Below are 244,831 nucleotides of genomic sequence, written 5' to 3'. Positions count from 1 at the left end.
TTATACAGTTTGTTGCTTTTACTCAGAGAGCGTAAATGAAGTGTTTGTTAGGAAAATTAAACTGCTAATAACAATGCAAATTTATTAAACAGATGTTACATGAATCAATAATCGGAATACTTCCGTGACGTATCTTTTTTTAATATATCTATGACTAACCGATTGGGTTTTTTGGACATTAAAATATTTAATTAGTTATTCATGGTATTAATTGACTATAAACGTCATATTTAAATGAAATATTTTTATATTCGATTTTTTTATACATATATTATTTACTTTTTCTTCTGAGGAGTTGTATTGAGATTAAATTTAGATAAAATTATTATTTTTTTTATTTTAGTACCTTTTAAGAATACCAAATGTGTAATAATATAATAGTTATATTAGTCTGACATTTAGAACTTTGAGGATGTTTCGAAAAAAGAACTGCTCAGTCTAAACGTATTGTATTTTCTACTCTGAAGTATTTTAATACTATACATACTCGTACTATAGTCCGCGTAAAACTGCTAGTCCGCTCTGAATATAGAAATGAATCGCGTTGCCATAGCAAATTGTATGACTACACCTGCTCGCAACAACTTCAGAGCGGTTTAGTAGTTTGGCACGGACTGTACCAATAACTACAATAAAATTTAATACTCGAGAAAAAATTTAAAAATTATATCAATGTCACAATAGACAGAAAATTATCATTTTGAATTATAAAAATGGTTTGTTACAATTTAAAATGATAATTTTTTGTGTATGCATTTACTGATTACACATGTCGCATATTGCTTTGATGATTAACTTCACGGTGCATGTGCATGACATTTTATTTTAAAACAACATTTCTATTTATTCAGATTTCTGCCTTTTTTTATTATATTTTTTAATGAAGTGACGATTATTGAATATTATATATTTTTTGGCAGGCGATATTAAGTATTTTAAATTTGGAGTAACTAAAGTACTTAGGTATACTTTTTATTTTCCTATGTAATTTAGTATCCTAGGTTGGTCCATTGTGTTTATGAAAGCAAAACAAGTATAGATTTTATGAAATTAATAAAGGGTTTTTCAGTTGGTAAAATTTGGGCGTTAAATTATTTTATTTGGTTTAAGATGTATAAGAAATTTGACTACTTGAACGCGCTCATATATATACTCATCAGATATATTCTCTTAAGTATATATCTGATGTTTTATTTTTATTTAAAACAAACTTTGGGACAAAAGACCAACACAGGTAAAATTTTGTGGACTATGACACACATTTATATGTTTTTTCTATTTCATATCTCAAGTTAGACCCTATTAAAACAGTGCAATTTCTTACATATTAGTGTTTTAGTTGTTTAATATAATTTACTTACATGTTAATCATGTCCAAAAATATTATTAAGTATTAATTATAGTTAAGCGATTAGTTGCATATTATAAAAAGTAGATTCCATTGAAGTTTTTTGGCTTTAATATTAAGATCTCTTGATTTTTTCTACGTCTCCGGTCTGTAAACGTAACGTAAATATATTTTAAAAAATATATTAAAATTTAATTATAAAATGCAATAAATACTGAATTTAAGAGATTTAACGACGATTCTTCCGGCAATAGTCATTCATACAAGTCTTTCCAATAACTGAGTGATATTTTCAAATTTTTACATTACAGTAGCTTTTTTAAAATTTACCTTAAGTGTTAGGCAATAAGTTTACCATTTCCAACGAACAATTTCTGATACACTTTACCGCTAATTATTATTGTATAAGTATTATAATCTGTTTATTCGTATATCTACTCGTAAACTATTCTTAAGGCTTGGTTAATATTTGTATTCGATTTATTATTAAGTGTCCCATATAGGCCCATTTGTAGGGCTTGGCCAGTTGGTATCACTGCTAGCTCGATTATTGATCTGTTTTGTGGGTTTGTTCTGTTAAAAACTGCATTATGTACTTTAAGAATTCATTTCATTTTAGAAACTCACCAGGACTTCCATTGAATAATAAATAGCAATCATGGTATATCATGGTATGCTTAATGATTCCAATCTCTTGATGTATTGTTTTCACATCAGACGTGACTATTCATTACTATATTTCTTATATTAGTTTGGAATTCTAATTGTAAGCATACTAGAGTCGATATGCACATGAGGCAGATAAATAATTTTAAAGTGAAAAATAATCCAAATTTATAATTGAAACTCAGTGTGAAATTTTTGGTTGACTTATGGAAAATGTTTATTTTGTACGCTGATTGGCTCTAGATACGGTCAGTTTTTAAGTATAAACACGTATAATGAAAAAAAAACTAATACGTGTGGCACTCGGAGACTGCCGCGGTAAAGCTATTGCATAGCATTTTTTATCAACTTATGCAATTACAATTATATATTTATTTTATTTATGCAGTATTCAAAAGTCATTAACCCGTCAACTGGCGTGTGCGCCCCGGGACGCACTAATCGCTACTAAAAAGTATCACCGCTGTGCCGGTCGGAGTGGGGGGTGTTAGGTTTTTTCGTTACGGAATTTCTGGATTCGGTCTCTACACTCAAGGCCCGCGATAGAAGCTATGCAATAGCTTAAAAATTCATTATTTGTGTGCTTAAAACTTAATTATCCAATGTTCAACTTCTACCAATGGGCCCTACATTTATGTTCGTGTTGACGGTAGTTGTAAGCTAAGACACTATTTTATACTCTGTAGTCTTTTAGTACATAGATGGCGCCATAAGTACGTACTTCCACAAATAAATCAAAACATTCAATCCAACAGTCACCTCCATTAGCCATTTTTATTTAAGGATCTAATAAAAATATATTTATTTTTGGCCAAAAATTTGTATATTTATGTACTGTAGTATCTTGCTTAAAGCTTAGAATAAAAATTAGCGAATTTGGCAGTTTTTTTTAAATTAAATATTTATACTTTATTTTTTTTCCTCGTCTATTAATTTGATTTACAAGTGACCGTAATATAGTCAAGATTTAAGATAACTTCAGTGGTTGACGATTGCGAATATTTTGTACAGACTTTATGAACAATATTTTATGAATTTGATTACCAAAAATTGTACGCAACTGATATATTTGAAATTATTTTGACAGTTTTATGCAATAATACCAAAGTAAAATTAATAAGATGAACATAGCATAAAAATAGAATAAATAGCACGGAGTCTTCCATTGGTAATGTAATCTTTGTGATTTATACGCATGTATAGTCCGCGTAAAACTGCTAGTCCGCTCTGAATATAGAAATGAATCGCGTCGCCATAGAAAATTGTATGACTACACCTGCTCGCAACAACTTCAGAGCAGACTAGCAGTATGGCGCGGACTATACGATAAAAATAGTGTCTCGCTGTACAACCATATTGAGTTACCTAAGTTTAAATGGTTTTGACTGATATTATCCAGTAGTGTGTTAGGTATTTCAAGTTATTGCTTGTAAGTGTGATCAATTATTGTATTTGTTACGGTTAAAACGCGTACAAACGATACGGTATCGCATCTTGGAGCTTTGCAACGTCGTGTACGAGTAAGGTCACGATATCGCGTCGTGGCAGATAACGATTACGATATTATAAAAATCAGTATGTGGTGGTAAAATTGGTGGTGCAAACTAGCATTTTTTTACAAAGTATAATTCAACGTTCATGAAAGTATAAAGTCCATCCTTTTTATCATCATGGACCAATTTTTCACAGAATTTTACGACGTGATTTAGTACGATGTACGTCGTAGGATTCCACGATACGACATCGCAAAGTTACACGACGTTACAACGTGCCACAATGAGACACGTATCGTGTGTGTGTTTTAGCCTTTACGTCAGTATGTTTCTCAGTAGCGTAATCTATAACTATATTTAATACAATTTGAACGTAACAACATTATATTGTAATTTTACCAAAAATTTCTTCAGCTATTTTTATAATGTATGATTATCTCAAAATGTAGCAAAATATCGTTTATTTATTTCGTCATTTACATTATTATGAAAAATGTCGCTCTGCTAGAAGATTCTGCTGGAAATTGGTAGGATTTTGAAATCTTTGTTTGTCAGTGAATATATCAGAAAAAAAACCTTTAAAAATTAAATTATATGGAATATAATAGAGCACGAACGTTAAATAAATATTTTTATATGATGATGTAGTGTTTTATTTAATGGCTTCGTCCATTTTTTATGTCCGTTATTATGTTTTAATGAATATTACAACGATAATAGTTATAAAAATGTTTGATGTATTCACTGATGATTTGTAGATGTGTTATTGGTCGCCAAATGAATTGTTCAGTACAAAGTTAGCGGATAGGAGAGCGTTGCTAATAGTGGTGTGTAACCATTTCTAATTGTACGCAAATGAGCGAAATAAATATTTAGATGAAATTATTTTGTTTTGTTTTATTTGGATGCCATTTTATTCTTGCAATATTTTGTTGCTACCTACAATTTACTCGTGTGTTTTAAAACATTATTTTGGAAGTATTAGAAGAATCAGTTTCAATTTTATGTAATTAATTCAATTACTGTTTAGATATATTTTTGGTCTCATTGTGGACAACGGGTGTCTTCTCGCGGGTGGCCTGGAGCGGCGCTTGTGTACACAAGAGTTAGATAGAAAAAAAGATACTAAATTTCAATTTCTTACACGTATACAGAGATACTGAATACGAGTAGATATAAGAGTTAAATTACACTCCCTGCAAAAAGCAGTGACATGGCTTTACTGAAATTTCTAAAAAGATTTGAAAAAAAACCGTCGCATTCAATAGGTAAGGCATATTTTTTTTTATAAAGATTTTCTCATTTAAACATTATCAACCTGGTGACCTACAGCTATAATATCACAACATGTTTGGATGTGCAAGAGTTCGTATAACAACATGTAATTTGTCCACGTATTACATGTGACATGTTACGTGTAGCAGGTTTATTTGCCATGTCCCTGTAGTCTCGGGAATAGAATAGGGCTACGGTATCCCCTGCCTGTCGTAAGAGGCGACTAAAAGGGGGCTTCCGGGGTTGCGGTTGCTCGAACCGTCCAGCAAGCAACCCCGGGAAGGACGACGGTATGTGTGGTGACGACGGTATGACGACCGTCGTAAACACCAGATGGTGTGGGAGGAGCCAAAAGTGCTCCCCCAGGGTAGAGCCCGATCGGGGCATTGCGCTTGGAGGACTCCGGTTGTGTTCCCTCGGAGATCCCGGAGTTCTCCAACAAGCGTTGAGGACGACCACCGGGGGGTTTTAGTGCGGTAAAAATCCCACATAACCCGGCGTCGCTCCCACGTCGTCGGGTACCTTTTGAAGGATTCCCCCTCGTAAACAAAAAAAAAAGGCTTATTTGCCAGTTGACTCGGTTTACAGACCGTGTGACCTTAAAATATTTTGCTGTTTATTATGGCATATAATTTGAGTCTTGGTATAATAAAGCTTGATACGAAATGTTTTTTAAAACTTTAATTATTATTAATATAGTTTGTTTTTCAATAGTTAAAAAATCTTAGCTTGTAATTTCTATGATTAAAACAACTTTCTATTTTTCCACTTTAGCTGATTTTATTACTTTTTACAGAAAAAAACTATTTTTATTATATTTTATTTATTTTGTTATTATTTATATACCTATTGTAAAATGTAACAATTATTACAACGAATTCGAGTGACTGTACCTGAAACTATTGTTATCTACAACACGATAACCGAAAATTAAGCAATTTGCCCCAATATAATCTGCCTCGTCAATTCTAAAATAATGTACCTACTTACTACAAAACAATAAGATATTAATTGCAACTTACCGAATTGCGAAAGAAAAGGTTAGATCGATTTGCTGGTACACTTTACATTGAAATTAGTCCAGTTTGTGGTATCTATCCAATGACCCTTTACGCCATTTACTGATACTGTAACGCCTTTCTAAGTTACCCAATGCTGGTCGATTCATAGGCATTGTTTTACTGTTATCACAGTGTGGATTAATTGCAGTAGGTATCCAGTAGGTAAATACTTATATATGTTGCAAACCAGAGTATTCAGTACCTACCTTTCAAAAGAACTTTGCCAGCTAGGTGATCTTATTCTTCGCTCAAACTTCAAAGCATGTATGCCTGCAAACAAAATAGGTACCTACCTATAGAGAAAACTAATTGCGTGATTAAACATAGGTATATGAAACGCCATCTTGTGTCCTCATGAGTAGCAAGGCGCCTATGACCGATCTCAGGTAAGACTCTTATTTTATCTAAGTTTGATGACCTGCATGTTTGTATGCTTAACTATTATAAAAATACAATGAAACTTATTACTTACCTTTGATTAACCTCTACAGCGAAATTAAATGCTATTGCAACTATTTAAGCCCTTTTTAACAACCCTATTTAAGATAAGACTACTAACTATTGCTATGATATTAAACGACTTGCGAATAATGCGTCTTTAGCAAACTTGCTTTTCAACATTGATCGCAGATTCCTTTGATTTATTGTGATCACTATTTTTGTATTTGCTTCCATTTCTGTGAATGCGTAACGAACATAGTTGCAATCTTTGATGAAAACCAAGTATAGCTCGCAATAGGGTTGTCATTGTCAACTACAATTATTTGTTACTTTACTTTTTCATGGTACCTATTGAATTCAAGCATCATGATTTTTTGTATCTAAGCATGATTTTCTAAGTAATTAAGAAGGCACTATTGAATTCACTGTTACGGTTTGTATTAAATCCCATGAAACTACCAAACCGATAAACCAGAGTTATCAATTTTGTATTTATAGTTACTTGGAAATCACTCGGGTGAGTGAGAAATCTGCACCTGGCCGTCATTGCATCATCACTTATACCGGACAGCCCTACGCGACGCACCTGCGACGCTGATGCAATTAATTACAATTGCACTTACATGCATGTCGATATTGACTTTGTTGACTTAATCGCTTTTTGCCTTTGTATGTAACTGGGGCCGTTACATACGATTGCCACTTTACGTCTATGTTAAGTATTAAATTAACAAACATCTTTTTAATCACTCGTAATGCTCCGTGGCATGTCTGCCATCATTATATTTCAATTGGCTTAATTATCTCTCATTAACTTGAGAGAACCGCCGTTAAGTAACTTGACAACTATTGTTGCGACACAGTCGTAATATTAATATAGGTGGACTACTTGATAAGTCAATAATAAAAACTAGCAGATTCTGAACTGAGAAGGGTCAACCATACATAAGTATAATCATTCTACGAATATTCCGCATCAAATAGCAGAATTGCATTATTAGCTCAACTAGTCCATCTCTGTTGCCATGCTAGAATGCCGTGTGGTAATAGCGCCTTTCTTCTTCCCTCTTTCTTTATTGTAGCTTAAGTGCACTAAGAAATAAGTTGGGAGTAGGTACCTACATACTTACGAAACCATTAAATTGCACTATACCTAATATTTTATTATTATTTATAACCTCTTTACAATCCATAAATAAACTTCTTTCGTTGATTCTTGTAGCACAAAAAATAATAAAATTGACAGTTAAAGAAATTTTTGTTGAAAGCAAAATAATTGAGAAAAAGTGAAATAGTTAAGTTAACAAATAGCGAACATATTCATCGAAATGGCGGAAACTCTGGCAATGGATTCTGATCCTGAAATCATGAATAGGTTCTTGCAGAAACTGGGAGTTCCGGATAAGTGGCGTATGGTTGACGTTTTGAGTTTGGAAGACGATGCGTTGGACCTGGTCCCTCAGCCGGTTTTAGCACTCATTCTCCTTTTTCCTCTTTCGGAAACCTACGAACAATATAGGCATGAGCAAGAAAACGAGATTCTTACCAAAGGCCAGAGTGCTCCTGAAGATGTGTTTCACTTGAGACAAGTTCTTAGCAATGTTTGCGGTACCATAGCTCTGGTACACAGTGTTGCCAACAATACACATCATATTGACTTAAATGACGGTCTCCTGAAGAACTACTTGAACGATGCTACTGGTCTCGACGCTGCCGCCAAAGGAGCCTTGCTCGAGAATTCAACTGCAATCTTTGAAGCTTACAGGGAACTTATACAGACTACTGGAAATGTCGACAGCGATGAACCGATCAGCAACCACTTTGTGACCCTCATTCATAAGGACGGAAATCTGTTTGAACTCGACGGACGTAAGTCGATCCCCATCAACCACGGACCAACAACCCAGGATGACTTTCTAAGAGATGCTGCGAAGGTGTGTCGTGATTTTATGCAACGAGAACCTGAAAATATTGGATTCAACGTTATTGCACTTGTGTCCACTGATTAAATACTTATAATAATTACCTATATTATTACCTGGTCGATTAATTTAAACGCATAATAAAGTCATTTGTGTTGCAATTAAATTTGTATTTATACTTATTTATATTACTGTAACTATTAAATTTCTGCAATTAAACTATAAATAGAATTTGTTATTAATGTTGTTAAATGACCAAAGCCAAATAAGATGTGGCAAAAAGCTTGAGAAGCGTCATGTAATGAAATAATCATGTGAGTGACGTGATAAGGTTTCGTAGCAGCGTCACGCGATCCTTTAATACGGCGGAAACAAGAACTGTGCTCATTATTGCGACCTTTGCAGTACAGTCGTTAATGCAGCAAACGTGCAATGGAGCTGGAACGTTGATTTAAGCCCTAAATTCATAATTAATCTCGTCACATTCAACAAATCGCCTCTCGTCGCCCGGCCGATGCATCCACGTCTCAATTAAGAAATCTGCGCACACTCGAAACACGACTCCCGCATTCCTCCTTAAAATTCTCTATCTTCGGAAACTAATTAAAAATTCGCCTCGCCTCCGTGGCCCGGTGTTCAATCGGGACGATATAACTTCATTTAAAAACGAGCAATCTTGTCCGAGATAAGGGCTGGCGAGAAAACAACGAAGAGCGGAGCTCGCCACACGCGGCAGCGACGCGGCCTCACAAAAAGACGAAACAAACAAACAACCTCAAAGTTTTAAATGGAACGCGAGAGAATTCACCGCGTTAACTATGTCGATACTGGGAAGGACGCGACATCGGTAAGTCACGTCACCAAATAAATGACGCCAGCCCTGAAATAAATATATAAATATTGTATTTGTGTAAATAAAGAAAATAATGCGGCGGGGACCCGAAATGCTTTAAATATTCAAATGAAGCGAGCCGAGGTGAAATACGAAGGTGCGCTCGCTCGAGTTGAGCCCAATTAAATCGATGCCACTGAGGTAGAAATTAAAAACAAAAGGAGGATGACGGGGGTCCAGCGCATTTTTCTCATGAGTATTATTAGCGCGATGTCAACCCACAAAAAATGGACTTAGAGGCTTGTCGTGCCCGTGATCATTATCGATAACATCCCCCGTTTTGTATTGTTTTGATAAGTGTGATGCTGTTGAGGTTGGACGTTTTGTTGACATTTTACACTCGCCGTACACAGATGATCGATACGGGGTTAAACGAGGGAATTCCTTTGGAGCTATCTCGAGGTATCGAACGTTTCAAAAGTTCAATCGTGGAGCGTTAATATTAATTGTAGATGAGAATGGAGTGTCAATCAAGCAGTGGTCGTATGTAAGAAAACCTCAAACAGCATTGGACGCGGTCATTACTCACGCGGAGCCTGGTGAGAACAGATTTAATATTTGCCTATAAATCAATTACGAACGTGTGGCCAGTTCACTTAGCGCTCTATTATTGTACCTTTCTTTAGCGAAGTGATAAATGACTTTTGAGCACCTACTTCAGTTCTTAGGCGTTTAGTTTAAGGACCTTTAGATACTTTTATTTCTCTATACAACTTTTGTAGGTATCTATATACATTTTATCAACTACCGGTGTCCAATGGAAAAAATGTTATAGGTACCTATTAAATTTTATCTATTAGGTATATGGTTATGGACATGTAAGCTTTAATAGTCTAGTTAGACTAACTTGTAACCGATTCCACATAGAATAGGAGTTATAACTGAAGCCGATCACAAATGCATTATTTGCTACTCCTAAGGACTCAGTACCCTTACCATGAGTTTTTACGTTTCGACAAATATGACTGTTTTGGTATTTGTTTACGTATTAGCCCATACTCTTTCCAAGTTCTGACACAATCCGCAAGGGGCGCTGATTGGGACAGATACGCTCTACCAATATGAGGAGTTGCTTAGGTGCATGTAGCAGGCAGTGTAATTGTGGCGGTTAACAGACATAGGACTGCAATTCTAATTGGGATCGGTTGTAGATGTTAACGGCCTTTATTACAACTTTTATTTATTCTTCAAACATCTTAAAACATATCATAAAAGTACAAAGACAAAAATTGAATTAAGTACCCATTCTCTGCTAGTTAACCTTAAGGCAAAAAGAAAAGGAAATTTATACTAGATACTATATTAATAAAATAATTGAGATTTAGGCAATATTAATATTTTTATTTACTAATTTATTAGAATGTTAAATAGGTAGATAAACCTACAACTTAACTGTTAACACATCGTCTTCACCATAGCTACTTTAGAAATGTGAAAGTCCTACACCAACAACAAACTTTCTATCTCATACCTACTTAATTATAGAGAGAATGATTTGCAAATGTATTTTTATGGAACCCCATAGGGCTCTATGTTAAGCACTACCTATTACGTTGGAGTTCATTAACGCCCGCCGACCTCCGCTCAGCAGTTCGATTTATTCAAACAAAATGCATTTATTTTAAACAATGAGGATCTAAGTGCTTATTGGAAGATTTACTACTCGACAACACTACTTACCATGAACTTTATTAGCATTCGCTTTACATTACTGATTCTGTATCACAATGTGAAGAGTAACTGTTGAGTAAAGCAGCAATGGCTGTTGTTTTACGAATGTTAAGAGAAACTTCCGGTTGGAATGAATTGTCTAAGTGATGGGCCGATGTAAGGTTCCCGGCGGGGGATCCATACGGGCCTACCGACGCTCATCACTATTCAATAAGTTCCATTTATTGAAATTACATAATTGTGTGTGAATAATGACGATTGTGATGAATCTTCTTGGGCGATGCGAGCGACTTAAACCCGATTAACTTTTGACCGCAGTACGATATTAATAAGGCATTCAGCGGTGCTCCAACAGTTAATGACATGGAAATAGTCTTGCCGTGGAGCGTATACCATGATTTATGTCATGTGCACTAAATGGCTTATTATGTTCCGATAATATTTAGGCTTTGTTGATTATTTAAATATGCTTTGTATTGATGTGTGGCAGTGTTCATTGTAGGTCAAGTAGAGTGTCCCGGGTTCGATCCTCAATGAAAGAAACTTAACCATATTTATTTCATTATATTGGTTATTGAAGTTTTAGATAATAATGACGACCCTTTTATGGTTCTACTTGATTTTTTCATAGTCAAAACATATTCTTAAGGATTGAACATTTTAGAGTAGGTAACTATAGAGTTTTTAAGCCTAAACTGGCACACAGAATTAACTCATATTTATACACACGTTTTTTAATCAACAATTAATGATACACATCTTATTAAATCAAAATACTCGTACATCAACTTAATATTTCACAAAAAGTCAACACCTCCAAACGGCCAATTGGACAGTCAACAAGGAAAATACGTCCGTATTGTCCAATTACTCGCGAATTTATCATTCGGATTGCGAATGGCGGCGATAAGTCCACTGGAAGGAAGGGAACAAAGCTATAATTTCGTCACATGATATACTGCAGGCGTGCGACATTGCAAAAACAGTCAGAGTTACGTTGATGTACATTACTGTGCTCATGAATAAAACATGACGCTGGTTTTCGTTGCCGACTGTACCAGTAAGGTTGGATATGCACTGCGTGTTTCGAAAGCCTACAAAAAAGAGCAAACGTCTTAATAGTGACTTAAGTTCTATCTGGTTTCGGTCCCACCTATGTTGGCAACATATGTACGAGTACCTATTACTAAAGTGAAAACTAAGTTCTTGTTCTTTTAACCGAAAACACAGGGGCTACCCCTTTTATATTAAATCAGTGTGATAGAGTCGCCGCAGACTAATCATATAGACAAGAATCAAATATAGCATCAGTAGAGTTTCCGCGAAAAACAATGAAAGATTACCGCAGTTACCGGAAGGTTTATCGTAGTTCGCCGTAGTCGCACTTGGATTCTTATTTATAATTGTTATAGGCGAATAAGTACTATACATTTTTAGATTTAACCGGAACGGTTTAATATAGGTACTGCTAATATTTTACAAAATGCTTCTGCATAGATATAAGTCCATAGATAGAGGCACTGTCCTGGTAACTGAGCCTTGTACGTTTGGTGTCAATTTTTGAATTAATTGTTTGGAAAAACACACTCCTTAATTTTTTTCAAAACGCTCCGAATAAATAAGTAAACTTTAAATAATAATAAACCATGTACGGGGATATAGAGTAGACCGGTAAATTAAATATATTTCAAAACAAAGGTAAGGTACACTGTGCTTAGTGGGCAGGCGTCTTAACTTAGAAAGTGGGATGATGTACAAACAAACAGTGCGTCCGTCCGCCGTTTACGACTTCCGAGAAGTGGTAACGATGGGATCTACTGTATACGGTAAAATTCCACTATGTTACAGAGTTATATACGGCCGCTTCCCCTTGAAGCCTTAACCCGTATGCCGTGATGTTTTTTGGTACTACGACCCTAAGTTAGGTTTTAGGGGTTAAAATTAAACGTAAATGTTGTATTTCTTGTTTATGTCCTAATCCTTAGTTTAAGGTGTACAAAAATAAATAAATAATTAAATGATTTACAAAGTTTGGTAATGTTAAATGTGGGCGGAAGATGTAAGGGCAACAGCTAATTGTACATTTTTAAGATTGAAGAAGGAAACGAGCTTGCACTGCACCTGGCGGTAAAGGGAGCCGCTCATGGACATCAGAATCTGTAACTAATTCCATATTAGACAGATTCTATCTGAAGACTATACGTTGTGTGGGGTCTAAAGATTGCTTGATGTATAAATCAGCGGGCATCCACACCTTTCCATCGAAGCGCCAGAACTGCTTCACGCTAGAAATAAATATAGCCATGGAACCATACTTTCCAGAAGCTGTGTATTAAGACTCAGGCTCAGCACTCCCAGCAGTGGTTGTAGCCGTAGTGTTGCCAATCTGTCTATAGGTATTATCCATCCGGCGAAATCCCGTTTAAATCTAATCTATTTATTATTTTCTAACATTTATTAGTAAATAATCAGATAGATAAACATAGAAGCAAAAAGTTAGAACACCGCTTTTTATGTCTTGGCATCGTTAAAGCATAAGCTTTTAAATGGTAGTTATTTTGAAAACACGGACAGACACTTTAATTTTATTTATTTGTATAAATTAACCGCATGCGACCAATCGTGAGGTGACTTCAGAATTATGTCAAATTCTTGACTAGGTCGTGAAACGTGATACGCTCGTTTTTATTAGTTTTGTCGGAGCTTTTATGACCTGCGTGATGTGGTCACCGGGGGTAGATGGTTCCGGGTTCAATCTCGGACATTTAAATGTTGAATGTAGGTAAATTTCTGTTCTCGGATGTATGTTTGGATGCTGTCTTTTTTTCTCTGGCAGAAAAGCTGACTTTGCAAGAAGTTTTAATGTTATAATATTCTTACACTAATTGTAGAAAATATTTTGCCAATTACAATCTTAAAACGCTACCTTTTTAGGATTGTGTTTCTTTCTAAGTGTACAATCTTACAAATATCTAAGAACTAAATTATCTGCAATTAAAATGAATAGATGTTAAAGGCTTACAAATAAGTGCCTAAGTACGAAATTAATATTTCTGGAATTATTTAAATTCCATATTATAAATTGATATACTTTTCGAGATTAGCCATACAAAACAACTAATTTTATGTGACGGAAGTACTAAACGGGCTTGCAGTATATCTGATATTAAATTGTAACTCCTTTCCTTTGCTTAAATGATGATGTACATATAAATTTTTATATCTCTTTAGTAATCAATAGAAAATTATTTTTGTTTAAGTTTTGCTTTAACATTGACCATAACATTAACATATGTTAAATACCATGTTTATTTTCTATTTTAGTACCCGCTATAAAAATTGTATGAACATAGTTAAGTGTACTGATTATGAGTGGTACTAAACAGATTAGCATTTAGCAATCAACGAATATAGACACTGAAGGGTTATAAGGCCGCCCGCAGAGCGCTAACTCCCTTAAGATACAAGCGGTTTACACACTGAGCGATTTTAATCTACATTAACTATAAAAATATGTTTTCTATACTCATATCCTCACAGTAAGAATCTACATTGTGGCCATATTTCCGAAAATATTGAAATGAAATCCATCGAGAAGTTATGCCGGTCGGCGAACTCGTAACTCTTTTTTCTCGCCAGGTTTCTTTCCGTAACTTAGGGAAGTCTGAGACATACATACTCCAAGTCCAGCTCGGAGATGCATCGAGACCACTAACGAGCCACCGAAATATAGGCAGCGATTCATATGGGCGGATGACATTGTACGAGTAACTTCCGTTACTTGTGAGGCTAGGTGAGAACAACTTTAGATCGGGACTTGTGGAAGATTGGTGAGGAGACTTACATCCAGCCGTAGATATTAACGGACTGAAGAAGAAGAAGATTCAAATCTACTGTACTTAATAAAGTCTATTAGAAACTATATCAGGCAGTCGGTTCATAAATATGAATTAATTATCGTATACGTAAAGGTTAAGTTTTATTTAATTGGTATTGATGCCATACAATATTAATCATATTGTTATTTGTATGGAGTTTAAGTCGCATTGAGAAAATTCGTTATATTTATAACGCATAAGACCACGATGCCCTATACGGCTCGTTTTATCAAATTATACTTTTATCCATTTCATAATTATAACAAAATGAACAAGTCACCAAAATACTCTTCATTTTGTATTAGTCATTCTACATACCATAAAAACGATATATCAATAGAAACAATCGTTTCAAAACCATGTCGACAGCCCTTACAATAATTACAGTACTAAACAAACGTATTCTTGAAGGAACACACAGTTTTACGGCTGAGGCATTAAGCTCGCAGTACTCGTAAACTCAGCACTTGATTGATAAGTCGTCAGTTACGCCGGTGCGACGCTCGCGTTATACTGCTACTGAACGGTCTTAAAATCGCAGCTTTTTGGCGTTTACTGCACACCTCATGAAGAAGGCCACTTAAACTCCGCAATATCACTAACTTCCCCGTCTTATGCCCGGACGAGCGTCTAAACCAGTCGCGTAATGTCCCTTGAATGTATGTACATTATGATCCGGTGAACGCCGCGCACATTTTTCTTCACCACAAATGATATGTGCAAAGTTGTACTAAATTACTGTTAACAGGTTTTATTGGCGACAGATGCTCGCGAATTATAGTCATAAACCCACTTGTTTGTTTTTCATGTAAAAAGTAATAGGCTCTATTTATTACCGCTCATTATTATAATGACAATCATTAAAACGTACTCAAAGTGAAATGGACGACTAGCTCGAACGGAAGCCGTTTGGATATCAATACAAAACGAATACAAAGAGATCTGATCTCAAAAGATTTACAAATACATACAATTTAGAACGTGACATTAGTTTATGTAAAAATCCAATTGATAAAGCACCTGACAAGCTCGGACTTACCGGTCTCCGTACATAAATAAGAGTCGTATGACATCTAGTTTCTATTATAGCGGCTATGAAATTCGGATGGTAACAGTATCGGTCGAGATTCTACGAATCTCTGCCTATGTGTAACTGTCCGGTTAATTATTAAAGTGGTGGTGGTGGGGAGTGGGTAGATTAATGAGTGGCTACCGCGGGCTTATCGCAGCATCTGGCCCCATGACTGATCATCTGTCGTGCGCCTGCGCTTGCGCCGCAGTGACGGACGTGCGGCGAAAGTATCGATGTATCGATATTCGATCGTGTTTTATTTCGCCAGAAGTAAGGATCGCCTGTCAGCGCTTGTCGTTTCGCTACATGTCATAAGCAGACACTTGCCTCAGTTTTGCGGGACGTATCTCTGCAATAAATATTCACTTAAGTTTGAAATGGTCCATACAAGATAATAAACGTGAAATGTCGTGAAGGATATTCATATTAATTATGTAACTTTAACTATTTTAATACGATGTACTTTGCATAATGTTGTTAACTGCGTCAATGTTATTAAATATTGTTTTTTACTTTTATGTACCTAGATGACATTACGCGCTGTTTTAATTAATAATCAAACAATTTTAATATTTTTTGATTACAAAGGGATGTCCTTTGTAATAAGTTATAGGTACACATCTCGAGATTAAGAGTTCTATACACATACCTATAGAGAAAAACAAGCTATCTTGCTTGCTTGCTTGCTTCATTATAGCTAATACATTTATCATAGTACATCTACTAAATCATTTATCCACAAATAAAGCATTGTACATTTTAATTAAACAAATAAAACCACAAACATCGACAAGTATATTTCCCACACTGTCAGCCCTACCCGTCGTGATATGACAGTGGCATTGCTTCTCAGAAGTCATACTCATCGAATACCTTACGAGCAGTGTTCCAGCCGAGGTTTTTTCTCCTCCATAGTTTTATTGGGTGCATTGAAATATTTTTGTTTAGATTAAACGACGTTTAGCCAGTAGATCGGTACATTAGGATTAATGTCGGACATCAGTTATACGTTTGTCTCTTTACATTGTTAGATAGTGATGAACTGTCATGGTTGAATGTCACAGAGTACGTAGACGAAGGCAGTGTCGTGGGTTAAGTAGTGGGAATCGTAATTGGATGTGAAAGATTTCTGATTATTTCTTTACATATGTTTTTAATATATTTTTCATACATTTCTTAGGTATAGGTAATGATCTTATTTAATGATAGATGAAAAGCATTACTTATTGAACAAACCTAGTAGCTATGTACCTACTGTGCAAATATTATTCTTATTTTGTATAAAAAAAAAACAAAATTACATTTCATAGCCAGTTTAATATTGCAAGAAAATTGAACTTGCTGAGAACAATTTCGCGTATAACTTTGCTTTGAACAATTTGTCTGCTATATTGTGAAATTATTGCGTGATGCATATGATTTATTTATGGTTAGTTTAATCCTTATCATTAATTATATTTATATAGGCTTATTAAATGTAAATGGTAAATAATATGCCGTTCTAATTAAATAAATAAATAAATAAATATTTTTAAATAGGCTTGAACTGATTCTTTATTCTCCTGTTTAAAGAAGCGTGTGGTAAGATAAGTATACTACAGACATTCATAAGCCCTTATATCGTCATCGCTTAAGACATCCTTCCTAGAAAGGATGTAGTTAACGCACTTGGAAGTGCGTGTTGGTATTTGCAGAGACCTCGTAGAAGACGTAGACTTAGGAGATTCCTTAGTCAGCTCCTATGACATCCACGAGAAGTAAGGGAGGGTTTTCTTTATGGGAGGGTTTTTATTAGGTTAGGCTATATCTATATTCAGTACTGTTTTTCATTAGATAGGACGCACATTCAAACTTTCTTGTTCTTTATAACACTAATATATCATCAGCTCTTATATCGTCATCGCTTAAGACGTCTTTCCTAGAAAGGACGTAATTAACAGACTTGGATGTGCGTGTTGGTATCTGCAGTAGATTTTGCAGGAGACGTAGCCGTAGAAGTTGGAGTCGGCTCCCATTACACACATGAGAAGTGGGCATGCTGCTATTGTATGTCAACATAGTATGGCAATTTAGTTAAATTAGTCCCTACTAGTAGTGCTCTCTAGTAGTGCTTTTGATTAGGTATTATGTATTTCCAAACTTTCTTATTTTTATAACATTAGTATACCCAATTGCCTTCCATTGAAAAAAGACACAATATATTTTGTTTCTCAGTCGATATGTGCGACACGGACCAAAAAATAGTAAGACTACGCCTCATTGGACCATTACATTAAACGCATATTGCACTTATGTAAGAGTAAATGTCGTAAACATTGCGAATTTGAATTAGGTAGGTAAGCATAATATGAATATCTTATCTAAGTGTTATTATCAGACTAATTGTGTTTGGACAAATTGTGCGATTTAGAACATTCTTAAACCAAATGATAGATATTGTAAGTTGTAAGTAGCGAAAAGTACCTATGAACTCAAGTGATGTATTTATTTAGGTACATAATACAAAAAACACTTGGGGTATTTATAATTCAGGACCTCCTTTGGACACAGTCCCACAGGCCGAGTCTGTTATTTTTTTCTCAGCCTAGCAAAGCACGCATGGTTCTACAGTCCCCGGTAGCAAGTAATCCATATATCAACTCGCGATACGCATCAATCGATCCCGTGGAATCCCGAAACGGATAGCTGCATTCCGATAATGTTCCGTAATGAGTGGTGTGATGGACGACTACAGTGGCCAACCTTTTGTTTTATTTATAAGACTATTTGATGGTGTTTTTGAAGGTTGAACTTATAGTTGATTGACTCTACGAGACCACTGCCGTTAACATTTCTTTATAACAGTTAAATCTGCTGGGTTCTGGTTTTAAGTGTTAGGCACATTACCACAAGATTGGAGGTGGTAGAACCCTTTGTGGTTCGTGTCTGGCGGGACCACTGCTTCACCTGTTTCTACCTAATAACAGCAATGTTTAGCGCTGCTGTGTTCTGGTTTGAAGAATTTGGTGAGGGAGACATATTTTTTCAATGCTTACAGCTTAGTCCTCAGAGGTAGTGGCGCATCTGCAGCCGACCATAGGTAGAAATCTAATCTATCTGGGGTTGATTACTGATGTCAATGGGTGGCAGTAGCCACTTACCATATGGTCTGTTACTATTATATTATAAAAAAGCTACAAGCTACTGGGGGCTCAAGTAAGCAAGGCGTTGCATCTTAGTCCTCAGGATTTATTGTATTTGTATTTGAAGGAATAGTTTGTAAATCACAGATACACCAGGAGCTTCAACTTAATTCTAAAAGCTATAAAATATATGAACAACAACTTCAAGTAGGACTTTTCAACATTATCATTGCCTTTTCTTTTAATAGAAGAAAAAAATAACAAAAAATACAACCGACTTCTATATCACTACAAAATAAAAAAAATAAATGACAAATATTTAAAATTAATGTACAGACATTTTTTATTTATTTCTATAGATGATTGTTTGTTGTTTGGAACAATACATTTTTTGTTAGTCTACAATAGCAGCAGCAAATGGGTGTACGTCTATCTGATCTTAAGTGGGCACTGGTTAGACAATGGAAGCTTTGCCTCTTGGTCATGTGTCAACTTCATATTAATCGTTGATATGTATTTATTATAAAACCTTTAAATACTGATGCATAGGCCTTCTAAGGGAACTGGAGTATAACAAAGGTGGTAGAACTCTCTCTGGCGGCACCACCGCCACACCTATTTCTGCCTATTAACAGCAGTGTTTAGCGCTGTTGTGTTCTGGTTTGAAGAGTGTGGTAAGGTAGACATATTTTTTAAAGAGATTCCAACTTAGTTCTCAGGGGTAGCGGCGCATCTGTGTTAGATTAACGTGAAGTTATTATTATTTTGCTTTTTGTGGTTTGACAGACGGCACCACCACAATGCTTATAATTTTTTTGTCACGCTATATCTGCTATATAGCTTACACTATATATAGCTGTTGATATATTTAACTAAACATATATCTATCTTAAATATACTTGTACTGGCGCTGTGTTCTGGTTGGAAGTTGTGTCAAGCCAGACCGAATGCCAACGTTGCATGATTGACTCCAGGTACTTGGAATTGAATCAACATTAAGTTTAACTACAAAAAACGACAGCAAAAGAAAGAGTGACAGCATGAAAACTATCAGAGGAATCACATTCCCATCTTGACACGTACGTGGTCATTACATCCGTGTAGCCATTAGAACTCAATTAAATTATTATTTGACACTATATAATAATCACGGATGAATAAAACATGAATTACCTATTAAAAATGCGAAATAGTGGCCGAAAATATGTACTCAAGGTTATTAAAAACGCTGTAAAAATATTAACGAAAAACATATCTTTCAAAATAGATTTAAATCTTACTCTCAATGCACGATAATTCAATGGTATTTTGTGTGTATATGTGTGTCATTTCCACTATATTATACTAAATTTCTTTTTATTAAAATAAACAGTTCATTGTCCTTATCCTTAGCAGTGTGTTATATGACGTCACAAATCACCAATCTCCACCCAAAACAAAACGAACGCGCAAAGATGACACCTGTACCATGCCTCAGTGGCACCCAGTAGTCCAATATACATAATTACAATTGTTCATTTAAATACAAAGGCTAATTTAATAAGTGACCCGACTCCCAAATGTCAAATGTTCAAATAAAAAACGACGAGAAATATAAAGAAGGATGGCGCTCTGCTCGCCGTAGAACGCCCAGGCTGGTGTCATGGGAAATGGGACTTTTTATACAAGGGATGTCGGAAGTGATTAATAATATCGATATATCTATGTATCGATATAAATTAGAATATCCATATCGGTGTCAATATATCGAGGAAAAAATATCGATAGGTATATTTATAATACATAAAATTTTCAAAATATTTGGCGGTTTTAACATAATTCAATAATATCAATAGGTTTTTTATACAATATATGCATTATTTAAATTTACAAAGTATTCCTTTTTAATAGGCCAAATTACAAAATTTAGAAAATATCGCACAGCAGTATTTATTGCTGCAACAAAAAAAAAATTTTTTTACAATTTCCGATATTGGATATTTTGTATCGATATATCGGATCAAAAGTCGACCAAAAAAATCGATATATCGATATTTTTTCAACATTCCTATTTATACTTCAAATAAATTGGGAGTCATTTTTTAAGAGCGACTCTTTTTTTGTTGTTTGGGTATTGAGCAGTGGTACAATGGGAGGACAAGAACGGCTGTTAGGTAACATTTTTAACATCATTATAAGTGAAATGCCATGAGTGATGGTGGCCGACCCAGCTCGTAACGGCACGCTCACCGATTCTTAGAACTCTTTACGTAGGTGGCTCCAACTATACCTTTAATAACGTGATATTAATAATTGTCTCAGAGATACGACATACATACGGTATGCTTCCATTTTTGGTGACGTCGCATATAAAACGATTAAATACAACAGTAAACAACAATTAATACTACAAAGATGTAATCTATATTGCAATATGTTCTTTAGAAAGTGGCAGATATTAATCCTTATTTTAAACAGTTAAAAGAAAGCTGTCGTAATGGACGATCATTGTTAACCTAGGTCCATTTATTTTATCTGCTTCATAAACAACAGCGCATTAAAATGTCACTAACCAATTAAAAATGGATTATGATTCTTATTTCGTAAAAGTAAATTATTGTAAAAAGTACAGTGATCCTAAGAATTGAAACGAAAAAAGTTATCGAGGTTTCAATTTAGGGTACATCCGCCGTAAAGTTTTTTAGGGTTCCGTACCTACCCAAAGGGTAGAAACGGAACCCTATTACTAAGTACCCGCTGTCTATCGGTCCCTCTGTCACAGGGCCTTACCTCGTGAACCGTAATAAACAGTCATTAACGTTTTTACAGAGTATGCATAACGGTGGCCGAAATAACAATAAATCAAATATAATAAAAAAAATGTAAATAAATGGGGACCATACAAGAAACTGCTATTTTTCGGCTTTTTTTAACCATAATAGGTAGACACTTCTTTTCACATTGTATTTACTTCTTTTACCGATATAACAACTAGTAAAAATAAAAAATAAATGAAAATTGTTTGTACGGAACGGCATGCGAGTTCGACTCACACTTAACCGATTATTTTACCAAATCTTTTTCCAGTAAATAGTTTATCAATCCTTCGGGACAAGGCGTCCAGTAGCGTCGACGGGAACCCCGCTGCCTCTTCTCACCCATAAAACTACCATTTCATTTATCAATTAACATTAGGAGAATCAAAGCAACGCTACATTTTTTATTATAAATGATTGTCTATTCAACAATATAAATCGTAGCAAAAAAAACTTTCAATGTAGCTCTATTATATAAATATATAATGTTACAAAAACATATCTAAATATACATAAATAAGTAAAAAGAATTTAGTACCATTTTCTTTTGTATTTGTGAAGCTATTTTAATTTCCTTTTTTTTGTATCTGTTGACGAGCTTCGGTTATAATTTATACGAGTATTTCGAAAATCCGTGATTTTGTTCGTATCTATTTTAACCACCTGATGAACGAGTTTATAATAAATCCATTTATTTAAATATCTGTTTAAATGGAAACCTAAATATATTTTAATCGTCTGATAATAATTATGTAAATGAAACAGAAATTTCTCCCGCTCTATCCATATCTCACCCAAACATCCGATGCATGTAACGTATTTTCTTGGACATCCCCGAACTAGTCAAACAGATCAGGAAGATACGATGGCTGCGAGCTATAAAAACATCTACCTACCATTTTTAAGCATCGACAGATATATCAGAGACATTTGAATATATCGATAAGAGATGATAAAGTAATGGCCGCGATAGGAAACATTGCTACCGAATCTGATACGCGCCGGTAGCTCACATTCGGTACTCAGCATATTAAATTCCATTCTAATAACCGCCCGGTTGACATTTGAGGAATGTCCCGTGTCAAAACTTTTTTCTCTTTATTAATATGCCCATTAAAAACGTATGGTACCCATCGTGTTTCTGATTCTATTATATTCGCGTAGCGATATCTTGCCATTGTCTCGTTCTGACTTATAAATTCGAATAAAGAACATGACTCGTTACTTTATGATATAGATACTTAAGTTACACAGTTTTAAGGATGGTAGAATTATTTGTGATTCGATCTTGGTACCGCCGTAACCACCTATTTCTGTCGAATAAGAACAGCGCTAAGCGGGCGCGAAGGAGATGGTAATGGAGACAGGCGTTTTAACTTAGTTATTAGTGGTAGCTACACATCTGAGGCTGACCTCAGGTAGGGATCTAAACTTATTTAGGGTTTATTACAGATACCAATGGGCAGTAGCCATTTACCATCAGGTGGCCTGGAGCATCCAGTTTGCCACTTCAATATTGTAAAATATAAAAAAAGAACGCAGTCAATGTGATTAGATTAAAAATAACACAAAAAATTATAAGTAAAAAAGATAATTTAATTTCAATTAAAACTCATCAGGAGTTGATTAAAACAATAAAGTTAAAATTCTGAGAAGCAACACTTGCGAGTGTTAAGTAAATCGAAAGTTAAAAGCTAACAACCGCCAATCGTTAATTGCGTTAAAGTTAATGAGGATGAGCATGTCGGCGCTAATTTTATGTAACAGTGAACGTGTTACGAGGGTCGCGAGCCTAATCTAAAAGCCGTCAATACCGTTATCTAAAATGACGTCGGTAAACCAAGTATACGACCCATAAATGAGTCCACCGCTGAAGCCCTAATCGCCGTACAGATATTGAGAGGAAGAAACCGCCAATTTTTATAACGTTCAACATAAAATACCACAATAAAACTTAATGGTACGCCCTGCAAGTTTATGCTAATCGCCGATAAAAATATAATAAAACAGCGACCTTGTTGGAATCCTGTCATTCCGTTACAATGAATTCCGCTCTGCCTATTGCTTGTGTGGAAACAATGATATTTAAATATATAATGCCGTATATAAATCGCATAAACACTCTACTTATTTATTAAATAGAAAGAGCAAAGCAGAATGCAATCCACCTGGTAAGTGTCGAGTGCCATCTATACAACTACAATTAAGATTAATGACCTCAACCGGGTTGTTACTTGAGGATTAACTTAGAAAGTCTCCGGTAAGTAGGTACCTATATCCTCGAATTAGTAGCTATATGTCCCATACCACCCTTCAGCCCATAATAAAGCGCTTAACAGTGCTGTTATTATGCAGAAATAGGTGTAATGGTGGTGCCTCCGAAATCACAAAGGATTCTATCAGCAAACAAACAAAATATGTGATAGAAAAATAAGGTTTGAATGTATTTATGCTATTTTTTTTTATTTTTAGTCTCTCCACATCAATTATTCGTAGGTAATCTATAGAAAAATATATTGAGATATTATTCACCTTTTATTAAACCGGATTGACCACCTAGATATTATGCTAAATAATCTTTGCATAGACAAAATTTTTTGGTTAATAGTTAAGATTTTGAAACGTTTGATGTTTTAAAAGTTGTTGCTGTTATTTTACGCTAAATTAATTTCAAAATTGTCGAGTCAACCGTGGCCGAAACTGGCAGTTCCATAGCCCGTTTTATGACAATAGTATACGCTGCTATTTTTGCTTTACAGAGTGTGATAAGACAGACTCACAAAAGGAGCTCCGACTTGACCACAAAGGTGAGGAACTCATCTGGGGCTAGCCTTAAGAATTTAATCATAATTAGAGTTGGTTACAGATGCCCATTGTCCATGGACGCCTGTGACTTACCGTCAAGTGAATTGCATGCTAAATAGTATCATTTCGAACAAGGAAAACTTCTAGAAAATCTCAATTGTGATATTGTACTATGTCAAGTCAAATTAGGTACTTTTACAACAATGATTTTAACAAGAAAAAGTCAGCTAAACTGAGTATCTATGTAATAAACGCATTTCACTACTACGGTAGTGTAGTTAAAATCTTTACAATTACCGTTATACTAGATAGCTGTCAGGATTTTATCCTAAGTATAAAAAAGTATCTTTAGCTAAATAACGTTACTTGGTAAACAAAGGATACAAAGAAATTAAAATCAGTATGAAGAAATCTACAAAGTCGCATTTTGTAAACGTTTTTAGTACACGTTTGTAGGACTTGCCTAATTGTAAACTAGAATGTGCTCGTACATAGTGTTTTTTGTTTTTGTCATCGTATACCGGTTCCCCGTGGACACTAAGGCTAATCACGAACACAGGTAGCGTATCGCTACATCTCGCGACGCACAATCCATTCCGGTTATTAATGAACACGAACCATTTTCGAAAATCGCCGCCGCTCGGACATCCATTGACAGCTGTTTATTTATCAACGTCTACTTGACCGGGAGCCGAGGCGAGACGACCCATCATGCGCAAATATTCGGATTTAGATTAGAAAGTGCACGCTTTCACAACGCTCCAACCAACATCCAGCATTCCACCCCATTGTACGGCGTTCGCAGAAAGAAATCAAACACACCCGCTCCCATTTACCGTATCGGTCACATAAAGTTTTTGTCGCAAATTTAATCAGTTTAACAAAAAATTGCGTCGGCAACTGAAAGAATCCGCGTTTTATTTATGGATGCATTATGATAATTGTCGTCTAAAAACCAACCTTAGCCGGAAAAACTATCCGGGCGTAGCGAGGGCCCGCTCCGCGGCAGTATTACGATTAATTGATGCTAATTAATAAATTAATTAACCATGTTAATACGACGCTTCAACGACTCCGGTTTTTCTCCCGCCACGGTCGTATTTGTCTGAACTACATTTTTAACCACAGCATTCTCCTTTTTGCGGCGCGCGCGCAGAATGGTACGCCCGGCCGCGCCGTTTGTTCATATTTTGTAATTAATTTATTAAAAATATTATGTATATCAATATGACCCGATGGAACTCCTAATTGGGATTGCTCGTGACGTCCATTCATGCTTTATTTAATTATGGATTACATTGTAATTTATGTCATACTCATTTGCCATATGATTTATTAATGTAAAGCGTTTCATGTGATGTTTTGCAATGCGTCCGAGCCTCGTTGTTAGGATACATGAATGAGCATTAATGTTTTTCATTTCCAAATCACGATATGTCTTTGAATTATTTATTAATCACAAAAACTTGGAAATTTCATTCGCTGTACCTCTTGATAATTATGTCAATAATAAGTAAGTGGGTTTGGTCTCACGATTTTAAGGACGCATTCAAACAAATCAAATATGTTTTAATTGCTGTAAGAAATGAGAGGTTTTGTTAGTTAACTGAAAAATTTAAAGGCCGGAATTCATTGCAATTAACGCAAGATTTTGTCATATTTACGAATTATTTTTTGTCTGGGAGTTTGTTCTTATTTATAAAAGTAACAAAGTAGTATTTTAGTCACCTAGTTAAAGGTGGTAGAACCCTTTGTGGTTCGACTCCGGCAACACCACCGCCACACCTATTTTCGCCTATTAACAGCAGTGTTAGACGCTGCTGTGTTCCGTTTTGAAGGGTGTGGTAAGGGAGACAGACTTTTCCGAGGCGTTCCAGCTTAGTCCTCAGGCGTAGCGGCGCATCTGTGGGCGACCTCAGGTAGGAATATCTAATCCTATTTGGGGTTGATGACAGATTTCCATGGGCGGCAGTAACCACTTACCATCAGGTGGACTGCATGCTCGTCTGCTACTCCTATATTATAAAAAAAAAAAAATTGCCACTTATTTAGATCAGGCAGATATTTTTATTAAAATTGAATCCAGATGTGTCGCTTCTCCTAAGTATAGAATAGTATATGTGAATGGAGGAATTTTATAAAAGAGATCTTTAAAATGTTTAAACTAAAGGATTTCTAGAGTGAAGCAGTTCTTCTTTTTCGATGAAAGGGCGTGGATGCCGACTTACATATGAGGAGACTATGCACTTTAGTCATCGGAACACCTTATGCATCTATGATCGGTTTCTGACTGGACCCCTTTTCTATATGATTTGATTACAGGTTTCCATGACGGCAGTGACCACTTTTCATTTGCTTACTATCTTTTAGGTAAATAAAAGGCTATAAAATTCTCTATCCCATGGAAATATTGCTAAACTCATTTATATTTCAACATTTACGAGTTTGATCTGATGAACGGCTGATGACAACAGCAAAAATACCTTAACCGAAGAAGATCCTATACGTTTAGGTTTGTTGAATTCATCTCTAAAAAAATTGCTTTTAATGCACGAGTAAATAAGCAGGTTTTTAATTTTTTTCATATTACTATCTCTTTTAGTATATCTTTCGGATGAATCTTTGCAGTCTTAACCATCTGTTTATTATGTACTTACATTATTTAAAAACAGGAATTTCACGTTATGATTTACAACATACCTACCTACATTATTTCGAGCTTAATTTTCCAACCTACGTTATCTTTAACTGCCTCCTTGTAATGTTTGAAGCACGTGCCATACCGACACGTAGTCTGCATCTAGATTCGAATGAATGGGCACAATTCTCGAAACTAAGTGTATTTTTTGAGAAAAACCCCTACGGCCGCCGTACGTGCTCGTGTACTCGAGTCGGCGAAACTTCAATAGCACTTTCGGCAAATAAGTATAACGTCCCTTTGTTTGGCGTAGGTTTGTAAGATATTATTATGTAAGGAAGAAAGGATGATGTCATAACTTCTCTAATATTATATTTCTTTTCTGTTGGCGACTCGTGTTGCGAAGCGGTCACCATATCGGCCTGACGCAGAGGTTTCCTGGTTCGAGTGACAGACAGATATCTGGGAATTTGGATTTCTGTACATGACACCTACGATTTAGGAAATCAGTATAGGGCTATTCGAGTAGAAAGTGTCTTATCGCATTTAAGTAGGAAATGAATGTGCTGTTCACCTAATGCTAATCTATAATAAGTAACTATCAACTAACCTTCTATAACTAACCTTCATCATCATCATCATCAACAACCCATTACAGTCCCATTGCTGGGCACGGGTCTCCTCTCATAATGAGAAGGATTATGCCATAGTCGACCGCGCTGGCCAAGTGCGTATTGTTAGACTTCACATACCTTTGAGATTTATTATTATTTTTATAAATCCCTCAGGTATGCAGGTTTCCTCACGATATTTTCCTTCACCGTTCAGCAAGTGATAATTAATTTCTAATACGCACATAACTTTGAAAAATCAGACGTCCGTGCATGGGATTTGAACCTCGGACCCCTCAATCGGGGAGGCGAGTTTCTTAACCACTAGGCTGTCACTGCTACTAGGCTATCACTACTAACTAACCTTAGATAGTTTTCAAGTCATACTTGAGGTCGGCCAAAGGCATGTTGCTGTGTATACTAAGTCTTTTTATAAAGTATCTTCCTTGTTAAGAACATTATAAGTACCTAAATAGTCTAAATTGTATGTGTTTCACAAATACACAAAATAAAACAACTGACTAAACACTTTTGTGTAAACATTGATCTTACAAAAATATATCCATACGACGCCTCCATCAGATATGGACCTCTACGAATTATTATTTCCGCTATTACCTCGCAATATAACACCTGTCTATATTTACGGCTGATAGGAGCTATTAAAATGTATGGAAAACGGATTTTCATTGAATAATTCTGAGCTTGAATTATACGCACTATTGGATAATTAATTTAATATTGGATTTTGGAAAGAAAAGCATCCCTATACATATGTAGGTACATATATTATAATATGTAAGAAAAAGAAACCGAAGCCTTTAGATATTTTATAAGGTTCTTTATTACTAAGATTTTGAATTTACCTACATAATGTAAATTTGTAACAATATGTAAGTTATTTATTTCACAATTTAATACACAATAAGTAACGCTCGGCATCAAGGACTCAACCAGACTAATACAAAAGCGCGGGCGGCGGCGCGCGAACGGCTGTTGCATCGGCCGTTGGGATGCGCGCGCAGGTCGGCTAGGCGGCAACATCGCACGAGACCTTGAGGCACAACCTTGAATGCCCAACGGCTTATTATGGGCTGCCTACATCCTCCCCCTTTTGATCCAACCAAGTGTCCTCACGGTGGATCAAGTTAAAGTTTCCGAGGCCTACCTCTGTTACGTTTGGGAACGACAGGTGACGGAACCTGAGGACCTTCTGTTCCCTCTCGTGAATGATAAAATCTCAAGTCTGAGATATGATACTTCCCAACGACTTCTTCAGGTTTATCGGGAAAGGATAATAAATAGGTCGTAGGACTAACCTTCTTAGAAACAATATAGGGGCCATCCCGTTTAGGTACAAATTTGGAACTAACCCCTTTTGAAGAACTACTAAGGATGTGCGTCTTCATCAAGACCAGATCACCGACTTCAAGTTCAGCTGTTTTGCGAGATTTGTCCTTCTCAGCCTTACGAAGATCTTGCTGTCGCTCAATACATTCCTTACTAGAACTGAGAGTATCGACGAGCTTCAGCAGATAAGGTGTGATCTGTGGCACATAATTTTCAGCCTCTATGACAGCACGAAGATCGCTCTGTACTGCTAGTGGCGAACGAAGTTCACGGGCGAATGTTAGATACGCGGGAGTCTGCTGCGTAGCCTTTGTCAGAGACGTGTTAAAAGCAAAACGAATGAACGATAGTGCTTCAGGCCACTGATGGTGATGACCTTCTACCATGATTGCCAATTGCACCTTTAGATCGCGATTCTTTCGCTCGACGGGATTCGCCTCTGGATGGTACAGCGGAACCAAATTTTGCTTTACTCCCAGTATGAACATAGCCTTTTGCATGACGTCAGCAATAAACTGCACGCCATTATCGGAGACCATACGTCTTGGAACACCAAAACGAAGAAACACTTCCTCGATGAGCACCTTAGCGCAAGCCTCTGCTGTAGCATCGACGAGGGCAAACAGTTCGATCCATTTACTAGCAGTGTCTTCTACAATTAACACCCATCTCTCACCATTACGGCCTTTGGGTAGTGGACCGAACAAATCTACAGCGACGACTTCGAAGCGCTGTGCTGGAACAGGCGTCTGTAATAACCCTGCAGGTTTCTCGTTGGATGGCTTATAACGTTGACACTCAAGACAGGTTTTAATATAATCAGCCACATAACGGCGCATTCCAGGGAAGTAGAACCGTTGAGATATCCGATGAAGAGTCCGCTCTAACCCTCCGTGACCAGCTGTAGTTGCGTCGTGGCATTCCGCCATCACCTGTTTTCTTCTACTTTCAGGCACCACGAGCTGCGGTTCTTCGGTCTCAACTTCGGTATAACGGTATAGTACCCCCTGACACGTATGATAACCTCTACTCGCCCATCTATTAATTTCTAACTCATCCTTCCCTTCCAGGCCATGAATGATCTTGGATACTTCAGGGTCCGCCAGCTGATCCTCACGTAGAGACGTAGCTGCCCAATGTGGTGCTTCGACTACTACGGTACATACACCGCAAGTATCGCGAGTCTCCTCTTCACACGTAGGACGACTGAGCGAATCAGCCACCACATTAGCTTTTCCAGGAGTATAATCCACCTGTAGATCAAATGCCTGTAGTTTCATAGCCCATCGCACGAGCCTTCCGGCGGGCGATTTTAAGGTAAGTAGCCATTTCAGGGGCTGGTGATCACTAGCAACATGCACAGGATGCCCGTCGATATAACCACGAAACTTTTCGACGGCCCACACGACTGCAAGCGCCTCGCGCTCAGTGGTGGAATAGTTCCGCTCAGCTGCCGTTAATAGTCGACTGGCGTATGCGATTGGCTGTTCGTTGCGCGGTGAGTCCCCTTGCATTAGAACAGCTCCTAATGCGTAGTTACTTGCATCAGTTCTGAGAATAAATGGTTTACCATAATCAGGTTGAATAAGAATTGGGGCCGAGGTAAGTACCCTTTTTAACTCGTTGAAAGCATTAATTTGAGCTTCTCCCCACAGCCAAGACTGATCTTTCCGCGTAAGCATAGTCAAGGGCTGGGCAACTTGAGAGAAGTTAGGCACGAACTTGCGAAACCATGAGCAAGTTTGCAAAAATGACTTAAGATGTTTTAGCGTGGTCGGCTCTTTCATATTAACAATAGCGTCAATCTTGTCCGGGTCCGGTGCTACTCCTTTCGGGGTAATGACATGACCTAAGTATTTCACGCTCTCTCTTGCAAAGACGCATTTAGTACGATTAGCGCGGAGGGTGAAGACGCGAAGTCTGTCGAAGACCGCGCGCAGATCCTTTAGATGTTGCGCGAAGGTCTCTGAAATTATTATTAAATCGTCTATGTAACCCAAAACTGTGACATCCCGAAGAGAAGATCCCGAACGAAACCGATCGATGAGACGCTGAAAGGTGGCTGGCGCGTTACACAGACCGAATGGCATGCGCTTAAATCTGTGAACTCCGAAAGGTGAGACGAACGCAGTTTTGTCTCTATCCTCAGCTCTAACAGACACCTGCCAATATCCGGCTTGAAGGTCAATGGTGCTCATAAAACAGCTCTTGCCTGTATACTGCAACAAGTCATCAATGACGGGCAGTGGATATGAGTCCGCCTTCGTAACCGCGTTTAATTTACGATAATCCACGCAAAACCGGAATGTGCCATCCTTCTTTGGCACTAAAAGAGCTGGTGCGGCCCATGGAGACTCGCACTCTTCAATGATGTCCTCACGCAGCATTTTATTCAATTCCATCTCCATGATGCTCTTCTTAGCAGGCGTGAGGCGGTATGGCGGCATCGCAATGGGTGGGGCGTCACCAGTGTCAATACGGTGTTCCGCGAACGGCGTAGGCGCTCCCCCTGGTCTGAAGATGTCTTCATACTCATTGAGAATCGAAGCGAGCTCTTCCTTCTCAGTAGGTGACAGCATCGAACCTTCGTCTGAACGTAAGATGTCAGTTGCAGCACATCCTAAAAAGTTCCGAGAGGTCTCACTCTTTAACGGGTGAATGACCTGAGGTCGATCAGTTGTGTACCATAAATCTTTCGAAAAATCGGTAATTAAACGAGCTTTCCTAATAAAATCTATACCTAGTAATGTTTCATTACCGGTAGAGTCCGGTAGAATGACGAATGTAAGGGGTACAAACGTACCTTTAAGTTTAACTTGAACATCCACAAGTTGGACCTCAAGATCCCGTACGAGGCCGTCGGCGAGCTTAATGGACATGAAACTTGAACGCATCGGACACTTTAATTTATACAAAAGATCGCGTAAAGTTGAGCCCGCAACACTTTGCTTAGCTGCCGTATCTAACAAACCCGTACCATGATACCCGAATATCTCGATTTCGAGTATCGGTCGACCTTTAAAACGAGAAACGAAAGGTAACGCAATCGGGGCGCTTTCCTGCGGCATCGATTCACCCACATTGTCACATGGTAATAACTTACGATTATTACAATTTCTCGACTTTACATTATTTTGTAAACTATTTGTAAAACGTACATTTTTATTTTTACGATAAATATTTTTTGCATTTTTACAATTATTTCCCATTAAATTACAATTATTTCTCAATGAATTATAATTATTTCCAAATGAATTACAATTATTATTCTCCGAACGTGTAGTCACATTGTAAGAACAAAATGAGTGCTTACCTGCACAGTTCTTGCAGTTAGCGCGTGTGATGCCATTGGCACCACAACCATAACAATATATAGATTTTACCTTATCGACCTTTTTCTCTAACATTAATAACTTATTACACGAGTCTTTAAGATGTCCACGTGACTTACAATATACGCAAAATAGTTTCTTTTCATTTATCACTTTTTGACACGATACGTTGTCACTATCACACGTATTAGAAGACGCTCGATGTAACGACGACGACGGAACGGTATTACGATACGACGTAGAAGACGCGGAACGGTGCAGCGGCGGCCTTGTAGCCACGCCGGTGCCACAGGAACCCGATGTTTGCGTCGGCGGCGTCGGCGGCTCGATGTTCTCCGACGACACGCGAGTCTCAAGCGTTGCGCGCGAAAGCGGCGCAGCGGACCCGTGTTGCGGACGCGCTGACGTGCTAGACCCCTTCATGTTGGACGTCGAGCATTCCAGTCGCGATTCCTCTATACTTCGCGACTTCTCGATGAGTATCTCCACTGAAGTAAACGAATCTCTCGGTAACCGTTTACGAATCCGTTTATTTAATAAACCGTATATAATGTCGAGCTTCGCCTCTTCGGGCAACACATAAGATAACTTCGTAATGAGTGCTCGTAATCTTAAGATAAAAACGTCTGCGGGCTCTTCGTTTTGTTCCACGGCGAAAATTTCCCGGAATAACTTGTATGCAGGGCGGGGCGTACCATACATGGAACGAAGACGCTTCATAGCTTCGGGCCACGAGGACACTTCTGTCCGGACCCCTCTCCACCAAACAGCAGCGTCGCCCTGAAGTAACATTGGGAGCCCCCGGAGTGCATGCTCATCAGACACCATGGCACATTCTTTATAGATTTCGACGGAGTCTATAAAAGCTTCCACTATCTCTGGGTCCTGACCTTGCCCATCAAAACGTGCACTACACTTGGACATATTGCCCATTGTCGATTGTGTTGGTGACGGTGCGTGTGCGGGTTGCGACGACACGCCTCCCAGGTGCGATGTCAAAAGGGACTCGATCAGCTGCCGGTTCGAGTCTGCTTGCGACTTCGCAAACGCGGCAAGAAACGATGATAACTGTTCCCCGGACATTTGCACTGGCGATTGTCTCGTAACTTCTTCTTCCGAACTACTAGCACCACTCGTATTTAAGTTCGTAGTCGTACCGGTACGTAATTTACGCGGCATATCGGCGGAACCGGCGTACTATCGTTTGATACGATGAAAGTACCGCAGTTAACACCTTTTTCACATAAATGCGACGCACACCCGATACTAAGACGCGAACTGATACTTATTAATAATAATAACCCGAAAACTCGTAATTTATTTATGAGTCGGGCCCATAGTTGGTGCGCCACTGTAACAATATGTAAGTTATTTATTTCACAATTTAATACACAATACCTAACGCTCGGTGTCAAGGACTCAACCAGACTAATACAAAAGCGCGGGCGGCGGCGCGCGAACGGCTGTTGCATCGGCCGTTGGGATGCGCGCGCAGGTCGGCTAGGCGGCAACATCGCACGAGACCTTGAGGCACAACCTTGAATGCCCAACGGCTTATTATGGGCTGCCTACAAATTGTATTAACTGTAAAAAACATTATTTTATAAAATTTAAATATTAAATATAGGTAGTGTTCTTTTAATGGTAAGTGGATATTATCGCTCTTAGACACTTAATGTCATATTATACTGCAAAATAAACTTTTATGAACACATTTAAGATCAGCAATAGATGTATTCCTACCTCTGAAAAAAAAACAGTGAAGACAAAAAAAGCGCTTAAAGCTACACAAGACCAAGATAGGCTCTACAATTTGCAACCTTTATGATGATAAATATAATTAAATAGCATTAGGCTTAGAACGGCTGATCCAGTTCCAGATTTAACCACTTAATACATCGGGTCCAATCCTTAAAAATAGCTTGACCTTTTCTCGAAATCCTTGAAAAATCCGTAAGCGAAGGGCCGGCTGGCCAATTTAACAGACTTATTGTCTCCATGCAGCCATAACCAGACGATGCTGGACGCAAAAGGAGAAGCGCGGAGTCCCCGTCTCATACAAAACAATGGTATTAATCAACGATGATAAATGCCGTTTTCGAGCACGTTTTTTAACAATACTGCTGTATTGTTTTGGCGGGAGCTTACCGTTGGATACGGAGATAAGTCGCCGCTGAGAGTGGCTTAGCTGACAAATTGGAATAAAAGGAATATTTATCGTGTTGCTCTCGTGAAACCGAGGATTGCGGATCCGACGTATTGTTAACATTCTCACATATTCCCGACGGATTACGATGGAATGCAAGTCTAACCTTACGTTTCTTATAAAAGTCGAATATACAGACAGTTATAATACTAATTACAATCTTGAGCTCGATGCTAGATTTTTATTCTTTTTATATAGCAACACAACGTTTGCCGGGTCACCTACTAATATATAAAATAATTGACTTTAGATTATTATAATAGTCGACTTTTAGAAGGTAATTAACGTCTAAGTTATTTCTTCACCACATCCTTCAAATCAGAACACAGCACTTAATAATTCTCTTACAAGGTAGATATACCTAGGCATAGTTGTAGTGTTGCTTCAGTTAAACCACGAATGGCTCTACGGTCTTTGAAACATCCAGCTCCTCTGAATGAGGTAGAAGCCCTTGTGATTCGGCTCAGAAGGTACTAAGGCCATATTCAATTTCCGCCTAATAACATTGATATTTATACAAGGCGTTACAACTTGTTCCGACCTCAGGTAGTAATATCTAATCCTACCTGGGGTTGATTACAGATGTACATGGGCGGCAGTAGCTACTTACCATCAGGTGGACTGCGACTCGTCTGCTACTCTTATATTATAAAAAAGGTAACTTCGTACTTTTGGCTACCTGTACCTATAGTATAAAAATCGAATAATCCTGTTTATAGGTACTACTTTCCGCAATTATCAACCAAGAATGATGATTAAAGCTCCTTCTATTTTACATACAGCAGTGATAGCTCATTATCATCAACCCATTACTGCCCCACTGCTGGGCACGGGTTTCCTTTCAGAATGAGAAGGATTAGGCCATAGTCCACCGCGCTGGCCAAGTAAGTATTGGTAGACTTCACATTTGAGATTTTTTTTTAATCTCTCAGGTTCTCAGGTCTCAGGTTTCCTCACGATGTTTTCCTTCACCGTTTAGCAAGTGATAATTAATTTCTAATACGCACATAACTTTGAAAAATCAGAGGTGAGCCTGGGATTTGAACCTCGGACCCCTCGATCGAGAGGCCGAGTTTCTTAACCATTAAGCTATCACTGCTTTGTGATAGCTCATACCCGTGTGAAATAGTGTGACCATTTCAATCATTTTATCTATCAATAAAATACTGTACCACAGAAACGATCATTAAAATGTTCCCAAGAAATGTCGCTTGGCTATCGATCGCCGTTGACAGGAAAATCGGTCATGTACCGAACAATACTTTGGCATAGATGAAAATCTTATTTATATTTTCGGTATAGATCGATAATAACTGACTTGATTATATTGATGGAAAGCTTACAGCTATCTAGTGGGTATACTTTTGTCAGTATTATCGTAAACTGTATCTACAATTAACTGTATAAGTTTTACGAGATAGGTATGTCATCATCATCACTTCAGTCTTTATCGTTCCACTGCTGGGCAGTGGGTTCCCTTAGGGTGTGCCACAATACTCGGTCCTCCGCTGCTCTCATCCTGCCGCTACTACCAGCCTTCTTAAGGTCGTCAGTCCAGGTACATAGAATAGTAGAAGATATTCATTTATTAGCAAATTTTAAAGTCATTTGGGATAACAAAATTCAAATACAATGAATATAATACAATATACCGTAATTCAGTATACCGTAGATTAATTATATTTTTCTTTACATACAGCATTTTATAAACTTTTAGTAAACTAATATTAAATTGGGAATCAAAGAAAATTCAAGGCTTATCTAAAACAAATGTGTTCAAGTAACTTTAACTCCTACAAACAGTCAGGTGAAAATCTAGCTTGGATAAATGGAATAATAACCATAAGAGTTGAAAACCTTTTAATATTACAGAAGAAACTCAAATTTATTTATATACCATAGATATACATATAAATAAATTTGAATTTCTCTAAAACCTCATAGCAATAAAGTCGCTGATATTCTGCCAATACGAGGCAGATCCGCGCATTGTTTTAATGTAAACATGAAGCATTGTCATTGCTGCGTTGTCATAAATCATTGTAGCTCTATCCGTCGTCCCGTTCGCAATACTGGTCTCCTGCTGTTTTACCGCACAAATTTACGATCGCCTCCGAACATTTCCGAGATGCGGATCGGATCCTCGCGTTATTTCAACAAAATATCGTGATTTATACAAAACGGGGCAGACGGACGCCCGTACATTCGCAACGCTAATATATTTACGAATAGCGCAATAAATAAATTATGAAATAGAAGCCAACATGCGCCGAACAGTAGGTATCAGTATCACTGACATTGTGGTTTGAAATCAATAATGCACAGTGGTTGAAGTAAGGAATAGGGTATGTTTAAAATAATTGAATGGTACATATCTATTGATAAATTACTGCAATTCTAATCAGAGGTACAGCGATGGCACAGTACATTTATGTACATTATGAGTGTCCTTTAAATAATAAGTACCTTACATTTTTGTAATAAAGTTCGAACTATTTATGTCAGTATAAAATTAAGTAACGATGTATAAAATACTTGTTTACACTTTATTTTTTTAATAGATCAGATAAGCGTATTGATGCACATTTTATTTGTATTAACTGTAAATTAATATAATTGAACCTGAGTCTCTACTGATAAATTACTGCAATTCTAATCAACAACGATGGCACAGTACATTTATGTACATTATGATTGTCCTTTAAATAATAAGTACCTTACATTTTCTTAATAAAATCCAACTATTTATGTCAGTATATATTTCTGTCCGTATAAAATTAAGAACCGATGTATAAAATACTTATTTACACTTTAATAGACCAGATAAGCGTATTGATGTACATTTTATTTGTATTTACTGCAAATTATTTTAAAACGTAACGTAAAAAGCCAGTCATATTAAGCAAGTCATAAACATTTCAATTTGATCCCACGTCGTAAGTTAAATAATCAATTTGAAAACACTTTCTTTAGTCATTATTTCAATGAGCAACAATAATAATATAATCGTCGTATATGGAATTGTCATTGATTTCATAACTATAATGTTTGTCCGTGACGAAGCAAATGAACCGAATAATTATAGGCTATTAATTTGCGCAAGACGTTCAAAGAAGGCTGTAGCAAAAACCAGTGTAGTCGGTTCCTTCCACAGTTTTGAGAACCCAGCTATTATCGCTAGAGATGGGAAAGTGATTAGTGAAATGCATCGAATGATTCGGTTCGTTTGACCGTATGAATTGCTAACACGTATTCTTGTCCAATTTAGGCAGTTAACTTCTTAGCCATTTCCAGAAAGTGATTTGTAGTTTTTATCGTGGAATTAAAGTAGTAAAGGAGCGTAAAATCCACTTAATGATACTACCACTGCCGCCTATAGACTTTTGTAATACAAATAGTAAAAGTTTACTGATGTGACTTGACTGTACCTCAGCAGTGCTTAGCATTGTTGCTATAAGAAATATACGTGGCAATAATGCCGTAACAAAACTTCAAAGCCTTTTACCACCTTTAAACCAAGTATCTAATTGTTTTTTTGTTTAATTATAATTAGTGAAAACGCAAGTCAGCTTAATAATTATAAGATTGCAGACTTTGAACAGCTGCATTTGACACGCAACATTAAAATTTTAAGTGTTCTAAATAAGTAACATTTTCATTTTAAATATCATGAACTGTTAAGGTACTCTTACATTAAATGCAATTATGCATAAACTTACTTTTTTGTAGCATAATTAGAGAGAAAATTGCATATCATTTATATATAAATAATTAAACTTACGAAATTCATAAATTTTGCATATTAAGTACCTATTTATCTTAGATTACTTAGGCAATTGTATTGCTTAACAATATTTTAAATCATTTTCCTGTAATAACGTATTTTATTCGTATATTTACGTCACATTTCTCCCATTGTCCCATCTCTAGCAAACGGTTTTCAGTTATGAACGAGCAGTTACCCAGAGAATACCAATAAGCTATTACGAGATCTTTCACGTCCTTCTCAACTTTGTTTTGTTTACATAAATAACAGTTTACATCGACATAATTTTGGGTAAAAAGTAGAACATAAAACATGTGGTTGCATAAATCAATTCCTCTCAAAACTGGCACTAGCGGTGTGCGGGTTCTCTGATAAGATTCTTGGGATCTGCAAAAACAATTATGTCGGACCAAAGTCTTGTATGTTTTATTCGTTTTGGCTCTAGACATGTTGGTAGCATTATGCGTGCCGATAAATATTTATGCAATTTATTCATATTTGTGTCGTTTTGCGGCTCTTTGGGGTGGGTCAGCAGCGGCGGGAATCTCGGTTCAGTAAGCGAGGACGGATTAAAATTATACGCGTAATTTAAAATATATATTGTAGGTAGATTTGAATAAAATTTGTTAGATAAATAAGTAATTAGATAGGTCAGTTATCTTGTTAAAAATAATTTGTTAAGTTAAATTAAGTTGTTATTCAAATTAATTGTAGTTTGTTGAACATTTGGAAATATTGTCTACGTTCGATAAAAAGAAGTACTTATAGACAGCTCCTTAATTATTATGTAAATATTATTCATATTATATAAATTTAATTTTTGTGAAATAATAACGAATGTGACATGGCTGAGATCAATTATTTAAAATATCACGATGTAAAACAAAACTGCACTTCAAAGTCATAATAAGTTAACCAAACCCATTGTAAATTAATGCAACAACACAAAACGTTCCGAATCGAATTTATAGTTAAGTATACCCACACTACCGATATGAAATTCTGGCAGGATCGAATATCAGGGGAGAAAAAACAGACGGCTAATACAATAGGAGGTTCGGTATCAGAGTGCTGAGAATCGTTGTCAAATCTGCTATCTTCGCTGCGTAGCATCAATGCATCAGTGTTGCAATAAATACGTCGCGGTGACAGGCAAAAAGGCGGGAATGTCGCGCAGCGCGCCCGGCGGTCTCCGCCGCGCTACGCCCGCGCGCTTTTTGGCAAACGCATTTTCATAACGATATTTTGACTCGGATTTATTAACGGCCATACTTTTTGTGACGATTAGGCGAAACAATACTGGTTAGATGACAGCGGTGGTCTGTTAAATTGATTTGAATTTAGAACTGTTTTTTGTGGTTTCGACACGAATTCTTTGAGTGCTTGGTAAATGTATATAAAACATTAAGATACCTAATGTATGTGTATTTTAATGATGGTTATAAATTTGTATTTTAAAAAATATTTTATTATTCGACAATTAAAATAGGTAGATATACTTCATTTGAGTTAAAAATTCAATAATTCTATTTTTAACAAAAATTTTTTAGTATATTAATTAGTCTAGTAGTGTCAATTAATCTAGAAAATATGAGCTAATTTATAGTTTACCTCTTAAATTCTTTCAATTTATGTATTATGTATATTAATGTTTAAGTAAACGTGGTTGGTTCAGTAAATTTCAGTGATCTAACTATAATTTTTGATCGTCATTGTAAGATTTTAATAGTATCAGATGTTTATTAGATGAACATTGTAGTACCTACGCCTACACTGTATTAACATAGTATTGTATCCGAGCTTTTTTTATGTAGGCATAAATTTGTTACAGTAATTATTACTTATCTACGTATTTATTTTTATTAAATTATAATCGATACAAAATCATTATGCTAAAATACTGAACGCCACAGATTTTCTCTACATTTCAACTTTTTTATAAACTTACCATCAGGAGCACAAAAATGTAATATTAGGTAGCTACTATAGGTTTAGTTTAAATTTTTAAACTATTTTAAATGTAAAAGTTAATTTCATAAAACAAGATAAACGTTTTGTTAAAGTATTTATTAAATGTCCAATTTCTATATGGACTTGCATGTTTTAATGACACATTGGTACGAGTTAATGGACAATTGATTACATTAACAATGGTATTATTTAATTAGCCATATCAAGGAACTATACATAATCATAAGGAATAAAATTACAATGAAAATTCAAGCATCTTTATTAGAGACGGGCATTCCCTGTGGGTCGAGCGCCCGATTTATATCTACTACTACAAACTAATGAAACACATAGCCGCAATTATTGTCACACATGTCACGAAACGTGTCGATGCTGTCCGTGTTGATTTTTAAATAAAAACTTGAAACTCACGATATCGTATGGACCTGGATTGCATGTGACGAATTCGTCGCCACCGGTGTCGGATCTCACAACGCATAAAAAGCCCTTAATGACATACCGCTGAAATAAACAGGCCTTATTTATTTTCTTGTCGTGCCCTTTGTGACAGATTTTGACAGCGTGTGTTCAGAACGTACATCACGGTTTTTCGCGAGTTTAATCCAACGTAATGAATCGTACAGGAATCCCACGGCGCGGACATGACTAAACTATCCGAGAATTTATTTCGCGGGCGCACGGAATAAATCGATTGAGGCGTGGAAAAAGACGCCGAATGAGCGGAATAGCAATGACGTTTTTTAAAGAGTATGAAAAAAGCGTAAACGCATCGATACATGCGCATGCACATGCGCTTCTTATTGGTTCTAGGATGCCATCACGAGCGCCGGTCGGCATCGGGCGCGGTGGGATTTTTCAAAGGCATAGTTGGCGCGGGTGCGCATGTCGGCGGTGAAGACTTTATCCTTCGAGGGCATGTCTTTGGTGTGCTCGCCGCGATCTAGATCGGGCGGCGCCGGCGACTCGGCGGCGATGCTATCGTTAAGCGTTGTCCGCGCGACAATTGCTAACAACGGCGCCGGACAACACCGCGAATTATTCAAAGAGCGAACCTTCCAAGCTCTGCGACCTGCGCTCCGCAATCCGTCACATTCCGATCCACAACTTATGACCATTCGCACATTACAAAGTGGACGCCGCTTTATTCGATTCGCGTTTATTGTACTTAACTTGATAAAGTGAAATTCATTTGTACAATGATGGTGAGGGCTTATAAATGTCGATATACTATAATTTATCGATAATCATCATCGATTACAATGACGATTATGAAAACATTGTTCGATTTGTCATTAACCCATTATCATTCTAGGTTTAGGTAGAGACAATGAGAAGTTACAATTCTAAATTCGTGGTCTAAATCCACTGTCCCACTTCTGGGTACGGCTTTCCTCTAAGAATGAGAGGGGCTGTAGGCCATAGTCCACCACGCTCGCCAAATACGGATTTCACACGCCCTTGAGTACTTTTTTAATACCTCTTAGACATAAATATTTCCTATCGATGCTTTTGATTCACCGTATATGTAAGTGATATATTTTTTTTAATATGCAAATAAATATCAGAGGCACATGTCTGTGGCTCGAACCTCGGACCCTCCGATTGACAGGCCGAGTTCCAAGCACTACAGCTTCCACAAAAATCCACCGGCCACAAAATTGCATTTTGATCTATTGACCTCTACCGTACTTTCCGTCATCGTAGATGTCAGAGCTGCTAGATAAGGCCCAGCTCACGCACGCATCTAGCCAGCTAGATGTGACGTGACGAGATGTCCCGTTTCCGGGAAGGCGAGAGGGACGCGTCACGTGCGCGCGCATCAGATAGTGCGGGAATGTTGCGCGTTCAAGCCCTCGGCACGCAAACGAGCGCACGTAAGGCGCACACGGGAAAATTCTGCAAGTTACAGATTTTGCGCTTTGCATCGAAATGCAATTATATTTTTGGTTTCTGTTTTCTTTTTTAATGTTTCGTTGAACGGTTTGAACGTAAATGGAAGTGCAACGGAAGGACTGGTAATCCTTAATCGATTTTATGTTAAAAAATTATAACGTTTACTAACTATTTACTAAATTAATGTCTTATTGCTGGGTTTCAGCTTACAATAACGTGTTAATACAATTTTCTATATATTAATGCTTAATGAATACCAGAAAATGTTCAACTCCAAAAGGATTGAATAGCAACGACGAAAAATAAATTTTGAACTCAGTTTCTCATTTTTTACCACACTCAAACAAACAATAAGATAAACAAACTGGCAAAAAGACCTTTGCATGCATCAAAAAATATGTTCCACTATGCTTTAAATTAAAAAGTTATTAAAAAGAACGTTCCATTCAACCTAAACTCCGAGTAAAACCAACTTAAAAGACAAGACACATTCCAATACTTTTTAAATTAAAAAAAAACAGACATCCGCGCTCTCCAAATTATAGTGTTTAAAGTTTAATATAACGCTAAAAAAATATACGTAAAAGTTATAAAATCGACGGACTGTAATATACGTAGGTGCCTCCTGGCGACCATTACTTAGGTCCAAGCTTGTTATTAAATTCGGCCTTATTTATTTATTTATGAGCTTGTATTTTGTAATATAGAGAAAGAACTTCTTTTGCAAACTAAAGTATTCAATAGGCCGATTGGTGGCAGCTTCATGGCGGATTGTAGTTTTTTACGCACGGCCATTTTATATTTAGTTTATTTGGTTAGTAGTTTTCAAAATACATAAATTATTGCATTTATTCAGATGGCGAATGAAGAATAAGGGATGAAAATTATTTAAAAACGGACGCTTTCTACACACACACAGCTTCACACTAGAGCAATTTCTGTATCGAGGGTGCCATGGACACATATAGATGAATACACAAACACCTAAATCCAGAAAAGAAATCTAAATGCATTATTTAGATATCAGGCCGGGAATTAAACTTAGAATTCTTTACATAACGGGCATATATAGTCATCGCTGTGTACGTCGGTCATCATAATACCTAATATATTACATGTAGATGCATATTATTATATTTTATTCTACTTTTAGCATAGCAAATGTAGATTGTGAGAAAGACCTTCTCATGTTCCTTAAATTCAAGCCATTTACACGACTCTATACTTAAGTGATTATTATTACTCTGTTGCCCATACTAATCCTCGTAACAAAACAAAATAACTCCAATACCGTCAGTTATAGACAAGGAATAGCTACTTACATTTCCTAATTCGAAAGTTTATAAGTACAAAGACAGCATATTTGTTACGAAACTACAAAGGTATGTAGGTATAGTAAGAACAATAGACTACTTAATTAACGCGAACTCATTGATGCCACGATATCGAAGCGAAACTGTTAATTTATGCTAATTGTGGTGCGAAACGTCAATGCACGCACGCACAATATCGCAAACATATTGCAGTTGCATGGTTACGAGGGTACTATAAAAATACTATTGCTTTAAAAATATGCGTGACAGTTTCATATCAAAACGTCACCTAGATGAAGTTAATGGGGGCTAAATGCAATTAGTGCATTACTAGATATAAGAATGAATTTGAAATGACAAAATGAATTGGGACATTGTGACTGGTAATTTACTGGTCATTTTACATCTTATGTGTATGTTGAATTTGGTTTAATAAGCATAAATAGTTTTGTATAAAAACAATATTGGAGCAGCGTGCTGAAGTACGTATATTCCTGGATTTCTTTACTTCTAATTTTATTAATTTAAGTTAAAAATAATAATTAATTTAAATAAAAAAGGATTGTTTATGTGTTTTATTTTAAGCAGTGATAGCCTAGTGGTTAAGAATCGCGGCCTCTCGAACGAGGAGTCCGAGGTTCATATCTCAGGCACGCACCTCTGATTTTCAAATGTATGTGCGTACTAGAAATTAATTATTACTTGCGTAAACGGTGAAGGAAAACATCGTAAGGAAACCTGCATACTTGAGAGATCTATAAAAAAGAAAAATACTCAAAGGTATATGAAGTCTACCAATACGCACTTGGCCAGCGCGGTGGACTATGGCCTAATGCTTCTCATTCTGAGAGGAGACCCGTGACCCAGTAGTGGGACTGTAATGGGTTGATGATGATGATGTGTTTTATCAAAGATGTAATGCTTAATTTACCATGAAATCATAAATTAAAAGTTAGAAATATTTACTAACATTTTAAAGATTCACATTCTACGTGTAAACATTTGCACAATGCATCTTGTCATCATACGAGTATATCAAGATTAAAATACAAACATCCCAAAAGAACCAAATAAACCCATACATCACGAAGTGTCGATCATGACGCCTAGGCGTGAACATCGATTCGATGTTCGAAAAAATCGATGTTTCGTTCAAACTTAATTACAGATGCGGTCACATAAAATATCGATTTGGGAGGATATTCAAATGAAAGGTACAGGTGCCGAGACACGCCCAGGCCGCGGGCCTCCACACTTGCAACGCTCAATACTACACCATTAATTTATCGACAATATTTTATTGCTCGAGCATCGTTTGGGTTAACGACCGACGCTATAGAAATGAGAGATCTGTGGTGGTAATAGCAACTCTGCTAAATTCTATTTCTGTAACGGTCTATCTGAAAATACGAGAGTTAACTGTACTCGTAATACTGCATTTGATTGATGTTGATGTTCCACTGTAAGTTTTGTGAAAACAGTTATATGAAACCTTAGTAAGAAGTATTTTTTTATCACTTTAAAATATGGAAATAAATGCAGTTTGTTATTTTGAAATAAGAGGAGAAGAATTTTTGTGACTCATATCAAATACGTCTTTTTATAATGTTTTTTGTTGACTGCCGAAATCACTACATACGCTGCCTATCCAGCTATTTTCACAAAATAAAAACCTATAAGTTTAGTCATTAGCAAGTTACAAATCAAAAGGCGCTTAACTGATCTAAATGTAGCAAAATTTGGGTCGAAGTTATAAAACTGTGCGAAACTCGGCTTAATCCAATAATTAAACGGCAACGTCGTCGGGATGGCAAAAGTTTCTCACAAATTGTAACTATATGCGACGAGGCGAGCTAAGTTAGTGTTCGCTATCTCTCAGATTTATCTCTTAAAACCTACTCGGCTTTCTCGGATCGTTTGCAAGCAACATTAGCTCGAGTTGAGCAGATGCATCGTGCACGAAGCGAGTTTCCCAATAATTTCATACCCAACGAGCTCCGATCGAGGAGTTGGTATCTCGGGATCCATCTCTCGCCCTCGGCCACGCGTCTCGCTATGTACGGCCCTTATTAAATGCAAAATATTGCATCTTTACATAACCGAGATCTCGTTAACATTGCATTACCAATATTTTATAAAGGCTCTCCGTATCTTGGTCTGTGATTTGTCCGGTGAAAGGTTTTGCTTTGCGGAATTGCTATCTAAACGGCTAAGTTTGATTTTTGGAAATATATTTCTTCCGAATTGGCAGCGCTATAGCTGTATACATATATTCTCTTTACATTGTTTTTAACTAATTTACTCTTTTTGTCGCACCTGAGAACATACCTGCTGACTCGTTATTAAACTAATCCATCATTTTTTTCTTAAATAACCTCCTCCAGGCATTCTTAAGTAAAGGCAAAAACATAACCAGCCCAAAAAATAAGTTTACATAATTTGCACTTAGGAAAAAATATTATTTCAAAATCATACATTTGCAATGTCTCTCATGGATATTAATTAAGTAAAAAGTTACGAGTGAAACAAAGAAAGAAAATACATTTACTAAATTTTAATATATTAATTGGAGTTAAATATATTGCTTAAATATATAAAAATAGTTTCAGAATCACGGGCGAGATCAGCCCCGCCCAGGGATTGCAGGGCGGTACAACTTTGTTGCTCATGTGCTGTTTGAAACCTTATACCTTGAAGAGGTGTAAATTTGAGAAATATAATTGAAAATTCATTTTGTTTTGCATTATCCAATTAATTTGCTGAGTTATTAAATTTATTTTGTCATGTATTTGTGGGAAAATGTATGTGTATGACGAGTCTATTACGTTTTAAAAGGATATATTGCCCTATGAAGGGAATAGTAGAATAACTTTGCAATTCGAAAGAAGCCGGACTATGTACCTATGTAGTATGTTCTAATTTAATGAGTGGTTAGTATATTTCAATAATCGTTACCATTTATTCTTTAAATATGGCAACGCATCTTAGATTCATTTTTAAGACTGGATTATGGGTAGTAGTGACTGTGGCTATTGAATATTAAATTAATTTACTTCGTGTACTAAAAAAACTGAATATCTGATCCTTGGTAGTTTTTTTCAGATGTTACATATTTTCATAGGTATTAAAAACTTATTAAAAGTAAACTTAACATGAAATTAAATAATATCAACTTAATGTTTTAAGTAGAGTCACTGTTCACGCAGTAGCTGAGCTGTTACAATCTTTATTTTATGCACGCCTCATACTTGTCATTTGTATATGAATACACAATTTAACACGCAAACTCCAAAACCAAATACCGTTTATGATCGTATCAATATGCAACTGTTGGGAAAAATTAAATCTTTTATTCATAGGTTTAAGAACGGTGATGCCTAAAATATTATAGTCAGTAGCCACAAAAAGTGTATTTAAATTCATTTGATCTTATTATACTTATTATTTTATACTTATTTCTCTTATTATACTTATTCACTAAAATTACCGATTTGTCAATTTCTGAACAAAAAAGGTTGACTACCACTGCTCTACGCTTAGTGACAGACGCTTACAATAAATATGACGTTTTATTAGCATTTGAGCTAAAATGTTATAAACAAGCGGCGTAAATTAAAGCCTGTGACTCCGCAATGGTTCATAACCGCATTTAGGACTCCATTCCGGAGTTACCGAGAATCTGTTGAAGCTACATCTGTCACAATTATTAAAACACACCTGCACAATCCCGCATTTACATAAAACGAAATCGCCCGTGGACGATACGCCACGGAATTCTGAACATCCATAAACGTATAGAATACCGTGGGCCATACTTAAAAACAAAATTAAAGGGGATAGCCATACGATAATATGAATTAAAAATAATAAAACAAAAAAATAGGAGTCACGGATCGCCTCGAGAGAGTTTTTTTGAGTTTTTTCGAACGAAGCCTGCGAACACACTGCGGCGTATCTCCTGACAATATCTTTGACGAGTTTTTTATGCGGCATTATTTTTAAATGAACAGATTATAAATGGTCGTTTGGCGATTTAACGCCCAATCTAATTAGGCAAATGATATGTGTTTTTGGGCTAAGCCTGCTTTTGGTTTGCTATTTATTGATTGATTTCTAATCGAATAGCTTCCCGCTGGGTTTAATAGATTATTATGGATCTTCTCACCTTTGTCCTTATTACCTGTATAATTAATGTTTATTCTGATTTGGGATGTAGTGGCACCATATTTTAAGATTATTAATTTGTATGTGAAATTAAGGTACTACTGTTTAGTATATACTATTAAATTATTGAAAAGTTATCTACGTTGAACACGAAGAAGGACAAATTATGCAATTATGTACCTACATTATGTTTTATGATCAACAGAACGAATCATTGTTCCCCTAAAAATCAAACCTGAGACCTTTGCCGCAACGACATCGCCTACATCGGTTTATTGCTAACGAATAAGCAAAAAGTATTTTATTTCAGTAAAATGTATTAGCGTTTTTTATCTATCAATCCAATCTGGTAGATTTTTATCTAAACTAACGTGATTTGAAACATTTTGATTAGTGTGAATGTTGATAAACGACGCTTTTTACTTATTCAGGTATGGTGCGATCAAAATATTTGTTCAATTACTGTAAAGTTGGGGCTTCACTTGTCATAACGAATAGGTGTAGCAATACCATATATTCCCTAAATATTTAGCATAATGTTAGTGTCTATTCACTAGCGATATGCGAGATATCTAAGATATGTTTATGAAATTCATCAATAGGATTACTTTATTTTTTAATGTGTTTAGCAATAGTGGAAATACGCTCAAGTAAGCTATACTTTTTATGAAGGGACGTGAGATATGGATTGGATTTATGCATGCAAGCTAAGGAACGGTGACCAGTGACTTGTCACGGACAGTTATAGATATGCAGCTTAGGGCATGCAGCGCATCTTCGCACATCTCTTAAGAAAAAGCACCCTTAAATAGTGTCCACCTCATGGGTAAGCTTTGTTTATGTACAAAGAAAGTTCAATAAATACGAATATCTTTATATGGATCTATGTTAGTAGATATCTTTAGCAAGCCAAGTGAAGCCCGATCATAACGGTCATGTCAGTGTGGGAAAGGATGGAATCGGAATGGATGGCATTTACAAATATGAGTGCTGTATTTTCCACAACTTGATTATTATTTACAAAAACTGTACAATTTTAAATAAGAGCTTGTCTCTCATTCCTAACGAGATAACGATAACGTACGTGTTACCTCAAATAAATCAGGGCTTGAAGTAGAACACAAGTGTTGCTAATATTTAAGACTGAGAGAAAATGCTTAAAAAAATATCTGTTATTCAAAGCAGCTAGGAATTGGTAGAGATAGAAATAGAAAACAGGGACATCCTTTTCAGGAGAACGTCAGAGCTCTACCAAAATTAGTCAGATTGTGCAGAGGAGCATGCAGTTCACCTGATGCTAAGTAGCTACTGCCACTAATAGATATCTGTAAGCAACCCCAGATAGGATTAGATTTTCCTACATGAACGCGCCGCTACCTCTGAGACTAAGCTAGAATTCCTCGGAAAAGTATGTCTCTCTTACCACACTATTCAAACGAGAACACACTGCTAACAGGCAGAAATAGGTGTGGCGGCAGTGCCGCCGGAGTCGACCCACAAAGGGTTCTACCACCTTCAAGGACTATTCTAAAACTATGTTGGTATATTTAATACCTACACTATACGAATCCAAACAGAAACTTTTAACACTGCTGTTAACTTTTAACAGCAACTTTTAACACTGCTATTAAAAGTTGCTGTGTTCTGCCATAACAGAAATAAGTGTGCAACACTAACATTTTAGGTATATCCGAAGTTTGGGATTAATAGAATCTATTTTTTTAACCATAAATGAAAATATTCAGCCGTTTTTATAACACTGTTTTCCTTTAAAACTACAAGTGATAAAAAAGTTAAATTAACTAAGGGAGTTAAGTTTCTCAATGTTGCTATGAAACTGTCTGATTTTGATTTCTCTTAGCAATAAAGATGTTTAGACTTTTATCGATATTGGTTACAAACAGCCAACAAGCATTGCAATTATAATCTAGATTTCCTATAGTTGGTAAAGCTTATTTAATTATGCTTAAAACTAGTTCATAGTCAATGTTGAAAAGATCTTATGAATAGATCAGTGGTTAAACGGCAGGTGGCTGTTGAGATTGTTCCTGTTAGACTGACAGACTGACGCCTGTCAGCAGGAAATATATAGTGGACACTAATAGAAGATTGTTGCGAAAGTCAGCATTACTTGATAATTGACATGGAATTATCTCTGAGAAATTCATATACGTTTATGACAATTGTTTATGAAATAATCAAATCTCATACAATTTTGATTTAGAAATAAAATATGAACTTTTCAACATTACATTTTTCTTACTTATATAGAATTAGCATTCAAAGCATATAGTGTAAGTACCTGATGGTAACCGGCCACTACTACCCAAAAATACTGATATTATAGATAAACATATTAAACCTAGAAAATATTGGAGTTCTAAGTGAGATCGGCCGTAAATTCGTAGCTACCTCTGAAAACTTATTAGAAATATCCTGTGTTAAATTTTTTTTTTTAACACGCTTTTATTAGCTTCAGACGTATGTATGTTGGTATGTTAGTATGTTAGTATGTAACGGAATCTTTCAACATGATTTTAACCCCCTTCAAAACGTCGGATTAACCCGAAATTTGGCATACTTATTAAGGACCGATGACAATTCAATATTTTAAACATTAATAGTTTTGTACCATTGTCCTTATCAACATCCTCTGGATTAACGATTTTCGAGGCGAGATTTTTCAAACACCTTCAGCAAAGTTCATCGCAACTTTAGATTGCAAATAATAATTATTGCTATTTAGTTTCAATAGGCGTAACTTTTATATCGTGATTTTTAGTTTAGAAAATAATAATGTTATTTCCCTATAACTCAAATGTTCTGAAACATATCTATAATGCCCTTTTGTAGAATGATTTTTAGGATTCCGTACTCAAAGGTTAAAACGAAACCCTCTGCGGTCTATTCGTCTGTCGTTGGGCTTTATCTCTTAAATCGTAATAGATAGACACTTGATTTTTTTACAAACGATGAATAATGGTGGTCGCTATAACGAGAAATACTAAAAATTAATAAATAATTATAGTTCAAAAAACTAAAAAACACGCTTTTATGATAAAATGAACTAAAAAGTAGAAAATAATTTTCAATCTAAGAATCAATTAAGGAACAGTAAATAGTATAATTGTGGAAAAAGTGTGGGGTGCTCCATTTATCAGGTTCGAAAAGCACCCCACACTTTTTCCACAATTATACTATTTACTGTTCCTTAATTGATTCTTAGATTGAAAATTATTTTCTACTTTTTAGTTCATTTTATCATAAAAGCGTGTTTTTTAGTTTTTTGAACTATAATTTTATATTTATACCTAACGATAAGGCAGACGGGCTACCTGGTGAAAAGCAGTCAGGGTCGCCTATGGATATTTGCAATACCAGAGGAGTCGCCAATGCATCGCCGGCTTTGGAGGAGAACTCTTCTTGCACTCCTCTTGAAGAGCCCCATGTCATAGCGCTCAGGGGATACCTCAGGGAATGTCTCTCTTATTAATCATTTATGTTCTGTAACACAGACAGGAACTACACTGCTACCGCAGCTGACAAATACCATCGACTCCTGCAATCTTTATTTTCATGCAGTCCTTACGTAAAGTGGACTCTATAGTTCTTAGATATTAGTCCACATTGTTGCCACGAATTCTTCAATAGGCCGCCAACTTACTGGCCTTCTCGAGAATGTGGCATTTTATCGTAGACTTGACTGAGGATATTGACGACTGCTGTAGATAAATAATTATATATTACTTTTAATACTTTTTGTTTTAGTACTGTAATTTTAATACCAATTACTCTCCTGTATATCGGTGTTGCAGACGAGCATGCAGTCCACCTGATGGTAAGTGGCTACTGCCGCCCAGGGACATCTGATAATGTAAGAACCCCAGATAGGACAAGGTATTCCTACCGGAGGTCGGCCACAGATGCGGCGCTACCCCTGAGTACTAAGCAGAAATGCGTTAGAAAAGTATGTCTCCCTTAACACACCCTTCACACCAGACCACTGTTATAACATGCTGTTATGAGGTAGAAATAGATGTGGCGGTGGTGCCATCAGAGCCAAACCACAAAGGGATCTACCACCTTCAATTGACTGTTTACCACTGACTATTTCAATACTGTACTTTCTATTGTAATTACTGTTCTATTGTACGTACCAGTACCTTTAACAACCGTACGACACCTATAGACAGGGTGGTCCTATTCCAGGCAACACCATGTTACATAGACATTAGTAATCAATTTCAAGGAGAATTCTTATTCAAAGCAACACACTAACGCTTTGCTGTTGGCAGTGGGATTAATAGGTGGTACCGTATTATAATGTATACGCAATATGCGTGTTGTTCGTGTACATTTACATTTATTAATAGTAAGTATAGGTATAGTTATATGTTGAATATAATGTGACTTCATTGCCAATGTTAATTTGTTAGGTGATATCGTTTTATATATACAGTTGGAGTGGATATCTGTGACACTGCAGCTTGGACATCTGTGATTGACTTTAAATAGAACTGTAAGAAGTTTTACAAAAGATAACGCAAAAATACTGGATGTACCCATGTGGGAAAATCTAATGTTTTGTTGATGTACGAACTTGATATTGGAGAGCTGCTAAGCAGTGGTATGGGATGGTCAAATACTATTCTAAACCTACAGAACGAACATTAATTTAATTTATATACAAAAAAACATACTGTTTTATTACACATTATAATTCATATTGTTAATTACATTTTTTCATTTTTTTAAGGCGCGTTTGACATCACTGTATGCTTCAGTTGGCGGATAGATGAATTTTAAATGCAGAGATATATTGCCTTTTAGAATTACCTAATTTTTAATCACTAAGGTAGCAAACGAGCCTGCAATCCATCTGATGGTAAGTGCTCAGTGCCGACTATGGACATTTGTGGTGTGGAGTTACCACAAGGAACGGTTTTTACACGAAGACAATCTGTCCTGAGAAGTTACATAGTTTTTTCATATTTAACTTAGTCTGGCAGCACTTACAACAACTTCTTAACATTGCAAATGGATTTGGCGGTGCAACTTTCCCTGGCGAATACGGACTCAACCTTTAGAATTCAGCTATTTATTAATTCGAATCAGCGGACAACATCCATCGTAATTTGGGAACAGAAAACAGAATATCTAGTTTCATTAGTTTCCTATTAAATAGTAGGTGGTCATCATAAAATCTTTATATAACAGGTGGCTTGTTAAGCAAGATTCATTTCTAGATACTTATCGCTATATAAATTAGAGTTCGTTATATGCAAACGGTCGTGAACTATCGTGTGAGATCTTTATTGTTTTATGGCGCTCTAAACGAATCATAGAAATTCATTTGTGTGGTTAAATAGGTACCTATAAATCAGTGCGCATATATTTTACTAGCTGACCCGGCAAACTTTGTACCCCCTCAAAATCTATTTATCAAATATATTGCATATAAAATATAGCCTATGTTACTCGTGGATAATGTAGCTTTCGAATGGTGAAAGAATTTTTAAAATCGGTCCAGTAGTTTTTGAGCCTATTCATTACAATCAAACAAACAGAGTTTTCCTATATAATATTAGTATAGATAATGATAGTATTTTAAGTAATAGGTGTAAGAACTACCTAAAGATGGGTGTAGGGTTCAAATCCCAGGCGTATATTTGAGATTATTTATCAACTTCTCGAAAAAAATGAATATGAAATATACACATTTAAAAAAGAAATAAATAACCACTTAATATTAGTTAACAACAGCCAAGAAAACATCGTAAGATTTTCGAAAGTTCTTCAAAAAGTTCTATTTAGGATGGATAGGTCAGGTACAAAACCGGGCTAGCAGGGCATAAAAAAAAATTTAAGCTTCAATCACTTCCTGAAAAGATGCTCTTACCCGGCAGTTAGATTGATAAAATACAAGCTACGTGAAAACTTATCTTCTACTTTTGAATCATTGGTTTTATATCACAATCAGAGAACCGACAGTCAGAAGAACGTCAGATCACGTCAGAAGAATTGTACCTAAATGCAACATATTTTAAGAATATTTCGTGTAATTTATTTCTTTCTTGTATTTCTTTCTTTGTTTATGGAAAAAGCCAGTAAAGGCGCAGAGTACTTTAATTCTACGATTTTTTACAACTCGACTCTTCTCTCGCGTTTTACCTCAAAATACACATAGAAAGAACTCTTCATAGTTAACTAATGCCAATACTATTTCTGTTTTACAATACTCCTGAGCTTTGTTTTTAAAAGTATGATGGAATGGAAATACTTGCATGAGGAAATCTAAACTTTTAAGAGTAGCATCCAGGTGTCAGAGTTTCTTCTGTTTGAGGTTGACTGGAGGCTTTCAGTGGCAGTAATCACCATATTCTAGTGGACTGAATATTCGTTACTTAAACCACATAAAAATATATACAATTACTTACATATACGTCCTAATATAGCAACCTAATATACTATATGTCCTAATATACTACCCAGCAATGTCAAAGCTACTGCAATTTTGGAAGTAAGTAGGGGGTACCTTCTTACTTCCAAAATTGCAGTAGGTTTGGTAACTAGGTATAGTAAGTAGGTATATATAAAATTACCTGCAGGTAGGTACTACTAAACTTAAGGTGGTATAAATTTATATGGATACAAAATATCAAGCTAAACATTTCGAATTAATTAATTCCCAGGCCTTACAAAATATTGTTAGTTTAACTCTACATATTCTGTATGTAGAGTATGTGCACAAGAAACCATGTTCTTATTAGATTTTAGAAAATGTCGTACGAACTATTCCTACTTACTAATTCACAATTTTACCATAACTAACTGCAAATTTTAAAGATCTTAAAGATCTACATTAGACACCACATATGACAAACAATACGAAACAGTCCAGTCTTTGAGACTGTTGACAGGAAATAATTGAATGTAATGTCATTGGCAGTAAGTGTTTAGATAAAGCAAATCATTGACCAGTGACCGGGCGTGTGGCAGGATGAATACCGATGAATACTCATGGATTCCGCTGAATACCTGTTAACGTGGGAATGTCAAGTAGTTAAAGTGCAGATCGTTTTAACTATTTATCAGAGTTACTAAGAATCGGAGGTCTTCTAGTAGTTTCTTTTAGTTTAACTTTGGAAAATAGGTATTGATGAGGGCCTACGCGAATGTAGCTACTTAGGTAGGTATGTACCTAAGATAATTAAGATAAATAAAATTTTAAGGTACTTATTAAATAATGTTATGTTAAGGATTAGGTATCCATGTTGCAAATATATTCAAAAAATCTTTTTAAGTTGTTATTAGCGAGAGATTCAAAGATGATTGAGTCAGGATTGGCGAACGAAATTAGGAACTATAAGTAGGTTCAATTAAAAGTAGCCTGTCATAAATAACTATAATTATGTATTTTTACAATTCAATTTAATATTTTAAAAGTAAATTATCATACTTTCGTGTTTTGATTTGACAAACCGTTGTTTTAAGATTAACATAAACAACAAGTCATGCAAGTCATTGCGGTGCGTAAGTTGCAATAAAAATTCATTAAAATTTCAATATCACCCCGAGTCGCAGCATCCGAGCCCGATAGGGGGCAGCGTCACCGACATCATAATTTAGCCTCGCAAAAACTGGTGTCTTAATAAATAAATCAACAGATTTTTTCACCGTCCATAACTTAAGTCGGGCGGGAAATCGGATGGAAGTCGAAGGCGAAACTTTTAAAAAAGGAAACTGCTCTTGCGACGCCGGGGCGGCCGTGATTGGCCGGCGGGCTGTAGGCGGGAGCCGCCTGCGCCGGATTGGTCCGCGGGGTATAGGCGCGTTCATCTCGACTCAACAAATAGATTTTTTTTAAACAAAGCAATTTTCCTATTCTTCTTGTTGCGGCGACGTTTCTATACGTTTGTTTTTTGCTCAACGTTTTGTATTGTTTATTGTGTACCGCTCGAGTACTCAACAATCCGCTCCCGGTTAATTCACAACGATATTAACGCGACTCCCGCATTGTTCATGCAGATTCGCTAAAAACTAACGATTGTTATGAAAACGTTCGAGCCAGCCGAAGGAAGCCTGGCTTCGTTGTAAAATTATTTTTAATTAGCATTAGATATTCTCGTCGACATGGCTTACAATAGTCATATAATGGTTTGACAATAGGCAATTGAAAAGCTTTTTCAAGATAATTTCTTGAAGATATCGTTAGTGGGTAGATATATAGATGTACTAATTCGCATGCACTTAAGTGCTATGCCACTAAGCGGTTAGGTAACCTGTAATCTGCCTATTTCCTACGTTCATGCTCAAGAATGGAGTAATTCCAGGAGCGATAGACTATGCAGATAACATTTATATTCATACTAACTTGCTGCCCCGAGCTCTCGCAGGGGCTTACGTTACAACTCTAGGATAATAAATGAAAAAGTTTCATAGTTAACTATTGGACCAGAAAAATAACGTACTAAAGATTATTTTTGTGTTTACTCCTATGTGCAGTAGTATAGAGAAAAATGCTATAGTGAAATGAATATTGAGCTGAAACTGTTTTCAAGAAGTACTTAAGACTGTAGTCTTAGAGGAAGTGAGTTAGGTAGGTACCTATAGACTGCCGACAGACGGACAGACAGACCTACCTACTAAGAGTTCATGGCTAAATTAAAATAGTATTTAGCTATGTAAATTTTGTCAAAATTTGTCTTTTACATCCAAAAGTTATCAAAAAGCGCGATTGCAGCCTAACAGGCTAAACCTACACAGAAAGAAATGAGTCTGTGAACCTATCTCTTATCACTTGATACGCATAATAATATGATCGTAATAATGAAGTTAGTTCAGTACCAATTTCTCTTCAATCTTCAAATCTCCTTTTCACTGGTTTCAAAAATTAAACGTAACTGTAGTAATATATATGTACAAAAGTAGGGACCATTAAAGAAACAAAGTAGTTAGGTCTCTATTTAAGTACGTATAATTATAAGACCAACGTTTAGGTATTTAAAATTTAATTATAATCTGATTGAGACTTATTTATACAAAACACCTTGATATTTAAAATCCAATGTCTTAAAGTTAGTGTGTGTTAGTGAGTTAAAAACAATGCTATAAATATTTTAAGAGTAAGCACGGAGGTATACAATTATAAGTAGAGTATTAATTATACCATACATACAGGCACAGGTTTAAAAAATATGCTTTTAATTCACAATTGTCTTATAAAATCAGCGTTTTTGTTTTTTTATTATTTTTTTAATTACCTGTAGTTTTTTTAAACTCGCTGATTAACTACTTGTACATGTTACTTATTTTTGTAATAAAAGTGTTACTGAGCACGTCATTCAGTTTAAGTTAAATGTACCAGTGTACATTTAACTTAAATTGAATTAAATGTAATTGGCTTCTATTTAATTTAAATATAGATCGGAAATCTTTTTAAGTCGTCATAAGCATCTATCAGTAGTATCCCCAAAAAAATGAATCTTGCTACAGGAAAAATACATGAAAATCTAAATTATTTTCTGAATCAAAACACAGCAATGGTACATTGCTGCTATGATATTGAAATAAATTTGGCAAGGATCAAAAGTCGTATTTATTTGCTTTTTATTATATTTCACAGAATACAAACTTATTCTTCAGACATAACGTCCTAGCAAACTTTCTACAACCTTAAAATAAAGCATAATAATTTTCTACAATGAAATTATACAATCACAAAAAATGTAGAGCTAAAAAAGTAGAGAATTGAAACGTGACCACGAATTCAATGCTCTGTAGCTTTACCCTCCTCAAAAGCTCAGTTACCCCCATTTTATGTTTCGACATAAACCTCTTAAAATATTCATTAGGTGAAATGCAAGTCGTGCAGAGCTGTTGAGAATAATAAATATCTAGATTCGTATCATATTTGAATCTGTAGCGCGGACATGCCTAGAATTAGATTAATGACATATATCTAACTGCTAAATACCTAAGTATATATACTTTCGATAGAACAGTAATAGCTTCGTGGTAACTAAATATCATTGCCCCCCCGGATCCATGGTTCGAATCCCCGGCACCCAATTCGATTTTGTATGGTAAAGGAAAACATTGTGAGGAAACCTATATATATTTCCTCACAAACTCCTCCTCATGAACTCTCTGGCATATGCCTGTGAGTTCACCTTAGAGTGTGTTTTCTTGAAAAAGTGTGTGTAATTGTGAGTTCTTGAAAAAGTTCTCTAAGGTGTGCGTGAAGTCTTCTTATTTGCACTTGGCCAGAGCGGTGCTCTATGGCTTAAGCGTGGCCCTACGACACTATGGTCTAACAACTCCTGATAAGATACTCCTGCTCAACTTAAGAAACTCAACCTGTTGATCGAGGGATCCAAGATTCAAATACCAGACACGCACCTCTGAGTTTTCAAAGTTATGTCCGTATTAGAAATTAATTAAAATTTACTTAAACGGCGAAGGAAAATATCGTGAGGAAACCTGCATAAATGAAAAATCTTAAAAAGTTTTCAAAGGTATGTGAAGTTATTCGCATATGGCCAGCGCGGTTCTCATTTTGAGAGGAGATTCGTGCCCAGCAGTGACAGTTGCAGGTTGATGATGATGACGATGATGATACCCAGTAGTGGGACTGTAATGGGTTGAATAAATACCTACGCATATACACGTTGGAACTCAATGCGTACGTTTCCTAATTAGATTAAGATATCGTCAAGGCTTGATTGATTGGTTTATGTGTTATCGATTTTGTTTGGCATTGAGAACAATTATATTATTTGGGACTTAGTTAATGCGTAGGCGTTTTAAAATAATTGGACAAGTTCATTGTGTATCAACGATCTAGATTATCTTCGACATTTTTAATTTACTTATTACTATAACGTAGTTATATTACTTTAATAGATGACTGTATCTGCAGACAACATACCTACATTGTAAACAAATCGGAGTTTTGAAAAATGCATCCATATAGCCATTTTTTCCTAATAACGTTCCAACATTACGTAACAAAATTACCATCGAAATAGTAGCCAAACTACTGTGACTTGTTACGTATGTAAATTTGCGACCAAAAGTTATTGAAACCACGCACAGATTTTGAATAGGACCGTACTAGGATTTTCCGTATTTTGGGTGTCGTGTGCTTTCTACCATTCACGTATGTGATATCTTTTCAAACGGCACTGAGGCATTTTAGATTAAATTTTCTTAAACTAATGTTAAAATGTTTCTCGTTCTTAACGACTTATAAAAAACAACAATTATACAGTAGAGTGTTTCTAATTGAATTGATAGAAGCTTTTAATTTCAACCAATAGATTCGATTCTAATTCGATCATGAGTAACTTACACAATGTAGTCGTTAATCCCTACATTCCAACAGTTTAAAATCGTGAGTCTATGGGCGGCAGTAGCCACTTATCATCAGGTTGACTGCATGCTCGTCTGCTACATATCGTCTGCTACATACGTATATTATATAAAAATAATCTAAAACCAATCGTCCATTGTATCAAATATGAAAAATATGAAACCGTAATAACAACGAACCTATAACAAACGTTCATTTGACAAACCAAGCATTAGTAGGCGCGGGCGCACCCGATAACGCCCGAGCGCGGCCGAGATGTCCCGATTGGGGCCATTTTTTCTCCAAATTGCACCCTTTTAAGTTCGATTAAAAGACGATCATGAGTAACTTACCTAATGTAGTCGTTAAAACCTAAATTCCAACAGTTTCAACATCTTGAGTCCGTGGGCGGCAGAAGCCACTTACCATCACGTGGACTGTATGTTCGTCTGTTACATAACGTCTGCTACATACGTATATTATATAAAAAGAGTATCTAAAACTAATCGTCCATTGTATCAAATATGAAAAATATGAAACCGTAATAACAACGAACCTATAACAAACGTTCATTTGACAAACTAAGCATTAGTAGACGCGGGCGCACCCGATAACGCCCGAGCGCGGCCGAGATGTCCCGATTGGGGCCATTTTTCCGCCAAATTGCGCCATTTTAAGTTCGATTAAAAGACGATCATGAGTAACTTACCTAATGTAGTCGTTAAAACCTAAATTCCAACAGTTTCAACATCTTGAGTCCGTGGGCGGCAGAAGCCACTTACCATCACTTGGACTGTATGTTCGTCTGTTACATAACGTCTGCTACATACGTATATTATATAAAAAGAGTATCTAAAACCAATCGTCCATTGTATCAAATATGAAAAATATGAAACCGTTATAACAACGAACCTATAACAAACGTTCATTTGACAAACCAAGCATTAGTAGGCGCGGGCGCACCCGATAACGCCCGAGCGCGGCCGAGATGTCCCGATTGGGGCCATTTTTCCTCCAAATTGCGCCCTTTGTTATGCAAAGCGCGCTCGCGCCGTGTGCGGTCACAATCGCTCGTTTCCCTACGCCCGTGTGACGGCTATCGCAGCATCTCTCACAATGCCACTGACTGATTAGAATATTTCATCGCAGCGCGCGTCTCTGGTTTTAATTACTATGTGTGGATGATCTTTAACGTAATCTTACACAAATGAGTGATACGGCCGAGGTTATATAACATTTTGAAAGGTGGAAGAGTATGGTTAGACCGGGGGAGTATTTACCACACCCATTTTTAGAGTGAAGCAATTCTTGCGTTTAAGTTGTAATTTTTGGATGCCAGCTGATTTACATATATATGAGGTGACCAACTCACTCCTCAAGCAAATCTGCTCTATGTGTATGTGGATATGGTTATAGATGCCCATGGGCTGCATTACACAATTACCATAAGGTGGAGTTCAAGCTTGTATGCTACTCGAATATTTAAAAAAAAGATGGTTGTCAAGATCAAAAGCTAAATTGAATAACATACAGATCTATTAAGACGTACAAATGGAAATGGTTGAACCAATTTTGAATAAACAATGATGGACATAGTCGTCGTCAATCCATTACTGTCTTACTGCTGGTCACGGACTGGATTTCACATATCCTTGAGATTTTTTTAAAGAAGATCTCGCAGGTCTCACAAGTGAAGATCACACAGTTTTTAAAGTTGTGTGCGTATTATAAGTTAATCATCACTCACCACTTTCATACGTGAAAGTTAAAAAGTTTTCAAATCTATGTGAGGTCTACTAATACGTTTTTGGCCAGCATAGTGGACTATGGCCTAATCCTTCTCACTCTAAGAAGAAACCCGTGCCCAGCGGTGGGTCAATAATGGGTCTACAACTCTACAACCCTTTCTAATTACGGTGACATATTCTGTTAACTTTCTACAACAGATTTAGCATAAGTAACATAGTAAGTAGGTATGTACAATTGTACATGTAATTCTCGTTGATACCATAAATTGCAATTACCTCGCTTCACGTATATTACCATAACGCGAATAATATCATTATCACTTAAACACAAATTTTTCATTCCAAAAGATACATCAACATGAAAGCTCCGATCACTCATTTTACGTGAGTAGGCAGGTAATCTACGAAATGAGAGCTCATTGATTTCCCTGCGCTAATAATTGCGATAGTTCAACAAATACAGCGAATATTTGCCGTCGGAGCACATTTTCATGCGCTTCCAATGTCCCTTTGCGTACATAGTAAGGTCTATGTTTGATTGTCTATAGGGATGGGATATTCGAAACAGCTACGTTACCTATTCGAGCTTGGTTATCGCCCATCGACTCGATGCATCATATTTGTCCAACGTTTCGTCATCAGAACACAGACAGATCGGAATCGCGTCGATAATAAATGGAATGCATTAAGTATCGGTGGCGAACTCACCTGTCTCCTCACTATAATATTATACAACAAAAAGACTAAATTCGAATTAAGTGACGATGCACAATGTTGTATTGAGTGTTTTAGCTGCGATGCCTTTTAGCACTGTTAGGCAGCACGCATATTGTATTGATACAATATTAATTAATTGAAATTCTGTGCGGGTTCTTTCCCAAAAGCTCTTACACTAAAAGTAAAAAATCTGGAAAATTAAATAAGTATGTATAATTTTATATTGTATATTGTGTTCAACCTTTATAATACTTATGTGACAATGCCAGACTTGATTGTATGTCAAAAGATTAATTATTATATTTCAGTTGTCTTATCATGATGACATTAAATTATTACCAGTTTAATTGTGTATCAAAATGCGCGCAACAATTTAATTGTAAATAACGACATAACTTATGGGTACATTTATACTATGTATTTAAATATTCACTACTTTACAAGTTGGTTGCATTTCTAAGACTATAATCCGTAATTAATTTATTTACTATATAGTTGATCATAAACGGCTTAATATGCTGTAGATACAGTTTCAAATAACCTAAATCTTAATTTAGGTAAATTTAATTTTTAACAATCCATGATTTTCTGATACTTTAATCTTAATTCCTTATTCGAATAAATACTTATTTCCGCAATGTTCAATGTTTTCTATAATTACAAAAACTGTCATGGACATTTTAAATTAAGTCTTCTATCAAATTTAAAATTATACTTCTACGCACTATTGTTAGCGCAATCAAATTTAAAATTATATTTAAACGCACTAATTTTAGCATCGAATGTGCGGGAGCCCTAACATTAGCCGGATTTCGCCACAATAATTAGCAGTTTTGTTGACGATCAAATGCAATATTTATGAAGACAAATTACACGTACGTTAGACGGCTTACATTACATTACATGTTTCTAGCTGTTATTTGTAATGTTACACCTTTATTTATGTCTGTTAACAACAAGTGACAGCAGTTTACTTATGAATTCAACAAATTACAACATAAACACGGAAAATACATATGAATAGGAAGTTTTTGTACGAATGCTTGGAATGAGTAACATTTCGTACTTAATGTGTATGCGAAAATACATTAAATATTATGGTAGCCCGATTAAGTCTGTGTTTAATTAATTTTCAAATATTTTCTGTGCCGTACCTGTTTTCAACCTGCCAAATTATATAAGATAAGTAATTGCTCTTACGCAAAATTTTAAAATGGCAATAAGTTTTACCTTGTGAATACAATATAGACTACACTTTGAATTATCATCATCATCATCAACATCATCAGCCCATTAATGTGCCACTGCTGGGCAGGGGTCTCCTCTCAGAATGAGAAGGATTAGGCCATAATCCACCGTGCTGGCCAAGTGCGTATTGATAGACTTCACATACCTCTGAGTTTTTTTTTTATAAATCTCCTAGGTATGCACAGGTTTCCTTACGATGTTTTCCTTCACCGTTTAGGCAAGTGATAATTATTTATAATACGCACATAATTTTTGAAAAATCAGAGGTGCGTGCCTGGGATTTGTATTTGAACCTCGGACCCCTCGATTGAGAGGCCGAGTTTCTTAACCACTAGGCTATCACTGCTCTAACCAAAGGGTAAGTGGTAACTACCATAGGTAGCAGTTACATCAACAATCGAACATCAGCCCCAGATATTACTAGAGTGCTAAATGAGGTCGGCACATGCATTACTGCCCTTGAGGACACAGTTGGATCACCTCTAATAGATGTCTCTCTAGACCAGAACTCTTGACTACTTACCACAATAGTTTTAAATTCGTTCGATCGATTGATCTATTGTTTCAAATTCATTCGAAACTCAAAGAGTTATTCCAGCTTTGAAACTCTATAATCTGTCCAAATTCACTTTTACGTTTACACCAATTATTCAAAAGATAATAATATTAATTTGAAAAACTAATTAAGAGTACGGCAATGATGCAGAACTAAATTTGATTGCAGAAGTTAAAAGTACAACACCACCTTATTGCAACTTTATAACCGTTTCGCTCGATTGAATTACAGAAATGTATATTTAAAGACCTTAGCGTAGAGCCTCTTAGGTTTTTATGTAACAGGAATAGTTGATGGGCCTTTAATAACCTGATATTAAGTGGTCACTATTCACTATTTATTGATTTACTACAAATAGCTTACCTATTTCGACACATTATCGCATTATCTTCCAACTATATAAATAAATAAACTCTTTATGTTTACAAGGCTAGAGTTCTCCGTTTCCTAACTTTTTTGTTTTATATTATAGGAGTAGCAGACGAGCATGTAGTCCACCTGATGGTAAGTGGCTACTGCCGCCAATGGACATCTGTAATAAACCCCAGATAGGATTAGATATTCCTACCTGAGGTCGGCCACAGATGCGCCGCTACCCCTGAGGACTAAGCTAGAACGCCTCGGAAAAGTCTGTCTCCCTTACCACACCCTTCAAAACGGAACACAGCAGCGCCTAACACTGCTGTTATTAGGTAGAAATAGGTGTGGCGGTGGTGCCGCCGGAGTCGAACCACAAAGAGTTCTACCACTATTTCGTACATATCACATCATCGCATTATCTTCTAACTATATACATAAACTCTTTATATTTACAAAGCTGGAGTCCTCTGTTTCCTAACTTTGACAATATAGAGAGAAATAACAAGATAGTAGATCTATTTGTGATTCTTTTCCAGAGGTACCACCGACACCTGTTTCCGCCTAATAATGACAGTGTTAAGCGCTGAATTTTTCGGGCTTGAAGTGTGTGGTAAGACATACTTGCTTAAGGCTTTTCAGGGGTTGATTACAGATGTCCATGGGCGGCAGTAGCCACTTATCATCAATTGACTGCACGATCAATTGCTACTTTGAAATTATAAAAAAATGCAATGGTACCAAAGGTAAGTGATTAATTTATAATTTATTACTGTTTAAAGAAAACATTTCGCCTACCCTACACAGTTAAAAGTATATCAATTATAAGTCTTCGTGACAAAAGCATGGCAACAATTAATTGGATAGAATAGATCGTACGACTTTATTTACTCGTATATTATTGTGAAAAACTTTGTACAATTGACAAATAATGGCGATTACTTCTTTAGGTACCAGCTAAATAAAAACATGTTCGTTTTTAACTCATGTTTTTAACCGACTTCGAAAAAGGAGGAGGTTACTCAATTCGACCGTATATATATATATTTTTTTTTTTTATGTTTGTTCGGCGATTTTTTCGCGATGCCGCGACCGATCGACATGATTCATACACCATTGTATGCGGCTAGTTTCACAGGGGGTCCCATTTCGAGGAAATTTGAAAATTTCCGCCAGTTTTCCCGGAAAATTGGAAAAACCCGATTTCATATAAACTTAAATAAGTCAAGTATTTCTTAATCAATTTCAATTTTATTTTTTTCATATGAAAGGGAGTTTCGTTGCGGTACTTTTCTACCTTAACATTAGTACGCTCTGATGATTAGAATTTAAGTTATGGGGTGGAACTCATCATCACTACCCATGCTTTTTATGACAACTTACCTTCTGCCCACTCAATTCTCATGAAACTTAAAATGAACATTGAGTGTCTAGGTTATCATGATATGATGGAAAATTTGACCTTCAACTCTTCAACCCTGGTAATGCAGAAGTGCCTCCTGCCTCAACCATACAAGTTAGGCATTTGGAACTTATGGATATTTAATAAAGTCGATAAGTTGAGATATATGATGGAAAATTTGACCTTCTACTCTTCAACTCTGATAATGCAGAGGTGCCTCCTGCCTCAACCATACAAGTTAGGCATTTGATGCTTATGAATATTCAATAAGGTTGATAGGTAGAGATATATGATGGAAAATTTGACCTTCTACTCTTCAACTCTGATAATGCAGAAGTGCCTCCTGCCTCAACCATACAACTTAGGCATTTGGAGCTTACGAATATATGATAAGGTCTTTGAGTAGAGACATATGATGGAAGATATGACCTTCAATTCCTCAATCCTGATGATGCAGAGGTGCCTCCCATGTAAAGTATATAGATTAGACATTTGTTGTATTGATGTCCAATCCGTATGAATTCAGACCTTACCTTTATTCATGATCACCTTTATACAATTTTACATAATATTAATACAAACGTTAGCATACCATCACTAAAAAGGGTGAAAAAAAAATATTTTAACAAAAAATAAAACCGACTTCTATGTCACTACAAAGTAAAAAATAATTGAAATAAATGTTGGTTTAGTACATATTTCTGAAGTCGGCGCTCATATTGGACACGCTGTTTACGCCGTTATCAAACGACATATATTGAGCGCCAACTTCAGAAATATGTACTAAACCAACATTTATTTCAATTATTTTTTACTTTGTAGTGACATAGAAGTCGGTTTTATTTTTTGTTAAAATATTTTTTTAATTTATGATTTCCGTTTTACCGAGGAACTAGGTAGGCTCTTTATAAAGTGAGGCTACTAAGTCATTATTTAAGGCAATTGCCAAACTCGGCAACTTGCAATATTTCCAACCATATTATAGCTCTTTATAGAATAATGTGCAATATTTGGAAACAAATATATTGAGGTAGAGCCAATATGGTATGATCGGGGAAGTACCACCTTCTTGTTTTGTTTACGCGGGGGAAACCTTCAAAATGTACCCTACGCCGTGGAGCGACATGTGATTATGTGGGATTCTTACCGCACTTACCCCAGTGTGTCCCGGTGGCCGTAACACCTAACGAGAAGCAGTTCTGCGTTTCGGTGGAATGGTGTGGATACCAGTTAACTTAGAGATGCCTTTCTTAGCTCTCAATAGTGCCAATGCATCTATGACTTCAGGTTGAACTTGTCCTATAGGCATTGGCTACAAATGCCCATGTGCAGCTTTAACCATTTACCGGTGGAATACTCGTTTGCAATTTCAATCTCATATAAAAAGATAGGCAAGATCCTCAGTCATGCAAACAGCTATTTGCAGGATAACGTGCCTATTCCATGGAAACCAATTCTTCCCATCGTCAGATGTTCTTGCAAGGAATTGATCACGTGAGATTAGGCCGTGCACATTGTTTTTTGTTCGCATTTACACGGCTAAAGGCATTCCATGAGCATAAATTTAAATTTGTGCTGTTATCGAAATAGTTGCTTGTGCAGTTTATTTATGAGCGACGAGAAATGTTAACGAATAAATTACGTGCTAGCAACACGGACGGGATAAGTCAACGTGTGTTGCACGCCTTATGCATTCACCTTGCAATGTTGCCTGACATTCACTGATTTATTGATGTACACAGTGTAAAAATGTTTGCTTAAAGTCATCGGGTAGACTTATTTATCGCGACCATTTAAGATTGGATTCCGATCAGACCAATTAAATGTCGCGTTATGATTTATGGGTACTGCTTTGTCGCATTCATATCTGAATGGTATGTTCCGTTGTGTTCATATTAAACTGACTCTCAAGGTAAAAGAACATCTAGGGGATTCTAATATTCAAATCAATATGTAAGTTATGTAGATTGAGTTTGTACGTCCACATTTTTATATTATTAAACATCAAATGGATATAATTCAGTAAGTTACAGTTATTTTATCTAATGAATCTATACTAAACTATTAACTTAAACTGCTTTTGTTTATAATAAGTTATTTGCCTAATATAATAAATGCTGCTAGTCTAATTAAAATCTAACGACATTCGTAACTATAATATTTCCATTTCTTTATTTTCTCGATGACAGTTCTTTGTAGTGCTGTGACCAAATATGCAATGATATCGATCGCATATATTTATTATATGTATTTTGAACATCAAATTTTGATTAAAATAAATAAAGATTATCTGTTATAATAAATATTTCGTTTCATTGTCGAGTCTAACCTAACCTATACCTACTTATTTTCGACAACAACAACTTCGAAAATTTTAAAGAGGTAGGCATTATCAATCACAAATGTATACGTGCAACATCTTGTAATGAAATATAATATTATAAGTATATGTAATATAATATTATAGTTAATAAATTTGTACAAAATTATCCGGCAGTAGTTTAGTTTGTTACATTTTTTAAAAAAAACGTGTTACGTTTATCGTTATCATTATGTGTAGCACATCACTACCTGTCCATGAAGTACAGTATTATCTGTGTGACATTTTAACGTAAACAACACAAAATTACATGGGCGTCGATCTGTCATCGAGAAAATAAAGACATGGAAATAGTATAGTAACGGCAATAGAAATAATTATTCAGTGACAATCAAGTGATAGAAAATCAGCGTCTCAATTGGGAGAGTCCAAGGTCCGAATCCCAGGCACGCTCCTCCTATGTTTCAGAATAATGTGCATATTAAAAAATAATTCAATTATCCACTATTTACCAAGACATTTCCAATTTCACAAATTTCCTTAAAATCGACATACATTACTTACTTCTTTGTGCTTCAGTATATTTTCTCGTAACCAAAATAAAACTTAACATATTCGTAAGTTAAAGAAATTTAACCTAAATTATTAAACCGCAGAAAATAAACACCTTGGTTTCTTATAATTTTCTCAAATAGGTTCTCATATAGATTTATTAAAACTCGCTAACACAGTCACGCGACTTGTGGTCGCAAACAATCAACTTGTCGGCAACCTGGCCACCACTCTGACCATTTGTTTTATAAATACTTTCTTATTTAAGTGATAAAAAATGTAGAACGTTTTGTGGTTCGATTGTGGCATTATGTTGTCGTCAACTCTGTCCTGTCCCACTGCTGGGCACGGGTATTAAACTCAGAGGGGTATTGCTTCGGGATCATGTTGTCGTTAACTCTTTGAAGGTGGTAGAACCCTTTGTGGTTTGACTCCGGCGGCACCACCGTCACCACTATTTCAGCATCATGACAGCAGTGTTAAGCGCTGCTGTGTTCTGGTTTGAAGAATGTGGTAAAGGAGACATACTTTTGCGAGGCGTTCCATCTTAGTCCTCAGGGATAGTGGCGCATCTGTGGCCAACCTGTGGAATATTTAATCCTATCTGGGGTTGATTACAGATGTCCATGGGCGACAGTAGCCACCATAACGCAGACTGCATGATCGTCTATATTATAAAAAAGAAACTGTTATGCCTCTGGGCACGGGTCTTAGGCTGAGAGGGGGTTAGGTCATATTGTACCGCGCTGGCCAAGTGCAGTTAGTGGTAGACTACACACACCATTGTTATATTTTTAAAAACTCTTATGCGTGCGGTTGTAATGTCACCACAGGTGACCGTCGAAAAGTTCTATTATACTCGTTCAATAAAGTAATCAGTTCTCTTCTACAATTTAAACATAGACTTATTCCTCAACAGCTTAGCAAATGGTAAGAAAATACACCCGATAAACTAGGTTCAACTGTTTGGTATTACGTTTTAAATGTAAAGTAATAAACTACCATGTCATTTTGTTAACTCTTTTACTTCACTACAAACTGAAATAAATAAGTCCTTAGTAAATAATAAAATAAATAAAAAATCCAACACAACTTCCCTTATCTTCCTGGAATAAAACCATCATAATATAAACATTGAGCAATGTTTTAATTATTATAAAACTTCTGGTAAAATGGATGTTTTATCGTGTTACCAGCCCTTATTTTATCAATTAGCCTACGAATGACACTATGTGACTATTTATGTACCAATTAAATGATAACATCCTTAAAAGAAAGGGTGACGACACCTGCCTACCTTTGAGTAAGTTAATTAACTATTTGCCATAATTATATGCTGTTCTAATCATCCAAATCTTTATACTATACGCCTTATATTATACAACATACGATTGAGACTTATTTGTCGATATAAATGATATGTTTGCAAAAATTTACATGTTTTTACGCCTTGTGAAAACGAATGCTCATATGTACGTAGTAATAATTTTCATTAGTCCAGATATGATTGCGACATGCGACATGGCACTCGACGATGATTATAAATATTTATTACGATTATAATTAATCATGGAACACAGCTTTATACACATTCAATAGGTACAAGCTTTGCAAACCTTATTGCTATTTCAGTAAGATTTTTAAAAACGCTGTGTTTAAAACGCATTGGTATAAACAATTCAATACATAGTCCAATAAATATTTTGTAAAAAACATAGATTAGTAAAGTTACTTCGCCACCTAGAAATTGAATAAAGCCACAAACGGCTTATTTTAGTAAGTTATTTTTTTGAGTTCTTGACAAATAAAAACATTTTTAAAGAAAATTTACGAATAAATAACTAATACTGCGTAATTTACGTCATAAATAAATAATTATTTCAAATATTTTAAGGATATTTTAGCACGGAGACGTGGCAAACTTTTTTACGCAACTATTTCAATTCTCAAAACTGGGTACATTTTCTTGTTAGGAGTGAGTAATCTTTAAAAATCTATGGTAAAAAATATATAAAGCCGAAAATAGACCTCTTTTTCGAAGTCGGTTAAAAATTAACCTCGGATGGGTTTTAACCGATGGCTTCTCGCCCACGAACGCAGTCACGAAACAAAACGCTGGAACACACAAAGGACTGCCTTTATAATATAGAATTTGATGAATAGTGGCTTTAGTGGCAAATTGGAGCGCAGAACTTACAAGGCTGTCGGGAGACCATGCGATCTGGTCACGCGACCGTCGCCACGCTACCGATAACCTACCTATCTGATTTCTAGCGTATCCCTATTAATAGGACAATCGGTTTAGCTTTGTTTCGTTGGATTTCTATTGTACATTATTGACACTATCGTTGGAGGGATAACTATGTTGGTTTTTATTTAATGAGTGATAGACGTTCAAATTCAATTCGCAATCAAAGGACAACCGGCAGACATTGGCCGTGGTAGACAATATCATAATCTCGTACTATGTCTACAGTAAGGGTATATTTTCATTCCAATACTTTTTTAATTACAATATTTTGGCAGGTGCTGGGTTACGGATCATAATACAAAACACATTGTATAGGAAAATTCAAAATACTTTTTGTTGACGACGACACGTGTCTGACACACCCTGTGTCTGTAGATGTTAATACACACTTAAGCCTTATTGTGGTTATGATTGACTGATGGTGCGACTTTTTACTTAATGTTACCTAAAATATTTGAAAACTATATCTGTTTGTCATAGACAGAGTCTGGGATACGAATCCAGTAAGACGATAAATGATGAATTAATATTGCAATTGTGGTTTTAGGCATAACACTTATAAAAACAAATTACGATGTATGGTTATATTATAAGTGTATGAAGCGTGGTAAAAGTTTGCGTAAGTAATACATGTGTGTGTAAGACAAGTAATAAGTATTCAAGGATATTCTTTATTAAGGACTGTTTCCAAATCATTAATAAAAACATGATATCAACGATCGCCCCTTTCCTTCTCAGCCATTGGCCCACGGGATGCAACACTAGGTTTTTGTGTAAGATGTACAGATATACGACAATTAAGCGATCCGATCGCAAATTCGAAAGAGAAAACGGTCGTTACGCGCAATTTTTGCGGTTATTTGCATTGAAATTGATTTTTTGCGACCCCAGACGTGCAACCCATCCGCTGTGCGTACACGCATGCTCGGAACGCATGTCCAATTAGTAATTAAACATGAAAAGCTGTTAAAATTAATTCGAAATTGTTTTGCATTCCGTTTTTTGGGTTCCGTATTCAAAGGTAAAAACGACCCTATTACTAAATCTGCATATCTGTTTCTCTGGTAGTTATGACAACAAATGCTAAAAATAAAATGGTATCACCAAACTAGACACCGAAAATTTTTCGGCGATTTTCTTTCTATATTGACGCAATAAGTACATTTCCCAATTAATATAATTCGATAACTACTACGATTATAAACTGCAAATCGTAAAAATAAAATAAATAGGTGATACTGAACCCTACATGGGCGTTTCGGCCAACACATGACCGATCATTAAAATTAAGGCAATTCAACGGAAGTAAATAACTGTAATAATACAAAAAATACTTCATCATTATCATTGTCCGATGAAACAATAATTCCATTAAACACAATTAAAACTGTCAAGATAAAACGCCTAGTTAGCAGACCCATCTACGCTATTGTATCGATTGAACCATATTTCAAAGCAACGAGGCAATTAAACAACCAATGAAATTTTATTCAGATTCATCAAACCAATTCGAAATCATAATTGATCTGGCATGTAAAAAATATAGAGGGCTGTTAGGATGGGAATAGGCGCCAAAAATATAAAACTAGAACGATGACTGGCCGAAACACTTGGAGCCAAAAGTCAATTAACGGACGGCCGGCACGTGGAACCGACCCACTGATAAAACAGTATATGCTAACTTAACAGATAATCTTTGGACGGTTGATATCAATTTTGACTAGTTTATCTAGTTGTCAACGCATTACTGTCCCACTTCTGGGCACGGGTATACTCTCAAAATGTGATGAACAAGGCTGGCGAAGTGCGTATTGGTAGACTCCACATATAAGTTTAAGAACTGTTTTAAAGATTTCGCAGGTATGCAGGTCTCCTCACGATATTCACCATTAAAGCAAGTAACTTTGAAAAATGAAAGGTACCTGGGATTCGATTCTTGGACCCCTTGATCAAGAAACCAAGATTCAACCACTAGGCAATCACTGTTTTTGCAATGAATTCAGGATGCAGGAAGGCGAGACAGGAAGGCGTATAATATGAGATCGGTTACAGGTTTCGAATCCTAAAAACTATCTTTGTCACAATGTCTTATGTTAGTATTTTTGCCCTGTTCTTCCTAATACTGGTACAATGAAGCAGATATTAATGTTGCTGTGATGTATTCCCAGATAGTATTAGATATTCCTACCTGAGATCGGCCACAGATGCACCGCTACCCCTGAGGACTAAGCTGGATCGCCTCGGAAACGTCTATCTAACAGCAGCGCCTAACACTGCTGTTATTAGATAGAAATAGGTGTGGCGGTAGTGCCGCCGGAGTCGAACCACAAAGGGTTCTACCAAATACCTTCAAATTTATCTGTACAATATTAGCTGTACTAATACTACAGCTACACTAAGTATATTTTGCTACAAAAAATAAATCAATCACGTAGAAATAATATCGCTAATAGTAAATAAAACTTCCAAAAGTGTATCACAAATCATAATTTGATAATAATACCGATTTAGTTTAACTTAGAAAAATGATAACTATTCCAGTTATTTTTACAAAATTGTTTTATCTTACTCTTGCGTATACTGTGTTTATAGTGGTGCCGCTCGTCGGTTGGTTCGCCGGCCGATATCATTCCGAATTTTTCCAATTCACACATCACACTGCTTTCTCCGCCCTTTGATACCTGAGTGACACTGATAGAGATGATTGTTTGTTTGAATTTCACATTTTTATTCATTTAAAGAAGTATTTGATGTCCGCAATCAATACTTCAAATACCTATTTTTAAAACAACCTATTACTGTCGCATTGCTGGGCACGAGTCTCCTCTCATATCGAGAGGAGCTTAAGCCATAGTCCACCGCAAGCCAAATGAAACGGGAGATTTCACATCCTTGAGAATTTTTAAGAACTTTGGGGCATACATATTATCTCGTGATAATTTATATGCTTTAATAAATATTCAGTAATAATACTGATTTACTTTTATTAGGTACTTATAAACACTTACTACTATGTTATTGAAATATTGAAAAAGTTAAAATATAAACTTGCATTCCATTTTCAAAGGCGTCATTAATAAGGAAACAATAGAACAAGGGAGCAATGGAAAAGGAAGATAAAATATTAATTAATAATAATATAAAGGAGATGTTTCATTTTCGGCCATCTCATGTACACTATATCTAAAAAACACGAATAATTTGTATAATTGAAGAAAAATACACATATATTTTGATAACCTGAAGTATTCTTGTTTAAAAATATTTAAAATAAGCATTCCTCATTGAAATATTAAATATGGCGGAATACTGTCAATGTCAAGTTTTCAAAACTGTCGATGTCGGTCAGGAACCTATGTGTACCCCACACATAGGTTACTATATTCTTTGGATGTCGGTAATTCAGTATTTCGCTGTTTTTGTCGTAAAGTTATTGTTACATTAGTACTTTACAACCTGGCTTTTGTTTTGGGTATCCCGTCATTATTTCTGAATTTAATTACTTATTTATAATAATTATAACAAAACCACCATTTAAATAGTATCTGGTTTTATAGATGTAAGTGACATGTCAAATTAAAAAAGAAGAATTTGTCAATTTGATATGTGTAAAAGTCAAAAGTGGATATATACGTATTATAATAATATAATAGTGGACTCCAATGTAAACGTTGTATAAATATGTACTGATGAGAAGATTCCATTTTAATCCTGAATATGTTTCTGCGCTGTGCTGCTTACGATTTTGGACTGATTCTACCTTACTTGTTTACCCAGCTTATGTTTTATGGACTCTTGTGATTTTCGTGCGATCGCTGTGGATTGTGTTGACAAGGATTCAATATCATCAGGTTAAATATACATCAGTTAGTTGTATTAATCGTGAAATAATCGTTAATAATTTTAAACTAGAGAAGCTAATCTTTTTACATTTTTCTTCTTTTAGATAATTACAATAGCAAGACAAGGACATTCTTGGGATGACAAAATAATCAGTTATTATTGCAACTGTATCGCTGGGCAACGAACCGTACTCGTAGGTAGTTGCGCTCACATTATGACCATTGTTTGATGTTTGGGCTGAGCTCGTCACAGGATATTACAGAACCTGCTACATGATTGGATGAAAATATTGATAAGGGAAGATTTTGAAAATGAATAAATAATGTATCTAAGTGAAGAATAAGTAAAATATTATCAAATGTGTACTTAAAGTTGTTTTATTTACACACTTAAATGTTTTAACTAAAATAAATTGGTATAGAAGTACATATTTTGGTATGTTTGTTTTAAGTCAAGATTTATGAAAGTAAATATAATTAAAGTTTATCAAATATAGGCATTGTTTCTCAATACATACAATACAATATTTATATATCTACGCCCATTCGCGTAAAAAATATATTAAAAAGTATATAATGTATATAGTAAGTTAAAATAGAATGACAGTTGACATTATTACGGTAATTACCGCCATGATGTTTTTCCACTATTGTGTTGCAAGTTTAAGTGTAAATTATTGTTTTTTAACAATTAAACGAACATGATTTAAAGAAAATGAACCCCTACGAATTGTTCTTTACAAGTTTTCTTAGTTTTTAGTATAGTGTACAAAAGGTGGCCGGGAGCCCATACATTTTGAAACATCTCCTTTGAATTTGAATTAAGATAAAATAACCATAATGTGTAACATATTCAGGAAAAACATAATAAATAAGTATATAAGTTTCATTATGACTACATTCCTAAGATTTATTATCAACATCTTATAAAACATTAATGATTTATAAAATACCCACAATAAAACATCAAATGACATTTCAATACATTTTGATTAAATTGTTACTATATAACTCATACCACAATAGTGAAATATCTTTAGACTTACAATATACTGTCCATTTAATAGTTCGAGCTCGGCTCGTGTCAGTTCCGCGTTATTTGTGCAATTCACACGTTCCTCTGATTGCTCGCTGATTTCTGCGGCGATCAACTGACATTTACTGGGCTATATTCACTAACTGGCTTAACCTTCAAGTCAACATTTAGTAAGTTTTCCACGCGTTATTTATATCTAAAGGTTCCTTTTATAAACCTATGTGTAAACCGTAGCCTCGTAGGCGACTAAGACACTATATTGGTACGAATTTATTATAAATCTAACATTTTATTTATTTTTAATTTCTTTATAAATAATCTGCTTAAAGATCTGTCTAATATTTTTTTTACATTATTTTTACATACCAAGTTGCTAAGTGCCATGAGAATAGACACATTTATTACTTCTTTTTTTCATCCCTTCATTTACATACGATACATCTTATATATAAAATTCTCGTTTAACAATGTTAGTTATCGTACTCCTCTGAAACGGCTTTACCGATTTTCACCAAATTTAATATGCATATTCAGTAGGTCTGAGAATCGGCTACTATCTATTTTTCATACGCCTAAGTGATAAGGGTTGTTCACCCTTAACATTTATTTATTTTTATGGCAACACAACGTTTGGCGGGTCAGCTAGTTTCTCATAAATTATTTATTTGCAGTGCACATAATTTTATTTCAATAACTATTATTTAATACTTTTATTTCTTTCTAAACCGCCTTGATAATTCAAATAATAAACTTTAATAATCTAGACAACCTTAATCTAAAACTCGAACGAATACCTAATGGTATGCAATATAATTATATTAAAATCATTAATTGCTTTAATTATAAAATATTGCTTCGGATAAAACTAATCTTTGATCAAACACATAAGCTAGAAAGTGAAAGAATTATTTATTGCTAGCAAAACAGAAATTAAATGAAAGCATATAATTGAATTACACGTAAGTTCATTAGGTCTTTAGTTGGTATTCTGTATTAGTTGCGAAGTTCCCATAAATAATTACGTGCAGAGAAAGGAGGCGGCGGAAGTAGATATGATCGCGGAAGGGTCTACAATGATGTCTTAATTAGTGATTGGTTTATTCATAAAACACAGTCCCGCCGCAAACTGCCGATAGAATGTAATTAAGTGCCAAGGTTAATTATTGCAACTGCATCGGTGCGCCAATGACAGTACGTTGTCTTTTGTTTTTAGTCGCAGTCACCCTTGTTAAAAATAATGTTATACATATGTATCCATATATATACAAATCCATATGGATTTTCTGAAATTTCGTAAGTACTTCACAATATCGCTGACTATATTTTTCAATATATTGCACACGAAGAAAATATATGTCTTAAGTAAATATAGTTAGCTACGGTCAGTTTTGACAATAAAATGTAAGCATATTCTTCAGTCATTTGAAAAAAAAACGACAATAATTTTTTGCTTAAACACGTCTTTTAATCGGAATATGAAGCGGTAAATTTGTCAAAAATAAGTGTCAAGGTAGTGTCGACAAAAATTTAAATCGATTTTATACTTAATCATTTACTGCTTGCTCCCAGATTCAAAAATTTAATGAATGAATGACAGTTCTTTTATAATAGGTTCATACGAGAAAAGGAGCGCATCGTTGAATATGGTTATCAGCGAACAATGAGTTTCTGACTCGCTGGACATCCTCCTGTAATTCGAGTTTTCACACCACTCGAATGCCATATTCGAACGTGAAAATATTCAAATTTTCCGAATGATATTCACGAAATTTTATGAAACTTTGTAAACATTCTCAACTTAACACAATTTATGACTTCTTGATTTACATTCAAAAGATTTCTTAATATACTTATAATAAGCTGTAGTCATCATCTACGTAAAAATAATTGTATACGAAATGATAAATAATCGACTTTACCTAATTTAATTTTATTTATGTTGAAGAAATCTCTACATTGATAATATTAATATGTTAAATATCAACTTGTCCCTGTGTTAAGGCTATTTTTTATTGAGTAAGGATTTTTATGTAATTGGTACATTTTTAATTACTAAAATACATTAAATGTATAATATAAACTAAAAATGGACTTATTTACAAAATATATACAAGAAAATTATAAATAAAATAAGCCATCTAAAATTGCCGTGTGAGGCATGGTTCCCAAAACGCTGGCGGCGTTTCCTTGCTGCACGGCAAGACTTAATCTTTGTGCAAAATAGCCGCCAGCTTTTTGGTCACCGGAAGCAGTGACAAGTTTGGTCGACATATCTGACATGAACTTTTTCATGTCAGATGACCATGGACCCATTGTCTCTAAAGCAAGCGCCGCAAACAAGTAATTGTCTAATAAATTACTATATTTACGACGCTTGAGAGTCTGGGCATGGTCGGCTGCAGCCCCCGCTTTCACTATTTGTAATTGGTAGAAATAGCGCATAGTCGAATATGGTTATCAGCGAACAATGAGTTTCTGACTCGCTGGAAATCCTCCACTATAATTCGTGTTTTCACACCACTCGAATGCCACATTCAAACGTGAAAGTAATAAAAAATTCCGAAAGATATTCACGAAAATGTATGAAACATTCGCAACATAAGCCAATTTATTATTCCTTGATTTACATTTACCTAATTAGAATGTAAAATTTTAATATACTTACTTACAATAAGGTTTGGTATACACCAACGTAAATTTAACTTAAAAAAATATTTGTAGTCGAAATGATAAATAGAGAGTGCATATGTAGACTCTACCTAATTTAATTTTATTTGTGTTAAAGAAAACTATTCATTGATTATATTAATATTTTATTTTTTAAATGAGTGAGTACTTTTATATAGTAAGTGAAAAGGAGCGCATTATTGAATATGGTTATCAGTGAACAACGAGTTTCTGACTCGCTGGACATCCTCCTGTAATTCGAGTTCACACCACTCGAATGCCACATGCAAACGTGAATATATCGAAAAATGCAATTTTATGGAACTTAACGTAACTTCAAAAACGTTCTTATATTAAAACCACATTTGAAATGTTGGAATACTAAGTTAAGCTTTAGTAAATAAAATACGATAATAATACAATTTAATTTCGAGGTTAAATAAACAAAATACATCTATATAAAATTACGAAAATACTCAACCATACTTAATTGCACCTGTACAAAGGGACATTGTTTATTTTGATAATATTACACACAATGAAATATCTACTAATATTACGTATACTAATTGTAATACACAATTTATTCTCTGTTTAAAAAAATGTGTGAAGCCTCTTACATAGTTCGTGAACAATGAGTTTCTGATTCTTTGGATTTCCTCGACTGTAACTGTCTATCAACTGTAACTCGACCTCGACTGTTTTCACACCATTCGAATGCATGCCAAAAAAAACATGTATATACTAAAACTTATCTTGTATGATTTCAAATAACCAAAATCCCATCAAAATTGGATCAGTAGTATTTGAAAAAATCGCGGACATCAAAGCGGTATACACAAACCTCCTTCTTTGAAGTCAGTTAAAAATGAGCGAAGGCTCTTGTACAGTTGGTGAAACGCGCATCGTTGAATATCGTTATCGCGGAACAATGAGTTTCTGACTCGCTGGACATTCTCGACTGTTATTCGAATTTTTCACACCGCTCAAGCGTCGCATTCGGACAAGGAACATACAATTGGCATATTTTTGCCACTATAGGTTGCCACTTCTACAATGCTTTCAATATTTGCTTAATTTTGAGGTTGTTAGAAGCCTCTGTGGTTCGAATCCGGCGGCATCAGCTCCACACGTATTTTTGCCTAATAACAGCAGTGTTAAACGCTACTGTACTTATTCTGATTTGAAGGGTGTGGTAAGGGAGATATATTTATCCGAAGCAGTGGATGTGCCGCCTATCTCTGAGGACTAAGCTGGAGCTTAGTCCTCAGAGATAGGCGGCACATTTGTGGCCGATCTCAGGTAGGAATTTAGTCTTATGTAGGGTTGACTACAGAAGTCGAGCGGTAGTATCCATTTATTATCTATAAAAGTTCTACATTCAATTTAAAATATCAATATCAACTCAATGAATTCCTTACTAATTGCATGCTATGGAATATACATTTTAATTTCAAAATCTAGCCCTACAATCTATTGATACAACTCTACAATTATTAAAAGGACCTCAAACAAAATATCAGTCCGTTCTAACCAACTTTATAATAATACATTTGAAATCGATTGTTGATAAAAAATTTCAAATAAATACGGTGGAAAATATAAAAGCATTGTAGATAATTAATGTACCCTTGAATATTTAATATATGTAGAGTTGTACTGAGTATGAGTTGATTGGGGCCATAAAGGATATAAAGGCATCAATAAGCTATAATTTTAAGCAATTTTATTGAGATAACAAATTCAAAATATATCTATATTTATTTTATAATATAGGAGTAGCAGACGAGCATGTAGTCCACCTGATAGTAAGTAGGCAACCCCAGGTAGGATTAGATGTTCCTACCTGAGGTCGGCCACAGATGCGCCGCTACCCCTGGACTAAACTGGAACGCCTCGGGAAAGTCTGTCTCCCTTACCACACTCTTCAAAACGGAACACAGCAGCGCCTAACACTGCTGTTATTAGGTAGAAATAGGTGTGGCGGTGGTGCCGCCGGAGTCGAACCACAAAGGGTTCTACCACCTTCAAATTAATTAATTTTCACCTCACCTTATTTAATTTTGAGTCACAACATGTTTGTCACAAAAAATAACCACATTTTTTTACAGTCTATTTGTGCCTCATACCTAACAACAGAGTGTATAGTAAAGCAGACATTTCGCGCAAAGCATTTCAAATTATTAAGGAGTATCTACGTAAGTATTTATATCCGACCTTAGATATTCTATTTGAGGATTACAGATGTTCATGAGCGCAGACACAGTTCTTTTATTACCTTAATGACGTAAAAAAGGGTATCTAGTTTTTCTCAAAGCATTTACGATGCACTACAAAATATTTATGACAGAAGTACCTTACGCGAAATATATATTTGCACCCCGCTAGTTCAGAGTGTCATAAATTGGAATATTTTTGCCATAAATTAAGTGTAATAGGATAAAGAATAATTAAATGTAATGCGGCATCTTCAAGCCATGGTTTTTTGATTAGGCTCTCTAATTAACTGATGAGTTGACGAACTAATGAAGCAAAAAGCCTGTATCGTTAACCAAATGTACGTTCAGCCTTAATTATTATAATCCGGCATTTTATGGAGTTATTTATGGCACAAAACACGTCTTTTGTGGTTTAACAAGACAATGAAAAAGCTCTTAACCTTGACATTAACGAAAATAGACAGCCATAAAATTTTTAAACCTATTTACTGTGGATATAACTCCACATACGAGTTTACTGTTAAATAAATTGCGTTTTGCGATTTCAAAGTTTGTTTTAATTTGGCTGAATTACATATATCTATAGAATAGAAATGGGTGTGCATATCAATAATGACAGAATCCATAAAAGCAATTAAAACAATCATTTTTAAATAGTCCTTTAGAGAGAAATTTACTAATTTACCTGCAACTACGAGTATTGTTATCTCCCCTGCTGGACACGGGTCTCTTCACAAAAGTAAGGGATGTCAGAACTATTCTCCGCTACGCCGTTTCAATGCAGATGGTAGAAACCTATACTGGTATCTTACATATTTATGTTTAAAAAAGCCAGCTCAAAAAGTATATCCATAAATATTTTTATGAAACTGTTATATTTTTAGAAGATTTAATGATATTTGCAACATTCTCAAAAATAAACCACCCATCTTAATGGACCGAACAAAGTCAGTATCACAAGCTTGTAACCTAGGTCAGAAAGTACCCTAAAAACGGTGAAAGTTGAAACCTCAATAAATTCACTTTGCCATCGCATAAGTTAGGGGATCATGGATTCAATTGCATATAGCAACACTGCCGATGTTATTTTTTGTAAGCTTATAGGTCAGCAAATTCATGCGCAATTGTTTTAAAATGTTTTATCGATAAGGTCCCGTTTATATCTTTCAACATCGAATACAGACAGGTTGTAGAAAACAAAATCACATTTTTCGCGAATTTTCTTTCGGACTCGGAAGAGACTATATTCAACCAGATTGACCTATGGATTGGTAGAATTTTTCGAGAATTTTCAGGCACGAAAGTTTCACTCACGATGTTTTCCTTTTTACAAGTAGCATGATCCATTCTCATACCTAGTGATACTAAATTTGTAATAAGTACACAGTTTAAAAAATCAGGTGTGATTTGAAACCCATACATCCGTAACCCAGCAAATATTTGAGAAGGTGGTAGAACCCTTTGTGGTTCGACTCCAGTAGCATCACCGCCACACGTATTTCTGCTTCGTAACAGCAGTGTTAAACGTTGCTGTGTTCCGATTTGAAAGGTGTGGTAAGGGAGACCTACTTTTCTGGGGCGTTCCAGCTTAGTCCTCAGGGGTAGCGGCGCATCTGTGGCTGATCTCAGGTAGAAATACCTAATCCTATCTGGGGTTGATTACAGATGTCCATGGGCGGCACTAGCCACTTACTATCAGGTGGACAGCATGCTCGGCTGCTACTCCTATATTATAAAAAATATATATAATATAAGTGAGAGATAGAATTACAAATTTCTAGACTAGCTTTGCCTTGCGTATAAATCGTTTATAAATACCAAAAGTATTTGTAAATACTTGAGGTATCTGTAATGCCTAATTGAAATGCCGAATAGCTGGGCAATGGTGTAGCCAACATAACTCTTCTACCATGGTACAGAACATTTGCATTTTAGAGGTAAAACCGTGTCGTTTCATTGTATTTAGAGCCCTATATTTTTCGCCATCTTGACATTTTGACGGCACACTCTTGGTTATAGCGTCCTACTAACGGCTTGAAGCGAGAAGCGAGGAGAAATAAATGTTCTTTTTTGAGGATTTACTCACTGCTACTGTCTCTCCAATTCCTAACACATTTCTTATTTTATTTATTATTTCTCAGAAAATTAAATTACGTTACAACACTTAATTTACGACCACCTTTACGTAATAATAAGTTAGCATTTCTTAGTAAAGTAATATAGTCGAACCGTGTGGTGAAGCGGGTACAGCAGTCAGTCACGTAAAGGCTATCCTGGTCTAGGCAGACGTTGAATGTCCCTGTAGTTCCGGGAATAGAATATGGCTACGGTATCCCCTGCCTGTCGTAAGAGGCGGCTAAAAGGGGGCTTCCGGGGTTGCGGGCGGCAAGAGTGGGAGCTCGAACCGTCCAGTATGCTACCCCGGGAAGGACAGCGGTATGTGTGGTCGCATACCGTCGTAATCACCAGATGTTGTGGGAGGAACGAACGCACCCCCAGGGCAGAGCCCGATCCGGGCATCGCGTTTGGAGGACTCCGGTTGTGTTCCGTTGGAGATCCCGGAGTTCTCGAACAAGCGCTGAGGACGGCCACCGGGAAGGTTTTAGTGCGGTAAAAATCCCACATAACCCGGCGTCGCTCCAACGTCGTCAGGTATCTTTTGAAGGTTTCCCCCTCGAAAAGAAAAAAAAGACACGTTGAAATGCTATTTTTACATTTCCATATAGGGTAAAGATTTTTGTACACACATGTTGTGTTACGTCACAACAGGAAATGACGTCAGAGTTTAAATGAAAAAGCCTATCTTTTGCAGTTTACGTATGTCTATGAAACAAGTGTCTGGCGGTAGTAGCGGCGTACCCCCGTGGCTACATTGTATTTTAATTAATTGTTATGGCCCAGGTCAAGACGCTGGCCCACAAATGGCCCCATAGCATGGAACCCCAAGAGTTCACTGTCATAAAATACACACACAAATAAAGGCAATTTGACATAAGCAAGGTGTTTGAAATAGGTAGAACAGGTGTGAAATGCTGCCCAGTGACCAATCACCGTTGAGTGAGTGATTTGGATTCATAATCCATTAAAGGGTACCGTAATATGTCATAGTTAATATATAACATTCGAAAGAAATTTAATAATTTGCATACTTTCGTTAGCCACGGCGTGACTTAATCAATGTTGTTAAGTGGAAAACATTTTATTCAAATGCTGCTGCTCTTTCTAATACGTAGCTCCATTTTTTTATTAATATTAAAAGAAGCAATCGAATTATCATTATATCTAATGGTAAGTGGCTACTGCCGTTTATAGATACGTCGATAATCAACTCTAAATAGACTTGAGGTCCTACTCATTCGGACACAAATTCGTTGCTACTCCTAAGGACGGGAATACCACACCCTCCACACAAAATACAGCAGCCCCTAAAAAGACCTAACGTTGTCGTTGTCAACATTAAAACAGGTGGTGGTTGTTTTAAAGTCGAATTGTGTAGAGCTGTTTTACCTTCTCCCCTGAAATAATGTTCTCCACTCTTACAAATCAGTAATATTAATTATTTATAGTAACTACATTTAAATTAATAATAATTCATACAAAGTAACATCCTTAGATGTGTTCTAACATAAAAGCAGCAATAAAAGTTATTTAATAACCGAATCAAGATTACCATATTATTAAATTTAATTTCACTATTTTTTCCGTTTAGTGTCGGGAACACCAAAGCTTATCTGATAACGCTATCATGGAATACAAATTAATTGGTTTCGTACAATTTTCCCAATAGTAAAGTTTGTGTAACCGCCAGCCGTATAATTAGGGCTGACCGGCCGATGGTGATTACTATGCAAATACTTGCTGTAACCCTTCTCCCTTTGTCCCTAGTTTTATGCAGGGTTCGAGTTAAAATATTTACGATCCACTGTATACGTTATGTCTAGAATATTTTGTAATTTATTATAAGGGGTGTAGGCATTTCAGATTCTATTTATCAATTTATTACGTAATAAAAGTTCTCATAATTAAAATTTTGTTATAACCAAGGTATTTACAACTAGACGGCGAAATCTTCATTGTAATATGAATACTTATATTATAATTACATAATTTTGCACGCTTTTATATTTTGCAGGCTGTAAACTGAAGTCAGACTAATTTTAGTAGTTATCGCAGCCTTTAAAAAATTGCGAAATAAATAGAAGTCTGAACTTCCTCTGGAGGTATTCCCGAAGCGCTATGCCATGGGGCTCCTTAATAAAAGTGCAAAAAGAACTCTGCTTTAAAACCGGCGTTACATTGGCGACTCTCTTGGTATTGCAAATCTCCTTAGGCGACAGTGACTACAATTCATCAGGTAGCCACATGTCTCATAAATCATTTAAAAACAGGTTAAGTTGCACACAATCACACAAACGAATAGTCTTTTTCCTTTATAATTAGCTATCTTGCAAATATACTTCTATTTAGATTTGACCGTACATAAATGTATATAACAACATTGGAGTGTCGGCGAAGAGAAAGATTATGCTTATGAACATTACTTGCGATTATGGCCACATTAATAAATGCTGAGTTAGCATGATTGGCCATACAAAAGCACAGAAACATAAGCTCGCTATGGATCCTAAAGGTCGGAATAGTCATATTGTTGCGAAACAAACAAGTCGCCAACATGTCTAATTACTCAATGCGCCAGACACGAACATGCAACTAATATTTCATTGCGACATGTCATTGTAAATGCCATGCAACTACCTCAAGTAATATGATATTACACATTTATGTTCACAATTATATAAATTATGTTTCTTTTTGTTATGTTTTATATTTATAATTCATTTTACAAATTTAACAATTCATAGAAATTACATGAGTACGCTACTGAAAATGGATTTTAATATTGTTTTATCTTTATACAACAAATAAGTCATCAACATGTCTAATTAGTCAATGTGTTGGCTCGAACATCTAACTAATATTTCATAGCGACATACGAGTATAATTACCAATGACATGCTTCTACATGGAAAATGCACGTATGAAAAGAATTTATAACTAATGCTTAATCATTTTTAGGCATAAGTTTTATATCCAATGTTTGTTAAGTTTGTACATACATTACCAACATGTTGCGACTAGTGAAATGAATGAAAAAAAATCTTTATTTAGTATCATATTTGTTTCTATATACAAATGTATGTAAACAACATAAGCTGGCAAGTTTTATAATGTATCCTAAAGGTTGTAATAGCCATATCGTTGCGAAACAAACGAGTCGCCAACATGTCTAATTACTCAATGCGCCAGACACGAACATGTAACTAATATTTCATTGCGACATGTTATTGTAAATGTCATTAAACTTTGCTCGGCTGGGATTTTATACTATTGTAGAAAGATGGAATATATACTATTTTAAAGTTAAAGAACCCTTCGTATTTCGAATGCGTCGGCACTACCGACACATCGTATAACGAAAATGAAATAATAATAATAATTTCAATAATTTTTGAAGGTGGTAGAACGCTTTGTGGTTCGACTCCGGCGGCACCACCGCCACACCTATTTCTGCCTAATAACAGCAGCGTTAGCTGCTGTGTTCCCTTTTGAAGGGTGTTGTAAGGGAGACATACTTTTCCAAGGCGTTCCAGCTTAGTCCTCAGGGGTAACGGCGCATCTGTTACCGATCTCAGGTAGGAATATCTAATCCTCTCTGGGGTTGATTACAGATGTCCATGAGCGGCAGTACCTACTTACCATCAGGTGGAATGCATGCTGGTCTGCTACTCTTATATTATAATATTATAATAAAAATAAAAAAACCTCCTTCGGTCAAATCATGCTAATTCTATTAACTTAATCTATAATTTATAAAATCGAATACATAAAACGAAGTACGTAAACGCAGTAACAGTTGAAGATAAAATGTACCGTCTGTACCGTACAGTGAACCGTGATCCCTGACCCTATCTAGATCCGAACATGTTGATCCGCTTCCGTTATGTCGCTCTATGATGTTTGAGAAACGCCGTCTCTAACCATTATATCTTTTAAAAGTCGCTAAGTAAGTCACTAAATACCGTGATACGTGATAGTGGGTCACGTCGTATGTGGTCATCACATTCTTTCGTACATACATTTAAGTGGAAGTATGTTTAACGTTAATCGTATCTGGGGTTGACTACAGATGTCCGTGGACGGCAGGAATTAACTGCTTGTATGTTTGCTACTTTTGTACTTTAAATAAAATAAAAATAATGTACCTACATACTTGGCCGGGTTTTATAAAGTTTTACGAAACACATTTCAAAAGTCAAAATTACTTTAAAATTGATCTTATAGTTAGATTTTATCCACATTCACCATATTTAAGGCAAATATTATAGACCTATATAAATAGATTCTACATTGATTACCATCAAATTTCCCATGCATCAAAATGTTCAAATTAGACCCATTCCACCTTTTTAAAGTTTTTGTGATAAATACTAGACATCTTATCTGGATACTTTATCAACGGATTATAAAAAAACTTGGTATCATAGACTACATTAGTACTTGCGATGTTCTAGATATATCTTTAATAGACTTACATAGTTATGCTAAGATATCCTTGCACTGCATGACCATGCAAGTTAAGCGCAGGCATGCAAGCTCAGTCACTATGTACAATGCCTAAACTATACTATTAACTGTGGATAAAGCGTAGAAACCTTTCTAATAAGATGCTTAATAGCGCTTCTTTACTGTAGGAAGCTTTAACGATAATCCAGCGTCCAGCAAGCGACCCCGGGAAGGACAGCGGTTTGTGTGGTCGCATATCGCTGTAATCACCAGGGGATGTGAGAGAAGCGTAAATTGCTCCCCCCAGGGCAGAGCCCGATAGAAGGGCATCGCGTTAGGAGGTTTCCGGTTGTGTTCCGTTGGAGATCCCGGAGTTCTCCACCAAACGCTGAGGACGGCCACCGGGGGGGTTTTAATGCGGTAAAAATCCCACATAACCCGGCGTCACTCCCATGGCGTCGGGTACCTTTTGAAGGTTCCCCCAAGTCAACAAAAAAAAAAAGTTATGTGCACAGAAATTAATTAATACGTTAGATACAACGGTGAAGCGGCGTTGTTTAGCTGCAATTCCCAACAAACATTGATTGCAAGTCAGTAGTTATTAAGAGCGAAGTGCCTATATTCTAAGCATGAGTCACAGATGAGTCTCAAATTTGCCTAGGCGGTTTGGAGACGTAAAACGCATCGATCAACGTGAGCTTTAATCAATGAAGTTATGTCGGCCTCTTTGCGGGTTAACTAACCGAAGCAAACCGTCAGGTGTGAATAAAATGGATGCGGTATCTATTTTTATAGAAGCAGCGATAGCTGGTTGAAGCTCGATCTCAATCGAAGGATTCAGTTCGAACTCCAGGCACGCTCTCATTTTTCAAATTTATGCGTATTAGAAACTAATTATCATTGCTTTATCGATGAAGGAAAACATCGCGAGAAAACTTGCACACTAACACTTAACATTTATTATGGGATGACGGTGCTCGGGTGACGGACGTTCGGTGGACAAGCTGCTATAGTAAATGTATGTACGCTACTTCGGCGCCGTCTTAATTATCGGTATCGGCTCGGTGTCGGCGGCTGATGGACAAACAGCGTTATGGGTTGACGGCGATATCTATTTTGGATTAAGTTTAACATGTTTGCCTAGTAACATGATTGCGTCGATCGTAACACGTAAGTGACTAACGAGACCGTTGCGTGTGCGTAGCAAGTTCGCTACGACTGCGCGACGAGATCGCTACGATCACTCAATATTGATTCCCTAGCTTCGTAACGCCATGTCTTAGCAAGATAATATTAATCGACTTCAAAAAAGACAGCAAAAGGTTTCGCCAATAGATTCGTCAATTGTGTTTCGAATTCATCCAAAAGCATTTCTTTATATGAAAACTTTTAAGCTATTGCATAGCTTTTATCGCGGGCTTTGAGCGCGGCGACCGAATCGAGAAATTCCGTAACGAAAATAAGTAACACCTTTCAACAACAACTATCAAGTCTCCAGGCAACCGAGTTGTTGACTGTCAATAGAAAAATATGGATATAATTGAATAAAGTATTATTTTACATTCCTTATTATTTTATTTGATATTGGCGACGAGATGTCGAATGAACTAAAAAACAATAAGGAAATACGAGCCACATTACGTGGGTTAATGAAACGAACCGAAAATTACATTTCGGGAATAGAAAAAATTGACATTGAAGAAATAAATATACGACTGAATTCTTTAAAAGAAAATTTGAACAAATTCTACGCGATTCAAGAAAAAATTGAATGGCTTACAGAAGAAGAAAATTTAGAAGAGGAAATAAAATACAGGTACGAATTTGAAGAAATATATACAAAGCTAAAATTTAAATTTTTGAATGTACAAAAAGAAAATAATCGGCTAATACCTGAATGTTCTTTTATATCAGCAAGAGCGGAAGTTTATTTGATAAACTGTTAACTGTCAAGGCACGCTTGAGACGTACACCTAATACAAAAGAGTTATCACCTTATCAGTTAATGTTCGGCAGAGAGGTAAGAACCTATATGCATGCCTTATTTAAGAAATCCGCCCCACTATCCAGATTACATTACAATGCACCGCCAACGCAGGAGTTCGGACAAGGTGATAAGGTACAAGTCCGCAGTTACACCAACCCAAGAGTTAAATGGGAGTTCGGAGTCGTCATCCGAAGATTAGGTAGACTCCATTATGAAGTCAGAACTGAAAATGACATACTGGTGCGCCGTCACCTTGACCAAATGCTGCCGGCGCCCCTGGTGGTGTAAGTGAAAATAGCGGTGGAGGACTGTTGGATATCAAGTCTCCAGGCAACCGAGTTGTTGACTGTCAATAGAAAAATATGGATATAATTGAATAAAGTATTATTTTACATTCCTTATTATTTTATTTGATAACCTTAATTCGTCAACTTGAACACAGATGGCAGTAATATACATTGTTTTATAATCCGTGCAGAAATCCTAAAATTGCGTGAAGTATATTTTATTTTCCCATTATAAAATTCAAAATTATATTACCATATTATCCAAATAATATGTTTTATCAACATAAGCTATGTTGAATTCTGGATTGATAAAATAACGTAAAAGAGTGTTTGTTATTTTTAAACGTACAATTACAACTGACAGACTTGACAGCACAAAATCAAAACGCCATTATGATTTATGGTACAAATAATTTGTGTACAAAGTGTTTTAAATATGAATAAACAAAGTGCATTTATTAATGAAAAATGCGATGTACCTGTAACATTCGGCCAAATGTCACAGGCACATCGCATTGAACCTATATATTTTGCCGGTTGTTAATACTTTATGTCACTTATTAAATACTTTTCTATTTTATATTTTAGAATGTTCAGTCTTGCTTGGAGTTATGAAATGTCAGCTGATATTTGCAATGTCTTATATAATGGAGATATGATAAAATAGTGGATAAAGATGTATTAATGTAAATGTTGATGATTATGGAAGAATATATTGTATTTCTGGAATTCCGTCTGAGCGTTTTCATAGCATAAAAAATGCTATGCAATAGCTTTACCGTGGCAGTCTCCGAGTGCCACACGTATTTTTTTTTTCAGAATAAATAGTAAGCTAATGTATTTAAATTGCTAAAATAGTTAATCGTAAAAGCTTATAGCTTACACATATACGAGTACACGCTACATATTTTGTCACAGGATCATTCTCTACAAAATCGAGTAAGCACACCAGTCAGCACTGTCCCTTATAATCAGATACAAGTGTCCAAACATTTCTTAGCTCAGTGGCGTGTTCGGCTCGCTACAAGGCTTGTCCCAGGTTTTTTGCTGACTCAGCTCTTTCCAGCGATTGTTCGATCGGCATTGTCATGTCAATGTGCCCCCTCCCCCTCCCACCAGTTAATTACTTTTCATTAGACAATAACCGTGCTATGTTTAGGATGGTGCGTTGTGAAATACGGATGCCTGTTGTGGTATTTATGATACACGTATGTGATTAGTTTATGTCTGTGAGTACAGTATGGTGAGCGGAGCCGTGTCCATTTGAGATTGGTGATGCTGCAATGTAAGATTACGTTTTAGTATTGTGTAGTTTCAATGGCTTGGTACAAAGCTCTAACGTTAGGGTTTTTTTTATAACATAGGAGTAGCAGACGAGCATGCAGTCTACCTACGTAAGTGCCTACTGCCGCCCATGGACGTCTGTAATCAACCCCAGATAGGATTATATATTCCTACCTGAGGTCGACCACAGATGCGCCGTTGCTCCTTAGGACAAAGCTGGAACGCCTCGGAAATGTATATCTCCCTTACCACACCCTTCAAACCGGAACACAGCAGCGCCTAACACTGCTGTTATTAGGTAGAAATAGGTGTGGCGGTGGTGCCGCCGGAGTCAAACCACAAAGGGTTCTACCTTCAAAATTTACCTCCTCCTATATTGGGATTCTCTACCATAGGCAAATATTACGCAACAACCCTTCAACACTAATTCCCAGCTGTCTTTCGCATACTAATTATGATTCGTCAGTACTCGTAACAGCAGAAACCGAATTGTAGATAGTAATCTGGGTGGACACATGCGAGCCATGTGGCGGGGCGGTTGGTATCGCGGGATCTTCACGCCTCGGTTGCTGCTACCCTCACTTACCAGCTCCTAAAGGTGCCAGCCCCCTTGCTCCATTTTACCTTTATTAATTAGTATCTGTAAAGCTTGGTTAAAGCTCAGGTCTGAAACGTTAATTAATAATTTATAGGTTTTCTTCTTTATTGATAAATTAAAATTGAAATGACGTATTTATAATCTGTTGTTCGGTTGCTTTGTATTTATTGCTCTTTATTTGTTATTTCTGAGTTTAGATATTTCAAATGTAGTTACAAAACTTTCTCAACTTTTATATTCTCTTAATATACTATAATAAAAATGGCTACTGCTAATTAAGATATATGTATGCAAAAAATAGATACAAGCCTACAGAATTTACATAGGTAGTCGTAATTTTATAAGTTTTTTACTAATGGATATTAAAATGTATCGATTATAGAACAGCTGTTATCACAACTTCACCTACTAAAACAGTTTAACTCCACAGTAGTTTACGTAAAACAATATTTCATATCTATAGTATAATTAACTGCAAGTATCAAATAACGGAAAGCTCTTAAATATTATTCTAACATTATTAATCATCACTTCACGTAATTAATTACAATCCTTATTTCTATGACTTCTGTATTGTATGATTTATTTTGTGTACAAAAACTTATTAAATAAAAAAAATCATACTCAAATACCACGAAAAGACCTTATTAAATGTTATTACAAAAAACTATTAATATAGAAAAAAAGGTAACACAATAATTAAATGAGTTCCTGGCAAGTTGCCTGATCTAGATTCAATTACGTATTATTCAAAATGTAACACAAGGGTTGATGGCCTGGGCGGTGCGTGATGTAAATAATTTCATCGCCAATTGATCGCTGAAAAGATTAAATCGTACCCGCAAAACGAAGCAGCCGAAGCTGTGGTGACCGGTGATTGCTTACGAAAGTAGACAAACTAAGTATTAAAAGCTAAACGGGCTTCCCCACAGCCTAAGCAGGCCAATTGTGGAGCACAGCGGGCGGTGGTTCTTTCATTATTTTATAATAACTCGATAGGCGAGCCGAAACGCCCGTGTCATGGTGCGGCCAGACCAAATAACCAACTCTTACCAAATTAATTGCCACATTCTGGGCGGTAACGTCAGTCTCCGGCTCTGAGACTCATTGTCGTTTCTGCAATCCGTGCACGATACAATCGGTATCAATTAACCATTATTGTCTAAGTCATTACTCATTACTACTCTCTATGGCGGCTGAAGCGCAGTTTCTTATTTTTCAAAGTTCAAGTGAAATTGTTTATTAATAAAATTGCAGCAAGAAATATACAAGCTTGTGCCTACAAATGGTAATTCTTCACTTCGACTTCACTCACCTATAGACTAACTATGTGTAATCAATCCCAATAAAGATTGAAAGTGGTAGGAACGCATCATGGTTACAAGTCGAACAACAAATCCATTGCTGCGCATGAAAACACAGTCCCAAGTGTCTGCCGTATTTTTCTTACCACACCCTACAACAAAACAACGCCAGAACACACTATTAACACTGGTAAGGAGTAAAGTAAAGCTTAAAAGTGGCAGGAAAACATCATGGTCGCAAGTCGAACAACAAATCCGTTGCTGCACTTGAAAACACACTCCCAAGTGTCTATGGTACTTTCCTTACACACCCTTCAACAGAACGCCAGAACACACTATTTAACACTGCTGTTATAACGCTAAAGGAGTGGCACTACAAACAGTGCAACTTATCTATTGTTCTAAGTTAGCATGTCGAATGCAAAGTGTTTTACTTCCCGATTCACGTTTGCCCATTAGTCTAACTTCGAATTCACCTCAGCCTCCATTATCGTTGAGATATGTAAATTTTTACACCGTCAAGTGTTTCTCAGTTTAACATTTATCTCGTTATTGTGATAATTGGGACAAATTTGATTTGGTAGACAGCTTTAGAGAGGATTTTTATGACTAAATTAAAGTTATATTTTTCTACTAATGCTCGTAATTCATTTAAAGAAGACACAGATAAAATAACTACAAAGTTAATCTAATTAATATATGTCGTTTAGTTTATCTGCCTGACCGGGTATCGAACCCAGGTGTGGTAAGCTATTATGAATATCACAATAACTACACTACCATCATTTTTTTGTTTTGAAGTCTCATGTGTGAAAGCTTCCAATAATTCAATAAAAGTAATTAACAAAAATGAATAGGAAATAATAATCGTGTATTTTCTCGGTTTTCTATTGAAAACAATTATAGTAATATTTTAGTTTATAATTTCTTAAAAAAATTATCTTTCATAGATAATTTTTTAACTTATCCGAAGCGTTCAAAAAGGACGCTTTGAAAGAAAACTAAAAGTAACGTAGATAGCTCCAGCAAGGATGCAATTCATCCAAACGGGCGCCGTATTCTCTCCATAACATCTGTATGGATCGATATAGCACTAGATCCTAAATCGAGATTATGCTAAAGCGGTGTTAGACGTGTCGAACGCACCTATCTTTGAATCGATATAAATCATCTTATTAACTATTGTTTCGGGAGGTGTGGTGTGAACGAGCCGTGATGTTATCGCCTCTGATGTGTTTTAAATTAACATAATAGGTTTTGTGAATGGGTATTGCCTGTTTGTTGTTTTGGACGCCCCACGACTGGTGGGAATCCGAACGTGTTGCGAAAATATTTAATCTTCTAATTCCGAGTCATTGTCAATTTGTTCATTGCTCTCTTCCGTTATCGGGTGATCGATACACGATTATGGTTTTTTGTTGATCCCAATTCGGAACTGGATTGGTTTTATGTATTAAGTAGTGATTCTACAACAATCCGTATTGGAATGTCATGGTGGTACTACTTCAGAGTATGAGATGTGTCCAGCAATGAGCAAAGAGAGTCAAACTAAGTAATTAATCGCATGTTTTCTCAGTTATCATTTGTAAACAATTTAGATTTCTGGGGCAAAATTGTAGTTTTCAAGCATGTAATCCTTCTCTTGATCATTACTACATGACTCGTAGAAATACTACCTACTTGGGCGCACTCAAGTTCAAGTTATGACCGCAGTCAATGAATAATTTCTTAGAGATTCCCTGTTGCCCAATTTATTTTGGAAAAGAGGGATTAATGGTTCTATAATTGAATTTCATGTATTTATAGCCTGCACCTTTGTATAAATGTCCATAATTAAACACCCTATGAAGCGGACAGCAGACGTTTTTTTTAAAAATATCTTGAATATGAAATTACAAGGACTGCATTTTTCGCTACTTAGACTAGATTCATTTCGGGATCGATCGGAAATTTTCTTTTGAGTGTGATTTCCTTTCTGGTCTGGGTGCTTACATCTTACTCCTATTAGTGTCCGAATGAATTAAAAAACCGCTCCATTTTCTTATAGGTACCTATATAGATATCTCTTCCACTTAATTCTTGAGCCGACCGTAATCTTAATCATCCAACACATCCCATAGGCGTCAGTACACAATGCAGCTTGCCAAACATTTTTTTACTCCATTTATAATTGCCTCAATTTAATTTCTGTGTTATTCTCATTACTTTTTTCAAAGCATAGTGACGTTGTTGTTTTGTTTTGGGGACATGGAGTTATTATATCTAGAAGTGATAATTGTTATGAGTTACGTTAGAGTTAAATATGTACGTGATATTTTAATAACATTGTTATTAAGACATATATACTTTATTACTGTATTTGTCCCGTTACTATCTTACTACTGGGCACGGGTCTCCTATCAGAGCGAGAGGGGTTTAAGGGGTTTAAGGGGTTAGTCTACTGCTCTTCCAAGTGCCCACATCCTTCAGAGCATTATTTTAAAAACCTTCAAGTTTTAATTAATTGTTTAAACCAGTGCTAAATAATTTGTAATACGCACATGTGTATAAAATGGGTGGAAATGTATTTCCTGAATTTAATGTATCTTTTTTTAAAACTACTTAGGTACGTATTTTTATCCGATTTGTCAAGCACAATCCATAAAAATAAACAATTCGTTCTTGTGTGTATAAAAAAAAAACTAAAAATAAGTTAGTGTTTTTATTATGTGCAATGGAACTATAATAATTGCGATTTTCTTCTAAAGTATTATATATCGCCATCATAATAAGGCGACTGAGCGTACTTTTCCTCTACAATGTACATTCCAGTACTGTATACTACATCCATGTTTCTACCTTATTAGAACCCTACTTGTAATGTTATGACGGGAAGTGATTTGTCGTAAATATGATTAACTTCGTTTTTTAATATTGACTGAGAATATTAATATTGAGAATATTAATATTGACTGTAGTTACTTTAGCCGCGGTTAAATACATTTTATAACGTATCTAGATGAAGTGTAGGTTAATAATAAAGTTAATAAATCTTCTTAGTTATCTTGGATTTTAATATACTTTACCGTACCTTGTTAAAACAGTGTATAAATAAGCATCTACATAATATACCAGTATAATCTAGACGTACTGCTGTGCGTCCACCAAATTCAGGGAATGCAAGCCATTTTTCTTACACTGATTTACTAAGGTAAGTAAGACACATGACAATGAGCTAGTTAGCTACATAGCATTTATATATCGTCTAAAAGAAGAATTTATGTATCGTCTAAAAACTTGTACTATACACAAACATGACTCAACATATACATTTTTGCATACACAAGTAAGTACGTAAGTATTAGAGATGGTATTTTTTTAATAATCAGTAAGTAAAACGAAGATCAAATGTCAAAAGTCATGTGTGGTTCGAAAATTCCATTTATGTGTGTAAAGTACCTCAGAAGAATTATCTACTAACAGTTATTTTTTGAGAGATTCGACCTACATATTTCAACCTAGTTCACTCAGATTCCAACGTTATAAGTGGATTTGGTCATGGATAGAACTGTCCGTTTTGTAACAACACATACAAATACATTAACAACTTAATAAATATACACAATATGTATTTAGGTAAATGTGTTATACCATTAATGTGCGTATAGATTGAAGGCCCGAGGTGTTAACGTGAGCTACGAGGTATTGATGGTGTATCAGTAAGGCTTTGAGTACGGTATGCAGCTTTAAGCGCTATTCTACGTAAAAAGTTTTAATAAATCTTATATATAAAATTCTCTTGTCACAATGTTACTTACCGTACTCCTCCGTTTCGCTAAAGCCGTTTGGCTTTACCGATTTTCACCAAATTTTACATGCATATTCAGTAGGTCTGAGAATCGGCTACTATCTATTTTTCATACCCCTACGTGATAAGGACTGTTCACGCTTAACATTTTTTTATTTATATGGCAACACAACGTTTGCCCGGTCAGCTAGTATTCTATATATTTGTATTCTATCATATATGTTATTCTGATTCCTTCTTGCTGTAATGAAAATAAAGAAAATTTTAATTGTTATTTGGTCTTAGCAAAAACTTTAACTAAGTTTATATATTTTTTTGTCGTCAATCTATGGTAGTTTTATTCAGTTTTGAAGTTAATAAATTGTAAAGTATCTCCAATTTTTATAAGTTTGCAGGATTGGTGGACGTAAATTAATGATCACTGCCTTCATAAAATTGGTATGAAGTTTGAATGCCTTGCGTAAGTATACACTTACGTCAGTTAGATTGGCTTTAACTTAACTCTTCTATTATACGATAGTAAAAGTATAGTAAAAGTAAGTAATGAGTTAAAACCCAGCATCACAGACTATTGCTTCTAGAAACACAGCAATTCTTCAAACTGCTCTGCAAGTTTCTGAAGCTTCCACTTTGGAATCACGAAGGATTCTTCTTTCTCCTACATTCTACCTTCATAAAGGTAAGTTATTACATTCATCCCGTATAAGGAATAACCCAGCTGATGGTGGATAACACTCTCGTTAGCGCTATCTGAGAGGGGCGTGCGAACGAGCGTGCGAGCTGGTTTGTGACGTCACCGCGCTATTACTCCTTTCATATGCTCAAGCTTACGTGCATTCTTATTAATAATAAAGTTCATAAGAATAATATTAGAATGTTGGTTTTAAGAACTGTTGGATTCTGTACATGAAGAAGACCCGCTGTTAATGTTTTAGGTTATCGTGGAAATGATCGTATTTTTATATTTGGAATGTCAATATTGGCCAAAATAATATATTTTTTTAATAATGCGAATTGAATCACAATTTCTTATCATCTTATATTTCTATTATTTTTCGTCATGTTTCTCGTCAGTCTCATGATACAGTAATAGCAGTTGACAATAATTTCACATACTTTATAGTAAAATACTTTACGTATATTGGCCGACCTAAAGTAATTAATACTCTTATTTAAGGATGTTTTATCCATTAAGGATGGATACATGGACAGCAATGACCATTTATCTAGCATCAAGTACGCAGTATGCTAATTTTATGTGATTAAAATATGTATATAAATGTGTGTAGTACATATAACAAATCCTTGTTTTTGGCGTAAAGTGCTTACTTTCAAATACTCTGCCATACAGAGTGATTAGTTACGGGATTGTTCAATAAATAACATCTCATTATAATGGCAATGAGATCGGACTGTATTTCACGCGCCCTCGGCCGTCCTATACCTTTAGGCCGTGTACACACGCTCTGCAATAGGACCGAATTAATTGTATCACTATTGTTGAATGAATCAGTTTTGTAGGTGACAAAAGTAAAAAATAATGAAGATATACCAAGCATACAATAATACTTAAAGGGTGGTAAGGAAAGATAATTATGCTAGACAGTCCGATTTAGTCCTCAGGAGTAGCAAAGCATCTGTGACCAATCTCAGTTAGGAATGTGATCTTATCTGAGGCTGATTTGCACTTCTCTTGTACTCTGCATAGCAACTAGCAAATAATTTATAAATCTTTATTTTTTATCAACTACTTATTGTAATATATATCCTGATTACTTTAAACAATCCAATGACATAAAATAATATAAATTAAACATTTATGGCTTTTTGTTCTTACTATACAATATGATATCTAAGGTTACATTTTTTCACTTACACGTGCAGATAAAATAATAGTATTTTATCTCGTATTTTTATTTATGCTGAATAAACATAAGTAAATGGACTAATATGAATTTCCAGATAAAATCAGATCATAATCTGATTGATGGTTTCCGTTTGATATACGATAAGATTGGCAATTTGTTTTTTAAATCACTTAAATGGTAAGATAATACTTTCAGTTATGTGCAAATTTTATATTAAAACAATAAATAAATAATTATATTTCACACACACACACACACGGCCCCAAAGTAGGTCCGCTAGTGTCGTCTGCATTTAAAATTTTATTTTACATGTAATATTTGTCAAAATTACCATCAATTGTACAAAATGACTGAAAGGGAACGGAATGAAATACATTGAAACGAAACGGGATTGAGTGGAATGGAACTACATAGCATGGAGCAAAAACGGAAAGGAAAGTAACGGATTGGAATGAACTTTGAATAAGATGGTTTAAGTAAATAAATATGGTGTTCATTAATTCCAAGCTATTTTGTGATCAATTTCAGATTTAAATTCTGATCTATTTGAACACGCCGACCACATTTGCTTTATAACAGCTGGACAATATCCTATTTTCTTACCATAAACAGTCTTGACTCTAGTTTGTACTGGAACAATGTGTACAGGTCATTATTTCGACAGTGGAGTCCGCATCTGCGAGGCGTGGCGGCGCCGCGGGCTGCGCGGCCGACTGTACGATAAATACCGTCCGAGCCTCCGCCGCCGGCCGACTGTACAACTGTTACTTGAACACCAACACTTCAAGACACCGTGCCCACTGAACTAAGGGTCTTTATAGAAATAGCAAAGGCATGAAGTCCACCTGATGGTAAGTTTGCTACGTAGTGACTGATGTCAACCCTGGATACGATGAGAGTCCTATGTGTGGTTGGTCATAGATGCGTTTTTATTGAGGATAAGATTGGAGCCCTAGAAAAATTGGGCATGGATACATAGCTATCCTGAAGACTAAGTTGGAACAACATAGTATAATTGTCTCTCCGTTACCACGCTTCAAAATAGAACACAGCAGTGCATAACACTGTTTTTAAAAGGCAGAAATAAGAGCAGTGATGGTGCCTTTTTGGTAATATGTCTTTGAAACGAGGTACCGAGTTTGATCCTCGGTTACAAATACGTAAATAATAATTATGTTAGCGATATTATAATCAACTACAACAAGGTGGTATAATGTCAAGTGGTTAGAGGGTATGCTAACTAGTAATAAAGTTAGTTTGGATATCCTTTACTAATAATAAGTGTAGTTCACTATAATTACGAATATTCTTGTACCTTAAGTTAGTGAGTTGGTTTTATAGTGTGTATTTATTACGATAGTAATAATATTTATAAAAGTTCTTAGGAACTTTTATAAATATTATTACAAGAAGCATTCGATTCTTTGTTACTTCAATTGTGTCTATTTATTTATTTATTTATTAAAGGTTCACCAACGTAGTATACCTACACTTATATAAATTACATTGCAAAAGTTAGAAAAATAAGTCGTGTACCCACAATTATAGGTGAACACGGCATTTACAGAATAGACGCTCTAGTAGATTTAAATATAATGATAATAAGACTACAATTTACTTTAAATACAAGATAAGAATATATATTACACAATTTTATACAATTAATAAGAACTTAGAAAAATTAAATATATTGAAATTAAAATTAAATCTAAAATTAATACATTGAAATTAAAATAATGTCAGTAGTAAAAAATAGACTATGAATAGATTTTTGTAATACAATAATTTTACTTATAGACTATTGAATTAAAATGTGATAAATTATTTTTGGATTAATTTGTATATAAGATAAAAAAAAAAAAATAAATCTATAAATGTTGAGCCATGGTATTTTATGGTCAAATATGAATTTTCAACTCTTAATTTTTATCTTGATGTAATTTTCGTTATATTAGTTCTAAGCAGATAAGCTAAGTAAAGTACCAACTCTTATAAAGGTGTGTAATTATTTCAAGACATGCAGTATAACTATGTTGCACTAGTACATATCTAGGTAGAGACAAATATACGGGCTCATTAAAAGAACTACATTGTTGTTTACATTACTTTAATTGCAGTAACGACATATTTTATAAATAAACCCGAGCAAATAAATTCTTATAGGAAAGCCATGCCTTCAAAGGCAACGATCGACCTTTGATTGTATGTGGTTACAATGATAAACAATGTATAATATACACGACAACTATTCCCAAACAAATTCTAATAACGACATTGATTTTCGAACAATGGCATCGTTCGAAGACATTCGATGTCAGCAGGTGTGAAAGATAATTTCTCCTCGATAATTTTTGCGATACTTAACATATTAGCTGCATTTTAAATACATTTCTTGCACTGCTACTTATTGAGGTAGAAACAAATTCAAGGAACTATAACTTAAAAGTACTACATTACTTCCCAACTTTAATCGCAATAACGACATATTTTATATATAAAACCAAGTAAATCTTACAACCCATGCCTTGGAGATCCAATGATCTCATAGATATGAGTTTGTCTAGTAACAATGATGAACAATGCATATTATAAACGACAACTATTCCCAAACAAATTCTAATTACGACATTGATTTTCGAACAATGGCATCGTTCGAAGGCATTCGATGTTAGTAGGTGTGAAAGATAATTTCTCCTCGATGTTTCATCCCGCTCCAACGATGGTATCTGCTTTGTAATCCGTTCGTTCTGTAGGTGCGTCTGGTTTAATAAAGAGCGATAATTAAATGTTGTATTTGAGTTGTTTATACGGGACGGGCGGCGAGGTGCTCCGCCCCCGTGCGGCGCCCGTCTTGTTGGTAACGGATTAACGAGATGTATATATGAGAGTTTACTAAGGTACCTACACTTAGTAAAACTGTAGCTGTGATAGCCTAGTGAACTCAGCCTCTAGATTGGGAGGTCCGAGGTTCAAATCCAAGGCACCTCGGATTTTTCGAAAATATGTACGAATTATAAATCAATTATCACTTACTTAAACGATGACGGTGAATATCGTGAAGAAACCTGAATACCTGAGAGATTTTTAAAAAATCGTTTTCAAAGGAATGTGAATACGCAATACGCAATTGGCCAGCACTGTGGACTATGGCCTAATCCTTCTTATTATGAGACAAGATCCGTGCCCAGCAGTGGGACAATAATGGGTTGCCAACGACGTCTTAATTTTCCATGAATACGGTGTAATATCTGTTTCGGTGTATGAAAGTGCGAATTCCAATTGGTAGATAACGGTTTATGAACTGCTTAAGCTAACTGCTTTAAATCGCTAACCTAAATTGCCGAGTTGATGGTACCAAAAATACAGTAGCGAAAGTAACAAATTATTTTAAAGCTTTGATATTACAGTGATACTTGTTGGTGACATAGCCATCCTACCCTTGTGAGGTTACCTACTTATGTCGCTTAAATAATAGCCAACAAGAAAAACGAATGATCAATTTGTATTGCAATTGTGAAAGCTAAAGGTAAATGCAAAGTAAATAAAAAAATAAAATGCAAAGTGAAAAAATCTTAGATTATCTTCGATATTTTGCTAATAAGATCTATACTCTTAAAGCACAAGTATTTGCTATGTTTATATCTATAAATAAATTATAGTTAGTATAACGAACTTTCATAGCGATACCAATAAGATTCCACAAACTATCTTTCCCATATTTATTGCGTCGCCAACCACGCACGAGTTTAAAATCGAAACAAGAATGAGTTTAAGAGGCATTCCTATTCCAAATCTCAAGCATATTGCTAACAAATCACAAGCGAATGGGTCGTTTAGCCGCCATTTGTTGCCCCCGGGGGAGGGGGTGGTAATTGTGTTTACAATACACCCCTTCAGGAGGGGATGCTCGTTTCTCATCCTCAGACATCAGGCCACCGTTTAGCGATCTCACCTTGCCTCTTAAGAAAAGTAAATTTCAGTTTTATGGATACGATACTTAGCTTAATATTCGTGACGTTACTGTAAATCGGCCCAGCGTTTATGGGTGCGTATCAAGACTGTATACACATATGAAATACGTATGACATAACTTTTTAAAGGTGCTAGAATTCTCAGTTGTTCGACGCCGGCGGCACCACCGCCACACCAATTTCTGCCTAATAACAACAGTGTTAAATGCTGCTGTATTATGGTTTAAAATGTGCGGTAAGGGAGACATACTTTTTCGATGCATTCCAGCTTAGTCTTAATGGGTAGGCGCGTACCCTGTGGTCGACGGGTTTGCAGGTAGAATCTGTAAAGCTAGCAACTATCCTTGATTGACCTTAAATTTAACAATAGCTGAGGTTGATTACAGATGTCCATGGGAGGCAGTAGCCACTTACCATCAGATGGACTGCGTACTCATCTGCTACTCTAATATTATAAAAACCTGTGACATTATTGAGATGCTATTGCAACAGACGCGCTTGTCATAGATGTGATATTTGTCCTCTGTTTTTACCTACATTTGTATGTTTCATGTCATTACAGCCAATTGGGATCTAAATAATCGTACATTATATTAAAGTTAAATTTAAGTTTTGGTCAAAGACACTTACTAGCTATATTGGAAGGCCTCGTTTTAGAGTCTCTACCCGAAAACTAATAACTGACTTACAGATACATAACATTTATGTTATAAGATGTGATTTATGATTTCCACAGACGTGGAAATGACGCTTCCCCAACGGAACCATCACAATTCTTCTTTAATTAAATCAAGTGGCTAATTGCTTTTTTACTTTTACTTTTAAATACTAATTTGAATTATTAATTGAGTTAGATGTTACTTACAATTCAAGTGTCTTATTTCTGACTTTAAAAATTTACGTAAGAAGTAATTGCAACTATAAAAGGATTCGAGATCGAGACACATATCAATGAACAGTCATTCCTCTGCAACAAAAACCTAAAATCAAAAACATCAATCAAACGCAATAAGTACCTACTTCCAGTAAGAAAAAAGCCAGACGTTCAAACAAGCGTAGCGTCCCTAACGAGCCCGGCAGCTCCCATGAAAACCCCATAAAAAATAATAAACAATTTACGTTCTCTGACACGCGCGTTCGCGTCATTACACTTTAGTATTAGCCATCAGAGATTTTTACACGAGCGCGCTTTACGGGAAAATCTCCGGGAATCTCTGCTCTCATACGTAGGTATAAGGCAGGTAACACACGAGCGATTTTTAGGCGGCGTTGATGGGATGTGGTCGCAAAGTCGCTGCGAAATCGCTATATTTTGATTGTTAATTTTGGGAAAAACGCAACTAAATAGCAGTGTTCCCTCCGCCGCCAGGTATGATCATTTCTAGTATCATTAATTTGTGCCTGAGAAATATTTAGAGCTTTCAATAGTATTCTTCGTCAAAATCCATTTTTATTATATCCATCTTTACCTACTAACGTCCTTAAAGGACGTTCAAGGTTAAAACGTACTATGTCACGGGGCAGTTGCGGTATCAGTTTATGTAAATTTTCACTTAAACTGTCTAAATGGCAACTTAAAAACAAGAAAGTTGTTTATTGAAATTGTAGGTATATAGGTACTCACCTATTATCATTTTATTTATTTATTAGTTATTACATTATATTATAACATGTAAATGGATTTCCAAAATAAATTGATAAATCTTACATTAAGGCTGCATTTGACGTCACGACTATGACATTGTGACATTGACGCTTAAAAATCGCCTGTGTGATAGCTCCCTAAGCCTACCTTTTTATTTCACAGTTTCTTATCACTCGCATCAGTCTGTAGGGCATTGTGGGTACCGTAATTTGATAGAGTGTTCCTTACGCTTATTATACTAAATTGTTAATTTGAGCTCCATAATCATTATTATTATACTTTCTTCTTAATCAATTTAACGACTTTGACGCCGTTATCCTATTTAACAGATTAATTTAAGAATTATAAATGTAACCATTATGGTCATCTGTTAATTCTTATAAGCTTATGACAGTAGGTATATTGCATAATAATCTCTTGAAAAAGATGATGTTTTGCAAGTAAACATTAAACAGTTTATCGGCAAGACTTCGTTTCAACGCTGGTGGAAGACACATGACAGATATCATATTTTCTAATTGGCAAAAAAAAAGTTACAGATCCTGGAAAAGATTTATATTACTCAAAATCACTTTTTTTTTATTCAGTACAAAATTTATTCAAAAACAATTAATTGTGATTAATTTTGCGCCACCCTCTATTATATTAAAAATCATAATCATAGGATTACAAAGCACCTTCGCACAAACTCACGTAGTAAATTTCAATCGCGGGCCATTCTAAGTACCTAATAAACAACTCTTATATGAAACAAGGGCCGTAGAATTATACATTCATTTGGTATATTATGCAAAAATAAAACTGGCCGCGTCGAAAGCAACAAGTGTATAATTCTTGGAATACCTAACAAATGTTACGTTTTTTCCGTTGTCCGAGCGACATGGCCCAATTAAGGCTGCGACACGACACACATATACAAATATATATACAGTAGGTACGTTTGGAAATCGATGTATAAGTATTGTTATAGCGTCTTTCTTTATAATTTATTCGCTGGGATTTCTTTCATTTCTTGCCACGTTTTTTGTACGATCGGAATCGGAATCGTAAACACCTTGTTCGGTCCCTCGCTTTGTTACGATAAGATACCAATAACCGTTCGTGTGTTAATAATTACAATTAGCGATTTCCGAAACACGTTTTGAAATGCCGTGTCGTTCGGTTGAAATGAAATAAGACTAAAGTAATATGAGAAATTTTATCGGCTTTTACTGATAATGTATACATACATAAACGTCGGTTAGTTATTTTCTTACAAGAACAATATTACATTATAAATATTACCATTATTATACTCTATCTCTCTCATGTAACACAGATATACTATAAAGATTCTAAAAAACTAGCTTTTTATTGCAAACTACTGAAATAAAAATACATCTTGCTTGTTTTCCAATTAGAACACACAAATAAATACCTACAATTTTAATAGTCTCACATTTTTTTGTTAATAATAGAATTTAATATTACATTTATATATATAGGCCATTCTGTCTCCACAGCCATGGTCACTATGTCACCTGGGATTATTCTACCAGACAGTTTGTTAGCCTGGGGGCAAATACCTCATTAAAACCATTACATACCAGAAGCTGGACCGATGCTATAAAGCAAGAAATTTTAAAATCATTGTTTCTCTTATTAGAATACAATTTATTCGCTCATACGGCCGTGTTGCACATTCGTGCGGGCCCCAGCATCTTCTTGGAACCCTTTAATTGCATCCCAGCGCAGATCGAACGTTTAAAATCGATTTTTTATTCCATTTATCCAATGTGAGACCGAGTTTGAAATCGTGTTTTTGTTTTGCGATAGCGAACGCTGTGTTTATGTAAATTTTACACGCATATACTGAAACTTCTCAATTAATTAAGCTACTTACTGACAGCGCTAAGCTCGCCCAAGCTTTAATAGATGTATGTAAATAATGACAACTTTTTCTCGGATAGCGCGCAATAATTAAGACTTTTATGGCAATTTATCGGACATTGTAAATGGTACTTGAATAAACGGCCAAAGATAACTAAAAACCATACAGGACTTTGATATGAGTTGGAGCTCGTTTTGTTAAAAATCTTTGTATGATTCTTCTACATCTGTCTGATATAATGTATGCATCTTCTATATAATGTATGTATAATACATTATACTGTATGTATAATACATTATATATTATACATTGTATATCATTATATATTATAAAGGAGTTGATTTAGAGCCGTGTTTTTTACCCTAAAAGAGATTTCTTAACTTCTTTGTAAGTTGTCAAACTTAAAACAATAATAAGTAATGTTCATTTATTTATTTTTCTAGCTATTTCTGTTAGTTTAGTTAAATACAAGTAAGCATATTTGCAAAACATTAATTACAGATGAAAAATTAATTGATAAAATTTGTCAAATTAATAAATAAATCTTGCCTTAATCATAAAAGGTGAGGCGTGAAAGTATAAATTAAAATATGCGCGTCTATTGGTCGGAAAATAAACCAGTACAAAAAAATAAAAACCATTTCTGGACCTCAAAGTATTCCCCAAACCACTAAAGAGCGCATTACAATAAAGATATTCCGTATATGTTGAGAATAATTTTAATTGGAGATATAAAGAATGGCGGGCATTAGGCCCAGTACAGTATTTCAATGAGCGAAATTGTCGCATTCAGGCCTTGCGTCTTCACACCTCCGAACAAACGACACATTTAAACTAATTATACACTCTATAGCCGAAGCTATAACCATCAAATTCAATTGGAACATATTGGCTTCTGACACGAATTGGAATTCGACCAACTTTTAACTTTTCCATTCAATGTTTTGAGTTGAATTTCGCGGGCTGGAGACTTCGCGGGAAAGTCGCCGTAGAATAGTTCGTAAAGCTATTTAAACTCTATAAGCTGATAATAAGGATTGAATTTGATTCGATAGACACAGTATTAATATATCAGGAGTAGGTTCTGTGCTATTCGTGCGCGTAATGAGGTGATACGACTCAAAATGCGAGCGGATTCAAATATGTAGTTTTTATCTCAAATATCTTCAATCTTAATCTCGTTAGAAGGAGAATGTTTAAAGATCTAACAAGAAGTTCCTGCTTCGGAATTTTGTACCCATTAAATTTGACGATTTCTTATTCTCGGTCCGTCGGTTATTTGAATATGTTTAAGCTTATGGACTTATGGAGTCAATGTTCAGGTCTAGTAAAACGAGTAGTAGCAAAGAATTTTGATTCAAATTTGAGCATTGAAGTGGTGCTACTATAAATCTAAGAGAAAACAAAAACAATGTAGCTTATTGCATCTCTCAGAAAGGTCTCTCTCAGGTCCAGGGGGGCCCTTTGTGGTTCATCTCCGTAGGCATCATACCTATTTCTATGTAATAAAAACATTTTCACGCACTGCTGTGTTCTAGTGTGAAGTTTGTTGTACTGAAGACACACTTATCCGAGGCATTCCAACTTAGTTCTTAGCACAGTAACAGAATCCAAACTCATGCAGGAATCTTATCTTAAGAGGGTTTGCTTATAGATGTCCATGGTTGACAACAGCAACTTACAGTCATTTGGGCTGTTGGCCTGTTTGCTTATGAACATCTAGGACCTTTAAAATATGTATAGATAAAGTCATAGACCAAGCTTGTATGTTGTGTAACGTAGCGGTAAAAAAATCTTGAGCTTTACACTTCACTAACACTATAATTTTAATATCCTTTTAATCCTGTTCGAATTGCCAACGGCACGTCCATTCTACGTCCCTTTTACGTGTGAACAGTCCATAAAGGAGAGTGACAGAGACAGGTGATGGAGCAAGGTGCAAGTAACAAAATCGATCAGGTGTATTTGTTTAAACAAGGTGCTCCGCCGTCTCAAGGACTGTCATAAACTTAATAATCCGTTTCATGTCCCGACGCGCGAAAAATCGTTGTCGTAATTTCACGGCGTTGCGTACAAGTGCGATTTTCAGCCGGAATTTTATAGTAGGCTTTAATTTGTAACAATTTATTAGGTATTTTATAATGTTTTTTGAGAAATTACAAATCGAAATAAATATTGGAACGTCAAGCTATCAGATTTTAACCATAGCAAAACCCATTGTGGCTCTACTCTGGAACTATTAGCCTTACCTATATCTGACTAATGAAAGCAGAATTAAGCTCTAGTGTATTCTAAATTGCAGGGGTTGGGAAAGAAGAGATAGTTTTATACGTGGCGTTCCAACTCAGTCATCAAAGATGGACTGACTAACGTATTAATAACAAACATATTAATAAAAATCTAATCAATCATAACTTAAATGTATCGATTTAAAGACATTCTCACGTTCCCCTACATAATACTGATTTCTAAGAGTACAACAATACAACTAAACTTAATCTTCAAAAAGCACCTGTTAAGTAAATCTTTTTTTATCAGTTATCATAAACCTTGTCGTTCATCATTAACTCTAAGTCAGATGAGATGCCGAGTGAGCATTAAAACGTACAATGCTAATCAAAGTGTAACGTGATATCACGCGGTTGCCTTCATCAGCTCATCTGTCGTGTCGCACGCGTGCCTGCCACCTGATCGACGGGAATTTTACCTAAAAGATTCCTGATTTATAAGCACACATAAATGTGGTAGAACTCTCAGTGGTTGACTCCGGCGGCAATACACCTATTTTTGCCTTATAACAAACGGTGTTGTGTTGTCATTTGAAGAGTATTTTAAGGGAGTCATACTTTTTCGAGGCATTCCAACTTAGACCTCAGGGGTAATGGAAAATCTGTGGTCGACCTTGGGTAGAACTCTAGATTGATTTGGATTAGATGGTACATTTTATCTGGGGTTGATTATAAATGTCCATAGGCGGCAAGCGCACTTATCATCATCATCAGGTGGACTGCATGCTTGTCTGCTACTCTAATATTATAAAAAAAAACATTATATGAGTGAAATAAGTGATTAAATTATTACAACCCCTTATTATCCCACTGGTGGGCATGGGTCTCCTCTCAGAGAGAAGGGCCACAGATTGATAGACTGGAGTGCTACTCCATCGCAGTTTGTGTACATAAGTAATGCTGGACGCGGTCAGGGGTGGATGGATGGATTGTTGACTACCATTAACCAAATATATCCGTGTTTTGCAAATTTCCAGATTTTTTTCTTTGGATGTAAGTTGTTAAACCAAGCGAAATCTGAAGCTTGGATAAATACTGAACTTAATTCTTTCAATAGTGACTTGAGGTTTTGGGCACGTTCCACTTTTCCACCATCAATTTCCATTAAGTAAACACCAGTCCTAAGTTCGCGTTTAACCCACATAAACGATGCATATTTTATTAAAGGTACCAGTTATGCCCGCGACTTCGTCGATGATTAAAGTTTTTTGTTTATAATATAGGGGTAGCAGACGAGCATGCAGTTCACCTGGTAAGTGGCTACTGTCGCCCGTGGACATCTGTAATAAACCCCACATAGGATAAGATATTCCTATCTGAGGCCGGCCACAGATGCGCCGCTACCCCTGAGGACTAAGTTGGATCGCCTCGGAAAAGTATGTCTCCATTACCATACTTTTCAAACCAGAACTCAAACTTAACAAAATAAGTTTGGTGATGCCGCCAGAGTCGAACCATAAAGGGTTCTACCACCTTCAAGATGCTCGACCGACACACAAACCGACCAACATAAATTATTATTATACACACGAATACTTGGCCAACCTTATTGGCCAAACGTTAAATCATTTACAACACCAACAAGACCAACAACCAGCCTTTTACATTACAAACAGTGTGATATTAATGAGTCCCAAGTTGCAGAAATCCTTACATTACCACAACATGTCCCCTGAATGCCTTAAAAAGTATTTAAATATACTTTTGTTTCGTGAGAGTGGGTAAAGCAAGTCAAGAACCTTATAATTAGTAATGACCCGTTCAAAACGCTAAAAGGTGCGTGGCTACACTTCCGTTAGGTAATCGTTTCACTGTCGGCGAAATAATGTAAATTTAATGTGTTATAAATAAATTATGAATCGAATGCTTTATCTGTTTGATTTTTTCATAAAAATACTGATTGGATAAGCTATAGTTAAATGGTCATTAATAGCGAAGAGAAAGAGTAGCTACAAAGCTGACGTGGACGATATTCCAAAGAGAAAAAAACGAAAACTGTCGATTTTAGATACTTATTTTGCTTTTTATAAAACTAAACTATCAAATGAAGGGTTCGACAATCTTGAAAAATACTCAGTCTGTTTTTTGTGGCTTACAAATGGTACTAGATATAGGTACTACCTTACCCTTCTTCAAAGAAAATAAATCTTTTGTCACATATTAAGTAGTCAATATCTCATCTCTGCTAGTACAGCAATAGCCTTAGGTCGGTCGGAAGCAGGCCTTCGCAATCAGGGGCAATAAACGCGTGCCCGTAAACTCGCAGCCTACCCACAGGTGCCCTCCTGCCCTGTGTTTAAGAACCCCTGCCCACGTCATATTATAGGTTGTAAGACGAAAGGTGTAATCCGAGCGCAGAAAGGACTATTGTCTTGTAGGAAAAGAATTTTATTTATTTTAAGTTGCCAATAGACCCATATTAAGGCTCAATTGATTTTATGTAAGCCGCAGCGGTTACTATCTGGCATGCTAACGGTTCCATGCTCGAATCCTTCTCCGGTAAAAAAATTAATTATGTATTTACACTTCTATAGTAGGTGTCGGATTTTGTTTACCTACTCATTATTTTCCATAAACTTGGCAGCCCTAACAAAGGGTTTTAAAAGTTTTTACACAGCTATATTTGCGTAAAACTGCTAGTCCACTCTGAATATAGAAATGAATCGCGCCGTCATAGCAAATTGTATGACTACACCTGCTCGCAACAACTTCAGTAGGACTACCATGAGTTTACAAAAGTATTACTCGCTAGCGACTGCGTAAAATAAATGTATGAAAAATTGTACAGCGCCTCTGGTGGTTACTCGTAGAACTAAAATCCATAGTGACGTAACTCGATACGTAAAAAACCTATCGAAATCAAATCGCTAGCGAATGTCATTATGATCTATTGCCATACAAATTCGGTCCCATGAGTCATTAATTTGACAGACGTTGTCAAGAAATACCGTAACGATAGTAGTTATGTTATTCACTAGCAAAATGACAATAGTTTTCTATTTACCATTTCTATAGTGGCGTTTCTATGCCAACTCATGGTAATGCTACAGAGCGGACTAGCAGTTTGGCGCGGACTATAACTTTTTTATAAAGTAATCGCCAGATAGAATCCATTTTATGTCACAAGGCTGGGAACAGGTTTCTCCATTACTAAAAGCATGGAGCATATTTCACCATGCTGCTCCAATGAGGTCTAAACATTAAACTTTGCTAAAGTAGCTTCAATTAATGTGGTACTATCCAATCACGACTTTTACCATTCATTCAAAATCTGAATAATACATTCAACGACATATCAAACTTTGACAGTAAACGTATTCGAATTACAATAATGGTTTTTTCGACGTTAAAGATGTCTTTAGCTGTCGCTTATTAATTAATATTATTGTCGTGTCGCTTTATCAAAATTCTGTCACTTTTTATCAGGTCACCTGCCTCGGCCCTTCGAGGTCCGTTGTCGGTAATTAGCATACTTTTACTCCAACAAAAAGATTATTTGCCCCAATACTGGCTTAATATTCGATACGTTTGCACCAAATAATAATTACGGCAGTTCGTCTGCTGAATGCATTAAGGGTCGTTTTCTTCGTATATATTATAATATTAATGCGAGGGCGGCAGGTGCGTAACGTTATTATGTTACGGACACCCAATCTCCCAGTTTGTTTATTGTTTAAATATTGTTGTACAAGTAATGTTTTCGGGTATCTGATACGTACTTCGATTTGTCGTAAATTTCGCAGCTACCGCGAGCTTAAGATAATGAGGTTTTCGTGTAAGCTACCAGCATTGCGAATTGCAACACGAACGGATCGGATCATTTCACACCTAATGATTTATTGTTTTGGTTCCAAGGAAATAAACATAAGAACGTACTCGTTCATACAAGGAAATTTAATTTTGATGCTGATTAAGGCATAACTTGGAACTTAAAATCAACTTAGAAATTTTCGATTTTTTTAGACTCGTAATTTACTTTATGAATGTGTGTATATCCTGTGTGTGTGTGTGTGTTTGAATGTATGTTTGCTTGCGTGCGTAAGTGCAGGTAAGACATTTGTGGTAGATATTACAAATATTATTGATATCGTGCAAATAAATAATTGTATGTAATGAGCAAATAATTACTTTTTATCAGAACAAAAACACAAATTTTAAGTACGTTTTACTTTACTTAAAGTATGTATACTTAAAAAAATGTCTTTTTATGTAATAACAGATAAACATTTTAATTAATTCTACTTGCATACCCATATATGCTTTACAAAATATTTACTATTAATCATCTACATCTCATCACCTAAAACGTAAAACAGAATCAAGCCACAATAACGTCGGATTCTTTAAAGCCTTTCGGGATTCGTTCAAATTCCACGTTCCTACTTAATTTGGATGCGGTTTGATCCGTTATCTAGTAGTAGTTCCAAGAACAGAATTCTTTGATTCCAGCAAGTGATGGACGCTTATCGTTTATTACTCTCTTAATGATCGCATCTGCACTAAAAACGAATGGTTTACTGAAATAACTAGAAATAAACTGTAATATTAGCTTTATTGCATAGGTTGTATATATACAATATTATAACGTGGAGCTTATGAAGAAAGGGCAGAAATCAATGCCCAGATATGGGATGTGTTACATACCTTAACGAAGATGAAATATACCTTATTTACTCTAGAATAAACAGTGTTGTATTTATTTTTCTGTACGTTACATGTCCCCTATGAGTCTAAAAAGTTACCTTTGCATAATCTTACATCATCTTACGCTCTAGACGTAATATATAGACAATTCATATATGGACATCATCACCAACCCATTACTGTCCCACTGCTGAGCACGGGTCTCCTCTCGGAATGAGAAGGCTTAGGCCATAGTCCACCGCGCTGGCCAAACAAAGTGAGGAAACCATGCGTATTGGTACATTTCGTATACCTTCGAAACCCTTTTTTATGATTTGTCTGGTATGCAGGTTTCCTCACTTTGTTTTTCTTCATCCTTTTAATACATAACTTTGAAAAATCAGAGGCGCGTGTTTGGGGTTTGAACCTCGGACCTCTCAATCAAGAGGCCGAGTTAATACATACATGGACACATCTGCGCAAATGTTTAAGTCATATATTTAAAACATTGCGGTAAAGTGTAAGTTATACCTAACATACAGCTTGTCCCCAAGAGTACTAGAGACTTGTGTATCCGTGATAGCGACGCAAAGGTTAAACGAGTCGTTTGTTGTAGCGACGAGTATGTAACTCTACAGATTATTTTATACACTCATTTTACAGTCGGAACGTTGTAAGTTACTTGTACATCCATATTTGTGCATTTAAGTAAATGTCAACGTGATCTGATGGTACGTCTTGCGAGGAAAGTTAGGGCGCGATCACACGCATGCACCCGACTAAACGTTTAATATCAAAAATAAAAATGAGGTATGCAGGACACTAGTGCTTAACTTTAAATTGTAAATTTTATTTTACTCTTTTCACCGGTTAAGTGATCACTTTATATACTCTACATTACACATTATCATAACGTTAACTGTGTGTAAGGTGAGTTACAAGGCATTTTTTCTTTCTTAAAAATAAAATAAGTAAACTAGGGTGCCACTGTTTATTTACTTTTACTCCAACAAAAAAGAAGTGTTTATCGTGTTCAATATTGTTTTGTACTACCTATATGTTCCTAGTTATTAAGTTATATTTATTAGGTTAAATTTTATCAATTAGACAGTGTGCGGTGGTAGCATTTTAGTATTAGGGAACATAAAAAAAAGAATCAAGAAAACCAACGACACACCAAGTCAACAAAGTTAAGATGTGATTACATTATTTATGCAACGCCTCGGTATCCGACATGTGCCTAATAAAAGGGCAGTGGGCAACGGCACGGCACAAAATCGGCGAATCTCCACTTAGTTCAATTCACTGGAGCTCTCAAATTGTTTATTTATTGAATATGCGTGGACGTTCTTTCAATATGTTGAGAATATTATTATATAAATAAATTGACATGCCTTTTGATTATATCTTACAAGATCTCCAAACCAAATTACTGTTTAGCTTACTCGTGACTGAATATGTATTAAAAAACATGTCGTTCATTTTAAAAACGTTTGGATAAGTCCAAACGATAATAAGTTATCGTCTCCTATATTAAATACGTAACTATAAAAAACTAAATAAACTTTCCACTGTTACATAGTTAACTGTAAACATTATTTTCTTAAAAAGTTCAAAACTTTCACAAAGAACATTATATTTTCTTACATTATGCATATATAAATACAGAGTTACACATTCTTATTATAATCCGCGTCCGTTATAACAAACTCATCTAAAAATCAAATGCATCGCATCAATTCCCCCACACATTAAACAAGCATTGATCCTGATCCTACAAACATTATTAAATTCGAGCAAGTCAAATGCGTCGTGACATCGCAGCGGGGTCAGCGAGATAAGCGCGGGTAAGTCGCAGATTGATTCCCGGATCAGACGGATAGCCGGATCGCGCGGCGGAGTGTGGACGATTCTTTACTCACGCTCGATGCTTATGACTGGGTGTCCTAAAGGAATTTGGGCGGACACTTATTTGTAGTTTAGTTGTATTACCTCACTCGTCTGTCTTTCCTTTTCTGCAACTGTTTTAGGGATATTTGTATTTTTATACTTTTTTGAAATTTTGTATTAATAATTTTACCAGTAGTATTACGTGGTAACATTAACCTTTTTATGATATCGAGCAAATTCCACCATTCCATTCCACCTGACGGTAATTTGGAGGAGTCCCATGGACATTTGTAATCAGGCTTAAATAAGATACCTGCATAATGTTTGCCAGAGATACGTTGCTACCGACGAGGACTAAGCAAGAACGCCTCGGATAAGTACTCCTAGCATATCTTTCAAAACGGAACTCAACAGCGCTTCAACACTGCTGTTATTGAGCAAAGATAGGTTTTAGGTAAAATCGTAACTTGATATTGTACGTTTAGGTACAATGATAATATTGCGTATCTTAACTAAATAATGTACTTTTTTTTTATAATATAGGAGTAGCAGACGAGCATGCAGTCCACCTGATGGTAAGTGGCTACTGCCGCCTATGGACATCTGTAATCAACGCCAGATAGAATAAGATATTCCTACCTGAGGTCGGCCACAGATGCGCCGCTACCCCTGAGGACTAAGCTGGAACGTCTCGGGAAAGTATGTCTCCCTTACCACTCCCTTCAAAACGGAACACAGCAGCGCCTAACACTGCTGTTATTAGGCAGAAATAGGTGTGGCGGTGGTGCCGCCGGTGTCGAACCACAAGGGGTTCTACCACCTTCTACTACTCAGTACAGTTGGGTAGGTTGGTAGGTACTATGAAGACATCTCGCGTCGTTTTCTTGATGAACGCTCTCGTGCTTTATTGAAGCTTATTTCTACGTTAAGTGTATCAAAAAATGTGCAGATAGTAGAATAGTGTTAATTAAATAATATAAACCTTAATCATACGTCCTCAAATGTACTATCACAAATACCATAAAGTATTTGTATTGCTGCATATCGATTAGACTAATACTTGATCTCCAATTACGAAGTTATGCTAATTATAGTGATAGAACGAAGTCGATTGCAAATAAACCAATATGAAATCTAGTTTTAGACTAAAATTAATATTTTCAATGTAAACGTATAAATTATTTTATCTAAAACTCAACTTTCAATCGAGGGATCACAGGTTCAAATCACTGAAACACATATCTAATTTTTAATTTTCATAGGCCTGTGAAATCTAAAAAATCGCTTTTGGCCAGCGCGGTGGAGGCCTCTCTGACTCTGAGAAGAGATCCGACCCCAGCACTACGTCAATACAGCAGTAATGGTCGACGAAGAAGAATTTCATACACAAATCGTTTACTTACCCATACACCTTACCTTTTTGTAATTTAATCGTATTAAGTATAACTAGTAAGTCCATCAAAACACTAATAAATATCGGTGACTTAAACATCTGCCAAAAGCACACTACTTGTTATACGTATCGCGATATACAACGGGTTATAGTCGTAATTTAGCGAAGTGTGGAGTTCCGTCACATCGGGGGGTACATTCCTGGTTAGGTGTAAGAATATTCGCCAAGGACTTGTAGCCTCGAATATTCCAGCCGCGCAATAAATCGTACGGAGTGATGCCGAGTTTTTGTTGCGACATTTTTTCCCTCCCTAGCAGCGCATATATCACCCCGTATAGTGACTTATGCGGTCTCGGCCCGCTTAAAATAAACCGCACTTTTGCGAAACACCTCCGTTTATCACGTCAGCTTTCCCGCGACTTTGTCTGGCTTTTTGATGTTACGCAAGAGACTTCGGAGCAAGAAGTACCTATATGTACTTCTTGCTCCGAAAAGTATTTATCTACGACTACATTCTCTGTAAAGTGTCTATCTACGATTCGTTTTTTTATAGAATATAAGTGGCAAGCGAGAATGCAGATCACTACTACTGTCGATCATCTGTAATCAACACCAGTTAAGGTTAGAGTACTACCAGAATCGTGTGAGATCAGCTACAGATACATCCCTGTGGACTTAGTTGGAACATCTCAGTAATAACGTCTTCTTTATCACACCTTTCAAGCGGAATCCAGTAACGCTTAACACTGCTGTTAGAAGGAAGAAATAAGTGCCTATAGATTACAATTAGAAAGGGTCCTATCACCTTGAATCTTTTTGGTTAAATTTTACACTTCTGAGATTAACAGAAGACGAACTTACAGTCATATAAAAGATAAAAAACAAGCATATGAATATTAAACTTATTTTAAAATGGGAGACTGACAGATCACTTTTATTTCGATAAATAAGCTGTTCTTATAAGGAGGTAGAAATATACACTTAATTACCCATTTGCCACGACTTTTATAAAATGACACGATTATACCTACCTCATTAGTTAAATCTATAAATGTCAGTTTTTAAACTAAAACATGTCATTTTAGCAACTGCACTAAAACATCGCTTAATCACCTCAAAAGTGCCATTAGGTATTTTTTAATGTAAAGTAACTTGATTTTCCAAAGACGTCAAGTGATTTGCATAGCTAATTAACTTGAAGTGTGAAATGTGCTTAATGATGTCCTAATATGAACGTAACTGGTAGAGCTATATCAAAATAATTACGCGATATTCAAAACTATACTAAATGTACGTAAGTCAGTCAAGTGCTAAAAAATTCAATGCATAATTCAAAAGTTGCCGGAGCAGCCAGCTGTCTAGGAAACGTCGACCACGTGTCCATCAGAGCGAAAAGTAACAACTAGCAAATCTCCGTGGAACTTAAAAAGATCAATCGCAAACATTAATTGTTCGCGACAATGAACCCTTAAAATCCGGGCACAGGGAGACCGCAAATAAACCAACATTAAGTGAGGCCTATCCGAGGCATTTTATAGGTACTTTATCGGATCCTTTCTTCTGAAATGCGATTAAAATTGAATAGCTCCATATGTCGCAGGCAGACCTTGCGTCACAATCACACGGCCGGCTGCATTTTCAATTTGCCGCGAGATAAGCGCGAGTTTTGGACTTTTTCTGCGGAATGGCGGAATTGATCCGGTGACTTATGGCGGACAAGACGCCCGATCGATGGTCAATTGAATCGCCCTCTAATTTAATTCCTTTTTCAAATAGGATAGCTGTAGAGCGGATTGTTCCACGTCACTTGTTTATTTGAAAGGTGGATATCAGACACGACGGCGAATCGTAGGTTAAGCTTTTGTATATATATTGAGAAATATTTTTACGTAGGTACATGTTATACGTTCCTCTATTATGTGTCTACTTTATTTTCATAAACAATGTAGGTCTATCAATGTAGGTAATTATAAAAATGAATTTAATTTAAGGTACAGTAACTTTGTATTTTTGTTGGTGTTGTTAACAGACTGTGTTGCTATTACCACGGCAGCCATTTTTGTATCATAACTACAGTGGATAATACTTCCTTAAAAATCTTCAGATTCAAGAGTATGGTAAGGTAACTTATTTTGATGTAACATTCCCTCTTATTCCTTAGGAATAGGTAGGTATTTGCGATGGACTTTAGATTAGATACCTGTTTCATTGGAAGTTGGATAGGTACTGATATTCAGAGCGACAGGGAAATCTTAACTTATGGAGGACTAATACCTGTTGGCTACTCCTAACAGGCTATAAAACTAATGTATTCCTCTAAAATATTTATCAATCTACGATGTGACGTGTTATAATATTATCATGTAAATAGTCAATGATATTATTATTATATTACTTTCCTTTAGGTTAATGAATGAAAAGGTGTTTAAAACATGTAAGGTAATTTACATAAAATAAATTATAACAAGGCTTTTAAAATGATATTATCAATTGAATGAAACATTGCGTAAGGAATTTCAGAGGGCAATGTTACTTTTGAGATAAGATTTATCTTGTACATTTTTACAAGAATTTCACATTATTACGTTATATATATATATAGGGTCGTTCTTAATTAATTAAAAGCATAAATTAAATATCAATAATTATTGATAATTTATTTATTCGCAATTTTATTTAAAATACACAACTTCACAATGTTTTGTTTTACAAACTAAAAACTTTAGGTACGGGATATCGTAGGAGGCTGTTTTGCGGTGATCACTAATTTACATTTTACCTTCATAGAATTATTCTCTAATGCTTTCATTTACATTTTCTTTTATTATATACACATTTTGGAGTCGCGGGATTAAGTTTATGAGCGTAATCGACAGATTCCAAATAAGCACTTTTCACCTTTACAAAATTTATCTTCAAAATTATCTTTTCTTTCTACATCACTGTCTTCAAGACTACTCTTATAAACCGAATCCTTCATTAATTTATGGCCACACAATATCTTAATTTTACAAAGGTATAGCAATACAAAATATTTATATCATATTATTTCTCATGACAAATCAACATTTTTACATCATCCAGCTTAGTGATCGGAAAATCCAAAAGAAAACTCGTGTGATATCCACGAATCAGTTCTGCACTGTATATTTAAACGGCTTTTATTTACAAATCGCATGATTTATAACTATAATATAAATTACTATTGCATTTCATTCATATAGTCTACACAAATCAAATGTACAAAAAATCTGGAATAACTCTTTGAACACATCACAATTCCTATAGCGAACCGAACTGTCCAAATTAAATATAAAATGAAAAAACAATTTATACAGGAACGGAATATAACTTAATAAGATATTTACACAATTTAATACACAAATCGATGAACGGTACCTACTTACTGTTATATATATAAATCATCTAAGCGGGCATAAACCGACCTTACCTAACATTATAATACTGTACAATTTCGCTAGTTGCTCATGTAAAACACTCTTACTTAATACTTGTAGGAAATCACCGGTCAAAGTCTTTTCGGCGACAACTGGGCAGAGATCTGATGTCCCGTCAGATATGTAGCAAGGTTTGCGTTACAAACATCAATTCTGCTCAACAGTCTTATAAATTAGATGTGTCAGAGTATAACGTGATTAATGCTATGAACTATTCATTAGAACCAGTTTAGTGAAATCACAGTTTTCGTGATGCCCTGCACGAAGGTCGCGGCGTCCGCTGACAAGGACATTGTACGTTGTGTTTTCACCGATATTCAAATGAGGCTCTCGAGTTTGGTTGACTTATCACGTGTACTCGCTCCTCCAGCCAGTCTGTAAAGAAATATTTGGTTAGAAAATACGGTACACAGTTCAAATTTACATAAAGATACAAGTGGAAAGTCTGAATACATGCTAGATTATCCCAATATGATCAAAAGTGTCTTTTTGTTCGTCTATTTCTTGAGCTTTCGTCGGCTAACTTAAGAACCTATTATTTTATAAAATTAAACATATGTGTGGTCATGTTTTAAAGTAAAATAAAGTCCGTATGAATTTAGAAAGGTACTAAGTAAAATATTGAAACTGAGAAAGGTCAAAATTTGAAGTCGGGGTATCGAACGGATCCACAGTCTATTTCATGTTAACTGTCTGAATTCAAGTGGATAAGAGTCTCATCAGAAATCGACCACATATGTATTGCTACTCATACTACGTTCATATACAGGTACACAAACGCATTATTATAAGATACTTGCTATAAAATTTGCTGATTTTGACGACCCGCGTGGCGGAACGGTCACCATACCGGTCTGACGCGCAAGGGATCCCGGGTTCGATCCCCGGCCAGACAGATATGTAAATGATGAATTTAGATTTCTGTTTCTGGGTCTGGGTGTTTGTGTATTTGTCTATGTGTGTGTCCATGGCACCCACGACACTGGGAATCCTAGTGTGGGGCTGTGAGTGTAGAAAGCGAAAGCGTTTATTTGAATTTCAGTCTTTTCGAGTTTTACAAACACGATCAGATAGAAACTGTTGTTTTATAAAAGATCGTGAGTATAATGATGATGTGGTTTCAGCAATCATCAAACAGCTCCACAAAACTTACCATAGAGTTAAGCTGCGCGAGGTGGTGGTGGTGGTAGGGGTTGTGCGAGGTGGGTGGCGGCGCGAAGCCCTGGTGCGGCGCGCCGTACCAGTGCGACATGTGCGCCGCCGCCGGGTGGACCAGACCCACTTGGTGCTGACCTGAGGAAGAACGGTTACTGTTAGCTGATCTTTAAAGTATGAAGCAAGTGTCCATCCATCGGCCTTTTAAGGTCTACAGCTAGACATAGGCCTAGGTGGAGCAAATGTGATGAGTAGGATCGTTAAGGTAGCTATAAAGGCCAGAATAATTTAGGTAACGAGATGGGCACTGATGTTCAAAATATTAGTATTTCCATATGTCAGTTGGAATGCTTTATATACTCGTACATATGTAATTACTTTCGTACCTTGCGGTACACTTTTGCCAAAGACAGTAATACTATGCTGCTAAAAATGGGTATATAAACCAACGATGCACTAGTGACTTATCTGGTTGATGTTATAAATGACCAAGGCGATGCTATTAACTAGTGCATTCTCTTTCTTAAGAAAGTTATCTAATAAGTAAGATTTTTAAATATGCAGTTAACCACAATCTCACATAATGGTAATAAAAACGTGATTTGCGATGGTATGCTTGCCTAGAACAGTTCTAGGCATGGAACAGAAAAAACAAGGTTCTAGGCCACACAAACCCATACTCGAGCAGAGATTTAAAGTTCTTGACGGTAATGAGAAGAAGGGAAGCAAATCTTAATCTAAAGGAACATCTACCAAATATAATTTAGGTATTACTATAAAGTGAACATACCGAAATCCATAGCCGACGGGAAGGCGGATCCCCCGAAGCCCTTAGTGGCGTCTCCGAGGGGCTTGATCATGTCTCCCATGACGCCCCCGAGGGCTAGCGCGCACGCCCCACCCCCCATTCCCATGCCACCCTTCTTCTTCTTACTCTTGCTGCTTAGCTTGCGATTCCGCGTTTGAATACCTTCCTTCTTCATTGTTAAGGGCCGGTTTACCTGTGACAATAGAAATGATGATATAGACATCGCTATAAAATGTATAATAAGGAATTTTCAAGATATCTGTTTAAAGTAGGTACCCGTCAGGCCTATTTCTGTCATGTAGCAGCAGTATTGGTGATGATAATATCTGGTTTAAATGATCATGTCATTTGTGGAAAAGAACGGAGTGCGTTGCCAAATTCCGGTAACACACGCAGAAGTTGAGCTATATCTTACATGAGACGTTAGAACTTATTCGTCCTAAAATCATAAGTCAAAATCATCGATTTTATTCGTATTATTTATCGATATATGGTATGTTGTTCAAAGACAACTAAATACCTATCATATGGATTGTATGCCATTTGGCTACTACCTCATTAAAAATCAAGAGCCTAAAGTCTGTTGCAATATAATATGTGAGTAAAGTCACTAAGCTTATATTAAACCACAGTTCAAAGCTGAAGAATCTCTGTGCCGTCTATTACGATGCACGTCCAAGATGCTATTTTAAGATCTTAGATAAGCGTACGAGAAGATGTCAATTGCTTTAGCTAGAGAATTTTATCATTTGCGCTATAACAAGTGTTATTTCACCTGCTTTATACATCCGCTATAAACGGCCCTAATTGAGTACTGAGGTTAACAATCGTAACACATTGACTCAGCGCGTATTCCGGCTTTATCGTAGGGATGGCGATTTGAGATCGATTAATCGAAGAATCTACTTTGTGTACCAAAGAATAGATCGATTCAGTGAATCGATATTTCATCCTAGAAAATCGAAGACCCATTTTTTCAAAGTTGAATGAATATTGAAAATGTATTATAGACATTTTTTGCTGACGGATGTGTACTTCAGGGAGTGTTTGGTACTGAATTCCTGACGATTTCTTTTCTTTTTTGCTAACTTTGCCCCTGAATAGATCGAAGATCGCATGGAGAATCGAGTCGAAAATCGAGTTCTTTAGAATCGCCATCCCTACTTTACCGCATGACATTCAGCGGTATGAAAAAAACGTTTGAGCTACCAAATTGGAATGCTAACTAAGGTATAAAGGATACCGAGACCATAAACTGGTATCACAATAGTCGTGTGCGAATATTTAGCTGTTTGGTGACTGATGCCGACATGCGTGAAGTGGACACCCGGTGCATCGTAATTAGGATGCACTGCGGTCGCAATTGGTGGGAAACGGACACTTCGATAGATCCTCAAAATGATCTTGCATTCAAAAGAACTTACGGCATTTGTTATGGAGCGTCACTTCCATGATGCATACGGAAAAATGTTACTTAAATAGTCTTTACCTATACCTAGGGAAGTATGTGTTACATTGCGATTTAAAGGGAAAAGTAACTAAATCTTTTGTCAAAGATGTTTGCTCATACTAACATAACTCATAAATTTCATACAAGTTTATAATGCAGTAAATCTAATATATTCAAAGGTTGCATACCTTTCGCTTAGATCAATGGTGTCAATTGAACGCAACATAGCTAATAATATGCAAAACTAATACGATTCCTCGAATTTCATGTTAAAACTAAACGTCGTATACTTATTCAAGTACTTCTACTTCTTCCTTGCAGAACTAGAAGCCACTTTTCACAAGAATCTTCGAAATCCATTTCCGACTATGACAAAGATACTGAACTTCGTGAGGGACCACGAGCTACCAGCTAGCTTTCCAGCTACGAAACTCAGTTGGATCTCTTCAGCTTCCACCACCAGGGCATTTCGGGTGAACTATCTCGGTCACATGCATTTGTTTCCGAGAAGCGTGCGTCACGACGGACGGACGGACGGACAATGAGTTATTCATCGCCTTCCAGGGAACTCGGCGGCATGTGGCTCTAAACGCACGATTTGCGCCCGCGACTGCCCGAGCGCATGACCTGATCTTATTCGCGTAGCTTTTGGTAACGCGCGTTGCATTGATAAAAATCTTACTGTAATGTGCTAGGATTAGCAATGCTAATTCTTTGTTTGATAGCGACCGGTGTACGGATGTGAATGTGTGATGTGCTAGTAGATCTACCTTTGCAATAAAGATAACTTGATAACTTGTGGTAACTATTGACTAAGTGTTACTTACTATTATCGCAGTAAAAGTAAAAATTTAATAGGCTAGTAGTAGGTACGACGTTCTTATGTATGTGAAGCCTACCAATTCGCACTTGGCCTAAGGATTGACTATTTCTTAAAATCTTCCTCATCAGGAGACCCAAGTCCAGACAAAGGCGGTCAAAGGTTAATTTGAATGAAGCTTTAAATTATTGTCATATATTTCTAATTGAAGGGCTCATGGACGGTTTGACTAAGTCTGAATGACGGAATGGCGAACAAACTTCCCTATTCAATACCCCTTAAAGCTGCTTAGGAGTATGCTTCAAACCTTCCCCAATTATGAGGAATGAGCAGTGAGTATAAAAGGTTTACAGTCAATTAATGTAAGTAATATTTTAAAACACTATGTAAATATTTTTCTTAAAATTGTAATGTGCTTTTTATATTTACTTCTAAGTCTGACTAAAAACGTCACTACGTAGTTATATCTACTTAGTATAATTACCAACGTAATTGTAACGTGAATATGTAATATTTTATAGCGGAAGTGGGTTAATTTAAATTAATGACATACCTCGTTGGGTAACATTGTATTATAATCCTTTCTAATTGATACTTTAATTATTACTTAATTAATAAAACTCAAGTAACCTAAGTAGGTAATTACCATGGATTATTGCTTTATGATCGTAGATACATAAATAGATAGACATGTACAATAATGAAAATTGTAAATGTAAAGTATAGTTACATAGTCAAATAGTATGGGGCTATTTAGGAACAGTCCTTTTCTACCTATGAATATGGATGGTGACTATGGTTTTAAATCGAATATTTTACAGAGCTAGAAGATGAAATATTAACATATTATTGAAGTTAGAGTTAGTCAGGGCTATTGCAAGATCGATACTAAAACTATTACAATGGGAGAAAGTATGCTCTACATTTTCTTTAAGCTTAAACCTAACGCTAAGGCAGATGATCTACTTGATGGAAAGTAGTCACCGTCGCCTATGAACATTGGCAACATCAGAAGAATCTCCAATGCGTCCTCCGTTTGAAATATAGCTGTTTTTGAACTTCACGGAATGATTTTCATTTCCCTAAAGACGGAATAAGTATAGATGAGGCCTACTGTTTTGTGTAATAAAAGTATGAAAAAATAAACTGTTTATGCATATTATAAATTCAATAAGGGGAAGTCCCTTATTGAATTTATAATGATAACCATTTTATAGACATCTTATAATGTAATCAATTTGACTTATTATAATTTTATTTCCCAGACTTTTAATGAATTTATCAATTGCCGACATCTATTCGTTACTATGTAAAGAAAAAAATGAAATATTTCAAATTAACTAAAAAGCAAATATTATGAAGGACACCTCGTTATTAAGTAATATTTAACACTCGTATATTTGATGCGTAATCATATCTTTATTTCTCTTATTACGAGTAACTCTGTACATTTGAAGTATACCGCTCTGATTGTAAGATTAATTCGAGCAATTAAAACAACGCGTCGTGCAAAAATGTCAGTCGATGAATAAGGTTAATAAACCCTTAAAATAAGGGACTGGTCAAAACACAGCGAATTTGAAGCGAGCAGCGAATATAGATGTGTTTAATTAGGTGTGTATATGACGTGCTGAAAGATATTTGATAAGTCAAGTTACATTAAAAATGTTACAGGATTTTATTTCTTCTTGCAATCCAAGTAGTGTATTGATCAATGTTTGGTAAAATAGTTCTAATTTTTAAACAAAGTTAACATCTAATATTTTGATGCTTAACTTTTTCTACATAAATATTTGCGTAATATTTATCAACGACGTTATTAAAGTATTACGAAAGTTTATATGTATATATGTTTATATTTATATTTAGTTATATGTTTATATTACGGAAAGGTTAAAAAGATGAGGAAAGAAGCTTAATATGTACAAATACAAAAAGTAAATAATATTTAAAGGTTTTTTGTTAACATTTTGTAATTACTACCATACCTACAAAATTACTGTCAATTTTATTATCGTCTGACATTTTACACTGATCCGTGACAGTTTCAATTACGTGTTTGACATAACCCGGAATTTGGCGCCTATTGCTTTTATCCATGCCTGTAAATTACATAACATGGTCGCAAATCCGCTAGCGTCGAGAACGAAGGCTTCGCAATGACCCAATTCGGATGCACTCAATACGCCGGCATCTGCTAATGCATTTTATATTGGTCCAATTGACCGGCCGACGGCGCGGTATGCACTTCGTGTGGGCGATTCGCGGGAATTACGTACTGCACGCTTAGTACAGGGTTTGTCAACCTTTCCTGTTTGTGACGGTTTTGGGAATTGTAATTGGAATTAATTGTTATTACAATGAAGCGGTAGCGTCTGTGCGAAGGAAAGGTCGCGTTTTGTTTGTTGCGTCATTTCTGTACTGTGCGAAGCTTGGGTGGTCTTGTAGTGAGAAAGTTTTGTCTATGTGATAGTTTCTTTCCTATTGTGTCTATTAAATTACGTGATTTATTTTATTTTCTTTAAACTTGTTAGTTAACAACATGTTTTTTCTGAATGAAATTGGACCAAATTTTGAGTAAACCGGTCCACACCGAAATAAAGCATATCATTTATTTAGCTTAACCATTCGATTCAAAATAATTTTATGAATAGACGCGCATATTTCATTACCATTTATATTTTATATACTAACTTATATAAGCAGGTAAACATTTTGCAAAAACTAACTAAAATTTATATTCGAAGTGCATTCCTGCCTACGTACAAAGAGGTCCGTAGTGCATACCTATCAAGAAAATGTTATTAAAAATTCCACCAGGAAAATGTCCTTAAGTTTGCAATGGTCATCAGCGTACGTAGTTTGCATGCGAAACGTATGGCCTTTTAAGGATTTTAGAGCCATAACTGGCGTATGCGGAAGGTACGTCAATCTGTCCATCTCAAAATGCCTAAGTTCGTACTAAGAGTTATGCGTCTTCATGATGGGAACAATTGTATGTGAAATCTGTTGAACACTTAGAGAGCTAATACACGAGTTCATGTCACCGTTTACCGCCGTCTATCACCAGTGACCGTTGACAATCGTCGCCGATATATATGCTAGGTACTTAGCAACGTAGACTAGATATACATATTCTAAGTTCTCACTCTGAAAAAAATCATGACGAGAACAAAGGTATGCGAAATCTGACGAACATTTAGGGACCTGATACACGAGGGGTTGTTTATGTTGATGGCCGCCACCGCTTATCGCCGTCTATCGTCAGTGATCATCGTCGATAGTTGCTTATATAAAATGCTAGATACTCAGCAACGTAGACTATAGGCCTGAGACCTAAGACTGTGCCCTGTGTGCCCTGAGGAAGCTCCATCTCCACATATTCCATTAGGTTATGGAGATAACATTTTTTTAAGATGTGTGTTATGGAGTTTCTTTCGCCGCTCCTTCTCTATAACGAAACACCTTGTGAAGTGGCAGTAGATATACTGACGTTCAAAAAAGTTCTGTAAAGAATCTATATAGTTAGAATCAAGTCAAAAATTCACTCTTCAAAAAATGCATATTATATAATAATTAACCAACATCACCGAAATTAAGCGTTTTATATTTGACGAGCCAAACGGTAGTGTCTATTAGGCATTTTTTTATAATTATATCTATCGTTGGTAAGCGAAACACTCGAAAAATTATTTATTAGTCAATCAATTATCTTTATCAATTTACAACCACCTCGATTCATACCCACGCATAACGTAATATAATATAAATAGTCGGAATACAACTCTAAGTGTATTCCTAACTATAGTAATAGCAATATGTCGTATGCAGTCGTGGGGTGGGAACTGCGGTAGTAATTAACCTGACATAATGGCCAGTTATTAAGCAATTTCAGGTCGAACATGGCGGACGTCTTAAGCTTATATGAATATATAACACATAGATCAGCTTTAGATGTAGATATAGGTACTACCTTCATTTACGGAGTATTAGAGATAGAAAATTATAATAGGCATTGATATACTCGGTTCTTAACAGTGGTATATCAATGAGTTCCTAATAGGTATATGAATAGGTATAGTTTAGATATGGTACTACAGGAGATAGAACGTAATAACCCATGAACCAATCAAAGTCTAAGTGAAAAATAAATAAGAGTTTTGAACGCAGAAATTGCTAAAACGTGTAAAGAAAGATTATTGGTTCTATTTTGATAAAAAAAAAAACTCAAAAATACAAGACATTCGTTTTGTATAATTAAAAGAAAACAGGCCTCATATGTCTGAAAATTTTGTTTCCCCTAAAATGTCACAAATAGTACGGAACACATAGTACATGGAATAGACATAATAGATAGTACATAATTTTCATTTCATAATTTTGGAACCCATTAGAAAACCCCACTGAATCCTTCAGTGTGTTTATTACACCCGTCCCGGGAAATCCCAGTGTTTCCCACAGGTTATGAGCGTAGCAACCCTTGTTACAAAGAGGAATGTCGCATGCAAAGTGCGTGTATCGTTTACTTCCAGCGGATTCACTGGCACATGGCCGCAATATTTCTACCTGTAATTATGATTGTTTTCCTTCGTATGTGGATTGTGGGTATTAAACTTTCCGCGATAAGCCTTTGCGGCTCTAGTGCTGTACTGCTGAGTAAGTAAAACTATTCTACATACATAAGTAGGCCTACAATTAATTTCATAAGAATTTATCAAAATATGTGGAAACTTATATGACATTTCAAAGATAGACTTTAAAATAACTTTGATTGATATTAAAATATATATATGTACGTAGTCGCTGCCTTATCATCAAAAAAAATTTGCCTACAAGTATTTTGACTTAATATAATATAAAAAGTTATTTGTTGTTTAAGCGACTAACAAGCGGCACATTATAAAAAATTGTTTTGATACAAATATGATTTCGTACTTTTAACTTTAATGGAACTAATTCGACTCATTTCAATAACAAAAGTAAATGTACCTACTTCACAATTTTCTAAGAAACAATTTTCCTAAAACACATTCAACTTACCAGAAATATTTCTGACGCCTGAACATAAAAACAGTAATTCAGCAGCAAAATAGTTACAACAATGGCCACCCAGTCGAATTTACGAAACGAAATATTTGCTTTGAAATTAATTGAAAATAATACCATGAAATCATGCGACGGCTAACGGGATTGCATGGCGTGAGAACCACACATTTGCGAAGTAAGCATATGAAACCATGCACTGAAAATCTTACACCCTTCACTATTTCTTACAGAATATTGTTGGGAAAATTTTCGCTTTACTATTTGATAAATTCCATTTGTTAAGCTGCGATCCATTTTTTATATTTCACTGCTGGTCATAGACTCTTCCTATAACTAGATGATAGAATGAAAGAACTCATAAAAATTTGCCACTGCCGGTCAACCTTGTTGAGTGGGATTTGTAGCACGAGGCGTTCCAACTTAGTCCCCAGGAGTAACAACGCATCTGTAAGCGACCTCTATTAAGTCTCCAACCCTATCTGGGGTTGATTATAGACATGGCGACAGGTGCCACTTACCATCAGTTGGACAACATACTTATATCCTGCTTCTATAATTCCGGTTCAGGCATTTATAGGCATATAGAGGCATAACTTAGCATTATCGTCATTTCAACTTTCAAAACAAACAAATTTCAATTAAAAGTTCCCGCAATGCAATTCGCTTTACATTTTACGGCGAACAATAAAATAAAATTAACTCTCAATAAAACATGCAATAACATTTAAGCATAGACAACTGGTTTTCTATAAACATGACAGTCGAATGGAAATCCGCACTTCATAATTATTTGTAGTGCGTAACTGAGCACCTACTACATTGATGGCATCTAATTAAAATGTTGTGATCTTCGCAAATATTCAATACATTGCTGGGTTTGTTTGTCTTACCTATAAATGTAGGCGTGTCAAGCGTTCTATGTATAACAAATACATGAAGTAGGTAGTTGCGTCGCTATGCGTGCGAATAATTGCGTTACGTTTCTAGATCAGAGAGTGCGCTATCTATGCCCATCTGGCCACAATGCAACGCCATAAAAGCACTCAAATGGGAAAATAACAGGTTCACTACAATGCCATGGAAAATGCACAGGTTGCCTGTAATTTTTCCGGCAGCTAGAAAGCTCCGCAAATGCGTTTACGCAATTACAGCTAAATTGCTAATGTTTTATAATGTTTACGTAGTAGATGTAACAAACAGTTAATATATAATAGAGTTATCTTAAGCTGTATTTACCCAAGATGTAGCCTTAGCTGTAAGCTTAGACGTAATTCTCACACGAGGGGAGTGACTTCATCATGAAGTCCAAATAGATTTCTACGTCTAGAAAAGGTAGAGTATGCAAACTAATCTTCCCTTCTTGCTCTAGCGCCCTGATTATTAATAAAAGGCCTCTATAGCCAACGGCCACAGATATCGAAACACAGAAAAAATATAACACATATTATAAAATCATTTGGTCACATGTGGTGAACTAAGGCCCAACTAGAAAAAACCGAGTAAAGTAAATCATAGATGCGTTACTACTGACGGCATAGTTGTAACGCAAAGAAAATTGTAATGATTACTAAGAAAGTCTTAAGGTATTTATTCAAATGCAAACATGACAAATCCTAACTATTATAAATGCGAAACTGTTTGTTTGTTTTGTTACGCTTTCGCGCCATAACTTTCTGACCGATTGTAACAAAATTTTGTATATAATTTTTCAGGGATCCAGAAATGACATAGGTTAAGATATATCCCGAAAAAAAGTACCTGCTGTTCCCGAGAGATAGATAAAAAACTATTGTCAGAAACATTTGATCGCGAGTGAACCTGCGGGTTAAAGCTTATAATAATTAAGTGAAAGACAAGTATTATTCTAGCTAAACAGACGAAAGCCTGTATGTTACATGCAAAATGTCTCACAAAGTCTAATTTCGCATACCACGACATTTTCTAATCAAATTCTTTCGTGCTGTACAACACAGCTCGTTCGGATAGCTTCGTGAGAAACCCCCATTTATTTAACGTTGAGACCTAGTTTAAATTTCTTCTTTCCACTTAAGGAATGCTACCTATTAAATAACTAACAGGGCCGACGCCTCCAAACGGAAGACCAGATATCGTGACGACAAACTTGGCACAAACTTAATTGTCACAAAACGATGCGAACAAATATAATAAATAAACCTTTAAAATAAACGGTTTGTTTGTTTGGTATATGGATTTCATTTTGAGTTGATTTGTACGTGTACAATGTTTGTTTGAACGTTTTAATATAAAATTCTATAGTGTTCTGAGGTTAGGGACTTTTTGAAGGTATTTCAAAGTAAGGCATTTTAACAATGTTTCTCAGGAAAGTAAAATTATTACACGGGATTTTCTTTCAGTAAACTTCTCAGCAAACGAAGCCGCGGTCATGAGGTAGTAAAAATAAATCGAAGAAGGAGAGAAATGCAGCAAACGGAGCTTAGCTGTAAATCAATCGATAAAGATCTGATAAATTAGACAGGCGAACCAGTGCACGACAAAACTTAAGAATTAGCAACCAATTACCCAGCAAAAAATGTTATACACCCATTATCGGACAAAAACGTACCTACGGTAAATGGCTCTATTGAAACTGATCGTGCTATTATGTGGGATTTTTGTTTTTATAACTAATGCTATAACTGTCATTTGCCTAAATGTTTGCAATACGACGGCAGTTTCACTCTATACATTATTTACCGTTTCTGAAAGACAGCCTCAAATTTGTGCACTGAATTTATTGGCTCATTACCTACTTACCTCATAATTTTATTCAATTAAACTGTTCCTGTAACGTTTATGAAAACATTCTTGTTATCGAATTAACTGGTAATAAATATTGCGTAAGAACAGGGTATTTTAATTTGCAAAGAATATATTATGAGCAAGTACAAGCAAAAGGCACTCTGCCCTTTTAGTGATTATAAGAAAAATAATTTACTATGCGGTAACAAGAAAATAATTATATTTATTCTATCGGCTTTAGCGATGCGGACTTTATGATGCCTTTTAAGTTGTTAAAAAAATCTTTATATTTTTAAAATATTAAGTTATTAAATATATGTAGGTATATTCCTTATAACGGACATAGAAGTTACAACGAAAATCACAATATAAGCGGCGAGTCTTTTGAATGGCCTCTGCCCAGCAATGGACTAGTGTGGGGTAAAAAGAGAAGAAGGTATTAGATATATCTTCACCAATTCATGTAAAAGAAGCGTGGTAGAAAGTGTTCCAGACTTCCCTCAATAATGATGAGAGAGTGACAATCCTATGCTGAAAAGTAATACCTACCTAAAATACATAGGTATATTTAAATACACGATTCATAATATTTAAATCATGTCTTTAAATCAAAAATTATAAAGCTAATATCTGTCCATAAACAGCAGAATTAATTCCTCTTATTACTTCACGACAATGAAACTAGATACCACAAACGATGGCTCCATTGTTTCAAACCACTCTTACGTTATCCTAACACAGTGTGATATATTCTTAGCGCTTTCCGTATTTTGTAAACGACACCAACTTCGCGTGCTCAGTTTTACTTCTTTTTGTATGTGGCGCCAAATCTGTTGCGGACAGATGTTTTAATCGGGTTTTTCATAAAGTAGAAAATGTTGACATTTGTCATTAAATGTGTTGATAAAAAGTACTACAGCCAATCCGATTAACTTATATTTACAACCTGTACGTGTATCTTTGTTGCTCAAAGATTTTCCGTTGAAGTTCAGTTACGTTTAGTTGAGATTTGGGATTATAAGAACCTAAGTTGTATTATTGACGAAGTATTCTAAGAAGATTTATTGATTGTTTTATTTTTATTTAAAATAAAAATTGTGACACGAAATCACTTCGCAAATGTGCCCTCTATAGTGAGTAAATGCATTTGATACTTTTCCAATTTCAAATACAATTTTGAAGTCTAGCTACACTCTATATTACACTGACATATTATTTTCAAACCTCTGTTTACGAACGAAATTGCATTATGCAGTAATAAAGAAAAATACACAAATTTATCATAAATCATAAATTTATCGTAAATCTAAAATCATTTTGCTAAGCCTACTAAATTACATAACATTTTTAAAGTGTCACAAATAAAACATCGGGCGTTTTAAGAAAAACCGGATTCTACGCTTCGCCTACACCACTTACACCTATTTCTGTCTATTATAAGTGACATAAGAAATACTGTTATTAAACCATTTTAGCGTGTGAATTGCGAACACAACACGTTTGTTCATTCACACTTCTCTTATCTCATCGTAATTATCAGTATCGATGAATAGTTAATGGAAACTTGTTTAGTATCTAGGCGTATGTTTATCTAGTGACTCAATATCATATGCTCAGTATTTTTATCTGCGTATCGCATCAGTATGAGAACATATGTATGGGAATTTTGTGTTAAACTGTAATTTCTCATTGAAGCAACCAATATAGCTTATTCATTAGCGTGAATTCAGAGCTTAAATTGCGTAGTTTCGTTTGCGAAAAATTCTTCTGGACAAAATAGAGACAAATTGAATGTTGTAATTATTGTCATATCACCTATTAAACGAAACTTACTTTTGTATATGGAAGTTATTTTGGTTAACTATGTGGATTACAAAAACGTTTGTTCAAAATGACCGAAAAACTACTAAAAGTAACCTCTTTGTAAAGACAGTAAATGAATTATGAAATTATTCATTTAAATCTATTAAAGAAACTGCGACAAAAATAAAAATGTAATAAAGTGTCGGCAATTTTCTTTTTATAATTTTTAGCGAGTGTCGCCTCATTCGAGACGTGTCGACACTCGCAATTAGAGCGCGGCGGTTGGGAGGGGTGTAATGTGGCGTAACAGCCCTGAAGCCGCCACCGCCACCGGCCACACAGATTGCTACTGAGAATCCGGGGTTCGGAGATCCTATAAACCGATTTTATTTATGAAAATACCACCCCGTGCGGTGCTCAAGTTTAGACTTGTGCGACTCTACAAATTTTGCGCAGAGGCCCTAGAGAAACGTAGCTTATGTAATGGCTTAATAACTCCTGTATCACTGTGTGAAAGTCTTATCAAAATTAGTTCAGTAATTTATGATATCAACTATATCGATACACTCTAACTTTCAGACCTACAAAGTATGTAGTAAATGATAAACGAAAAACTGTGTCCAACGCTGGAAATCATGTTCACTAAGATATTTTATGTTACAAGAATACTATTTCTTTCTAATTTAAGACCATACCTATTTAAAAATATCACTATAAAAAATTCCAACCCTTCTTGAACATATTTCTCACTATTTTAGAACAAGCTAAAAAATGCCGTAAAACATTCTAACCCTGTCATTCACTTACTGGATGAATGCAGCGCGGTTTTAGTAATGTCAGTGAATTAGTTCCGCGTTGTTAGTGGGTTGCAATTGAGCGGGCCGGCGCCTGCCGTACGTCTTCAATCCCTTCGTTGAAATTTAAACATATTGTGTTGATGTTCTTAAACGCCAATTTAGAGTTAAAAAAAAATAAGATAAAAAAAATCACAGTCTGCTGAAAGAAATATCTTTAGATGCTTCATCATATGAAACAACGAAACAAATTCCTACCAAAATTATAAATAATTAATCCCGAAAATAATAGGTACATTATAAAGATAATAATCATTAAATCAATCAAATAAAACCAAAAGCATTTTAATAATCCGTTAAAGAAATGTAGGAACGTATTATTTAAGTTCCTTAGTAGATAATAGTATTAAGCTTATATTTATAGCATTGTGAATTTAAATGAGTTCTAATAAATAAATATCAGATTATCGGTTTAAACATTAGAGTCAATCCCTATTCCGCAACTTTAATTTAAAACGTCCGCAATTAAGGATGTGCGAGTTGTCGATGAAACATTGTCTCGAGTCGACTCGACTCGACTGTTTGATGAGCGCGCGTGATTAAAATAAATACTCGGGGCAGTAGTCGACAGCTGCTACTCGGGGGGATAATTGAAAACACGATTTATACACCCGCCAAATTTATCGACAACTCGATTTATAGTGCGAGCTGCCTTACGCACCAGTTATTAGCCCACGCTTAATTTTTTCTCATGAATGTAATTACTATTTAACCCACTTTAGCGTTCGAATATTTCTGATAAGCTGGAAAATGTCTAAGGATTTTTAAGTACCTAAATAGTGTACATAGCATGATGTGTTGTGTTGGAACCACTTCGAAAAGTACATAAATTTACCTTAATTGCTACCTTTAAAGTAGTCTTTAAAGGTACTACTAAGCTTTACATATATCCATCAGACCAAACAGCAGCACAACATTGTTGCTTCAGAAATGTTTGGGAGAATATAACGCGCGAATAGGCAATAATTACTGGTTTTACGTACATAATAAAATTAATAACATTTTAAAGAAATATTTTTTTTTATCAAAAACAATAGTTAACTATAAAATAGCATGTCTCAGAAAAGTGGAAAACAAACTCGGTACCCAATTTCTTCACTTGTAGTCACAATGTTAAACTTATCAAAATGTTAACTAATTTACTTTCAAAAATAGACGTCAGTTACGATTATACCTATTGTAAAACTCTTTCAATCTTAATTAGAAATATTATAATGGTCTGCCCATTACAGAATTAAAAATTGAACAATCACTCAATTATTTATCTTAAATCTGACTTACTTGTTAACCAATGGGAGAGTTGTAACAACGAATGAAGCAAGATAATAACGATGCCTTACATTACACTTATTTATTTAACATGTTAATTATTAATTTATTTATAGACAAGAATGTCAACTTTATCGCCGATTCAAATGTTAAGATGTTCTCACTATTGACAAAGTAATGTTTAATTTGCGGAAATGGGCAATTAATGTGGGACCGGATTTTTATGTTATATTTATAGGTTATTTATCAATTTCAATGTCATGCGAGTCAATAAGTCGAATTCATCTCTTTACTTAAATTTAAACCTAATTTTATTTTTGGGTAGAGAGATATGATGTGTAGGTAAATACATTTTTGTTTCAGATTTCAATACATTAACTTTAACCAATTAACGTTTACTTTGACAAGATTCTTTATAAACTAACTTTGCGCGTTAACATAACCATGTCCAATTACTTATCGATACCTCCATGACACTTAGTAGGTACTAGATAATCAACGTGTGATATTATCAGCGTATAATGAACTTAGAGGGCACTAAAAAGGGAAATATTCAAACATAGTAATGAAGATGGCGTGTGAGTTCCTCATCTCTATGCTCACATCTCAAAAACAATTATGGAAAGCAATAAATTTAAATGTTTCGCGCCTGTGGCATCGAACCCGGTCCAATTAGAATGTGGCCGCGTCCGCAGTAAATCTCGCATGGCTACCATGCTACACTAATTCATACGCCGCTGCCAACGTGCGCCGTAACTGTCGACATCGACACAAACCACAGCCACTCGATTATCGATAACTCCGCGTTGCAACACTACGAACGCGAGCGATATTTTTTTTCTTTATAAACTCCAAATGGCGCGAATAATAGACTTACCAATCAAGTTATTACAATATCAGACCCAGTTTATGACATCTTTGGCTGTGAGGAAACTTATCGTAGATCAAATAATTTAAAAAGAGATCATGTCATTGTTGCAATCTCATACCTACTTCCTGTTTCTTAAGCGTCACGTTTTTTTGTCTAGGATGTCAGAGATATTAACTTTTGTAATAGTACAAGCATGATCACCAGACCACACGCAGTGAAAGACCGTAATTGACCTCACAAATACCCACAGAGTGAAGACCACTGCTCAAGTGCTCATGTACCTATAGTGAGTGACAGCGCCCTCCTAATTACATAACTTAAATTAAAATTGACAAATTAGAAATTCATACATTTTTAACAAACATTATGACAAATATATTTAATCAAATTAAGCTATAAACCCGATAATTAATGTCACGAAGTTACAACTGACAAATTTTATCTTTGTAACGGACAGCTGACGCTAACGCGAGTACCTACAGGTGTTATATACTTTATTTGAAGTAATTCAATTGACATGAATGGTTTCAAAAATGTAAAATAGCTTTTTAAGGTTGTAATTGTTAATATAATTTAATGTAATATAATAATGTATCTCGTCGGCGTTGGTAAACGAAAGCGGTGCGGCGGCGCGTGCGCATCGACCGCACCTGCCACTAAGACCCCAGTAATTATTCTACCACTTATTATACGATTATAAGACTTTTTTGGTGCTTTCAATCAAATTACACCTTGGCCTGACCACTTCGAACAAGTGAGATGTCATAAAAGTTTTTTTTCGTGCCCATTATAACCAACCGTTGGTGGCAACGGTGTAAAACGGAAATTTATCGATTTATTTCGTTGCCACGAAATTTTAAATTGTGCCTTTGTCTCGTGGTTAGTTAATTCAATTTCTATTACTAACGAATATCTGAGTTTACATAATAATTAATGCAAATGCTATGCAAATGGAGGGATTATAATATATGCTCTAGAAATACGGGATACGTAGGAAATTTGTTTCCACTCCACTGATATTGGACTTGTTGTATTTAGAATTTAGAAGTTTTGAAAGGTGTAGAACCAGTAGGTACTACAGGGAGATACCACCGCACACTTATTTCTATCGTGAAGAAGTTCTGTGTCGATGGACTGCTGTGAATGACGCTTGACTTTATATGAGACGACTATTTTAGTCCTCAGAGTCGGCAACATATCTGTGAACGGCTTCAGGTAAAACCTTTCTTACATATAAAATCGGTTACAAATGTCGATAGAGTACAGTGATCACTTATCATAAGATACACGTTTGTTATTCTAATCTATAAAAAAATAGAAAAACTTGTAAAAATATTCTATCGAGCATCAAAAGTAACGATATAATTAGGTACTTTGAGTTTATTTTCAGGTGCGCAGATAAATCTCAGTGCAGCACAGCGGTCCAGTTGCGCATAAAATAGAATGGCGAATTGCGGCGACTTCAGTCTGTCGTCGAGATCACCTAGATGATAACGATACGACTCCATTCTAAATTTGTGCTCATGAAAACGAGCAGTTTTGCAGCCGAGCGCATCGATGGTGTGATAGTGGGGTATAAATAAATAATTAAGGAAGAACTCAGGGGGAAACGGAGGGGGCTTTCGGATAGTTCAAGAGATAGTATCTCCGCAACCGCGCTTTGTGTCAGACGTCAGATGCTTATCTCTAAGATGTTTACAGATGTACCGGAGGGGTAACGGCCAAACCTCTCGTGGACGCAATCGACCGCACCGCACTAATATGGTTGATATACAGCGAGTTAATTATCCGTCTACTGACGTCTTTAATAGAGCCACTTGAAATATTGGTATGCACTCACGAAATAAATAGGTATCTACCACCCGGCTTCGTTTGCTATAGAATTTTTTACGTATGACTGAAACTTTTATTGCTGCCGACGTTACCACGACGTGATAGAAAGATTTTTTCACTTAGATACACAATTTATTTTTAATACAAATATTAGTTAAACTATGAAAACTAACATAACTATAAGACTTGATGAATAAATATAACGTTATCTATAGATACGTACACAGTTAAATGGAATCATTGAATGGAATATTAGAATGTGTAACATCATTCATTAACAATTCATAAACAATTACTGGATTTAATAACAATTTTAGTTAAATAAAAACGGGAAATAATAATCATAGCAGATATTATATTTAGATAATATAATCTGTGCGTATATCTGTTGTACAAAACAATATTGCTTTTAACAGTGGGAGATCAAGTCAGATGGCGCTGATATCGTGGCCGAATGCCAGATATGAGGTGATCTGTGCCTCTGATCTTCGGAACCACGCTTAAATAAATACAAGTTATACGAATTGACTCATATATATCAGGGCTGTTTCGTTAATTTATAATTTTAAATAGGACACATATATATTTTACTTAGAATGAGATTACATATCTTGAGATGATTTTGTTAATTAATTTACACACAAACTCGTAGTAAATCTATAATGCTTAGGTATATAGAAACGATCTATAATTTAATATCATTATATTTAAAAATTAAAAAATGTGTTGGTTCATGACATAGATATAATATGGTAAGATTTTGTTATTGTATATTGACAACGTTTTACTATTATCTATGGCTACATAAACTGCGCGGGAAAAATGCCTGTCATCGGAAACAGAATATACCTATTGAACTTGGGTACTTATTTGCAATTTTTTCAAGGTGGACATTGAAATCGATACTTCAAACAAAATAACCTATTCATACAATAGCCATCGACATTGTACTGTGCAAATCTTTTACCAACCTAAGCACAATAATTGTTTTGTACAAGGACACTCGTTTATCGCGCCAACCATCGCTGACGTGCAGCTGCCATTTTCGTTCCTTTTTTAAAACTCCCCAATGAACGGAACATATTTCCCGCTAATGTTGCCCTACCAATAAATTCAAACATTATTTTTCTTACACGATTCCGATTTCACACTGTAACGGTCAACTTAATTATCTTACATCTTCTATTTTGTAAAACAGTAGACATCTAGATAATCTATCTCTATAATTACCTGTACCGTCGGCTATTTTATTTTTTAATTATACAAAACGTAATAGTTTGTGAATCACACCGTACACTTTCTCAAATTTATTACAAAGACAATAAATCAGCTGAGAATCGCCCACTAAACAGAATGGGAACCTCATGAATAAAAACATGCTATTTAGCGCTACACTCGCCAAGTCTTCAGGTTTACCGAAACGTTTTTAATTCAACGTTTGACGAACAAATTGTTACCCTACGTAAAGGTGGCAAGCATTAAAATCGGTTTGACCTTTATCGGACCTATGACTGTTTGATGTTATGGGGCATTCTACGCAAACGCATTTCCGGCCGAACGCTGCCGGGAAAAAGCCATTTAAAACAAAAAAGAAAAAAATGGTAACGCGCAGCACGCCGCGCTCGGACACTTCCGGTGGGCGCCATTTTTTCTGTATTGCCAACAGATAAAATCTTTCCGGCCTACTGCGCGAACGCCCATTTTTATTTCTTTTTTATTTCAACGATCACGTTTTGGCAGAATTAGACTACTTATTTATATTGACAACGGTTACGTAATCTATTATGTCTGATTGTTTAATATAAGCTTCGTTATTAATATAGACCACATTCAAAATATTATTTGCACAGATAAACAATGTTATTGGCTGTCACTGACTAATAATGCAACCTATAGAATTTACGACGATATTAAACATACATACATTGTAATTTACAAAGCTTTCCGCTTTGAAATAACCCGTTTTAGGTAGCAACTTCGTACCCTTAACTTGAAATTAAACAATACGTCGTATATCGTAATAATTAGCGATGCGGGCAGCGTTTTGCATAGCCACAAAATTCAACGGTCGAACTTATGTTAATGGGATTGCTGTTCGATGTGAATATTCAAATTGATGTCATTATAACATTCGGCCAAACGTACCGGTCGTTTGGCCGCCAGCCAGTTGCATGTAATGTAATGTAATGAGTAACTTGAACGCATTTTTTCTTTTATCTCGTGTCAAAGCTTACTTCGGTATTGTGATAATTATACTAATATAGACTTATAGATGTAGAGGTTTTATTAATAGAAGATTTTGCTAAAAATCTAAATAAATAGTTCCTACTTTGTGACTTAGTATTTTATTATTAGGAAAAGGATTGTAAGACAAATTTCATCACTCATCCCGTGTGTTTATGTAGCGCATACCTACCTACTTATTTAGCTCCCCAGTCTCTTTAAGGGAGCAAAATATACTTTTATCATATTCATTGGTTATATTTATGTTTTTCGTATATACATTTATTCCATGTAACAAAATATAAGATACACTAGCACCAAATGTACCTGCAATAACTAAACCCCTTAATAAAATAACATCATACAAACCCGTATTAAAATCTAACGCAAAAGAAAAACGGGAGAAAAAACAGTGACTGTCAGATTCCCTCGGATGTTGCTGAACAAAACAGCACTCTAGACGAAAGAAAAAAAAATAAAAAAGAAGACTAGGAGAGCGTTCTCAATTCAAAAATTGAATTGATCGCCCCATTGTATTCGAAATGTATCATTTGAGCTGTTATTATGGGCGATCTCTCTAGCTCAATGCAACCCGGTAATCCAATACTTTTGTATGGAAGGCACTTAACGTTACGATCTAGTTACGAAACGTCGGAAGTATCGTTAGAACTTAATTTGTTTAGTGTTTTAGAGCGAGTGTATAAGGCCGCGAATCTATAAGTATATAGAGCGCGTGCAACTTGAAATTGGTAAACGGTATTTTGGTGTACTGTAACTTTTATAAGCTACTCATATTTCCGCTCTATATAAATCGTTGACAGGTATTTAAAATATTTTAATATGTTGTAGCTCTAATCTAAATTATTTATACGTAGTTCAAGGAAAAAGAAAATAAGTAGTGATGATCTCTTAAATAAATTAAGAGGCAATAAAAAAGCAATTGAAAAAATAGTAAACAATCGGCGACCGCAAAAAGTTAATACAAACTGAATCATTGGCAGCTTAAAGGTTGGGCCAAAAAAATTGAATACAAACCACAAAAAGCTAATCGCGTATAACACGGAGGAAGTACCGAATAAACGAGCGTGATAAATTAAATAAACAAATTTATAAAAACTACTCCAACAGACGGCAAGCTTTGAAAGGGTGCGGGTATAGATAGACCGATTTATCGGTACCGGGCCCTGACGATTAGAGAAAATTATGCTTTACATACAAAAAATACGTTATATGAAAATACGATGTCTGTGACAATTCTGAAATCTCAAAAATATTTCACTTAGGTACCTTTTAGGTATCTTTTGTATTTTGATACTGTACCTGCATCTTTTATATTATTTTATCTAATTTATATAATATATACAAATCCTTTATTTATAAGTTATTAAAGTTACCACATTTTAATAACTATATCTATCTTAGTTACTTATTTAAGAATAAAACATATTGTATTACTACTCGTAGTTTCAACCATTTATCAAATGTATGTCACATTCAACTGCCTACGTTAGTCAATGCGGGACCGGTAGTCGGTTTCTATATAAACGTACCCTTAGGCTACCTTATAATATTGCGGTTAGGGCAGGTACAGAACGATGGGAATCGAACCCACGCACCTATGGTAATCCTATTAACGCTCCATTGTTGATGACCAAATAAATAATTTATTTTCGATTGCATTCAATTGATACTACTCGCTCCCAAAGCGACTCTTCATTGTAGAATTGCTCTATCATGGCTGCCATTTTGACAAATTTTAAATATATTTATTCCCCACAAATAGCATCAGATACTAGCAATAAATTAATTTCAGTCACACATTAATATTTATTTTATTGACCGCATTAATGTTACACAATATTTATGATGGCTATCAAGATTTGCAATCACGATTTTGCGGTAAAGCTTTATTCATTTAAATCTATACTAAGTACTAATAGTTAAATGAACAAGGAACAATCTATATTTAGTATTTACCGACAAAAAATAAACATATCAAAATCTAAGACGCAATAAACCCTTTCCCAACAAAATAAACACAAACAATATAAAGTTTAATAACAAAAACCCTAAAGTCCACTTGTAAACTTGAAAAATTTTATAAAAGTCATCATTTATTCTCAAGAAACATTCCCATATCAATCACGTCGACAAAACAAAGTATCCAATAAAATGTTTTTGATAAAAACAATAATACAAAAGCTAAACGCGGACTAAAAGAACAAGATCCTTGTCGGCGCAACAGTATGGTTCGTATGAGGCCAATTTGAGTATTGTCGGTTACAATAGTATAGGGCCTTTGAGAGGCGTGTTTTGAGTAAACACTTCACTGCTTCGAGTTGTGTAGTGCACTTCAAATTGTTTGATACTCGCATTTACCGAATACTTTACGAACTTACGAACACTGTTTTTTTTTTATGAGAACAAAAAATGGCTGTAGATATTTCAGGAAATATAAAACCTAGACATTATGAATACTATTTACCTAATTCATAAAGATAATACCGCGGATCATATAGCTCGTGTAATATCAAATACAAATGTTCTCATTTTTTTTCAAGCCATGAAGTACCCGAAAAGAAACGAAAATAACACAACAATAGTTTGCGTCCATCCAAGCATAAAACTTTAAAAGTCTACTGCTGGATATAGGGTCTCCCATAATCTGTCCCACTCCTACTGTTCCTGAGACGTCTGCACTCTGAACCCAGTAATTTATCGCTGGTCTCTACAGGTCATCAGTCCATTTAATCGGGGTCGTACTTCTTACATAGATTACATAGATAAATTACCCCTATAGAAATCCTACATTTTTAAATCCCTACATTCAGTCTGTAAGCTAGTATAATCTGCGTCAAACTGCTAGTGCGCTCTGAAATTGTTGCCAGCAGGTGTAGTCATACAATTTAACTATGGCGACGTGACTCATTTCTATATTCAAAGCGGACTAGCAGTTCGGCGCGGACTATACAAGTATAACTTAAAGAATTTACCAAGTATCAAGACTTGTTGGTCGCTCGTAGGCGGGTGACGTATCAACGCTCGTGCGCTATTGTGTGGATTGCGTTTTTTGAGCGAAATCGATCGATGTATCCGGACCCTGCCATTGTATGGTATTTATTTACACATTGTTGCGAAAATTCACTTTTAGAGACGGTATTCCTTTTAATAATAGGCAGATTGTGTGCCTTTGAGCTGGGATTTAATGACGAATGCGGTTACAATTGCCGAGATTAGTGAGGGCAAGGTTTAGTATTCGGTTTTAGCAAATTAAATAGGATAACTTGCTCAAAACCACATAAGGTTTGTATTTAAAATTAGGTTCGAAGACTTTACTTATAAAATTTAGTGTTTAATGTTATGACACAATTTTCAATTTTATTGTAATGTCCTTAATATATCTGAAACTACATCAAAAGTAATTTTAAAATGTATGTAACTAAATTGTAGATATTAATTTAGGTATGTGTGTTGAAGATTTAAAATAAGTTCAAGAAAGACGCATTGTTTTCGTTGATACAGTAAATAATTTACAATACCATGAATCATCTATAGGATAGGACGAAACGGTAGCAACATGTATAAATATGTATGAAGAGGCGGATACCGCTTGACAACGCTACTTATTGTGCTCCCGTCATCATGCCGGGTTGTGAAGTAGCACTCCCATTCGTTTCTTTGTCGCTCCTTCCGAATAATTAGACCAAAAAACATTGTCGCTGTACTTTGGGGAAGGCACTTGGTGTACTACAAGCGATAAGCTATAAGCAAGCGATAGCCGTTTACGCCGCGATAGCTGAACACAGAATACTTTTTCATTTTTAATTATGGTACTCGTCAAGATCTTTTTTACTATGAAGCTACCGAATTTTCATACACCTAAATTATTTACAAATGTTATAGTTTACAGATGTCGGTACACTCTATATTTACTGTCCTAAGTAATGCACTGTCCGTTAATTCTAAATGACATGGAATCGCCAGAATAGTCGGAGAAAGAACATTTTCTCGATTTGTCAATCACAAGACTCGTGATAAAAATAGACTAGCATAAACCTTTCTTGTTACGTAATACTAAACTTATTTTCTAGTTCCTTTCGGCGTTGTAGCAAGATTAGCTTATCGCTAATCGCTTAGTCTCTCGCTACAAGACAATTCAGTATACATTTCAGCAAAAAATCTCAAGTGCCTTCACCGAAGGGTCGTTTTGACTGCTAATTTCTATCATTGTAGCCCTGCTTTGATATTTGTTCTTTTGCGAACATATTCGTATCGTTCTCGAGGGTTTTGTTATTCGCTGGGGTTGGGAGAGTCGTGAGAATTATAACTGTGTTTATTAAAGATGTTTTAGTTTAGTAAGTTAATGTTTGAGTGGTTTTAAGTTTTCTTGTGAGAATAACTAAACGTATTATTTGTAATAACCCTGCAGTTTCATAATGGGGTACCGTGTATATTACTTATCACTCTTCGTTAGTAAATAACAAAGGTTTGAACCATAGTTCTGAACAATACTAATACATTATTAATAAAATAATGTAGCTATAAACATTTATTATAGTAAAAAGCCAACGTTATATAAAAAATAACGTATTACAACGTTATAATGTTAATATTATTATAAAATGAGGAAACATTATTTATTTTCTATTTTATCATTAATTATACTATTAAAAGACCAGTTAGCAAAATTGTTTATAATATTTTAGGGAAGATGATTCACTGAACATGAATAAAGGGAGTGAATAATAAAACTTATGACACATTAACTGTCCCTAGGGTGTTCCGTGCTTACAATAAGCTTTGAATAAAGTTCCATCAATAGTCTCTGGAGGATCTTATGGTAAGAGTTAACGGAATGGGCAATGACTAATGTTTAAAGGTTTGAACTCCAGTGAAAATTGGGTTAGGCTTAAGCCACCCGAAATTTAATAGGTGACATTTTTTGGGTGAAAATTATTGGATACTATTGCTTTATGTTTAAAAATCATTTTATAAACGTGTCGTTTCAATTGTGATAGAAATGATACAATTGGTAATATTTGCTACTAGACTAACAAAGTACAAAAGGGTCTTCTACAAAAAGAGCAGAAGAGGACCCGATCTCTAGCCAGAAAGTCTACTGTTTCAGCATATCTTTGAAAATTAATAAAACCTAACAGGTGAGAATAATAATTAAGTAATAAGCTGCAGCATCTACATAAAACTAGATTTTATGTAACTACCTATACAAAATATAAGTAGTTACCTGAAATATAATTTTGAAAATCGAACACCGATTTACCCGATGCGAGAAATCTAAGTGTTTTAATAGAGTATGTAATCGATTTCAGTTTAACTGGTAAACGGTATTAGGTACCACATAGGTACTGAAGTAATAAACTCATGAAGATAGTTCTTTGTAAAGTACATCCAAAATTGCCGGATGTAATCCAGCATAGGAGATACCCCAAAATCGACTATTAAATTTAGTCTATACAGTAAACAACACAAGTACTTACATTATGCAGCTTGTAGTACAATCCGCAGGCGTTGCACACCGGCTCGCCGTTCTGGTTGCGTCTCCAAAGTGTCGTGGTGGTGGTCTTGCAGTTCGCGCACGAGGTGCCCGCGCGCCGAGCAGCGCTCTGTAGCGACTGGAATAAAACGTGATGGTTCTCATTTGGTTTATTCTGGTGGTATCGTTGATAGATGGGTGAAATGGATGTCGGGTTCCGCAATAGTATCAGAATTAAGAGCAATGCGAAATCAGCGACAATGATGCTCTAGTTGCAATAAGCTAAATAAAAAAACAGAATAAAAACGGTAAAAGTAAAAAAAAAAGATTGACAGATCTAATTAAAAAAAGATTATAAATTAAAACCTAAATAATTGGTACCCAAATAAGTTTTACAAAAGCTTATTATTTACTTAATTTACGTACTGACAAATTACATCGAATTATTTTATAATACTTAAATTATTTTATTATACTTAATAGGATGTAAGTAAATGTCATTATCTATAAAGTATCTAACAATAGATACATCAAGTCGCCTATAAACTGTTGCTTAGATAACTGTATTTTTTGACATTTTCTTCGTAAACGACAACCGCCGTCTATTCTCTACTATGCTAGTTACTTCATATATTTTAAAAAGTAATATATTCAGCATACATGAATGTTTATTACTTGGCGGCTACCTTTTATGTGATGACCTTTCGCTACCAGGCAGTCTAATGATCTTAATTAAGTGTTCACTGCAACCCGCCACCAAATTCAAACAAGACTGGATTCCTACTTGAAGTTGATTACAGATGCATTACTAGGGTTGCCAACGGTAATACGATTTGTAGTTTAATTTCACTATTATAATATTTTTTGGTTATTATACTGATCTAATTATGTAGTTGTAAACTGTTGAAGAATGCTACATTGACAGGTTAAAAGAATACCCTTGACCACATGTACAAAAAACGAGCTCTAAATTACAACCACCGCCATTTTGCTTGGGCCAACATAATCCATATATAAATGAGCGAAAATTAATAGTTGTATATTTTATATTCAAACTTCACTTGCTAATAATACGACTATAATATGTACGAGTTTAATTTTTTTAATTTTAAATTTGTCATAAATCAAATACATAACTTACATTTTAATAGATGCTAAATTCATAAAATTAGCAACAACGACTGTGTACCGATTAATTTCGTGTATTAAAAGTCACATAAAACTGTCATAAAAACGTAGCCCATTAAATTTCGGTTCAATAATCAGTAGACTCGCAAAACGAAGCGACAGACAAAAAGCGAACACGAACCTCGGCTCGAAAAGCGGGTAGCTATCGGCCTCTTACGCACCTGCCCATTACTACACGTCAATCAAATAAAAAATATCTACGGCATGCGGTGGCCGCTTTATACAGTCCACAAAAGTGCCTCACTCAATTAAAAATGCATTCGTCCTAACCCGAACAAAACAAAAAGGACGGCGCAATCCCACTCATAATAAATCCATTAATTTGTCATGTCATTTATTGAACAAAAAGTATCGAGGTCGTAAAGTATTACAGGCGAACTATCCGGACTTATTTCTCGGTAACTAGAATCAAATACTACCACAGATTATCGTGACCGCACCGCTGTATTGTCCGATTTAATATTGTAAGTGACTGTGTCGGACTCAGGTGGTACAATCGCGCTCAATATTCACTTCAGTACTTTTTTCAGCTCTCTAACGGCCTAGAATGTAGATACTTGATTTTGATTAAGATTATTGTTGCTTTGACCGTGTAAAATCGCTCCAGAGCCTTAAATACTCTTGGGCTACTTAAACTTCATTAAGCTAGTAATTTCAATTAGATGCGAAATGACTTTGCGGTCTAGGTAGGCTTCAGGTATTGACACAGTTTCAGATTAATTCAATGCGTGCCATTTTTTTCGCAACGCAATTTGCAATCGAATCTATCGAACGTAGTTAGACCACCGCTGGTAGATTAATTGCTTAAAAAACTAATTTGAAACATAATTAGATTATATAAAACCGTACGAAATGGATACCGTTGTAATTACACGACATTATAACGTAAGTCATATTACAACATTCACGAAACCTACAACTCAAAGATAAAGACAAAAAAGGTAAAAAAAAAAACAAATTATCTCTTCCATGTGTACGCGTCAGTACAACTGCATATTGGAATACCTAAATATTAAATGGTTCGCGTCAATATTCGCCGCGTCATGGCAGCTCCTTTGTGCCAGAATAAGATTAGAGCTCGCCATATTAGCCGAGCCAACAACCGACACTTTTTCTTCCCACTGCCATGAGGATGACTCGAGTCGAGTTCCATTTGTGTCACGCTACTAAGGAATTAAAGAACCTTCATCTATACCGATTGCTATACAGATTGCAGCAAGTAATTATAGGAATCTTCCGAATTTAGCTGCTACACCTATTTCGTTCCTTAAAAAAACTAGTGTAGCTTTGCTAGTTTGAGTAAGATGAAACGAAGAAACTCAAGCTCTGTGATTGTCGACATCAAGTAAACACACCTATATCATTTTAGTTATAAGTTTTCATTGCATAAACGTCAAATGGAAAATATGCCCGTTTGTTAGGTGTCAGGTTTATAAAGCTAAGTAAGAAAAAACTGAATACATTGCAAACACATTAGCTCAACCCAAAAATTAACCCCGAATTTTATGACTCAATTACGCGAAACCGATTTTATAATCTGCTGATAAGATTTTCTCATCAAGCTATAACGGGTGGCGCTGCATCACGCTGGTCCCTAGGGAGCCGATATATCGGAGGGTAGACTAAGCCGATTACGAAAGTCAACCGGCCGTGAGGGTGCCTTTATTTTATTTCCATGGAAAAACGGCTGTTTACTCGTAATTTTATGACCGAATTACTTTCGCTCCTCAAACACTGAAATGGCTGGAAAAAGTCGTATATTTTACGAGCGGAATTATACTTTATTTCGCTCATTCGTCATCGAAGCGGTTCGGTGAAAGCTCTTGATTCTGATGGGAAAGTATACTCGGGCGTAAAGAAAGGATAATATAATGAGATTACGGTCATTGACACTACTGAAAGTACATTAATAGCCAGACAATCCATTATACGTAACTCCGTTAAAACTTTTGTTCGTAATTTTGTCTAGTTTACCACTATTGTAAGTCATTTCTAATCTATGAGAAATAACATGAAGAAACAACTTAATAGCTTTGAATTTCTCCTGATCAAAAAGACCATTTACCAATACTCTCTGGTATTACGAGTACATTTCTATTTCTGTTATTTCGATTTGACCCCAAATATATAATAAAGTTATCTAGTTCTCCAAAGAGTTTTATTAATCGTCCAACCCATTTCACTGTCACCGCCACTCTGATCAATATCGGAACGCCAAAAACAACTATCAAACGTAAAACACGCCGACAAAGATGAAAAAAGTGAACGTACAATTGTACAAATGGTAAATCAGTACATATTGTCATGCCGGTACTCTAATTTTCAGTGTAGTGTAAACTCAAAAGAGCTGTGACAACATCAGATGTCTTTTGTACTGTGATTGTGACACGAACAAAGGACCTTTTGTTGTGAATTCGGTCCGAATTTAGCGATTATAATAGGCATAATATTGTCCGTAAAGTGGACATTTTACGTGGGCGCAAGGAATTTAGTCGATAATCGCTGTCTTGTGTAATCTTTGCTTTTTATAAACCCATCCACGGGAGACCCTTTTAAGAAAAAATCTTTAGAAAGTCCTTAGAAAATTGTATCCTTAATTCGGATTTCTTTGTTCCAAATTAAAGGATAAAGTAATATGTTATGAAACAAGTAACAATTTACAACATAATTCGCACACTCTAAACTTTTGGTAAAGAATAAAACAGTAATCCAATCCCGAAAATTATGAGTAAGTGATTAAGCCAATGAAAAGCTCGTTTATTCATAAGCACAAAACACATCAAACGGATTAATCTCGCTTCAGTTCGCTCAAACTTGGTTAATTCAATAAGCCACCCACATTAAAAACATATTTCCATAAAGCCTGCCCCCCAACCTCCTCGCGATCCAATCAGCCTTATCTCCCCGACCCTCCTGCAAACACCTCCTAATCAAATCAAATCACAGCCTCCGTCTTCCCTAATCTATCCACCTATCTACACTCAACATAAAATTATATTACAAAAAGGGATGGTTACCTACAGCCCCTCATATATTTGCAAACACAAGCGAAATTTAACCCATCGGAAGCTCACTATACTACATACCCGTATAACTTCGAGCCGGAAAATACAAACCTATTCCCTCACACAAACAACATCGTGCAGTCGCGTCACACACACATCGCGTATCAGCATATCTACGCCATCTAGATCCCACTATGAGAACCCCCAAGAGGGAGGCAATCCATTTACCGAAGGTGTATGCGCGCTGAAATTTCCCTCTTAGTTGCACTAGCCTAAAGATCACAATCGGGTAGCAAGAGGGCTGTTTTTAAAGGTTTACACGGCCCCTAGCAGTGAAAGCGCGGAATCGATGTAGCCTTTACCCCTCGCCCCGCGCCAGTTTTTCCGGCGTTCCGTCCTTATCTGACCGGGGCGATTAGATAAAGAGAGATAGAGCGTGAAAATAAAGATTTTCATCGTGTTCACTCACACCACGCTAGTTTCAGCCGTACGACAATATAGCGGTCGCGTTGTGTGTAGTATAGACGTGGCGTGTAAGGAGGACTCTTGAAATAAAGCAGGGGTCGACAGAACTTTGACGCGATGTCTCTACAATATAGGCGACTCTGCAAAAGTTGATCAAAGGGAACGTAAAGTATTGAAACGAGAGACTGAAAATATTTTCTAGAAAGTTCTTAACGACGTCAACGGTACCTATCGAGGTTCTTACGTATTTATTATAACTTCGCGTTTATCAGATGGCGCTACGGTGTCGGCCGAGTGGTATTGTCGGTGTGATCGTAAAATAAAGGGGCTCGTAATTTTTAAATTTTCACGCGAAGATGCAACCCCCGAGCCGCCCCCATTGGCCCGAGGACGCCATGTTGGGAAATTCGCTTAACGATTTATTTGAACTCGGATCGTATACTTGAGCGTGGCTTTTTAACTAACGATATCGATTAAATGGTAGAAGGTACTGTGTAAGTGCCGCAAACATATATAAATCGAGTTACCTAAACTTTATCTTATATAACTGTACAAGTAATAGCTAAGTAGTGATTGCTGCTTTATGTCTATAACCATCTTCAAATGAAACAAGAGTCCAATGAGTCCAACAGATAACTATTAATAATTAATTATAATTTCGTTTTAAGCATGGAAAGGATTTAGGTTGTGGTCTATTATAGTTACCACGTAAGAATTTGTAAATTTTACCCACATTTTGCTTTATGAAAGTATTTTGTAATGTCGACTTTCATCGTTAAAGCAACTCATATTATAATTTCTAATGTACATACAACCTCACTCAACCTAATCGCAGCAACACAAAATCCTTTAATTCCTCCAAAACCTCGAATTTCCTTTGTTTTTAATCTCTATGGAACTCGAACCTCGGACATCTATGACATCTAAATTACCACCAGGCTACTACAGATGCACTCACAGTAGACAGTACGTCTAATTCCTAATCGAAAGGCAATTTGACAGGCACGCACGAAGAGCGGTAAGGTTCCGAACAAAGCGTGTCGGTTGCCCAATAGATGGATACGATCGGATTGACACATCAAGCGATTACTATCATACATCGTACACGCCTAGCGATGCTGCCAAATTCTTAACTTAATACAATAAGTAGCTGGTTTTGTTTCCTGTCTGTACGATTTATGCCTGTTATTAATAATCGAGCTATACTATATTTTGTCTACTAAAGTTAGACATTTGAAATTCCTAGAAAGCATTCCTGACCAGAAATTGACAATTTTCGATTTTTGATTGGTGAATAAATGGGTGTGTCTGTCTATCTCAAAACAATTGCATTATTATTAGTATGCATATTGACATTATGTAAAGGCTTCAGGATCCCGTTTTTTTCGGATTGAATTGACACGTCAAGTGATTATAATCGTCACGGCTCGCAATGCCAAATTCTTAACATAACACAATATGTAGGTAGTTTTATTTCCTGTACGATTTATTTTTGGGATTGGCAGTCAGTGTGTATTTTAGAATAACAAATACTTTGTATTTCCCCAAATATCACACACATTACGTTTTCGGAAACCAAAATACAAAACCTATAAATGCATGATAATATACGAAGTATTCCTAAAAATAGACCACATTCAATTTTGATCACAATAATCATTCACTTAGAAACTTGAATCACAATAAATAGAAATAATGTACCTCCATGGGAATGCGCCATAATTAGTTCACTTAGACATTGATAGATGGCGCGACTGAACAATAATGTAAATAAAATCGCTGTAGAGATACGCCGTATGGAATTTCCAAGCATATGAGTAACTCTAATTGTTTTTGCACGGTAATTGATGTTTTCTGAGATAATTGTAACATGAATGCCGTAGACGCTACCCATTTGTTGTTTTTGATAGTTTTGTTGGTATCTACAAGATACTACAAAGCAAAAAGGTTACAAAGGTATTTCTTATTGCTTATGTGCTACCCTGAAAAGTCTTTTAATATTGAGTGAAAGTCCCATCGAAATCGGTTAAGCTAATTTTGTTAAATGTACAAAGAAAAGAAATATGTTTTTCGGTATTGTGACAAAAAATGGCAAAATTTCAAAAATCGCGAACAAAACCTACATTTTATTTGTATAATTATTAGATACTTCATTTCTTGTAGTTATTATTTGGTATAAATACCTATTTAAAGTCATGGACATAGATAAATAACTCAAATACGTTCAACTTGTCAGCACATACCCCGTTGAAAGGCAGAACAATTTTCGAATTAGCAACATTTATAGAGATGTTAAATTATAGTTGGCAACCGCTTCCTGGCGAGCTGTGATGTATGGTCGCCCGCGCGCGCTCCTCGATCGATCTTATGCGCCCGCGCATACATCTAGCCGTCACGCGCAGACTGATATAGGAAAACCATATTATAGACTATTGATATACAAATAAGTGAAGTTTGTGTGTTCTTTAAAGGTTATTAAAAACAGTTTTTTGTGTTATTCGGTCTTGGATAGTCTTGCCGTTTATGGACCTGATGAGTTTGAAATTTTTGCGAAGAGATACGAGGACTTTAAAGGAAATAATATAGCATTTTTACCCTGAGAATGTCAGGTTTCGTCGTCAAGGTTGAACAATAAAACGGGTTCTGTATAAAGTGTCCCACAGATATGTTATTACCCCGTATGATTAAATTGGAACTGTTGTACTATCTGTTATTTACCACATCCTTGAAACAAGAACACAACCTCACTTAACATTACTGTTTAAAAGCAAAAATAGTAAAAAAACACAAAGTTGAATTACGTTTTTCAATACTAATAAACTACCTTGGAATTAGCAAGCACAATTTGGCTATATTTAATAATAATTCCCAATAAATAGCTGCATTTTTGTATCATCGACACAAAACATGTAACAATTTTATTTGCATTTAGTTTAAGCGGAATAACATTGTAATAAACTGTAATAAAACTTTTATTCGCACGCAGGTGATCGTAACCCCTTTTAAACGCAAATCAATAAAAATATAGCGGCGTTGAGATTACAAAGCAAACTTAGAATTATGTTCCGGAGGCGACTAAACGTTGGTAATTCTGCGTCGAATCGCTTCTTATAACGTGTGAATTTGCATTGAATGGCAAAGGACAGTGAGGGCGTTTTCAAATTGGATACAAGGCGAGGCGTACTGTGTTGGTAGTCGGTATAGGAATGCGCGGAACCTTGTTGTCTTTGTGAGGTCTGCAACTGTGTGTTTTTTTAACGAAAATCTGAGGTCTAATTGTTAAGGGTCCTAACTGAATTGAAACATTCGCAACTTTTTTAACTAAATTTTAGTCATTAGATGTTGTCAGCAATGGGACATAAAACGGATTTGTAGCTAAAATTATATTTGTTCACACGTCTTGTAATATTTTAATCTTCAACTATTTATGTGTTTTTTATCTTTGTATCTATTATTTGAACTCTACCGGCTGTTATATCTTTCTTTACCTTTATTTTTATCACCGTTTTCGTATTACTCGCCGTGTTTCTTTTAGATCAATATAAAGTTTATCGTCATCATTATTTCTGAGTTGAAATGTGATCCCTACTAAGTCATTCTCAGAGTACTTTTAAGGAGGTACACTTTCCTCATATGAGATTGGAATGCAAAATCCTGTTGCACGTTGTGTTTACGAGCTATGATCTTTGTACCGTTGAAAGTTCAAGCAGTGTCCTCGTGAAGTTTGTGACACCATTATCAAATATGTCTACAGACGAACAGTGCATGACTCCGCCCTTTTCTTATTTCTAGGCAGAAACTCCAGATATTTCCAGGATAAAATAATTACTTTAATTCAAAAAAAATACTCTTCTTTAGGCACCCTTGCAAGAAATTCCTTCAAAATCAACATGTTCTTTCAATGCTTGTTCTGAAACACCAATTGAACAAAAACAAAAATGCTTTTTTATATTCGTGTCATAGAAGTAAGCCTATAATAAACAGCAAATTTTCAAATAACAAACTGACATTTCGATTGTATTTATTTGTACAGATGGTCGTAAATTATAAGCAAAGTTTTAGCGCATCGCCCGAGACATCCATTTTAGAATATTCATAATATAAACGTGATAGGAATACGGTATTTATAAATACATGTGCATATGACTACTTTATTGTAATATATGTATGTGTAGAGAATCGAGTAGCTGTTGTATGCACGTCTAAATGTGCGTGCTAATCTATTTAGACGATAAACATGACGTCCAATCGATCATTCCACAGGTTTTAAGGTTAAAATAGCGAGAATGAATAGCAAAAGCTTTTTTATACCCAGAACGTGTGGGTAATGATACAATTATATGACAGAGCGATCGTACGAGGCAATTAATCAAATAAAACAGGTGCACAAAAACAGTGCAAGTTGAGTGGAATGAATGCCGCGGGTCCCGAAGGAAAGCTGCGTACGGGGAAGTCGTAAATACGTGCTAGCGAAGCAGCTGCTTCCACACATTTTATATGTCTTTCTAGCCTGCTGATTTCACATTTGTATCGGAATTGCTATTTTATTAAGTACTGAATAGAAAACTACTTGTTGCCTTGTTTTTACCGAATATGCAAACGAGCCATGTGACCGAAATCAATCGACATATTTTTTGCACTCGATAATATCTTTGTCGACGGCTGAAAGTAGTGCGTGCATTGTTGATAAGTGATTACGATAAACCGTTATGACAACTGATTGTAATATATTTGAGCATTTACCGAAACGTTGGAAATATTAACGTTATTAAAATATCTTGAAGAAACCTAGATGTCTGAGAATTCTCCGCATTTTTATCAAAGGTGTCTTTACCAATCCAAATTTGGTCAGCGTGGTATACTGTTTATGGCCTAATGGCCTAGCGAAAAGAAGATACCCAGCTGTGGGACTGTAATGTGGTTGATCTATAATTACAATAATATATTAGTAAGGGAATGACAGAAACAATTCGACGTTGTTGCGCCTAGTGTGTGTAAAAATGGCCCTTCTTCTTAAGCGTTACACTCTTGTCAGAGCGATCGTGGTCATTATTTGGTCTTCGTGGCCGCGTTACCACAATCTTCAAAAGAGAAGTGGGTAAAAAAAACGTATTTCAATCAAGCTACCATATAAAAACTGTTTATTTTTATGACTTTGACAATCATTGCTTCTTTTGCTCGAACGAAGCACATTTGCAAACGCTAACCTAACCCGTGTACATTTGCGCGTTGGCTGGTTAAACGAGGGCCAGAGTGCGAAGACTGCGCCGGGGTCGGGGGGTCACTCCGCACTGTTTAGCACCGCGTCATATTTATAATTACCACGAGCGCACGCGCTAGCCACTCCGACTGCACATGTCGATAAATCAAAATTTTAAATCACCGATGGGCGGACCTGACCGCTCCAGCGCCGAATAAAATGAATCCAAAATAAAAGAACGCAACTCCGTGCGCGCTCTGAGAAAATTTAAAGATATTTCGCTTTACTTTTTTTAATTAATACCTTGTTAAAATTTAATATTGAGGGCGCATGCGTTATTACAATGGGTGTGCGCAAGATTTTTAACTTTTTAACGTATTGAAGCTCCGGACCCTTAATTGGATCATTTTTTTAACGAGAAATGATAAGCCTTGATGAAGGGTGCTAAGAGATTACATGAATCTCTCGCGTAAATTAATTGCGATTATAATACATTACGTATAAGTTATGAGAATGTTTTCTAGGAAAGGGAAGTTATGTATTTTAAAGACTAACTTTTCGCTGGCGGCTTCTATTACATAACTAATATAACTTATAACATTCTTAGTTGTAAAAATATAGACGGTTTTACATTAACAAGAATTCAATAGTAAGATTCCCTGTGTCGTGGGTGCCATGAACACACACACGATTACACAAACACCCAGACCCGGAACAGATGTCAATTCGTTATTCAAATACCTGTCTGGCCGCGGATCGAACTCGGAACTCTTTGCGCGTCATATCGGTATGGTGAGCGCTCCGCCATGCGGGTCATCAATAATTTCTTACTAAAGCTGTAACTAACAATATCTCAGAGGTATGTATGAAAAAATCTATCGACTATTAATAGAAAAATCCCTATGGCATCACTATGACGTATGCCGTGATGATTTCAAAGCACGAGTAGTTCAAACGACATGTAGTCAAGCATAAGGGCCAACGTCACTCAGCCTACTGGGACGGGCTGTCTGTGTCATGTCATCTCATATGCTCGTAGTATCGCAGTTTCCAATGAAACGTATAGGACGGTCACATAAGAAAGTCACATACGTATTTTTATGAATAAATGAATGAAATTAAAAATGTAGTCAAATTTTTCAACTGGTGTTTTGCATTATTTTTATATTACGAGTACCAATCACCACCGATATGACTGACCGGAGTCTTAACTGAGGTGGACCACAGATTCGTTGCAACCCCTGAGGACCAAGTCGACACGCCTGAGATAACTTGCGAGACATAGATACCTTTCTTAGGCGTTCCGACTTAGTCCTTTATAACACGTTTATAGCAGAACATAGCACAGTGCTGTTAATACGCTGAAATATGTATGGCAATGGTGCTTCCGTAATTGAAGATGAAAGGATTAAAAGTTTATTTTTATATTTCATTTGTTGTAATTTTAGGGTTCCGTACTTCATCTCCTAGACCGGCTCTATCTCCTAAACCGTAATAGATTGACACTTGATTTTTTTTACAGAGTAAATATACTGCCAACAATATTTTTCGACGTTTTTCGCTTTATCTATGTAACTGTAATAGCTAGACAGTTCAAGTTTTCACAGTATATTTACTTCAATTACTGCTATAATAACAAATACTAAAAATAAAAAAATAAGAAAATTTTGGTGATACGGAACCCTCCGTGTGCGAGTTCGACTAGCACTTGGCGATTTATTTATACTGCGTGCCTCTCTAAAGGTAATGATTATATTCCGTACCATCAAACGTTTATTCTTTATAACCTCAGATCGCAGGTCAAGTATCTATGAGGGAGGCTGTCGGTCGGTAGCACGCGTGGCTGCCTGACAGCTCTAGCGGACAGACATCATCTTGAAATTTCTTTATGTCTTGATATTGAATGATGGAACTAATGACTTTAATCCATTTCGTGTGGCTTTCGCTTCTGTTTAGCTTTTTGTTTTTTATATGAAACTGGTTTACTAGCTAGGCTTTAAGCTAGATAGACTGATTGATAACTAGAAATAAGTATAACTGAATTTGGAAGTTGAAGATGTTCTTTAAGAAAATATTTTACTTTTTTTCTTATGCAAAATAAATTATTCGATATCTTCAAAATTAATTCAAATGAGACTAACTATAGTAAAATATTTAAATAATAAGCTTTCATTCTCTACACTACAGTTTCAGATAATACAGAACTCTTCATGATGGTCACTAAGCTACTATACCAATTTCTAGTATATCGTGGAAACATTAGCCCTGTTGTCATAGATAAGTAAAGATACTTCGCCGCCTTGAAATTGAATGAACAACAAACGGCTTATTTTAGTAAGTTCTTTTTTTGAATCCTTGACAAATAAAAACATCTTTAGAGAAAATTTACGAATAAATAACTAATTTACGTAATAATTACGTAATTAACGAATAAATAAATAATTATTTCAAACATTTTAGGGACATTTTAGCACGGAGACGTAGCAAACTTTTTTACGCAACTATTTCAATTCTCAAAACTGGGTACATTTTCTTGTTAGGAGCGAGTAATCTTTACTAATCTATGCCTGTTGTATACCCATTAATTTGAATGGTAATAAATAACTAGATATGTGAGACATTTATAATTTCATAAAAGACAATTGTTAAGGATAGTGCCCATGGCTACTTCTACAAAAACAATTTAAACATAAATGAACAAACAACATCATTAATCAGCGATAACATGAACAATTATAAATTTATGACCTTTTATTACCTATCCAAGCCCAGACAAACAACTGTATAATCAATTTACGAGTAAAATTTTTATTAAATTACATTCGCGAAGCCGTAAAACAATGTAAAATTACGAATTTTACGGCCGAGAATTTATTACGCACAAAAGGACACAGTCGTTGATTTGTATCTTTTAATCAAATAGTACAACTAATTCTGTAGCAATGGTATATGTGAATGGATCGTACATCGGCAGCTGCGGCAGTAGGTCGCCTTAGGTGGATGCCATTTCGTTTTATCGCCTACATTGAACGCAAAAGGCATAAATCCATTAAAAATGGTGCACATTAATACCATTTGTATATCACTTTCTATTACCCCTTTCTATAAATTTAAACTCGATACTTTCGGTGTAATATTTCGCAACTTCTTAATGTTTACGCGTTAACAAGATATATGATTATTAGCGTACTTATTTAATTTATTCAATTTAAAATTAATGTTATATGTTAGACCTTAATTACCTTGCTTTAAAATATCGCAAGATTACACCGCTAAGTGGACAATTTAACATCTCTATAGCAACAATTTAACCCCACAAGAACCCAACTTATTTCAATTATATCAAGTATTTTAAATTTGTTTGCAAAAAAGCGTATTGTGGCTACGATTTAGCTTTGGAATTAATTGCTTCTATCCACGAGTCCTAAGTGACCGTGAAATGACATTCAATGTAAAGTCTTATGCAGCTTTTTTTTCAACAAACTTAAGCGTTATCGTACTTTTTGCTCCGAACGACACGTGAATGATTCTAGATTAATGTGAAAATTATTAAAGTTCGTTTAGTCTCGCATTTTTTCTCTCTAATTAAGGATAAAGGATGGAGTGTTAGTCAATTTGCGTTGCCGTTTTTGCGATCGCATGCGTCGTTGCACTTTTAATAAAGTTTTATGTGTGTAATATATTACAATCGTTTAACAGTACCCGCGGCTGTGGTCTATATTTAAAACTAGACGCATTGTTGTATTTTATTGCTGGTATTTCGAAAAATAAATATAAAATAAATAATTCAATAGCAACTTTAAGTAGAGATCGCATTACGTTTATAAATAAAGTTGATGAATAGCAAAAAACTCACAATTGTCGATAAAAGTTACAAAGCGTATAAAGTTGTGTCGCCAGCCTTACTTGCGCAAGAAATGTCTACTTTCGAACTAAGGCAGGGTCCCATTAAACGAACGAACCGCCAATAAGACTACAATGTGAAGCTCTCTGAACAAGGGTGGGCTCACTGTTAACAATACGGATTAATTATCGGCCGAAATCGACGACTCAAATATACCTGTCACCGATGTAGGACGTCGCGATCCAATTTATATGGGCTCCGAACAATGGTAAGAGCGGTATTCACAATGGTAAACGGGTGCAAAATGAGCAAAACTGAAACGGCCGCCGGAGGCCTCTACTGAGATATGAGCTGACTTACTAACTATTGTTTTCAAATAACGCGGTAATAGTACCAATAAAATTATCTAACATCTGGAATGTATGGTGTATATGATATGGTATAGTTGTATCCGGCATTCGTGAGTCGTGAACGTGAATTTTGTACTTACGACTTGGGGACTAAGGAGTTATGTCATTGTAATACTTGAAATTCCAATTTATCACGTAACATGCTAATAGCGATCGTATTTTATCTTAATATTATAATATTTCCCAAGCAATCATGGCAAATCTGATCTAAACATTAGGTGACTTTATGACTTGTTAAATATTTTAAATGTTATCATGTACCGTGTTAGAACAGTGTTTTATTAACTAAAAGTATCATACATTTAGTAAATAAAACACTGTTTTAACATATTTTCTGTTTTAATTAATACCTTTAAATGGTGGGGAAATAATTATTTCTTTTTGTATAAATATCGTCGATAAGACGTATTTTCTTCTGATTTAGGTTAAGAACTTGTATGTGACTCTATTTTTCGGGATGACCAAATTCACAAGCATCAATAGATCAATACATAATCAAATTAAATTAAAAAAATACGCTCCTTAATAAATCGTTTGATTCTAATAAGACCATCATAATGATGGAAAAAAATACTTTTAAAGAAGTTACCTTACTAACACAAAAACTTAAAGTATCTACTAAATAAACTACTGTCCCAAATGTATTTGCTACAAATGCCACATTAAAAATAGATTTACTGATTATAACATTTTAGTGAACATAGTACACAAAGTAGTGCTCTACATTTCGTTCTATCAAGTTATATTGTCGTTATATAGAATTAGCTGTAGGTTTATGTAAAAAGGGCTGAACAGAGGCGCACGCGCGGGCTTGACGCGCGGACCACCGGCCTCGGTGTCAGCCCTGATTCACGGCCGTGGTTATTAGGGCTGCCTCTTAATTAACCTTTTTATTTATAATAGCTTAACGTCTATCCGTCACCTTCACTGAGTAAGACGAGGCACGCTAGTGAAGAATTATTCTCTATGTCCAACTGTGTTCTGTTCTGTTAAATAAAAACACGTTAGACTTAATTTGTTTGGACATGCAATATAATAATGTATTTTATAGTACTTTCCTATACAAGTAAAAACGTTTTTATGACTTAAAGTAATAAATTAGAGAGCACAAAACGATCTTAGCTAAAGCCTTGGATCATGAAAATATTTCTGATGTTTACTGATAATTGTATGTACAGTTAAACATAAACTATTTTAAGAGATGTTCTGCTCTACATTTCGTATTTACTCGGACTTGTGTTCGCCTCGCACAGAGGTCCATAGCAGTGTACCCATCATGAACCAACAAAGCCGATATATCGGCACTTGTTGAGCCAACCCTGTTGCGACAAGCGTAGCATTGTTAGCGGCCTGAGCTCTGAATAAATACATTCATATTGCCACTCTAAATATCGGCAATCGAACGATGCCGACGCAAAAACCGACACGACCAACAAAACTCAGCTCTGATTGTAATTGTAAAGCGAAATGTAAGATATTTCAACGTTTTATTCAAGAATTATAAGTGTTAAACGTAAAAAGCGATCAAAAGTTAAAACGGGTATTTTTAAAGTAATTCGTAATACGCATCTTTGCAAAAGCGGCGAGGTAACTGAATATAATTACCCGTTGGTGTCAAGAGTGGCATTCACACGAGATCTAAATCGTTAACACTAACAACTTATTCCTATCGCACCCCGGGATTTAATCGCGCAAAATCTACCGCATCGCGTCCAACGCATCAGAATGCGCAGAAAACGGAAAAAACATGGCGCTAAACCGCCAAACCGTATGTATTTAAACGCCGAATCCGAGATTCCGCGCCTCAAAAAAGCGGCTAGCGTTCGGTCATTTAAATTTTTCCAAAACGTGAACACAATGGAACAGATTCAGAAACTTAGTGGGTATCTTGTTTTGTTTTTAATTTTTAAATGTAAAAAAGGAATTCGGATCGGCAAGGCCTGTCACATCACTCCCGCGCTGCTAAGTGACGCCGGACGCACGTCACTCCTGTATACCTTTTATTTTCATACGAATCGAACTGACTCGCCCCGTTTTTGTTATCATAGTTGTCCGACTCGCGTATACGATTAATTTTATAACTGTATGAAGAGTCAGGAATAGAACTTGCTTTTTATTATTGTACAAAGAGTTTGTATGTAGATATGTTTTGTTTATCGATTTCAATTTTAAACGATATTGTACATTTTGAAATAGTCAAATATTAAGATTAGTATATTTTTTTATTATTTTAGGTAATAAAAACGGTCTTAAATATGTAGTTTAGTTTTGTTAAAAATAGAAAAAAAGGATTTTTTTACTCTTCCATTGATATTTTTTAACCTTTTCTCATTTTAATAAATGTCATTTTAACTCTTAACGTGTTTGCATCTTAGCATTACGTTGATATAAATATGTTTAACAAAATAAAAAAAGTAACATTACTAATAATTAATTTCTTCAGAGCGACTAATGCTTGCCCTCCATAGCTCTCAATACGTGTAAAGCGCAGGCCTGTATCTACGAGTAGTAGGAAAATTATAATAATTATACTATAGTTACTTTTTGCCTCGGGAACGTATCACGGCGTAGCATAATAAAGGCGAACGCTCACTCCCGCTGTCCGAGGCTGAAGACGCGATTGACGTACGTCCACATGACGCTAAAAGGTCTATTGTATACGAAACGCTCGTTACCCGCCGCCCAACCGGTCTTTAACACGCTCCAACAATGTGATCACTTTATACATATGTAGCTTTTTATCTGCGCACAAAACCTATAACGCACTATCTCTAATAACATCTGCTCTAATGTCAACTTTGCAGTGCGTAGTCACTTTTTAGTCATTAACTTGAAGCACTGCCGTAAATAATTGTTTCAGAAATAAAATTAACTGAAGTTGAAATTTACGGAACCTATTTGTTAAAGTGTTCAATAAATACACCTAAACGTTAATGGTAATTATGTTAATTTAAACATCATTAAACATATCAAGGAATATTGTCGCGGTTGTTATGGCTATCGCATCGCGGTGTGATCTTGCACGGTGGATAATATCGTATTGCGTCAATTACGAGACTGATCTGCCCCGATCGCGCGATACATACAAATGTATTGTATGCAACGACCCTTATATTTGGCGAACAACCAGTTTCACGCATATGAAATCGGCTTTACCGCTTATAAAATTTTTACCACCGACTTATTTTATAGCTAGAAGTGCTTGTTTTATTTAAGTATTATAATTTTATCTTTATACTTGTGTCATGAGGTCGTTAATTTTATGCAGAATTGTAAAAATATATTATTTAAATGTATTTAATTATTTTACATTTGAAGCTACTAACTTATTAAATTTATTTTATCTATATTCAAATTAGACAAATTTTATTAACTCTGGAAGATTTACTATTTTTACAAAAACGAGAACAGTTAAGAATATAGCAAGTATTATATCTATTCCTTTTTTTTAATTCACCCAGGACAATTTTTACTCGCAAAAACATCGTAAAAAATGTATAATTGCTAGGTATTTAAACTTATAAGATTTTATGTCGATGAAACGTTTCATTTACGAGTGTCTGCGTAACCCTTTAGTAAGTAAAGCTTGATTTTATATACATTTACGAGTACTAGCAAGGATACGGAAGTGAGCTATGGTAGTGGGCTAGAGCCTTGTTCGAGGCGCGCGTGGGCCGTAAGTAGCTTGTGTCGCCACCGGGATTTACTTTTCTCGTACCGTTAGGTCATGGATCACTGACATAGCCGACAATACAGATTATAAACAAAAGTTACACAGGTATCTTCCCACACGGATAATAAAATCTCTAGAATTAAACGTGTAATCATCGTATTTTCAAAACTAAGTCCTATTTACTTGCATTTGCATTTTTATAAGAACATAAACAGCGAACATTATATGATAATAAAACAACCATTTCGAACTTGTAGATTTAATGGTAAAAATAATTTAATTCGTAATGTAGGGTAAAGCCACTAATAAACATCATTGCATGCCGCTAGAGGCAACGCGAACTAAACGATCCACGTTTATGACCTGCGGCATACGGCGCCGATATCAAATATTGAAAGGCGAGCTGATTAAATATGCTTATAACACGGTGTTGGCAATGTCGGGAGTCGCATCATTAGTCAGTGAGACACCGCGTTCGAACCCGATAATTTGAGTACTGCGCAACGCGTAGTAAATTGCGGGCTGCCACCTCGCACCGCGTTTTATTTATTTGTATTTATAAAGCATTGGAGTCCTAATTATATTGGCGGTGAGCGCGTACCGTGATTCGTGTAATGCTTTTTGGTAGAACAGTTGGCGCTGACGGCCTAATGACAGCCCGCGCTTCCTGCTATGTTAATTGCCGAGAGGAAGTCAATAGACCCGGGCGCATCGCATTATTTATTAGATCGACTTTTAGTGTTATGGCGCGTCACGTTCGGTAGCGTGGGCACTTACCCGACTGTCAGTCCAACCGAAGCTTAGCCCAGCTTATAACGTAATACAGTAGTTCGCCTGTCTTTGATGTCATTCAAACGATTGCTTAATGCTTTTAATTACTTAAGTTGGGATCGATCACATCGAGGAAAACCAATTGTGTTTAAAAATAGCATACATCCAATGAGATGTCTGATACCGTGAGAGCAAAAATCAAATTCCACTTAAGGTCTCTCACACTTCGTTCGTTATTATTTTCTATCTAACGCACGTATTTATACATCTACTATGATATTTTAAACATTGTGTTTAATGTAATTGTGATAACCGAAAGCGCATAGGACACATGCATTTTATGTTTATGGGGAATTATATTAAACTAGGTTTTGTAGGCTAAAATACCTTAGTGTCTAATATGAAGGAAAGTGAGACTTGCGTCCGTCATTACGTGTTTAGTTCATTTCACATTGGCATATAAAACACAAAGAACATATAAAATTGTCTCCTTTGAAATTATAATTTGTTTTAAAATCTGCACCGTATTTACCTATCCCTTTTACAAACTTATTACGATTTGAAAGTGTCTATTTTACATTTCCCAAGAAAGTATTTTCGCTTAATCTTTCGCAAAAATGTCCTGCTATGAAGCGGGATTGGACAACAAAAAATAAATTACGTGTTGATTGCTCTACATGGAATGGGCTCGCGAATGCCCCGCAATTCCGAGGCGTGCAATTTGAGGCTCTAAATCAAAGAGGAAGTCTTGCCGCTACCGATAAATAACAGCGCTGCGTGCGAAGCGATTAGCGTTACATGAAGATCTTTCATTTTCAACTGCAACACTACTGTTTATTAAGCTATTAAGCAACCGATCATTTCGAGAAACTGTTGTATCGAAGGTTCGAGACAAGGCTGGTTGAGCTTCTATATTTTTTCGATGTTCGCTTAAAGTTGGCGGAGTAAAATTTGTTGTTAACGGTATACGAGTATACGTCTAACATTACTTATATAGGAAAATAGATTTCATTGTTAGCTCTTAAAACCTTTGCTTTTTTAAAGCTTTTGAGACCTTTGATTATTTGTACTTAGTATTATTTTATGTAGCTTTAAATATCAATAGATACCAACACAACAGTTGCATAGTCAATAATGATTCTAGTCAGAGTTAGAAGTACCACATAAATCGATTTAAATAAATGTCTCAGCAAAATTAAACGTTCATTGAAATCGAGGTCAGTTTTCACATGTCAAGAATTGACGTAACGTTATTAAAGGGAAGCGTGTAGCGTTGGAGCATGTTACCGAATGCTATGTGGAGCCTGGGCAATCGATTCTCCGCGCTCGCCGTGAAATCGGCCACCGCTTTCATTCTGAACTCGATTAAACCACTTAAAAGCCCTCTAATAAACCAAGCTACCGACATCACGCCCATTAGATACACTACAACAAATCAATATTTAAACATCGTCCCCAACAAACTGTCCACAATTTTGACAATAAAATAAAACAGAAAAACAGACCCTAACACTCCATCATTCGAATTTATGGCCTCCCACTAGGCTTGTTTCCTCGTTATTAATATCGACATTAATACAATCCCAATATCCTGACCATAAATGTCAGAGCCACTGGCGCCTAGCACAGGTAAAACTATAAAAGTACAAAAACGGTCACTGCCAACAATGCGGTGACGATGAAAAAATTGAAAATTTATAACACCTCCCGCTACCCGGCCACCGGTATAAAAATCCCGAGAATTGTAATTTTTCTTACAAAATTTAGTGATATGTCAAACCTGTTCGACGTGGCAAATAAAAATGTACGAGGCGAGGTAGAAAAAACGAACTAAAGACTTTGGGTTATTGCTAAAACAAGGGAAGGTTACCATATCAATCAAGGCGTTGACAAAAGTGGAATTTTTTCCTCGTGCCCGGGCCGTGGGATGAAAAAAGGGTCGGTGTTTATGGAAATGCAATAAAAGAGACGAGAGCGTTGCGCGGGCGCAGCCTTACCGGAGCTTTACCTACATCACTTTTAATGTGCATTATTTTTATGACAATTTTAATATCACTTACGATCCTGTTTTCTGACTTATACTTCGATGTATTTGTAGTAGGTATAGCGAAAATTGTGTACCTATGTAATATTTTTAACACCCCGTGAATATGTTAAAAATTCATGCTATGAATTAAGAACTTGTGAATTACGAATTAACTTTACGAATTTGTAAATTTTGTTAAAAACCTAATACATATTAAATTCCTCATTACTTAATAAAATTAAACAACTAACATTTTACTTTGAATATAAAATGTATTCCTACAAAACTTTGCCCAGAATCGAACCCCAAGCCACCTGTCCCGAGCCACGAAGCAGGTATCCGAGTGCGAGAATGATAAAAATGTGAGTGCGCACCCCCGCGGCGCGGATAGTCCCGTGTCACTCAGTGCAGGCTGACCACGCTCGGTTATGTCGTGAGAACCGAACAGGTTTGTTTGTTTTGTACTATATATATTGTTACCCTACTTAATTCCTTCGTATTCCTACTGTACCTTCATACGAGTATATGTATTTACTGCGAAGGGTAATGTTTGCCGAGCGTATGTAGGTATGTATTTTGGCATGTCGTACATCTCAAATGGTTTGACGAATTTTAACACATAAGATGTAATTGGATTCGTCTAAATTGTGGGAGAGACATAAGCTTTATTTATTAAGCAGCTGGGTTTTCTTTCTTTTTTATATTAATTCTCACATTTTTTTTTTAAATCTTTACTTAAAAAAAACCTACAGTATTATTTTTGTTATTTCCAAGATTGCTGTTACATAAAACTGTTATTTTATTAAGTTATATTTTCGTACCTAAATAAGCACATGGTCTAAAACAGTTATTTTGATATCACGGACAGACTGATTTTTATTTCTTTATATTATTAGACTATTGGAGGTACTTACATACATTCCATTTTATGTGATTTTTATTTTTGTGTTCATAGTCTTAAGTCGTTATTAAAACAATAGTCAGATAGTGGATACATATCAAATTTAATTCGAAAAGAGCGCTATGATCTTCGTTCACATTAATTTGATTGCCTCATTAGAATTTCATTGTGGTATAGCTTAAGATAGGGGTGACGATTCTTTCCGAAAATGGTCGATTCTTAAATCGATTCGCATCGAAGTGTAATAAATCGATTCACAAAAATATCAAAGCCCAAAGAATCGATTCTCCAAAAATCGATTTTCGATCTTTTCGAGCTAAGAAGGGCGAATATAGCTAGCTAAGTCAACAGAACCAAATAAGCACTGAAAAACGTATCCGTTAGGAAAAATGTCTATAGCACATTCAACCAACTTCAAAAAGAAAAGATTGAATATCGATTTTCTAGGATAAAAGATCGATCCATTACTGGAAATCGATTAATCATAATCGATTTTTTGGCCCGAAATATCGATTCTTTGATTAATCGTTCTCATATCGCCATCCCTAGTTTAAGATTTTATGACTAACGTGTACCAGTAAGTATATCACACTTTGGGAAAACTTTATGGATGTTTTATGAGGATTGTGACCTGCGAAGTGTTTAAAGGTTTCTTCACAAAATTAAATTAGTTAAATCACAATATTTTTTTTACGAAATTCATTCAATGTTTTACGATGTCGTTAAATCGAGTCGTGTTTGTAAAATTATTCGACTTGTCTACCGATCACGTGTGGATCAACCTTACAAATAAATGCAGAATAAAATTAGCGTAATAGTAAAGTGTTTTTTTGCGTTTATTTTATTATTCATATTTTGTGAATAGTATGAATAAAATTAGACTTTTGTAGGTAATAGTGGTAGGTACAGGTATTATAGAATGTATTAGTTACATACTTCGACCGAATTTACTTATCAATCCAAGGTATTGAGATGAGAGAAGTATTGAGATGAATATAAAAAAAATGCTTAAAAAGTATCTATTTCAAATTTGCATTAAAAATAGGTATACTTCTATCATGATAATTTTTTCGTAAAACCAACCTAGTAAAGCAAGAATCTTAGCGACTCTTAGTAGGAAATGTTTGCGAATAAATTAATGTATGATTCTATATGTGTAGTCTCAAAATGCGTTTGCGCAAATAAGTTTCTATAAAGACTTTTAAGAGCCACTAAAATCTTAATACTACTAGTTTTAGATCAACAAAGAACAATCACTTCGAATTTACCTCAAAACACAATTCTATCAACGAGCATTCTTGTATCCTTTGCATATTCTAGTAATTGTAGCTATTTGAGTAAGGAACTGTTAGAGCACTTAACAAACAATATTAACATAATAATCGTATATTTCTCAGCAAATCGTGCTTGTGCTACAATGACCTATATTTAGATGCAATATAAATTCAAAAATGTCAAATGACACCGTTATCTGAGTCGGTAGACCGCAGGACGTGAATGACCTAGCAGGTAAGGATATGAGTCACAACGAAAGGTCTACGAAAAAATGTTATGATACCTACTTAATGTCACCTATGTGGTAGGTAAGAGGGACACTCATACGAGGTATTCTAATATAGTACTTAGAGGGAGTAACATATCTGTGACTCGGCCTATCCCAGAGGAATGCATTTTCATTACGTCGTCAAACCATTACCGTCCCACAGCTGGGCACGGGTCCAGAATAAGTGGAGATTTGAACATAGTCAAGTGTGCATTGGTAGTCTTCATACACCTTGAGGACATTTTTTGAACTGTCAGGCCTTTTAATTAATTTCTAGACAACTTTAAGCCCACAAAACTTTCAAAAATTAAATTTACTTACTCCATCTCGGATCTTACAATTGGGAAGCCAAGTTTTAAACTTTACTTCTGTATACTATTTCTATTTTATAAAAAATACTACCACAAAGCTGAACTTAGGTAAATTAATGCTAAATATTTATTTATTTGCCGAGTTATTGCTAATTGGGTCAACGCCTACCAGCGATTATGTCTCTAGATACTTAATATATTTAAACTTTAAACTAAGCATTAAAAGTATACCCAATATTTATAACCGAACAATTAAACTGATAGCAACCAATACGTACATGTTCATTTCGGTTTTAAAAATAGCCACAATATGTATAAAGGGATTTATGTTGACACAATTAGTTCACATTACAACTGATGCTAATTCCTCTCTGTCACGCAATCGTAACGTAAATAAAGGAAAATCTACGATGTTTCTGTGTCTATGTTTTCAACAATGTGGAATTCTATCTATTTAATATATGAAAACCATTGTTAAAATTGATAGGAAACTTTTTAAATCCTTTAATTCGAAAGATAATTCTAGGTTGTAATTTCGAAAATTCGAAAACATAGCAAGTGTGTTTCTACCTCTGCAGATTATCAATTTAATCTTGCCTCGTTTGTATAAATTGTATTAATTGTGTTATCATGTTAAAATGCACCTAACTATTCTTAAATTATAATAATTCCGACACTAATAGACGCTGACATTTTAAAATATTAAAATAAATACCTAAGTAAGTTCACGTCTTGAAGTTTTCCTTATTTTGTCCGCACCAAGAACTCGCAGATTTTTAAAATAACAATAATTTATAGAAATATCCAATATGCCCAGTTATTATTTATTTATTTAAAACTTTATTATACCATAAAATTGGTACAGAAGGCGGACTTAATGCTAGAAGCATTCTCTACCAGTCACCCTTTGGATAAAGCAGAAAATATGATTACTTATTTTTTTAATTTTATTTAATAAACACTCAGGAATATTTAATACGTTCTTAATGTACAGATCACCAATAAAGTGTTTTATTTAATTCAATTTTATATTTTAAAATCTCTATGTACCTACACTAACAGGAAAAATATGCAAGCGGGCTTTGAATTACAAATTTTAATTTTGCATAGCAGTAGGACATACAAATACAAATCTTGAACATCCTTTTATGACGTAACGCCAAACACATAAGGCAGACAGTGTGGGACCGACTTTGCCTAAACGTTAGGTATTACTTCGATCGATACCGAGAAACGAGTAGCGAGAAAGTGTTAATTGAACGGCGATATATTAGTATAGATAGATAGTATAGATAGTATAGATAGTATAGATAGAGTTGATTGTGACTAAAAGTGAAATAAGATTACTCAATGAAAGGACCCTGGAACCTTAACAAATGTGGGAATACTCTACATTCATCCTTCTCAACCTTTTGCCACTTTATAAATATGACATTTCAATAAACTAGTAATTGTTAAAAAAACGAAAAAACCCAGAATGCTTAAAAATAATTAACTGATAAGGAGTTAAATAACTAGACTAAGTATGTCACTGCCACAATTTAATCGGATCGAGCCATTTGGACTGTAGGGCGTGCCAAAGAATAAAACATACATTGTAAGTATGTATGCATGTCTTATTCTTTGACAAAAAAACTTTCCGCAGTTGAGTAACAAGTCAAGCGATAAAATCGATATCGCCAATCGTTCACCTATACTCCGTGTGACATTTAAGATCGTAGAATTCTTATTGTGATAGTTTATTTGGCACTTGTTTGGCCGATGAATGCCAAATAGGCGAGTTCCATGACCGCCCGCGTTCAGCCTTCCTATTTCTCATGCATGAAATGCGTATATGTGGATATTATGCTATGTGATAAAACTGGATAGTGCCTAATAATAGGCCGTATTAGCGAGAGGACGAGAGGCAGCGTGGGAGATTTATTGAGAAAATTTATTGAATGGGACGCTAGGCAGTTAGTGGAATACCGCGGTTTAGTATGCTGATTTTATTCTGAAGTTATTTACATTGTATTTCGATTAAATATCTCAGAATGTTTTTTCCGTCGAGCATTTTTCCATTCGTTCTCGATTAGAACTAGCGTGATTCTAATAGAATTAAAAAATAAAATGTATCCGAATACAAATGCATTCGAAATTCAAAATCCGAATATTTATTATTTTATTTGAAAATAGAAACAATGCATAGAGCATTTACAAGCAGTAATAAATAAAAAGCTGAAGTGTTCGCACGCGTGAAGTAGCGACCAGCGCCGCAATATATCGCGCTCGCAGTTTTATTGCGGGTACCGCGCTCATACTTATCTACGGCCTCTGTTTAAAATCTTGTATGAGACTGATATTTTCTTTTACGACTTTTGTACTACTGGGAATTTAAACTTCATAATGTTAAACGTGCGTGCACGCGTATAATTGTTTTTTAGCTTTTGTTCAGCGTCGAGTTTTACTGCAGAACGCGAAATTTATTACGCGCGTTTAAACTTTATCGTTACCTTGTTATATCGCATCTGTAACAGCATTAAATTGCATAATTTCCATACATTAACTTATTTAATACATACAATTACTTTATTATAAAGGTAATTATTATACTTTCGATTTCTTGACATTTTAAGCAATATTTACTTATCATAGATAAAATAAATCTGAATACTATTTGCTATTATTATTTGGAAATGCGGTAATACGCCAGTAATCTTCTCTAACGGAAAACACAAATTTAAAGATTACACTTTATTATTATTAATATATATTTTTTATTTTAATGATGTAAATTATATTTACTTAAATTAAAGTGCATTTCTTTTCATAAGTATAATAACATAAAATGTTAAATTACACAATAAATAAATCTTCATTTCAACAACAGTAGCAAAAACTCGTTATGTGGAACACTTAATCGTGCAATTTTAAACTCTTCATTCTTACACCTTCAATGTATTTTGAAATTTCTAGCATTATAATTTCATTATTATAATGAGATTTTAAAACTGTTGTAATTTTAGAATGTTATATGAGGACTAAATTTCCATTAGGTATATGTTTCATGATCTACCATTACATGGTAATAGCCCTTTATTTGTTTTTATTTTTTTAATATTATATTTTGGTATTATATTGTTATGTTATTTCTTATTTCGTCACTTTCAGATTCGGTTCCCAGTTAAATCAAAAATTCAAATGTAATAAATTGTAGAATGTGACTATTAATTATGCATAGCTACATTTCTATTGATTTAATAGCCTAAGTATGAATGAGTAAGATAGTATGAATGAGTACGAGTAAGATAGTATAGCCTAAGTAAGTAAAGAAAACTCAACAACCGTATTTTCAAAGCCATTTTATTCCGTGACGTCACTATTACGTCAACACTAATTTAAACCACGTTGGAATAGTTCAAATAATGCAATTATTGCAACAAATTGCTTAACATTATTACCCTATTGTTATTTACACTGAAATTATTTTCCCTCTATTTATTACCACCTCTGACTTGAGCCACCTAATTTGTATTGTCAAAAGATTCCCATTTAGTTTTATTCGTGTCAAGTGCGATCGAGTAATTAGTGCAGCCTAATTATTATAAATAGTAGTTTTAGTCACTTGTCTGACATTTGCATTATAAAAAAATAAAAAATGAAGTTTCAAACAAGCTTACCGTCCAACTGACGGTACGTGGTCACGTGATGCTACGCACGGAAATATTTAAATAACACCATAACAGAGGTTCTATTTATGTGCGTATAAGTTTCGGATTAAGAAATAAATTATTACTCACTCCACAAGTAAATGAATCATGAAGAAACCCATATACCGGAAAGTGCTGTAGAAATTGTATTAAAGATATGTAAATACTTCTTATACGCACTTGACAAAGATATGGCATAAATGCTTCTCACTCTTCGATTATAATAGATGATGACTAAGCGAGCGGTTAATATACGCAAAATATAGAAATAATACGCTTTTTTTCAATTTGCCGCAGTCACTATTCTATATAAGCCAGACAATTTATTATTATTATTGTTAACAATACTCGTATCTGTACAAATAATATAATAATATAGTATACGCTTTTCTATTTTTTAATGTATCGTTACTCGCTCATAGTGAGGTACGCGATTAATTATTGTAGAAAGAAATTAAGTTTTAATTCTTTGCTTATAGTACAGTGACCAATTATTCAGAGTAGTTGAGACAAGGTCTCGGTTTCTTAATCGCTGTTTTAATTGCCTCGTTGTTACAATTTGGGGTCCTATGACTAATAAAAATGTGTGCAATTAACTCGTTTACAAATAAGTTAGTTTCCCGCCACGGCTTTGCTCATGTAGATCGACTTCTTAAGTTCGACACCAGTTAAAATTTAACAAATATGTGTTTATTCACAAGTATTACTTTTACCGTTTAAATACTATTTTGAACTAATACTTTAAACTACAAAATAGTTATTTGAATTTTTCACAAGAACATAGATATTTAATAGACACGAAACATAAAAAGGTCACCTTTAATGTACGTAATAAATAACCTAAAAACCGGTTACACAGAAAACTTCACAGAAACAATCTAAATTCCGCCTTTGATTATGTTAATATGCATAATAATTAAAATAAAACAAGAAGCCGCTATGTCATCACGAACGTAACAACTTATTTTCGACTCTACTGAAACTTCTGTCATAAATAATATAATAAGAATTAAAGTTTTGAGATAAAGGTAAAATTCTCATTACCGATCGTGGGTTCATCACCGATTAAAACGAGAACCATTGTCTCATGTTTCCCACAACGAAAATAAAAGTGAGAATTCAATCTCGACGAAACCGTATTAACGGTACTTACAGTACCCATTTATAATATTAAAATTACGCAGCCCACATCCGGGTCGTCTAAACACGTATAAACGCAAAACACAATCTCTATTTAAAGTAATGTGTTGAATCGTCCTTCCTGCTCGGTAATAGCCAATTTGTATATATCATACCGGTTGAACATTATGTAATTTAGCCAACAAAAGGCAAATATGCCGAGCCATTCCTCTAGTTTATGTCTGCGGGAAAGGTATTAAGGTAAATTGTACAATTGCGCGCACGGGCCACTCGTTAACCGACATGCCGGTCCGACGTGACGTCTCGACAGCGATGTCGCATTGTTTCAGTTTTATGCGTACCCGACCTTAGATTAAATGTTAACTGGAAGATTTATAGCGGTCATAGAGGGGCTAGTTTAGTGGACGCTGAGGTCTTTCGACGAAACGCTCAGCTTTCTTAAGAGCCCAATTTGTGGGAGCGCTTGACGCCGTGTCGTGCTCGTATGCATGCCCCGCCTTTTTATTGCTGCCCCTTAACTGTAAACAACACCCATTCATGTAGGATCTGTGTCTGAATTAAGCTCGTTGGAATGTAACCATGGGAGAACGAGCCAACTCACGATTTAAATTATGCTTTTTATTTTGGGTGTGCTCCATTTTTACTACCTTATAATAAAAATTTAATAGCCTACCTAACCTCTTATAACCTAAAACACAGAGAAACGTTTCACAATTTATCTAGAGATTTTAGAAAAAGATTTTACTAAACAACCAACTCCTCTTTGCATAAAGTTGAATCGGACGAATTACGTCGACGTCAACGTTTAGTGTACAACTACGTATGAGAAAATTGGTCGATTCTTACACTCACCAATCTTCGTTTTGGCTTGATCAGCGGTCGATTCTGTCCATTCATCTTGTAGTAGAGGCCGCATGCGTTGCATAGGTAGTGCCCGGTGCCATCACGTCGCCACAGTGGCGTACTCGTCGCCCCGCAGTTGACGCACTCGCGACCCTCTGTCGTACGCAAAATCGAGGCGTTAATAGCATGCCTTACTGATTATATTTGAAAGTAATTAAGAAAAAGATTTTCTTTATTTGAAGCCGACTTGAATAGTGTGTGAAGTTAATTTAGGCATAAAGATGGATTTAATAATATAAATCATCAGACGGTTAGTTAAATTTATTGTGAATTGTTGTTATAATTGCGTTACGGTGTACAAAAAAGCACAGAAATAAAAAACATAAACACCAAATACAATGAAAACATATGAAGAAATAAAAGCATAAAAAATAAGTTAGTAGTGTTAAGATAATTGTATTACCTGTCTCCTGGCAGGCTGGGGAAGACGAGAGAAAATCACATTCAGAAACATTACCAGTCAAATTTCACTACACGTTTACTGAAGCATGCAATTACCTTAAGCCACACTTTACGTCATAAACCACTAAGCTACCTTTCACAACTTTTATTAACTAAAAATAATTGTAATTCCAGCGTAAATTGTAAAATATTTCATTAACAAGGGAAAGCACGTCGAGTTTCACTCGTGGAAAAACTATCAAGATTTTTTTACACGCAAGGAAAATTGAGAGAAAGTAATGCCGAGGCATTCGCGCATTCATAAGTACATCTACACATGCAAAACGCCCTTAGCGGGGTAACAGATAAAAGATGTGAAAACGGCTTATATTAAATTAAGGCTACTGCCTACAGGATTCAACACACATTGTTTCGTTGGTTTCGTTTACAACAAGACATTGAACGTGTCAGGCAGGGACCGTGACAGACAAAGTAAATCTTCACATACAATATGTATTTATTAATATCTGTCGTAACACGGTTGCACACAGACACAGACTCCTGTCAATAATACTGTAGGTATATAAAACTATTTTGTCTGCCACGGCCCGTGTTTGGCACGTTTTATGTCTGTGGATATTACTGAACCTTTGATGCAAACTTCAGTAACATTCAAACAATTTCAACAAAAAAATCGGGGTCGTCGAGGCTTTAATTTGCAATAGCGTCTAAACCACCTACGATGTTCAAAAATAGATCTTAGATTAAAAGTTCCGTAATATTTTACGACTAATATATAAAATAGAGATTTTGTGTTAAAATTTCCACAACGATTAAATTATACATCAGCTAGCAATATAAGCGAGTACGAAGACTTATTGCAAAAATTGCCGAGCATATGGGAGATTCAGAGCGGAACCAGAACTATAAAATAAAGTATTACCTACATGCTAATTTCCACTATGTAATTGTACCGTGGTATGTACGTCAAAACAATTTCCAACGCAAGCAAAACATCTCAGGCGTAAAATATTGCAGAAATCAAAAAGCAATCTACGTAAACTGTACTATACGCTAACTTTACGCAAGTTCTTCGAAATAGAATTTCAAAAACAAATAGAAAAGATTAAAAAATAAAACGTTACTCTGAATACATTATTCATGCCAGAATTTTAAACATGCATTCATATTTGCCTCAGGATGAGAGGCCCTCCGGAAGTAGCGCATGTTTTATACCATTTTGCATGATTTTTGTATTTTTAAATAAATAGTATTCATTTTGTTACTTTGCTAATAGAGTCCGGTCAACGCTTTGCTCAAACGCACGACTTATAACAACAAAGGATCAAATAAACATTGATTAATACTTTGACGACCCGCGTGGCGGAGCGGTCACTATGCCGGTCTGACGCGCAGATGGTCCCGGGTTCTATCCCCGGCCACACAGATTTCTAAATGATGAATTTAGGTTTCTGATTCTGGGTCTGGGTGTTTGTGTATTTGTCTCTGTGTGTGTCCATAGCACCCACGATACAGGGAATCCTAGTGTGGGGCTGTGAGTGTAGAAAGCGTTTTCTTTCTATACTTGAGTAGCTTTACACCGATGAAAAGTAGCTAGTATTTAAAAAACAAAAACAAAATTTATTTTGGCACATCGACTCAATGTGCAAAAATAAATTTGCCCAACCCAAACTTTCCCACACCGAACAAAATTTCTTCCCAAAGTTAATTGACAATTTCACTTGGTAACGTTGCAGAGGATATGTTCACATATGGGATGCGCGTGCGCCGCCCACCGTCTCTAACTTGATTACAAGATCGATGATTTACCGAGATCGACTTTCGAGGCCCGCATCCTTTAAAAATCCGATTAAACGAATCTATAACACAATACGTTATGCCGTCGTTTATTATTTTATATAATTATTATGGAAGAAAGACAGACCCACTGAGTTTCTTACCGGATCTTCTCAGTTGATCGCGTTCCGATCCGGTAGTTTAAGAAAAATATTTTATCTGACAATTTGTATGTGCCATCGTAGGCCTATACAAAATGAATATGTTTCATTACATTTAAATCGCTGCCGCTATACAAGTGCCGAGTCTGCTAAACGAATGAAATCCATACTACTACTAGTAAGATCAATTATAAATAATTATTTATGAAAAAAAACCTGTATTTGTTTTTATTGAAGTTATAGAATTTTCCATAAAAGCAATCGCACCTGGATGTGTCATTAAGAGAAAAATTAAATATAATTAAGTGTCACTTAAGAACGCGAAACAATGTGCCTTTAAGCTCTTCATATTATTTTTAAAGGTATTTGAAGAATATTAATTCGCACTTAACCTGTGTGAATCGTAGAATTACACTACGTACTCTGATTGTCAAGCCAAGATTGCATCAGAACTGATTGGTAATGTATGGGAAATACGTAAATAAATGTAAAAACAGTCATTTTTGTAAAAACGTAAAAACGAATACTAAGTTTTTACTCTAAGTGTTTACTAAGGGTCGAATCATTACGATTCTACCTTTCAAAATTCCTACTAAATATAAAATATCGAACCAAATTCGAGTAAAAAATAATATCTTTACAGTCTAAACAAATTCTTAAGCTCGTCTCAGTATTTGCAACTCATTTTCCTTTAATTAATCGGTGGCAACAAAACGGAAATGATCAATTAATCGTTATTCGTGAGAAAATTGCATTATCCAATTACATGGCGTGTCCTTAAGGTGCAACATTACTTAACGAGAATTTATAATTAGTTATTTTCTTTATTAAGTTGGATTAATAATGCATTTATGCTTACTCGTCTTGACGTGTTATTTATGAATTTATAATATGTTTAATTCAATTTGGATGTAAAAGAATAAAAGGTCATTGTTCTAATGTACGAATAACTACATACACTTTAACAAGACATTATACATGATACCTATGTATTATGACTTTGGAATTATTTTGTGTATAATATGAATAAAATGGTAATTGAATTAATATAAGTGCATTTCTTCTACTAAGTACGAAAGTATTTAACTTGGAAGTTCTATTTACTCTACACACTTGTAGTTTTAAGATTTTTTGCCAGTGTAGAGTAAATCAAACCACTAAAGCACAAAACGCATAAATTTAAATATATAACGGATACTGACCGATTTGATAAATAGATTTAAATCCTTTAAGTGGTGCATAATTTGAAATAATACTCCGCGGCGTGTTTGAAAAATAAATGATTTCTTGCAACAACGTCGTTAGCACCTAGCTCAGTTAGCGTTTCGCCTTAAACGAAACGAGTTTAATGCCCTGTAGATTGTATCGATCCAATGTATCGGTAGGTATCTTTATAATAATAATATGTATCTAGATCTGATTATCCAAGTCCCCAGGTAGACGCTACGGCGTATTGAATAAATAATGACACCGCGCAAGGATCTAACGAGGAAGGTGAAAGTGCTCGAACATCCGATAGAAAAAGTATCTAAAAAACCACTCACAACGTTTTTCGAGCTTTAGGCAATACGGCCATTCATCTTTTTTATGTAAAAACCAGATCACAACCGGCAATTAAATCGCCCGGACCTTATCGAAAACTTATTGCGATCGAACCGACAACTCACTTTTTGGACTAACCCTTTATTTTTTTGTTGATCGATAAAGCCTGTAATTTGCTCCGATGTTTCTAATAAATAAACACCAATAACGATTATTAGGAAAAAATAACAGGATATTACAAGAAACACGGAGTTTATGACAGTTTCTCTCGCTGTTATACTGTTTTAGTTCAATAGTAACGACTCTATTGATAAAACGTTTGTGAAAGTCGGTGCGGCCGCGGGCGGCGGAGTTTTACGAGATTTACTGCCACCTGCCTCATACAAATCGACATCACACGTATTATTAAAAAGAACTGCATTCCCGATTAATCGCTGTACGATTTAATTGTTCAATTCGGTTCCATCGTAACCAGAGTCGTGCGTTAATTCGTTCACACTGTGAGAATTATGACTTTATTTCCCCTTGTACTTCAACTATCGAACGATCTACCGTCTGCTCCGTCCGGACGTGATTCTGACGCAAAATAAAGATATCATTTTATGCCCACGTAACGGTGCCTGTCCAGTTCGAGATAAACCTATCCTGAATACTGCAGAAGTTTGAAGTTTGAGCGAAAAATTCCTGTGTTTCAAAATTAGAATGCGGCTCGCTCTTTATTGCCCAGAGTGACGTGCGGTCGTGACGCGGCGGCGCTACGTGACCGCGATAAAAGATTTTCATCTGCCATATTTACGTAGCCGAGTGGGCGGTTTTTATTTTTCGAGAGTCTCGAGCGAGCGCACTTCGGGACGTGGAGAGCGCAAAGTTTTCACACGGCTCGTCCGAGGGGAAAACAACTCCCGCTGACGTCGCAATCGCTGACCTCCCGGAACTATCGATGCGTTCAAAATAAATGAAGACAGCCCGTTACTGCTCAATGAAATCAGGTAAAAACGGAGCGTACTGGTAGTCACGTATAACGCTAATGTGAAGCAGGGTAATGTAATTTAAATGAAGGACTAATTCGCTCTCTTGTACCGTGACGCACTCTCTCGGCGCATCGGTCCATCAACACGTAACGGTGAGGGTATTTTGCATACAAACCATTAAATTATTGCTCAAAACTTATTCTTTGTTGCGCCACAGAGGCTGTTATTACGGCCTAATTGTACGTCTGTATGCAAATAGAAAATTTTAATGGTAGCCGATGATTCTCGACTCTCGGCGCCATCTTTTTATTGATAACTAAACTACCTAATATTACAGTAACATTTTTTTTAATAACATTAAAAGATAATTTTGGATCATCTGATGTTATTTAGATATCGTTGCTATTTACAAAAAAAAATAGTTTTACCTAGTCGTGAAAGGTGTTCTAATCTGAGGAGTACGATAAGTTATTATTACACAAAGCAATAACTTTTGATTGCAATTAATCCAACTTAAGTAGTTCTTAGAGTCATTGACGAAATCGACTTCACAATGGACTCAGGCTATTAATATCCACTGACTATGTAATATCACTCTTAATCAAGTTGATCACGCTCTTGCGGATAGGTATGAAGAATTGCATATGACGCTCACCTTCAGACCAGAACATATCAACCTAAACCCTGATACTATAAGACAAAATTTGGCATTAGTCAAACAATTCAAAATTAGTTTAATTCAAATCATATAACGAATTAACACTAATTAAAATACAAACGACAATGCGAATTGATGCGAAGGAATAAAGCCATTTTTCAAGCCCTGCTCGGCCAATGCCGTGCATATTTGCATTCGCTATTAGCATACGACCAGATAATTATGACGGGCTGCAGTTGCACTGAACCCACATAATTACTGCCGGTTGGGCGATGACGAGGACTTATTAAGTCTTCATCAGTCGTACTTGTAATGTTTGGGTATATCCAATAAGTTCTATGAAATGGTTTGTGGAAGATTTGATTGGTGATTGAGATGTTTTGGAGCTTGGTTTTATATTAAGCACAAATGTTTTGTGTTTTTATGTCCAATACTTCTATGAGATGGTTTGGGGAAGATTTGATTGGTGCTTGAGATATTTTGGAGCTTGGTTTTATATTAAGCACGAATGTTTTGTGTTCGTATGTCCAATACTTCTATGAGATGGTTTGGGGAAGATGGATTCGATTCGTGTTTGAGATGTTTCGGAGCTTGGTTTTATATCAAATCCATAAGTTAGTATTATTGCGTCTACTAAGTTCTATGGGATGGTTCGTGGAAGACTGACTCAATTGGTGCTATAGATGATTTTAATCTTGGTCTTATATCAAGCATAGAGATAGATGTCAAAAGAGTATAAGTTAAAACCTGAGTTCACACTAAATAAGCTGACTAATATCATCATTATTTTCTAAATTAAATATAAGTATCATATAAATCCGGTACAAATTAAACAAAGAACATATAATTTAAAGGTTGTAATGTCACTGACCTCTTATAATTAATGTAAACAGCAATAACTTCTGTAAGGAAATTCAAACACTAAATCAACAAATTAATGAGTATGTTGGTTTGATAGCAATTTCAGAAAGAAGACTTTTCGCGCGACTTCGTTCATGTTTTGTTGCAAAAACTAATGGTTCTGAAATAAAAAGATATGTAAGTAAGCTTTCGTAAAAGTCTTTTTGAAGAACTTCTAAGTTCTTTCTAAAGTGCTGAATTTCTATGATCAGATAGACATACAAACTCAACTTTAAGAATGTGATTCTTTACACACGTTTTAGTACCTACCCAGTTTTGGACAATACAAAAATTAGCTTAGGAAGGCTTATGTTGAAATACAGTCAGACACTTTTATTTATGTTTAGATCACGGACCCCTGGATTTAATGCAAATTTCCACTGCAATTGAGTATCGTCAGACCATAACGAAGTCAACATACGAGTTACTAACTACTAAAAATATTCATTACCTCGTTTCAAAATACGTTTTATATAGCGAATTACATTGTGCTTGGAACAATCAAAATGGTAAATTAGACGTAAATTCATTGTTTCTCTTTTTTCAATTGTGTGTTTTGTTCTCTAACGGATGTACAAAGTACCTAGTTATAAAATAGTAGCCGATTAAAGGTTAGCTTGATCTTCTCAAAGTCGGCGTAATGGCTACATGTAGGTATAGGCATAAGTACATGTACCTACACATCTCTACCTTAGCTTGGGATAATATATTGTACATTATCATAGTACCTATTTTTGCTTATAGAAAATTAGGCACATATCAATGGCTCCAAATAATATGAATATATTATAAATTGGATTGTAGTCTGATGTATCTGTGAGGTCGGTTAGATGCGAAACCTGAGTACTAACTTAAAAAGCCTCGTGTTAGTGTTTTCTCTTACCCCATCCATCAAATTAACACACCCATACTTAACATATCTGTTATAAGCTAGTAATACTATTGCTTGCACCCATATTATTGCATGAGCAAAATTTTGAAACATTATTTCTGAAATGAATTTTGACGGCTGGACGGTGCTCAACATTTCATTCTAAATCTCAGTTACATTATTTAATCGCATTACAATGAAGTATCTTGCGAAAAGAAATCGTATGCAAAACGTATTACAGCATTAGTGTACCATAAAAACAATTGCACCCGACAAAATTAATAACATACTGAGAGAACCGTCCCGGCGTCATTCCGTTTGCCCGGCCGTCCGTGGCGTACGAGCACGCTAATAACACTAGCTATCTTCTTAAACGTGGACGCCATTCTGGTCATTATACATACGTCATAGAGACCACTATCCCGTGCACAATTAAGAACAACGATAGCACAATCTATTTCAGTAACTGTACCACTACGCTAATTGGTTGCGCAACTTTCCGCGAAACATCTTTGTTGCAACAACATACGTGCGCTGCATAGAAATTTTCATTGTATTCTCATTAGTTTAATATACAAAAATTCATCCGTATGCACTCGCTCTAAGAGCTCATATTATCTTGATTAGCTAAACTGTTTGAATTATTGTCGAAACGTTAGAATTGTGGAGTGGAATAAATTAAATGCCGCTTAAGAAAACTAGAATTGCATTAGAAAGTAACAAGTGGTTAAAATTAACTTATTTAATCGCAACAGTTTGCACCATTGAAGCAATGATAAAGGTCTGTTTGAGTGCTAGACAGAATAATCTGATAAATCTAATGGTAAGATAGGTAATCTATTGTTATTGTCCAAAACTAATAACAAAATTGTTAGTCAATTTGTGTGGGAATAGGTAATTTGATACGTAACAGTCTCAAAATTAATAAGTTTACAGTTCCGTTTATAATGAGGTGGGTTATCTAAGCCGTCCAAACTGTATTGTTTTCTACTATTAACCATTCTAAATATTAACCATTATCTTAGACACTTTAGACAGTAAGACAATGCATACAAAATCAATTTCTTAAACATCAAAATCATACCTATAGGTACCAAAATTTAATGATTTCAAAATTGTATAAGATGCAGCCACTTTTGCTTTTTACATAAAACTAGCTGCCACCCGCGGCTTTGTTCGCGTCTTTTAAGTTATGTCTTATAGTCATTCTTACGAAGTATATGTAGATGAAAAGTATATATAATATACTCGTACATAAACCTTCCCTTTGAATAGGAAGGATATCACCAAGATAAGTAACGCTTCCTTTTCGGTGATTAGTTAAACAATATAGATTTCAGCGATCTCACATACAAACCAACATATTAATGTACATATAATAACCAGGTAATTCTTTTGCTAATCGTTTAGCAATATCAATTCACAATGATTCCTAGATTTGCGTGTAAAAAAGCGATGTGGCAAGGCCGCAAGACCTTCACTAGTAAAGGGTTCCGGCAGGCGAGGCGCCTAACGACTGTGGACCCACCTGCGAATACACATTCTAATATATTGTAATTTTACTATTGCTACAAAACCGATGAATTGTTTTCATTCCTATTTTTGCCTTGTAATAGACACAAGTACTGCTGTGTTGTAAGGTTATGGTTAGCTACGACTTGGGGCTTGTATATGTTGTGAATCCTCGGTGGTTGGATGGCATCTGGGGCCGATGTCATCAGGAATCTAACTCTATTTGGGGATGTTTGGACAACTATAAACAACTATAAGACTGCCGTAAGTTACCATCAGATGGTCTGCATGTTCATTCGATGCTTCAATGGTATAAGAAATATAAAAGAAAAGACTTCGTTACTTTAGCAGCTAATAAGGATTATTTTCATATTTAGTATGAACTCTATTTTCTATTTAAATAAGTTTCTAGATGTTTATGGTCGTAGTTTGACTAACTACCTATTTACTAATGTTTAATCTCAAAAAATATAGAGTAATTAAATATCATTGCTATTTACAAACAAGCTAGGCGAATCTTCCAGTAGATATCAATGATCAAAAAATATCGAATAAAATAATATTCTATTTAAAATGTAACGTTAACTCGTATGTGTATAATACACATATCGTTACAAGAGTCGATATTTATAAGAGATACATATGAAATAACATTCCAATTTCACGATAATAAAACTACAATAAGCACTATCATCAGATGGACTACCTACTCACTGATAGCGCAGATGATACTATCGCAAACCATTCACACAGCAATAGATTTAAGTTTTAATTTCTTCTACAATCCGTTTATTTCACAGCTCGAACAGAGACTCGAGGTCAAATCGCAACAATGGAATGGGCTACATCCGGCCGCGGTCGCATTATCATAATATTGCTTCCACCAAGGAACTGCCCGCTACTATAACAACGTTTACGCCTATACTCGCGATTTATGCGACCCATTTCAATGTCTACTTATTCAATATAGGTACACCATTACGCCGCAGGCTCGGGTAAAGTTACGCAATGGTTTCTGTTAAATGATTTTGGATTTGCTATTATTGGGCTTTTTGAGTTTTGGATTGGCGTTTTTAAGTTAGGGTGTATACAAAAATGTATGTATATAATACTGTCATATACACTCACACACATGTATGTGACAGTGTAATGTAGGTATATGTTGTGAATCGTCTGTGAAGCCGAGATATTTGAACAATAATAGTCCTGCAAACTGGCTTTCATGTGAGAAGGCTAAAAATGAGATAAAATAAAAAAAAAATGAAATGTAGAATTGATTTTAAAACCATGCTTATGTCAACCATCAATTGATATTGAAGAAAATATTCCAGTATTTACTTTGATAGATGGCTTTGAAAAGTTCCTGTCATCAAAGTATCATCTTACATTTAAGTATGCATTCACCGTATTGTTGGTTCGATACTAAGAATAATAGTTAACAACATACTACATCATCATGAATAATCATGATTCATAATGATGTCAGTGTGCACGTCGATATGAGCTTAGAATCTAGATCATATGTGAATACTATTTTATTCTATTTCTATTTAGACTTCAGACTATTTTAGCTTATATTTGACCGACTGCACAAGATAATGTATTCGAGACTATGTATGTATGTCTCATTGTTGGGCATACCCTACAGCCTAAACAGATTAAGTACCTATACTATATAGATGACATATGAGTGTCATTGTATTCCTCTAAATATTAGGACATACGTTGCGGTGTTTCTCTTATGTGTTATAATGTTATGATATTTTTGTTTGTTCATTGCAGTAATTACAAAAGCGGCCTTAAAATGAATTTATTTATGGCGTTCGCATCAATATCTAGTTTCTAATACTATAATTCAAAAATCTATTGTATGTACGTTTTAATAATCAACTACTTATTGAATGCACTACACGAAGAAAGTTATCTTTTTCATTGCGATCTTGTGCAGCCAATTATGATTGTTCACAGGCACTACGCATTTCCGAGGGCGGCTTACATTATAATCACACCTCGGAGGCATTAAGATGTCGACAGAAGACACATTGATATGTCTCATACAACTATAGTTTTTCCAACACAATTAACGCCACCTGCGAGTTTTTCACTACGGTTCTAATTATGTCTGAGAACCTCCATTACCGAGATTAAATCGAGATCATACTCGTGAGATCGAAACATGCAAATTCACGTTAAATTTCACAAAATATTGAATAAACATAATAGCGGCGGTAACTCGATTTTCAGTCCACATTAGCAGCCACTATACATAATGTATTCGAGCCGTAATGAGAGACAATAAGAGCCGGCAGTTTTTGTTCCCGTCTATTGTCAAAGCTTAACTATGAGAGTTATAATTACATATTTATGTATAAAATAAAGCAGCGCTTTGTGCGCGTAATACAATTACTGTTGAGTAATACGCAAACTAAGTAATACATTCGTCATAATAACGTATATATAGTAGGTTGCGAAAACTTTGCATCCAATTGTCGACAAAACAATGGTCGCATTAATATTAAAGGTCAGTCGAACAATATAGCCGTATCTAAGTTTTAATTGTGTTCCTAAATTTCGAGTTTACTTGACCTAATATATAGTTGTTACAACACTACACGGAATTTATTTCGTTTTTAGTGTTACTTACTGTCTGAACATATACATCCTTTGAAGAATTGTAATGCAGTGATTGAAAGCTTTTTAAACTTTTATAGTATTTTCATTATTGTACAAAGATACTGTAAATGAACCCATTGTAGGTAATAGGTACAATAAATTGTGTGGACGGGTCTCAAAAATCTTAAAATAAGCTTAATAAATTTTAGAATCTTTTATAACTTTTCTTAAGTTTAATAATGTTTTTCGGCAGCAATACAATTTGGGACGGAAATAGAAAAAAAACATGTTAAAACCTTAAGTTAGTTAATGTACTAACTAAATAAAACGTGATTTTAGCAAAAAAAAAAAACCATTGCGTTATGTACACGAAATGTGTACAAAAATTCTTGACTCACAAAAAGTGTTACTCAACTACTTATAATATTTAAATGCCGCTTTAAATTCAAACAAGAGTGGAGCGGCGGTTTCGTCAGGTTGAATTTCGAAAATTGTCATAAAAATTAAATAGAAATCCAGTTAAGAGCGTTAGTTTAATTACTTCTAACAATAGAGGCAATTAGGCAATGGGAACCCGTAGCTAGGGTCTACGAGTTCTCATGTAACAATGAAAAGCTCGATCTGAGAAGCTTAGAAGTTCAGAATTAGATGCCAATCTTGGGTAATGGGTGTAAATATCAGAATCATTGTTTGTTCTTGATACGCATCTAATTTCAAATCCTACTTACGAAATTTACGACGTATAAACTGTTTTAATTGTGTTCTGTCACTCGGATTAATTTAATTTCATTTTAACTGAATTCTACTTTTATGTACTTTCAATTAAAACACGGAACTTCGTCAAGTTTCTCAACGTAATTACTGCAAATTTTTACGTACTAATAATCAACCCATTGCTGTCCTACTGCTGTACCCTTACCATGAGTTTTTACGTTTTGACAAATATGACTGTTTTGGTATTTGTTTACGTATTTGCTCATACAAATTCCAATCAACGCCCCTAGCGGATTGTATCAGAACCATAGTGTCAGTAACGTAACATTAAATGTCTAATTTCACAAACTGGTGCTTTATGTTTTGTCTCTCTTTTTTGCGAACATGTGAGGCAAACAGAAAGACTTGAGCACTTATTGTTACGTTTACCCAGTCTACTGAAGCAAACGGAAAGAATATTGGATTGAATAAACGTAACTTAAGATTGTGGGATGTTTTGAAAACTCATGGCAAGGGCACGGGTCTTGTTTCAATGTGAGAGAGAGGTTTAGGTTATAGTCAGCTGAGTTGGCCAAGTGCGATTTGGTAGACTTCACACACCTTTATATATTTATTTTGAAAAAATCTCAGGAGAGTATTCCGCACATTTTCGTTCACCGTTTTAGCCAATCAAATAGCTGCCTGGGAATTGAAAATCGGACCTCCGATTGAAAGGCCAAGTTTCTAACCACCAGCCTACCTTTAACCGATAATGAGTACCCATTAAGATAAAACGTATATTAGTAGCACCTTCACCGATTTCAGCAGTTAGTAAGAAGCGTGGCCGACACCATCCCATAGGAAGTGACAGCGTGACGTTCGAAAGTATTGCCACCTCCAGTGCAGACGTTTATCCGACCACATCTCACCTTCTAACACGAATTGACAATGCCATTTCGTAACTCTAATCTAACGAAATGAAATATTAATCTCTAATAGTTATCGAAATAATAAATCGCAATTGTCGATGAGACAATCTGAAATGATTCTAATTATGGCCGTCGTAGCCATTTTGTAAACTCGCCTGAATACTTTTAAATAGAACGAAGATTAATGTTTAGTTTGAATCTCTATATCTCTACGCTCTATTTGAATTTGATATTTCGCAAATTGTGACAAGTTGACTTTTTTGTCGTTTGATTGATTACAACAAAAATGTAGAGCCAAATTTTGAATTAAGTAAATAAGATTGATGCGGTACATGAGAGTAATACTCAATAGTTTCTAGTTATCTTAATATAAAAATTAATAGCTACCAAATCAAACAAAAGAGAAAAAATCTTCTTAATTGTTCCGTATTTCCTAATAATAATAATGATTAAGGTTTCACTAAAAGTGGTCGGATAAACGTGTGTAAAATCGTTATCGTGTGTTAGATATGTGCGAGCGAGAGCGGTGCAGTGCGTACGTCCCGGACTCACCGGCGCTAGTTCGCGTCTTGTTGGGCCGGGGCTTACTCTGCTGCTGCCCGCTATACCCCTTCCCCTGGTAGCCGTAGTAGTCGCCGCCGGCGGCGTTGTATTGCGCGTTGTACTCCCCGGAGGGCTGACTCTCCTGAGGGCACGAGTCCGGCTGCGCACCTTCGCGTTGTTTGGACGGCGGCGCGCCCATCATGGGCTTGACGTCCCCGCACAGAGGTAGCTCCTGTTGCTGCTGCATGAAGGCGACACTCATCGCCGTCGCATGCGCCACCGCCGCCTGGTAGTCTTGCTGGCCGAGCGCCGCCGCCGCGACGGAATCGGGGGTGGAATCCTTAGGGGGTGTTGGGGGGAAGGAGAAGAGAGGATGGGGGTGGTGGTGTTGCGCTGGGGATAAGGGTTTGTCGGCGGGCGCGGCGTCCTGCTGGAAGCCGCCGCCCCACGCGCCGCTGCCCAGCGCCTTGGAGTCCAACCAGGGGTGTAGCGGCGTGTGGAAGTGCGGCCTACACACCTGCCCGCTACCGCCGCTAAGCGTTCGACCTGCACACACAGAAAATATTTATTGAAATAAATAAATACGAACTTGAACGAACATTACAACTGAAATTACCTTTGATAAATCTTGTTATACCCTTCGTACGTTATTTAGTCGTCTCAATGTGAATTACTTCAGATTGCCTAGTAAAATAGCAAAAGTGTCATTAACTATAATACCTACTACGTTAATACTAAGCTAATTCTTATCGGATTTAACCATTACTAAGTAGCACACATATTTACGCATATCCATTCCCAAATTCAAGTTGGATCTGACTAGTTCATAAGCAAGCCTATCCCCATTAAAGTGACAAAGATCTGTCGACACGCAGTTATGTCCGCTAGAATCATTACTGACAATTTCGGAGGCGTTACGTCCCGCCTGCGAGCCAAAATTAATATCATTTGAATGTAACCAACTTCACACGACATCTTCATTCTCCAAAATAGCCGTAATTGTAACGTGAATCCACTTTAATGCGTATTTGATAAACATATAATGGATATTCGGATCTCGTTGGCTGCGTCCGTGAACAAAGGCGCTCTTTTTCGAAATTACAAAAACCATGTCATAACATGGCAATTAAAATAGTGGGCCAACTGGAAATTTCATTAATTAAATACTCGTAGTCATTCCGATGATGTACTGAGGCAATTTGTTTGCATACAATTATTACCATACCTTTGCAGTAGCGTATTTGATTGTAGGTGAGCTGACAAGGTCCATTGCTTTTGGATTTATGTTATATGAGTAGGACTTTCTGAATTCTTAGATAATGCATTCCAAATTTATGCATCCTGAGAATTTAACCTATCTTTGTATATAACATTAAACGTCCGTAGGTACAATAATTTTTATCCATATGATATGGATATTATTATTATGTACCGAAATATCTCTTGATACATTTGCACATTCTGGTGCGACGTCAGTCAAATAAGTCTTATATAAAAGTTAATTATATCACGTGCTTGCTCAAACCAATCATTATTCAAAGATGCAGTCTGAACCAATCATCTTGCAATATGATTTATATGCGACATATACGACGTATGCGAAAGTACTACTTTTTAGGACTCTACATAATTACCTAATTACGCTTGCGACTACAAAATGAATTTCATTTTTATTATTCAAGTAGGTATCATAACGATGGGGCCTACGTAAATTGGTGCAAGTGCGTTTTCACAACTTTACAGTAGAGCGATTTAAATGTTCTAATGCGTGTAAACTTTAACATTATTCACGTATAATGCAGTTTTTTTTTCAAAAGGATTCAATTATACCATTTTAAAATTTTAACTATGTAGGACCCGTCGATAAGGTGTTTCAAGGGACATAAGTACTACTTAATCAAAAAAATATAATAATTTAACCGTAATATAATTAGCTTATACTTATTATTGGCAAATGGATTACGCTACAAATTGTCCCCACAAAGTTGTTACGGAATTAAAGTTTTGGCCGTGGGACTCACCCCCTTTCAATTTACCACTGCATTCGACAATTATTGCTTATAAAAGTGAACGTGAACATATGTACGTATGATTGCAAGGGTGGCTACAGTAATGATAACTGGTCGGCGATTGGCGGGTTCGCGAGGGACCATCCCTTAGTTCCTACAGGAAGGGTATGTACACAATTGGATTCCCCATGGCGCGCCGCGGGAAACTAATAGTTACTTCCAGCTTGCTGTTCAATCTATAGTTCCGATTGTAAATTATATGACGAATTTTCTACATACTCAGCTGCTTTGTGCGGATTACAATCCCTCAAAGTTACATATTATTTTAACATGCCTGCTGAGAAAGTAAAACTTAGTATCAATGGTGTGAAATAATATAGTAAAATTATTACTTAAATACTATTATTGAAATAAGTAAAATGTATTCCAGTAGGACTACCATGAGTTTACAAAAGTATTACTCGCTAGCGACTGCGTAAAATAAATGTATGAAAAATTGTACAGCGCCTCTGGTGGTTACTCGTAGAACTAAAATCCGTAGTGACGTAACTCGATACGTAAAAAACCTATCGAAATCAAATCGCTAGCGAATGTCATTATGATCTATTGCCATACAAATTCGGTCCCATGAGTCATTAATTTGACAGACGTTGTCAAGAAATACCGTGACGATAGTAGTTATGTTATTCACTAGCAAAATGACAATAGTTTTCTATTTACCATTTCTATAGTGGCGTTTCTATGCCAACTCATGGTAGTGCTACAGGTCTGTTTAACCTGCTCGTTCTTAAAATTTATATTTCAATAGTACTTAGAGCAAATTGTAACCTACCAATAACATTACTTACCTACGTATCTATACAAAATATAACAAAACGCAGAAAATATGAAGTAAACATTCAGCGATGGCCCGATTTCCTAAAAATAGACTCCGAAAATGATCCCAGCGTGGTACTGATGACGTATGCAGACTACGTCCACACACCCGCATTGTGATCCAGGTGTCGATAACGCGATAATCTGTACCCACAGCATAGGGTCCTTCAACAACCGAAAACTATTCAGATATTGTTTTTTTTTATTCATTTATTTATTTATTTCAGACAATACGGTCCATATCACATATACCTTACAGACTAATAGACTAACATACATACTAATATATATTCATAATAATTCACTATAAAAGAATTCACGATAAAACATTGCGAAGTTATGAAACCCATATCAAATCTTTGAATACTATTTGAATAAAATTGAAAATGGAAAATTTATCAAGTAATTTCTGTACCACACCTCCAGAAATAATAAGCAATCAGGAAATTATAAAATCGCAAGATAATTACAACAATAAGTACTTAGATACGGTTGTAAACTTTGAAAGTATTAAATAGTTGCGTGTAGAAAGTTTAGGTATAGGAACTTGCGTACTACCTATGTTGCTATCGCAAATACCATCTTATGTTAGAAATGAATAAATCACATAACATACCATTGTCAAAATTAAAAATAAAATTTTATACATTCTTAAGTTACTCCTACTGTTGTACGATAATGTTATGTGGCGTCATTGATTTAAAATATTTTTATGCGTATGATAATTTCACAATTTCTAAGCAAATGTTAATATTTGAAGTTTTTCTGCCAATACAAAATTGTATACAAATATTTTGGCGTTAAAATGTAAAAGAACAGTTAAGGAATATCCATTCGTGTATGTAGAGTGTATTCAAAAATCCAAAAAATATATATGAATTCTATATGTTGCCGAATGATATTGAAATCCAAATTCATCTAATCCCAACGGATTATCCCTGTTACATATCAGCGTATAAAGTATCCATACTTTAAAATCTATCCATAGTATCTAACATATCAAATTGTCAGAGATAAGGATAATTTATATCCACTAACGCCCATTATTAAAAATCAATCTATCGAATGGTTTGGCCTACCAGATATCGAAATTTAACAATTGTAGTAGACAACACTAACCAATTTTTCATATTTATAATCAATCTATCCTTTGGATTACCCAAAGGATAGATTGATTATCAATAACGGACCTAAAACGTAGTGTAAACAGTGCAAGTCGAAAGCTAATGACAAATGCAGAGAGCGTCATAGATGTGCCCGCATATGATCCAGGTGTCGATGGATCGTGATTATCGGATGTTGATGCTATCAGCCCCTACCATGATCCGGGACTTCGCAACGTCTGAAAACTAATTATTTTTGTACACATTTAGTCCGATTTATTGGTTTATTTGAATCTTTGTGGTATTGTCCTGAAATATGCTGCCAAAATTCAGAACAACTTTGAAAGAGGAATAAAATTCTTCCGGTCTGTTTTTTTCTAAATACGCCAAGACAAGTGGGTAATTTGGTTTGCCTTTCAGTGCTTTAAAACTGAATCATTAATTAGTATTTTTGTAACATACTTAATTCTCAAAGAAAAGACATTTAGTCAAATTTAAATAAGTTATACGAGTAGAACATTGTTAGTGACAGATTTTCAAATAGATTTTTGTGGCTCCTTCTATTTTACTGTCGCCTAGTGACTCAAACACAAAAACGCCGAATTCATTAAAGCAAACGGTTAAAAATAAAACAATAATCAATCCGGGCTGGCGTCACATTAGGCCGCGTACACACAACAACGTTTTGACAGCGTCCGCGACAACCGGGAGCCACCCCTCGCGCGCTCACAATAGCACCAGCGATGGCGGACCGATAACGCGCGTATGAATAATTCCTGTTATCGCACCATCTCGCCACATGCCCTACCTGCCCCCTACCACGTTCTCGCAAGCCGACAACTCCTGTGCGACGGTTTAATAAACTCCTCTCAATCCCAAACGTTCGCGTCACAGCCGTCGACCGTGGTACCAGCCAACCACCACTTTTTATTCATTAGAGGGCTGCAAGTTTCGGCCATTGTGCTAGATACGCGTTTCTGTGCCACTAAGTCCTGATTGTATGGGGGCTTTTCAGAGAGGTTAATAGAAAACAACAACGCAAACTGCAATAAATACGCAGGAAATTGAATTAGAAATCCCATTTTGTTCGTTATCTTTACATTTTAATATGAATACATGCATACATTATGAACGGATGACCCACGGAGAACAATCATCGTAATACTCCGTACACGCCGCAACTATAGAACAAAACAATGCGTTTAGGTAAATAAGCCTCTGAAATACCACGCGTCGTGTATATGAGAGACATCATTTATGTTTCTATTAATACATAGTTGTTTAATAATAACTTTGACTTAACAACGATGTGTTTAGTCAGAAGGATTATTTTTTACCATTGTATTTTAATTCTCAAATTTTATCAATAAAATAAATAGTTATAGGCTATCTCTAAACCTCTCCTTCTAAAGTTAACATATAGATAATTATATGTATATGAGGCGATCTACATAATAACAAATATAATTATTGAAATTTGCAATGGCAAACGTATGGTAAGAGAGAGATATTTACTCGAGTTTTTCCAATTTACTCCTCAAGAGTAGCATCTTAGGATAGGTAAGACTACGACCATATCTGGATTACTAATATCCATGGGTGAAATAGAGCAATGGGTTGCGCATCATCATCTTCAGTCACAAATATAAATATCGACAATTAGGCCATATTATTTATAGCAACGTATCGTATAACTTGAAGCAACGCAACAAAAAATGCAGAATAGTATGATAAACCAATCATAGCTGAGTTGCAAGTTCTCACAGCCGGCAGAAATCAACCCCAGCCCCTACCGGCAGATGCAGGAGCTGATCTTATCGCCACCACCGCTGCAAGTGTTCAAACTGATGTTTGTTCACTGTAACGGTTTTGTAACCCCTTCGTCACAAACTTTTCTAGCTAATTTTGAGTTTAACGCATGGTTTTACTAATATGTAGGTAGTACCAGGTGACACTGTTTTTTATGGGAATCTTGATATTAAAACTATAAAAAACGATTGACTTTTTATGTAATATTCCCTTTGATCATATTTAAAATTATTATGTTTAAAAAAGAAATCCCCAAATATTAAAGAAATAACTGTTTAATGTATTATGTATACCTAAACTCCACATTGAATTGAAATTTTCATACATTTTTTGTGTAATTTAAAAATATATTAAGTGATATTATGTAAAGGAATGTCTCCTATTCACAGTGAACCACATTGCACATTTATATGAAGAATGTATTTTAAACGTATTCAGTATGCATTGACTTCCGCCCCTGGCTTAATACTTCCACAAAGCATTAAGGCGTGGTTATACAAACGATCCCTCCTTTCATACAAGCTTTAGCGGGTAAAATGCCCCTTTTGGATCCATTTCAAGACTCACCTAGCTTATAATAAGGTTCTAAGATTGAAAGTCCCTTGAAGCTTGAACCACCATAAAGCGTTGATGTATGCGCCTGGAAGTATGCACTCTGCTTCATAGAACGTCTTCCGTTTTTCATTACATACAAAATATTGTTTGCATTAAGCTAATGTTAAATGCTCTTAAAGTTATCACAATATGTTTTAAAGTTAACATGAACGTTGATCATTAAATAGTGATATGGTTAACGAATTAATTTATGATTCAATTAACCGTTTACAATCGGTAAAAATAAGCACTATTTAAGTTTAAAGTTACTCGACCTAATAAACATTATTTATCGTTTCATACTTCGATCAAATATGTAGTTTCATGGGTAATGGCTCTGTATTTATATCATTAATAATATGTTACTTTTGTGTTTTTTTCGACAATTTACTTACGAACTATGAATTGTGTTGCGTAAAACTTAGTAGTAATACCTTACATAAGAATTATTTTCAAAATTCTAAATCTCTTAAAATATTTTCAGGACGACAGCAATGGAATTAAAGAAACGATTTAAAATGATTCTTCTAACTACTAAGTAACGGTTAGAGATTTTTCACGTTTCATAATAATTACAGCTATTATTCAGTTATTATTATTATTCAGTTATTATTAAAGGTATATAGGAGAGGAATGATTCCCCAGTGAGCGCCAAGGCCGCAGCAGCGTCGTCCAGTCTGCCACACGCCGGACGCCAGCTGCATCCGAATGTGACGCGTGTGTCCCTGCCTTTACGACTCTCTAGTGATGTGACCGATGAAGAACGGATGCTAAATTAAATTTAAATTTTTGAAGTATCAAAAATTAAAATTAAAATTTCGTTAATATGGATTAAAATAAGTCGAAAATGAGTAAAATCGATGTCATTTCTTTTCTCCTTGGCATTTTGTTTGGGTGAAAGAACACGTATTAGCATGTCACTAAACTAAGACAATGCATGTAACAATACACATTGATTTCATAGATTTGTATAATTATTAATTCATTTTAAGAAATAAAAAAAAATCTGATTTGGTTGTACGACATCTTCACAACATTTCGGAACAATTCGAACCAAACGCACTACATCACTAGCAACATGCCAACATATCCCTTCCACTTATTGTCTTTAGACGTGTTATCCTTTGTTGTTCGTCGGATCATTACGTGCTTGATCATCACTACGCGGTGGTTCTTATGCATACGGTATAGAGGTTCCATTGCGTTGACAGGACTCCTTGTGAAATGTCCGACGTGTTAGCGAATGATAAATGTAGGCGTCGGTATCGCGTATCGAATCTCCTCGTTCGCGCGCCGAATTAATTTTAATTTATTGATCGCTGTATCGACGCTGAGTATTTTAGGTGCCTACTAAAGCCTCCTTGAACTTTGTTTTATAGTCTAAGCGGTAGACTAGGTATTTTTATAATATAGATGCGAACATGCAGTCTTGATGGTGACTACTGCCGCTCATGGATACTTCTAATTAACCTCTGATAAGACTAGTGTCCTGACTGAGGCTGGCCACAAATTCTTAAGATGAAACGCCTCGGAAAAAGAGCAGAAGATTTTTCACAGCAGAACACAGCAGCCCTGAACACTGCTGTTATTAGGAGGAAACAGATGTTGCGGTGGTGGTACCTGAGTCAAACTATAAAGGGTTCTCCCACTTTCAGCCATATAGACTCCAAAATTAATTTTGGAGTTACGACAGTCAAATAAGCCTACGCCGAATACTATTGCTTCCATAAATTATGCAGTGGAGCAACTTTATGAGGTTTGCATAAGGGCAAAGTAAGTACTTACTAAGTTTTCAGGAGAAAGCCATGCCCAGCGAAGGAAAACTGGGATCCTATTGAGGTCTCCAACAATCACCCCGAGCTAGACCTAGCTAAGTCGTTGCTATGTTAAGACAATATCCAAGTATACAGACGGTACTGTCCATATTTGTTCATGACCATCAAAACCATTTAACAATTTTAAGGTGGTAAAGAACCCTTTGTGATTCGACTCCGGCGGCACCACCGCCACACCTGTTTCTGCCTAATAACAGCAGTGTTAGGCGCTGCTGTGTTCTGTTTTGAAGGGTGTGGTAAGCGAGACATACTTTACCGAGGCATTCCAGCATAGTACTCAGGGGTAGCGGCGCATCTTTGGCCGACCTCAGGTATGAATATCTAATCCTATCTGGGGTTGATTACAGATGTCCTTAGGCGGCAGTAGCCACTTACCGTCAGGTGGACTGCATGCTCGTCTGCTACTCCTATATTATAAAAAAACCGTTCATCCACAAAAACTGACAAAATTACGTGTGGCAGGCTAGTTAGCAATAATATTCGTGCATAAAGATCAAACGTATTAAGTGAACCAAATTATAATTACAGTTACCTTAACATGTTTAATTCACAACATAATCAAAGCAAACGCGACCATGACAATCCAGAGAAAGAATTCTCTCACTAATTAAATCCGATAGCCTCCACGGAATGCATGCCTGATTTTAAGAGTATGTAAATTATCCACTTAAATTTTTAAGCTTTGGACAAAAATGTCGGTTTCGGACGAAATTCAGAATTTGATATTTGGTTACGATATTTTTTTTAACTCTGTTTCGTTTTGCGTTTTTGAGAGCGAATTATTTATGAACGTATTAATACATTTGTAATTATTTTGTTAATATTTATACATATCAATTGTTTAGGTATGTTTTTAAACTTAGATAAGTAAACGAAGTTGCTTACGAAGCGCGAAAAGCGTTTAATATTAAATCCTACGATAAAGTCATAAACTATGATTAAAATTCTAATCGCCTGTTTTCAGCTATCCTAAATAAACTAATGCCATAAATCAGCGCCACACATGTCGTCAATAACATTAACATTTACGGAACATTCATCGATTCAGTACAGGGTGTCCTTCTAATTCTTTTAAGTGTTGTACATCCAAAAAATGTTTTACGATCCCACAATCGCGGGCCGCATGGTAAATCGAGCTCACGGGCGGTCACACCTCACGTCACCTTCTGATTGGATTATAATGCTTTTATATTACGATTCTTATGATCACGGGTGGCTACCGAGCACCGGGTGGCAGGTGACGTCGAGAATAACAACTAGTGTCGAATGCAAGCGGGTAATGGAGTTATGAGACGCGTTAGTTAGGCTAATATAATATGGGAGGTGGGATGAAATACGATTGCATTGTAGGCTAATGTAGTTGTTTTTGAAAATTGGTAATATTGTACATGTGCGTCATTTTCATGGTGTGGAGTATAATGTTGCCAATTTTAAGAAATATGATCTGTGGTCATACTTTTTACCGACCTTTATAACCTATAAGTCATACGTATTAACATTGGCGACATTCATAGATTTTTATTTATTTCTCATCCTATGTCTATGGCGATTTCACCATCGTGAAAATTATATACCTAAATGATGAAGCCAATTTTTAGAAAGTTTCCCAAATTGAACCACAACTTTAATCGTATTTTTCCCAGCTCCAATGTTACACTAACTTTACTTGAAGCCTTAAAACTTACCTAACAAATCTATTGACACGCACTTTTTCCTGTTTTGGCCTGAGCATGTTGGACTACATTTTGAAACCTTCGAGGCGAAGTTTACCAAATTGACATGCGTACTTTTTCCTGTTTTGGATTGAACTAACGTTCAGTTGACGTTAGACCACATTTACTTGTCGTAATGCTTCCAATCAATTAAATTATTCGAATTCAACTTGACCAAATGTCCTCGCACGCTCGTATATGTCAGGCTGAATAGACAGGAGCTAAGTCGTTTGATTACAAGAATTGTGCGACATCGCGCGAACTGATTTATAGACTGCAACTTGCTTTCTATAAAACTATAACAATGTGTGGTTTAATAAAGATGAATTGTGAAACGTTTAACAGGCAATGCCGATTGTTCTGTGTATTGGCGATAGAACTGGTTTATAATGCTTAAGGCTGATGACCCATTGGCTACAATGAGCGACAGTTGCGTAGGGTACCATTCTGTCGCTTAGGCTACTGAGCAGTCGCTTAATCCACTGAGGCATCCACTTTGTTTGAGCTATAGACGAGCATGTTTTATTTTAGTCGAAAAAATCTGCTAACAATCAATTGTCTACGCGTCTGTACAAAATGCATACGATACAAAAGAGTCGCCGAATAAACCATGGACAGTCACCTTAACAACTACTTAATCGCTAAAGCTAGTTCCTCAAACGGTAGTATCCAATAGGCGTTAGTTTAAAGTAACTTTTTCCGCATCAATCCGATTAGCACTCTATATTATATCGAAAACATTATGATAATCAGATCAGATGTTTATAGCTACTAGGAACAAATCTGTTAATCTGGCTTTAATAACTGGTTTCTTTGTCGGCGATTCCGTTTATTTCTATTTTGACTCATTGTTGTGTAATGCGAGGGAATTACGGTAATAACGATATAAGGATGCAACGATTTCTTCTCGGTTGCAACGACACCGTGAAAGGAATTTCTTTGCATACAGGACATGTAATTTTAAGTGCATGCGCTGCGCATACGCAATGCCCGCGTCTCGCTGGAAGCGCGGGTGGGTACATTGTTTTTATTTTATTTTCTTACGAACCCATCACTTCTCATTAAGTGGCGTTTGGAGAATAACTTAACATCACTAATGTCCGGACACGAATTTTATTGTTATTGCATTTTAATAAATTTTCATTGTTCGGATCGTTCTCAATGGCTCTCTTTCGTTTCCGACTCAGGACGGAAGTAGGCTATGGTTGTTTTATAGGAATTTGGGGCTACTTTTGACACAAACAATAGACCAGCTTATACGTGATCGATTAATAAACACTCGTAAGTACATTTCGTTTAACGATATTGAATTAAAACCGTCGTTCAATTTTTCTTTTTTCTTTTTTGAAACTGTAGGTATCTTTAGTTGCATGGTAAAGTAATATGGAGAGATAAAACGTTAGACAAGCGTGCTATATTAAATAAAGAGTTCATAGATCCGTTAAAAAATCTAGTTGCGACCGCAGGGCCACGGATATGTCACGCTACACTTGTGATCCCGAGATCAAAGGCGCCGCGCTTTGCCATGCCGGCGGCGTACGCCTCGCCTTCAAAACTTCCACTACATTTGACTCGACAGCTCTTTACTGATGGGACGCAACTCAATAATAATAGTCTTTTTATTTGTAACGGGCTTCCGCGGGGTCCAACGTGCACGAATATTTTCGATGTAGAGACACTGTTCTCTGTTTGTAAAAGTTCCGTCGAAATCGGTTTAGTCGTTAAATGGAGTTGAGACTTCGTGTCACTTCGAGATCACTTAATAAGCTTAATTAAAGCTCTAGCTATAATCCAGAAAATCGCAATACCTTATAGTCAGCCATTAGAAGGGAAAATAATTTTCTGAAAAAGGCTTCTAACACTCATGTTGCTTATAGCTCAAATCTCTCAAGTCAGCGAATTCTAGAAAATAAGGGCAAAGTCCACTATTCATGACCACGATTCTTAGTCATGACTGATGTCAAAAATAGGCTCTCTTCTGACAACGATCTTACCTAGTCTTAATTCGAGATGCGATCTAGGATCTAGCCTGATTGCCTCAAAGTTTTTCGATCGCTTTGAACGCTCCAAATAGATGATGATGTCAGTGGTTCCCAAACGATGTCAGTGATAACAATTTCGCAACCATATTGATCGTATCTGCACCGTGTATTTTATAATTACTCAATCATTACAATCAAAAACCAGTGGTCTATCTACAATCTTTTGTCTAGCTTAATTGAATAAAGTAGGCCGATCACACGACCTGTTTCCCCTTCTATTAGTACAGTAAAGGTTATCATTTTATCACATTTATCCTTTAAGTAGTTTGTCCTTTGGTTGCCGTGCAAAGGTGAGCCAATGATAGAAACATATCGAAGTATATCTATAGAATCATGACAATAGTATCTCACATACGGTATAAGGCACGACATACGCGGATTGTGGGACGCTGCGATCATTTTAATAATTAATAACCGTACGTCGGTCACGATGTCTATCATTAAGCGTGATCTAACCAGCATCGCTCCGGGTTTTCAACGTAAATTGTTTTACAAGGTAGGATTTATTGGGTTATACGTAGGTACGTCGAAATTACGTAGTTGGTAACGTCGGTCCGGCTGACCCCACAATCTCGACAATGGCGGGCGAGCGGGTATTGCACCACAGAGAACGTATTCGGACAGTACGGCTACTCAAACGATGTAAGATGCCTACCCGCTGTACTATTGCATGCATTATTTTAAAGTATTTTATATTCATAGCCTTTATATTTTCAGAAAAGAAGGAAAGTATGTAAACTTCCAGACCCAACAAATATTTAAGTAAATTCAGGATTTCGTAATCCGCTTGAAAAGCATTGAACCTGAAACTCTCTGTATGGACAATTGTAAAAAAAACCCATAAAACACGTCCAAGCTAACTAGTAGTAAGATTGCTTGAGAAGATGTGTTATACGCGTTATAGCTAAGTGCATTCATAAAATCTAAGTAAAATTATTCTTATTTCTTGTCACTAATGTTTAAATAGAAACTAATCAAAGCAATTTTCATTTAAAACGAATAAAGTCTTGCGCTTTTGGAAACCTACTTCTATACATAGAGACGGTTTTTAGAGCAAAACTATTGAATTCCATGTAATTGACCTACTGTTTTACGTAGTCTGTGTTACCCCCGGCGCCGGCAGCCGCGCACATAACCGCGCGTGACTCGCGCATTACGCTGTGCGGGAAAAATGCGAGAACAACTACACCAGGGACGGACTAACTGTACTTTATATTGTAAACAATCCCGGAATTATGCTTTGATATTACTGCGACTAATTATAATCTATGTCATACTGTTTGGAAGCCGAAATATTAGTGAACATGTTAAGTGAGGATAAAAGACACGGTCGGTAGAATCTTGTAATTGTACAAATCCAGGGGAAAGATGTATCATATTATAGTATAGCATCACTCTCTCTTGGTAAATATAGGATGAAAGGATTGAATTCAGAAGATGGACAGCATTTCTGCACAAATACAATGCTTATAGCAAAACTCCTTTTAGATTATGTTTATACCCAACATGGACGTCTAAGGTTTATTGGATAAAAGGTACAGGATAACAAAATCTAAGCTAATCAACATAATCCTAACACAAATCTTCTATAAACATCACTTTTTACCTTTAAAAATAACTAATTAATGACCTTCCACACTTATTTTTTTCCCAGACCTATATTTAAAAAACGAAAACGTGTATCAATTTGTTCATACAATTGTAACCACAAAAACAGTTCAACTCAATTTGAAATACATTCAAATTTACTGGAATCTATTTAATAATCATTACCGTGGACAACATACAATGAATACGTAATAAAAGTACTGTATTTTTCTAACAACCACCACTGAACGTGTTTTCTATTATAATAGGACCACCGGTCCAAATATGTTGTATATTTAAAACAATGTAACTGCAGTCAGGGCTGTGATCTATGGTCCATCTTTATGTCTCGAAATGTTGTCTCTGGTTTTAAATTGAATTTTGGTACTAAACAACGGTAGAGTACAATAAGAGTTACTCTTTTTATCATATTTTTTTTACTATGAAGCCACTATCCGAATACGTTTTACAAGTAAAAAAAATCTTATCTTACATTTATAGGTCCAAAAAAGTTTTTAGTTTGACCACTAAACCTTACAACCCAGACCTCTAGTTTCAGAGAGTCAGTGTAATTATCGTACAAAAATGATTAGTCATAGACAATTTTTTTTTTTCAGTAAGGTAAAAAAATGTCATTCCGGTGTTCAAATGTTCAAATAATTAATCAACATAAATAAAAATACTCTTTCAGCGTCACATCTTAATTTTTTGTCAACTATGGATAAATTAAAATTGTATTTAAGCAAACAATGGTATTCCAAGCCACATTATTTCCACAATCGATAAAACAAAGTAATTTATGACAACCCTACCGTCTACTTTTTTTTTGCACTCGTAAGAAACAGTGTGAAAATTAATTTAATGCGCAACGGGTAACATGTGATAATGTAATCAATTACATGAAAAAACTACTTTGTTTATCAGTTTAATTGTGAAAAAGTGGAATTCACGCCATCGGTATCGATTCTTTGACTAGTCAACAGGAAATGACTGGTTGTGAATTGCGCAATCGATTTAATATCGATAAAAAATAGCAACTTTGTAAACTGAATAAAATTTATTTTACTATGGTGATCATAATTAGATAAACTAATAGTAGCTGCATACATAATTATACAAATGCTATGGTATTAAAGAATACTTTGGATGTAAATCACGTGACATTAAAATGCTTTTCAAACTACCTTTTCATTGTCAAAATACAAACAACTTTATACTGATTATGTTAAACAAATGAGTTGGTTGTGAATATTTGGTTTATTAAACTTATTGGTACGTAAACTTCGAAGATGGTAGAACCCTTCGTGGTTCGTGTGCGGTGGTACGTGGTACGCTTTCTGCCACCTAGTAACAGTGTGTAGAGCTGCTTCTAGTATAAAGAATTTTGTAAAGAATTCCTACTTAGTCTTGCGAATTTTACGACACTTCTTCTTCTTCTTGTTCATATTACTGTATCAATAACTATTTGTATCAAATACGCCCCTGTTCATAATATCTTAGACGTTCTACCGTCAACAACCTATAACTTAAAGCTATGTTAGCACTAACATAAGCAATGTGCTAATCTTTAATGTTTTAGGACGTAAAAAGGAATTTATGATATATTTTTAGTAAAACATTTAAGTAGTATATATAGTCATGTTTTATTATGCCGCGTTCGTCGGATGCTTCGCGTTTATCGCAAGCTCAAAACCTTTGAAATGTTCTATCCACATGTTTGAATTTGTGACAATTTGGTAAGCGTGTAGACGTGTATTTTTAGCAAACTAACGTTTCTAGAAAGTAATTATTTAATAATAATTTCCTTCGCCCAATAGCCTATAGCCTTTTAATTATCCTATGCTTTGTCTTGTAAGAATCAATACCAAGCTTTCTAGATATTTTAATAGAAAGTATCAAACAATTTCTAAAATTCTATTATCCAGTCTTTATAATTAAAGGCTTAGTGTTAATTACTTAAACTCTGAATATTATTAAACAACAAAAAGTCCGAAAATGCAACTATCATGTAATCATAAAATAAATTTAAAATAATTATACACCTACGTATAACCATTTTACTGTCAAATATTATTACCGCAAAAACTTATAAATGATTTATAGTGTTCCTTGATTTATTGATTTGATATATCGATTAATAAGATTGCCAATAGTTGGTGCGTGGTCTTGCCTAAAGGTACATTCATGTTACTTCGCCAACGACTTGTTGGACCAAACTGTGTTTATTTTTATATTTAACAAATGCTGATATAAACTATCAGAATGTTTTATAGCAGAATTTTTTACGTAGTTAGGTTAGGTTAGGTTAGATTAAATTCTATTTTTATTAAGATTAATATTTTTGGGAGATCTCTTCCACTAAAACTGGTATATGGTTCTGGAGGCCTATTTCCTAGTATACGAAGACTCTCATAGCGAAACAATCACCATACCAGTCTTATAAGCAAAAAGAGCCCCAGTCGTACAGACACCTGGATGATGAATTTAGATTTCTGACCTGAGTCGGTGTTTGTATTCTCGTTTTTGTGTGTGTAATCATTCCGAACATGCTACAGCATTTACCATAATTTTACAGATACACCTTTAATACATCCGAACAGCCCGTTCTAAAACGTTGCCTTACACTACGGAGAGGGGCAATCCGGTAACTGCGATAATAGTAATCCGCTAATAAATCAACAGGTACATTACAACTTACTTAGCGAATGTTTTAATCAATGTTGCGGCGCGGCTGACAGGTCGTGGCTTCGACCGCGAGACCGCGAGATCAATGTCATTGCAAAAAGGAGTGCTGGCATTATTGATTGTGGCAAATAGCTCGGCTTAAATGCATTCGATTTAAGACATTTGAAAACGAAGCAAATACGGTTATCATATATGCCCGTTACCAATTTTCAATCTGTCCAATCTAATATTTTTGCCTACCGAACATATAAATTTGACAATCCTAATCCGAAAATATAAAGGGAAAATGTGTTTGTTTGCTACGTGTTAGGTAAGCTAACCGGTTGTCTAAAATGTTGTACACGCGTTGTTAGGGATCCAGAAAAGGATATAGGATACCATTTATCCCCAAAAAAAATACAGTTACAGGAATAGGTAAAACCAACTATTATCACCGACCTCTGACTGCGAGCGAAGAAGCAATTAAAAGCAAATTTCTAATAAGCAAAAGCTTTGAAATGTCGACTTTTGTACGCATATTAGATATTGATTATTAAAAACGTGCGCAAAAGTGACCTATCTAGATCATTACAAATGTGGAAATGATTAGTCGTCACGACACAATGACTAAATGTTTGTATCATGTAATCATTTAAAATGACTTTAAATAAAGTTTACATTATGATTGTTTTGTACCATAACAGCGATTAGTTAATCTTTTTTGATCGATAAAGCTTAAGATTATTATTGTTTAAGCAAAAATGCTACTTGCATAAGCATTATAATCGTGAAATTAAAATGGCGCAGATATCCGGTTTTTCATTGACGTCAATTACCACATGTTTAATATTATGTAAGCCTTCGCGATGCTAATATTCTGTTGTAGTTTGTAAATTAAAAAAAAAACACAAGTATTTATTTTTAGTGACAGTGTAGTTTTTTATCTGTGCTTCAAAACAAGCAAAAATTATAGCGAAAAATGCACCCGTATCGCGACCAGCTGATGATGGTTATTGGCGCGAAGCACAGATAATACATCGCTTGTTATCCTGCCCAGGGTTACCAGCGCGAAATGAGCCGTTGTGCCCGGAAACTAGATTGTTGCTATAAGTATTGTAATTTCTGGGATAATGTCTACGAAACTTCCTTTGTTAAACAAACAATTGTTGCTTCGACATTTAGAAAAGGTAACCATATTTAGAAGACACGGTCTTTGAAACACAGCCATTTACTACTTTAGATTAAAGTATATTATTATAACATAACATAATTTTAATTTCATTACTACTTTCCATCTTATTTTACCCAATAAGTACTGGTATAAAATAGTTTTTGTGTAACCTATTTATAAATATTTTATCTGTGGTTAAAAACAAATTCATAGACAAGAGTAAAGTGAACGCGATCGCTGATGATAGTTATTGCGCGCGAACCACATTATAGGCGCTCGTTACCTGCCCAGGGTTACGGGTAAATGAGCTGTTGGACCCCGGAAACTTAGTTTTAACGGCCTAGTCAGCCAGTGTTTGTTCAAAGTAATTAACCACGAAGATAACAATTTAAATTTCTTTAACGATTTATACGTAACGAAATATAGATAAATAATTGACTACGTAATATAAAGTACTATTTATGATGCTTAAAATGTTAAATTAAAGAAATATCTCTATAATTTAGACAGCTATGTTAGAGTATTATTCGACTTAGTATGCTGGCAATATCGTACCAATAAAGTTATTTTTATAACCATCCCTGAATAACCAATAAAATTCACATAAGAACAATATCGCAATATCATCCCTATATCAAACACCGTTAAAATATGGTTTATAACCAAAACTTATCGAGACTTAACACTACTAAAAACGCAGCTCAGTTCAAAATGCTAATCAATTTATAAATAACAGCTAAGAGATTACTGTTCAGATAAAATGTAAGTAGCTATGATTGTCTAAACGGCAACAATAAGCAATATTTGTTGTCATACGCACCTATTTGTATTACATAACATAGCTTTAATTGTAACTGCGCAGATGGGGGCGATAGAGCGAGTTATTCAGAGATATCGCGCCGCGAAACCAACAAAGAAAGACAAATGCGATACTTTCTTTACACAAAGGAGTGTCCATTCTTTACTAGCGGGTAGTAATGAGCCTACGGTTCGGCTGGTAGCACAAAACAACGGGGCATAAATCATGGCCGGCCAGGAAATCATTCATCCTCTGTAATGTGCTGCGAAAATAGGCTTCCACTTGGAACGGACTCGACGCTAGCGCCCTCTGCCCTAAATGTTTTAAATGTACCTACAATGAACGCATAAATTTTAAACTTTGACCAATTCTACACCTGCTAAATTATGATTCGAGACGTCGTTACGATGACGTTAATGTTTTGTGGGTGACATCGATTTTTGGGGTTCTGGATAATTGGGCGTGTGGGTAACCTATTAGCGAAGTTTGATGAGCTGTTTTTGCACCTGCTGATTATAAATTACAAATGACGACATATTTTTTGGACATCACTTTTTAGGTTCTTCCAAAATGTCTCTCTGCTATGAATATCATAGACAATGCATAGTTGTTGTGTTATAATTTGAAAGAAGCACAAATATAATTCACAAAACGTTACAAATTAGTCTTCCAGGCTAAAATTTTCGCTTGATATTTGGCTTTAGATAGGACTCCTATTCTTATCCAATTTTATAATGTTTATAAAGTGAATCCAATTCCTTCAAAACAACAAGCACAGTACATATTTTTATCCCTCCGTTCATTAAGTCGTTCCCATAGCATTTTTATCATAACTATCCAATCCTGTACTAGGGTTGTAACCGCATCGCGATGTATGACAAATCGTGACATAACCACCGACTCATCCACCGGATCGCACAACACTAATTTTGCCGTCACTAATTGAACTGTCAATCTAATCTGGACTCTATTATGTTTAATAGACAAGCTTTAATTAATACAGTGAGGGGTCAAGTTATGTTGGTTGTTGTATGAATTCTTGTGGCCCAGTCGCATGCCTCCACTACCTTCATCGATCAAGCTCTGCGCGCATCACCTTCAACGCGGCAATCGACCGGAAACGGACCCACAGCCTCCAAATTGGACCGAGACACTTAATAAATAAATACAATTCCATACATCACTATCAATCTTCTGGAAATACGACTCTTTAGGACAGAGTAGCATTACGAGTTACATGCGACAGGATAAGCGTCGTAGTAAAATAATTACTGCAAGTTTTTCACTTCATTCATCATTGTAATTAATTAAAATTGCTTTTAAACTTGATGCATTATTTTAAACTTTTATAATCGTGTAGGGTTGGTGAACAGGAAAACATAAATTTACCAAGTATTATTCTGCTTCATATCACAATTTTGGAAAAATGAAATGTCAGTGAGAGTTTACCATAGTCATGTGAACAATAAGACCTACCTATCTTTACTGCTTATAACAGTCTATCTTCGCTCATAAACCCTCCAACTGCCATAATTTTTTCGCTGACTATAATAGACAAATGCTTCCGATCACATGTCACAAGCCGATAATGCTCAATACTATGCAGCGTATTCCCCAAGGCATCCATTTCTCTCACTTGTACGCAATACTCAGTCTCTAAAGACCCCCGATTTTAATATCAAATATCAATATTTGGATGCAATCAATCAAAGTTAATCACGCGAAAGATATAAAAGTAAAATGAATACATTAAGTTCTTTAGTGAGCGGCTGTTCAGTGGAGCGAATGCCGGGAACTTTTTATACCGAACCCAATAATGACCGATTAGAAAAAAAGCACTGGGAGTTGTACCATTGTATTAAGTACATCGTCATGACGTAGGCACCTTTGCACGTTAATTAACTTAAAACCGTGATCGGAGTTTTATAAACGGTGAAGAAATTAATGTTTACTTAACGTTTAAACGAATATTAAAGGCTCTACGTAGATTAGCTTTTTCATAAACTAATCCCGTAATAGTCTGGCTGTAATGGAATGGAAAATTAATAGATTTATAATTTGAAACATGGTCGTGACCTTCTAACTTACCATACATTACCTTTGCACATTTTTTTTTTCATTTAATATCATTGTTTTGGTTTATAGATGTTTAAACTATTCTATATTTATTTGATGGTCCACCATTTAAAATAACTCTTCAACCCAAATTAGACCGAGAGTCTTAACGACCTGCAATTTCTTTTATTTCATTGAAGTAAATAAAGAAAACAAACAATTGATGCAATCGACTTGATGGTCTGTTCTCAAATAAGATTGGGGTCTTACATAATATCAGTAACAAATTCACTACCACAGGGATTCAATTGGAACGATTCCCCTACGTATTATTCCCTTTAAGTACCTACTAGATCTTGCGAAATATAGCAGCACTCAACAATGTTATTGTAAGACAAAGAAAGACGTAACAGTGGTGCTACCTCAGTCGAACTACAAAGAGTTCTATTTGAAGTCTACAGTACTATTCCTTGAATAAATAAATCAGACGCGCTAATGTCTATTGTCTCAGTATTTAAATAATGTTCGTGGTTTTATATCCACTTTCTTGGACGCGATATCTAGGCGATTAAAAAGTTGGTTAATTAGGTCACCTCGTGTTTGGCGGTAATAGCGATCGTTGGATGGAGTTATACAACAAAGAGCCAATAAAATTAATTTGTTACAAATTAATTCACTGTACTAATTATAGTCGTCACATTTATACATTTGTATATGATCTAACAAGCAATGCCAGTCATGTACGATTGTTCATGAATAAAAAAATAAGTAGTGATTTTTTTTAGATAAATAAATAATGTTGGTAGCTTCAATATTAAAACTTTTGTCATACGCTTGGCATGAAAAGCTATGCTACAAGCGCTTGCAAACCTACACAAACCCAAACAAAGGCTCTATCCACACGATCGAATTTGTGACGGTTTGGCATGCGTGCGGACGAGGCATTAAAAATCGTAATTATACAATACATCTTGTTCTACAAAGACCCAATAAATATTAGAACCCATTTTTTAAATTGATTACTTGAGTAATAACTAATTAGTTAGTGTAAGAACCAATACCTATACCTAATTTATGTAGAACAATAGGACTCTTTCCACAGTTTAAACTATGATTTTCTAAATTCAGAAACATTTGGAATGTTTAATGAACTGCAATCGATTGTGGACGGTGCTCCCTAACAAAGAACCAATAAAACTAAAGCGTGTTGTTAACTTGTTTGTTCGTCGATCGATTTTTCTAACTGTTGCCGACTAACTGCTTCACAAAACTATTTCACGTCACGAATATGCTACGTGACTTTAACTTATATGTATTGTTTGAATGGGATGTTATAAAACATTAAAGAAATAACAATTCTACCTATAAAATAAAAATTCATGATTGGCCGAGGATTGAACTCGGACCTTTTTTCTCGTCAAAGAAGACTAATAGGTATTGCAACCATTGTATGATGCTGATCCAAAAAGTTTTAGGCGAGTTAAAAAAATATGAATATTAATTGTTACATAAATTATTATTTTAATACCTACTTTGTTTGACAGTGAGGAGATTTTTTCGATTTTCATTGGATTACAAAATGTATTTAAGAGGACTGATGTTACACCTATTTTATCAAAGACTAGGGCTGATATATTCTTGTGTGGTACGGTGATTCTTATAACTTCGACCAGGGTTGTCAAAGTATTTACTGACAACACTTGTGACCTCATGTGGTGGTAATTTAGAGCAATAATATCGCGGAATTGAGACATTTTAATATGTAAGAGGTACTTATACATAGACATGTCAGCCCAGTAACGTAAAAACTCATACTAAGGGTTAGTATGAGTTTTTACGTTTTTACAAAAATAACTGTTTTTATATTTGTTTACGCATTTCCCATACATTTCCAGTCAGTTCTGATACAGTCTGCCGGGGGCGCTGAATGGAAATGTATGAACAAAAACTCATACTTAGGGTAAAGTTGTATGGATCGTAGTCACATGACATGTTATCATGAGTACACATTACATATGAAAACGTCATTTGGAGGTGCTAAATCTATGCTCTTTACATCAGGTGGCGTTGCTACTACACAACACCTACACATTGCGTCAGAGTTTTTTCTTCAAAGCAGCCGCTTGTTAAATGTATTGTGACGGCTAATAAACGCCGCTCTAATGAGTAACGGGCCCGTTTGACTTAATTAATCGTGAAGTGCTTCCAGTACCGACTTTCGATTTTTTTAACCCTTCAACGTAATACGTTATTAGCGCTAACCCTACACGTTTAAGGGCTTTAACTAACGACACTAAGAAAAGTAATGTCTTACACTTAAGTTAACCGTAGATAATGCAGTAATAATTAATAGTTTATTGTACATTAACACGATTATAAAATTGATTGTTAATTTGTTATATAGTTTCTGAATTATTTGAAACAAAAAGACTTTTTTAGATCTTTTATTTTTAGACGAGGTTTTGCCCGCGGCTTCACTCGCGTTACAAAGTAATACTTTCATCCCCTATTTTATCCCCTTGAGGGTATAAATCAAAATCCTTCCTTAGCGGATGCCTATGTCATAATATCTACCTGCATGCCAAATTTCAGCCCGATCCGTCCAGTGGTTTGGGCTGTGCGTTGATAGATCACTATGTCAGTCAATCACCTTTGAGTTATATATGTTTAGATAATTATTAAAAAGATGATGAACTAATCAAGGGTAAGTTCAATGTAGGGTGCCGAACAAAGTAGACGTCGATTTTTAATACGAGGTTGGAACACAACCTGATCTGATGATAGGTAAGTCAGATATTGCTAGGGCTTGCTTGTCTAGATGCTGCCTTTCTTATTTTTACCCTGAATTCAGCTTGATTTGCCTTCATGCTTTTCTCACTCTGACCTTGCCTTTGAGCAGTTCCATATTATAGGTTTCCTTTCTATGTAGATACAGGAGATTTCAATAGCACTACACAGAAAAAGGAGACACCTAAAGTATATGCCTATACACTCTCATTCTCACTCCCAGAACTATATCTCCTCCAAAACACCACTTCTTGAAAAATTAATTATATGGTAAAAATAACTCTACAACGTAACAAGTTACGGTAATATGAGTATTTTAAAAATACTGTGTTACGGATGGGCGCCTGTGTAGGTCTACAACATATATGATTGATGTTACTTAAAGTATAAAGGGTGGGAATATATAAAAATTACGAGGTATTCCATTCTAGTAAACAGATGTAGGTATTCTAAGAAGCGATACTGACAATGGGCCCTTTCTAATGTTATGAATTATTTATTCACGCACAAGTATGTTACATTCATTCAAACCTTTACGTTTCATACCTAAGTTATGTTTTTCTGGGCTTAAACTCTACATATTTTTCTATTGCGTAATTTTAAAATAGTAACACTAATTCAAACGATCTTATTTTTTACGCCATCTAATTATGTGCGGAACTCTACATATTTTTTTCATTCATTATCTATTTTACCTTTATTAAAGATCCGAAATATACCACATAAACGATAAAACAATCAATAAACTACAAAACTCTATTTTGGTTAAATACGAATGGCACTAAATGTAGCGTCTGGAAAGTTTGAGCAATATTCCATTTCCGAGCGCGTCGCCTACGACGCGTACTCTCCGAATCAAACTCTACACAAATATTGACTCTACTTCTACACGCTTAGCTCGCACCTTGAAAACAACTTTGAATGGCCAGCCATTGTATCTTTGTATGTGTTTAGTGTATCTAAACATGCATTGTATTTAAGTATTTAGATGTGATATGTATCGTATAGGTATTTAGAGGCAATGTAGAGTTAATCTTTGTTTCTCATTGATTAAAATTTTAGCGCTATGAATTACATGTATTGTCCGTAGATTCACCTTATGACGTTTTAAAATTATTTATTTATTTATGCACACAAAAATACAACACAAAAGAGCTATATCTAAAATTTAGTGCAAAGGCACTGCTTATTTTTTTTTATTTATTATATTATTTATTTATTTCATAAATCCTTCAAGTAGGTCGTATTTTTAATACTTACAAATTCCATGTCTTTTTTATATAAGACGAGACCAGACTGTCTACGTTATATTGAGTAGTTACTGGGTCTGAGATATTAATCGATTTAAAATAGAATTCATTCCTAGTTACCTACAGATTACGGACAAGTTAACACCTCTATCTAACGACTAAATTGAAGTATTTCTTATGAAATCACCCATTTCGTTAAAGGTATTATTAGGTACTAGAATTATAGAACAGGTACAATATTGAAAGCCTGCGTAAACCTAGCATATGCAATTGTATTATAACGCATGTACAATTGTTACATGTAATAATTAACACTCGATTATAAATTTGATAAAATAATCGATTTTGGGATTGGATATCATAGGTAGTTGATAAAAATATACTTCTGATTATCAGTCGATAACAAAAATCATTAATGATAATTTTATTGAAAATTGTTTATCATTAAGATAATTACGTGACTTGTAGGTATCCCCAATGTTACCCTGTTATTACAAAATAACATAATAATAATTAAAAAGTCGCCGTAAATATACCACTATACCAATAACTTAACAATTTTGCTCAAAGTATTTGCAAGAGAATTAGTACTAAATTTCATAATTTAGGCAGTATAATTAACATACTTATCGTAGCAAGATAAGAAACTAACTAGATACCTAACACTCATCTCTTATCTTGTCAAACGCCATAAAGCAACGGATTCAAACAGTCGGCATTTGCGAAACAAAAGAAATTGACATGAAATTTTCGCAAGCACAACTGAGTAATAGGTGAGTACAGAGGAAATAATTAATGTTTCATGGCATCATTATTTTGTGGCATGATTGCGGCGTATGCGTGTGCGCCTGGGAGGAGATGTCGCTGCGCAGGCGCAGGCCCCGCCCCCGGCACTAATTGCGCCAATCTGCGCGACGGCTCGCACGCACACACGCATAATGACACACGCACACACGCACACTCGCACACACCGCATTAGGCAAATGCACGCATGTTTTTTTGTACTGGCAATTCATTGTTAAATCGTAAGAGAAAATGTAGCTGCACTGTAATGAGCAGTTACAAGCATTCAGTAATATTTAATATTAGTATTACTGATACGCAGATATATTTTACAAGCTTATTGTTTACGTCGACAAAAATAACGTGATAAAAGAAGGTGGTAGAACCCTTTGTGGTTCAACTCTGGTGGTACCACTGCCATACCTATTTCTACCTAATAACAGCAGTGTTAGGCGCTGCTGTGTTCTGGTTTGAAGGGTGTGGTAAGGGAGACAGACTTTTCCGAGGCGTTCCAGCTTAGTCCTCAGGGGTAGCAGCGCATCTGTGGCCTACCTCAGGTAGGAATATCTAATCCTATCTGGGGTTGATTACAGATGTCCATGAGCGGCAGTAGCACTTACCATCAGGTGGACTGTATGCTCGTCGGCTACTCCTATACTACAAAAAAAAATAAGCAAAAGCAAGGGAAAATGAAATGATTCATAACGAAGGTCTGATGACAGGCATCTAGTGACTAAAGGGAAGCGACCGGCTGAAAACGGTGCAGTTTTGAAAAACGAATGCTTAGTCAATTAAATTGGTATAGTGATGAGTTGAGCAGACATCTCGTTCATTTACTTACGAGCGGCGTAATTGAAAATAATCGACTCTAAACGAAACAAAAGGAAAATGACTTCAATCCAGCTAACAGTCGTCTGTCTGGATTAACTTGACGTATTGGACATAGACATACACGTTGTTTTTTATTTAATACGTACCAGGTAGGTACTCATCGGAATTTGAAAGAATATGTCATTAGAATAATATAGATAAAACAAAATAATAATTTAATGCACAGATAAGATAGGTTGGTTTCATTCAAATGAGTAGGTACTTATATTATAGATAAAAATAGAGTAATTCTTAATTAATGTCAAATTAAAAAAAAATGTAATGTTAAGTATGAGAGGATATGAAAGTTAATCAACTATTTTTAATGCAAAAAAGTGTTCAGTAATTTCAAGAATCGATCATTACAAAATCAATAGCTAATTTTCCGGGAAGAAAATTATAAAAACAATGGCATGCGAATCAAAAGGACCGATAAGTAAGGAACATGTAAGATCGTAAGTCAAATCACTTGGCTGAATGAATAGGAGCTTTATTAAAAAGCTGTAGGTGACGGCCGCTCGTACGTGGTATGACGTAGCATTCCTACGTCATACCATACAATTGTCACCGGCCAATACGCGTGAAATCGATCAGACGATACTGAGTGGATTGAATAATGGGTTTTGTTTTAGTCGACTTTCTACGAACGATACAAACAAAGGTCGTGTACCTTCGCTCCTGCCGTTTGCACTTTCACGGCGTGTGACTGAGAAATAATAAAATGTTGAAAGAGATGGTCTTATCAGCGCATCTCTTTTAATCTTGTAACTTTTTTTGAAACGTGCTTTGGATTCTTGTAATTTGCACGTGAGGTCTATAAAAATGATTTGGTCTGGATGAAATGGTGTACGACTGTTTTAATCGTCATACCTACTGGAAAAATTACATTTACGACATTAGTTAGATATCAAATTTAATGTTAAAAGGAGAGCCCTTCGTGGTTCAACTCCGCACGACCTACAGTCAGTCGGCTTATAACAACAGTGTGAAGCGCTGCTACGAGTACCTTGTTTATATATTGTTTGAAAGGTGTAATAAGGGACAGTCACGTATAAGAGACGTTCTTACTTAGTCCTCCTAAAGACCTTAGGGAGGACGCCGTACTTATCTGCGGTTGATAGTAGATTAAAAGTGGGTTACATCGTTTGCTACGTTTATATTAAAAAAATAATAATAATAACGAAGGATTTGTATGAACTTTCGCTATGTTGTTTTTTCGATTAGGGGTCATAAGTCAACTTTCCTAAACCGTTTAATATTAACACATAGATGATTCACACTCCAAATTCAAATGTTTGACCCAAACGACGCCAGTGAATCTTAGACGGAGTGAAATAAATAATTTTGTCCATATCATCAATCCCGCCAATAAACCATAAATTATCGGGTGCGTCAAATGTTGCCAGTATCGCATTACGGCTTGCCCATTACCACGGCTCTACGGCTACAAAAAATATATCACCATCACAGATTATAAAATTAAATAGACATACTAACAGATATAGACATCGAGTTTCTTAAAAGCGCGATATTAAAACCTGTTGAATTGTTGATATTTAATATTTCGCACTCAAAATTTATATTAGCAGTGTTAGAATTTTTGTTTTTTTTTCTTTTGTAGATGCTAGTATATGATCATACGACTGGCTTAATAATTGATTTACGGTTAGCCACAATTTCAATTTTTTGAAAATGCCCACTGAAATATCATGGAAGTATAGCTCAGATAGCAAGAACAAATGTATGCACAGTAGTGTACATCAGATTACATCAGATTCACTATTACGGATAATAAATCTGTACTCATATAAATATGATAACGTAGATACCTACATACTGTATATTTTCAGATGAACACCTTTACATTTTACCTCATATACGTACCCACCCAAACGTCTTTATAAAGCACAAAATGTAAAAACCTAATGCTCGCGAATTCCAAATTTATTACACGGCTTATCTGATGAATATTCTCATTGAATTACGTAACAATTACTTCGAAATAAGAGTAATTTTGTACACAATACCTAATGATGTAGGTACATAAGCTATGCGGCAATAAGTAGGTACCTACTACTCATTTAAAGTGGCTTATTATGTTAAAGCAACGTACCCACCGCATACATAGTGTAATCTATCTGTAAATAGGCACACCTACAAATATTTATATTTATTCTAAACGCCTATTGATTACAAACTGTTAGAATATTGAAATCGACTTTCCAGGTAACTTATACGAAATATATTTGTTTGTATGTTTTTCTTCTTATATAATTCAAACATTTCATCTTGAAATCATCTTATGTATGATAAAATAATATTTTTTCTTTAATTTCTACCTCTTGCTTTTAAAAATTATGACGTTATGATGTACCTTATGTCCTTTATAAAATACATTAGGCATTTCTAATGTACTTTACGAAGTACACAATTTGAATATTAAAAAAGGATCACGAAAAAAACTTTCATATTAGTATTAGTCTAAAGAAACTAAATTTTTAATTTAAATTCTAAATCATGAGCCCATCTTCTTAAAAATTCAAAATCTATACAGGCAGAACCATAGATGCAGAACTAGCGAATATAGGCACAATTAATAAACAGTGGTCAGGTGACGCAACTGGTCGTAAAGTATTCGAAACTCCAGTGAAAACGATCCGAGTTGTCATCGTCGCAAGTTTACACGCACCTCAGAGCTGTTAAAAATATGGTTTATTGCTTTTCGTATTGTACCCAAGACGACCTTACCGGCAGAACAAAGAAAGATCATCGAATAAGTAAATAAAACTCTGAATTAATTACTAATGTTTAAAAGTAGTTCGACTGTAACGGTCATACTGAATATGGGGAGGCACATGTAGGTTATTATGTAATCTAACCAATAGGAGATTGTGACGTTCTGTCCTTTCAGAAGGACTGATCCTATTTTGGGTCGGTTATTAATATTAATGAACTGCATTGACCGCTTAATGTCAGGTAAACTGCACCTTTGCTTTTTCTATGACACTTAAATTACACTAATGTACCTACCTACTACTTACATGTAGATATATACCTATTTATGGCAAAAAATGATTGGATATCTAGATTAATCTCCTGCATATAGCTTTTCTCACTATTAAGTAAATAAATGTACTTATTTCCAGTAAAAACATGCTGGCATTTGAAATACACAAGCAATATCGCAGAAAAAAGTAGTATCGAAATATACCAACGTTTATAATTTCAAAGCTATTATATAAAAGCGGCAATAAAAAAGAGATGAGAATCAATGTTTCAAGTAATTTTATAGTACCTAATCGAGCCCGCTGCCGTGTGTCGACAAATGAATTTACCAGATTTAGATATAATCAAAGCGACAAGAAGCCGCATCGTGACTCTCGACATAACACGATAAGGGAGTGCGTTTACAAACAGCCTAAAATCGGATCCGAGGGGACACACATAAACCATGAAACATAAGTGCTGTAACCGACCAAATCGATTCTCGGTTCCGATTCCGAGAAGTGACACAGTTTCTTAAGTGTCACATCACTACCGACGCATCGCTTAATAAATTAAAAGTATAAGCCGCATGCCAATCTAGCCTTTAAGGACGCGCCTCTAGACGATCTTTCGTGCGAGTTCGAATGAGTGGTTAAATTATAAAGAAGAGCCACCTGTCTCCACGAAAAACTTTATAGCGGCCATAAAATTTAAACCTCAAAAGGAAAAACAAAAAGTATGGAATTATTTTTTTCTTTTACGGTCGAGGCCCATTTTAGATCGTGTTTACCTAAGCTGTCACCTTACAGAATGGCGATTTTGACTGGTCGGGTCCGTTGAATTAATTGTGGAGTTTTGGAGAGATATCTTCTGATGGGCGATAAGGCCGGCTGCCTACCGTCCGTGGCAGCAATTTGCTTTAAATACTGACAGTCGCTCGCCGAATTACTGGCCCGCTTAACATTTTTAATTATAACGAGTCGCAGTTCTGCTAAGTTTTTGTGTCCCGACGACCGTGATTTATGGTACTTAGAACTCGCGTTCGGTATGTGACGTACTTTTTCAGTTATGGCAAGATTTATTTGTTTTATAACTGTATAAAGTATATAATAAATACTTTGTAAATCACGTGTTTTTGTTCTACTTAGTTATCTTAGTCCATACAAATTCTGTTTATACTATGTAAGCTAGAATGTAAGTAAGAAATGTTCTGTGTTAGTCAACGAGTTGAGCCTCGCCGTATAAATTTTCACTTACACGGACAAATCCTAGAACAATGGAAGGAAAGAGAAAATGGATTAAGTAGAGCGCTTACCGTGCGAGCCGACCGCGGCCGAATAAGGGGCGTGCATTTGTTGATGGTAGTAGCGGGCGCGGCTGTGGTGGCCGCCCTCCAGCGGCGAGTGGAAGAACCCGTCGCCATTAGCCTCCGAGCTGACGTCGCCGGCGGCCGGGCTGCCGTTCACGCGGCTGTCGTACCACCGCTGCTGCAGCGCACCCGCCCCCGCGCCCCCGCCCTCACCGCTCATGTCCATGACCGCCGCTCCGACCTCACAAACCATGCATCCCTTTATACACACGCACTGTAAGTCCACACTCCTATCTGCATTTCAGTCCGTACTAGTTCAGTCGCTCGTTAGCGCAGGCCGAGCACAGTCTTAGCATAGCCACCTCGCGCCGAGCCCGAACGCCATCACGCCGCCCGTATCTGAAAAGAGATATACGAATCGAATTACGTTCGAGGGGAATTTTCGCTACATCAAAGAAAAAATCAAAAAATATAAGTCGGTATTATGTCAAAAAGGAGACAATCAATTAAGATAAAAGTGGCGCGCTATCGAAAGACGTCCGTGATATCGATACGCTCCCAATTTGATTAACTGATATACCGCAAACAACACTCGATACGGCTGCGATAAGGTGTAACCGCGCATTAAGCGTTGTTAGCCAACCGAGCCGTGATTTTTATTACCACTAAACTCACTAACATATCTGTACATTGCATCTAGTACACTATGTGTAGGTATTTAAAATGGCTACCGTTATTTTTTAGTTAACATGCAAATTAACGTTAAATAAACGGTGTAAGTTATTGAGGAACTATTTTATCTATTGACAGTATTGCTGTCAATTAAGCGATCTGTCGTGCGAGCATTAAACCACATTCAGGATCGCATGTTCATATTTTATACGGTTGGACAGAAGTGTGACAAGTGTCTAGAATAACTACGAAATTCCGTGCCTATCTTTCATTTTACAAAATAACATAGAGCTAAGGTGTTTGGTTGGACGCCTCGCGAATAAATAATTACATATTACCCGGCTATCAGAACTGTGTACACGGGCCAAGAATTCGCCTGATTTGATGAATTGCCACGCTAGCCAAATATACAACATTTAAGGATTGCAACTTAAAGAAAATGATCTTCATACGCAAACAAAATGCACTAATAAGACAATAAAACATGTGCTTAAATAACTTTCCAGGTAAGCCACAAGGTCTGGATCAACAGTGGACTTCTTTACTCAACAAATATATCTAACAATAAAACATGCCTAGGTTTTATGTACTTACACGCAAAGAATAAAACATAACATCAAAGAGATCCTACACAACGGCACTTTTTACTCCTAAGAAATAACTTATAGAAGACTACGCAATGGTTGGCATTTGATAAATTAAAATCAACACACTACAAGGTTTCAAACTGTAAAGTAGCAAGAATAGATAGTAGTTATTTATGTGTAGATATTTAATAAACAAATTTGTCACACAAATATATTTACGTAATTCAATGAGCTGATAAAAAACATTGCACATATGTCGCTTTAAAGTAAAATACTTATATTGACGCTATTGTAGAAGTAAGAAAAGTAATAAAGGCAAATTGGACTAAACTACAGATACGTCTTAAAATTATTTCATGACCAAGAATATGCTTTTAATATCAACGAATATAACACTTTAGAAGCAGTTACACTGGTTATCACGGCGAAGTGTCAATTTATTCCAATTGTTTCAAGTCATCTCATAACAAGGTTGTCTTTCAAACCGGTCAAATAAGTAGAGCTGTTACAATGGTCCCATAACAATATCTCGAATACAATAGAATTTTAATTTGTATGTCTTATACGAAATGTTTTAACATAGTTTTTTTCTAACACATATGTGCCTATAGATTAAAATATTTTTGGATAATACGTATATTGCCCATATTGACCAAACTTGTAGGGGGTGATCAAAATGGCGTTGAATATTTCTTAAATAGACATAACTAAAAACCCTTTGAGTACATTAAATTAGTATTTTGTGAGCATGGAAAGCTCATCTGTATTGGAGTTGTTTCAAACATCCATAAATATATACTTTCAAAGTAAAAACATATTTAAATGAAATGCATAAAAAATCATCCATCAACATTTTTCCAAGTTTTTTCAAAAGATACCAACCGTATGTTAAATTATATCGATAAGCATAGACTTTATATGAAAATCACTGTAAAATTAAGGCAAGCAAAACCACGGGCGAAGACTTATGAAGTATGAATTAATACATACATTTGTGGAAACATTCAACATTATTAATTAAGTACTAAGATAAGATAGGTACGTCAGAACCCGAAACGATAATATCGATATAATAGACGGTATCAGGCGCAGTGATTAAATTATTATCACACGTGATAATACGAGTAGTAGGTATTCCATTTAAGTGGTTAGTGCTGTATAATTTAATCCTTATTGGATTATATTTAGACACTGATATTAGTCGATATTATTGAAGTTATACTGCTGTAGGCGATAATAAAAATGTTTTTTTTTTAATTTTAAGTAGGTATATGAAAACTACTCGTATTTGGGAAATAACTCAATTTGAGAAAATACTACTCGATAGCAAAATATTATTATTACACAATAAAGTGAAGTCTACCAATACGCACTTGGCCCGCGCGGTGGACTATACCCTAATCCTTCTCATTATGAGAGGAGACCCGTGCCCAGCAGTGGGACAGTAATTGGTAGTTGATGTTGATGATGATGATGATTACACAAAAATACTGTAAAAAATCGAAAAAAGAACTTTTGACGACAAAACGAAACGAAATAAAATCTTGTTAAAAATACTATTAATTGGATCTACTACATCTATTTTCAAAATTCATTTAAAACCGGGAGCATTGCAGTAGTCATGTTCCCTATATCCATTTTACTGTTACAATATTACATAATCAGTACTTGTGTACATATTTGTTCCCCAGACAACTGCTTGAGGAGCAGTTGATAAGATTCAAGTATGTGATATAATTATTAGCGATAACGTCATATTAAAGTAATCCTTTAAAACCAATATTGTGATTTATTTCAAAATTTAAAAGTAGGACTAAATTTATCGCAAAGTTATCTAGTATCTTTTTATACTGTGTCATAGTAATCTAGTATGGTCTTATACACATTTATAAAACACGTTTTAATATTTTCTTTCGTAATAAAAATAAACTTAAAGATAAAATTGTAGCATCGTCGAAAATCTTGCTATTACATATTATTTATTGTGTAATTAATTATAATGGTTTTTATTAACTGTTTACACTGGTGTAGGTACTTCAAAAAATAAGAATAATTATTTAATTAAGTTATTAATGTAGTATAACTACTACATAAATAAAATTATGAAGAATCAACAAATGTTCAAATTAATTACTTAATTTAACCTAAGCAAAAAAAAAATAAGTATTCGTAATTTTAAACAAAATGGGACATAAAATACACCCTTAAATCTTAGTCAATTTACCCATTTTAACTATATTTATATCAAAATTATAAAAAAGTTATGACGTAAGATAAAAACTGAAAACAGTTCTCAAAAGATAAATTCCAAACTAACACCCGAAAGATAACGTGTACCGCGTAAATATTTGCAGTGTTAGCGATAGATATAGCAAAACAAATCGCTCTTACAAGATCTCACCAATAGCTGCTGATAAGATGAGGATCTCCAGAAATGAAGATAATTTGTGGACAATATTATACACGGCTCTATGAGGTATCTATCACGACCGGCGAAGCCGCTATCTAGCGATCGACTGAAAAAAGGATTTGCAGATAAAAAAAAGAAATCACATATTTATCGCAAATTGCGTCCATTTCGTGTGATTTCCGTAATACCGCGATAAGGCGTGATAGTGGGCCTATGAAGAACAAATAATTTAACTAATATAAGCCTTTCAAGGTTTAATCAAATATTATTAATATCCCGGATTATGAAATCTATACTTGATACCTCAAAAACGTTTTAGATAAATTATTCGGAAATGATCAAAATCATATAAAAACATATATAAATGTCAGGGCAATATAATATTATGTTTTTCATTTTTTGTATGATTAGCATTTTGATATTTATTTAGGAATAGTGGTTATAGAATGACCAAGAAAAAATCTTGTTTTAACATTTTCTAACTAACTACCTCTGAGACTAACTAACTTAAATCAGAACTCGTAGGCTCTACGTTTAAAATATCTATGCAATATCAGCAATATGGTATATCAAAACATATTCCATATTGCATTATGATATTGCATTACTTACTGTCAATTAAACTAAACCAAACATATTAAGTATAAACTGGAAAAGACTGCGCTCAAACTCAGATAGCCGGCGTTACTGTTATATGAAGTAACATAAAGATAAATACATATTGCCGTAAACATTAGTCTTAATGGTACACCGCTATATCAGCCTTTGGTAATTACCATAGTACTAAGAATCTTGGGTTACTAGCTCAGATAGAGTGGACACGTTCGGATATTTATGGCAAACGTTAATTGAGTGTCAGTCGTAACCGAACCTTATTTAGAAAAGTCAAGTTGGCCGCAGCAAGTTCTCTATAAAACTTATATCTTCTTGAAACGCCCTGTTTTAACTAAACTTCGTTTGTAACATAGGTGTTACGATTTTATTTTATAACGGTCAAATATAGAAACAAGAATCCAAATACATATTTGTTGACTAAGTTGGTCAATTACACTTTGGCTAACACAAAACCGAACCTAGGACAGGAGTCTCTAGTCAGCTTACCAGCATAAGAACACAATGCCATGTATACTACAAACTAATACCTAGATATTACAACTACGTTTTGAAGTTGTTTTTAGTGTCAATACGTAAGAAATAATCTTTTTGACAACACTTACGCACGAGATAAGACGCTTCTATCTCTTACGTTAGTTGAAATGATATGCTACAAATAGTAATGACAAGTTCAGTACTTTTCAAAATAAGTTCAGTACTTTTCCCATAGAACTGTGATGTCCTATAAATTCGTAGCAGATGAATGCCACGTTATTAATATTCAGTCTTAGGTACCAAAGTGCTAAATTCCATAATGTTTTGCCTATTTCAATTGTCAATTTCAAAGTATTGTAGTAAAATATCGATTAAAATAGATTATTACTACGGCGTAAGTGACACATGGATTCCTAATCCTCTTATTAAGATTTTGGTAAAGTTAAAATAAAACATTCCTAACACTTATAAAATTTTCAAATTGACCTTCAAAATAATTGTGTTGCAAGTATTGCAACTATTTGCTACGAACAAGAGCAAATACAAAAGACTCATTTAATATTAAAAAAGAAAGATTGTAAGCCATATAAAACGAACATGTGTGTACCTACATGTGAATGTGTGTGTAACTTTATTAGCTGGCGTGCAACAGGTTCCACAATTGATCCATGATACCGAGCGGAGTGATCGATGCGCACGCGCCTACGACCTACCTTCTTGCTATCTGGCTCCGAATCTCATGACCAATGTACGGTAGCACATTTCACGTTATAAATCATAGCTGATTGCCTATAACGCTATCTGCGATATCGGGATAACTATTGTGATACGCTATCCAGTTCAAGTTAGCACTAGGTTTTGCTCTCCAAGTTGTCTTAGTTAATTATCGTAACTTGTTTTATAAATAGTGCATCGAATCGAAATGTATGGTTTATGTTTGTATGGGTGACACCCGTATTTGTATAGAAAATATATGTATCCTTTCTATGTGGTATCGTAGCGAATAGTATGTTAATCTGTGGAGGTGTCAAAATCAAAAATATTTTTTTAACAATACTTTTCTATACTATTACTGGCTGTAACTATAACAAAGGGCTTTGGAGACGCCTAGTAAACATAATGTATGTGTTAAGATGTCAATAAGTACCTATTATATTTTATCTATCACTCATTCCCTCCTAGTTTTACTAAAATATTTGCTTGAAGACACCCGCGACTTGTATATGCAGTACTGTCGATTCCTATAGTAGGTATTATAAAAATGCTAGAATTCAGATTTTCACGATTAGCTCTATTTTGTAGTCAAAGACTACATTGATTTATGTGTTTAGTATGTACGGCGCCTGTCTATATTCATATTTAAATGAGTTTAGTTAGTACAGTCAGCTTCAGAAATAGTTGAGCAGATGAAGTTTTCAAAAATACCTATACACCCAAACGTTTATAAGTAGCTGAACAAACACTCCTAGCATCATAATTAGATGAACATCGTAAAGTGTCGAAAGTGCTAATTATCATCAACAACCCATAAGAAAGAAGGATTAGGCCATAGTCCACCGCGCTGGCCAAGTGCGTATTGGTAGACTTTATATACCTTTGAGATTTTTTTTATAAATTTCTCTAGTATACAGGTTTCCTCACGATGTTTTCCTTCACCGTTTAGCAAGTGATAATTAATATCTAATACGCAAATAACTTTGAAAAATCAGAGGGCCGTGCCTGGGATTTGAACCTAGGACCCGTCGATCGAGAGGCCGAGTTTCTTAACCACTAGTCTATCACTGCTTAATAAAATAGCTAACGTCATTATAACATGTCACTATTCAGCTACTTGTAAACATTTTTTGGAACCTTAAAATGTTCATCTACTTTTGGAGCTGGCTGTACAATCGGTTAGTTCACACACCAAGCTTGCATAACCAACTGATATGTAAAGGTTAATTTGATATTCAGGTTGACATAATGGTGGAACATTTGAAAAACCACAATCTTAAGATCAGCTATGGCGTCGTGCCTTGCATTGGAGACATTCAATGCATAGGGCCTTGAATTTTATCAATTGATAAATATTGATAAGGATTCCTAAAGTAATACTGGTCTTGTGTATTTAGGTACCACTTTAATATGTGCTTTAAATTATGGTGTTGTGGTTGTTATTTGAGGATTGTGAATTTACTTGTAACACTTAAATGTATGCTTCCAACTTTGCCATGGGTTAGTAAATTGTAGGTACATAATTATACAGAACCTCAACAAAGAATAGTGTCCTTAGTTACAGAATAATTAAATTATTGATTATAAATCTTAAATTGATGTTATTGCTCTCTATGTATTGTAACTCCTTCATTAGATATTTTAAATAAAGCTTCCTATCTTTTTAAGATAGTATCTTAAAAAAAGTCTTTACAACTGTTACACTAAAATGTTAAATAATGCTCTATCGTGATCAAATAAATTATTCTTTTAACGAAGTAAAATTTACTATTTTAAAAATAATTAAATTATTAGAACAAAGTAGGTGTAAAATAATAGTAATGTTATCTTTTATACAGGACATTTTTACACTATGAAAATTCACTAACTCCAAACCCAATCAATTTTGACATTATAAAAAAAAATCCTTATCCAAAACATTAAAACGTAAAAATAATCCATATAGAGTTAACATGCTCAACAAGGCATAATGCTTATAATACAAACATGTTACCTTACACTCTTTCGGGCCGCTTATTAAGATTAGGCCAGCTTCCAATTAAGATAATTGATTTCTCAAAGCCGCCAGCCGTTTAGGCAAGATCTAAAAAATGTGTCCGACAATCTCTTATAACGTATCAAGATGTGAGAAGTCTTCGGAGTAAAGATAAACAAACATTATTTATCTCAGCTGTAAATCTGAGATTACCTCCTAATAAATTTATCTCCCAATAGTGTTTCGTTTTGTACATACTTTTAATGGGTATTGTTTTAGTCTTACAAGTCATATATCACGGAAATGCTACTTCTGAGGTATACATTGAAACCTCTTAAGCACCTCTACAAGAAATGAACACTGCTTCTTTAAAGAAAACGGTTTATTAAATCAATCGCATTTCAAAAAAGATTTTATTTTATATAATATAGCCTATACATTTTCTACTTGCTTTATTAAGTTTATTCTGTAAAAGCTTATCGATATAAATTCTTGTCTTCTACCTAATAAGTCCTATAGAGTCGAATAGATCCTACCTGTCTATTCTAAGTTTTGAATATACTAAAAACAAAAAAAAACAACTTAACGATGAAGAAAAACATAAAAAGCAATCTTGTGCCTTTCTCTAAAATTGTAAAAAAAGTTTCTGAAATAAACTAAAGTCTGTCAGCCAGATTGTAGACTATGTCTAACTCTTCTAATGCTAAAAAGATATTCGTATGTCCATTATATCTGTCCTATCTATCTGTATATGTGAATATAAACTATCTTCGAGTAAACGGCCCGTGCAGATCACCTTAGAAGTCTAGACTAAGCTAGGCCAAAAAGAAGACTTAATGAAACCAACCATCTAAGCAGACAGCTATTTTAAAAATCCACACACAAACAGATTTCAATATTACTTATTAGGTATATATTACCGGTTTACGTACATTGTAACTTGTGTGTAGTGGCATTGCCACGGCTGGGCGCACACAACCCGCTTGCTCAAGAATTCAGTTTTTGTTTTATAAGCTTCAGAATATACTAAGTTCACTCATTCCAACACAAATTGTGTTAGGCAGGCGTAAAGAATACGGCGTATGTGTTATATGTGATATTTGGGTACCTACTGTAGTAGTATGGGTGGTATAGGTTAATGTGTGAATTATATAAATATCTTTTTTTTAATAATATAGGAGTAGCAGACGAGCATACAGTCCACCTGATGGTAAGTGGCTACTGCCGCCCATGGACATCTGTAATCAACCCCAGATAGGATTAGATATTCCTACCTGAGGTCGGCCACAGATGTGCCGCTACCCCTGAGGACTAAGCATATCGCCTCGGAAAAGTATGTCTCCCTTACCACACCCTTCAAAAAGGAACACAGCAGCGCCTAACACAGCGGTTATTAGGCAAAAGTAAGTGTGGCGGTGGTGCTGCCGGAGTCGAACCACAAGGGTTCTATCTTGGTAATTTGTTGTATATTATAATTCGGAAATTGTTTGTACCTATGTTGAACATGTAGCTAAAACTTTAATTTCTGTGAAACACTGTAGAAGCTAAGCTCATATAGTAGCTCAACCTTTCTGTCAATGTTTATTATTAATAATCACTTCAATTGTTATAAAGATTAAATCACAAATAGTGACAAAAATATCCGAATATATTATATGATTCCACATTTAAGTATACTATAAACAGTAATTAGGTTCTATTCCAAGCATTTAAGAGAGAACTTATAAAAGGCATATACTTTTAAGTCACAGACAAATATTTCAATTTTATTATATAATGTAATAGGTAGGGATTCTTATATAATATGTTAACACGAGCATACCACGGGACAAAACTAGTTATTCATAATTATTCGGAAGCTTCATCCTTTCGTGGCCGCTATAAACAATTAATAAAAAAGAGGCGACACCGCGGGCGGTCACTTGTTTAAGAACATATCACAGTGGGCTTAATCGCCTCAGCCGTGACGTAAGCTTAGAAAAAAAGATAAATCTCGTTTAAAACAAAGAAGATTATAGTAAAGCCTCCTAAAACTACACTCGGTAAGGAACAAACAAAAAGGCTTGTAAACTGTATTGCCTATCAAATAGGCCTGAATATGTATAGATCCCGTACATTGATCTAATAGATTGTTAGGGGCCCCAGTATCTAACAAAAGATCTCAAGCCAATCTTGTCCCACAGATAGGCAGAAATCGCCTCTCAAAGTAAAGTGAAAGACTTAACCAATTACCCACTAATATCTGTATGAGTCCCGTATCCTAAACTGACGATCAGTTAGGGGCCCCAGTCTCTAACAAAACATTCTCAATCGATATTATTCCTTAGCTGTACACGGATTTCCTTTTAGAATAGCTATAAGGGCATCAAGCTACTCTTATAATTGTTATACGTCATAATGTACAAATAAATTGTTAAAAATAATATCCCCACATATTTTCCATACTTAAAAACACAAATGCCAGTATAATATCGTAAAAGGGCCTACAATAGTACTTGTCACAGTTATTTAAGACTATATTTATCTTAGGCTATATTTATAAAGCCAATGACATATAATTTAATTTATTTATTTGTTTTACTATTTATTTGTAAAGGGCCCCAAACTCAAGACGGTTTTGGGGCCCCGTCTTAAAACGACCCGATCGTAAACACATCAAATCTAAAAGGTAATCTTTGACGGGAGTAACAAACCCGAGTTATTTTAGTTTATTTCCAAAAGGCGCACCCGATAGGGATTGATCGATGCCTTTTAAAATGAACATAAGATTGAATAATTTATTAAGACTTGATTTATTTTTTTATTGAGGAACGTTTAATCCGATGCTGATTGGCGCTTATCTAAGCGTTTAAATATTCATTAGGAGATAATAACAATTTGTACTACATAAATAATAGTAAACTTGGTAGTTCGGACTTCATTGATTTAAAACGGTTTTTACCGATCCGTTCTTTAGTTAAGATCAAGTCACGTGGGTGTTGAGTTTACTGTTAACATTTATGAGGCCTTGACATTTTGTTTAGACAATGCAATAGTAATGCATTTTAATATACATTATGCTGAATTCAATTTAATGAGTTTATGTAAAGTGTTAGAAAGTGTGACACCGGTTCCGTAGTTCTGTAGGCATATTCAAATGTATAGAAATTAATTAAAATTACGTGAAGCCTTTCTGAGGTTATTTATTTAACAGCAAATAACTAGTCATATTGATATTTTTAATGTATTTTTATCATTCATACTATTTCCATTGTTAATAATCATAAGTTAAAGTTTAACAATAACTCTATTTTAACCGCAAATAATAATCAAAATTATTCAAAGTAAATAGAAATACTACTATTATTAAAACGACAGCTTTCTTTTTTTTTAGCAAGACTTTAAAAAAGACTATTTTGAATGTTTCTTTCAAAATCCGTAAGAGCTTTGATTAAGTTATCATCTTGCTTATATATTGATTTTGAATTTTGGTCTCTACATTCGACTAAAAGGTAGTAGATAACATTTGTATTCCTGAGAAAGTCCTATTAACTTAAATTTGAAGAAACGTAACTACTTAAAATATATCTATTCACATTTGAGTAGTGTATTGTTTTATTCCTAAAGTATCTACTTATTTTTATTCTAAAAAATCCCATGTTCGGTAAAAGCCCTAGTAATGACAGTTGATAAAATAAAAGCCTTTATAAAAAGCAATAGCTATTTTAATACTTTAATAAAAAAAAATATATTTGTTCCTCTCACACCCATAGAAGCCCGTCTAATGCATAGTACATTATATTCCAATAGAATTTCTGCTTAAGGATGAGGCTTATATCCGCTGTGAACATTTCTTTATATACCTACCTATATTTACGAGAATGCTGCTTTATAAAATGAAAACCGTGTCTGCAATAAAAATGGGTCCAAGTGAATCTTGCGCGTTGATAGAATAATAAATAATATACCTACGATTCTGTATCACGAGACTAAGTATGGAATTTCAAGTATAGTTTATTCTATATAACCGATTATGTGCGTATCATACGAGATTCTAGTATTGTTCAGTGTAAATACATAAGGCCTATAATAATGACCAAGTATGTACCTAATCTATGTCGCCTAATCTATCCTCCTATTATAATCATCATCAACCCATTTTGCTGGAAAACGGTTTTAAGACGACTTTTAAGGAAACTTTTTTTCAAGATGTTTTCGTTCATCAAAAACACCAATTAAAGTTAACTTTCTTAACCTTTCTATATAAAATATTTAAATTATTTTTATTGAAAATATTTTATATCTTAACATTACATTTTAGTAGCTTATAGTTTGTAGGTACTGTTAGAACATGTTTATCCCAAGAGACCATCAGAGAATTCTTAAAATATCTGATTCATGAACACAATTTTGACCACGTTATATAAATAATTACTGAAATGTAACCTTTCTTTAAATTAATTTAAATTTTTTACATAATTAACTTAAACAGCATAATTGACAGGACAGGTCAAAATTTAATTAACGACTTATTATTTTTTCTCTTTAACGAGCTGTCAGTCAAAAATTTGGCTCCTGGAAAGTTCCTTGATGCTGGAACGTTAATCCATTGTTTAATTATTAAAACGACAGGATACAGACAACACATGTACCTCCGGCGGAAACGCTCACACATAACGCACACATAGACAGCTTATCGAAGGCTAATCGATAACCAGCGCTTGCGCATCTCATGCCGCATTCAAATTTCGAACGACTGTCATGGCGGCCAATCGTAACCGAAAAAGCATAGCGACGTAGGACGAGCGACACTGACATTGATTTGTTGGGACTTCTGTATTTATTTGCGTCCACAATAAACTCTGAATACATAAGATGCCAGCGAAATGTTACATATGGTAGAACTTCCCAGAAGTGCCCGCATAATCGCCAACAACATTCAAATAAAATAAAACCAAGAAATTCAACGACTTCACGATACCTAAAGTAAATGCTACCCAATATTTATTGGACGATTAACATTTGTTTGATAAAATATCACCAAAACAACTTAGCAAAGTTATATAAACATACAAAGAAATTTGAAGAATTTGGTCAAATACATTCATGTATGTCTGATTAGATATAAACGATAAAATAGACCAGATAAAATAGATAAAATAACTTCCCACTCGACCGAATTTCTAGGTAAACTTTAATTTTTGTATTGCTTGGAAAATAAATTGTATTATCTTGGTAGAGCCAAATTTAACATTCAATTTTAACTTGAAAAATACTTATAATATGAAGTTTGGTATTTTCGGATCAATAAACTGATTACCAAGAAGCAAAGCCTGATACCCTTTCATGAATAAAATATAAGTACATTAAATAATGTAAATAAAATCATAAGCGGCACATATTATTGGTATGGACAGACAATTTACAGAGTTATTGGGTTTATGCGACTTAGAAACTTAACCTTAACCTATCTGTTAGGTATTTATAGGTTTATTCACTACAACCCTCTCAGTCGGAGGGAAGATTCAGCCCAAAAAGTAGGACTACAGAGGATTGATGAACTCTCTATTGGGGAAAATAAAAATTGTGAGAATATTACAAAAATAGAGATAGGTACCTACGCAATTTGTTTTTAAAAAATATAACGCTTATATACAAATATTTTACAAGTACTATAATAGGTGACCAATTAAAATTATGTTTAACTCATATTATTTTTATAATATTTTGATAATTATCAAAATATATATATATATTTTGTTATCCTCCTATGATGACGCACGTTTATGTCTTTTGTATAGACAGATTTTATCACACGTTATAGTATTATTAATAATTAATAGGTATTTATGCCAATTATAAACTCAAATTAGAATAATTCTGTTGTAATTTTAATTTATAATTAGTATTTGATATATTTTGTTGAAATAAAACGAACTAAATTAATTTATTTAAAATGAAATGATAAAAATAATATTGTGCTTGTAATTAATTATGGAAAACAATGTTTTTTCAGATATAATTATTATATTTGCCTTTGCCATTAATTTATAAAAAATCGAATTAAAGATAGACCTAATTTACAAGCAAATGTAGTGTTCGGAACTCGCAATATAATTCGCTAGAATTTCGTCTGGCATATTTATTACACTATTTATTGCTATTTTTATATAAATATCCATTTGAAATTTAAAGAACTTATAGAAAAATCAAATGAGACAATGCACGCACGTTAGAACACAAAAATTACCGTCGGGCGACAACTTATGGTTCTTTTATGAAATAAATATGATAGAAGAGTAATTGATTTTAGTTACTGATAATAATTTCTTTCAAAATAATGGTAAAATTTACTTTTAATACCAATTCCAATCAGCTACTTTGTAGTTAAGTGTATAAATTGATTTGCAGTGATACACAACAATGTTGTGAAAAACCAGCTTGGTAGAGATAATGAAATTAATACTACACTATGATATTTTGTACCTGTATTATCAATAACACTCAATATTACATATATTATGTGTGATATAAAACGTTCACTGAAAATCTAGGTCGGAAAAAATGATTATGGACTGATAAGAAAATGTAGAGTTCGTACTGTTGCAATGAAACTTGTGTAACAAATAATTAAAATCATGAAATACCTCGATTGTCCTTATCTGATGTGTATCACTAAAATGTCGATCACTATCACTAGTTATCACTGTAAACGCTAGGTACGTACAAAAACACACTGAAATCATATGCTCCATCCCGTTCGCAGGTTCATTTTCGATGGTTAAAGGCGTAAAATTCTTATATATCACAGCTCACAAGTAGTACTATAAATCGATGGAGTTTTAATACGGATTAGATCGGGATAACGTTGTTTTGAATGAAAATATAGTTCATATTAGTGCGCAAGCGCGGCGCGGCGATATACGGCCGAGCGGGACATGCAGCGACGCCGATGGGACGCAACCCGACACTAAACTAGTCGTGTGACTTTTTGTTGTGAACGCGCGAGATCGGCCGCCCTCGGGCGAGCTCGGAGCCGACGACCGATATTCGGAAATAACTAACCTGCGATTGGTGGAAACCGATGACGGGCGGCCGGTAGAGGCGGGCCCGCCGAGTGCAATGGGAGTGTTCTCTTTTTAAATTTTCTTTTTCTCTTTTTGGGCGGGTAGTGCGGTGGTGTGCGTCGGGCGTCAGTCGACGGTCGTACGCCGTGCGTGATGGATGGCGGGAGCCGAGCACAATGGAAATATTTTTGTATTTTGTTATGGATGCTCAACTAGGCCGCTACTCCATAGTTATTAAGATTAATTGTACATAATTTCTTACCATCTCGAACGCAGACAAAGAGAGGATGATGATCAGTATGCCTTTGAATACAATGAAGTCTGTGACAGTGCAACTGCAAATACAATATAATAATAAATTACATAGTGAATTGTTGTTGCATATTTTCGATTCCAATCATATTATAGATCTGATACCTACAAGGAACGATATATTTCCTTCATTTATTATTAAGTTTCATAGCTCTACAATAATGTAGAGAGGCCATACGGCTATTTAATACGCTAGTAAATGCCTTCTATTGGCTGTGTAATCATTAAACACGTTATAGGTGCCTGTATTGCCGTAATATGAATACAATCACGTTTAATATTTAAGACATGATTGTTCGCGGACATTTATTATTACAAGTTTTACAAAAAAATTATAAATATGTTTTAATGTCACAATAAAAATATATTATAGTAATACTACGCGGTTAGGTAAATGTTATCCATTATTAATAATAGAGATTTATATGAATATAAATAGAGACCTATACCTACTAAAATATTATTTGTCTCTCTTGCCCCTTTGAATACCTTCATATAGGTATTTCGAGCGCTTAGTTTTGTAAGTTCAACTAATACTTCAAATACAGTTAGGTACCTAGGTAATATCAGAAGTACGTGTAGTAAAAATAAAACACACAGATTTCCATTAAGCGAGCAATTTTGTGTATTAATAAATATTAATTAGGTATTATAATGTAGATAATTAGGTACCTAATTATTACATGGTTTATATTAGCATCACTTGTATATTTGTCAGTGAGTAACTCCGTTTTTCAGTAGAAAGAGTTCAACATACCTCCTTATCTTACCCTGCATGTATGAAAGAATGAAATAGAATACCGAAAGTTTTTAGTTGATTTTATCATAAAAGCGTGTTTTTTAGTTTTTTGAACTATATTTATTTTTAATGTAAGTTAAATATCCCACTAAACGCAAACTAATATAAAATCAGCTTTTTAAAAGGTTGTCGTTTTCTTATTTCAGCAATATTCTAAGAGACTATTAAGCTTTCTTCAGGGCGGTGTTTAAGATCCGCCGCACATAAATCTGTGCTGAAACAGTTTCGCATTAGGCTCTTCTCGACTCCACAAAAAAATTACCTACATTTAATTTTATATAATTTAATATAATGCAGTTAGATATTTGTAGAGACAAATTATATTTTAGTTAGACAAATTAGATCTTATTACGAGTATTAAGAACATTATATAATAATTATTAGCTAGTCACTATAAAGCTTTGGAGCTTTGGAGCTTTATGAGACAAATAATATTTTAGTGGGTGGATACTTCGGTATTATTATTAAGAATATATTACATAATAATTATTGGGTAGGTTTACCTACTCATTTGCTACTTGAGTTAAATAAATATATATGCTTTTCTTCCTAAATACGTTATAGAACTTGCACAGCTAAGCATAGGTACTAGGCAAACTTGACCAATACATTTCCAATTATTTCTTGATGATGTTAAAGTAAGTTTTTGTTATAAGTAAGTAATTAGTCTCAAGTTAAGTAAGTTTGTTGGAAGGTAAGCTCATAATATGGTATTTGCACTTAGCACTTATTACAAATTGAAGTAGTAAACTTATGCCGTGGGAGCGGCACGGGGTTATGTGGGATTCTTACCGCACTAAAACCCCCCCGGTGGCCGTCCTCGGCGCTGCGTAGAGGACTCCGGGATCTCCAACGGAACGCAACCAACCAACCAACCGACCAACTAACTCCTTTTTTTTTTTTTTTTCTTTACGAGGGGGAAACCTTCAAAAGGTACCCAGTGTCGTGGGAGCGACGTAGGGTTATGTGGGATTTTTACCGCACTAAAACCCTCCCGGTGGCCGTCCTCGGCGCTGCGTAGAGGGCTCCGGGATCTCCAAAGGAACGCAACCGGAGCCCTCTTAGCGCATTGCCCCGTCGGGCTCCGCCCAGGTGAGCTTGACGCTCGCCACACCGTCTGGTGCGTACGACGGTATGCGACCACACATACCGCCGTCCTTCCCGGGCCGCTGGCTGGGCGGTTCGAGCTCCCACTCTTGCCACCCGCAACCCCGGAAGCCCCCTTTTAGTCGCCTCTTACGACAGGCAGGGGATACCGTAGCCCTATTCTGGTCCCGAAACTACAGGGACAAACCAACTAACTCCTAGAACAAAGTTAACCTGAAGCCGATCATAGATGGGTTACCACTTCTGCGGACTAAAATAGACGGCTCATATGTAAATCGGAATCTACAAAATGTAAGACCCACTTACACTGAAAATAAAACCTGCCTGCCAATAAATAGGCATAAATAAAACTATATAGCACCTTCGGTTTTTACGTAGCTCAACGCACAATTGCCTATTAGGTTTGCCTATTACCTAGTACATCCTATTTAAGGGAGCAAACATTTATGTTTTAGTCTTGGTTCTCTATCAATAGAGATGAATGTCTATTATTTTAGGTGATTATTTGCATTACAAACATACTTAATTTACAATTGTGTTAAAAATAAATAAAGTCTTCACACTCTTAGTTCCTATGCTAGGTGTCTCTATATTATTGGCGCCAGATACCCACTCAAAGGGACTTAACAAAAAGGGACATTACAATACAATTTGAAAATGAATCGTACATACTAATTTAAATGTCTGATAGCTTAAATACAGCCTTATTTATATATCATCACTGATTGTATAAATCTCCTTACACCATTTTCTCAAATCTCCTTACATCATTTTAAGGAGCATTCTAAGAGACTCTAGCTAGAGTTCCTTGGCGCGGCATTCGCGCCCGCCGCACATAAATCTGTTAAGAAGCTATCGCGCGTTTCGGCTTTCCTCAATGGCTCTACATATAACATCTCTCCATTATGTATAGACAATTTTAGTAGGCTTTGAATTGATGTTGTATTTTATTAAAATAGTTATATTATTATAGAGAACTCAAATATTAAGTTATCGTTTATTGTGTGCTTAATCGATAATGATAGGGAATAGCGCATAGCTCCGTCGCTTGTGTCAATTTCAATTCTAGCTACAAAGTTAAGCAACGTCAGGTGTGGTCAATAGTTGGATGGGTGACCGTTAGTGGCATATTTTATGCGCGTATCCGTGCTTCGGAGAGCATCTTAAGCTATCGGTCCCAGTTTTCATCATAAGATACCCGTCGCTATACCTCGTCGGAGACTTATGAGCGGATTGGTAACATTTAGTAAGCGGCAGAATAAGTATGGTTTGAACTGGGAGGTACCACCGGCAAATCTATTTGTAGCATGAAGCAGTTCTGTACCCAAATTCCAATCAGCGCCCCTAGCGGATTGTGTTCGAACTAGAAAATCGTATGGGCCAATACGTAAACAAATACCAAAACAGTCATATTTGTCGAAACGTAAAAACTCCTGGTAAGGGTACTGAGTGCGTTTCGTTAGTAGGGCGTGGATGCCGGCTGACTTATATAAGAGGCGACCATCTATCTTAATACCGAGGTGTAGCAAGGCATTTGTGATCAACTTCGAGTAGTACCACTGGAGAGAATGGAGCTAGTTACAAGTATCCAGAGACGGAAGAGACCAGTTATAGTCTGCGCAAACTGCTAGTCCACTCTGAAGTTGTTGCGAGCAGATGTATTCATACAATTTGCTATAGCGACGCGATTCATTTCTATATTCAGAGCGGACTAGCAGTTTTACGCGGACTATACCCCAATTGAACTGCATGCTTCTCTGCTTCTTCAATCTTATAAATAAATAATAAATAGAAAGTGCGTCACTACTTTCCGCTCAGTGCCCCACTATAGGATGTGGGGAAACTCAGCCCAGCAGTGGAATATAAAGAGTCGCAGTTAGTCTACACTCATACCTGGTATCCCCAATGTTCCAGACTTGTATGTTGAACGCTTATAAACATGTCGCTGAATACCTATCATGTATATTTTATTTTCAAGGTTGTGGTAATTGCAAGGTGAAATTTTACGAAACGCAGTTACTCCTCTGAAGAATCAATAGATGTGCCATAACTCCTAAAACATTAAGTAGGATTTCCCTATACTCGCACCTATGTAGGGTTAGATCATGTGCAGTGATTTGTTTTACACATGTGTCTCTTATATGAAAAGTCTAATACTTTCTCCGTAGAAGGATTTTTATCCTATCTATTTACATCTAAGTCTATTTTTTTAATTAATACGACACAAGAAAAAGTTTACATATTAGACATATAGTCAGCCATTGGATCTCTGCAAAATTGTAAAGACACCAAGATACTCGTGCATTATGCTTAAATTATGAGATAAAAGTTTGGAAAAGCGAGTAAATAAATAGGCATTACGTTCCCCACGACACCCACACGTTTTCTAAGCGGGCAGCCTGAATAACATTTAACCCCTTTGAAATGTAAAAGCATTACGGAATGAAAAAACAGCACTTATGTACCCCGCGACGGAGATAAACCATCTCTCGTACAAAGCTCACAAAGATACAATGCCTCTGAAAGGGTTCAAGAACGCACTTTTAAATTAACAACCGACAGAATTAAAACGACATAACACACTTCCTATCAACAAGCAACTATCACCCTTAACTCGTCGTTATTACGAGTAAAATAAATTCAATATCGCCTGCTTATGAAAAGCGACATAAAATATTACATGCCACCCGCTCCCGTTAAAATAGGGCCGTTTACATTTTTCCTTTTCATGTCATTGTCTACAGTCGGCAGTGCTTGCAACCGTCACGTTCCAATTTTGAAAAGTGTCGGAACAAAATGGTAGCCGCTTTGTCCTTTGCCCCTGACTGCCTCGAGTTCGGTAATTTAGCAGATGCTACTTTGATCTGCCGACTGCAGGAAATGTTCATTCAAATAGGTATCGTATGACCTTATGACCGGTTATACTCCAATTGGATTTCCAGTTATACTGGATTGAGTTGTCAACGAAATTATTCTAGACAGTAAATTGTACAGACTATTGATGATCATATCAATACGAGATACGTTCCATTTATTGGACTGGATCGCTAACAGGATCCATTACTGGATTACAAGCAATATATAGGTACCATCTGGTTTTAAAATAATGTATGAATAATTGCAGTTACAATCCAGGGCTGGATTTAATCTGGAATGGAATGCTACTGGATTAATGAACCGACCATACTATCCAACCAAAACAGGAAAATGCGGCTCCATAACCCTCTGAACATGATTCGTAATTATTCATACAGCATACCAACGTCAAAAATATCATTCGGCTACAAGAGAAGTCATAGATACAACCTTCCATCAGCGGTGTCTGGTTACCAAATTGGAACATCACTGCGCCGTGTTTACAACTCAACAAAAAAACGTATATAACAAAGGAGCCGAATTTAAATTCAAATCGAACTTTGACACATGTCTGCCACCATAAACAATGGAAATTCAAATCATCATCGTTCGACAGCCGCCGCCTAATGCGATTGTGGTGTGCTCGGCTCTTCATCTATAAATAGGAGCCTTTTCTTTCGATTTTTCTTCACAAAATCTGAGTCGAGATCGCCCGATAAGCTATCTCGTGTGAGATGGTCTCAATATCCACAGATGGCCTTGCTCTCGAGTAATCTCTGAGCGACGTGGATATTTTTGACATTTTTTGCTGTAGATTCTTTGAATCCTCCCTTTGTGCTCTAATAAGGACATTATTTTGACGTGGATCGCGCCGTCGTAATAATGTAAACACAGATTAAGTACAGATAAGTAAGACAATCGAAGTGACATGAATGTTCGTCTTTGTTGCTAAAAGCAATAGTCGGGCTATTTTTTTGAAGCAGATGTTTTGGTGTTTCAGCGAAAGTATGCCCAATTTATAATTCCGAAGTATTTTTAAATGTAGCTAATGAGCAAACACTACTATTTGATACAAGAAGTTCCTTAAGCAATGTAGACAGGAAAATCAAATGCGATTAGTTCATGGGAAAGTACGAGTAGGTATACTTATGAGATATAAGATACATTATTTAAAATCATCAAATCATATATTTATATCTATACAAGACTCTTACCTATGTAGGCAGATCTAAAATAGAAAATAGGTGGTTTGGTAAAGGAACTATATTTAAAAAATATTGTGAGCTGAAAATTAAGTAATTAAAATTAAATGAGTAATATGAATGGTAGGTAAATTTTGTTCAGCAGTTAACAATTTGAGATTGTTAAAATATTTGTCAAATAAATATTAGGATAGGAAACTATGATCACTTAAGTAGGTAACATAAGAACATACCAGCTCAATTTTTACTTTTAAAATTAGGAACTCTAACTAGAAGGGATTTTAATAGAGCATTAAACTTAGGTAAGAATTAAGCCGTGAAGTGGCTATATCGGGTAAATACTTTACGCTAGGATCACGCCACCAAAACGGCTAGATTAGCGACACGATAGTATTTTGTTTAGAATTATAAACGACATCCACGTACTTTATTTAACATCAAACTTTAGACTTTGCGACTTGACGACGATCACGACAAGTTTTATTTTTATGTCGAAACAAAATATCACAAATTTCCAGATACCTACTCGTACTAATGCGCTATTTTTTTTATTAAAAAACTTACATACTTGTGACTCACTGAAATGAAGACAGACCTTATACTGACGTAGTTGAGCCTAAAAACATGAAAATTACTACTGAATCTCTTGTATATGTGATATTCGGAAAGCTATCTCCTACGGACACTAAATAGGGGTTTAAAATCGGGTACATAATTTTAATCTTAAAATAAGAATTATATTTTTACATAAGTTGCTTTCTGCTTGCCCAAAAATAAATAATATAGATATACTAAGAATCTTATAGACCGCTCTTCCACGCAAACAGACAGAAGATAGGTACAAAGCATGTAAAATAAAGAGGGGGTTAAAGTCGTCATCGTAAGTTATAAATGGGATCGTAAATCCCAAAGGTACGTTATCCCTTCATAAAGCGTTTTTAATTCGGACCCTTGTTTATAAATCTAGTTGGTAGTGATCTGATAAGATTAATAATTATTACGGCCAACTTTATGGTTCGCCAGTACTGTATGAGTCGCACACCGTTTTATATGCCGTATAGAGGTAATGAAACTTGACAGTCGACCAGTTTTGATAGAGCCTGTAGTTATGACAAATTGTACGCAGCAATACCAATTATTTAATTATTTAGGTTATAGACTGAACGTTTATCGATTGGTATTGATAAAATATGTAGATACGTATTTAGTGTTTAAGCGTAATTTTAGTTTATATTCGCTCCAAGCAGGTTTTATTGTCATTACTGAGTAAGTATGGAAATCTTCATCTAACTGGGTGTGACTTGGAGAATAGGTATTCCATACAGCTACAATATGGATTGCCGAGGCAAGCAACACGGAGCAATACATATTTATATTATAAGTTTACTTGTATTAAAGATAACGTTGTTATTAAGTTTAAGATTGCTAAATTAAATTACTCAAAACAATTATTCAAAAAACTAGTAAGTAAAATCTAGGTAGGTAAGATCAAAAGTAACTCGTTAATTGTATTTTAATACTAACTTAAGTAGTATTTATGGCATATTTACAATTTATTAATTAAGTACTAGACTTTGAAACCAGATATGATTCCTTTAAAAAATTCATCGATATAACCCACCATTATGGATATATGCAAAAACAATACAATTTGGTTTTATCATTTCATTTCCCACAGTGCTTAACCAATATACTTGTATATACCTACTTAAGAAAAACAGTATATTACGACCATATAGGTACTTACATAAAGTATTCCAGCCATTGATCATACGATTTGCCTCGCGCCAAATTACTGAGTCACGCGCAAGATGGTCGCCCGAAGCAATGCAATAGGAACTGTAGCATTACCATGAGTTGGCATAGAAACGCCACTATAGAAATGGTAAATAGAAAACTATTGTCATTTGCTAGTGAATAACATAACTACTATCGTTACGGTATTTCTTGACAACGTCTGTCAAATTAATGACTCATGGGACCGAATTTGTATGGCAATAGATCATAATGACATTCGCTAGCGATTTGATTTCGATAGGTTTTGTACGTATCGAGTTACGTCACTACGGATTTTAGTTCTACGAGTAACCACCAGAGGCGCTGTACAATTTTTCATACATTTATTTTACGCAGTCGCTAGCGAGTAATACTTTTGTAAACTCATGGTAGTCCTACTGTACTTTGCTTTACCATTTAAACAAAATTACAATTTATATTTAAAGTTTTATGGCTTTTAAAGAACTGATCAGTACCCTTACCAGGAGTTTTTACGTTTCGACAAATATGACTGTTTTGGTATTTGTTTACGTATTGGCCCATACGATTTTCTAGTTCGGACACAATCCGCTAGGGGCGCTGATTGGAATTTATATGGGCAAATACGTAAACAAATACCAAAACAGTCATATTTGTCGAAACGTAAAAACTCCTGGTAAGGGTACAGAGCAATTGGTAGAATTCGTTGTAGTTCGACTGATTCGGTAACACCCCTGTAGGTACCTATGTCTGCTTAATACTAGCAGTATTAAGCTGCTGTAGTGTAGTTTGTAGAGTGAATGATATATTTCACCATCAACATTTAAGTCGCCATATAATTAAATAAATATATTCTATTTATTTTTAAATTATCTATTACTTATGTAATTTTTCACTCCCTCTATAGGTACACACGTTAAATTTCTTAATTTACTAAATATACTCATATCTATACTCAAACCTGTTTCTTCCATATATCAAGTAAACATACCTAATTTAAATGAACAGAAATACAAAATAACCAAAGGGGTGTTGTATTCAATATTCAGAACCGTAATAAATTAGCTTGCGTGGCGGCCAGCCGTAAGTGAAAGTGCGATAGTTGCAATCTTAGTTCATTCCTTGCATTCAAGGACCTAAACGCCTAAATTTAGGTACTAACTTAGGTTGTAACGAATCAGTGCCTTTTTACTTAGTACCTTTGATGGATGGTCCGTGAATGAATATTTTAATGACTAAATAACTTATGCGTTTCTCACAACAGCCCTGATGTGTATTGTGTTTTTATTTCACACACAATTTTTAATTATATACATAAGATATTTTAAATTTAAAAAAACCTTTTCAAGAGCTTGACTATAAAAATATTTTAAAGGTAGATCTAAACTTCAATTTCTTCGTCATAACAGGAAGATGTAGTGCTTGCTACCTACTGGTCGTTGGTTTGAAGGGAGTGTTAAACACATAAATTTACTGAAGGCATTTCATCTTAGTCTTAAAGGGAGCAATGTACGATCGTCTTCACATACTATTACTATTACCTTAAATAAGTGGTTAAATAGGATAATAGATGGCAATATATCATTAATCAGGCCAATTGGTATAGCCATTACCAAAAAAACATAGCCTAAATCCATCCAAAATATGTTTGGGTCAATATAAGGCCATCCCTAAACAGAGTTGACGACGTAATTCCTTAAACTAGGGACAGTCCAGCGAAGACATACCTATCCCTTATCTGTGCAACTTAGCAAACAAAACATCGCAACGGCAATAAGCATAAAACAAAATCGTTTCGACCCCACATACGCCGTCGCCGGAACACTTGGAAAAATCCCTATGGATTTTCCGCGGGAGAGAGGCGCGCGGGGCAACGGGGAAGGAACGTAAAAGAGAAAAGCTGCGAGTTTTTATCTCGGCGCCATAAATTTTATTCGTAGCGTGATTTAGTGCGCAGATTGCCCCCCGCGCCCCGCCCGCCCCGCGCCTACGCCTCGCCCGGGTAAGGCTGCTAGTCATTGTCAAAATTATTGCACCCCTATCTACTGAAGCTTTAAATATATGTCCCCGACACGTTGCTCTGCCTACGTCCTGAGACTAAGGTAACGTCAAACACTTAAAATGAAAACCGATTGATTTAAGCAAGAACGTGAAGTTCGAAGTTGCAGCCTCCATTGTATCGGCCTCTCGGTTTATTCTCGGAGATAGTTACGCAAGCTACTTTTCCCAGTTAACGGCGTTGAAACTTCCACTTGATCTATTTTCAATACTTCTAACACTACAGCTCGGGCCGACTGAACTAGGATTAATGCAATATAGAAGCGGTGGCGCCACCGAACGAAAAATGGAAACAAAAAAGTTTCGCTCGCCACGCTAATCCTCCATTATTTTTGCTTTAAAGTAAATCTTAGTTTGTCAATACCGTGCCACAAAAGCGGCCAAATACCCTTACAATGCCTGAAAAGCACACGCCTCATAATAGGCGAACAATTCGGATAGTTGTTAAATTCATAATGCGCTTTTGTTGGGTTTTTGACAGTTAGTTTTTTTTTCAGCTAGGTTTTGGCACGTCGTGTTTCGGCCAGCGAGACGCGCGAATGACGTTCTTTTTTCGAATTCTGGCGAATCGTCGATCGGTATCAAGACGTATTTTATGTAAACACAACAAATTTCGCGTCGACGTAGAATACCGGCAGATGCGCTGTTATTTTTATTGTCTATGGCGCAGTGGTTGCTTCGCATTCGATCCGGGCTCTCTCCACACTGTGTCTTATCTCGGATCTGGTTTTATGAAACCCTAAATTTACGACTGCGGTCGAGGGGTGGATGTCGGTATTAAGCCGACTCTCGACGCTTCGGTGCTACAGACACTTTTGTCACCAGCAATTCATGACGAGGCACGTTCGCTAAAATTTTGCGCGTCAAATTTCTACGTGCGTCGCATTTGATCGATGCTGATCGTAGATAGGTCAACCGCAAAGGTACTGCGTAAATAAGCGAAAATGCAAAGCAAAAACCTTTTTTGACTACCTTTGCCGATTCTCAGTCAATATATATTATACTGAAGTAATATATGTAAATATAAGTTATGCTATTTAACTACAAGGCATTTTTTGTACCTTATCACAAGTTGTAACATTAGTGCAGAGTTCGATATTCTGTATTCTGGCTTAAGGGTGGAGGTAATAAGGGCTGACATCAGGAAAGAGTGCGATCGTATTTTTGGTATTGATAGTGACCACTTACCATCTCATGGAGGCACAAAACCATCTTATACATCTACAACATGAAAAGGTACCCAGAAAATTTTCAAATATATGTTTTACATATAGAGCGGACCTATATCAAATCATAATATCTGAGCAATCTAAAATCCTTAACTAAATAATAATTAACAGGTAGGTTACGTTCAAAGCGCTCATATCATGAGCTACAAACACCTATTTGTACCTAATAACAACAATGTTAAGGGCTGCTGTGTTCCGCTTTAGACGGTATGTAAGTAATACTTATCCAAGGCATTTCAACTTAGTTTACGGCAACACAGTTGTCAACCTCAGACAGCAATCTAATCTTATCTGAGATTACAGATGTAGCCACTTACTATCAGGAGATCTACATGTTCGTTTACTAGTTCAATGCAAAAAAAAATATATACATACCTCAATAATAATTAATTAACACACAATAAGTGCGTAGATACCGTACATAATTCCTTAATTTGCGAGCGTAGCTAGACCCGCCGGGTTAGTCCAGATACAAGCAGATCCGCTATAAATTACGGAAATAAATCCCGGGAAAGAAAAATTGCCCTCTGGAGCACATAATTCTTGCCTTGTCACAATCCCTCCTTATCTGCAGCCAATACCGGATTACAATACGATTTTTATTTCATGTTGTATTCACGCTTGTACTCTGCTATGTACGGAGGTGATAGGATTCTGCTTTACATAGGTACCTATTGAAAGGAATATTTAAATATTACCTATGTACCTACGCTGATATTAACAGATTTGATTTCAACACTTATGTAAAAAAATGTTATATATTATGTTATCTAGTAAAAATTGCTAAAAAGTCATAATGAAACATAAAACCTGCTAAAGAGTTTTTTTGGCAAATTCGAAAAATATTACCAACTATGGGTATCAGGGACGGACACAGAGAAATGTATATAAACGCCCAAACTCAGAAATATACTTATCTAAATTTATCATTTATGTGCATGCATGGACGAGAATCGAACTTGGATCCTTCTACAAACTTGTACA

The 244,831-nt window shown here is 35.4% G+C and overlaps 2 protein-coding genes across 7 annotated transcripts; one reads left to right on the top strand and one right to left on the bottom strand.

Moving 5' to 3' along the window:
• The first annotated feature begins 7,475 nt into the window (after positions 1–7,475).
• On the top strand, positions 7,476–8,376 carry LOC140750937 (ubiquitin carboxyl-terminal hydrolase-like). Its single transcript, XM_073084697.1, has one exon. It carries the CDS (start codon positions 7,613–7,615, stop codon positions 8,291–8,293), a length of 681 nt encoding a protein of 226 aa, XP_072940798.1. The 5' UTR covers positions 7,476–7,612; the 3' UTR covers positions 8,294–8,376.
• Positions 8,377–117,943: 109,567 nt separating this feature from the next.
• grn (GATA binding protein grain) lies at positions 117,944–232,455 on the bottom strand. Of its 6 annotated transcripts, none has more exons than XM_073084408.1 (9): positions 232,110–232,455; positions 218,043–218,435; positions 187,806–188,342; positions 174,629–174,643; positions 174,169–174,320; positions 145,161–145,295; positions 120,716–120,926; positions 119,924–120,063; positions 117,944–119,145 (listed from the first exon to the last, which is right to left on the bottom strand). In XM_073084408.1, the coding sequence occupies exons 2-9, from the start codon at positions 218,287–218,289 to the stop codon at positions 119,119–119,121; spliced, it is 1,464 nt and encodes a 487-aa protein (XP_072940509.1). In that variant the 5' UTR covers positions 218,290–218,435; positions 232,110–232,455; the 3' UTR covers positions 117,944–119,118. The 6 variants fall into 6 exon arrangements, with proteins under 6 accessions (XP_072940509.1, XP_072940511.1, XP_072940514.1 ...); XM_073084410.1 differs by having other exon boundaries at positions 174,175–174,320; XM_073084413.1 differs by having other exon boundaries at positions 187,965–188,342.
• Between the last annotated feature and the right edge of the window lie 12,376 nt (positions 232,456–244,831).

The sequence above is a fragment of the Epargyreus clarus genome, unplaced genomic scaffold (genome assembly GCF_041222505.1).
Source record: "Epargyreus clarus isolate Ecla_fem2 unplaced genomic scaffold, WU_Ecla_fem_2.2 ptg000021l, whole genome shotgun sequence".
Lineage (NCBI taxonomy): Eukaryota > Metazoa > Arthropoda > Insecta > Lepidoptera > Hesperiidae > Epargyreus > Epargyreus clarus.
Note: the sequence above shows the minus strand (reverse complement) of the source record. Positions and strands in the feature narration are given on the sequence as shown.

Coding starts and splice junctions, on each gene's coding strand:
- LOC140750937 (XM_073084697.1), top strand. CDS start 7,613: ATGGCGGAAACTCTGGCAATGGATTCTGATCCTGAAATCATGAATAGG.
- grn (XM_073084408.1), bottom strand. CDS start 218,289: ATGGTTTGTGAGGTCGGAGCGGCGGTCATGGACATGAGCGGTGAGGGC. Junction 145,296..174,168: donor CAAAACGAAGATTGGTGAGT/GTAAGAATCGAC, acceptor GTTTTATTCCAG/TCGCTACAGAGCGCTGCTCG. Junction 119,146..119,923: donor TCGCGCAGCTTAACTCTATG/GTAAGTTTTGTG, acceptor ATTTCTTTACAG/ACTGGCTGGAGGAGCGAGTA.